This window comes from Schistocerca gregaria, unplaced genomic scaffold, assembly GCF_023897955.1.
Source record: "Schistocerca gregaria isolate iqSchGreg1 unplaced genomic scaffold, iqSchGreg1.2 ptg000066l, whole genome shotgun sequence".
Classification (NCBI taxonomy): domain Eukaryota; kingdom Metazoa; phylum Arthropoda; class Insecta; order Orthoptera; family Acrididae; genus Schistocerca; species Schistocerca gregaria.
The window spans coordinates 1,171,584-1,459,941 of record NW_026061707.1 but is presented as its reverse complement, the minus strand read 5'-3'; positions in this window follow the sequence as shown (position 1 = coordinate 1,459,941).

The window sequence follows — 288,358 nt, the reverse complement described above, 5'->3', positions numbered from 1 at the left end:
AGATGCCTATCTGGAGGCATTCTGTAATCTGTGGACAATCTGAGTTTTGTTGAAACACATAAATTGCATCGGGATTGAATACAACAGTCACTATGCGCACTTTCCTCCATGGGAGTAATGTCTCAAACAATCTACTCTTTGATCGATTCCTGGAAGACCAGTAGTAGTTTCCGATGCACATCTGGAGGCATTATGTAATCTGTGGACCTTCAAAGTGTTGATGAAACACAGAAAATGGATCGGAATTGAATACAACAATCACCATGCGCACTTTCCTCCATGGGAGTAATGTCTCAAACAGACTACGCTTTGATCGTTCCCTGGAAGACCAGTAGTAGTTTCCGATGCACATCTGGTGTCATTCTGTAATCTGTGGACTATCTGAGTGTTGTTGAAACACATAAATTGCATCGGAATTGAATACAACAGTCACCATGCGCACTTACCTCCATGGGAGTAATGTCTCAAACAGTCTACGCTTTGATCGATTCCTGGAAAACCAGTGGTAGTTTCCGATGCACATCTGGAGGCATTCTGTAATCTGTGGACCTTCAAAGTGTTGATGAAACACAGAAATTGACTCGGGATTGAATACAACCGTCACCAAGCGCACTTTGCTCCATGGGAGTAATGTCTCAAACAGTCTATTCTTTGATCGTTCCCTGGAAGACCAGTAGTAGTTTTCGATGCACTTCAGGGTGCCTTTTGTAATGTGTGGACTATCAGAATGTTGTTGAAATACATAAATTGCATCGGGATTGAATACAACAGTCACCATGCGCACTTTCCTCCATGGGAGTAATGTCTCATACAGTCTACGCTTTGATCGATTCCTGGAAGACCAGTAGTAGTTTCCGATGCACATACGGATTCATTCTGTAATCTGTGGACCTTCAAAGTGTTGACGAAACACAGAAATTTCATCGGGATTAAATACAACAGTCACCATGCGCACTTTCTTCCAAGGGAGTAATGTCTCAAACAGTTTACGCTTTGATCGTTCCCTGGAAGACCAGTAGTAGTTTCCGATGCACATCTGGAGGCATTCTGCAATCTGTGGACCTTCAAAGTGTTGATGAAGCACAGAAAATGCATCGCGATTGAAACAACAATCACCATGAACACTTTCCTCCATGGGAGTAATGTCTCAAAGCGTCTACGCTTTGATCGTTCCCTGGAAAACCAGTAGTAGATTCTGATGCACATCTGGGGGCCTTCTGTAATGTGTGGACTATCAGAGTGTGGATGAAACACAGATATTGCATCGGGATTGATTACAACAGTCACCATGCACACTTTCCTCCATGATAGTAATCTCTATAAAAGTTTACGATTTGATCGTCCCCTGGAAGACCAGTAGTAGTTCCTGATGCACATCTGGGGGCATTCTGTAATGTGTGGAATATCAGAGTGCTGATGAAACACAGAAAATGCATCGGGATTGAATACAACAATCACCATGCGCACTTTCCTCCATGGGAGTAATTTCTCAAACAGTCTACGCTTTGATCGTTCCCTGGAAAACCAGTAGTAGTTTCTGATGCACATCAGGGGGCCTTCTGTAATGTGTGGACTATCAGAGTGTTGATGAAACACAGAAATTGCATCGGGATTGAATACAACAGTCACCACGCGCACTTTCCTCCATGGGAGTAATGTCTCAAACAGTCTACGCTTTGATCGTTCCCTGGTAGACAAGTTGTAGTTTCCGATGCACATCTGGTGTCATTCTGTAACCTGCGGACTATCAGAGTGTTGATAAAACACAGAAATTGCATCGGGATTTAATACAACATTCACCATTCGCACTTTCCTTCACAGGGGTAATGTCTCAAACAGTTTACGCTTTGATCGTTCTCTGGAAGACCAGTAGTAGTTTCCGATGCACATCTGGGGGCCTTCTGTAATCTGTGGACTATCAGAGTGTTTATGAAACACAGAAATTGTTTCGGGATTGAATACAACATTCACCATCCGCGCTTTCCTCCATGTGAGTAATGTCTCAAACAGTCTATGCTTAGATCGTTCCCTGGATGACCAGTAGTAGTTTCCGATGCCTATCTGGAGGCATTCTGTAATCTGTGGACTATCAGAGTGTTGATGAAACACAGAAATTGCATCGGGATTTAATACAACAGTCACCATGCTCACTTTCCTCCATGGGAGTAATGTCTCAAACAGTCTACGCTTTGATCGTTCCCTGGAAGACCAGTAGTAGTTTCCGATGCACATCTTGTGTCATTCTGTAATATGTGGACATTCAGAGTGTTGTTGAAACACAGGAATTGCATCGGGGTTGAATACAACAGTCACCATGCGCACTTTCCTATATGGGAGTAATGCCTCATACAGTCTACGCTGTGATCGATTCCTGGAAGACCAGTAGTAGTTTCCGATGCACATCTGGAGGCATTCTGTAATCTGTGGACCTTCAAAGTGTTGATGAAACACAGAAAATGCATCGGCATTGAATACAACAATCACCATGCGCACTTTCCTCCATGGGAGTAATGACTCAAACAGTCTAAGCTTTGATCGTTCCCTTAATGCCAGTAGTAGTTTCCGGTACACATGAGGGAGCATTCTGTAATCTGTGGACTATCAGATTGTTGATGAAACACAGAAATTGCATCGGGATTGAATACAACAGTCACCATTCGCACTTTCCTCCACGGGAGTAATGTCTCAAACAGTTTACGCTTTGATCGTTCCCTGGAGGACCAGTAGTAGTTTCCGATACACATCTGGAGGCATTGTGTAATCTGTGGACCTTCAAAGTGTTGATGAAACACAGAAATTGCATCGGGAATTAATACAACAGTCACCACGCGCACTTTCCTCCATGGGAGTAATGTCTCAAACAGTCTACGCTTTGATCGTTTACTGGAAGACAAGTTGTAGTTTCCGATGCACATCTGGTGTCATTCTGTAATCTGTGGACTATCAGAGTGTTGATAAAACACAGAAATTGCATCGGGATTGAATACAACAGTCACCATTCGCACTTTCCTCCATGGGAGTAATGTCTCAAACAGTTTACGCTTTGATCGTTCTCTGGAAGACCAGTAGTAGTTTCCGATGCACATCTGGGGGTATTCTGTAATCTGTGGACTATCAGAGTGTTGATGAAACACAGAAATTGCATCGGGATTGAATACAACAGTCACCATGCGCACTTTCTTCCACGGGAGTAATGTCTCAAACAGTCTACGCTTTGATCGTTCCCTGGAAGACCAGTAGTAGTTTCCGATGCACATCTGGGGGCATTCTGTAATGTGTGGACTATAAGAGTGTTGATGAAACAAGAAATTGCATCGTGATTGAATACAACAGTCACCATGCGCACTTTCCTCCATGGGAGCAGTGTCTCAAACAGTCTACGCTTTGATCGTTCCCTGGAAGACCAGTTGTAGTTTCCAATGAACATCTAAGGGCATTCTGTAAGGTGTGGACTAACAGAGTGTTGATGAAACACAGAAATTGCATCGGGATTGAATACAACAGTCACCATGCACACTTTCCTCCATGGGAGTAATGTCTCAAACAGTTTCCGCTTTGATCGTTCCCTGGAAGACCAGTAGTAGTTTCCGATGTACATCTGGGGGCATTCTGTAATCTGTGGACTATCAGAGTGTTCATGAAACACAGAAATTGCATCGGGATTGAATACAACAGTCACCATGCACACTTTCCTCCATGGGAGTAATATCTCAAACAGTTTACGCTTTGATCGTTCCCTGGAAGACCAGTAGTAGTTTCTGATGCACATCTGGGGGCCTTCTGTAATGTGTGGACTATCAGAGTGTTGATGAAACACAGAAATTGCATCGGGATTGAATACAAAATTCACCATGCGCACTTTCGTAGACGGGAGTAATGTCTCAAACAGTTTACGCTTTGATAGTTCCCTGGAAGATCAGTAGTAGTTTCCGATGCACATCTGGAGGCATTCTGTAATGTGTGGACTATCAGAGTGTTGATGAAACACAGAAATTGCATCGGGACTGAATACAACAGTCACCATGCGCACTTTCCTCCATGGGAGCAATGTCTCTAACTGTCTACGCTTTGATCGTTCACTGGAAGACCTGTAGTACTTTCCGATGCACATCTCTGTGTCATTCTGTAATGTGTGGACTATCAGAGTGTTGATAAAACACAAAAATTGCATCGGGATTGAATACAACAGACCCCATGCGCACTTTCCTCCATGGGAGTAATGTCTCAAACAGTCTACGCTTTGATCGTTCCCTGGAAGATCAGTAGTAGTTACCGATGCCTATCTGGAGGCATTCTGTAATCTGTCGACTATCTGAGTGTTGTTGAAACACATAAATTGCATCGGGATTGAATACAACAGTCACCATGCGCACTTTCCTCCATAGGAGTAATGTCTCAAACAGTCTACGCTTTGATCGATTCCTGGAAGACCAGTAGTAGTTTCCGATGCACATCTGGAGGCAATCTGTAATGTGTGGCCTATCAGACTGTTGATGAAACACAGAAATTGCATCGGGATTGAATACAACAGTCACCATGAGCATTTTCCTCCATGGGAGTAATGTCTCAAACAGTTTACCTTTTGATAGTTCCCTGGAAGGCCAGTAGTAGTTTCCGATGCATATCAGGGGGCCTTCTGTAATGTGTGGACTATCAGAGTGTTGATGAAACACAGATATTGCATTGGGATTGAATACAACAGTCACCATGCACACTTTCCTCCATGGGAGTAATGTGTCAAACAGTCTATGCTTTGATCGTTCCCTGGAAGACCAGTAGTAGTTTCCGATGCACATCTGGTGTCATTCTGTAATGTGTGGACTAACAGAGTGTTGATTAAACACAGAAATTGCATCGGGATTGAATACAACAGTCACCATGCGCACTTTCCTCCATGGGAGTATTGTCTCAAACAGTCTACGCTTTGATCGATTCCTGGAAGACCAGTAGTATTTTCCGATGCACAAACGGATTCATTCTGTAATCTGTGTACCTTCAAAGTGTTGATGAAACACAGGAATTGCATCGGGATTGAATACAACAGTCACCATGCACTCTTTCCTCCATGGGAGTAATGTCTCAAAGAGTTTACGCTTTGATCGTTCCCTGAAAAACCAGTAGTAGTTTGCGATGTACATCTGGGGGCAACCTGTAATGTGCGGACTATCAGAGTGTAATGAAACACAGAAATGGCATCGGGATTGAACACAACAGTCACCATGCACACTTTCATCCATGGAAGTAATGTCTCAAACAGTTTACGCTTTGATCGTTCCCTGGAAGACCAGTAGTAGTTTCCGATGCACATCTGGAGGCATTCTGTAATCTGTGGAGTATCAGAGTGTTGTTGAAACACAGAAATTGCATCGGGATTGAATACAACAGTCACCATGCGCACATTCCTCCATGGGAGTAATGTCTCAAACCGTCTACGATTTTGATCGTTCCCTGGAATACCGTAGTAGTTTCAGATGCCTATCTGGAGGCATTCTGTAATCTGTGGACTATCTGAGTATGTTGAAACACATAAATTGCATCGGGTTTGAATACAACAGTCACCATGCGCACTTTCCTCCATGGGAGTAATGTCTCAAACAATCTAGTCTTTGATCGATTCCTGGAAGACCAGTAGTACTTTCCGATGCACATCTCGAGGCATTCTGTAATCTGTGGACCTTCAAAGTGTTGATGAAACACAGAAAATGGATCGGAATTGAATACAACAATCACCATGCGCACTTTCCTCCATGGGAGTAATGTCTCAAACAGACTACGCTTTGATCGTTCCCTGGAAGACCAGTAGTAGTTTCCGATGCACATCTGGTGTCATTCTGTAATCTGTGGACTATCTGAGTGTTGTTGAAACACATAAATTGCATCGGAATTGAATACAACAGTCACCATGCGCACTTACCTAAATGGGAGTAATGTCTCAAACAGTCTACGCTTTGATCGTTTCCTGGAAGACAAGTTGTAGTTTTCGATGCACATCTGGTGTCATTCTGTAATCTGAAGACTATCTGAGTGTTGTTGAAACACATAATTTGCATCGGGATTGAATACAACAGTCACCATGCGCACTTACCTCCATGGGAGTAATGTCTCAAACAGTCTACGCTTTGATCGATTCCTGGAAAACCAGTGGTAGTTTCCGATGCACATCTGGAGGCATTCTGTAATCTGTGGACCTTCAAAGTGTTGATGAAACACAGAAATTGACTCGGGATTGAATACAACAGTCACCATGCGCACTTTGCTCCATGGGAGTAATGTCTCAAACAGTCTATTCTTTGATCGTTCCCTGGAAGACCAGTAGTAGTTTTCGATGCACTTCAGGGTGCCTTTTGTAATGTGTGGACTATCAGAATGTTGTTGAAATACATAAATTGCATCGGGATTGAATACAACAGTCACCATGCGCACTTTCCTCCATGGGAGTAATGTCTCATACAGTCTACGCTTTGATCGATTCCTGGAAGACCAGTAGTAGTTTCCGATGCACATACGGATTCATTCTGTAATCTGTGGACCTTCAAAGTGTTGACGAAACACAGAAATTTCATCGGGATTAAATACAACAGTCACCATGCGCACTTTCTTCCACGGGAGTAATGTCTCAAACAGTTTACGCTTTGATCGTTCCCTGGAAGACCAGTAGTAGTTTCCGATGCACATCTGGAGGCATTCTGCAATCTGTGGACCTTCAAAGTGTTGATGAAGCACAGAAAAGGCATCGCGATTGAAACAACAATCACCATGAACACTTTCCTCCATGGGAGTAATGTCTCAAAGCGTCTACGCTTTGATCGTTCCCTGGAAAACCAGTAGTAGATTCTGATGCACATCTGGGGGCCTTCTGTAATGTGTGGACTATCAGAGTGTGGATGAAACACAGAAAATGCATCGGGATTGAATACAACAATCACCATGCGCACTTTCCTCCATGGGAGTAATTTCTCAAACAGTCTACGCTTTGATCGTTCCCTGGAAAACCAGTAGTAGTTTCTGATGCACATCAGGGGGCCTTCTGTAATGTGTGGACTATCAGAGTGTTGATGAAACACAGAAATTGCATCGGGATTGAATACAACAGTCACCATTCGCACTTTCCTTCACAGGGGTAATGTCTCAAACAGTTTACGCTTTGATCGTTCTCTGGAAGACCAGTAGTAGTTTCCGATGCACATCTGGGGGCCTTCTGTAATCTGTGGACTATCAGATTGTTTATGAAACACAGAAATTGTTTCGGGATTGAATACAACATTCACCATCCGCGCTTTCCTCCATGTGAGTAATGTCTCAAACAGTCTATGCTTAGATCGTTCCCTGGATGACCAGTAGTAGTTTCCGATGCCTATCTGGAGGCATTCTGTAATCTGTGGACTATCAGAGTGTTGATGAAACACAGAAATTGCATCGGGATTTAATACAACAGTCACCATGCTCACTTTCCTCCATGGGAGTAATGTCTCAAACAGTCTACGCTTTGATCGTTCCCTGGAAGACCAGTAGTAGTTTCCGATGCACATCTTGTGTCATTCTGTAATATGTGGACAATCAGAGTGTTGTTGAAACACAGGAATTGCATCGGGGTTGAATACAACAGTCACCATGCGCACTTTCCTATATGGGAGTAATGCCTCATACAGTCTATTGTTTGATCGTTCCCTGGAAGACCAGTAGCAGTTTCCGATGCACATCAGGGTGCCTTTTGTAATGTGTGGACTATCAGAGTGTTGTTGAAATACATAAATTGCATAGGGATTGAATACAACAGTCACCATGCGCACGTTGCTCCATGGGAGTAATGTCTCAAACAGTCTACGCTTTGATCGATTAATGGAAGACCAGTAGTAGTTTCCGATGCACATACGGAATCATTCTGTAATCCGTGTACCTTTAAAGTGTTGATGAAACACAGATATTGCATCGGGATTGAATACAACAGTCACCATGCGCACTTTCCTCCATGGGAGTAATGTCTCAAACGGTTTACGCTTTGATCGTTCCCTGGAAGACCAGTAGTAGTTTCCGATGAACATCTGGGGGCATTCTGTAATGTGTGGACTATCATAGTGTTGTTGAAACACAGAAATTGCATCGGGATTGAATACAAGAGTCACCACGCGCAATTTTCCGCCATTGGAGAAATGTCTAAAACAGTCTACGCTTTGATCGTTCCCTGGAAGACCAGTAGTAGTTTCCGATGCACATCTGGAGGCATTCTGTAATCTGTGGACTATCAGAGTGTTGTTGAAACACAGAAATTGCATCGGGATTGAATACAACAGTCACCATGCGCACTTTCCTCCATGGGAGTAATGTCTCAAACCGTCTACGACTTTGATCGTTCCCTGGAAGACCAGTAGTAGTTTCAGATGCCTATCTGGAGGCATTCTGTAATCTGTGGACTATCTGAGTGTTCTTGAAACCCATAAATTGCATCGGGATTGAATACAACAGTCACCATGCGCACTTTCCTCCATGGGAGTAATGTCTCAAACAATCTACTCTTTGATCGATTCCTGGAAGACCAGTAGTAGTTTCCGATGCACATCTGGAGGCATTCTGTAATCCGTGGACCTTCAAAGTGTTGATGAAACACGGAATATGGGTCGGAATTGAATACAACAATCACCATGCGCACTTTCCTCCATTTGAGTAATGTCTTAAACAGTACGCTTTGATCGTTCCCTGGAAGACCAGTAGTAGTTTCCGATGCACAATAAGGGGGCCTTCTGTAATGTGTGGACTATCAGAGTGTTGATGAAACACAGAAATTGCATCGGGATTGTATACAAGAGTCACCATTAACACTTTCCTCCATGGGAGTAATGTCTCAAATAATTTACGCTTTGATCGTTCCCTGGAAGACCAGTAGTAGTTTCCGATGAACATCTGGGGGCATTCTGTAATGTGTGGAATATCAGAGTGCTGATGAAACACAGAAATTGCATCGGGATTGAATACAACAGTCACCATGGGGACTTTACTCCGTGGGAGTAATGTCTCAAACAGTTTACGCTTTGATCGTTTCCTGGAGGACCAGTAGTAGTTTCCGATGCACATGTGGAGCACTGTGTAATCTGTGGACCTTCAAAGTGTTGATGAAACAAAGAAATTGCATCGGGAATGAATACAACAGTCACCACGCGCACTTTCCTCCATGGGAGTAATGTCTCAAACAGTCTAAGCTTTGATCGTTCCTTGGAAGACAAGTTGTAGTTTCCGATGCACATCTGGTGTCATTCTGTAATCTGTGGACTATCTGAGTGTTGTAGAAACGCACAAATTGCATCGGGAATGAATACAACAGTCACCATGCGCACTTACCTCTATGGGAGTAATGTCTCAAAAAGTCTACGATTTGATCGATTCCTGGAAAACCAGTAGTAGTTTCCGATGCACATCTGGAGGCATTATGTAATCTGTGGACCTTCAAAGTGTTGATGAAACAGAGAAATTGACTCGGGATTGAATACAACAGTCACCATGCGCACTTTCCTCCATGGGAGTAATGTCTCAAACAGTCTATTGTTTGATCGTTACCTGGAAGACCAGTAGTAGTTTCCGATGCACATCAGGGAGCCTTTTGTAATGTGTGGACTATCAGAGTGTTGATGAAACACAGAAATTGCATCGGGATTGAATACAACAGTCACCATGCGCAATTTTCCTCCATGGGTGTAATGTCTCAAACAGACTACGCTTTGATCGTTCCCTGGAAGACCAGTAGTAGTTTCCGATGCACATCTGGAGGCATTCTGTAACCTGTGGACTATCAGAGTGTTGTTGAAACACAGAAATTGCATCTGGATTGAATACAACAGTCACCATGCGCACTTTCCTCCATAAGAGTAATGTCTCAAACAGTCTACGCTTCGATCGTTCCCTGGAAGACCAGTAGTAGAATCCGATGCACATCTGGAGGCATTCTGAAATCTGTGGTCTATCAGAGTGTTGATGAAACACAGAAATTGCATCGGGATTGTATACAAGAGTCACCATTAACACTTTCCTCCATGGGAGTAATGTCTCAAATAATTTACGCTTTGATCGTTCCCTGGAAGACCAGTAGTAGTTTCCGATGAACATCTGGGGGCATTCTGTAATGTGTGGAATATCAGAGTGCTGATGAAACCCAGAAATTGCATCGGGATTGAATACAACAGTCACCATGGGGACTTTACTCCGTGGGAGTAATGTCTCAAGCAGTCTATTCTTTGATCGTTCCCTGGAACACCAGTACTAGTTACCGATGCCTATCTGGAGGCATTCTGAAAACTGTGGACTATCTGAGTGTTGTTAAATCACATAAATTGCATCGGGATTGAATACAACAGTCACCATGCGCCCTTTCGTCCATGGGAGTAATGTCTCAAACAGTCTACCCTTTGATCGTTCCCTGGAAGACCAGTAGTAGTATCCGATGCACATCTGGAGGCATTCTGAAATCTGTGGTCTATCAGAGTGTTGATGAAACACAGAAATTGCATCGGGATTGTATACAAGAGTCACCATTAACACTTTCCTCCATGGGAGTAATGTCTCAAATAATTTACGCTTTGATCGTTTCCTGGAGGACCAGTAGTAGTTTCCGATGCACATGTGGAGCACTGTGTAATCTGTGGACCTTCAAAGTGTTGATGAAACAAAGAAATTGCATCGGGAATGAATACAACAGTCACCACGCGCACTTTGCTCCATGGGAGTAATGTCTCAAACAGTCTAAGCTTTGATCGTTCCTTGGAAGACAAGTTGTAGTTTCCGATGCACATCTGGTGTCATTCTGTAATCTGTGGACTATCTGAGTGTTGTTGAAACACACAAATTGCATCGGGATTGAATACAACAGTCACCATGCGCACTTACCTCCATGGGAGTAATGTCTCAAAAAGTCTACGATTTGATCGATGCCTGGAAAACCAGTAGTAGTTTCCGATGCACATCTGGAGGCATTATGTAATCTAAGGACCTTCAAAGTGTTGATGAAACACAGAAATTGACTCGGGATTGAATACAACAGTCACCATGCGCACTTTCCTCCATGGGAGTAATGTCTCAAACAGTTTACGCTTTGATCGTTCCCTGGAAAACCAGTAGTAGTTTCCGATGCACATCTGGGTGCCTTCTGTAATGTGTGGACTATCAGAGTGTTGATGAAACACAGAAATTGCATCGCGATTGTATAAAACAGTCACCATGCGCACTTTCCTCCATGGGAGCAATGTCTCAAAGAGTCTACGCTTTGATCGTTCCCTGGAAGACCAGTAGTAGTTTCAGATGCACATCTGGAGGCATTCTGTAGTCTGTGGAATATCAGACTGTTGTTGAAACACAGGAATTGCATCGGGATTGAATACAACAGTCACCATGCGCACTTTCCTCCATGGGAGTAATGTCTCAAACAGTCTATTGTTTGATCGTTCCCTGGAAGACCAGTAGTAGTTTCCGATGCACATCAGGGTGCCTTTTGTAATGTGTGGACTATCAGAGTGTTGATGAAACACAGAAATTGCATCGGGATTGAATACAACACTTACCATGCACACTTTCCTCCATGGGTTAATGTCTCAAACAGTTTACGATTTGATCGTCCCTTGGAAGACCAGTAGTATTTTCCGATAAACATCTAGGATCATTCTGTAATGTGTGGACTATCAGAGTGTTGTTGAAACACAGAAATTGCATCGGGATTGTATACAACAGTCACCATGCGCAATTTTCCTCCATGGGAGTAATGTCTAAAACAGTCTACGCTTTGATCGTTCCGAGGAAGACCAGTAGTAGTTTCAGATGCACATCTGGAGGCATTCTGTAATCCGTGGACTATCAGAGTGTTGTTGAAACACAGGAATTGCATCGGGATTGAATACAACAGTCACCATGCGTACTTTCCCCCATGGGAGTAATGTCTCAAACAGTCTATTCTTTGATCGTTCCCTGGAACACCAGTACTAGTTACCGATGCCTATCTGGAGGCATTCTGAAAACTGTGGACTATCTGAGTGTTGTTAAATCACATAAATTGCATCGGGATTGAATACAACAGTCACCATGCGCCTTTTCGTCCATGGGAGTAATGTCTCAAACAGTTTACGCTTTGATCGGTTCCTGGAAGACCAGTAGTAGTTTCCGATGCACATACGGATTCATTCTGTAATTTGTGGACCTTCAAAGTGTTGATGAAACACAGAAATTGCATCGGGATTGAATACAACAGTCACCATGCACACTTTCCTCCATGGGAGTAATGTCTCAAAGAGTTTAAGCTTTGATCTTTCCCTGGAGGACCAGTAGTAGTTTGCGATGTACATCTGGGGGCATTCTGTAATGTGTGGACTATCAGAGTGTAATGAAACACAGAAATTGCATCGGGATTGAATACAACAGTCACCATGCGCATTTTCATCCATTGGAGTAATGTCTCAAACCGTCTACCATTTTGATCGATCCCTGGAATACCAGTAGTAGTTTCAGATGCCTATCTGGAGGCATTCAGTAATGTGTGGACTATCTTAGTGTTGTTGAAACACATAAATTGCATCAGGATTGAATACAACAGTCACCATGCGCACTTTCCTCCATGGGAGTAATGTCTCAAACAATCTACTCTTTGATCGATTCCTGGAAGACCAATTGTAGTTTCCGATGCACATCTGGAGGCATTCTGTAATCTGTGGACCATCAAAGTGTTGATGAAACACAGGAAATGGATCGCAATTGAATACAACAATCACCATACGCACTTTCCTCCATGGGAGTAATGTCTCAAACAGTTTACGCTTTGATCAATCCCTGGAAGGCCAGTAGTAGTTTCTGATGCACATCAGGGGGCCTTCTGTAATGTGTGGACTATGAGAGTGTTGTTGAAACACAGAAATTGCATCGGGATTGTATACAACAGTCACCATGCGCAATTTTCCTCCATGGGAGTAATGTCTCAAACAGACTACGCTTTGATCGTTCCCTGGAAGACCAGTAGTAGTTTCCGATGCACATCTGGTGTCATTCTGTAATCTGTGGACTATCTGAGTGTTGTTGAAACACATAAATTGCATCGGGATGGAATACAGCAGTCACCATGCGCACTTACCTCCATGGGAGTAATGTCTCAAACAGTCTACGCTTTGATCGATTCCTGGAAAACCAGTAGTAGTTTCCGATGCACATCTGGGGCCTTCTGTAATGTGTGGACTATCAGAGTGTTGATGAAACACAGAAATTGCATCGGGATTGTATACAACAGTCACCATGCGCACTTTCCCCCATGGGAGCAATGTCTCAAAGAGTCTACGCTTTGATCGTTCCCTGGAAGACCAGTAGTAGTTTCAGATGCACATCTGAAGGCATTCTGTAATCTGTGGAATATCAGACTGTTGTTGAAACACAGGAATTGCATCGGGATTAAATACAACAGTCACCATGCGCACTTTCCTCCATGGGAGTAATGTCTCAAACAGTCTACGCTTTGATCGTTCCCTGGAAGACCTGTAGTAGTATCCGATGCACATCTGGAGGCATTCTGAAATCTGTGGACTATCAGAGTGTTGATGAAACACAGAAATTGCATCGGGATTGTATACAAGAGTCACCATTAACACTTTCCTCCATTGGAGTAGTGTCTCAAACAATTTACGCTTTGATCGTTCCCTGGAAGACCAGAAGTAGTTTCCGATGAACATCTGGGGGCATTCTGTAATGTGTGGAATATCAGAGTGCTGATGAAACACAGAAATTGCATCGGGATTGAATACAACTGTCACCATGCACACTTTCCGCCATGGCAGTAATGTCTCAAACAGTTTACGATTTGATCGTCCCTTGGAAGACCAGTAGCAGTTTCCGATGAACATCTGGGATCATTCTCTAATGTGTATACTATCAGAGTGTTGTTGAAACACAGAAATTGCATCGGGATTGTATACAACAGTCACCATGCGCAATTTTCCTGTATGGGAGTAATGTCTAAAACACTCTACGCTTTGATCGTTCCCTTGAAGACCAGTAGTAGTTTCAGATGCACATCTGTAGGCATTCAGTAATCCGTGGACTATCAGAGTGTTGATAAAACACAGAAATTGCATCGGGATTGAATACAACAGTCACCATGCACACTTTCATCCATGGAAGTAATGTCTCAAACAGTTTACGCTTTGATCGTTCCCTGGAGGACCTGTAGTAGTTTCCGAAGAACATCTGGGGGCATTCTGTAATGTGTGGACTATCATAGTGTTGTTGAAACACAGAAATTGCATCGGGATTGAATACAACAGTCACCATGCGCACTTTCCTCCATGGGAGTAATGTCTCAAACAGTCAACGCTTTGATCGTTCCCTGGAAGACCAGTAGTAGTATCCGATGCACATCTGGAGTCATTCTGAAATCTGTGGACTATCAGAGTGTTGATGAAACACAGAAATTGCATCGGGATTGATTACAACAGTCACCATGCACACTTTCCTCCATGGGAGTAATGTCTCAAAGAGTTTAAGCTTTGATCGTTCCCTGGAAGACCAGTAGTAGTTTGCGATGTACATCTGGGGGCATTCTGTAATGTGTGGACTATCAAGGTGTAATGAAACACAGAAATTGCATCGGGATTGAATACAACAGTCACCATGCGCACTTTCATCCATGGGAGTAATGTCTCAAACCGTCTACCATTTTGTTCGTTCCCTGGAATACCAGTAGTAGTTTCAGATGCCAATCTGGAGGCATTCTGTAATGTGTGGACTATCTGAGTGTTGTTGAAACACATAAATTGCATCGGGATTGAATACAACAGTCACCATGCGCACTTTCCTCCATGGGAGTAATGTCTCAAACAATCTACTCTTTGATCGATTCCTGGAAGACCAGTAGTAGTTTCCGATGCACATCTGGAGGCATTCTGTAATCTGTGGACCATCAAAGTGTTGATGAAACACAGGAAATGGATCGGAATTGAATACAACAGTCACCATACGCACTTTCCTCCATGGGAGTAATGTCTCAAACAGTTTACGCTTTGATCGTTCCCTGGAAGACCGGTAGTAGTTTCTGATGCACATCTGGTGTCATTCTGTAATCTGTGGACTATCTGAGTGTTGTTGAAACACATAAATTGCATCAGGATTGAATACAACAGTCACCATGCGCACTTACCTCCATGGGAGTAATGTCTCAAACAGTCTACGCTTTTATCGATTCCTGGAAAACCAGTAGTAGTTTCCGATGAACATCTGGGATCATTCTGTAATGTGTATACTATCAGAGTGTTGTTGAAACACAGAAATTGCAGCGGGATTGTATACAACAGTCACCATGCAAAATTTTCCTCCATGGGAGTAATGTGTAAAACACTCTACGCTTTGATCGTTCCCTGGAAGACCAGTAGTAGTTTCAGATGCACATCTGTAGGCATTCTGTAATCCGTGGACTATCAGAGTGTTGTTGAAACACAGGAATTGCATCGGGATTGAATACAACGGTCACCATGCGTACTTTCTACCATGGGAGTAATGTCTCAAACAGTCTATTCTTTGATCGTTCCCTGGAACACCAGTAGTAGTTTCCGATGCCTATCTGGAGGCATTCTGTAAACTGTGGACTCTCTGAATGTTGTTGAAATACATAAATTGCATCGGGATTGAATACAACAGTCACCATGCGCACTTTCCTCCATGGGAGTAATGTCTCAAACAGTCTACGCTTTGATCGATTCCTGGAAGACCAGTAGTAGTTTCCGATGCACATCCGCAGGCATTCTGTAATCTGTGGACTTTCAAAGTGTTGATGAAACACAGAAACTGCATCGGGATTGAATACAACAGTCACCATGCACACTTTCCTCCATGGGAGTAATGTCTCAAACAGTTTATGCTTTGATCGTTCCCTGGAAGACCACTAGTAGTTTCCGATGTACATCTGGGGGCATTCTGTAATGTGTGGACTATCAGAGTGTTGATGAAACAGAGAAATTGCATCGGGATTGAACACAACATTCACCATGCACACTTTCATCCATGGAAGTAATGTCTCAAACAGTTTACGCTTTCATCGTTCCCTGGAAGACCAGTAGTAGTTTCCGATGAACATCTGGGGGCATTCTGTAATGTGTGGACTATCAGAGTGTTGTTGAAACACAGGAATTGCATCTTGATTGAATACAACAGTCACCATGCGCACTTTCCTCCATGGGAGTAATGTCTCAAAACGTCTACGCTTTGATTGTTCCCATGAAGACCAGTAGTAGATTCAGTTGCCTATCTGGAGGCATTCTGTAATCTGTGGACTATCTGAGTGATGTTGAAACACATAAATTGCATCGGGATTGAATACAACAGTCACCATGCGCACTTTCCTCCATGGGAGTATTGTCTCAAACAGTCTACGCTTTGATCGATTCCTGGAAGACCAGTGGTAGTTTCCGATGCACATCTGGAGGCATTCTGTAATCTGTGGACCTTCAAAGTGTTGATGAAACACAAAAACCGCATCGGGATTGAATAAAACAGTCACCATGCACACTTTCCTCCATTTGAGTAATGTCTCAAACAGTTTATGCTTTGATCGTTCCCTGTAAGACCACTAGTAGTTTCCGATGTTCATCTGGGGGCACTCTGTAATGTGTGGACTATCTGAGTGTTGATGAAACAGAGAAATTGCATCGGGATTGAATACAACATTCACCATGCACACTTTCATCCATGAAAGTAGTGTCTCAAACATTTTACGCTTTCATCGTTCCCTGGAAGACCAGTAGTAGTTTCCGATGAACATCTGGGGGCATTCTGTAATGTGTGAACTATCAGAGTGTTGTTGAAACACAGAAATTGCATCCTGAATGAATACAACAGTCACCATGCGCACTTTCCTCCATGGGAGTAATGTCTCAAACCGTCTACGATTTGATTGTTCCCTGGAAGACCAGTAGTAGTTTCAGATGCCTATCTGGAGGCATTCTGTAATCTGTGGACTATCTGAGTGATGTTGAAACACATAAATTGCATCGGGATTGAATACAACAGTCACCATGCGCACTTTCCTCCATGGGAGTAATGTCTCAAACAGTCTACGCTTTGATAGATTCCTGGAAGACCAGTGGTAGTTTCCGATGCACATCTGGAGGCATTCTGTAATCTGCGGACCTTCAAAGTGCTGATGAAACACAGAAAATGGTTCGGGATTGAATACAACAGTCACCATGCGCACTTTCCATCATGGGAGTAATGTCTCAAACAGTGTACGCTTTGATCGTTTCCTGGAAGACCAGTAGTAGTTTCCGATGCACATCAGGTTGCCTTCTGTAATGTGTGGACTATCAGAGTGTTGATGAAACACAGAAATTGCATCGGGATTGAATACAACAGACACCATGCACACTTTCCTCCATGGGAGTAATGTCTCAAAAAGTTTACGTTTTGATCGTTCCCTGGAAGACCAGTAGTAGTTTCTGATGCACATCAGGGGCCTTCTGAAATGTGTGGACTATCAGAGTGTTGTTGAAACACAGAATTTGCACCGGGATTGTATACAACAGTCACCATGCGCAATTTTCCTCCATGGGAGTAATGTCTCAAACAGACTACGCTTTGATCGTTCCCTGGAAGACCAGTAGTAGTTTCCGATGCACGTGTGGAGGCATTCTGTAATCTGTGCACTATCAGAGTGTTGTTGAAACACAGAAATTGCATCGGGATTGAATACAACAGTCACCATGCCCACTTTTCTCCATGGGAGTAATGTCTCAAACAGTTTACGATTTTATCGTCACTTGGAAGACCAGTAGTAGTTTCCGATGAACATCTGGGATCGTTCTGTAATGTGTGGACTATCAGAGTGTTGTTGAAACACAGAAATTGCATCGGGATTGTATACAACAGTCACCATGCGCAATTTTGCTCCATGGGAGTAATGTCTAAAACAGTCTACGCTTTGATCGTTCCCTGGAAGACCAGTAGTAGTTTCCGATGCACATCTGCAGGCACTCTGTAATCTGTGGACTATCCGAGTGTTGTTGAAACACATAAATTGCATCGGGATTGAATACAACAGTCACCATGCGCACTTTCCTCCATGGGAGTAATGTCTCAAACAGTTTACGCTTTGATCGTTCCCTGGAAAACCAGTAGTAGTTTCCGATGCACATCTGGGGGCCTTCTGTAATATGTGGACTATCAGAGTGTTGATGAAACACAGAAATTGCATCGGGATTGAATACAACTGTCACCATGCACACTTTCCGCCATGGGAGTAATGTCTCAAACAGTTTACGATTTGATCGTCCCTTGGAAGACCAGTAGCAGTTTCCGATGATCATCTGGGATCATTCTGTAATGTGTATACTATCAGAGTGTTTTGAAACACAGAAATTGCATCGGGATTGTATACAACAGTCACCATGCGCAATTTTCCTCCATGGGAGTAATGTCTAAAACACTCTACGCTTTGATCGTTCCTGGAAGACCAGTAGTAGTTTCAGATGCACATCTGTAGGCATTCTGTAATCCGTGGACTATCAGAGTGTTGTTGAAACACAGGAATTGCATAGGAATTGAATACAACAGTCACCATGCGTACTTTCCACCATGGGAGTAATGTCTCAAACAGTCTATTCTTTGATCGTTCCCTGGAACACCAGTAGTAGTTTCCGATGCGTATCTGGAGGCATTCTGTAAACTGTGGACTCTCTGAGTGTTGTTGAAATACATAAATTGCATCGGGATTGAATACAACAGTCACCATGCGCAATTTCCTCCATGGGAGTATTGTCTCAAACAGTCTACGCTTTGATCGATTCCTGGAAGACGAGTGGTAGTTTCCGATGAACATCTGGGGGCATTCTGTAATGTGTGGACTATCAGAGTGTTGTTGAAACACAGAAATTGCATCTTGATTGAATACAACAGTCACCATGCGCACTTTCCTCCATGGGAGTAATGTCTCAAACCGTCTACGCTTTGATTGTTGCCTGGAAGACCAGTAGTAGTTTCAGATGCCTATCTGGAGGCATTCTGTAATCTGTGGACTATCTGAGTGTTGTTGAAACACATAAATTGCATCGGGATTGAATACAACAGTCACCATGCGCACTTTCCTCCATGGGAGTAATGTCTCAAACAGTCTACGCTTTGATCGATTCCTGGAAGACCAGTGGTAGTTTCCGATGCACATCTGGAGGCATTCTGTAATCTGTGGACCTTCAAAGTGTTGATGAAACACAGAAAATGGATCGGGATTGAATACAACAATCACCATGCGCACTTTCCTCCATGGGAGTAATGTCTCAAACAGTGTACGCTTTGATCGTTCCCTGGAAGACCAGTAGTAGCTTCCGATGCACATCAGAGGGCCTTCTGTAATGTGTGGACTATCGGAGTGTTGATGAAACACAGAAATTGCATCGGGATTGAATACAACAGACACCATGCACACTTTCCTCCATGGGAGTAATGTCTCAAACAGTTTACGCTTTGATCGTTCCCTGGAAGACCAGTAGTAGTTTCTGATGCACATCAGGGGCCTTCTGAAATGTGTGGACTATCAGAGTGTTGTTGAAACACAGAAATTGCACCGGGATTGTACACAACAGTCACCATGCGCAATTTTCCTCCATGGGAGTAATGTCTCAAACAGACTACGCTTTGATCGTTCCCTGGAAGACCAGTAGTAGTTTCCGATGCACATGTGGAGGCATTCTGTAATCTGTGGACTATCAGAGTGTTGTTGAAACACAGAAATTGCATCGGGATTGAATACAACAGTCACCATGCGCACTTTCCTCCATGGGAGTAATGTCTCAAACAGTTTACGATTTGATCGCCCTTGGAAGACCAGTAGTAGTTTCCGATGAACATCTGGGATAGTTCTGTAATGTGTGGACTATCAGAGGGTTTTTGAAACACAGAAATTGCATCGGGATTGTACACAACAGTCACCATGCGCACTTTCCTCCATGGGAGTAATGTCTCAAACAGTCTACGCTTCGATCGTTCCCTGGAATACCAGTAGTAGTTTCCGATGCCTATCTGGAGGCATTCTGTAAACTGTGGACTATCTGAGTGCTGTTAAAATACATTAATTGCATCGGGATTGAATACAACAGACACCATGCGCACTTTCCTCCATGGGAGTAATGTCTCAAACAGTCTACGCTTTGATCGATTCCTGGAAGACCAGTAGTAGTTTCCGATGCACATCCGGAGGCATTCTGTAATCTGTGGACCTTCAAAGTGTTGATGAAACACAGAAATTGCATCTTGATTGAATACAACAGTCACCATGCGCACTTTCCTCCATGGGAGTAATGTCTCAAAACGTCTACGATTTCATCGTTCTCTGGAAGACCAGTAGTAGTTTCAGATGCCTATCTGGGGGCATTCTGTAATCTGTGGACTATATGAGTGTTGTTGAAACACATAAATTGCATCGGGATTGAATACAACAGTCACCATGCGCACTTTCCTCCATGGGAGTAATGTCTCAAACTGTCTACACTTTGATCGTTCCCTGGAAGACCAGTAGAAGTTTCCGATGCACATCAGGGGGCCTTCTGTAATGTGTGGACAATCAGAGTGTTGATGAAACACAGAAATTGCATCGGAATTGAATACAACAGTCACCATGCACACTTTCCTCCATGGGAATATGTCTCAAACAGTTTACGCTTTGATCGTTCCCTGGAAGACCAGTAGTAGTTTCTGATGCACATCAGGGGGCCTTCTGCAATGTGTGAACTATTACAGTGTTGTTGAAACACATAAATAGCATCGGGATTGAATACAAGTCACCATGCGCACTTACCTCCATCGGAGTAATGTCTCAAACAGTCTACGCTTTGATCGATTCCTGGAAGACCAGTAGTAGTTTCCGATGCACATCTGGAGGCATTCTGTAATCTGTGGACCTTCGAAGTGTTGATGAAACACTGAAAATGCATCGGGATTGAATACAAAAGTCACCATGCGCACTTTCCTCCATGTGAGTAATGTCTCAAACAGTCTACGTATTGATCGATTCCTGGAAGACCAGCAGTAGTTTCCGATGCACATCTGGAGTCATTCTGTAGTCTGTGGACCTTCCAAGTGTTGATGAAACACAGAAAATGCATCGGGATTGAATACAACAATCACCATGCGCACTCTCCTCCATGGGAGTAATGTCTCAAACAGTCTACGTCTTGATCGTTCCCTGGAAGACCAGTAGTAGTTTCCGATGCACATCAGGGGGCCTTCTGTAATGTGACAACTATCAGAGTGTTGATGAAACACAGAAATTGCATCGGGATGGAATATAACAGTCACTATGCACACTTTCCTCCATGGGAGTAATGTCTCAAACAGTTTACGCTTTGATCGTTCCCTGGAAGACCAGTAGTAGTTTCTGATGCACATCAGGGGGCCTTCTGTAATGTGTGGACTATCAGAGTGTTGTTTAAACACAGAAATTGCATCGGGATTGTATATAACAGTCACCATGCTCAATTTTCCTCCATGGGAGTAATGTCTCAAACAGACTACGCTTTGATCGTTCCCCGGAAGACCAGTAGTAGTTTCCGATGCCTATCTGGAGGCATTCTGTAATCTGTGGACTATCTGAGTGTTGTTGAAACACATAAATTACATCGGGATTGAATACAACAGTCACCATGCGCACTTTCCTCCATGGGAGTAATGTCTCAAACAGTCTACGCTTTGATCGATTCCTGGAAGACCAGTAGTAGTTTCCGATGCACATCTGGAGGCATTCTGTAGTCTGTGGACCTTCCAAGTGTTGATGAAACACAGAAAATGCATCGGGATTGAATACAACAATCACCATGCGCACTTTCCTCCATGGGAGTAATGTCTCAAACAGTCTACGTCTTGATCGTTCCCTGGAAGACCAGTAGTAGTATCCGATGCACATCTGGAGGCATTCTGAAATCTAAGGACTATCAGAGTGTTGATGAAACACAGAAATTAAATCGGGATTGTATACAACAGTCACCATGCGCACTTTCCTCCATGGGAGTAATGTCTCAAACAGTTTACGCTTTGATCGTTCCCTGGAAGACCAGTAGTAGTTTCCGATGCACATCTGGGGGCATTCTGTAATGTGTGGAATATCAGAGTGTTGATGAAACACAGAAATTGCATCGGGATTGAATACAACAGTCACCATGCGCACTTTTCTAAATGGGAGCAATGTCTCAAACATTCTACGCCTTGATCGTTCCCTGCAGGACCAGTAGTAGTTTCCGATGCACATCTGGAGGCATTCTGTAATCTGTGGACCTTCAAAGTGTTGATGAAACATAGAAATTGCCACGGGATTTAATACAACAGTCACCATGCGCACTTTCCTCCATTGGAGTAATTTCTCAAACAGTCTACGCTTTGATCGTTCCCTGGAAGACCTGTAGTAGTATCCGATGCACATCTGGAGGCATTCTGAAATCTGTGGACTATCAGAGTGTTGATGAAACACAGAAATTGCATCGGGATTGTATACAAGAGTCACCATTAACACTTTCCTCCATTGGAGTAGTGTCTCAAACAATTTACGCTTTGATCGTTCCCTGGAAGACCAGAAGTAGTTTCCGATGAACATCTGGGGGCATTCTGTAATGTGTGGAATATCAGAGTGCTGATGAAACACAGAAATTGCATCGGGATTGAATACAACTGTCACCATGCACACTTTCCGCCATGGCAGTAATGTCTCAAACAGTTTACGATTTGATCGTCCCTTGGAAGACCAGTAGCAGTTTCCGATGAACATCTGGGATCATTCTCTAATGTGTATACTATCAGAGTGTTGTTGAAACACAGAAATTGCATCGGGATTGTATACAACAGTCACCATGCGCAATTTTCCTGTATGGGAGTAATGTCTAAAACACTCTACGCTTTGATCGTTCCCTTGAAGACCAGTAGTAGTTTCAGATGCACATCTGTAGGCATTCAGTAATCCGTGGACTATCAGAGTGTTGATAAAACACAGAAATTGCATCGGGATTGAATACAACAGTCACCATGCACACTTTCATCCATGGAAGTAATGTCTCAAACAGTTTACGCTTTGATCGTTCCCTGGAAGACCAGTAGTAGTTTCCGAAGAACATCTGGGGGCATTCTGTAATGTGTGGACTATCATAGTGTTGTTGAAACACAGAAATTGCATCGGGATTGAATACAACAGTCACCATGCGCACTTTCCTCCATGGGAGTAATGTCTCAAACAGTCAACGCTTTGATCGTTCCCTGGAAGACCAGTAGTAGTATCCGATGCACATCTGGAGTCATTCTGAAATCTGTGGACTATCAGAGTGTTGATGAAACACAGAAATTGCATCGGGATTGAATACAACAGTCACCATGGGGACTTTACTCTGTGGGAGTAATGTCTCAAACAGTTTACGCTCTGATCGTTCGTTGGAAAACCAGTAGTAGTTTCCGATGCACATCTGGGGGCCTTCTGTAATATGTGGACTATCACAGTGTTGATGAAACACAGAAATTGCATCGGGATTGAATACAACTGTCACCATGCACACTTTCCGCCATGGGAGTAATGTCTCAAACAGTTTACGATTTGATCGTCCCTTGGAAGACCAGTAGCAGTTTCCGATGAACATCTGGGATCATTCTGTAATGTGTATACTATCAGAGTGTTGTTGAAACACAGAAATTGCATCGGGATTGTATACAACAGTCACCATGCGCAATTTTCCTGTATGGGAGTAAGGTCTAAAACACTCTACGCTTTGATCGTTCCCTGGAAGACCAGTAGTAGTTTCAGATGCACATCTGTAGGCATTCTGTAATCCGTGGACTATCAGAGTGTTGTTGAAACACAGGAATTGCATCGGGATTGAATACAACAGTCACCATGCGTACTTTCCACCATGGGAGTAATGTCTCAAACAGTCTATTCTTTGATCGTTCCCTGGAACACCAGTAGTAGTTTCTGATGCCTATCTGGAGGCATTCTGTAAACTGTGAACTAACTGAGTGTTGTTGAAATACATAAATTGCATCGGGATTGAATACAACAGTCACCATGCGCACTTTCCTCCATGGGAAAAATGTCTCAAACAGTCTACGCTTTGATCGATTCCTGGAAGACCAGTAGTAGTTTCCGATGCACATCCGGAGGCATTCTGTAATCTGTGGACCTTCAAAGTATTGATGAAACACAGTAACTGCATCGGGATTGAGTACAACAGTCACCATGCACACTTTCCTCCATGGGAGTAATGTCTCAAACAGATTATGCTTTGATCGTTCCCTGGAAGACCAGTAGTAGTTTCCGATGTACATCTGGGGGGAATTCTGTAATGTGTTGACTATCAGAGTGTTGATGAAACAAAGAAATTGCATCGGGATTGAATACAACAGTCACCATGCACACTTTCATCCATGGAAGTAATGTCTCAAACAGTTTACGCTTTCATCGTTCCCTGGAAGACCGGTAGTAGTTTCCGATGAACATCTGGGGGCATTCTGTAATGTGTGGACTATCAGAGTGTTGTTGAAACACAGAAATTGCATCGGGATTGTATATAACAGTCACCATGCGCAATTTTCCTCCATGGGAGTAATGTCTAAAACAGTCTACGCTTTGATCGTTCCCTGGAAGACCAGTAGTAGTTTCAGATGCACATCTGGAGGCATTCTGTAATCCGTGGACTATCAGAGTGTTGTTGAAACACAGGAATTGCATCGGGATTGAATACAACAGTCACCATGCGTACTTTCCCCCATGGCAGTAATGTCTCAAACAGTCTATTCTTTGATCGTTCCCTGGAACACCAGTAGTAGTTTCCGATGCCTAGCTGGAGGCATTCTGTAAACTGTGGACTATCTGAGTGTTGTTGAAATACATAAATTTCATCGGGATTGAATACAACAGTCACAATGCGCCCTTTCGTCCATGGGAGTAATGTCTCAAACAGTCTACGCTTTGATCGGTTCCTGGAAGACCAGTAGTAGTTTCCGATGCACATACGGATTCATTCTGTAATTTGTGGACCTTCAAAGTGTTGATGAAACACAGAAATTGCATCGGGATTGATTACAACAGTCACCATGCACACTTTCCTCCATGGGAGTAATGTCTCAAAGAGTTTAAGCTTTGATCGTTCCCTGGAAGACCAGTAGTAGTTTGCGATGTACATCTGGGGGCATTCTGTAATGTGTGGACTATCAAGGTGTAATGAAACACAGAAATTGCATCGGGATTGAATACAACAGTCACCATGCGCACTTTCATCCATGGGAGTAATGTCTCAAACCGTCTACCATTTTGTTCGTTCCCTGGAATACCAGTAGTAGTTTCAGATGCCTATCTGGAGGCATTCTGTAAAGTGTGGACTATCTGAGTGTTGTTGAAACACATAAATTGCATCGGGATTGAATACAACAGTCACCATGCGCACTTTCCTCCATGGGAGTAATGTCTCAAACAATCTACTCCTTGATCGATTCCTGGAAGACCAGTAGTAGTTTCCGATGCACATCTGGAGGCATTCTGTAATCTGTGGACCATCAAAGTGTTGATGAAACACAGGAAATGGATCGGAATTGAATACAACAGTCACCATACGCACTTTCCTCCATGGGAGTAATGTCTCAAACAGTTTACGCTTTGATCGTTCCCTGGAAGACCGGTAGTAGTTTCTGATGCACATCTGGTGTCATTCTGTAATCTGTGGACTATCTGAGTGTTGTTGAAACACATAAATTGCATCAGGATTGAATACAACAGTCACCATGCGCACTTACCTCCATGGGAGTAATGTCTCAAACAGTCTACGCTTTTATCGATTCCTGGAAAACCAGTAGTAGTTTCCGATGAACATCTGGGATCATTCTGTAATGTGTATACTATCAGAGTGTTGTTGAAACACAGAAATTGCAGCGGGATTGTATACAACAGTCACCATGCAAAATTTTCCTCCATGGGAGTAATGTGTAAAACACTCTACGCTTTGATCGTTCCCTGGAAGAGCAGTAGTAGTTTCAGATGCACATCTGTAGGCATTCTGTAATCCGTGGACTATCAGAGTGTTGTTGAAACACAGGAATTGCATCGGGATTGAATACAACGGTCACCATGCGTACTTTCTACCATGGGAGTAATGTCTCAAACAGTCTATTCTTTGATCGTTCCCTGGAACACCAGTAGTAGTTTCCGATGCCTATCTGGAGGCATTCTGTAAACTGTGGACTCTCTGAATGTTGTTGAAATACATAAATTGCATCGGGATTGAATACAACAGTCACCATGCGCACTTTCCTCCATGGGAGTAATGTCTCAAACAGTCTACGCTTTGATCGATTCCTGGAAGACCAGTAGTAGTTTCCGATGCACATCCGCAGGCATTCTGTAATCTGTGGACTTTCAAAGTGTTGATGAAACACAGAAACTGCATCGGGATTGAATACAACAGTCACCATGCACACTTTCCTCCATGGGAGTAATGTCTCAAACAGTTTATGCTTTGATCGTTCCCTGGAAGACCACTAGTAGTTTCCGATGTACATCTGGGGGCATTCTGTAATGTGTGGACTATCAGAGTGTTGATGAAACAGAGAAATTGCATCGGGATTGAACACAACATTCACCATGCACACTTTCATCCATGGAAGTAATGTCTCAAACAGTTTACGCTTTCATCGTTCCCTGGAAGACCAGTAGTAGTTTCCGATGAACATCTGGGGGCATTCTGTAATGTGTGGACTATCAGAGTGTTGTTGAAACACAGGAATTGCATCTTGATTGAATACAACAGTCACCATGCGCACTTTCCTCCATGGGAGTAATGTCTCAAAACGTCTACGCTTTGATTGTTCCCATGAAGACCAGTAGTAGATTCAGATGCCTATCTGGAGGCATTCTGTAATCTGTGGACTATCTGAGTGATGTTGAAACACATAAATTGCATCGGGATTGAATACAACAGTCACCATGCGCACTTTCCTCCATGGGAGTATTGTCTCAAACAGTCTACGCTTTGATCGATTCCTGGAAGACCAGTGGTAGTTTCCGATGCACATCTGGAGGCATTCTGTAATCTGTGGACCTTCAAAGTGTTGATGAAACACAAAAACCGCATCGGGATTGAATAAAACAGTCACCATGCACACTTTCCTCCATTTGAGTAATGTCTCAAACAGTTTATGCTTTGATCGTTCCCTGTAAGACCACTAGTAGTTTCCGATGTTCATCTGGGGGCACTCTGTAATGTGTGGACTATCTGAGTGTTGATGAAACAGAGAAATTGCATCGGGATTGAATACAACATTCACCATGCACACTTTCATCCATGAAAGTAGTGTCTCAAACATTTTACGCTTTCATCGTTCCCTGGAAGACCAGTAGTAGTTTCCGATGAACATCTGAGGGCATTCTGTAATGTGTGGACTATCAGAGTGTTGTTGAAACACAGAAATTGCATCCTGATTGAATACAACAGTCACCATGCGCACTTTCCTCCATGGGAGTAATGTCTCAAACCGTCTACGATTTGATTGTTCCCTGGAAGACCAGTAGTAGTTTCAGATGCCTATCTGGAGGCATTCTGTAATCTGTGGACTATCTGAGTGATGTTGAAACACATAAATTGCATCGGGATTGAATACAACAGTCACCATGCGCACTTTCCTCCATGGGGGTAATGTCTCAAACAGTCTACGCTTTGATAGATTCCTGGAAGACCAGTGGTAGTTTCCGATGCACATCTGGAGGCATTCTGTAATCTGCGGACCTTCAAAGTGCTGATGAAACACAGAAAATGGTTCGGGATTGAATACAACAGTCACCATGCGCACTTTCCATCATGGGAGTAATGTCTCAAACAGTGTACGCTTTGATCGTTTCCTGGAAGACCAGTAGTAGTTTCCGATGCACATCAGGTTGCCTTCTGTAATGTGTGGACTATCAGAGTGTTGATGAAACACAGAAATTGCATCGGGATTGAATACAACAGACACCATGCACACTTTCCTCCATGGGAGTAATGTCTCAAAAAGTTTACGTTTTGATCGTTCCCTGGAAGACCAGTAGTAGTTTCTGATGCACATCAGGGGCCTTCTGAAATGTGTGGACTATCAGAGTGTTGTTGAAACACAGAATTTGCACCGGGATTGTATACAACAGTCACCATGCGCAATTTTCCTCCATGGGAGTAATGTCTCAAACAGACTACGCTTTGATCGTTCCCTGGAAGACCAGTAGTAGTTTCCGATGCACGTGTGGAGGCATTCTGTAATCTGTGCACTATCAGAGTGTTGTTGAAACACAGAAATTGCATCGGGATTGAATACAACAGTCACCATGCGCACTTTTCTCCATGGGAGTAATGTCTCAAACAGTTTACGATTTTATCGTCACTTGGAAGACCAGTAGTAGTTTCCGATGAACATCTGGGATCGTTCTGTAATGTGTGGACTATCAGAGTGTTGTTGAAACACAGAAATTGCATCGGGATTGTATACAACAGTCACCATGCGCAATTTTGCTCCATGGGAGTAATGTCTAAAACAGTCTACGCTTTGATCGTTCCCTGGAAGACCAGTAGTAGTTTCCGATGCACATCTGCAGGCACTCTGTAATCTGTGGACTATCAGAGTGTTGTTGAAACACATAAATTGCATCGGGATTGAATACAACAGTCACCATGCGCACTTTCCTCCATGGGAGTAATGTCTCAAACAGTTTACGCTTTGATCGTTCCCTGGAAAACCAGTAGTAGTTTCCGATGCACATCTGGGGGCCTTCTGTAATATGTGGACTATCAGAGTGTTGATGAAACACAGAAATTGCATCGGGATTGAATACAACTGTCACCATGCACACTTTCCGCCATGGGAGTAATGTCTCAAACAGTTTACGATTTGATCGATTCCTGGAAGACCAGTAGTAGTTTCCGATGCACATCCGGAGGCATTCTGTAATCTGTGGACCTTCAAAGTGTTGATGAAACACAGAAATTGCATCTTGATTGAATACAACAGTCACCATGAGCACTTTCCTCCATGGGAGTAATGTCTCAAACCGTCTACGATTTCATCGTTCTCTGGAAGACCAGTAGTAGTTTCAGATGCCTATCTGGGGGCATTCTGTAATCTGTGGACTATATGAGTGTTGTTGAAACACATAAATTGCATCGGGATTGAATACAACAGTCACCATGCGCACTTTCCTCCATGGGAGTAATGTCTCAAACTGTCTACACTTTGATCGTTCCCTGGAAGACCAGTAGAAGTTTCCGATGCACATCAGGGGGCCTTCTGTAATGTGTGGACAATCAGAGTGTTGAGGAAACACAGAAATTGCATCGGAATTGAATACAACAGTCACCATGCACACTTTCCTCCATGGGAGTAATGTCTCAAACAGTTTACGCTTTGATCGTTCCCTGGAAGACCAGTTGTAGTTTCTGATGCACATCAGGGGGCCTTCTGCAATGTGTGAACTATTACAGTGTTGTTGAAAGACATAAATTGCATCGGGATTGAATACAAGTCACCATGCGCACTTACCTCCATCGGAGTAATGTCTCAAACAGTCTACGCTTTGATCGATTCCTGGAAGACCAGTAGTAGTTTCCGATGCACATCTGGAGGCATTCTGTAATCTGTGGACCTTCAAAGTGTTGATGAAACACTGAAAATGCATCGGGATTGAATACAAAAGTCACCATGCGCACTTTCCTCCATGTGATTAATGTCTCAAACAGTCTACGTATTGATCGATTCCTGGAAGACCAGCAGTAGTTTCCGATGCACATCTGGAGTCATTCTGTAGTCTGTGGACCTTCCAAGTGTTGATGAAACACAGGAAATGCATCGGGATTGAATACAACAATCACCATGCGCACTCTCCTCCATGGGAGTAATGTCTCAAACAGTCTACGTCTTGATCGTTCCCTGGAAGACCAGTAGTAGTTTCCGATGCACATCAGGGGGCCTTCTGTAATGTGACAACTATCAGAGTGTTGATGAAACACAGAAATTGCATCGGGATGGAATATAACAGTCACTATGCACACTTTCCTCCATGGGAGTAATGTCTCACACAGTTTACGCTTTGATCGTTCCCTGGAAGACCAGTAGTAGTTTCTGATGCACATCAGGGGGCCTTCTGTAATGTGTGGACTATCAGAGTGTTGTTTAAACACAGAAATTGCATCGGGATTGTATATAACAGTCACCATGCTCAATTTTCCTCCATGGGAGTAATGTCTCAAACAGACTACGCTTTGATCGTTCCCCGGAAGACCAGTAGTAGTTTCCGATGCACATCTGGAGGCATTCTGTAATCTGTGGACTATCTGAGTGTTGTTGAAACACATAAATTACATCGGGATTGAATACAACAGTCACCATGCGCACTTTCCTCCATGGGAGTAATGTCTCAAACAGTCTATTCTTTGATCGTTCCCTGGAAGACCAGTAGTAGTTTCCGATGCACATCATGGTGCCTTTTGTAATGTGTGGACTATCAGAGTGTTGTTGAAATACATAAATTGCACCGGGATTGAATACAACAGTCACCATGCGCACTTTCCTCCATTGGAGTAATGTCTCAAACAGTCTACGCTTTGATCGATTCCAGGAAGACCAGTAGTAGTTTCCGATGCACATACGGATTCATTCTGTAATCTGTGGACCTTCAAAGTGTTGATGAAACACAGAAATTGCTTCGGGCTTGAATACAACAGTCACCATGCGCACTTTCCTCCATGGGAGTAATGTCTCAAACAGTCTACGCTTTGATCGTTCCCTGGAAGACCAGTAGTAGTTTCCGATGTACATCTGGGGGCATTCTGTAATGTGTGGACTATCAGAGTGTAATGAAACACAGAAATTGCATCGGGATTGAACACAACAGTCACCATGCACACTTTCATCCATGGAAGTAATGTCTCAAACAGTTTACGCTTTGATCGTTCCCTGGAAGACCAGTAGTAGTTTCAAATGAACATCTGGGGGCATTCTGTAATGTGTGGACTATCATAGTTTTGTTGAAACACAGAAATTGCATCGGGATTGTATGGAACAGTCACCATGCGCAATTTTCCGCCATGGGAGTAATGTCTCAAACCGTCTACGCTTTGATTGTTCCCTGGAAGACCAGTAGTAGTTTCAGATGCACATCTGTAGGCATTCTGTAATCCGTGGACTATCAGAGTGTTGTTGAAACACAGGAATTGCATAGGAATTGAATACAACAGTCACCATGCGTACTTTCCACCATGGGAGTAATGTCTCAAACAGTCTATTCTTTGATCGTTCCCTGGAACACCAGTAGTAGTTTCCGATGCGTATCTGGAGGCATTCTGTAAACTGTGGACTCTCTGAGTGTTGTTGAAATACATAAATTGCATCGGGATTGAATACAACAGTCACCATGCGCAATTTCCTCCATGGGAGTATTGTCTCAAACAGTCTACGCTTTGATCGATTCCTGGAAGACGAGTGGTAGTTTCCGATGAACATCTGGGGGCATTCTGTAATGTGTGGACTATCAGAGTGTTGTTGAAACACAGAAATTGCATCTTGATTGAATACAACAGTCACCATGCGCACTTTCCTCCATGGGAGTAATGTCTCAAACCGTCTACGCTTTGATTGTTGCCTGGAAGACCAGTAGTAGTTTCAGATGCCTATCTGGAGGCATTCTGTAATCTGTGGACTATCTGAGTGTTGTTGAAACACATAAATTGCATCGGGATTGAATACAACAGTCACCATGCGCACTTTCCTCCATGGGAGTAATGTCTCAAACAGTCTACGCTTTGATCGATTCCTGGAAGACCAGTGGTAGTTTCCGATGCACATCTGGAGGCATTCTGTAATCTGTGGACCTTCAAAGTGTTGATGAAACACAGAAAATGGATCGGGATTGAATACAACAATCACCATGCGCACTTTCCTCCATGGGAGTAATGTCTCAAACAGTGTACGCTTTGATCGTTCCCTGGAAGACCAGTAGTAGCTTCCGATGCACATCAGAGGGCCTTCTGTAATGTGTGGACTATCGGAGTGTTGATGAAACACAGAAATTGCATCGGGATTGAATACAACAGACACCATGCACACTTTCCTCCATGGGAGTAATGTCTCAAACAGTTTACGCTTTGATCGTTCCCTGGAAGACCAGTAGTAGTTTCTGATGCACATCAGGGGCCTTCTGAAATGTGTGGACTATCAGAGTGTTGTTGAAACACAGAAATTGCACCGGGATTGTATACAACAGTCACCATGCGCAATTTTCCTCCATGGGAGTAATGTCTCAAACAGACTACGCTTTGATCGTTCCCTGGAAGACCAGTAGTAGTTTCCGATGCACATGTGGAGGCATTCTGTAATCTGTGGACTATCAGAGTGTTGTTGAAACACAGAAATTGCATCGGGATTGAATACAACAGTCACCATGCGCACTTTCCTCCATGGGAGTAATGTCTCAAACAGTTTACGATTTGATCGCCCTTGGAAGACCAGTAGTAGTTTCCGATGAACATCTGGGATAGTTCTGTAATGTGTGGACTATCAGAGGGTTTTTGAAACACAGAAATTGCATCGGGATTGTACACAACAGTCACCATGCGCACTTTCCTCCATGGGAGTAATGTCTCAAACAGTCTACGCTTCGATCGTTCCCTGGAATACCAGTAGTAGTTTCCGATGCCTATCTGGAGGCATTCTGTAAACTGTGGACTATCTGAGTGCTGTTAAAATACATTAATTGCATCGGGATTGAATACAACAGACACCATGCGCACTTTCCTCCATGGGAGTAATGTCTCAAACAGTCTACGCTTTGATCGATTCCTGGAAGACCAGTAGTAGTTTCCGATGCACATCCGGAGGCATTCTGTAATCTGTGGACCTTCAAAGTGTTGATGAAACACAGAAATTGCATCTTGATTGAATACAACAGTCACCATGCGCACTTTCCTCCATGGGAGTAATGTCTCAAACCGTCTACGATTTCATCGTTCTCTGGAAGACCAGTAGTAGTTTCAGATGCCTATCTGGGGGCATTCTGTAATCTGTGGACTATATGAGTGTTGTTGAAACACATAAATTGCATCGGGATTGAATACAACAGTCACCATGCGCACTTTCCTCCATGGGAGTAATGTCTCAAACTGTCTACACTTTGATCGTTCCCTGGAAGACCAGTAGAAGTTTCCGATGCACATCAGGGGGCCTTCTGTAATGTGTGGACAATCAGAGTGTTGATGAAACACAGAAATTGCATCGGAATTGAATACAACAGTCACCATGCACACTTTCCTCCATGGGAATATGTCTCAAACAGTTTACGCTTTGATCGTTCCCTGGAAGACCAGTAGTAGTTTCTGATGCACATCAGGGGGCCTTCTGCAATGTGTGAACTATTACAGTGTTGTTGAAACACATAAATAGCATCGGGATTGAATACAAGTCACCATGCGCACTTACCTCCATCGGAGTAATGTCTCAAACAGTCTACGCTTTGATCGATTCCTGGAAGACCAGTAGTAGTTTCCGATGCACATCTGGAGGCATTCTGTAATCTGTGGACCTTCGAAGTGTTGATGAAACACTGAAAATGCATCGGGATTGAATACAAAAGTCACCATGCGCACTTTCCTCCATGTGAGTAATGTCTCAAACAGTCTACGTATTGATCGATTCCTGGAAGACCAGCAGTAGTTTCCGATGCACATCTGGAGTCATTCTGTAGTCTGTGGACCTTCCAAGTGTTGATGAAACACAGAAAATGCATCGGGATTGAATACAAAAATCACCATGCGCACTCTCCTCCATGGGAGTAATGTCTCAAACAGTCTACGTCTTGATCGTTCCCTGGAAGACCAGTAGTAGTTTCCGATGCACATCAGGGGGCCTTCTGTAATGTGACAACTATCAGAGTGTTGATGAAACACAGAAATTGCATCGGGATGGAATATAACAGTCACTATGCACACTTTCCTCCATGGGAGTAATGTCTCAAACAGTTTACGCTTTGATCGTTCCCTGGAAGACCAGTAGTAGTTTCTGATGCACATCAGGGGGCCTTCTGTAATGTGTGGACTATCAGAGTGTTGTTTAAACACAGAAATTGCATCGGGATTGTATATAACAGTCACCATGCTCAATTTTCCTCCATGGGAGTAATGTCTCAAACAGACTACGCTTTGATCGTTCCCCGGAAGACCAGTAGTAGTTTCCGATGCCTATCTGGAGGCATTCTGTAATCTGTGGACTATCTGAGTGTTGTTGAAACACATAAATTACATCGGGATTGAATACAACAGTCACCATGCGCACTTTCCTCCATGGGAGTAATGTCTCAAACAGTCTACGCTTTGATCGATTCCTGGAAGACCAGTAGTAGTTTCCGATGCACATCTGGAGGCATTCTGTAGTCTGTGGACCTTCCAAGTGTTGATGAAACACAGAAAATGCATCGGGATTGAATACAACAATCACCATGCGCACTTTCCTCCATGGGAGTAATGTCTCAAACAGTCTACGTCTTGATCGTTCCCTGGAAGACCAGTAGTAGTATCCGATGCACATCTGGAGGCATTCTGAAATCTAAGGACTATCAGAGTGTTGATGAAACACAGAAATTAAATCGGGATTGTATACAACAGTCACCATGCGCACTTTCCTCCATGGGAGTAATGTCTCAAACAGTTTACGCTTTGATCGTTCCCTGGAAGACCAGTAGTAGTTTCCGATGCACATCTGGGGGCATTCTGTAATGTGTGGAATATCAGAGTGTTGATGAAACACAGAAATTGCATCGGGATTGAATACAACAGTCACCATGCGCACTTTTCTAAATGGGAGCAATGTCTCAAACATTCTACGCCTTGATCGTTCCCTGCAGGACCAGTAGTAGTTTCCGATGCACATCTGGAGGCATTCTGTAATCTGTGGACCTTCAAAGTGTTGATGAAACATAGAAATTGCCACGGGATTTAATACAACAGTCACCATGCGCACTTTCCTCCATTGGAGTAATTTCTCAAACAGTTTACGCTTTGATCGTTTCCTGGAGGACCAGTAGTAGTTTCCGATGCACATCTGTTGCCTTCTGTAATGTGTGTACTATCAGAGTGTTGATGAAACACAGAAATTGCATCGGGATTGAATACAACAGTCACCATGCGCACTTTCCTCCATGGGAGTCATGTCTCAAACAGTTTACGCTTTGATCACTCCCTGGAAGGCCAGTAGCAGTTTCCAATGCACATCTGGAGGAATTCTGTAATGAGTGGAATATCAGAGTTGACGAAACACAGACATTGCATCGGGATTGAATACAACAGTCACTATGCGCACTTTCCTCCATGGGAGTTATGTCTCAAACAGTTTACGCTTTGATCGTTCCCTGGAAGACCAGTAGTAGTTTCCGATGAACATCTGGGAGCATTCTGTAATGTGTGGACTATCAGAGTGTGGTTGAAACACAGAAATTAAATCGGGATTCAAGACAACAGTCACCATGCGCACTTTCCTCCATGTGGGTAATGTCTCCAACAGTCTACGCTTTGATCGTTCCCTGGAAGACCAGTAGTAATTTCCGATGCCTATCTGGATTCATTCAGTAAAATGTGGACTATCTGAGTGTTGTTGAAACACATAAATTGCATCGGGATTGAATACAACAGTCACCATGGGCACCTTCCTCCATGGGAGTAATGTCTCAAACAGTCTACGCTTTGATCGATTCCCGGAAGACCAGTAGTAGTTTCCGATGCACATCTGGAAGCATTCTGTAGTCTGTGGACCTTCAAAGTGTTGATGAAACACAGAAAATGCATCGGGATTGAATACAACAATCACCATGCGCACTTTCCTCCATGGGAGTAATGTCTCAAACAGGCTAGGTCTTGATCGTTCCCTGAAAGGCCAGTAATAGTATCCGATGCACATCTGGAGGCATTCTGAAATCTGTGGACTATCAGAGTGTTGATGAAACACGGAAGTAGCATCGGGATTGTATACAACAGTCACCATGCGCACTTTCCTCCATGCGAGTAATGTCTCAAACGGTTTACGCTTTGATCGTTCACTGGAAGACCAGTAGCAGTTTTCCGATGCACATCTGGGGGCATTCTGTAATGTGTGGAATATCAGATTGTTGATGAAACACAGAAATTGCATCGGGATTGAATACAACAGTCACCATGCGCACTTTCCTCCATGGGAGTAATGTCCCAAACATTCTACGCTTTTATCGTTCCCTGCAGGACCAGTAGTAGTTTCCGATGCAGATCTGGAGGCATTCCGTAATCTGTGGACCTTCAAAGTGTTGATGAAACATAGAAATTAACGCGGGATTGAATACAACAGGCACCATGCGCACTTTCCTCCATGGGAGTAGTGTCTCAAACAGTTTACGCTTTGATCGTTTCCTGGAGGACCAGTAGTAGTTTCCGATGCACATCTGGGGCCTTCTGTAATGTGTGGACTATCAGAGTGTTGATGAAACACAGAAATTGTATCGGGATTGAATACAACAGTCACCATGCGCACTTTCCTCCGTGGGAGTAATTTCCAAGCAGTTTACGCTTTGATCGTTCCCTGGAAGACCAGTAGTAGTTTCCGATGCACATCTGGAGGAATTCTGTAATGTGTGGACTATCAGAGTGTTGATGAAACACAGAAATTGCATCGGGATTGAATACAACAGTCACCATGCGCACTTTCCTCCATGGGAGTAATGTCTCAAACAGTCTACGCTTTGATCGTTCCCTGGAAGACCAGTAGTAGTTTCTGATGCACATCAGGGGGCCTTCTGTAATGTGTGGACTATCAGAGTGTTGTTTAAACACAGAAATTGCATCGGGATTGTATATAACAGTCACCATGCTCAATTTTCCTCCATGGGAGTAATGTCTCAAACAGACTACGCTTTGATCGTTCCCCGGAAGACCAGTAGTAGTTTCCGATGCCTATCTGGAGGCATTCTGTAATCTGTGGACTATCTGAGTGTTGTTGAAACACATAAATTACATCGGGATTGAATACAACAGTCACCATGCGCACTTTCCTCCATGGGAGTAATGTCTCAAACAGTCTACGCTTTGATCGATTCCTGGAAGACCAGTAGTAGTTTCCGATGCACATCTGGAGGCATTCTGTAGTCTGTGGACCTTCCAAGTGTTGATGAAACACAGAAAATGCATCGGGATTGAATACAACAATCACCATGCGCACTTTCCTCCATGGGAGTAATGTCTCAAACAGTCTACGTCTTGATCGTTCCCTGGAAGACCAGTAGTAGTATCCGATGCACATCTGGAGGCATTCTGAAATCTAAGGACTATCAGAGTGTTGATGAAACACAGAAATTAAATCGGGATTGTATACAACAGTCACCATGCGCACTTTCCTCCATGGGAGTAATGTCTCAAACAGTTTACGCTTTGATCGTTCCCTGGAAGACCAGTAGTAGTTTCCGATGCACATCTGGGGGCATTCTGTAATGTGTGGAATATCAGAGTGTTGATGAAACACAGAAATTGCATCGGGATTGAATACAACAGTCACCATGCGCACTTTTCTAAATGGGAGCAATGTCTCAAACATTCTACGCCTTGATCGTTCCCTGCAGGACCAGTAGTAGTTTCCGATGCACATCTGGAGGCATTCTGTAATCTGTGGACCTTCAAAGTGTTGATGAAACATAGAAATTGCCACGGGATTTAATACAACAGTCACCATGCGCACTTTCCTCCATTGGAGTAATTTCTCAAACAGTTTACGCTTTGATCGTTTCCTGGAGGACCAGTAGTAGTTTCCGATGCACATCTGGGGCCTTCTGTAATGTGTGTACTATCAGAGTGTTGATGAAACACAGAAATTGCATCGGGATTGAATACAACAGTCACCATGCGCACTTTCCTCCATGGGAGTCATGTCTCAAACAGTTTACGCTTTGATCACTCCCTGGAAGGCCAGTAGCAGTTTCCAATGCACATCTGGAGGAATTCTGTAATGAGTGGAATATCAGAGTTGACGAAACACAGACATTGCATCGGGATTGAATACAACAGTCACTATGCGCACTTTCCTCCATGGGAGTTATGTCTCAAACAGTTTACGCTTTGATCGTTCCCTGGAAGACCAGTAGTAGTTTCCGATGAACATCTGGGAGCATTCTGTAATGTGTGGACTATCGGAGTGTGGTTGAAACACAGAAATTAAATCGGGATTCAAGACAACAGTCACCATGCGCACTTTCCTCCATGTGGGTAATGTCTCCAACAGTCTACGCTTTGATCGTTCCCTGGAAGACCAGTAGTAATTTCCGATGCCTATCTGGAGGCATTCAGTAAAATGTGGACTATCTGAGTGTTGTTGAAACACATAAATTGCATCGGGATTGAATACAACAGTCACCATGGGCACCTTCCTCCATGGGAGTAATGTCTCAAACAGTCTACGCTTTGATCGATTCCCGGAAGACCAGTAGTAGTTTCCGATGCACATCTGGAAGCATTCTGTAGTCTGTGGACCTTCAAAGTGTTGATGAAACACAGAAAATGCATCGGGATTGAATACAACAATCACCATGCGCACTTTCCTCCATGGGAGTAATGTCTCAAACAGGCTAGGTCTTGATCGTTCCCTGAAAGGCCAGTAATAGTATCCGATGCACATCTGGAGGCATTCTGAAATCTGTGGACTATCAGAGTGTTGATGAAACACGGAAGTAGCATCGGGATTGTATACAACAGTCACCATGCGCACTTTCCTCCATGCGAGTAATGTCTCAAACGGTTTACGCTTTGATCGTTCACTGGAAGACCAGTAGTAGTTTTCCGATGCACATCTGGGGGCATTCTGTAATGTGTGGAATATCAGATTGTTGATGAAACACAGAAATTGCATCGGGATTGAATACAACAGTCACCATGCGCACTTTCCTCCATGGGAGTAATGTCTCAAACATTCTACGCTTTTATCGTTCCCTGCAGGACCAGTAGTAGTTTCCGATGCAGATCTGGAGGCATTCCGTAATCTGTGGACCTTCAAAGTGTTGATGAAACATAGAAATTACCGCGGGATTGAATACAACAGGCACCATGCGCACTTTCCTCCATGGGAGTAGTGTCTCAAACAGTTTACGCTTTGATCGTTTCCTGGAGGACCAGTAGTAGTTTCCGATGCACATCTGGGGCCTTCTGTAATGTGTGGACTATCAGAGTGTTGATGAAATACAGAAATTGTATCGGGATTGAATACAACAGTCACCATGCGCACTTTCCTCCGTGGGAGTAATTTCCAAGCAGTTTACGCTTTGATCGTTCCCTGGAAGACCAGTAGTAGTTTCCGATGCACATCTGGAGGAATTCTGTAATGTGTGGACTATCAGAGTGTTGATGAAACACAGAAATTGCATCGGGATTGAATACAACAGTCACCATGCGCACTTTCCTCCATGGGAGTAATGTCTCAAACAGTCTACGCTTTGATCGTTCCCTGGAAGACCAGTAGCAGTTTCCGATGCTCATCTGGTGTCATTCTGTAATTTGTGGACTATCAGAGTGTTGATGAAACACAGAAATTGCATCGGGATTGAATGCAACAGTCACCATGCGCACTTTCCTCCATGGGAGTATTGTCTCAAACAGTTTACGCTTTGATCGTTCCCTGGAAGACCAGTAGTAGTTTCCGATGCTCATCAGTGGGCCTTCTGGAATGTGTGGACTATCAGAGTGTTGATGAAACACAGAAATTGCATCGGGATTGAATACAACAGTCACCATGCGCACTTTCCTCCATGGGAGTAGTGTCTCAAACAGTTTACGCTTTGATCGCTCCCTGGAAGACCAGTAGAAGTTTCCGATGCACATCTGGAGGAATTCTGTAATGTGTGGACTATCAGAGTGTTGATGAAACACAGAAATTGCATCGGGATTGAATACAACAGTCACCATGCGCACTTTCCTCCATGGGAGTAATGTCTCAAACTGTCTTCGCTTTGATCGATCCCTGTAGGACCAGTAGTAGTTTCCGATGCCTATCTGGAGGCATTCTGTTATCTGTGGACTATCTGAGTGCTGTTGAAACACAGAAATTGCATCGGGATTGAATACAACAGTCACCATGCGCACTTTCCTCCATGGGAGTAATGTCTCAAACTGTTTACGCTTTGATCGTTCCCTGGAAGACCAGTAGTAGTTTCCGATGCCTATCTGGAGGCATTCAGTAATCTGTGGACTATCTGTGTGTTGTTGAAACACATAAATTGCATCGGGATTGAATACAACAGTCACCATGCGCACTTTCCTCCATGGGAGTAATGTCGCAAACAGTTTACGCTTTGATCGTTCACTGGAAGACCAGTAGTAGTTTCCCGATGCACATCTGGAGGCAATCTGTAATGTGTGGAATATCAAAGTGTTGATGAAACACAGAAATTGCATCGTGATTGAATGCAACAGTCACCATGTGCACTTTCCTCCATGGGAGTAATGTGTCAAACAGTCTACGCCTTGATCGTTCCCTGGAACACCAGTAGTAGTATCCGATGCACATCTGGAGGCATTCTGAAATCTGTGGACTATCAGAGTGTTGATGAAACACAGAAATTGCATCGGGATTGTATACAACAGTCACCATGCGCACTTTCCTCCATGGGAGTAATGTCTCAAACAGTTTACGCTTTGATCGTTTCCCTGAGGACCAGTAGTAGTTTCCGATGCACATCTGGGGAATTCTGTAATGTGTGGACTATCAGAGTGTTGATGAAACACAGAAATTGCATCGGGATTGAATACAACAGTCACCATGCGCACTTTCCTCCATGGGATTAATGTCTCAAACAGTTTACGCTTTGATCGTTCCCTGGAAGTCCAGTAGCAATTTCCGATGCACATCTGGAGGAATTCTGTAATGTGTGGACTATCAGAGTGTTGATGAAACACAGAAATTGCATTGGGATTGAATACAACAGTCACCATGCGCACTTTCCTCCATGGGAGTAATGTCACAAACAGTCTACGCTTCGATCGTTCCCTGGAAGACCGGTAGTAGTTTCCGATGCCTATCTGGAGGCATTCTGTAAACTGTGGACTATCTGAGTGTTGTTGAAATACATAAATTGGATCGGGATTGAATACAACAGTCACCATGCGCACTTTCCTCCATGGGAGTAATGTCTCAAACAGTCTACGCTTTGATCGATCCCTGGAAGACCAATAGTAGTTTCCGATGCACATCCGGAGGCATTCTGTAATCTGTGGAACTTCAAAGTGTTGATGAAACACAGAAATTGCATCTTGATTGAATACAACAGTCACCATGCGCACTTTCCTCCATGGGAGTAATGTCTCAAACCGTCTACGGTTTCATCGTTCCCTGGAAGACCAGTAGTAGTTTCAGATGCCTATCTGGGGGCATTCTGTAATCTGTGGACTATATGAGTGTTGTTGAAACACATAAAGTGCATCGGGATTGAATACAACAGTCACCATGCGCACTTTCCTTCATGGGAGTAATGTCTCAAATAGTCTATTCTTTGATCGTTCCCTGAAAGACCAGTAGTAGTTTCCGATGCACATCAGGGGGCCTTCTGTAATGTGTGGACAATCAGAGTGTTGATTAAACACAGAAATTGCATCGGGATTGAATACAACAGTCACCATGCACACTTTTCTCCATGGGAGTAATGTCTCAAACAGTTTACGCTTTGATCGTTCCCTGGAAGACCAGTAGTAGTTTCTGATGCACATCAGGGGGCCTTCTGGAATGTGTGGACTATCACAGTGTTGTTGAAACACAGAAATTGCATCGGGATTGTATACAGCAGTCACCATGCGCACTTTCCTCCATGGGAGTAATGTCTCAAACAGAATACGCTTTGATCGTTCCCTGGAATACCAGTAGTAGTTTCCGATGCACCTGGAGGCATTCTCTAATCTGTGGACTATCAGAGTGTTGATGAAACACAGAAATTGCATCGGGAATTTATACAACAGTCACCTAGCGCACTTTCCTCCATGGGAGTAATGTCTCAAACAGTTTACGCTTTGATCGTTCCCTGGAAGACCAGTAGTAGTTTCCGATGCACATCTGTGGGCAATCTGTAATGTGTGGAATATCCGAGTGTTGATGAAACACAGAAATTGCATCGGGATTGAAAACAACAGTCACCATGGGCACTTTACTCCGTGGGAGTATTGTCTCAAACAGTTTACGATTTGTTCGTTTCCTGGAGGACCAGTAGTAGTTTCCGATGCACATCTGGAGTGCTGTGTAATCTGTGGACCTTCAAAGTGTTGATGAAACACAGAAATTGCATCAGGAATGAATACCACAGTCACCAAGCGCACTTTCCCCCATGGGAGTAATGTCTCAAACAGTCTACGCTTTGATCGTTCCCTGGAAGACAAGTTGTAGTTTCCGATGCACATCTGGTGTCATTCTGTAATCTGTGGACTATCTGAGTGTTGTTGAAACACATAAATTGCATCGGGATTGAATACAAGTCACCATGCGCACTTACCTCCATCGGAGTAATGTCTCAAACAGTCTACGCTTTGATCGATTCCCGGAAGACCAGTAGTAGTTTCCGATGCACATCTGGAGGCATTCTGTAATCTGTGGACCTTCAAAGTGTTGATGAAACACTGAAAATGCATCGGGATTGAAGACAAAAGTCACCATGCGCACTTTCCTCCATGGGAGTAATGTCTCAAACAGTCTACGCATTGATCGATTCGTGGAAGACCAGCAGTAGTTTCCGATGCACATCTGGAGGCATTCCGTAATCTGTGGACCTTCAAAGTGTTGATGAAACACAGAAAATGGATCGGGATGAATACAACAATCATCATGCGCACTTTGCTCCATGGGAGTAATGTCTCAAACAGTCTACGCTTTGATCGTTCCCTGGAAGACCAGTAGTAGTTTCCGATGCACATCAGGGGGCCTTCTGTAATGTGAGGACTATCAGAGTGTTGATGAAACACAGAAATCGCATCGGGATGGAATATAACTGTCACCATGCACACTTCCCTCCATGGGAGTAATGTCTCAAACAGACTACGCTTTGATCGTTCCCCGGAAGACCAGTAGTAGTGTCCGATGCCTATCTGGAGGCATTCTGAAATCTAAGGACTATCAGAGTGTTGATGAAACACAGAAATTGCATCGGGATTGAATACAACAGTCACCATGCGCACTTTCCTAAATAGGAGTAATGTCTCAAACATTCTACGCCTTGATCGTTCCCTGCAGGACCAGTAGTAGTTTCCGATGCAAAACTGGAGGCATTCTGTAATCTGTGGACCTTCAAAGTGTTGATGAAACATAGAAATTGCCACGGGATTGAATACAACAGTCACCATGCGCACTTTCCTCCATGGGAGTAATGTCTCAAACAGTTTACGCTTTGATCGTTTCCTGGAGGTCCAGTAGTAGTTTCCGATGCACATCTGGGGCCTTCTGTAATGTGTGTACTATCAGAGTGTTGATGAAACACAGAAATTGCATCGGGATTGAATACAACAGTCACCATGCGCACTTTCCTCCATGGGAGTCATGTCTCAAACAGTTTACGCTTTGATCACTCCCTGGAAAGCCAGTAGCAGTTTCCAATGCACATCTGGAGGAATTCTGTAATGAGTGGAATATCAGAGTTGACGAAACACAGAAATTGCATCGGGATTGAATACAACAGTCACCATGCGCACTTTCCTCCATGGGAGTAATGTCTCAAACAGTTTACGCTTTGATCGTTCCCTGGAAGACCAGTAGTAGTTTCCGATGAACATCTGGGGGCATTCTGTAATGTGTGGACTATCTGAGTGTTGTTGAAACACAGAAATTAAATCGGGATTGAAGACAATAATCACAATGCGCACTTTCCTCCATGTGGGTAATGTCTCAAACTGTCTACGCTTTTATCGATCCCTGCAGGACCAGTAGTTGTTTCCGATGCCTATCTGGAGGCATTCTGTAATCTGTGGACTATCTGAGTGTTGTTGAAACACATAAATTGCATCGGGATTGAATACAACAGTCACCGTGCTCACTTTCCTCCATGGGAGTAATTTCTCAAACAGTCTACGCTTTGATCGTTCCCTGGAAGACCAGTAGTAGTTTCCGATGCACATCTGGAGGCATTCTGTAATCTGTGGACCATCAAAGTGTTGATGAAACGCAGAAAATGGATCGGGATTGAATACAACAGTCACCATGCGCACTTTCCTCCATGGGAGTAATGTCTCAAACATTTTACGCTTTGATCGTTTCCTGGAGGACCAGTAGTAGTTTCCGATGCACATCTGGGGCCTTCTGTAATGTGTGGACTACCAGAGTGCTGATGAAACACAGAAATTCCATCGTGATTGAATACAACAGTCACCATGCGCACTTTCCTCCATGGGAGTAATGTCTCAAACATTCTACGCTTTGATCGTTCCCTGCAGGACCAGTAGTAGTTTCCGATGCAGATCTGGAGGCATTCCGTAATCTGTGGACCTTCAAAGTGTTGATGAAACATAGAAATTACCGCGGGATTGAATACAACAGTCACCATGCGCACTTTCCTCCATGGGAGTAATGTCTCAAACAGTTTACGCTTTGATCGTTTCCTGGAGGACCAGTAGTAGTTTCCGATGCACATCTGGGGCCCTCTGTAATGTGTGGACTATCAGAGTGTTGATGAAACACAGAAATTGCATCGGGATTGAATACAACAGTCACCATGCGCACTTTCCTCCATGGGAGTAATTACCAAACAGTTTACGCTTTGATCGTTCCCTGGAAGACCAGTGGTAGTTTCCGATGCACATCTGGAAGAATTCTGTAATGTGTGGACCATCAGAGTGTTGATGAAACACAGAAATTGCATCGGGATTGAATACAACAGTCACCATGCGCACTTTCCTCCTTGGGTGTAATGTCTCAAACAGTCTACGCTTTGATCGTTCCCTGGAAGACCAGTAGTAGTTTCCGATGCTCATCAGTGGGCCTTCTGTTATGTGTGGACTATCAGAGTGTTGATGAAACACAGAAATTGCATCGGGATTGAATACAACAGTCACCATGCACACATTCCTCCATGGGAGTAATGTCTCAAACAGTTTACGCTTTGATCGTTCCCTGGAAGACCAGTAGAAATTTCCGATGAACATCTGGGGGCATTCTGTAATGTGTGGACTATAAGAGTGTTGTTGAAACACAGAAATTAAATCGGGATTGAATACAACAGTCACCATGCGCACTTCCCTCCATGTCAGTAATGTCTCAAACTGTCTACGCTTTGATCGATCCCTGTAGGACCAGTAGTAGTTTCCGATGCCTATCTGGAGGCATTCTGTTATCTGTGGACTATCTGAGTGTTGTTGAGACACAGAAATTGCATCGGGATTGAATACAACATTCACCATGCGCACTTTCCACCATGGGAGTAATGTCTCAAACAGTTTACGCTTTGATCTTTCCTGGAAGACCAGTAGTAGTTCCCCGATGCACATCTGGGAGCATTCTGTAATGTGTGGAATATCAGTGTGTTGATGAAACACAGAAATTGCATCGTGATTGAATACAACAGTCACCATGCGCACTTTCCTCCTTGGGAGTAATGTCTCAAACATTCTACGCTTTGAGCGTTCCCTGCAGGACCAGTAGTAGTTTCCGATGCACATCTGGAGGCATTCCGTAATCTGCGGACCTTCAAAGTGTTGATGAAACATAGAAATTGCTGCGTGATTGAATACAACAGTCACCATGCGCACTTTCCTCCATGGGAGTAATGTCTCAAACAGTTTACGCTTTGATCGTTTCCTGGAGGACCGGTAGTAGTTTCCAATGCACATCTGGGGAATTCTGTAATGTGTGGACTATCAGAGTGTTGATGAAACACAGAAATTGCATCGGGATTGAATACAACAGTCACCATGCGCACTTTCCTCCATGGGAGTAATGTCTCAGACAGTTTACGCTTTGATCGTTCCCTGGAAGTCCAGTAGCAATTTCCGATGCACATCTGGAGGAATTCTGTAATGTGTGGACTATCAGAGTGTTGATGAAAAACTGAAATTGCATTGGGATTGAATACAACAGTCACCATGCGCACTTTCCTCCATGGGAGTAATGTCTCAAACAGTCTACGCTTTGATCGTTCCCTGGAAGACCAATAGTAGTTTCCGATGCACATCTGGTGTCACTCTGTAATTTGTGGACTATCAGAGTGTTGATGATACATAGAAATTGCATCGGGATTGAATGCAACAGTCACCATGCGCACTTTCCTCCATGGGAGTAATGTCTCAAACAGTTTACGCTTTGATCGTTCCCTGGAAGACCAGTAGTAGTTTCCGATGCTCATCAGGGGGCCTTCTGTAATGTGTGGACTATCAGAGTGTTGATGAAACACAGAAATTGCATCGGGATTGAAAACAACAGTCACCATGCGCACTTTCCTCCATGGGAGTAATGTCTCAAACAGTCTGCGCTTTGATCGTTATCTGGAAGACCAGTAGTAGCTTCCGATGCACATCTGAAGGCATTCTGAAATCTGTGTACTATTAGAGTGTTGATGAAACACAGAAATTGCATCGGGTTTGTATACAACAGTCACCATGCGCACTTTCCTCCATGGGAGTAATGTCTCAAACAGTTTACGCTTTGATCGTTCTCTGGAGGACCAGTAGTAGTTTCCGATGCAGATCTTGAGGCATTCTGTAATCTGTGGACCTTCAAAGTGTTGATGAAACACAGAAATTGCATCGGGAATGAATACAAGATTCACCATGCGCACTTTCCTCCATGGGAGTAATGTCTCAAACAGCCTACGCTTTGATCGTTCCCTGGAAGGCAAGTTGTAGTTTCCGATGCACATCTGGTGTCATTCTGTAATCTGTGGACTATCAGAGTGTTGATAAAACACAGAAATTGCATCGGGATTGAATACAACAGTCACCACGCGCAATTTCCTACATGGGAGTAATGTCTCAAACAGTCTACGCTTTGATCGTTCCCTGGAAGACAAGTTGTATTTTTCGATGCACATCTGGTGTCATTCAGTAATCTTTGGACTATCAGAGTGTTGATAAAACACAGAAATTGCATCGGGATTGAATACAACAGTCACCATGCGCACTTTTCTCCACGGGAGTAATGTCTCAAACAGTTTACGCTTTGATCTTTCTCTGGAAGACCAGTAGTAGTTTCCGATGCACATCTGGTTGCATTCTGTAATGTGTGGACTATCTGAGTGTTGTTGAAACACAGAAATTGAATACAACAGTCACGATGCGCAATTTTCCTAAATGGGAGTAATGTCTCAAACAGTCTACGCTTTGATCGTTCCCTGGAAGAGCAGTAGCAGTTTCCGATGCACATCAGGAGGCATTCTGTAATTTGTGGACCATCAGAGTGTTGTTGAAACACAGAAGTTGCATCGGGATTGAATACAACAGACACCATGCGCACTTTCCTCCATGGGATTAATGTCTCAAACAGTCTACGATTTGATCGTTCCCTGCAAGACCAGTAGCAGTTTCCGATGCACATCCGGAAGCATTCTGTAATCTGCGAAAATTCAAAGTGCTGACGAAACACAGAAATTGCATCGCTATTGAATACAACAGTCACAATGCGCACTTTATACCATAGGAGTAATGTCTCTAACAGTTTACACTTTCATCGTTCCCTGGGAGACCAGTTGTAGTTTCCGATGAACATCTGGGTTCATTCTGTAAAGTGTGGACTATCAGAGTGTTGTTGAAACACAGAAATTACATCGGGATTAAATACAATAGTCAGCATGCGCAATTTTTCTAATTGGAGTAATGTCTCAAACAGTCTACGATTTGATCGTTCTTTGCAAGGCCAGTAGTAGTTTCCGATGCACATCTGGATGCATTCTGTAATCTGTGGACCTTCAAAGTCTTGATGAAACATAGAAATTGCCTCGGGATTGAATACTACAGTCACCATGCGCGCTTTCCTCCATGGGAGTAATGTCTCTAACAGTCTACGGTTTGATCGTTTCCTGGAAGACCAGTAGTAGTATCCGAAGCTCATCTGGAGGCATTATGTAATCTTTGGACCTTCAAAGTGTTGATGAAGCACAGAAATTGCATCGGGATTCAATACAACAGTCACCATGCGCACTTACCTCCATGGGACTAATGTCTCAAACAGTTTACGCTCTTATCGTTCCCTGAAAGACCAGTGTAGTTTCCGATGCACATCTGGAGGCATTCTGTACTCTGTGGACATTCAAAGTGTCGATGAAACACCGAAATTGCATCGGGAGTGTATACAACAGTCACTATGCGCACTTTCCTCCATGGGAGTAATGCCTCAAACAGTTTACGCTTTTATCGTTACCTCGAAAACCAGTGTAGTCTCCGTGCACATCTGGGGGCATTCTGTAATGTGTGTACTATCAGAGTGTTGATGAAACACAGAAATTGCATCGAGATTGAATACAACAGTCACCATGCGCACTTCCTCCATGGGAGTAATGTCTCAAACAGTCTACGCTTTGATCCTTCGCTGGAAGACCAGTACTAGTTTCCGATGCACATCTGGCGTCATTCTGTAATCTGTGGACTATCAGAGTGTTGACAAAACACAGAAATTGCTTCGGGATTGAATACAACAGTCACCATGTGGACTTCCCTTCATAGGAGTAATATCTCAATCAGTTTACGCTTTGATGGTTCCCTGAAAGACCAGTAGTTGTTTCCGATGAACATCTGGGGGCATTCTGTAATCTGTAAACTATCAGAGTGTTGTTTAAACACAGAAATTGCATCGGGATTGAATAGAACAGTCACCATGCACACTTTCCTCCATGGGAGTAATGTCTCAAACAGTTTACGTTCTGATCGTTCCCTGGAAGACGAGTAGTAGTTTCCCGATGCACATCTGGAGGCATTCTGAAATCTGTGGACTATCAGAGTGTTGATGAAACACAGAAATTGCATCGGGATTGTATACAACAGTCACCATGCCCACTTTCCTCCATGGGAGTAATGTCTCAAACAGTTTACGCTTTGATCGTTTCCCTGAGGACCAGTAGTAGTTTCCGATGCACATCTGGGGAATTCTGTAATGTGTGGACTATCAGAGTGTTGATGAAACACAGAAATTGCAACGGGATTGAATACAACAGTCACCATGCGCACTTTCCTCCATGGGTGTAATGTCTCAAACAGTTTACGCTTTGATCGTTCCCTGGAAGTCCAGTAGCAATTTCCGATGCACATCTGGAGGAATTCTGTAATGTGTGGACTATCAGAGTGTTGATGAAACACAGAAATTGCATTGGGATTGAATACAACAGTCACCATGCGCACTTTCCTCCATGGGAGTAATGTCACAAACAGTCTACGCTTCGATCGTTCCCTGGAAGACCGGTAGTAGTTTCCGATGCCTATCTGGAGGCATTCTGTAAACTGTGGACTATCTGAGTGTTGTTGAAATACATAAATTGCATCGGGATTGAATACAACAGTCACCATGCGCACTTTCCTCCATGGGAGTAATGTCTCAAACAGTCTACGCTTTGATCGATCCCTGGAAGACCAGTAGTAGTTTCCGATGCACATCCGGAGGCATTCTGTAATCTGTGGAACTTCAAAGTGTTGATGAAACACAGAAATTGCATCTTGATTGAATACAACAGTCACCATGCGCACTTTCCTCCATGGGAGTAATGTCTCAAACCGTCTACGGTTTCATCGTTCCCTGGAAGACCAGTAGTAGTTTCAGATGCCTATCTGGGGGCATTCTGTAATCTGTGGACTATATGAGTGTTGTTGAAACACATAAATTGCATCGGGATTGAATACAACAGTCACCATGCGCACTTTCCTCCATGGGAGTAATGTCTCAAATAGTCTATTCTTTGATCGTTCCCTGAAAGACCAGTAGTAGTTTCCGATGCACATCAGGGGGCCTTCTGTAATGTGTGGACAATCAGAGTGTTGATTAAACACAGAAATTGCATCGGGATTGAATACAACAGTCACCATGCACACTTTTCTCCATGGGAGTAATGTCTCAAACAGTTTACGCTTTGATCGTTCCCTGGAAGACCAGTAGTAGTTTCTGATGCACATCAGGGGGCCTTCTGGAATGTGTGGACTATCACAGTGTTGTTGAAACACAGAAATTGCATCGGGATTGTATACAACAGTCACCATGCGCACTTTCCTCCATGGGAGTAATGTCTCAAACAGAATACGCTTTGATCGTTCCCTGGAATACCAGTAGTAGTTTCCGATGCACCTGGAGGCATTCTCTAATCTGTGGACTATCAGAGTGTTGATGAAACACAGAAATTGCATCGGGAATTTATACAACAGTCACCTAGCGCACTTTCCTCCATGGGAGTAATGTCTCAAACAGTTTACGCTTTGATCGTTCCCTGGAAGACCAGTAGTAGTTTCCGATGCACATCTGTGGGCAATCTGTAATGTGTGGAATATCCGAGTGTTGATGAAACACAGAAATTGCATCGGGATTGAAAACAACAGTCACCATGGGCACTTTACTCCGTGGGAGTATTGTCTCAAACAGTTTACGATTTGTTCGTTTCCTGGAGGACCAGTAGTAGTTTCCGATGCACATCTGGAGTGCTGTGTAATCTGTGGACCTTCAAAGTGTTGATGAAACACAGAAATTGCATCAGGAATGAATACCACAGTCACCAAGCGCACTTTCCTCCATGGGAGTAATGTCTCAAACAGTCTACGCTTTGATCGTTCCCTGGAAGACAAGTTGTAGTTTCCGATGCACATCTGGTGTCATTCTGTAATCTGTGGACTATCTGAGTGTTGTTGAAACACATAAATTGCATCGGGATTGAATACAAGTCACCATGCGCACTTACCTCCATCGGAGTAATGTCTCAAACAGTCTACGCTTTGATCGATTCCTGGAAGACCAGTAGTAGTTTCCGATGCACATCTGGAGGCATTCTGTAATCTGTGGACCTTCAAAGTGTTGATGAAACACTGAAAATGCATCGGGATTGAAGACAAAAGTCACCATGCGCACTTTCCTCCATGGGAGTAATGTCTCAAACAGTCTACGCATTGATCGATTCCTGGAAGACCAGCAGTAGTTTCCGATGCACATCTGGAGGCATTCCGTAATCTGTGGACCTTCAAAGTGTTGATGAAACACAGAAAATGGATCGGGATGAATACAACAATCATCATGCGCACTTTGCTCCATGGGAGTAATGTCTCAAACAGTCTACGCTTTGATCGTTCCCTGGAAGACCAGTAGTAGTTTCCGATGCACATCAGGGGGCCTTCTGTAATGTGACGACTATCAGAGTGTTGATGAAACACAGAAATCGCATCGGGATGGAATATAACTGTCACCATGCACACTTCCCTCCATGGGAGTAATGTCTCAAACAGACTACGCTTTGATCGTTCCCCGGAAGACCAGTAGTAGTGTCCGATGCCTATCTGGAGGCATTCTGTAATCTGTGGACTATCTGAGTGTTGTTGTATCACATAAATTACATCGGGATTGAATACAACAGTCACCATGCGCACTTTCCTCCATGGGAGTAATGTCTCAAACAGTCTACGCTTTGATCGATTCCTGGAAGACCAGTAGTAGTTTCTGATGCACATCTGGAGGCATTCTGTAGTCTGTGGACCGTCCAAGTGTTGATGAAACACAGAAAATGCATCGGGATTGAATACAACAATCACCATGCGCACTTTCCTCCATGGGAGTAATGTCTCAAACAGTCTACGTCTTGATCGTTCACTGGAAGACCAGTAGTAGTATCCGATGCACATCTGGAGGCATTCTGAAATCTAAGGACTATCAAAGTGTTGATGAAACACAGAAATTGCATCGGGATTGAATACAACAGTCACCATGCGCACTTTCCTAAATAGGAGTAATGTCTCAAACATTCTACGCCTTGATCGTTCCCTGCAGGACCAGTAGTAGTTTCCGATCCAAATCTGGAGGCATTCTGTAATCTGTGGACCTTCAAAGTGTTGATGAAACATAGAAATTGCCACGGGATTGAATACAACAGTCACCATGCGCACTTTCCTCCATGGGAGTAATGTCTCAAACAGTTTACGCTTTGATCGTTTCCTGGAGGACCAGTAGTAGTTTCCGATGCACATCTGGGGCCTTCTGTAATGTGTGTACTATCAGAGTGTTGATGAAACACAGAAATTGCATCGGGATTGAATACAACAGTCACCATGCGCACTTTCCTCCATGGGAGTCATGTCTCAAACAGTTTACGCTTTGATCACTCCCTGGAAAGCCAGTAGCAGTTTCCAATGCACATCTGGAGGAATTCTGTAATGAGTGGAATATCAGAGTTGACGAAACACAGAAATTGCATCGGGATTGAATACAACAGTCACCATGCGCACTTTCCTCCATGGGAGTAATGTCTCAAACAGTTTACGCTTTGATCGTTCCCTGGAAGACCAGTAGTAGTTTCCGATGAACATCTGGGGGCATTCTGTAATGTGTGGACTATCTGAGTGTTGTTGAAACACAGAAATTAAATCGGGATTGAAGACAATAATCACAATGCGCACTTTCCTCCATGTGGGTAATGTCTCAAACTGTCTACGCTTTTATCGATCCCTGCAGGACCAGTAGTTGTTTCCGATGCCTATCTGGAGGCATTCTGTAATCTGTGGACTATCTGAGTGTTGTTGAAACACATAAATTGCATCGGGATTGAATACAACAGTCACCGTGCACACTTTTCTCCATGGGAGTAATGTCTCAAATAGTCTATTCTTTGATCGTTCCCTGAAAGACCAGTAGTAGTTTCCGATGCACATCAGGGGGCCTTCTGTAATGTGTGGACAATCAGAGTGTTGATTAAACACAGAAATTGCATCGGGATTGAATACAACAGTCACCATGCACACTTTTCTCCATGGGAGTAATGTCTCAAACAGTTTACGCTTTGATCGTTCCCTGGAAGACCAGTAGTAGTTTCTGATGCACATCAGGGGGCCTTCTGGAATGTGTGGACTATCACAGTGTTGTTGAAACACAGAAATTGCATCGGGATTGTATACAACAGTCACCATGCGCACTTTCCTCCATGGGAGTAATGTCTCAAACAGAATACGCTTTGATCGTTCCCTGGAATACCAGTAGTAGTTTCCGATGCACCTGGAGGCATTCTCTAATCTGTGGACTATCAGAGTGTTGATGAAACACAGAAATTGCATCGGGAATTTATACAACAGTCACCTAGCGCACTTTCCTCCATGGGAGTAATGTCTCAAACAGTTTACGCTTTGATCGTTCCCTGGAAGACCAGTAGTAGTTTCCGATGCACATCTGTGGGCAATCTGTAATGTGTGGAATATCCGAGTGTTGATGAAACACAGAAATTGCATCGGGATTGAAAACAACAGTCACCATGGGCACTTTACTCCGTGGGAGTATTGTCTCAAACAGTTTACGATTTGTTCGTTTCCTGGAGGACCAGTAGTAGTTTCCGATGCACATCTGGAGTGCTGTGTAATCTGTGGACCTTCAAAGTGTTGATGAAACACAGAAATTGCATCAGGAATGAATACCACAGTCACCAAACGCACTTTCCTCCATGGGAGTAATGTCTCAAACAGTCTACGCTTTGATCGTTCCCTGGAAGACAAGTTGTAGTTTCCGATGCACATCTGGTGTCATTCTGTAATCTGTGGACTATCTGAGTGTTGTTGAAACACATAAATTGCATCGGGATTGAATACAAGTCACCATGCGCACTTACCTCCATCGGAGTAATGTCTAAATCAGTCTACGCTTTGATCGATTCCTGGAAGACCAGTAGTAGTTTCCGATGCACATCTGGAGGCATTCTGTAATCTGTGGACCTTCAAAGTGTTGATGAAACACTGAAAATGCATCGGGATTGAAGACAAAAGTCACCATGCGCACTTTCCTCCATGGGAGTAATGTCTCAAACAGTCTACGCATTGATCGATTCCTGGAAGACCAGCAGTAGTTTCCGATGCACATCTGGAGGCATTCCGTAATCTGTGGACCTTCAAAGTGTTGATGAAACACAGAAAATGGATCGGGATGAATACAACAATCATCATGCGCACTTTGCTCCATGGGAGTAATGTCTCAAACAGTCTACGCTTTGATCGTTCCCTGGAAGACCAGTAGTAGTTTCCGATGCACATCAGGGGGCCTTCTGTAATGTGACGACTATCAGAGTGTTGATGAAACACAGAAATCGCATCGGGATGGAATATAACTGTCACCATGCACACTTCCCTCCATGGGAGTAATGTCTCAAACAGACTACGCTTTGATCGTTCCCCGGAAGACCAGTAGTAGTGTCCGATGCCTATCTGGAGGCATTCTGTAATCTGTGGACTATCTGAGTGTTGTTGTATCACATAAATTACATCGGGATTGAATACAACAGTCACCATGCGCACTTTCCTCCATGGGAGTAATGTCTCAAACAGTCTACGCTTTGATCGATTCCTGGAAGACCAGTAGTAGTTTCTGATGCACATCTGGAGGCATTCTGTAGTCTGTGGACCGTCCAAGTGTTGATGAAACACAGAAAATGCATCGGGATTGAATACAACAATCACCATGCGCACTTTCCTCCATGGGAGTAATGTCTCAAACAGTCTACGTCTTGATCGTTCACTGGAAGACCAGTAGTAGTATCCGATGCACATCTGGAGGCATTCTGAAATCTAAGGACTATCAAAGTGTTGATGAAACACAGAAATTGCATCGGGATTGAATACAACAGTCACCATGCGCACTTTCCTAAATAGGAGAAATGTCTCAAACATTCTACGCCTTGATCGTTCCCTGCAGGACCAGTAGTAGTTTCCGATGCAAATCTGGAGGCATTCTGTAATCTGTGGACCTTCAAAGTGTTGATGAAACATAGAATTTGCCACGGGATTGAATACAACAGTCACCATGCGCACTTTCCTCCATGGGAGTAATGTCTCAAACAGTTTACGCTTTGATCGTTTCCTGGAGGACCAGTAGTAGTTTCCGATGCACATCTGGGGCCTTCTGTAATGTGTGTACTATCAGAGTGTTGATGAAACACAGAAATTGCATCGGGATTGAATACAACAGTCACCACGCGCACTTTCCTCCATGGGAGTCATGTCTCAAACAGTTTACGTTTTGATCACTCCCTGGAAAGCCAGTAGCAGTTTCCAATGCACATCTGGAGGAATTCTGTAATGAGTGGAATATCAGAGTTGACGAAACACAGAAATTGCATCGGGATTGAATACAACAGTCACCATGCGCACTTTCCTCCATGGGAGTAATGTCTCAAACAGTTTACGCTTTGATCGTTCCCTGGAAGACCAGTAGTAGTTTCCGATGAACATCTGGGGGCATTCTGTAATGTGTGGACTATCTGAGTGTTGTTGAAACACAGAAATTAAATCGGGATTGAAGACAATAATCACAATGCGCACTTTCCTCCATGTGGGTAACGTCTCAAACTGTCTACGCTTTTATCGATCCCTGCAGGACCAGTAGTTGTTTCCGATGCCTATCTGGAGGCATTCTGTAATCTGTGGACTATCTGAGTGTTGTTGAAACACATAAATTGCATCGGGATTGAATACAACAGTCACCATGCGCACTTTCCTCCATGGGAGTAATGTCTCAAACATTTTACGCTTTGATCGTTTCCTGGAGGACCAGTAGTAGTTTCCGATGCACATCTGGGGCCTTCTGTAATGTGTGGACTATCAGAGTGCTGATGAAACACAGATATTCCATCGTGATTGAATACAACAGTCACCATGCGCACTTTCCTCCATGGGAGTAATGTCTCAAACATTCTACGCTTTGATCGTTCCCTGCAGGACCAGTAGTAGTTTCCGATGCAGATCTGGAGGCATTCCGTAATCTGTGGACCTTCAAAGTGTTGATGAAACATAGAAATTACCGCGGGATTGAATACAACAGTCACCATGCGCACTTTCCTCCATGGGAGTAATGTCTCAAACAGTTTACGCTTTGATCGTTTCCTGGAGGACCAGTAGTAGTTTCCGATGCACATCTGGGGCCCTCTGTAATGTGTGGACTATCAGAGTGTTGATGAAACACAGAAATTGCATCGGGATTGAATACAACAGTCACCATGCGCACTTTCCTCCATGGGAGTAATTACCAAACAGTTTACGCTTTGATCGTTCCCTGGAAGACCAGTGGTAGTTTCCGATGCACATCTGGAGGAATTCTGTAATGTGTGGACCATCAGAGTGTTGATGAAACACAGAAATTGCATCGGGATTGAATACAACAGTCACCATGCGCACTTTCCTCCTTGGGTGTAATGTCTCAAACAGTCTACGCTTTGATCGTTCCCTGGAAGACCAGTAGTAGTTTCCGATGCTCATCAGTAGGCCTTCTGTTATGTGTGGACTATCAGAGTGTTGATGAAACACAGAAATTGCATCGGGATTGAATACAACAGTCACCATGCACACATTCCTCCATGGGAGTAATGTCTCAAACAGTTTACGCTTTGATCGTTCCCTGGAAGACCAGTAGAAATTTCCGATGAACATCTGGGGGCATTCTGTAATGTGTGGATTATAAGAGTGTTGTTGAAACACAGAAATTAAATCGGGATTGAATACAACAGTCACCATGCGCACTTCCCTCCATGTCAGTAATGTCTCAAACTGTCTACGCTTTGATCGATCCCTGTAGGACCAGTAGTAGTTTCCGATGCCTATCTGGAGGCATTCTGTTATCTGTGGACTATCTGAGTGTTGTTGAGACACAGAAATTGCATCGGGATTGAATACAACATTCACAATGCGCACTTTCCACCATGGGAGTAATGTCTCAAACAGTTTACGCTTTGATCTTTCCTGGAAGACCAGTAGTAGTTCCCCGATGCACATCTGGGGGCATTCTGTAATGTGTGGAATATCAGTGTGTTGATGAAACACAGAAATTGCATCGTGATTGAATACAACAGTCACCATGCGCACTTTCCTCCATGGGAGTAATGTCTCAAACATTCTACGATTTGAGCGTTCCCTGCAGGACCAGTAGTAGTTTCCGATGCACATCTGGAGGCATTCCGTAATCTGCGGACCTTCAAAGTGTTGATGAAACATAGAAATTGCTGCGTGATTGAATACAACAGTCACCATGCGCACTTTCCTCCATGGGAGTAATGTCTCAAACAGTTTACGCTTTGATCGTTTCCTGGAGGACCGGTAGTAGTTTCCGATGCACATCTGGGGAATTCTGTAATGTGTGGACTATCAGAGTGTTGATGAAACACAGAAATTGCATCGGGATTGAATACAACAGTCACCATGCGCACTTTCCTCCATGGAAGTAATGTCTCAAACAGTTTACGCTTTGATCGTTCCCTGGAAGTCCAGTAGCAATTTCCGATGCACATCTGGAGGAATTCTGTAATGTGTGGACTATCAGAGTGTTGATGAAAAACTGAAATTGCATTGGGATTGAATACAACAGTCACCATGCGCACTTTCCTCCATGGGAGTAATGTCTCAAACAGTCTACGCTTTGATCGTTCCCTGGAAGACCAATAGTAGTTTCCGATGCACATCTGGTGTCACTCTGTAATTTGTGGACTATCAGAGTGTTGATGATACATAGAAATTGCATCGGGATTGAATGCAACAGTCACCATGCGCACTTTCCTCCATGGGAGTAATGTCTCAAACAGTTTACGCTTTGATCGTTCCCTGGAAGACCAGTAGTAGTTTCCGATGCTCATCAGGGGGCCTTCTGTAATGTGTGGACTATCAGAGTGTTGATGAAACACAGAAATTGCATCGGGATTGAATACAACAGTCACCATGCGCACTTTCCTCCATGGGAGTAATGTCTCAAACAGTCTGCGCTTTGATCGTTATCTGGAAGACCAGTAGTAGTTTCCGATGCACATCTGAAGGCATTCTGAAATCTGTGTACTATTAGAGTGTTGATGAAACACAGAAATTGCATCGGGTTTGTATACAACAGTCACCATGCGCACTTTCCTCCATGGGAGTAATGTCTCAAACAGTTTACGCTTTGATCGTTCTCTGGAGGACCAGTAGTAGTTTCCGATGCAGATCTTGAGGCATTCTGTAATCTGTGGACCTTCAAAGTGTTGATGAAACACAGAAATTGCATCGGGAATGAATACAAGATTCACCATGCGCACTTTCCTCCATGGGAGTAATGTCTCAAACAGCCTACGCTTTGATCGTTCCCTGGAAGGCAAGTTGTAGTTTCCGATGCACATCTGGTGTCATTCTGTAATCTGTGGACTATCAGAGTGTTGATAAAACACAGAAATTGCATCGGGATTGAATACAACAGTCACCACAAGCAATTTCCTACATGGGAGTAATGTCTCAAACAGTCTACGCTTTGATCGTTCCCTGGAAGACAAGTTGTATTTTTCGATGCACATCTGGTGTCATTCAGTAATCTTTGGACTATCAGAGTGTTGATAAAACACAGAAATTGCATCGGGATTGAATACAACAGTCACCATGCGCACTTTTCTCCACGGGAGTAATGTCTCAAACAGTTTACGCTTTGATCTTTCTCTGGAAGACCAGTAGTAGTTTCCGATGCACATCTGGTTGCATTCTGTAATGTGTGGACTATCTGAGTGTTGTTGAAACACAGAAATTGAATACAACAGTCACGATGCGCAATTTTCCTAAATGGGAGTAATGTCTCAAACAGTCTACGCTTTGATCGTTCCCTGGAAGAGCAGTAGCAGTTTCCGATGCACATCAGGAGGCATTCTGTAATTTGTGGACTATCAGAGTGTTGTTGAAACACAGAAGTTGCATCGGGATTGAATACAACAGACACCATGCGCACTTTCCTCCATGGGATTAATGTCTCAAACAGTCTACGATTTGATCGTTCCCTGCAAGACCAGTAGCAGTTTCCGATGCACATCCGGAAGCATTCTGTAATCTGCGAAAATTCAAAGTGCTGACGAAACACAGAAATTGCATCGCGATTGAATACAACAGTCACAATGCGCACTTTATACCATAGGAGTAATGTCTCTAACAGTTTATACTTTCATCGTTCCCTGGGAGACCAGTTGTAGTTTCCGATGAACATCTGGGTTCATTCTGTAAAGTGTGGACTATCAGAGTGTTGTTGAAACACAGAAATTACATCGGGATTAAATACAATAGTCAGCACGCGCAATTTTTCTAATTGGAGTAATGTCTCAAACAGTGTACGATTTGATCGTTCTTTGCAAGGCCAGTAGTAGTTTCCGATGCACATCTGGATGCATTCTGTAATCTGTGGACCTTCAAAGTCTTGATGAAACATAGAAATTGCCTCGGGATTGAATACTACAGTCACCATGCGCGCTTTCCTCCATGGGAGTAATGTCTCTAACAGTCTACGGTTTGATCGTTTCCTGGAAGACCAGTAGTAGTATCCGAAGCTCATCTGGAGGCATTATGTAATCTTTGGACCTTCAAAGTGTTGATGAAGCACAGAAATTGCATCGGGATTCAATACAACAGTCACCATGCGCACTTACCTCCATGGGACTAATGTCTCAAACAGTTTACGCTCTTATCGTTCCCTGAAAGACCAGTGTAGTTTCCGATGCACATCTGGAGGCATTCTGTACTCTGTGGACATTCAAAGTGTCGATGAAACACCGAAATTGCATCGGGAGTGTATACAACAGTCACTATGCGCACTTTCCTCCATGGGAGTAATGCCTCAAACAGTTTACGCTTTTATCGTTACCTCGAAAACCAGTGTAGTCTCCGATGCACATCTGGGGGCATTCTGTAATGTGTGTACTATCAGAGTGTTGATGAAACACAGAAATTGCATCGAGATTGAATAAAACAGTCACCATGCGCACTTCCTCCATGGGAGTAATGTCTCAAACAGTCTACGCTTTGATCCTTCGCTGGAAGACCAGTACTAGTTTCCGATGCACATCTGGCGTCATTCTGTAATCTGTGGACTATCAGAGTGTTGACAAAACACAGAAATTGCTTCGGGATTGAATACAACAGTCACCATGTGGACTTCCCTTCATAGGAGTAATATCTCAATCAGTTTACGCTTTGATGGTTCCCTGAAAGACCAGTAGTTGTTTCCGATGAACATCTGGGGGCATTCTGTAATCTGTAAACTATCAGAGTGTTGTTTAAACACAGAAATTGCATCGGGATTGAATAGAACAGTCACCATGCACACTTTCCTCCATGGGAGTAATGTCTCAAACAGTTTACGTTCTGATCGTTCCCTGGAAGACGAGTAGTAGTTTCCGATACACATCTGGAGGCATTCTGTAATCTGTGGACCTTCAAAGTGTTGTTGAAACACAGAAATTGCATCGGGATTGAATATAACAGTCACCATGCACACTTTCCTCCATGGGAGTAATGTCTCAAACAGTTTAAGCTCTGATCGTTCCCTGGAAGACGAGTAGTAGTTTCCGATGCACATCTGGTGTCATTCTGTAATCTGTGGACTATCAGAGTGTTGATGAAACACAGAAATTGAATCGGGATTGAATACAACAGTCACCATGCGCAGTTTCCTCCATGGGAGTTATGTCTCAATCAGTCTACGTTTTGAGCGTTCCCCGCTAGGCCAGTAGTCGTCTGCGATGCACATCTGGAGGCATTCTGTAATCTGTGGACCTTCAAAGTATTGATGAAACACAGAAATTGCCTCGGGATAGAATACAACAGTCATCATGCGCATTTTCCTCCATGGGAGGAATGTCTCAAACAGTCTACGCTTTGATCGAATCCTGGAAGACCAGTAGTAGTTTCCGATGCACATCTGGAGGCATTCTGTAATCTGTAAACTATCAGAGTGTTGTTGAAATACATAAATTGCATCGGGATTGTATACAACAGTCACCATGCGCACTTTCCTCCGTGGGAGTAATGTCTCAAATAGTCTACGCTTTGATCGATTCCTAGAAGTACAGTAGTAGTTTCCGATGCACATCTGGATTCATTCTGTAATCTGTGGACCATCAAAGTGTTGATGAAACACAGAAAATGGATCGGGATTGAATACAACAATCATCATGCACACTTTCCTCCACGGGAGTAATGTCTCAAACAGTTTACGTTTTGATCGTTCCCTGGAAGACCAGTAGTAGTTTCTGATGCACATCAGGGGTCCTTCTGTAATGTGTGGACTATCACTGTGTTGTTGAAACAAAGAAATAGCATCGGGATTGTATACAACTGTCACCATGCGAAATTTTCCCCCATGGGAGTAATGTCTCAAACAGACTACGCTTTGATCGTTCCCTGGAAGACCAGTAGTAGTTTCCGATGCACATCTGGAGGAATTCTGTAATCTGTGGACTATCAGAGTGTTGTTGAAACACAGAAATTGCATCGGGATTGAATACAACAGTCACCATGCGAACTTTCCTCCATGGGAGTAATGTCTCAAACAGTCTACGCTTTGATTGTTCCCTGGAAGACCAGTAGTAGTTTCCGATGCCTATCTGGAGGCATTCAGTAATCTGTGGACTATCTGAGTGTTGTTGAAACACATAAATTGCATCGGGATTGAATACAACAGTCACTATGCGCACTTTCTTCCATAAGAGTAATGTCTCAAACAGTTTACGCTTTGATCGTTCCCTGGAAGACCAGTAGTAGTTTCCGATGCACATCTGGTGTCATTCTGTAATCTGTGGACTATCAGAGTGTTGATGAAACACAGAAATTGAATCAGGATTGAATACAACAGTCACCATGGGCAGTTTCCTCCATGGGAGTTATGTCTCAATCAGTCTACGATTTGATCGTTCCCCGCAAGGCCAGTAGTAGTCTGCGATGCACATCTGGAGGCATTCTGTAATCTGTGGACCTTCAAAGTTTTGATGAAACACAGAAATTGCCTCGGGATAGAATACAACAGTCATCATGCGCATTTTCCTCCATGGGAGTAATGTCTCAAACAGTCTACGCTTTGATCGATTCCTGGAAGACCAGTAGTAGCTTCCGATGCACATCTGGTGGCATTCTGTAATCTGTAAACTATCAGAGTGTTGTTTAAACACAGAAATTGCATCGGGATTGAATACAACAGTAACCATGCGCACTTTCCTGCATGGGATTAATGTCTCAAACAGTTCACGTTTTGATCGTTCCCTGGAAGACCAGTGGTAGTTTCCGAAGCACATCTGGGGGCATTGTGTAATGTGTGGACTATCAGAGTGCTGATGAAACACAGAAATTGCATCGGGATTGAATACAACACTCACCATGCGCACTTTCCTCCATGGGAGTAATGTCTCAAACTGTCTACGATTTGATCGATCCCCGCAGGACCAGTAGTAGTTTCCGATGCCTATCTGGAAGCATTCTGTAATCTGAGGAGTATCTGAGTGTTGTTGAAACACAGACATTGCATCGGGATTGAATACAACAGTCACCCTGCGCACTTTCCTCCATGGGAGTGATGTTACAAAGAGTCTACGCTTTGATCGTTCCCTGGATAACCAGTAGTAGTTTCCGATGCACATCTGGTGTCATTCTGTAATTTGTGGACTATCAGAGTGTTGATGAAACACAGAAATTGCATCGGGATTGAATACAACAGTCACCATACGCACTTTCCTCAATGGGAGTAATGTCTCAAACAGTTTGCGATTTGATCGTTCCCTGGAAGACCAGTAGTAGTTTCCGATGAACATCTGGGGGCATTCTGTAATGTGTGGACTATCTGAGTGTTGATGAAACACAGAAATTGCATCGGGATTGAATACAACAGTCACCATGCGCACTTTCCACCATGAGAGTAATGTCTCAAACATTCTACGCCTTGATCGTTCCCTGCAGGACCAGTAGTAGTTTCCGATGCACATCTCTAGGCATTCCGTAATCTGTGGACCTTCAAAGTGTTGATGAAACATAGAAATTGCCGCGGGATTGAATACAACAGTCACCATGCGCACTTTCCTCCATTTGAGTAATGTCTCAAACAGTTTACGCTTTTATTGTTTCATGGAAGACCAGTAGTAGTTTCCGATGCACATCTGGGGCCTTCTGTAATGTGTGGACTATAAGAGTGTTGATGAAACACAGAAATTGCATCGGCATTGAATTCAACAGTCACCATGCGCACTTTCCTCCATGGGAGTAATGTCTCAAACAGTATACGCTTTGATCGTTCCCTGGAAGACCAGTAGCAGCTTCCGATGCACATCTGGACGAATTCTGTAATGTGTGGACTATCAGAGTGTTGATGAAACACAGAAATTGCATCGGGATTGAATGCAACAGTCACCATGCGCACTTTCCTCCATGGGAGTAATGTCTCAAACAGTTTACGCTTTGATCGTTCCCTGGAAGACCAGTAGTAGTTTCCGATGCTCGTCAGGGGGCATTCTGTAATGTGTGGACTATCAGAGAGTTGATGAAACACAGAAATTGCATCGGGATTTAATACAACAGTCACCATGCGCACTTTCCGCCATGGGAGTAATGTCTTAAACAGTTTACGCTTTGATCGTTCCCTGGAAGACCAGTAGTAGTTTCCGATGAACATCTGGGGGCATTCTGTAATGTGTGGACTATCAGAGTGTTGATGAAACACAGAAATTGCATCGGGTTTGTATACCGCAGTCACCATGCGCACTTTCCTCCACGGGAGTAATGTCTCAAACAGTATACGCTTTGATCGTTCCCTGGAAGACCAGTAGTAGTTTCCGATGCACATCTGGGGGCATTCTGTAATCTGTGGACTATCAGAGTGTTGATGAAACACAGAAATTGCATCGGGATTGAACACAACAGTCACCATGGGCAGTTTCCTCCATGGGAGTAGTGTCTCAAACAGTCTACGCTTTGGTCGTTTCCAAAAAGACCAGTAGTAGTTTCCGATGCACATCTGGAGGCATTGTGTAATCTGTGGACCTTCAAAGTGTTGATGAAACACAGAAATTGCTTCGGGAGTGAATAATACAGTCACCATGCGCACTTTCCTCCATGGGAGTAATGTCTCAGACAGTCTATGCTTTGATCGATTCCTGAGAGACCAGTAGTAGTTTTCGATGCATATCTGGAGGCATTCTGTAATCTGTGGACCTTCAAAGTGTTGATGAAACACACAAATTGCATCGGGATTGAATACAACAGTCACCATGCGCACTTTACTCCATGGGAGTAGTGTCTCAAACAGTCTACGCTTTGATCGATTCCTGAGAGACCAGTAGTAGTTTTCGATGCATATCTGGAGGCATTCTGTAATCTGTGGACCTTCAAAGTGTTGATGAAACACAGAAAATTCATCGGGATTGAATACAACAGTCACAATGCGCACTTTCCTCCATGGGAGTAATGTCTCAAACAGTTTACGCTTTGATCGTTCTCTGGAGGACCAGTAGTAGTTTCCGTTGCACATCTGGAGGCATTCTGTAATCTGTGGACCTTCAAAGTGTTGATGAAACACACAAATTGCATCGGGAATGAATACAACAGTCACCACGCGCAATTTCCTCCATGTGAGTAATGTCTCAAACAGTCTACGCTTTGATCGTTCCCTGGAAGACAAGTTGAAGTTTCCGATGCACATCTGGTGTCATTCTGTAATCTGTGGACTATCAGAGTGTTGATAAAACACAGAAATTGCATCGGGATTTAATACAACAGTCACCATTCGCACTTTCCTCCACGTGAGTAATGTCTCAAACAGTTTACGCTTTGATCGTTCCCTGGAAGACCAGTAGTAGTTTCCGATGCACATGTGGGGGCATTCTGTAATCTGTGGATTATCAGAGTGTTGATGAAACACAGAAATTGTATCGGGATTGAATACAACAGTCACCATGCGCACTTTCCCCCATGGGAGTAATGTCTCAAACAGTTTACGTTTTTATTGTTTCCTGGAGGACCAGTAGTAGTTTCCGATGCACATCTGGGGCTTTCTGTAATGTGTGGACTATCAGAGTGTTGATGAAACACAAAAATTGCATCGGGATTGAATACAACAGTCACCATGCGCACTTTCCTCCATGGGAGTAATGTCTCAAACAGTTTACGCTTTGATCGTTCCCTGGAAGACCAGTAGCAGTTTCCGATGCACATCTGGAGGAATTCTGTAATGTGTGGACTATCAGAGTGTTCATGAAACACAGAAATTGCATCGAGATTGAATACAACAGTCACCATGCGCACTTTCCTTTATGGGAGTAATGTCTCAAACAGTGTACGCTTTGATCAATCCCTGGAAGACCAGTAGTAGTTTCCGATGCACATCGGGTGTCATTCTGTAATTTGTGGACTATCAGAGTGTTGATGAAACACAGAAATTGCATCGAGATTGAATGCAACAGTCACCATGCGCACTTTCCTCCATGGGAGTAATGTGTCAAACAGTTTACGCTTTGATCGTTCCCTGGAAGACCAGTAGTAGTTTCCTATGCTCGTCAGGGGGCATTCTGTAATGTGTGGACTATCAGAGTGTTGATGAAACACAGAAATTGCATCGGGATTGAATACAACAGTCACCATGCGCACTTTCCGCCATGGGAGTAATGCCTCCAACAGTTTACGCTTTGATCGTTCCCTGGAATACCAGTAGTAGTTTCCGATGAACATCTGGGGGCATTCTGTAATGTGTGGACTATCAGAGTGTTGTTGAAACACAGATATTAAATCAGGATTGAATACAACAATCACCATGCACTCTTTCCCCCATGGGAGTAACGTCTCAAACAGTTTACGCTTTGATCGTTCCCTGGAAGACCAGTAGTAGTTTCTGATGCACATCAGGGGGCCTTCTGTAATGTGTGGACTATCACAGTGTTGTTGAAACAAAGAAATTACATCGGGATTGTATACAACATTCACCATGCGCACTTTCCTCCATGGGAGTAATGTCTCAGACAGTCTACTCTTTGATCGATTCCTGGAAGACCAGTAGTAGTTTCCGATGCACATCTGGAGGCATTCTGTAGTCTGTGGACCTTCAAAGTGTTGGTGAAACACAGAAAATGCATCGGAATTGAATACAACAATCACCATGCACACTTTCCTCCATGGGAGTAATGTCTCAAACAGTTTACGCTTTGATTGTTTCCTGGAGGACCAGTAGTAGTTTCCGATGCACATCTGGAGGCATTCTGTAGTCTGTGGACCTTCAAAATGTTGGTGAAACACAGAAAATGCATCGGAATTGAATACAACAATCACCATGCACACTTTCCTCCATGGGAGTAATGTCTCAAACAGTTTACGCTTTGATTGTTCCCTGGAAGACCAGTAGTAGTTTCCCGATGCACATCTGGGGGCATTCTGTAGTCTGTGGACTATCAGACTGTTGATGAAACACAGAAATTGCATCGGGATTGAATATAACAGTCACCATGCGCACTTTCCACCATGGGAGTAATGTCTCAAACATTCTACGCTTTCATCGTTCCCTGCAGGACCAGTAGTAGTTTCCGATGCACATCTGGAGGCATTCCGTAATCTGTGGACCTTCAAAGTGTTGATGAAACATAGAAATTCCAGGGGGGTTGAATACAACAGTCACCATGCGCACTTTCCTCCATGGGAGTAATGTCTCAAACAGTTTACGCTTTGATTGTTTCCTGGAGGACCAGTAGTAGTTTCCGATGCACATCTGGGGCCTTCTGTAATGTCTGGACTATCAGATTGTTGATGAAACACAGAAATTGCATCGTGAATGAGTACAACAGTCACCATGCGCACTTTCCTCAATGGGAGTAATGTCTCAAACAGTTTACGCTTTGATCGTTCCCTGGAAGACCAGTAGTAGTTTCCGATGAACTTCTGGGGGCATTCTGTAATGTGTGGACTATCTGAGTGTTGATGAAACACAGAAATTGCATCGGGATTGAATACAACGGTCACCATGCGCACTTTCCACCATGAGAGTAATGTCTCAAACATTCTACGCCTTGATCGTTCCCTGCAGGACCAGTAGTAGTTTCCGATGCACATCTGGAGGCATTCCGTAATCTGTGGACCTTCAAAGTGTTGATGAAACATAGAAATTGCCGCGGGATTGAATACAACAGTCACCATGCGCACTTTCCTCCATTTGAGTAATGTCTCAAACAGTTTACGCTTTTATTGTTTCATGGAGGACCAGTAGTAGTTTCCGATGCACATCTGGGGCCTTCTGTAATGTGTGGACTATAAGAGTGTTGGTGAAACACAGAAATTGCATCGGGATTGAATACAACAGTCACCATGCGCACTTTCCTCCATGGGAGTAATGTCTCAAACAGTTTACGCTTTGATCGTTCCCTGGAAGACCAGTAGCAGCTTCCGATGCACATCTGGAGGAATTCTGTAATGTGTGGACTATCAGAGTGTTGATGAAACACAGAAATTGCATCGGGATTTAATACAACAGTCACCATGCGCACTTTCCGCCATGGGAGTAATGTCTCAAACAGTTTACGCTTTTATTGTTTCATGGAAGACCAGTAGTAGTTTCCGATGCACATCTGTGGGCATTCTGTAATCTGTGGACTATCAGAGTGTTGATGAAACACAGAAATTGCATCGGTATTGAACACAACAGTCACCCTGGGCAGTTTACTCCATGGGAGTACTGTCTCAAACAGTCTACGCTTTGGTCGTTTCCAAAAAGACCAGTAGTTGTTTCCGATGCACATCTGGAGGCATTGTGTAATCTGTGGACCTTCAAAGTGTTGATGAAACACAGAAATTGCTTCGGGAGTGAATAAAACAGTCACCATGCGCACTTTCCTCCATGGGAGTAATGTCTCAAACAGTCTACTCTTTGATCGTTCCCTAGAAGACCAGTAGTAGTTTCCGATGCACATCTGGGGGCATTCTGTAATCTGTGGACTATCTGAGTGATGTTGAAACACATAAATTGCATCGGGATTGAATACAACAATCACCGTGCGCACTTTCCTCCATGGGAGTAATTTCTCAAACTGTTTACGCTTTGATCGTTCCCTGGAAGACCAGTAGTAGTTTCCGATGCCTATCTGGAGGCATTCTGTTATCAGTGGACTATCTGAGTGTTGTTGAAACACATAAATTGCATCGGGATTGAATACAACAGTCACCATGCGCACTTTCCTCCATGGGAGTAATGTCTCAAACAGTCTACGCTTCTATCGATTCCTGAGAGACCAGTAGTAGTTTTCGATGCATATCTGGAGGCATTCTGTAATCTGTGGACCTTCAAAGTGTTGATGAAACACAGAAAATGCATCGGGATTGAATACAACAGTCACCATGCGCTCTTTCCTCCATGGGAGTAATGTCTCAAACAGTCTACGTTTTGATCCTTATCTGGAAGACCAGTAGTAGTTTCCGATGCACATCTGAAGGCATTCTGAAATCTGTGGACTATTACAGTGTTGATGAAACACAGAAATTGCATCGGGTTTGTATACAACAGTCACAATGTGCACTTTCCTCCATGGGAGTAATGTCTCAAACAGTTTACGCTTTGGTCGTTCTCTGGAGGACCAGTAGCAGTTTCCGTTGCACATCTGGAGGCATTCTGTAATCTGTGGACCTTCAAAGTGTTGATGAAACACACAAATTGCATCGGGAATGAATACAACAGTCACCACGCGCAATTTCCTCCATGGGAGTAATGTCTCAAACAGTCTACGCTTTGATCGTTCCCTGGAAGACAAGTTGGAGTTTCCGATGCACAGTTGGTGTCATTCTGTAATCTGTGGACTATCAGAGTGTTGATAAAACACAGAAATTGCATCGGGATTGAATACAACAGTCACCATTCGCACTTTCCTCCACGGGAGTAATGTCTCAAAGAGTTTACGCTTTGATCGTTCCCTGGAAGACCAGTAGTAGTTTCCGATGCACATCTGCTGGCATTCTGTAATCTGTGGATTATCAGAGTGTTGATGAAACACAGAAATTGCATCGGGATTCAATACAACAGTCACCATGCGCACTTTCCCCCATGGGAGTAATGTCTCAAACAGTTTACGTTTTTATTGTTTCCTGGAGGACCAGTAGTAGTTTCCGATGCACATCTGGGGCTTTCTGTAATGTGTGGACTATCAGAGTGTTGATGTAACACAAAAATTGCATCGGGATTGAATACAACAGTCACCATGCGCACTTTCCTCCATGGGATTAATGTCTCAAACAGTTTACGCTTTGATCGTTCCCTGGAAGACCAGTAGCAGTTTCCGATGCACATCTGGAGGAATTCTGTAATGTGTGGACTATCAGAGTGTTCATGAAACACAGAAATTGCATCGAGATTGAATACAACAGTCACCATGCGCACTTTCCTTTATGGGAGTAATGTCTCAAACAGTCTACGATTTGATCGTTGGCTGGAAGACCAGTAGTAGTTTCCGATGCACATCGGGTGTCATTCTGTAATTTGTGGACTATCAGAGTGTTGATGAAACACAGAAATTGCATCGGGATTGAATGCAACAGTCACCATGCGCACTTTCCTCCAAGGGAGTAATGTCTCCAACAGTTAACGCTTTGATCGTTCCCTGGAATACCAGTAGTAGTTTCCGATGAACATCTGGGGGCATTCTGTAATGTGTGGACTATCAGAGTGTTGGTGAAACACAGAAATTGCATCGGGATTGAACACAACAGTCACCATGCGCACTTTCCTCCATGTGAGTAATGTCTCCAACAGTTAACGCTTTGATCGTTCCCTGGAATACCAGTAGTAGTTTCCGATGAACATCTGGGGGCATTCTGTAATGTGTGGACTATCAGAGTGTTGGTGAAACACAGTAATTGCATCGGGATTGAACACAACAGTCACCATGCGCACTTTCCTCCATGTGAGTAATGTCTCATGCTGTCTACGCTTTGATCGATCCCTGTAGGACCAGTAGTAGTTTCCGATGCCTATCTGGAGGCATTCTGTTATCTGTGGACTATCAGAGTGTTGATGAAACACAGAAAATGCATCGGGATTGAACACAACAGTCACCATGGACACTTTCCTCCATGGGAGTAGTGTCTCAAACAGTCTACGCTTTGATCGTCTCCAGGGAGACCAGTAGTAGTTTCCGATGCACATCTGGAGGCATTGTGTAATCTGTGGACCTTCAAAGTGTTGATGAAACACACAAATTGCATCGGGAATGAATACAACAGTCACCACGCGCAATTTCCTCCATGGGAGTAATGTCTCAAACAGTCTACGCTTTGATCGTTCCCTGGAAGACAAGTTGGAGTTTCCGATGCACAGTTGGTGTCATTCTGTAATCTGTGGACTATCAGAGTGTTGATAAAACACAGAAATTGCATCGGGATTGAATACAACAGTCACCATTCGCACTTTCCTCCACGGGAGTAATGTCTCAAAGAGTTTACGCTTTGATCGTTCCCTGGAAGACCAGTAGTAGTTTCCGATGCACATCTGCTGGCATTCTGTAATCTGTGGATTATCAGAGTGTTGATGAAACACAGAAATTGCATCGGGATTCAATACAACAGTCACCATGCGCACTTTCCCCCATGGGAGTAATGTCTCAAACAGTTTACGTTTTTATTGTTTCCTGGAGGACCAGTAGTAGTTTCCGATGCACATCTGGGGCTTTCTGTAATGTGTGGACTATCAGAGTGTTGATGTAACACAAAAATTGCATCGGGATTGAATACAACAGTCACCATGCGCACTTTCCTCCATGGGATTAATGTCTCAAAGAGTTTACGCTTTGATCGTTCCCTGGAAGACCAGTAGCAGTTTCCGATGCACATCTGGAGGAATTCTGTAATGTGTGGACTATCAGAGTGTTCATGAAACACAGAAATTGCATCGAGATTGAATACAACAGTCACCATGCGCACTTTCCTTTATGGGAGTAATGTCTCAAACAGTCTACGATTTGATCGTTGGCTGGAAGACCAGTAGTAGTTTCCGATGCACATCGGGTGTCATTCTGTAATTTGTGGACTATCAGAGTGTTGATGAAACACAGAAATTGCATCGGGATTGAATGCAACAGTCACCATGCGCACTTTCCTCCAAGGGAGTAATGTCTCCAACAGTTAACGCTTTGATCGTTCCCTGGAATACCAGTAGTAGTTTCCGATGAACATCTGGGGGCATTCTGTAATGTGTGGACTATCAGAGTGTTGGTGAAACACAGAAATTGCATCGGGATTGAACACAACAGTCACCATGCGCACTTTCCTCCATGTGAGTAATGTCTCCAACAGTTAACGCTTTGATCGTTCCCTGGAATACCAGTAGTAGTTTCCGATGAACATCTGGGGGCATTCTGTAATGTGTGGACTATCAGTGTGTTGGTGAAACACAGTAATTGCATCGGGATTGAACACAACAGTCACCATGCGCACTTTCCTCCATGTGAGTAATGTCTCATGCTGTCTACGCTTTGATCGATCCCTGTAGGACCAGTAGTAGTTTCCGATGCCTATCTGGAGGCATTCTGTTATCTGTGGACTATCAGAGTGTTGATGAAACACAGAAAATGCATCGGGATTGAACACAACAGTCACCATGGACACTTTCCTCCATGGGAGTAGTGTCTCAAAGAGTCTACGCTTTGATCGTCTCCAGGGAGACCAGTAGTAGTTTCCGATGCACATCTGGAGGCATTGTGTAATCTGTGGACCTTCAAAGTGTTGATGAAACACAGAAATTGCTTCGGGAGTGAATACAACAGTCACCATGCGCACTTTCCTCCATCGGAGTAATGTCTCAAACAGTCTACGCTTTGATCGTTCACTAGAAGACCAGTAGTAGTTTCCGATGCACGTCTGGGGGCATTCTGTAATCTGTGGACTATCTGAGTGTTGTTGGAACACATAAATTGCATCGGGATTGAATACAACAGTCACCGTGCGCACTTTCCTCCATGGGAGTAATTTCTCAAACATTTTACGCTTTCATCGTTCCCTGGAAGAACAGTAGTAGTCTCCGATGCCTATCTGGAGGCATTCCGTAATCTGTGGACTATCTGAGTGTTGTTGAAATACATAAATTGCATCGGGATTGAATACAACAGTCACCATGCGCACTTTCCTCCATGAGAGTAATGTCTCAAACAGTCTACGCTTTGATCGATTCCTGAGAGACCGGTAGTAGTTTTCGATGCTCGTCAGGGGGCCTTTTGTAATGTGTGGACTATCAGAGTGTTGATGAAACACAGAAATTGCATCGGGATTGAATACAACAGTCACCATGCGCACTTTCCTCCATGGGAGTAATGTCTCAAACAGTTTACGCTTTGATCGTTCCCTGGAAGTCCAGTAGTAGTTTCCGATGCACATCTGGGGGCATTCTGTAATGTGTGGACTATGAGAGTGTTGTTGAAACACAGAGATTAAATCGGGATTGAATACAAGAGTCACCATGCGCACTTTCCTCCATGTGAGTAATGTCTCGAACTGTCTACGCTTTGATCGATTACTGTAGGACCTGTAGTAGTTTCCGATGCCTATCTCTAGGCATTCTGTTACCTGTGGACTATCTGAGTGTTGTTGAAACACATAAATTGCATCGGGATTGAATACAACAGTAACCATGCGAACCTTCCTCCATGGGAGTAATGTCTCAAACAGTCTACGCTTTGATCGATTCCTGAGAGACCAGTAGTAGTTTTCGATGCATATCTGGAGGCATTCTGTAATCTGTGGACCTTCAAAGTGTTGATGAAACACAGAAAATGCATCGGGATTGAATACAACAGTCACCATGCGCACTTTCCTCCATGGGAGTAATGTCTCAAACAGTCTACGTTTTGATCGTTATCTGGAAGACCAGTAGTAGTTTCCGATGCACATCTGAAGGCATTCTGAAATCTGTGGACTATTACAGTGTTGATGAAACACAGAAATTGAATCGGGTTTGTATACAACAGTCACAATGCGCACTTTCCTCCATGGGAGTAATGTCTCAAACAGTTTACGCTTTGATCGTTCTCTGGAGGACCAGTAGTAGTTTCCGATGCACATCTTGGGTCATTCTGTAATCTGTGGACTATCAGAGTGTTGATGAAACACAGAAATTGCTTCGGGAGTGAATACAACAGTCACAATGCGCACTTTCCTCCATGGGAGTAATGTCTCAAACAGTGTACGCTTTGATCGTTCCCTAGAAGACCAGTGGTAGTTTCCGATGCACATCTGGGGGCATTCTGTAATCTGTGGACTATCTGAGTGTTGTTGATACACATAAATTGCCTCGGGATTGAATACAACAGTTACCGTGTGAACTTTCCTCCATGGGTGTAATTTCTCAAACAGTCTACGATTTGATCGTTCCCTGGAAGACCAGTAGTAGTTTCCGATGCACATCTGGAGGCATTCTGTAATCTGTGGACTATCAGAGTGTTGTTGAAACACAGAAATTGCATCAGGATTGAATAAAACAGTCACCATGCGCACTTTCCTCCATGGGAGTAATGTCTCAAACAGTGTACGCTTTGATCGTTCCCTGGAAGACCAGTAGTAGTTTCCGATGCCTATCTGGAGGCATTCAGTAATCTGTGGACTATCTGAGTGTTGTTGAAACACATAAATTGCATCGGGATTGAATACAACAGTCACCATGCGCACTTTCCTCCATGGGAGTAATGTCTCAAACAGTCTACGCTTTGATCGACTCCTGGAAGACCAGTAGTAGTTTCCGATGCACATCTGGAGGCATTCTGTGGTCTGTGGACCTTCAAAGTATTGATGAAACACAGAAAATGCATCGGGATTGAATACAACAATCACCATGCGGACTTTCCTCTATGGGAGTAATGTCTCAAACAGTCTACGCCTTGATCGTTCCGTGGAAGACCAGTAGTAGTATACGATGCACATCTGGAGGCATTCTGAAATCTGTGGACTATCACAGTGTTGATGAAACACAGATATTGCATTGGGATTGTATACAACAGTCACCATGCGCACTTTCCTCCATGGGAGTAACGTCTCAAACAGTTTACGCTTTGATCGTTCCCTGGAAGACCAGTAGTAGTTTACCGATGCACACCTGGGGACATTCTGTAATGTGTGGAATATCAGAGTGTTGATGAAACACAGAAATTGCATCAGGATTGAATACAACAGTCACCATGCGCACTTTCCTCCATGGGAGTAATGTCTCAAATATTCTACGCTTTGATCGTTCCCTGCAGGACCAGTAGTAGTTTCCGATGCACATCTGGAGGCATTCCGTAATTTGTGGACTTTCAAAGTGTTGATGAAACATAGAAATTGCCGCGGGATTGAATACAACAGTCACCATACGCACTTTCCTCCATGGGAGTAATGTCTAAAACAGTTTACGCTTTGATCGTTTCCTGGAGGACCAGTAGTAGTTTCCGATGCACATCTGGGGCCTTCTGTAATGTGTGGACTATCAGAGTGTTGATGAACCACAGAAATTGCAACGGGATTGAATACAACAGTCACCATGCGCACTTTCCTCCATGGGAGTAATGTCTCAAACAGTCTACGCTTTGATCGATTCCTGAAAGACCAGTAGTAGTTTTCGATGCATATCTGGAGGCATTCTGTAATCTGTGCACCTTCAAAGTGTTGATGAAACACAGAAAGTGCATCGGGATTGAATACAACAGTCACCATGCGCTTTTTCCTCCATGGGAGTAATGTCTCAAACAGTCTACGTTTTGATCGTTATCTGGAAGACCAGTAGTAGTTTCCGATGCCCATCTGAAGGCTTTCTGAAATCTGTGGACTATTAGAGTGTTGATGAAACACAGAAATTGCATCGGGTTTGTATACAGCAGTCACCATGCGCACTTTCCTCCACGGGAGTAATGTCTCAAACAGTATACGCTTTGATCGTTCTCTGGAAGACCAGTAGTAGTTTCCGATGCACATCTGGGGGCATTCTGTAATCTGTGGACTATCAGAGTGTTGATGAAACACAGAAATTGCATCGGGATTGAACACAACAGTCACCATGGGCAGTTTCCTCCATGGGAGTAGTGTCTCAAACAGTCTACGCTTTGGTCGTTTCCAAAAAGACCAGTAGTAGTTTCCGATGCACATCTGGAGGCATTGTGTAATCTGTGGACCTTCAAAGTGTTGATGAATCACAGAAATTGCTTCGGGAGTGAATACAACAGTCACCATGCGCACTTTCCTCCATGGGAGTAATGTCTCAAACAGTCTACGCTTTGATCGTCCCCTAGAAGACCAGTAGTAGTTTCCGATGCACATCTGGGGGCATTCTGTAATGTGTGGAATATCTGAGTGTTGTTGAAACACAGATATTGAATCGGGATTGAATACAACAGTCACCATGCGCAATTTTCCTAAATGGGAGTAATGTCTCAAACAGTCTACGCTTTGATCGTTCCCTGGAAGACCAGTAGCAGTTTCCGATGCACATCAGGAGGCATTCTGTAATCTATGGACTATCAGAGTGTTGTTGATACACAGAAGTTGCATCGCGATTGAATACAACAGACACCATGCGCACTTTATACAATAGGAGTAATGTCTCAAACAGTTTACGCTTTGATCGTTCCCTGGGAGACCAGTTGTAGTTTTCGATGAACATCTGGGTTCATTCTGTAATGTGTTTACTATCAGAGTGTTGCTGAAAAACAGAAATTGCCTCGGGATTGAATACTACAGTCACCATGCGCACTTTCCTCCATGGGAGTAATGTCTCAAACAGTCTACGCTTTGATCGTTATCTGGAAGACCAGTAGTAGTTTCCGAAGCCCATCTGAAGGCTTTCTGAAATCTGTGGACTATTAGAGTGTTGATGAAACACAGAAATTGCATCGGGTTTGTATACAGCAGTCACCATGCGCACTTTCCTCCACGGGAGTAATGTCTCAAACAGTATACGCTTTGATCGTTCTCTGGAAGACCAGTAGTAGTTTCCGATGCACATCTGGGGGCATTCTGTAATCTGTGGACTATCAGAGTGTTGATGAAACACAGAAAGTGCATCGGGATTGAACACAACAGTCACCATGGGCAGTTTCCTCCATGGGAGTAGTGTCTCAAACAGTCTACGCTTTGGTCGTTTCGAAAAAGACCAGTAGTAGTTTCCGATGCACATCTGGAGGCATTGCGTAATCTGTGGACATTCAAAGTGTTGATGAATCACAGAAATTGCTTCGGGAGTGAATACAACAGTCACCATGCGCACTTTCCTCCATGGGAGTAATGTCTCAAACAGTCTACGCTTTGATCGTTCCCTAGAAGACCAGTTGTAGTTTCCGATGCACATCTGGGGGCATTCTGTAATGTGTGGAATATCTGAGTGTTGTTGAAACACAGATATTGAATCGGGATTGAATACAACAGTCACCATGCGCAATTTTCCTAAATGGGAGTAATGTCTCAAACAGTCTACTCTTTGATCGTTCCCTGGAAGACCAGTAGCAGTTTCCGATGCACATCTGGAGGCATTCTGTAATCTATGGACTATCAGAGTGTTGTTGAAACACAGAAGTTGCATCGCGATTGAATACAACAGACACCATGCGCACTTTCCTCCATGGGAGTAATGTCTCAAACAGTCCACGCTTTGATCGTTCCCTGCAAGACCAGTAGTAGTTTCCGATGCACATCTGGAGGCATTCTGTAATCTGTGCACCTTTAAAGTGTCGATGAGACACAGAAATAGCCGCGGGATTGAATACAACAGTCAACATGCGCACTTTCCTCCATGGGAGTAATATCTCAAACAGTCTACGCTTTCATCGTTCCCAGCAAGACCAGTAGTAGTTTTCAATGCACATTGGGAGGCATTCTGTAATCTGTGGACCTTCAAAGTGTTGATGAAACACAGAAATGGCCTCGGGATTGAATAGAACAGTCGCCATCCGCACCTTCCTCCATGGGAGTAATGTCTCAAACAGTCTACGGTTTGATCGTTTCCTGGAAGACCAGTTGTAGTATCCGATGCACATCTGGACTCATTCTGTAATCTTTGTACCTTCAAAGCGTTGATGAAACACAGATATTGCATCGAGATTCAATACAACAGTCACCATGCGCACCTTCCTCCATGGGAGTAATGTCTCAAACAGTCTACGCTTTTATCCTTCCCTGGAAGACCAGTAGTAGTTTCCGATGCACATCTGGTGTCATTCCGTAATCTGTGGACTATCAGAGTGTTGATGAAACACATAAATTGAATCGGGATTGATATAACAGTCACAATGCACACTTTCCTCCATGGGAGTAATGTCGCAAACAGTTTACGCTCTGATCGTTCCCTGGAAGACCAGTAGTAGTTTCCGATGCACATCTGGTGTCATTCCGTAATCTGTGGACTATCAGAGTGTTGATGAAACACAGAAATTGAATCGGGATTGATATAACAGTCACCATGCGCACTTTCCTCCATGGGAGTTATGTCTCAATCTGTCTAAGCATTGATCGATTACTGGAAGACCAGTAGTAGTTTCCGATTCACATCTGGAGGCATTCTGTAATCTGTAAACTATCAGAGTGTTGTTTAAACACAGAAATTGCATCGGGACTGAATACAACAGTCACATTGCGCACTCTCCTGCATGGGAGTAATGTCTCAAACAGTTTACGATTTGATCGTTCCCTGTAAGACCAGTAGTAGTTTCCGATGCACGTCTGGAGGCACTCTGTAATCTGTGGACCTTTAAAGTGTTTATGAAACACAGAAATTATACCCGGATTGAATACAACAGTCACCATGCGCACTTTCCTCCATTGGAGTAGTGTCTCAAACTGTCTACGTTTGATCCTTTCCTGGATGACCAGTAGTAGTTTCCGATGCACATCTGGAGGCATTCTGTAATCTGTGAACCTTCAAATTGTTGATGAAACACAGAAATTGCATCGGGAGTGAATAAAACAGTAACCATGCGCACTTAACTCCATGGGAGTAATGTCTCAAACAGTCTACGCTTTGATCGTTCCCTAGAAGACCAGTAGTAGTTCCCGATGCACATCTGGGGGCATTCGCTAATGTGTGGACTATCGGAGGTTTGATGAAATTCAGAAATTGCATCGGGATTGAATACAACAGTCACCATGCGCACTTTATTCCATGGGAGTAATGTCTCAAACAGTTTACGCTTTGAATGTTCCCTGGGAGACCAGTTGTAGTTTCCGATGAACATCTGGGTTCATTCTGTAATGTGTGGACTATCAGAGTGTTGTTGAAACACAGAAATTGCATCGGGATTAAATTCAAAAGTCACCATGCGCAATTTTCCTAAATGGGTGTAATGTCTCAAACAGTCTACGATTTGATCGATCCCTGCAAGGCCACCAGTAGTTTCCGATGCACTTCTGGAGACATTCTGTAATCTGTGGACCTTCAAAGTCTCGATGAAACACAGAAATTGCCTCGGGATTGAATACAACAGTCACCATGCGCAATTTATTCCATGGGAGTAATGTCTCAAACAGATTACGCTTTGATCGTTCCCTGGAAGACCAGTAGTAGTTTCCGATGCTCATCAGGGGACCTTCTGTAATGTGTGGTCCTTCAAAGTGTTGATGAAACACAGAAATTGCATCGGGATTGAATACAACAGTCACCATGCGCACTTTCCTCCATGGGAGTAATGTCTCAAACAGTATACGCTTTCATCGTTCCCTGCAAGACCAGTAGTAGCTTCTGATGCACATCTGGAGGCATTCTATAATCTGTGGACCTTCAAAGTGTTGATGAAACACAGAAATTGCATCGTGAGTGAATACAACAGGCACTATGCGCACTTTCCTCCATGGGAGTAATGTCTCAAACAGTTTACGCTTTTATCGTTACCTGGAAGACCAGTGTAGTTTCCGATGCACGTCTGGGGGCATTCTGTAATGTGTGGACTATCAGAGTGTTTATGAAACACAGAAATTGCATCGGGATTGAATACAACACTCACCAAGCGCACTTTCCTCCACGGGAGTAATGTCTCAAACAGTCTACGCTTTGATCCTTCCCTGGAAGACCAGTAGTAGTTTCCGATGCACATCTGGTGTCATTCTGTAATCTGTGGACTACCGGAGTGTTGATGAAACACAGAAATTGTTTCGGGATTGAATACAACAGTCACCATGTGCAGTTTCCTCCATGGGAGTGATGTCTCAATCAGTTTACGCTTTGATGGTTCCCTGGAAGACCAGTAGTTGTTTCCGATGAACATCTGGGAGCATTCTGTAATGTGTGGTCTATCAGAGTGTTGATGAAACACAGAAATTGCATCGGGATTGAATACAACAGTCACCATGCGCACTTTCCTCCATGGGAGTAATGACTTAAACAGTTTACGCTTTGATCGTTCCCTGGAAGACCAGTAGTAGTTTCCGACGCACATCTGGTGTCATTCTGTAATCTGTAAACTATCAGAGTGTTGTTCAAACACAGAAATTGCATCGGGATTGAATACAACAGTCACCATGCGCACTTTCCTGCAGAGGAGTAATGTCTCAAACAGTTTACGCTTTGATCGTTCCCTGGAAGACCAGTGGTAGTTTCCGAAGCACGTCTGGGGGCATTCTGTAATGTGTGGACTATCAGAGTGCTGTAGAAACACAGAATTTGCATCGGGATTGAATACAACAGTCACCATGCGCACTTTCCTCCTTGGGAGTAATGTCTCAAACAGTCTACGCTTTCATCGTTCCCTGCAAGACCAGTAGTAGTTTTCGATGCACATCTGGAGGCATTCTGTAATCTGTGGACCTTCAAAGTGTTGATGAAACACAGAAATTGCCTCTGGATTGAATAGAACATTCACCATGCACAATTTCCTCCATGGGAGTAATGTCTCAAACAGTTTACGCTTTTATCGTTCCCTGCAAGACCAGTGTAGTTTCCCATGCACATCTGGAGGCATTCTGTTAACTGTGGACCTTTAAAGTGTTGATGAAACACAGAATTTGCCTCGGGATTGAATACAACGGTTATCATGCGCATTTTCCTCCATGGGAGTAATGTCTCAAACCGTCTACGCATTGATCGTTCCCTGTAAGACCAGTAGTAGTTTCCGATGCACATCTGGGGGCATTCTGTAATGTGTGGACTATCAGAGTGTTGATGAAACACAGAAATTGAATCGGGATTGATATAACAGTCACCATGCGCACTTTCCTCCATGGGAGTTTTGTCTCAAACAGTCTACGCTTTGATCGTTCCCTGCAAGGCCAGTAGTAGTCTGCGATGCACAACTGGAGGCATTCTGTAATCTGTGGACCTTCAAAGTTTTGATGAAACACAGAAATTGAATCGGGATTGAATACAACAGTCATCATGCGCATTTTCCTCCATGGGAGTAATGTCTCAATCTGTCTAAGCATTGATCGATTCCTGGAAGACCAGTAGTAGTTTCCGATTCACATCTGGAGGCATTCTGTAATCTGTAAACTATCAGAGTGTTGTTTAAACACAGAAATTGCATCGGGACTGAATACAACAGTCACATTGCGCACTCTCCTGCATGGGAGTAATGTCTCAAACAGTTTACGATTTGATCGTTCCCTGTAAGACCAGTAGTAGTTTCCAATGCACGTCTGGAGGCACTCTGTAATCTGTGGACCTTTAAAGTGTTTATGAAACACAGAAATTATACCCGGATTGAATACAACAGTCACCATGCGCACTTTCCTCCATTGGAGTAGTGTCTCAAACTGTCTACGTTTGATCCTTTCCTGGATGACCAGTAGTAGTTTCCGATGCACATCTGGAGGCATTCTGTAATCTGTGAACCTTCAAAGTGTTGATGAAACACAGAAATTGCATCGGGAGTGAATACAACAGTAACCATGCGCACTTAACACCATGGGAGTAATGTCTCAAACAGTCTACGCTTTGATCGTTCCCTAGAAGACCAGTAGTAGTTCCCGATGCACATCTGGGGGCATTCGCTAATGTGTGGACTATCGGAGTGTTGATGAAACTCAGAAATTGCATCGGGATTGAATACAACAGTCACCATGCGCACTTTATTCCATGGGAGTAATGTCTCAAACAGTTTACGCTTTGAATGTTCCCTGGGAGACCAGTTGTAGTTTCCGATGAACATCTGGGTTCATTCTGTAATGTGTGGACTATCAGAGTGTTGTTGAAACACAGAAATTGCATCGGGATTAAATTCAAAAGTCACCATGCGCAATTTTCCTAAATGGGTGTAATGTCTCAAACAGTCTACGATTTGATCGATCTCTGCAAGGCCACCAGTAGTTTCCGATGCACATCTGGAGGCATTCTGTAATCTGTGGACCTTCAAAGTCTTGATGAAACACAGAAATTGCCTCGGGATTGAATACAACAGTCACCATGCGCAATTTATTCCATGGGAGTAATATCTCAAACAGATTACGGTTTGATCGTTCCCTGGAAGACCAGTAGTAGTTTCCGATGCTCATCAGGGGACCTACTGTAATGTGTGGTCCTTCAAAGTGTTGATGAAACACAGAAATTGCATCGGGATTGAATACAACAGTCACCATGCGCACTTTCCTCCATGGGAGTAATGTCTCAAACAGTATACGCTTTCATCGTTCCCTGCAAGACCAGTAGTAGTTTCCGACGCACATCTGGTGTCATTCTGTAATCTGTAAACTATCAGAGTGTTGTTCAAACACAGAAATTGCATCGGGATTGAATACAACAGTCACCTTGCGCACTTTCCTGCAGAGGAGTAATGTCTCAAACAGTTTACGCTTTGATCGTTCCCTGGAAGACCAGTGGTAGTTTCCGAAGCACGTCTGGGGGCATTCTGTAATGTGTGGACTATCAGAGTGTTGATGAAACACAGAAATTGCATTGGGATTGAATAGAACAGTCACCATGCGCACTTTATTCCATGGGAGAAATGTCTCAAACAGTTTACGACTTGATCGTTCCCTGGAAGACCAGTTGTAGTTTCCGATGAACATCTGGGTTCATTCTGTAATGTGTGGACTATCAGAGTTTTGTTGAAACACAGAAATTGCTTCGGGATTAAATACAACAGTCACCATGTGCAATTTTCCTAATTGCGAGTAACGTCTCTAACAGTCTACGCTTTGATCGTTCCCTGCAAGGCCAGTAGAAGGTTCCGATGCACATCTGGAGGCATTCTGTAATCTGTGGACCTTCAAAGTCTTGATGAACCACAGAATCATCCTCGGGATTGAATACAACAGTCATCATGTGCATTTTCCTAAATGGGAGTAATGTGTGAAACAGTCTACGCTTTGATCGATCACTGGAAGACCAGTAGTAGTTTCCGATGCACATCTGGAGGCATTCTGTGATCTGTGGACCTTCAAAGTGTTGATGAAACACAGAAATACCCTCGGGATTGAATGCAACAGTCACCATGCGCACTTTCCTTCATGGGAGTAAGTTCTCAAACAGTCTATGCTTTGATCGTTTCCTGGAAGACCAGTAGTAATTTCCGATGCACATCAGGAGGCATTCTGTAATCAGTGGACCTTCAAAGTCTTGATGAACCACAGAAGCTTCCTCGGGATTGAATACAACAGTCATCATGTTCATTTTCCTCCATGGGAGTAATGTCTCTAAAAGTCTACGCTTTGATCGATCACTGGAAGACCAGTAGTAGTTTCCGATGCACATCTGGAGGCATTCTGTAATCTGTAAATTATCAGAGTGTTGTTCAAACACAGAAATTGCATCGGGATTGAATACAACAGTCACCATGCACACTTTCCTCCATGGGAGTAATGTCTCAAACAGTCTACGCTTTGATCGTTCCCTGCAAGGCCAGTAGTACTTTCCGATGCACATCTGGAGGCATTCTGTAATCTGTGGACCTTCAAAGTGTTGATGAAACACAGAAATTGCTTCGGGATTCAATACAACAGTCACCATGCTCACTTTCCTCCATGGGAGTAATGTCTCAAACAGTTTACGCTTTTATCGTTCCCTCCAAGACCAGTGTAGTTTCCGATGAGCATCAGTAGGCATTCTGTAATCTGTGGACCTTTAAAGTGTTGATGAAACACAGAAATTGCCTCGGGATTGAATACAACAGCCATCAAGCGCAGTTTCCTCCATGGGAGTAATGTCTCAAACAGTCTACGCTTTGATCGATTCCTGGAAGACCAGTAGTAGTTTCTGATGCACATCTGGAGGCATTCTGTATTCTGTAAACTATCAGAGTGTTGTTTAAACACAGAAATTGCATCGGGATTGAATACAACAGTCACCAGGCGCACTTTCCTGCATGGGAGTAATGTCTCAAACAGTTTACGCTCTGATCGTTCTCTGGAAGACCAGTGGTAGTTTCCGAAGCACATCTGGGGGCATTCTCTAAAGTGTGGACTATCAGAGTGTTGATGAAACACAGAAATTGCATCGGGATTGAATACAACAGTCACCATGCGCACTTTCCTGCATGGGAGTAATGTCTCAAACAGTTTACGCTTTGATCGTTCTCTGTAAGACCAGTGGTAGTTTCCGAAGCACATCTGGGGGCATTCTCTAATGTGTGGACTATCAGAGTGTTGATGGAACACAGAAATTGCATCGGGATTGAATACAACAGTCACCATGCGCACTTTCCTCCATGGGAGTAATGTCTCAAACAGTATACGATTTCATCGTTCCCTGCAAGACCAGTAGTAGTTTCCGATGCACATCTGGAGGCATTCTGTAATCTGTGGACCTTCAAAGTGTTGATGAAACACAGATATTGCCTCGGGATTGAATGCAACAGTCACCATGCGCACTTTCCTCCATGGGAGTAATGCCTCAAACAGTTTACGCTTTTATCGTTACCAGGAAGACCAGTGTAGTTTCCGATGCACGTCTGGGGGCATTCTGTAATGTGTGGACTATCAGAGTGTGGATGGAACACAGAAATTGCTTCGGGATTGAATACAACAGTCACCATGTGCAGTTTCCTCCATGGGAGTAATGTCTCAATCAGTTTACGCTTTGATGGTTCCCTGGAAGACCAGTAGTTATTTCCGATGCTCATCTGGGAGCATTCTGTAATGTGTGGTCTATCAGAGTGTTGATGAAACACAGAAATTGCATCGGGATTGAATACAACAGTCACCATGCGCACTTTCCTCCATGGGAGTAATGTCTTAAACAGTTTACGCTTTGATCGTTCCCTGGAAGACCAGTACTAGTTTCCGACGCACATCTGGTGTCATTCTGTAATCTGTGGACTATCAGAGTGTTGATCAAACACAGAAATTGAATCGGGATTGAATACAACAGTCACCATGCGCACTTTCCTCCATGGGAGTTATGTCTCAAACAGTCTACGCTTTGATCGATCCCTGCAAGAACCAGGAGTAGTCTCCGAAGCACATCTGGAGGCATTCTGTAATCTGTGGACATTCAAAGTTTTGATGAAACACAGAATTAGCCTCGGGATTGAATACAACTGTCATCATGCACATTTTCCTCCATGGGAGTAATGTCTCAAACAGTCTACGCTTTGATCGATCCCTGGAAGACCAGTAGTAGTTTCCGATTCACATCTGGAGGCATTCTGTAATCTGTAAACTATCAGAGTGTTGTTCAAACACAGAAATTGCATCGGGATTGAATACAACAGTCACCATGCGCACTTTCCTGCAGAGGAGTAATGTCTCAAACAGATTACGCTTTGATCGTTCCCTGGAAGACCAGTGGTAGTTTCCGAAGCACATCTGGGGGCATTCTGTAATGTGTGGACTATCAGAGTGCTGATGAAACACAGAATTTGCATCGGGATTGAATACAACAGTCACCATGCGCACTTTCCTCCTTGGGAGTATTGTCTCAAACAGTTTACGCTTTGATCGTTCCCTGCAAGACCAGTAGTAGTTTCCGATGCACATCTGGAGGCATTCTGTAATCTGTGGACCTTCAAAGTGTTGATGAAACACAGAAATACCCTCGGGATTTAATGCAACAGTCACCATGCGCACTTTCCTTCATGGGAGTAAGTTCTCAAACAGTCTATGCTTTGATCGTTTCCTGGAAGACCAGTAGTAATTTCCGATGCACATCAGGAGGCATTCTGTAATCTGTGGACCTTCAAAGTGTTGATGAAACACAGAAATTGCATCGTGAGTGAATACAACAGGCACTATGCGCACTTTCCTCCATGGGAGTAATGTCTCAAACAGTTTACGCTTTTATCGTTACCTGGAAGACCAGTGTAGTTTCTGATGCACGTCTGAGGGCATTCTGTAATGTGTGGACTGTCAGAGTGTTGATGAAACACAGAAATTGCATCGGGATTGTATACAACAGTCACCATGCGCACTTTCCTCCAAGGGAGTAATGTCTCAAACAGTCTATGCTTTGATCGTTTCCTGGAAGACCAGTAGTTGTTTCCGATGCACATCAGGAGGCATTCTGTAATCTGTGGACTATCAGAGTGTTGATGAAACACAGAAATTGCTTCGGGATTGAATACAACAGTCACCATGTGCAGTTTCCTCCATGGGAGTAATGTCTCAATCAGTTTACGCTTTGATGGTTCCCTGGAAGACCAGTAGTTGTTTCCGATGAACATCTGGGAGCAATCTGTAATGTGTGGTCTATCAGAGTGTTGATGAAACACAGAAATTGCATCGGGATTGAATACAACAGTCACCATGGGCACTTTCCTCCATGGGAGTTATGTCTCAAACAGTCTACGCTTTGATCGTTCCCTGCAGAACCATGAGTAGTCTCCGGAGCACATCTGGACGCATTCTGTAATCTGTGGACATTCAAAGTTTTGATGAAACACAGAATTAGCCTCGGGATTGAATACAACTGTCATCATGCGCATTTTCCTCCATGGGAGTAATGTCTCAAACAGTCTACGCTTTGATCGATCCCAGGAAGACCAGTAGTAGTTTCCGATGCACATCTGGAGGCATTCTGTAATCTGTAACCTATCAGAGTGTTGTTAAAACACTGAAATTGCATCGCAATTTAATACAAGAGTCACCACGCGCACATTCCTCCATGGGAGTAATGACTCAAACAGTCTACGCTTTGATCGTTCCCTGCAAGACCAGTAGTAGTTTCCGATGCACATCTGGAGGCATTCTGTAATGTGTGGTCTATCAGAGTGATGATGAAACACAGAAATTGCATCGGGATTGAATACAACAGTCACCATGCGCACTTTCCTCTATGGGAGTAATGTCTTAAAATGTTTCCGCTTTCATCGTTCCCTGGAAGACCAGTAGTAGTTTCCGACGCACATCTGGTGTCATTCTGTAATCTGTAGACTATCAGAGTGTTGATCAAACACAGAAATTGAATCGGGATTGAATACAAACGTCACCATGCGCACTTTCCTCCATGGGAGTTATGTCTCAATCAGTCTACGCTTTGATCGTTCCCTGCAAGCACCAGGAGTAGTCTCCGATGCACATTTGGAGGCATTCTGTAATCTGTGGACATTCAAAGTTTTGATGAAACACAGAATTAGCCTCGGGATTGAATACAACTGTCATCATGCGCATTTTCCTCCATGGGAGTAATGTCTCAAACAGTCTACGCTTTGAACGATCCCTGGAAGACCAGTAGTAGTTTCCGATGCACATCTGGAGGCATTCTGTAATCTGTAAACTATCAGAGTGTTGTTCAAACACAGAAATTGCATCGGGGTTGAATACAACAGTCACCATGCGCACTTTCATCCATGGGAGTAATGTCTCAAACAGTCTACGCTTTGATCGTTCCCTGCAAGACCAGTAGTAGTTTCCGATGCACATCTGGAGGCATTCTGTAATCTGTGGTCCTTCAAAGTGTTGATGAAACACATAAATTGCCGCGGGATTGAATACAACAGTCACCATGCGCACTTTCCTCCATGGGAGTAATGTCTCAAACAGTCTACGGTTTCATCGTTCCCTGCAAGACCAGTAGTAGTCTCCGAAGCACATCTGGGGGCATTCTCTAATGTGTGGACTATCAGAGTGTTGATGAAACACAGAAATTGCATCGGGATTGAATACAACAGTCACCATGCGCACTTTCCTCCATGGGAGTAATGTCTCAAACAGTATACGATTTCATCGTTCCCTGCAAGACCAGTAGTAGTTTCCGATGCACATCTGGAGGCATTCTGTAATCTGTGGACCTTCAAAGTGTTGATGAAACACAGAAATTGCTTCGGGATTGAATGCAACAGTCACCATGCGCACTTTCCTCCATGGGAGTAATGCCTCAAACAGTTTACGCTTTTATCGTTACCAGGAAGACCAGTGTAGTTTCCGATGCACGTCTGGGGGCATTCTGTAATGTGTAGACTATCAGAGTGTGGATGGAACACCGAAATTGCTTCGGGATTGAATACAACAGTCACCATGTGCAGTTTCCTCCATGGGAGTAATGTCTCAATCAGTTTACGCTTTGATGGTTCCCTGGAAGACCAGTAGTTATTTCCGATGCTCATCTGGGAGCATTCTGTAATGTGTGGTCTATCAGAGTGTTGATGAAACACAGAAATTGCATCGGGATTGAATACAACAGTCACCATGCGCACTTTCCTCCATGGGAGTAATGTCTTAAACAGTTTACGCTTTGATCGTTCCCTGGAAGACCAGTACTAGTTTCCGACGCACATCTGGTGTCATTCTGTAATCTGTGGACTATCAGAGTGTTGATCAAACACAGAAATTGAATCGGGATTGAATACAACAGTCACCATGCGCACTTTCCTCCATGGGAGTTATGTCTCAAACAGTCTACGCTTTGATCGATCCCTGCAAGAACCAGGAGTAGTCTCCGAAGCACATCTGGAGGCATTCTGTAATCTGTGGACATTCAAAGTTTTGATGAAACACAGAATTAGCCTCGGGATTGAATACAACTGTCATCATGCGCATTTCCCTCCATGGGAGTAATGTCTCAAACAGTCTACGCTTTGATCGATCCCTGGAAGACCAGTAGTAGTTTCCGATTCACATCTGGAGGCATTCTGTAATCTGTAAACTATCAGAGTGTTGTTCAAACACATAAATTGCCGCGGGATTGAATACAACAGTCACCATGCGCACTTTCCTCCATGGGAGTAATGTCTCAAACTGTTTACGCTTTTATCGTTCCCTCCAAGACCAGTGTAGTTTCCGAAGAGCATCTGTAGGCATTCTGTAATCTGTGGACCTTTAAAGTGTTGATGAAACACAGAAATTGCCTCGGGATTGAATACAACAGTCATCAAGCGCCTTTTCCTCCATGGGAGTAATGTCTCAAACAGTCTAGGGTTTGATCGATTCCTGGAAGACCAGTAGTAGTTTCCGATGCACATCTGGAGGCATTCTGTAATCTGTAAACTATCAGAGTGTTGTTTAAACACAGAAATTGCATCGGGATTGAATACAACAGTCACCATGCGCACTTTCCTGCATGGGAGTAATGTCTCAAACAGTTTACGCTTTGATCGTTCTCTGGAAGACCAGTGGTAGTTTCCGAAGCACATCTGGGGTCATTCTCTAATGTGTGGACTGCCAGAATGTTGATGAAACACAGAAATTGCATCGGGATCGAATACGACAGTCACCATGCGCACTTTCCTGCATGGGAGTAATGTCTCAAACAGTTTACGCTTTGATCGTTCTCTGGAAGACCAGTGGTAGTTTCCGAAGCACATCTGGGGTCATTCTCTAATGTGTGTACTATCAGAGTGTTGATGAGACACAGAAATTGACTCGGGATTGAAAGCAACAGTCACCATGCGCACTTTCCTTCATGATAGTAAGTTCTCAAACAGTCTATGCTTTGATCGTTTCCTGGACGACCAGTAGTAGTTTCCGATGCACATCAGGAGGCATTCTGTAATCTGTGGACCTTCAAAGTGTTGATGAAACACAGAAATTGCATCGTGAGTGAATACAACAGGCACTATGCGCACTTTCCTCAATGGGAGTAATGTCTCAAACAGTTTACGCTTTTATCGTTCCCTGGAAGACCAGTAGTAGTTTCCGATGAACATCTGGGAGCATTCTGTAATGTGTGGTCTATCAGAGTGTTGATGAAACACAGAAATTGCATCGGGATTGAATACAACAGTCACCATGCGCACTTTCCTCCATGGGAGTAAGGTCTTAAAATGTTTACGCTTTGATCGTTCCCTGTAAGACCAGTAGTAGTTTCCGACGCAAATCTGGTGTCATTCTGTAATCTGTGGACTATCAGAGTGTTGATCAAACACAGAAATTGAATCGGGATTGAATACAACAGTCACCATGCGCTCTTTCCTCCATGGGAGTAATGTCTCAAACAGTCTACGCTTTGATCGTTCCCTGCAAGACCAGTAGTAGTTTCCGATGCACATCTGGAGGCATTCTGTAATCTGTAGACCTTCAAAGTGTTGATGAAACACATAAATTGCCGCGGGATTGATTACAACAGTCTCCATGCGCACTTTCCTCCATGGGAGTAATGTCTCAAACAGTCTACGCTTTGATCGTTCCCTGCATGAACCAGGAGTAGTCTCCGATGCACATCTGGAGGCATTCTGTAATCTGTAAACTATCAGAGTGTTGTTCAAACACAGAAATTGCATCGGGATTGAATACAACAGTCACCATGCGCTCTTTCCTCCATGGGAGTAATGTCTCAAACAGTCTACGCTTTGATCGTTCCCTGCAAGACCAGTAGTAGTTTCCGATGCACATCTGGAGGCGTTCTGTAATCTGTAGACCTTCAAAGTGTTGATGAAACACATAAATTGCCGCGGGATTGATTACAACAGTCTCCATGCGCACTTTCCTCCATGGGAGTAATGTCTCAAACAGTCTACGGTTTCATCGTTCCCTGCAAGACCAGTAGTAGTTGCCGATGCACATCTGTAGGCATTCTGTAATCTGTGGACCTTCAAAGTGTTGATGAAACACAGAAATTGCCTCGGGATTGAATAGAACAGTCACCATTCGCACTTTCCTCCATGGGAGTAATGTCTCAAACAGTCTACGGTTTGATCGTTTCCTGGAAGACCAGTAGTAGTCTCCGATGCACATCTGGAGGCATTCTGTAATCTGTGGACCTTCAAAGTGTTGATGAAACACAGAAATTTCATGGGGATTCAATACAACAGTCACCATGCTCACTTTCCTCCATGGGAGTAATGTCTCAAACAGTTTACGCATTCATCGTTCCCTCCAAGACCAGTGTAGTTTCCGATGAGCATCAGTAGGCATTCTGTAATCTGTGGACCTTTAAAGTGTTGATGAAACACAGAAATTGCCTCGGGATTGAATACAACAGCCATCAAGCGCATTTCCCTCCATGGGAGTAATGTCTCAAACAGTCTAGGCTTTCATCGTTCCCTGCAAGACCAGTAGTAGTTTCCGATGCACATCTCTAGGCATTCTGTAATCTGTGGACCTTCAAAGTGTTGATGAAACACAGAAATTGCCTCGGCATTGAAAGCAACAGTCACCATGCGCACTTTCCTTCATGGGAGTAAGTTCTCAAACAGTCTATGCTTTGATCGTTTCCTGGAAGACCAGTAGTAGTTTCCGATGCACATCTGGAGGCATTCTGTAATCTGTGGACATTCAAAGTTTTGATGAAACACAGAATTAGCCTCGGGATTGAATACAACTGTCATCATGCGCATTTTCCTCCATGGGAGTAATGTCTCAAACAGTCTACGATTTGATCGATCCCTGGAAGACCAGTAGTAGTTTCCGATGCACATGTGGAGGCATTCTGTAATCTGTAAACTATCAGAGTGTTGTTCAAACCCAGAAAATGCATCGGGATTGAATACAACAGTCACCATGCGCACTTTCCTGCAGAGGAGTAATGTCTCAAACAGTCTATGCTTTGATCGTTTCATGGAAGACCAGTAGTAGTTTCCGATGCACATCAGGAGGCATTCTGTAATCTGTGGACTATCAGAGTGTTGATGAAACACAGAAATTGCTTCGGGATTGAATACAACAGTCACCATGTGCAGTTTCCTCCATGGGAGTAATGTCTCAATCAGTTTACGCTTTGATGGTTTCCTGGAAGACCAGTAGTTGTTTCCGATGAACTTCTGGGAGCATTCTGTAATGTGTGGTCTATCAGAGTGTTGATGAAACACAGAAATTGCATCGGGATTGAATACAACAGTCACCATGCGCACTTTCCTCCGTGGGAGTAATGTCACAAACAGTATACGCTTTGATCGTTCTCTGGAAGACCAGTGGTAGTTTCCGAAGCACATCTGGGGGAATTCTCTAATGTGTGGACTATCAGAGTGTTGATGAAACACAGAAATTGCATCGGGATCGAATACAACAGTCACCATGCGCACTTTCCTCCATGTGAGTAATGTCTCAAACAGTATACGCTTTCATCGTTCCCTGGAAGACCAGTAGTAGTTTCCGATGCACATCTGGAGGCATTCTGTAATCTGTGGACCTTCAAAGTGTTGATGAAACACAGAAATTGCCTCGGGATTGAAAGCAACAGTCACCATGCGCACTTTCCTTCATGGGAGTAAGTTCTCAAACAGTATATGCTTTGATCGTTTCCTGGAAGACCAGTAGTAGTTTCCGATGCACATCAGGAGGCATTCTGTAATCTGTGGACTTTCAAAGTGTTGATGAAACACAGAAATTGCATCGTGAGTGAATACAACAGTCACCATGCGCACTTTCCTCCATGGGAGTTATGTCTCAAACAGTCTACGCTTTGATCGTACCCTGCAAGAACCAGGAGTAGTCTCCGAAGCACATCTGGAGGCATTCTGTAATCTGTGGACATTCAAAGTTTTGATGAAACACAGAATTAGCCTCGGGATTGAATACAACTGTCATCATGCGCATTTTCCTCCATGGGAGTAATGTCTCAAACAGTCTACGCTTTGATCGATCCCTGGAAGACCAGTAGTAGTTTCCGATGCACATCTGGAGGCATTCTGTAATCTGTAAACTATCAGAGTGTTGTTCAAACACAGAAATTGCATCGGGATTGAATACAACAGTCACCATGCGCACTTTCCTGCAGAGGAGTAATGTCTCAAACAGTCTATGCTTTGATCGTTTCCTGGAAGACCAGTAGTAGTTTCCGATGCACATCAGGAGGCATTCTGTAATCTGTGGACTATCAGAGTGTTGATGAAACACAGAAATTGCTTCGGGATTGAATACAACAGTCACCATGTGCAGTTTCCACCATGGGAGTAATGTCTCAATCAGTATACGCTTTGATGGTTTCCTGGAAGACCAGTAGTTGTTTCCGATGAACATCTGGGAGCGTTCTGTAATGTGTGGTCTATCAGAGTGTTGATGAAACACAGAAATTGCATCGGGATTGAATACAACAGTCACCATGCGCACTTTCCTCCATGGGAGTAATGTCTTAAAATGTTTCCGCTTTGATCGTTCCCTGGAAGACCAGTAGTAGTTTCCGACGCACATCTGGTGTCATTCTGTAATCTGTAGACTATCAGAGTGTTGATCAAACACAGAAATTGAATCGGGATTGAATACAACAGTCACCATGCGCACTTTCCTCCATGGGAGTTATGTCTCAATCAGTCTACGCTTTGATCGTTCCCTGCAAGAACCAGGAGTAGTCTCCGATGCACATTTGGAGGCATTCTGTAATCTGTGGACATTCAAAGTTTTGATGAAACACAGGATTAGCCTCGGGATTGAATACAACTGTCATCATGCGCATTTTCCTCCATGGGAGTAATGTCTCAAACAGTCTACGCTTTGATCGATCCCTGGAAGACCAGTAGTAGATTCCGATGCACATCTGGAGGCATTCTGTAATCTGTAAACTATCAGAGTGTTGTTCAAACACAGAAATTGCATCGGGATTGAATACAACAGTCACCATGCGCACTATCCTCCATGGGAGTAATGTCTCAAACAGTCTACGCTTTGATCGTTCCCTGCAAGACCAGTAGTAGTTTCCGATGCACATCTGGAGGCATTCTGTAATCTGTGGTCCTTCAAAGTGTTGATGAAACACATAAATTGCCGCGGGATTGAATACAACTGTCACCATGCGCACTTTCCTCCATGGGAGTAATGTCTCAAACAGTCTACGGTTTCATCGTTCCCTGCAAGACCAGTAGTAGTCTCCGATGCACATCTGGAGGCATTCTGTAATCTGTGGACCTTCAAAGTGTTGATGAAACACAGAAATTGCATCGGCATTCAATACAACAGGCACCATGCTCACTTTCCCCCATGGGAGTAATGTCTCAAACAGTTTACGCTTTTATCGTTCCCTCCAAGACCAGTGTAGTTTCCGATGAGCATCTGTAGGCATTCTGTAATCTGTGGACCTTGAAAGTGTTGATGAGACACTGAAATTGCCTCGGGATTGAATACAACAGTCATCAAGCGCTTTTTCCTCCATGGGAGTAATGTCTCAAACAGTCTAGGGTTTGATCGATTCCTGGAAGACCAGTAGTAGTTTCCGATGCACATCTGGAGGCATTCTGTAATCTGTAAACTATCAGAGTGTTGTTTAAACACAGAAATTGCATCGGGATTGAATACAACAGTCACCATGCGCACTTTCCTGCATGGGAGTAATGTCTCAAACAGTTTACGCTTTGATCGTTCTCTGGAACACCAGTGGTAGTTTCCGAAGCACATCTGGGGTCATTCTCTAATGTGTGTACTATCAGAGTGTTGATGAAACACAGAAATTGCCTCGGGATTGAAAGCAACAGTCACCATGCGCACTTTCCTTCATGATAGTAAGTTCTCAAACAGTCTATGCTTTGATCGTTTCCTGGACGACCAGTAGTAGTTCCCGATGCACATCAGGAGGCATTCTGTAATCTGTGGACCTTCAAAGTGTTGATGAAACACAGAAATTGCATCGTGAGTGAATACAACAGGCACTATGCGAACTTTCCTCAATGGGAGTAATGTCTCAAACAGTTTACGCTTTTATCGTTCCCTGGAAGACCAGTAGTAGTTTCCGATGAACATCTGGGAGCATTCTGTAATGTGTGGTCTATCAGAGTGTTGATGAAACACAGAAATTGCATCGGGATTGAATACAACAGTCACCATGCGCACTTTCCTCCATGGGAGTAATGTCTTACAATGTTTACGCTTTGATCGTTCCCTGGAAGACCAGTAGTAGTTTCCGACGCACATCTGGTGTCATTCTGTAATCTGTAAACTATCAGAGTGTTGTTCAAACACTGAAATTGCATCGGGATTGAATACAACAATCACCATGCGCACTTTCCTCCATGGGAGTAATGTCTCAAACAGTTTACGCTTTGATCGTCCTCTGGAAGACCAGTGGTAGTTTCCGAAGCACATCTGGGGGAATTCTCTAATGTGTGGACTATCAGAGTGTTGATGAAACACAGAAATTGCATCGGGATCGAATACAACAGTCACCATGCGCACTTTCCTCCATGTGAGTAATGTCTCAAACAGTATACGCTTTCATCGTTCCCTGGAAGACCAGTAGTAGTTTCCGATGCACATCTGGAGGCATTCTGTAATCTGTGGACCTTCAAAGTGTTGATGAAACACAGAAATTGCCTCGGGATTGAAAGCAACAGTCACCATGCGCACTTTCCTTCATGGGAGTAAGTTCTCAAACAGTCTATGCTTTGATCGTTTCCTTGAAGACCAGTAGTAGTTTCCGATGCACATCAGGAGGCATTCTGTAATCTGTGGACTTTCAAAGTGTTGATGAAACACAGAAATTGCATCGTGAGTGAATACAACAGTCACCATGCGCACTTTCCTCCATGGGAGTTATGTCTCAAACAGTCTACGCTTTGATCGTTCCCTGCAAGAACCAGGAGTAGTCTCCGAAGCACATCTGGAGGCATTCTGAAATCTGTGGACATTCAAAGTTTTGATGAAACACAGAATTAGCCTCGGGATTGAATACAACTGTCATCATGCGCATTTTCCTCCATGGGAGTAATGTCTCAAACAGTCTACGCTTTGATCGATCCCTGGAAGACCAGTAGTAGTTTCCGATGCACATCTGGAGGCATTCTGTAATCTGTAAACTATCAGAGTGTTGTTCAAACACAGAAATTGCATCGGGATTGAATACAACAGTCACCATGCGCACTTTCCTGCAGAGGAGTAATGTCTCAAACAGTCTATGCTTTGATCGTTTCCTGGAAGACCAGTAGTAGTTTCCAATGCACATCAGGAGGCATTCTGTAATCTGTGGACTATCAGAGTGTTGATGAAACACAGAAATTGCTTCGGGATTGAATACAACAGTCACCATGTGCAGTTTCCTCCATGGGAGTAATGTCTCAATCAGTTTACGCTTTGATGGTTTCCTGGAAGACCAGTAGTTGTTTCCGATGAACATCTGGGAGCGTTCTGTAATGTGTGGTCTATCAGAGTGTTGATGAAACACAGAAATTGCATCGGGATTGAAAACAACAGTCACCATGCGCACTTTCCTCCATGGGAGTAATGTCTTAAAATGTTTCCGCTTTGATCGTTCCCTGGAAGACCAGTAGTAGTTTCCGACGCACATCTGGTGTCATTCTGTAATCTGTAGACTATCAGAGTGTTGATCAAACACAGAAATTGAATCGGGATTGAATACAACAGTCACCATGCGCACTTTCCTCCATGGGAGTTATGTCTCAATCAGTCTACGCTTTGATCGTTCCCTGCAAGAACCAGGAGTAGTCTCCGATGCACATTTGGAGGCATTCTGTAATCTGTGGACATTCAAAGTTTTGATGAAACACAGGATTAGCCTCGGGATTGAATACAACTGTCATCATGCGCATTTTCCTCCATGGGAGTAATGTCTCAAACAGTCTACGCTTTGATCGATCCCTGGAAGACCAGTAGTAGATTCCGATGCACATCTGGAGGCATTCTGTAATCTGTAAACTATCAGAGTGTTGTTCAAACACAGAAATTGCATCGGGATTGAATACAACGGTCACCATGCGCACTATCCTCCATGGGAGTAATGTCTCAAACAGTCTACGCTTTGATCGTTCCCTGCAAGACCAGTAGTAGTTTCCGATGCACATCTGGAGGCATTCTGTAATCTGTGGTCCTTCAAAGTGTTGATGAAACACATAAATTGCCGCGGGATTGAATACAACAGTCACCATGCGCACTTTCCTCCATGGGAGTAATGTCTCAAACAGTCTACGGTTTCATCGTTCCCTGCAAGACCAGTAGTAGTCTCCGATGCACATCTGGAGGCATTCTGTAATCTGTGGACCTTCAAAGTGTTGATGAAACACAGAAATTGCATCGGCATTCAATACAACAGGCACCATGCTCACTTTCCCCCATGGGAGTAATGTCTCAAACAGTTTACGCTTTTATCGTTCCCTCCAAGACCAGTGTAGTTTCCGATGAGCATCTGTAGGCATTCTGTAATCTGTGGACCTTGAAAGTGTTGATGAGACACTGAAATTGCCTCGGGATTGAATACAACAGTCATCAAGCGCTTTTTCCTCCATGGGAGTAATGTCTCAAACAGTCTAGGGTTTGATCGATTCCTGGAAGACCAGTAGTAGTTTCCGATGCACATCTGGAGGCATTCTGTAATCTGTAAACTATCAGAGTGTTGTTTAAACACAGAAATTGCATCGGGATTGAATACAACAGTCACCATGCGCACTTTCCTGCATGGGAGTAATGTCTCAAACAGTTTACGCTTTGATCGTTCTCTGGAACACCAGTGGTAGTTTCCGAAGCACATCTGGGGTCATTCTCTAATGTGTGTACTATCAGAGTGTTGATGAAACACAGAAATTGCCTCGGGATTGAAAGCAACAGTCACCATGCGCACTTTCCTTCATGATAGTAAGTTCTCAAACAGTCTATGCTTTGATCGTTTCCTGGACGACCAGTAGTAGTTCCCGATGCACATCAGGAGGCATTCTGTAATCTGTGGACCTTCAAAGTGTTGATGAAACACAGAAATTGCATCGTGAGTGAATACAACAGGCACTATGCGCACTTTCCTCAATGGGAGTAATGTCTCAAACAGTTTACGCTTTTATCGTTCCCTGGAAGACCAGTAGTAGTTTCCGATGAACATCTGGGAGCATTCTGTAATGTGTGGTCTATCAGAGTGTTGATGAAACACAGAAATTGCATCGGGATTGAATACAACAGTCACCATGCGCACTTTCCTCCATGGGATTAATGTCTTACAATGTTTACGCTTTGATCGTTCCCTGGAAGACCAGTAGTAGTTTCCGACGCACATCTGGTGTCATTCTGTAATCTGTAAACTATCAGAGTGTTGTTCAAACACAGAAATTGCATCGGGATTGAATACAACAATCACCATGCGCACTTTCCTCCATGGGAGTAATGTCTCAAACAGTCTACGCTTTGATCGTTCCCTGCAAGACCAGTAGTAGTTTCCGAGGCACATCTGGAGGCATTCTGTAATCTGTGGACCTTCAAAGTGTTGATGGAACACATAAATTGCCGCGGGATTGATTACAACAGTCACCATGCGCACTTTCCTCCATGGGAGTAATGTCTCAAACAGTCTACGGTTTCATCGTTCCCTGCAAGACCAGTAGTAGTTGCCGATGCACATCTGGAGGCATTCTGTAATCTGTGGACCTTCAAAGTGTTGATGAAACACAGAAATTGCCTCGGGATTGAATACAACAGTCATCAAGCGCATTTCCCTCCATGGGAGTAATGTCTCAAACAGTCTAGGGTTTGATCGATTCCTGGAAGACCAGTAGTAGTTTCCGATCCTCATCTGGAGGCATTCTGTAATCTGTAAATTATCAGAGTGTTGTTTAAATACAGAAATTGCATCGGGATTGAATACAACAGTCACCATGCGCACTTTCCTGCATGGGAGTAATGTCTCAAACAGTTTACGCTTTGATCGTTCACTGGAAGACCAGTGGTAGTTTCCGAAGCACATCTGGGGGAATTCTCTAATGTGTGGACTATCAGAGTGTTGATGAAACACAGAAATTGCATCGGGATTGAATACAACAGTCACCATGCGCACTTTCCTCTCTCAAACAATATACGCTTTCATCGTTCCCTGCAAGACCAGTAGTAGTTTCCGATGCACATCTGGAGGCATTCTGTAATCTGTGGACCTTCAAAGTGTTGATGAAACACAGAAATTGCCTCGGGATTGAAAGCAACAGTCACCATGCGCACTTTCCTTCATGGGAGTAAGTTCTCAAACAGTCTATGCTTTGATCGTTTCCTGGAAGACAAGTAGTAGTTTCCGATGCACATCAGGAGGCATTCTGTAATCTGTGGACCTTCAAAGTGTTGATGAAACACAGAAATTACATCGTGAGTGAATACAACAGGCACTATGCACACTTTCCTCCATGGGAGTAATGTCTCAAACAGTTTACGCTTTTATCGTTACCTGGAAGACCAGTGTACTTTCGGATGCACATCTGGTGTCATTCTGTAATCTGTGGACTATCAGAGTGTGGATGAAACACAGAAATTGCTTCGGGATTGAATACAACAGTCACCATGTGCAGTTTCCTCCATGGGAGTAATGTCTCAATCATTTTACGCTTTGATGGTTCCCTGGAAGACCAGTAGTTGTTTCCGATGAATATCTGGGAGCATTCTGTAATGTGTGGTCTATCAGAGTGTTGATGAAACACGGAAATTGCATCGGGATTGAATACAACAGTCACCATGCGCACTTCCCTCCATGGGAGTTATGTCTCAAACAGTCTACGCTTTGATCGTTCCCTGCAAGAACCAGGACTAGGCTCCGATGCACATCTGGAGGCATTCTGTAATCTGTGGACATTCAAAGTTTTGATGAAACTCAGAATTAGCCTCGGGATTGAATACAACTGTCATCATGCGCATTTTCCTCCATGGGAGTAATGTCTCAAACAGTCTACGCTTTGATCGATCCCTGGAAGTCCAGTAGTAGTTTCCGATGCACATCTGGAGGCATTCTGTAATCTGTAAACTATCAGAGTGTTGTTCAAACACAGAAATTGCATCGGGATTGAATACAACAGTCACCATGCGCACTTTCCTCCATGGGAGTAATGTCTCAAACAGTCTACGCTTTGATCGTTCCCTGCAAGACCAGTAGTAGTTTCCGATGCACATCTGGAGGCATTCTGTAATCTGTGGTCCTTCAAAGTGTTGATGAAACACATAAATTGCCGCGGGATTGAATACAACAGTCACCATGCGCACTTTCCTCCATGGGAGTAATGTCTCAAACAGTCTACGGTTTCATCGTTCCCTGCAAGACCAGTAGTAGTCTCCGATGCACATCTGGAGGCATTCTGTAATCTGTGGACCTTCAAAGTGTTGATGAAACACAGAAATTGCATCGGGATTCAAACAACAGGCACCATGCTCACTTTCCTCCATGGGAGTAATGTCTCAAACAGTTTACGCTTTTATCCTTCCCTCCAAGACCAGTGTAGTTTCCGATGAGCATCTGTAGGCATTCTGTAATCTGTGGACCTTTAAAGTGTTGATGAAACACAGACATTGCCTCGGGTTTGAATACAACAGTCATCAAGCGCATTTTCCTCCATGGGAGTAATGTCTCAAACAGTCTAGGGTTTGATCGATTCCTGGAAGACCAGTAGTAGTTTCCGATGCACATCTGGAGGCATTCTGTAATCTGTAAACTATCAGAATGTTGATGAAACACAGAAATTGCATCGGGATGAATACAACAGTCACCATGCGCACTTTCCTGCATGGGAGTAATGTCTCAAACAGTTTACGCTTTGATCGTTCTCTGGAAGACCAGTGGTAGTTTCCGAAGCACATCTGGGGTCATTCTCTAATGTGTGTACTATCAGAGTGTTGATGAAACACAGAAATTGAGTCGGGATTGAAAGCAACAGTCACCATGCGCACTTTCCTTCATGATAGTAAGTTCTCAAACAGTCTATGCTTTGATCGTTTCCTGGACGACCAGTAGTAGTTTCCGATGCACATCAGGAGGCATTCTGTAATCTGTGGACCTTCAAAGTGTTGATGAAACACAGAAATTGCATCGTGAGTGAATACAAAAGGCACTATGCGCACTTTCCACAATGGGAGTAATGTCTCAAACAGTTTACGCTTTTATCGTTCCCTGGAAGACCAGTAGTAGTTTCCGATGAACATCTGGGAGCATTCTGTAATGTGTGGTCTATCAGAGTGTTGATGAAACACAGAAATTGCATCGGGACTGAATACAACAGTCACCATGCGCACTTTCCTTCATGGGAGTAATGTCTTAAAATGTTTACGCTTTGATCGTTCCCTGGAAGACCAGTAGTAGTTTCCGACGCACATCTGGTGTCATTCTGTAATCTGTGGACTATCAGAGTGTTGATCAAACACAGAAATTGAATCGGGATTGAATACAACAGTCACCATGCGCACTTTCCTCCATGGGAGTAATGTCTCAAACAGTCTACGCTTTGATCGATCCCTGGAAGACCAGTAGTAGTTTCCGATGCACATCTGGAGGCATTCTGTAATCTGTAAACTATCAGAGTGTTGTTCAAACACAGAAATTGCATCGGGATTGAATACAACAGTCACCATGCGCACTTTCCTCCATGGGAGTAATGTCTCAAACAGTCTACGCTTTGATCGTTCCCTGCAAGACCAGTAGTAGTTTCCGATGCACATCTGGAGGCATTCTGTAATCTGTGGACCTTCAAAGTGTTGATAAAACACATAAATTGCCGCGGGATTGATTACAACAGTCACCATGCGCACTTTCCACCATGGGAGTAATGTCTCAAACAGTCTACGGTTTCATCGTTCCCTGCATGACCAGTAGTAGTTGCCGATGCACATCTGGAGGCATTCTGTAATCTGTGGACCTTCAAAGTGTTGATGAAACACAGAAATTGCCTCGGGATTGAATAGAACAGTCACCATTCGCACTTTACTCCATGGGAGTAATGTCTCAAACAGTCTACGGTTTGATCGTCTCCTGGAAGACCAGTAGTAGTCTCCGATGCACATCTGGAGGCATTCTGTAATCTGTGGACCTTCAAAGTGTTGATGAAACACAGAAATTGCATCGGGATTCAATACAACAGTCACCATGCTCACTTTCCTCCATGGGAGTAATGTCTCAAACAGTTTACGCTTTCATCGTTCCCTCCAAGACCAGTGTAGTTTCCGATGAGCATCAGTAGGCATTCTGTAATCTGTGGACCTTTAAAGTGTTGATGAAACACAGAAATTGCCTCGGGATTGAATACAACAGTCATCAAGCGCATTTCCCTCCATGGGAGTAATGTCTCAAACAGTCTAGGGTTTGATCGATTCCTGGAAGACCAGTAGTAGTTTCCGATGCTCATCTGGAGGCATTCTGTAATCTGTAAACTATCAGAGTGTTGTTTAAACACAGAAATTGCATCGGGATTGAATACAACAGTCACCATGCGCACTTTCCTGCATGGGAGTAATGTCTCAAACAGTTTACGCTTTGATCGTTCTCTGGAAGACCAGTGGTAGTTTCCGAAGCACATCTGGGGGTATTCTCTAATGTGTGGACTATCAGAGTGTTGATGAAACACAGAAATTGCATCGGGATTGAATACAACAGTCACCATGCGCACTTTCCTGCATGGGAGTAATGTCTCAAACAGTTTACGATTTGATCGTTCTCTGGAAGACCAGTGGTACTTTCCGAAGCACATCTGGGGGAATTCTCTAATGTGTGGACTATCAGAGTGTTGATGAAACACAGAAATTGCATCGGGATTGAATACAACAGTCACTATGCGCACTTTCCTGCATGGGAGTAATGTCTCAAACAGTTTACGCTTTGATCGTTCTCTGGAAGACCAGTGGTAGTTTCCGAAGCACATCTGGGGTCATTCTCTAATGTGTGGACTATCAGAATGTTGATGAAACACAGACATTGCATCGGGATGAATACAACAGTCACCATGCGCACTTTCCTGCATGGGAGTAATGTCTCAAACAGTTTACGCTTTGATCGTTCTCTGGAAGACCAGTGGTAGTTTCCGAAGCACATCTGGGGTCATTCTCTAATGTGTGTACTATCGGAGTGTTGATGAAACACAGAAATTGAGTCGGGATTGAAAGCAACAGTCACCATGCGCACTTTCCTTCATGATAGTAAGTTCTCAAACAGTCTATGCTTTGATCGTTTCCTGGACGACCAGTAGTAGTTTCCGATGCACATCAGGAGGCATTCTGTAATCTGTAAACTATCAGAGTGTTGTTCAAACACAGAAATTGCATCGGGATTGAATACAACAGTCACCATGCGCAATTTCCCCCATGGGAGTAATGTCTCAAACAGTCTACGCTTTGATCGTTCCCTGCAAGACCAGTAGTAGTTTCCGATGCACATCTGGAGGCATTCTGTAATCTGTGGACCTTCAAAGTGTTGATGAAACACATAAATGGCCGCGGGATTGATTACAACAGTCACCATGCGCACTTTCCTCCATGGGAGTAATGTCTCAAACAGTCTACGGTTTCATCGTTCCCTGCATGACCAGTAGTAGTTGCCGATGCACATCTGGAGGCATTCTGTAATCTGTGTACCTTCAAAGTGTTGATGAAACACAGAAATTGCCTCGGGATTGAATAGAACAGTCACCATTCGCACTTTCCTCCATGGGAGTAATGTCTCAAACAGTCTACGGTTTGATCGTTTCCTGGAAGACCAGTAGTAGTCTCCGATGCACATCTGGAGGCATTCTGAAATCTGTGGACCTTCAAAGTGTTGATGAAACACAGAAATTGCATCGGGATTCAATACAACAGTCACCATGCTCACTTTCCTCCATGGGAGTAATGTCTCAAACAGTTTACGCTTTCACCGTTCCCTCCAAGACCAGTGTAGTTTCCGATGAGCATCAGTAGGCATTCTGTAATCTGTGGACCTTTAAAGTGTTGATGAAACACAGAAATTGCCTCGGGATTGAATGCAACAGTCATCAAGCGCATTTCCCTCCATGGGAGTAATGTCTCAAACAGTCTAGGGTTTGATCGATTCCTGGAAGACCAGTAGTAGTTTCCGATGCTCATCTGGAGGCATTCTGTAATCTGTAAACTATCAGAGTGTTGTTTAAACACAGAAATTGCATCGGGATTGAATACAACAGTCACCATGCGCACTTTCCTGCATGGGAGTAATGTCTCAAACAGTTTACGCTTTGATCGTTCTCTGGAAGACCAGTGGTAGTTTCCGATGCACATCTGGGGTCATTCTCTAATGTGTGGACTATCAGAATGTTGATGAAACACAGAAATTGCATCGGGATGAATACAACAGTCACCATGCGCACTTTCCTGCATGGGAGTAATGTCTCAAACAGTTTACGCTTTGATCGTTCTCTGGAAGACCAGTGGTAGTTTCCGAAGCACATCTGGGGTCATTCTCTAATGTGTGTACTATCAGAGTGTTGATGAAACACAGAAATTGAGTCGGGATTGAAAGCAACAGTCACCATGCGCACTTTCCTTCATGATAGTAAGTTCTCAAACAGTCTATGCTTTGATCGTTTCCTGGACGACCAGTAGTAGTTTCCGATGCACATCAGGAGGCATTCTGTAATCTGTGGACCTTCAAAGTGTTGATGAAACACAGAAATTGCATCGTGAGTGAATACAAAAGGCACTATGCGCACTTTCCTCAATGGGAGTAATGTCTCAAACAGTTTACGCTTTTATCGTTCCCTGGAAGACCAGTAGTAGTTTCCGATGAACATCTGGGAGCATTCTGTAATGTGTGGTCTATCAGAGTGTTGATGAAACACAGAAATTGCATCGGGACTGAATACAACAGTCACCATGCGCACTTTCCTCCATGGGAGTAATGTCTTAAAATGTTTACGCTTTGATCGTTCCCTGGAAGACCAGTAGTAGTTTCCGACGCACATCTGGTGTTATTCTGTAATCTGTGGACTATCAGAGTGTTGATCAAACACAGAAATTGAATCGGGATTGAATACAACAGTCACCATGCGCACTTTCCTCCATGGGAGTAATGTCTCAAACAGTCTACGCTTTGATCGATCCCTGGAAGACCAGTAGTAGTTTCCGATGCACATCTGGAGGCATTCTGTAATCTGTAAACTATCAGAGTGTTGTTCAAACACAGAAATTGCATCGGGATTGAATACAACAGTCACCATGCGCACTTTCCTCCATGGGAGTAATGTCTCAAACAGTCTACGCTTTGATCGTTCCCTGCAAGACCAGTAGTAGTTTCCGATGCACATCTGGAGGCATTCTGTAATCTGTGGACCTTCAAAGTGTTGATGAAACACATAAATTGCCGCGGGATTGATTACAACAGTCACCATGCGCACTTTCCATCATGGGAGTAATGTCTCAAACAGTCTACGGTTTCATCGTTCCCTGCATGACCAGTAGTAGTTGCCGATGCACATCTGGAGGCATTCTGTAATCTGTGGACCTTCAAAGTGTTGATGAAACACAGAAATTGCCTCGGGATTGAATAGAACAGTCACCATTCGCACTTTCCTCCATGGGAGTAATGTCTCAAACAGTCTACGGTTTGATCGTTTCCTGGAAGACCAGTAGTAGTCTCCGATGCACATCTGGAGGCATTCTGAAATCTGTGGACCTTCAAAGTGTTGATGAAACACAGAAATTGCATCGGGATTCAATACAACAGTCACCATGCTCACTTTCCTCCATGGGAGTAATGTCTCAAACAGTTTACGCTTTCACCGTTCCCTCCAAGACCAGTGTAGTTTCCGATGAGCATCAGTAGGCATTCTGTAATCTGTGGACCTTTAAAGTGTTGATGAAACACAGAAATTGCCTCGGGATTGAATGCAACAGTCATCAAGCGCATTTCCCTCCATGGGAGTAATGTCTCAAACAGTCTAGGGTTTGATCGATTCCTGGAAGACCAGTAGTAGTTTCCGATGCTCATCTGGAGGCATTCTGTAATCTGTAAACTATCAGAGTGTTGTTCAAACACAGAAATTGCATCGGGATTGAATACAACAGTCACCATGCGCACTTTCCTCCATGGGAGTAATGTCTCAAACAGTCTACGCTTTGATCGTTCCCTGCAAGACCAGTAGTAGTTTCCGATGCACATCTGGAGGCATTCTGTAATCTGTGGACCTTCAAAGTGTTGATGAAACACATAAATTGCCGCGGGATTGATTACAACAGTCACCATGCGCACTTTCCATCATGGGAGTAATGTCTCAAACAGTCTACGGTTTCATCGTTCCCTGCATGACCAGTAGTAGTTGCCGATGCACATCTGGAGGCATTCTGTAATCTGTGGACCTTCAAAGTGTTGATGAAACACAGAAATTGCCTCGGGATTGAATAGAACAGTCACCATTCGCACTTTCCTCCATGGGAGTAATGTCTCAAACAGTCTACGGTTTGATCGTTTCCTGGAAGACCAGTAGTAGTCTCCGATGCACATCTGGAGGCATTCTGTAATCTGTGGACCTTCAAAGTGTTGATGAAACACAGAAATTGCATCGCGATTCAATACAACAGTCACCATGCTCACTTTCCTCCATGGGAGTAATGTCTCAAACAGTTTACGCTTTCATCGTTCCCTCCAAGACCAGTATAGTTTCAGATGAGCATCAGTAGGCATTCTGTAATCTGTGGACCTTTAAAGTGTTGATGAAACACAGAAATTGCCTCGGGATTGAATACAACAGTCATCAAGCGCATTTCCCTCCATGTGAGTAATGTCTCAAACAGTCTAGGGTTTGATCGATTCCTGGAAGACCAGTAGTAGTTTCCGATGCTCATCTGGAGGCATTCTGTAATCTGTAAACTATCAGAGTGTTGTTTAAACTCAGAAATTGCATCGGGATTGAATACAACAGTCACCATGCGCACTTTCCTGCATGGGAGTAATGTCTCAAACAGTTTACGCTTTGATCGTTCTCTGGAAGACCAGTGGTAGTTTCCGAAGCACATCTGGGGGCATTCTCTAATGTGTGGACTATCAGAGTGTTGATGAAACACAGAAATTGCATCGGGATTGAATACAACAGTCACCATGCGCACTTTCCTGCATGGGAGTAATGTCTCAAACAGTTTACGATTTGATCGTTCTCTGGAAGACCAGTGGTACTTTCCGAAGCACATCTGGGGGAATTCTCTAATGTGTGGACTATCAGAGTGTTGATGAAACACAGAAATTGCATCGGGATTGAATACAACAGTCACTATGCGCACTTTCCTGCATGGGAGTAATGTCTCAAACAGTTTACGCTTTGATCGTTCTCTGGAAGACCAGTGGTAGTTTCCGAAGCACATCTGGGGTCATTCTCTAATGTGTGGACTATCAGAATGTTGATGAAACACAGACATTGCATCGGGATGAATACAACAGTCACCATGCGCACTTTCCTGCATGGGAGTAATGTCTCAAACAGTTTACGCTTTGATCGTTCTCTGGAAGACCAGTGGTAGTTTCCGAAGCACATCTGGGGTCATTCTCTAATGTGTGTACTATCGGAGTGTTGATGAAACACAGAAATTGAGTCGGGATTGAAAGCAACAGTCACCATGCGCACTTTCCTTCATGATAGTAAGTTCTCAAACAGTCTATGCTTTGATCGTTTCCTGGACGACCAGTAGTAGTTTCCGATGCACATCAGGAGGCATTCTGTAATCTGTAAACTATCAGAGTGTTGTTCAAACACAGAAATTGCATCGGGATTGAATACAACAGTCACCATGCGCACTTTCCTCCATGGGAGTAATGTCTCAAACAGTCTACGATTTGATCGTTCCCTGCAAGACCAGTAGTAGTTTCCGATGCACATCTGGAGGCATTCTGTAATCTGTGGACCTTCAAAGTGTTGATGAAACACATAAATGGCCGCGGGATTGGTTACAACAGTCACCATGGGCACTTTCCTCCATGGGAGTAATGTCTCAAACAGTCTACGGTTTCATCGTTCCCTGCATGACCAGTAGTAGTTGCCGATGCACATCTGGAGGCATTCTGTAATCTGTGGACCTTCAAAGTGTTGATGAAACACAGAAATTGCCTCGGGATTGAATTGAACAGTCACCATTCGCACTTTCCTCCATGGGAGTAATGTCTCAAACAGTCTACGGTTTGATCGTTTCCTAGAAGACCAGTAGTAGTCTCCGATGCACATCTGGAGGCATTCTGAAATCTGTGGACCTTCATAGTGTTGATGAAACACAGAAATTGCATCGGGATTCAATACAACAGTCACCATGCTCACTTTCCTACATGGGAGTAATGTCTCAAACAGTTTACGCTTTCACCGTTCCCTCCAAGACCAGTGTAGTTTCCGATGAGCATCAGTAGGCATTCTGTAATCTGTGGACCTTTAAAGTGTTGATGAAACACAGAAATTGCCTCGGGATTGAATACAACAGTCATCAAGCGCATTTCCCTCCATGGGAGTAATGTCTCAAACAGTCTAGGGTTTGATCGATTCCTGGAAGACCAGTAGTAGTTTCCGATGCTCATCTGGAGGCATTCTGTAATCATTAAACTATCAGAGTGTTGTTTAAACACAGAATTTGCATAGGGATTGAATACAACAGTCACCATGCGCACTTTCCTGCATGGGAGTAATGTCTCAAACAGTTTACGCTTTGATCGTTCTCTGGAAGACCAGTGGTAGTTTCCGAAGCACATCTGGGGGCATTCTCTAATGTGTGGACTATCAGAGTGTTGATGAAACACAGAAATTGCATCGGGATTGAATACAACAGTCACCATGCGCACTTTCCTGCATGGGAGTAATGTCTCAAACAGTCTACGCTTTGATCGATCCCTGGAAGACCAGTAGTAGTTTCCGATGCACATCTGGAGGCATTCTGTAATCTGTAAACTATCAGAGTGTTGTTCAAACACAGAAATTGCATCGGGATTGAATACAACAGTCACCATGCGCACTTTCCTCCATGGGAGTAATGTCTCAAACAGTCTACGCTTTGATCGTTCCCTGCAAGACCAGTAGTAGTTTCCGATGCACATCTGGAGGCATTCTGTAATCTGTGGACCTTCAAAGTGTTGATGAAACACATAAATTGCCGCGGGATTGATTACAACAGTCACCATGCGCACTTTCCATCATGGGAGTAATGTCTCAAACAGTCTACGGTTTCATCGTTCCCTGCATGACCAGTAGTAGTTGCCGATGCACATCTGGAGGCATTCTGTAATCTGTGGACCTTCAAAGTGTTGATGAAACACAGAAATTGCCTCGGGATTGAATAGAACAGTCACCATTCGCACTTTCCTCCATGGGAGTAATGTCTCAAACAGTCTACGGTTTGATCGTTTCCTGGAAGACCAGTAGTAGTCTCCGATGCACATCTGGAGGCATTCTGTAATCTGTGGACCTTCAAAGTGTTGATGAAACACAGAAATTGCATCGGGATTCAATACAACAGTCACCATGCTCACTTTCCTCCATGGGAGTAATGTCTCAAACAGTTTACGCTTTCATCGTTCCCTCCAAGACCAGTGTAGTTTCAGATGAGCATCAGTAGGCATTCTGTAATCTGTGGACCTTTAAAGTGTTGATGAAACACAGAAATTGCCTCGGGATTGAATACAACAGTCATCAAGCGCATTTCCCTCCATGGGAGTAATGTCTCAAACAGTCTAGGGTTTGATCGATTCCTGGAAGACCAGTAGTAGTTTCCGATGCTCATCTGGAGGCATTCTGTAATCTGTAAACTATCAGAGTGTTGTTTAAACACAGAAATTGCATCGGGATTGAATACAACAGTCACCATGCGCACTTTCCTGCATGGGAGTAATGTCTCAAACAGTTTACGCTTTGATCGTTCTCTGGAAGACCAGTGGTAGTTTCCGAAGCACATCTGGGGGCATTCTCTAATGTGTGGACTATCAGAGTGTTGATGAAACACAGAAATTGCATCGGGATTGAATACAACAGTCACCATGCGCACTTTCCTGCATGGGAGTAATGTCTCAAACAGTTTACGATTTGATCGTTCTCTGGAAGACCAGTGGTACTTTCCGAAGCACATCTGGGGGAATTCTCTAATGTGTGGACTATCAGAGTGTTGATGAAACACAGAAATTGCATCGGGATTGAATACAACAGTCACTATGCGCACTTTCCTGCATGGGAGTAATGTCTCAAACAGTTTACGCTTTGATCGTTCTCTGGAAGACCAGTGGTAGTTTCCGAAGCACATCTGGGGTCATTCTCTAATGTGTGGACTATCAGAATGTTGATGAAACACAGACATTGCATCGGGATGAATACAACAGTCACCATGCGCACTTTCCTGCATGGGAGTAGTGTCTCAAACAGTTTACGCTTTGATCGTTCTCTGGAAGACCAGTGGTAGTTTCCGAAGCACATCTGGGGTCATTCTCTAATGTGTGTACTATCGGAGTGTTGATGTAACACAGAAATTGAGTCGGGATTGAAAGCAACAGTCACCATGCGCACTTTCCTTCATGATAGTAAGTTCTCAAACAGTCTATGCTTTGATCGTTTCCTGGACGACCAGTAGTAGTTTCCGATGCACATCAGGAGGCATTCTGTAATCTGTAAACTATCAGAGTGTTGTTCAAACACAGAAATTGCATCGGGATTGAATACAACAGTCACCATGCGCACTTTCCTCCATGGGAGTAATGTCTCAAACAGTCTACGATTTGATCGTTCCCTGCAAGACCAGTAGTAGTTTCCGATGCACATCTGGAGGCATTCTGTAATCTGTGGACCTTCAAAGTGTTGATGAAACACATAAATGGCCGCGGGATTGGTTACAACAGTCACCATGGGCACTTTCCTCCATGGGAGTAATGTCTCAAACAGTCTACGGTTTCATCGTTCCCTGCATGACCAGTAGTAGTTGCCGATGCACATCTGGAGGCATTCTGTAATCTGTGGACCTTCAAAGTGTTGATGAAACACAGAAATTGCCTCGGGATTGAATAGAACAGTCACCATTCGCACTTTCCTCCATGGGAGTAATGTCTCAAACAGTCTAGGGTTTGATCGATTCCTGGAAGACCAGTAGTAGTTTCCGATGCTCATCTGGAGGCATTCTGTAATCATTAAACTATCAGAGTGTTGTTTAAACACAGAAATTGCATCGGGATTGAATACAACAGTCACCATGCGCACTTTCCTCCATGGGAGTAATGTCTCAAACAGTATACGCTTTCATCGTTCCCTGCAAGACCAGTAGTAGTTTCCGATGCACATCTGGAGGCATTCTGTAATCTGTGGACCTTCAAAGTGTTGATGAAACACAGAAATTGCCTCGGTATTGACTGCAACAGTCACCATGCGCACTTTCCTTCATGGGAGTAAGTTCTCAAACAGTCTATGCTTTGATCGTTTCCTGGAAGACCAGTAGTAGTTTCCGATGCACATCAGGAGGCATTCTGTAATCTGTGGACCTTCAAAGTGTTGATGAAACACAGAAATTGCATCGTGAGTGAATACAACAGGCACTATGCACACTTTCCTCCATGGGAGTAATGTCTCAAACAGTTTACGCTTTTATCGTTACCTGGAAGACCAGTGTAGTTTCCGATGCACATCTGGTGTCATTCTGTAATCTGTGGACTATCAGAGTGTGGATGAAACACAGAAATTGCTTCGGGATTGAATACAACAGTCACCATGTGCAGTTTCCTCCATGGGAGTAATGTCTCAATCAGTTTACGCTTTGATGGTTCCCTGGAAGACCAGTGGTTGTTTCCGATGAATATCTGGGAGCATTCTGTAATGTGTGGTCTATCAGAGTGTTGATGAAACACGGAAATTGCCTCGGGATTGAATACAACAGTCACCATGCGCACTTCCCTCAGTGGGAGTTATGTCTCAAACAGTCTACGCTTTGATCGTTCCCTGCAAGAACCAGGACTAGTCTCCGATGCACATCTGGAGGCATTCTGTAATCTGTGGACATTTAAAGTTTTGATGAAACTCAGAATTAGCCTCGGGATTGAATACAACTGTCATCATGCGCATTTTCCTCCATGGGAGTAATGTCTCAAACAGTCTACGCTTTGATCGATCCCTGGAAGACCAGTAGTAGTTTCCGATGCACATCTGGAGGCATTCTGTAATCTGTAAACTATCAGAGTGTTGTTCAAACACAGAAATTGCATCGGGATTGAATACGACATTCACCATGCGCACTTTCCTGCAGAGGAGAAATGTCTCAAACAGTTTACGCTTTGATCGTTCCCTGGAAGACCAGTGGTAGTTTCCGAAGCACATCTGGGGGCATTCTGTAATGTGTGGACTATCAGAGTGCTGATGAAACACAGAATTTGCATCGGGATTGAATACAACAGTCACCATGCGCACTTTCCTCCTTGGGAGTAATGTCTCAAACAGTTTACGCTTTGTTCGTTCCCTGCAAGACCAGTAGTAGTTTCCGATGCATATCTGGTTGCATTCTGCAATGTGTGGACTATCAGAGTGTTGATGAAACACAGATATTTCATCGGGATTGAGTACAACAGCCACCATGCGCACTTTCTCCACGGGAGTTATGTCTCAAACAGTCTTCGCTTTGATCGTTCCCTGCAAGAACCAGGAGTAGTCTCCGATGCACATCTGGAGGCATTCTGTAATCTGTGGACCTTCAAAGTTTTGATGAAACACAGAATTTGCCTCGGGATTGAATACAACGGTTATCATGCGCACTTTCCTCCATGGGAGTAATGTCTCAAACAGTCTATGCTTTGATCGTTCCCTTAGAAGCCCAGTAGTAGTTTCCGATGCACATCTGGGGGCATTCCGTAATGTGTGGACTATCAGAGTGTTGATGAAACACAGAAATTGCATCGGGATTGAATACAACAGTCACCATGCGCACTTTCCTGCATGGGAGTAATGTCTCAAACAGTTTACGCTTTGATCGTTCTCTGGAAGACCAGTGGTAGTTTCCGAAGCACATCTGGGGGCATTCTCTAATGTGTGGACTATCAGAGTGTTGATGAAACACAGAAATTGCATCGGGATTGAATACAACAGTCACCATGCGCACTTTCCTGCATGGGAGTAATGTCTCAAACAGTTTACGATTTGATCGTTCTCTGGAAGACCAGTGGTGCTTTCCGAAGCACATCTGGGGGAATTCTCTATTGTGTGGACTATCAGAGTGTTGATGAAACACAGAAATTGCATCGGGATTGAATACAACAGTCACCATGCGCACTTTCCTCCATGGGAGTAATGTCTCAAACAGTATACGCTTTCATCGTTCCCTGCAAGACCAGTAGTAGTTTCCGATGCACATCTGGAGGCATTCTGTAATCTGTGGACCTTCAAAGTGTTGATGAAACACAGAAATTGCCTCGGTATTGAATGCAACAGTCACCATGCGCACTTTCCTTCATGGGAGTAAGTTCTCAAACAGTCTATGCTTTGATCGTTTCCTGGAAGACCAGTAGTAGTTTCCGATGCACATCAGGAGGCATTCTGTAATCTGTGGACCTTCAAAGTGTTGATGAAACACAGAAATTGCATCGTGAGTGAATACAACAGGCACTATGCACACTTTCCTCCATGGGAGTAATGTCTCAAACAGTTTACGCTTTTATCGTTACCTGGAAGACCAGTGTAGTTTCCGATGCACATCTGGTGTCATTCTGTAATCTGTGGACTATCAGAGTGTGGATGAAACACAGAAATTGCTTCGGGATTGAATACAACAGTCACCATGTGCAGTTTCCTCCATGGGAGTAATGTCTCAATCAGTTTACGCTTTGATGGTTCCCTGGAAGGCCAGTGGTTGTTTCCGATGAATATCTGGGAGCATTCTGTAATGTGTGGTCTATCAGAGTGTTGATGAAACACGGAAATTGCATCGGGATTGAATACAACAGTCACCATGCGCACTTCCCTCAGTGGGAGTTATGTCTCAAACAGTCTACGCTTTGATCGTTCACTGCAAGAACCAGGACTAGTCTCCGATGCACATCTGGAGGCATTCTGTAATCTGTGGACATTCAAAGTTTTGATGAAACTCAGAATTAGCCTCGGGATTGAATACAACTGTCATCATGCGCATTTTCCTCCATGGGAGTAATGTCTCAAACAGTCTACGCTTTGATCGATCCCTGGAAGACCAGTAGTAGTTTCCGATGCACATCTGGAGGCATTCTGTAATCTGTAAACTATCAGAGTGTTGTTCAAACACAGAAATTGCATCGGGATTGAATACGACATTCACCATGCGCACTTTCCTGCAGAGGAGAAATGTCTCAAACAGTTTACGCTTTGATCGTTCCCTGGAAGACCAGTGGTAGTTTCCGAAGCACATCTGGGGGCATTCTGTAATGTGTGGACTATCAGAGTGCTGATGAAACACAGAATTTGCATCGGGATTGAATACAACAGTCACCATGCGCACTTTCCTCCTTGGGAGTAATGTCTCAAACAGTTTACGCTTTGTTCGTTCCCTGCAAGACCAGTAGTAGTTTCCGATGCATATCTGGTTGCATTCTGCAATGTGTGGACTATCAGAGTGTTGATGAAACACAGATATTTCATCGGGATTGAGTACAACAGCCACCATGCGCACTTTCTCCACGGGAGTTATGTCTCAAACAGTCTTCGCTTTGATCGTTCCCTGCAAGAACCAGGAGTAGTCTCCGATGCACATCTGGAGGCATTCTGTAATCTGTGGACCTTCAAAGTTTTGATGAAACACAGAATTTGCCTCGGGATTGAATACAACGGTTATCATGCGCACTTTCCTCCATGGGAGTAATGTCTCAAACAGTCTATGCTTTGATCGTTCCCTTAGAAGCCCAGTAGTAGTTTCCGATGCACATCTGGGGGCATTCCGTAATGTGTGGACTATCAGAGTGTTGATGAAACACAGAAATTGCATCGGGATTGAATACAACAGTCACCATGCGCACTTTATTCCATGGGAGTAACGTCTCAAAATGTTTACGCCTTGATCGTTCCCTGGAAGACCAGTTGTAGTTTCCGATGAACATCTGGGTTCATTCTGTAATGTGTGGACTATCAGAGCGTTGTTGAAACACAGAAATTGCTTCTTGATTAAATACAACAGTCACCATGCGCAATTTTCCTAATTGGGAGTAACGTCTCTAACAGTCTACGCTTTGATCGTTCCCTGCAAGGCCAGTAAAAGGTTCCGATGCACATCTGGAGGCATTCTGTAATCTGTGGACCTTCAAAGTCTTGATGAACCACAGAAGCATCCTCGGGAGTGAATACAACAGTCATCATGTGCATTTTCCTCCATGGGAGTAATGTCTCAAACAGTCTACGCCTTGATCGATCACTGGAAGACCAGTAGTAGTTTCCGATGCACATCTGGAGGCATTCTGTAATCTGTAAACTATCAGAGTGTTGTTCAAACACAGAAATTGCATCGGGATTGAATACAACAGTCACCATGCGCACTTTCCTCCATGGCAGTTATGTCTCTAACAGTCTACGCTTTGATCGTTCCCTGCAAGACCAGTAGTAGTTTCCGATGCACATCTGGAGGCATTCTGTAATCTGTGGACCTTCAAAGTGTTGATGAAACACATAAATTGCCGCGGGATTGAATACAACAGTCACCATGCGCACTTTCCTCCATGGGAGTAGTGTCTCAAACAGTCTATGGTTTCATCGTTCCCTGCAAGACCAGTAGTAGTTGCCGATGCACATCTATAGGCATTCTGTAATCTGTGGACCTTCAAAGTGTTGGTGAAACACAGATATTGCCTCGGGATTGAATAGAACAGTCACCATTCGCACTTTCCTCCATGGGAGTAATGTCTCAAACAGTCTACGGTTTGATCGTTTCCTGGAAGACCAGTAGTAGTCTCCGATGCACATCTGGAGGCAATCTGTAATCTGTGGACCTTCAAAGTGTTGATGAAACACAGAAATTGCATCGGGATTCAATACAACAGTCACCATGCTCACTTTCCTCCATGGGAGTAATGTCTCAAACAGTTTACGCTTTTATCGTTCCCTCCAAGACCAGTAAAGTTTCCGATGAGCATCTGGAGGCATTCTGTAATCTGTGGACCTTTAAAGTGTTGATGAAACACAGAATTTGCATCGGGATTGAATACAACAGTCACCATGCGCACTTTCCCCCATGGGAGTAATGTCTCAAACATTCTACGCTTTGATCGTTCCCTGTTAGACCAGTAGTAGTTTCCGAAGCACATCTGGAGGCATTCTGTAATCTGTGGACTATCAGATTGTTTATGAAACACAGAAATTGCTTCGGGATTGATTACAACAGTCACCATGCGCACTTTCCCATATGGGAGTAACGTCTCAAACAGTCTATGCTTTGATCATTCCCTGGAAGACCAGTAGTAGTTTCGGATGCACTTCTGGAGGCATTCTGTAATCTGTGGACTATCAGAGTGTAGATGAAACACGGAAATTCCATCGGGATTGAATACAACAGTCACCATGCGCACTTTCCTAGATGGGAGTAATGTCTCAAACAATTTACGCTTTGATTCTTCCCTGGAAGACGAGTAGTAGTTTCCGATGCATATCTGTAGGTATTCTGTAACCTGAGGACTATCAGAGTGGTGATGAAACACAGTAATTACATCGGGATTGAATACAACAGTCAACATAAGCACATTCCTCCATGGGAGTAATGTCTCAAACTCTCTACGCTTTGATCGTTCCCTGGAAGACCAGTAGTAGTTTCCGATGCACATCTGGAGGCATTCTGTAATCTGTGGTCTGTCAGAGTGTTGATGAAACACAGAAATTACATCGGGATTGATTACAACAGTCACCATGCGCACTTTCCTACATAGGAGTAATGTCTCAAACAGTCTACGCTTTGATTGTTCCCTGGAAGACCAGTAGTAGTTTCCGATGCACATCTGGGGGCATTCTGTAATCTGTGGACTATCTGAGTGTTGATGAAACACAGAAATTGCATCGGGATTGAATACAACAGTCACCATGCGCACTTTCCTCCATGGTAGCTATGTGTCAAACAGTCTACGTTGTGATCGCTCCCTGGAAGACCAGTAGTAGTTTCCGAAGCACATCTGGAGACAATCAGTAATCTGTGGACCTTCAAATTGTTGATGAAACACAGAAATTGCATCGGGAGTTAATACAACAGTCACCATCCGCACTTTCCTCCATGGGAGTAATGTCTGCAACAGTCTAGGCTTTGATCGTTTTCAGGAAGACCAGTAGTAGTTTCCGATGCACATCTGGAGACAATCTGTAATCTGTGGTCTATCAGAGTGTTGATGAAACACAGAGATGGCATCGGGATTGAATGCAACAGTTACCATCCGCAATTTCCTCCATTGGAGTAACGTCTGAAACAGTCTACGCTGTGATCGCTCCCTGGAAGACCAGTAGTAGTTCCGATGCACATCTGGAGGTATTCTGTAATCTGTGGACCATCAGAGTGTTGATGAAACACAGATATTGCATCGGGATTGAATACAACAGTTACCATGCGCATATTCCTCCATGGGAGTAATCTCTCAAACAGTCTACGCTTTGATCGTTCCCTGGAAGACCAGAAGTAGTTTCCGATGCACATCTGGAGGCATTCTGTAATCTGTGGACTATCAAAAGTGTTGATGAAACACAGAAATTGCATCGGGATTGAATACAACAGTCAATATGCGCACGTTCCCCCATGGGAGTTATGTCTGCAACATTCTACGATTTGATCGTTCCCTGTTAGTCCAGTAGTAGTTTCCGATGCACATCTGGAGACATTCTGTAATCTGTGGACTATCAGAGTGTTGATGAAACACAGAAATTACATACTGATTGAATACAACAGTCACCATGCGCACCTTCCTCCATTGTAGTTATGTCTCAAACAGTTTACTCTTTGATCGTTCCCTAGAAGACCAGTAGTAGTTTACGATGCACATCTGGAGGTATTCTGTAATCTGTGGACTATCAGAGTGTTGATGAAACACAGAAATTGCATAGGGATTGAATACAACAGTCACCATGCGCACATTCCTCCATGGGAGTAATGTCTCAAACTCTCTACGATTTGATCGTTCCCTGTAAGACCTGTAGTAGTTTCCGATGCACATCTGGAGGCATTCTGTAATCTGTGTACTATCAGGGTGTTGATGAACACAGAAATTGCATCGGGATTGAATACAACAGTCACCATGCGCATTTTCTTCCATGGGAGTAACGTCTCAAACATTCTACGCTTTGATCGTTCCCTGGAAGACCAGTAGTAGTTTCCGAAGCTCACCTGGAGATAATCAGTAATCTGTGGACCTTCAAAGTGTTGATGAAACACAGAAATTGCATCGGGAGTGAATACAACAGTCACCATCCGCACTTTCCTACATAGGAGTAATGTCTCAAACCGTCTACGCTTTGATTGTTCCCTGGAAGTCCAGTAGTAGTTTCCGATGCACATCTGGAAGCATTCTGTAATCTGTGGATTATCAGAGTGTTGATGAAACACAGAAATTGCATCGGGATTTAATACAACAGTCACCATGCGCACTTTCCTCCATGGGAGTAACGTCTCAAACAGTCTACGCTTTGATCGTTCCCTGGAAGTCCAGTAGTTGTTTCCGATGCACATCGGGAGGCATTCTGTAATCTGTGGACTAACTGAGTGTTGATGAAACACAGATATTGCATGGGGATTGAATACAACAGTCACCATGCGTACTTTCCTCCACGGGAGTAATGTCTCAAACTGTCTATGCCTTGATCGTTCCCTGGAAGACCAGTAGTAGTTTCCGATGCACATCTGGAGGCATTCTGTAATCTGTGGACCTTCAAAGTAGTGATGAAACACAGAAATTGAATCGGGATTGAATACAACAGTCACCATGACCACTTTCCTCCATGGGAGTAATTCTAAAACAGTTTACGCCTTGATCGTTCCCTGGAAGAGCAGAAGTAGTTTCCGATGCACATCTGGAGGCATTCTGTAATCTGTGGACTATCTGAGTGTTGATTAAACACAGAAATTGCATCGGGATTGAATACAACATTCACCATGCGCACTTTCCCCCATGGGAGTAATGTCTCCAACATTCTACGCTTTGATCGTTCCCTGTTAGACCAGTAGTAGTCTCCGATGCACATCTGGAGGCATTCAGTTATCTGTGGACCTTCAAAGTGTTGATGAAACACAGAATTTGCATCGGGATTGAATACAACAGGCACCATGCGTACTTTTCTCCACGGGAGTAATGTCTCAAACATTCTATGCTTTGATCGTTCCCTGGAAGACCAGTAGTAGTTTCCGATGCACATCTGGAGGCATTCTGTAATCTGTGGACCTTCAAAGTGCTGATGAAACACAGAAATTACATCGGGATTGAATACAACAGTCACCATGACCACTTTCCTCCATGGGAGTAATTCCCAAACAGTTTACGCCTTGATCGTTCCCTGGAAGACCAGTAGAAGTTTGCGATTCACATCTGGAGGCATTTTGCAATCTGTGTACTATCAGAGTGTTGATGAAACACAGAAATGGCATGGGGATTGATAACAACAGTCGCCATGCGAACTTTCCTCCATGGGAGTAATGTGTCAAACAGTCTACGTTGTGATCGCTCCCTGGAAGACCAGTAGTAGTTTCCGATGATCATCTGGAGGCATTCTGTAACCTGTGGACTAACTGAGTGTTGATGAAACACAGAAATTGCATCGCGGTTGCATACAACAATCACCATGACCACTTTCCTCCATTGGAGTAATTCGCAAACAGTCTACGCCTTGATCGTTCCCTCGAAGACCAGTAGTTGTTTCCGATGCACATCTGGAGGCATTCTGTAATCTGTGGACTATCTGAGTGTCGATGATACACAGAATTTGCATCGGGATTGAATACAACAGTCACCATGCGGACTTTCCCCCATGGGAGTAATGTCTCAAACACTCTACGCTTTGATCGTTCCCTGTTAGACCAGTATTAGTTTCCGATGCACATCTGGAGGCATTCTGTAATCCGTGGACTATCAGATTGTTTATGAAACACAGAAATTGCTTCGGGATTGATTACAACAGTCACCATGCGCACTTTCCCCCAAGGGAGTAACGTCTCAAACAGTCTATGCTTTGATCGTTCCCTGGAAGACCAGTAGTAGTTTCGGATGCACATCTGGAGGCATTCTGTAATCTGAGGACTATCAGAGTGTAGATGAAACACAGAAATTCCATCGGGATTGAATACAACAGTCACCATGCGCACTTTCCTCAATGGGAGTAATGTCTCAAACAGTTTACGCTTTGATCCTTCCCTGGAAGACCAGTAGTAGTTTCCGATGCACATCTGTAGGTATTCTGTAACCTGAGGACTATCGGAGTGGTGATGAAACACAGTAATTACATCGGGATTGAATACAACAGTCAACATGCGCATATTCCTCCATGGGAGTAATGTCTCAAACTCTCTACGCTTCGATCGTTCCATGGAAGACCAGTAGTAGTTGCCGATACACATCTGGAGGCATTCTGTAATCTGTGGACTATCTGAGTGTTGATGAAACACAGAAATTGAATCGGGATTGAAAACAACAGTCACCATGCGCACTTTCCTCCATGGTAGTAATGTCGCAAACTCTCTACGCTTTGATCGTTCACTGGACGACCTGAATTAGTTTCCGATGCACATCTGGAGGCATTCTGTAATCGGTGGACTATCAGAGTGTTGATGAACACAGAAATTGCATCGGGATTGAATACAACAGTCGCCATGCGAACTTTCCTCCATGGGAGTAATGTGTCAAACAGTCTACGTTGTGATCGCTTCCTGGAAGACCAGTAGTAGTTTCCGATGCACATCTGGAGGTATTCTGTAATCTGCGGACTATCAGAGTGTTGATGAAACACAGAAATTGCATCGATATTAAATACAACAGTCAATATGCGCACGTTCCCCCATGGGAGTAATGTCTCCAACATTCTACGCTCTGATCGCTCCCTGTTAGACCAGTAGTAGTTTCCGATGCACATCTGGAGGCATTCTGTAATCTGTGAACCATCAGAGTGTTGATGAAACACAGATATTGCATCGGGATTGAATACAACAGTTACCATGCGCATATTCCTCCATGGGAGTAATCTCTCAAACAGTCTACGCTTTGATCGCTCCCTCGAAGACCAGAAGTAGATTCCGATGCACATCTGGAGGCATTCTGTAATCTGTTTACCGACGGAGTGTTATTGAAACACAGAAATTGCATCGGGATTGAATACAACAATCTCCATGTAGACTTTGCTCCATGAAGTAATGTCTCAAACAGTCTACGCTTTGATTGTTCCCTGGAAGACCAATAGTAGTTTCCGAAGCACATCTGGAGACAATCAGTAATCTGTGGACATTCAAATTGTTGATGAAACACAGAAATTGCATCGGGAGTTAATACAACAGTCACCATCCGCACTTTCCTCCATGGGAGTTATGTTTACAATAGTCTAGGCTTTGATCGTTTTCTGGAAGACCAGTAGTAGTTTCCGATGCACATCTGGAGACAAGCTGTAATCTGTGGACTATCAGAGTGTTGATGAAACACAGAAATTGCATCGAGATTGAATACAACAGTCACCATGCGCATTTTCCTCCATGGGAGTAATCTCTCAAACAGTCTACGCTTTGATCGTTCCCTGGAAGACCAGAAGTAGTTTCCGATGAACACCTGGAGGCATTCTGTAATCAGTTTACTATCAGAGTTTTGTTGAAACGCAGAAATTGCATCGGGGTTGAATACAACAATCACCATGTGGACTTTCCTCCATTGGAGTAATGTCTGAAACAGTCAACGCTTTGATTGTTTTCAGGAAGACCAGTAGTAGTTTCCGATGCACATCTGGAGGAAATCTGTAACCTGTGGACTATCAGAGTATTGATGAAACACAGAACTTGCATCGGGATTGAATACAACAGTTACCATTCTCACTTTTCTCCATTGGAGTAACGTCAGAAACAGTCTACGCTTTGATCGTTCCCTGGAAGACCAGTAGTAGTTTCCGATGCACATCTAGAGGCAATCTGTAATCTGTGGACAATCAGAGTGTGGATGAAACACAGAAATTGCATCGGGATTGAATACAACAGTCACCATGCGCAATTTCCTCCATGGGAGTAATGTCTCAAAGAGTCTACGCTTTGATCGTTCCCTGGAAGACCAGTAGTAGTTTCCGATGCACATTTGGAGGCGTTCTGTAATCTGTTTACTATCAGAGTGTTGTTGAAACACAGAAATTGCATCGGGATCGAATACAACAGTCACCATGAGTACTTTCCTCCATGGGAGTAATGTCTCAAACAGTCTACGTTTTGGTCGTTCCCAGGAAGACCAGTAGTAGTTTCGATGCACAACTGGAGGCAATCTGTAATCTGTGGACTATCAGAGTGTTGATGAAACACAGAAATTGCATCGGGATTGAGTACAACAGTCACCATAAGCACTTTCCTCCATGGGAGTAACATCTGAAACAGTCTACGTTTTTATTGTTCCCTGGAAGACCAGTACTAGTTTCCGATGCACATCTGGATTCATTCTGTAATCTGTGTACTTTCAAAGTGTTGATGAAACACAAAAATTGCATCGGGAGTGAATACAACAGTCACCATCCGCACTTTCCTTCATGGGAGTAATGTCTCAAACAGTCTACGCATTGATCGTTCCCTGGAAGTCCAGTAGTAGTTTCCTTTGCACATCTGGAGGCATTCTGTAATCTGTGGACTATCAGAGTGTTGAAGAAACACAGAAATTGCATCGGGATTGAATACAACAGTCACCATGCGCACTTTCCTCCATGGGCGTAATGTCTCAAAGAGTCTACGCTTTGATCGTAATCTGTGGACTATGTTGGTGAAACACAGAAATTGCATCGGGATTGAGTACAACAGTCACCATGCGCACTTTCCTCCATGGGAGTAACATATGAAACAGTCTACGCTTTGATCGTTCCCTGGAAGACCAGTAGTAGTTTCCGATGCACATCTGGAGGCATTCTGTAATCTGTAGACCTTCAAAGTGTTGATGAAACACAGAAATTGCATCGAGATTGAATACAACAGTCACCATGCGCACTTTCCTCCATGGGAGTAATGTCTCAAACAGTCTACGCTTTGATCATTCCCTGGCAGTCCAGTAGTAGTTTCCGATGCACATCTGGAGGCATTCTGTAATCTGTGGACTATCAGAGTGTTGAAGAAACACTGAAATTGCATCGGGATTGAATACAACAGTCACCATGCGCACTTTCCTCCATGGGCGTAACGTCTCAAAGAGTCTACGCTTTGATCGTTCCCTGGAAGACCAGTAGTAGTTTCCGATCACATCTGGAGGCATTCTGTAATCTGTGGACCTTCAAAGTGTTGATGAAACACATAAATTGCAGCGGGAGTGAATACAACAGTCACCATCCGCACTTTCCTTCATGGGAGTAATTTCTCAAACAGTCTACGCTTTGATCGTTCCCTGGAAGTCCAGTAGTAGTTTCCGATGCACATCTGGAGGCATTCTGCAATCTGTGGACTATCAGAGTGTTGAAGAAACACAGAAATTGCATCGGGATTGAATACAACAGTCACCATGCGCACTTCCCTCCATGGGCGTAATGTCTCAAAGAGTCTACGCTTTGATCGTTCCCTGGAAGACCAGTAGTAGTTTCCGATCACATCTGGAGGCATTCTGTAATCTGTGGACCTTCAAAGTGTTTATGAATCGCAGAAATTGCATCGCGATTGAATACAACAGTCACCATCCGCACTTTCCTCCATGGGAGTAACATCTGAGACAGTCTACGTTTTTATCGTTCCCTGGAAGATCAATAGTAGTTTCCGATGCACATCTGGAGGCATTCTGTAATCTGTGTACCTTCAAAGTGTTGATGAAACACAGAAATTGCTTCGGGATTGAATACAACAGTCACCATGCGCACATTCCTCCATGGGTATAATGTCTCAAACAGTCTACGCTTTGATCGTTCCCTGGAAGTCCAGTATTAGTTTCTGATGCACATCTGGAGCCATTCAGTAATCTGTTGACTATCAGAGTGTTGATGAAACAAAGAAAGTGCATCGGGATTGAATACAGCAGTCAACATGCGCACTTTCCTCCATGGGCGTAATGTCTCATACAGTCTACGCTTTGATCGTTCCCTGGAAGACCAGTAGTAGTTTCCGATAAACATCTGGAGGAATTCTGTAATCTGTGGACTAACTGAGCGTTAACGAAACACAGAAATTGCATCGCGATTGAATACAACAGTCACCATCAGCACTTTCCTCCATGGGAGTAATGTCTCAAACAGTCTACGATTTGATCGTTCCCTGGAACAAAAGTAGTAGTTTCCGATGCACATCTGGAGGCATTCTGTAATCTGTGGACTATCAGAGTGTTGATGAAACACAGAAATTGCATCGTGACTGAATACAACAGTCACCATGCGAGCTTTCCTCATTGGGAGTAATGTCTCAATCAGTCTACGCTTTGATCGTTCGCTGAAAGACCAGTAGTAGTTTCCGAAGCACATTTGGAGACAATCTGTAATCTGTGGACTATGTTGGTGAAACACAGAAATTGCATCGGGATTGAGTACAACAGTCACCATGCGCACTTTCCTCCATGGGAGTAACATATGAAACAGTCTACGCTTTGATCGTTCCCTGGAAGACCAGTAGTAGTTTCCGATGCACATCTGGAGGCATTCTGTAATCTGTAGACCTTCAAAGTGTTGATGAAACACAGAAATTGCATCGAGATTGAATACAACAGTCACCATGCGCACTTTCCTCCATGGGAGTAATGTCTCAAACAGTCTACGCTTTGATCATTCCCTGGCAGTCCAGTAGTAGTTTCCGATGCACATCTGGAGGTATTCTGTAATCTGTGGACCTTCAAAGAGTTAATGAAACACAGAGATTGCATCGGGATTGAATACAACAGTCACCATTCGCACTTTCCTCCATGGCGTAATGTCTCAAACAGTCTACGCTTTGATCATTCCCTGGAAGAATAGTAAAAATTTCCGATGCACATCTGGAGGCATTCTGTAATCTGTGGATTATCAGAGTGTTGTTGAAACACAGAAATTGCATCGGGATCGAATACAACAGTCACCATGCGCACTTTCCTCCATGGGAGTAATGTCTCAAACATTCTACGTTTTGGTCGTTCCCAGGAAGACCAGTTGTAGTTTCGATGCACAACTGGAGGCAATCTGTAATCTGTGGACTATCAGAGTGTTGATGAAACACAGAAATTGCATCGGGATTGAGTACAACAGTCACCATAAGCACTTTCCTCCATGGGAGTAACATCTGAAACAGTCTACGTTTTTATTGTTCCCTGGAAGACCAGTACTAGTTTCCGATGCACATCTGGATTCATTCTGTAATCTGTGTACTTTCAAAGTGTTGATGAAACACAAAAATTGCATCGGGAGTGAATACAACAGTCACCATCCGCACTTTCCTTCATGGGAGTAATGTCTCAAACAGTCTACGCATTGATCGTTCCCTGGAAGTCCAGTAGTAGTTTCCTTTGCACATCTGGAGGCATTCTGTAATCTGTGGACTATCAGAGTGTTGAAGAAACACAGAAATTGCATCGGGATTGAATACAACAGTCACCATGCGCACTTTCCTCCATGGGCGTAATGTCTCAAAGAGTCTACGCTTTGATCGTTCCCTGGAAGACCAGTAGTAGTTTCCGATCACATCTGGAGGCATTCTGTAATCTGTGGACCTTCAAAGTGTTTATGAATCACAGAAATTGCATCGCGATTGAATACAACAGTCACCATCCGCACTTTCCTCCATGGGAGTAACATCTGAGACAGTCTACGTTTTTATCGTTCCCTGGAAGATCAATAGTAGTTTCCGATGCACATCTGGAGTCATTCTGTAATCTGTGTACCTTCATAGTGTTGATGAAACACAGAAATTGCTTCGGGATTGAATACAACAGTCACCATGCGCACATTCCTCCATGGGAATAATGTCTCAAACAGTCTACGCTTTGATCGTTCCCTGGAAGTCCAGTATTAGTTTCTGAAGCACATCTGGAGGCATTCAGTAATCTGTTGACTATCAGAGTGTTGATGAAACAAAGAAATTGCATCGGGATTGAATACAGCAGTCAACATGCGCACTTTCCTCCATGGGCGTAATGTCTAATTCAGTCTACGCTTTGATCGTTCCCTGGAAGACCAGTAGTAGTTTCCGATGAACATCTGGAGGCATTCTGTAATCTGTGGACTAACTGAGCGTTAACGAAACACAGAAATTGCATCGCGATTGAATACAACAATCACCATCAGCACTTTCCTCCATGGGAGTAATGTCTCAAACAGTCTACGATTTGATCGTTCCCTGGAACAAAAGTAGTAGTTTCCGATGCACATCTGGAGGCATTCTGTAATCTGTGGACTATCAGAGTGTTGATGAAACACAGAAATTGCATCGTGACTGAATACAACAGTCACCATGCGCACTTTCCTCATTGGGAGTAATGTCTCAATCAGTCTACGCTTTGATCGTTCGCTGAAAGACCAGTCGTAGTTTCCGAAGCACATTTGGAGACAATCTGTAAATTGTGGACTATGTTGATGAAACACAGAAATTGCATCGGAATTAGGTACAACTGTCACCATGCGCACTTTCCACCATGGGAGTAACATATGAAACAGTCTACGCTTTGATCGTTCCCTGGAAGACCAGTAGTAGTTTCCGATGCACATCTGGAGGCATTCTGTAATCTGTGGACCTTCAAAGAGTTAATGAAACACAGAGATTGCATCGGGATTGAATACAACAGTCACCATTTGCACTTTCCTCCATGGCGTAATGTCTCAAACAGTCTACGCTTTGATCATTCCCTGGAAGACCAGTAGTAATTTCCGATGCACATCTGGAGGCATTCTGTAATCTGTGGATTATCAGAGTGTTGATGAAACGCAGAAATTGCATCGGGATTGAATACAACAGTCACCATGCGCACTTTCCTCCATGGGAGTAACGTCTGAAACAGTCTACGCTTTGATCGTTCCCAGGAAGACCAGTAGTAGTTTCCGATGCACATCTGGAGGCAATCTGTAATCAGTGGACTATCAGAGTGTTGATGAAACACAGAAATTGCATCGGGATTGAAAACAACAGTCACCATGGGCATTTTCCTCCATGGGAGTAATGTCTCAAACAGTCTACGTTTTGATCGTTCCCTGGAAGACCAGTAGTAGTTTCCGAAGCACATCTTCAGACAATCTGTAATCTGTGGACTATCAGAGTTTCGATGAAACACAGAAATCGCATCGGGATTGAATACAACGGTCACCATCCGCACTTTCCTCCATGGGAGTAACGTCTGAAACCGTCTAGTTTCCGATGCACATCTGGAGGCATTCTGTAATCTGTGGACTATCAGAGTGTTGATGAAACACAGAAATTGCATCGTGATTGTATACAACAGTCACCATGCGCACTTACCTCCATGGGGGTAATGTCTCAAACAGTCTACGCTTTGATCGTTCCCAGGAAGACCAGTAGTAGTTTCCGATGCACATCTGGAGGCAATCTGTAATCTGTGGACTATCAGAGTGTTGATGAAACACAGAAATTGCATCGGGATTGAGTACAATAGTCACCATGCGCCCTTTCCTCCATGGGAGTAACGTCTGAAACCGTCTAGTTTCCGATGCACATCTGGAGGCATTCTGTAATCTGTGGACTATCAGAGTGTTGATGAAACACAGAAATTGCATCGTGATTGTATACAACAGTCACCATGCGCACTTACCTCCATGGGAGTAATGTCTCAAACAGTCTACGCTTTGATCGTTCCCAGGAAGACCAGTAGTAGTTTCCGATGCACATCTGGAGGCAATCTGTAATCTGTGCACTATCAGAGTGTTGATGAAACACAGAAATTGCATCGGGATTGAGTACAATAGTCACCATGCGCACTTTCCTCCATTGGAGTAATGTCTCAAACAGTCTACGCTTTGATCGTTCCCTTTAAGTCCAGTAGTAGTTTCCGATGCACATCTGGATGCATTCTGTAATCTGTGGACCTTCAAAGTGTTGATCAAACACAGAAATTGCATCGGGATAGAATACAACAGTCATCATGCGCACTTTCCTCCATGGGCGTAATGTCTCAAAGAGTCTACGCTTTGATCTTTCCCTATAAGACCAGTAGTAGCTTCCGATGCACATCTGGAGGCATTCTGTAATCTGGGGACTAACTAAGTGTTGATGAAACACAGATATTGCATCGGGATTGAATACAACTGTCACCATGCGCACTTTATTCCATGGGAGTAATGTCTCAAACAATCTACGCCTTGATCGTTCCCTGTAAGACCAGTAGTAGTTTCCGATGCACATCTGGAGGCATTCTGTAATCTGTGGACCTTCAAAGTGTTGATGGAACACAGAAATTGCATCATGATTGAATACAACAGTCACCATGCGAACTTCACTCCATGGGAGTAATGTCTCAAACAGTCTACGCTTTGATCGTTCCCTTGAAGTCCAGTAGTAGCTTCTGATCCACATCTGGAGGCATTCTGTAATCTGTGGACCTTCAAAGTGTTGATGAAACAGAGAAATTGCATCATGATTGAATATAACAGTCACCATGCGCACTTTCCTCCATGGGCGTAATGTCTCAAAAAGTCTACGCTTTGATCGTTCCCTGGAAGACCAGTAGTAGTTTCCGATCACATCTTTAGGCATTCTGTAATCTGTGGACCTTCAAAGTGTTTATGAATCACAGAAATTGCATCGCGATTGAATACAACAGTCACCATCCGCACATTCCTCCATGGGAGTAACATCTGAGACAGTCTACGTTTTTATCGTTCAATGGAAGATCAATAGTAGATTCCGATGCACATCTGGAGGCATTCTGTAATCTGTGTACCTTCAAAGTGTTGATGAAACACAGAAATTGCTTCGGGATTGAATACAACAGTCACCATGCGCACATTCCTCCATGGGAATAATGTCTCAAACAGTCTACGCTTTGATCGTTCCCTGGAAGTCCAGTATTAGTTTCTGATGCACATCTGGAGGCATTCAGTAATCTGTTGACTATCAGAGTGTTGATGAAACAAAGAAATTGCATCGGGATTGAATACAGCAGTCAACATGCGCACTTTCCTCCATGGGCGTAATGTCTCATACAGTCTACGCTTTGATCGTTCCCTGGAAGACCAGTAGTAGTTTCCGATGAACATCTGGAGGCATTCTGTAATCTGTGGACTAACTGAGCGTTAACGAAACACAGAAATTGCATCGCAATTGAATACAACAGTCACCATCAGCACTTTCCTGCATGGGAGTAATGTCTCAAACAGTCTACGATTTGATCGTTCCCTGGAACAAAAGTCTTAGTTTCCGATGCACATCTGGAGGCATTCTGTAATCTGTGGACTATCAGAGTGTTGATGAAACACAGAAATTGCATCGTGACTGAATACAACAGTCACCATGCGCACTTTCCTCATTGGGAGTAATGTCTCAATCAGTCTACGTTTTGATCGTTCGCCGAAAGACCAGTAGTAGTTTCCGAAGCACATTTGGAGACAATCTGTAATCTGTGGACTATGTTGATGAAACACAGAAATTGCATCGGGATTGAGTACAACAGTCACCATGCGCACTTTCCTCCATGGGAGTAACATATGAAACAGTCTACGCTTTGATCGTTCCCTGGAAGACCAGTAGTAGTTTCCGATGCACATCTGGAGGCATTCTGTAATCTGTAGACCTTCAAAGTGTTGATGAAACACAGAAATTGCATCGAGATTGAATACAACAGTCACCATGCGCACTTTCCTCCATGGGAGTAATGTCTCAAACAGTCTACGCTTTGATCATTCCCTGGCAGTCCAGTAGTAGTTTCCGATGCACATCTGGAGGTATTCTGTAATCTGTGGACCTTCAAAGAGTTAATGAAACACAGAGATTGCATCGGGATTGAATACAACAGTCACCATGCGCACTTTCCTCCGTGGCGTAATGTCTCAAACAGTCTACGCTTTGATCATTCCCTGGAAGACCAGTAGTAATTTCCGATGCACATCTGGAGGCATTCTGTAATCTGTGGATTATCAGAGTGTTGATGAGACGCAGAAATTGCATCGGGATTGAATACAACAGTCACATGCGCACTTTCCTCCATGGAAGTAACGTCTGAAACAGTCTACGCTTTGATCGTTCCCAGGAAGACCAGTAGTAGTTTCCGATGCACATCTGGAGGCAATCTGTAATCAGTGGACTATCAGAGTGTTGATGAAACACAGAAATTGCATCGGGATTGAAAACAACAGTCACCATGCGCATTTTCCTCCATGGGAGTAATGTCTCAAACAGTCTACGTTTTGATCGTTCCCTGGAAGACCAGTAGTAGTTTCCGATGCACATCTGGAGGCATTCTGTAATCTGTTTACTATCAGAGTGTTGTTGAAACACAGAAATTGCATCGGGATTGAATACAACAGTCACCATGTGGACTCCTCCATGGGAGTAATGTCTCAAACAGTCTATGCTTTGATCGTTCCCTGGAAGACCAGTAGTAGTTTCCGAAGCACATCTGGAGACAATCTGTAATCTGTGGACTTTCAGAGTGTTGATGAAACACAGAAATCGCATCGGGATTGAATACAACGGTCACCATCCGCACTTTCCTCCATGGGAGTAACGTCTGAAACCGTCTATTTTCCGATGCTTATCTGGAGGCATTCTGTAATCTGTGGACTATCAGAGTGTTGATGAAACACAGAAATTGCATCGTGATTGTATACAACAGTCACCATGCGCACTTACCTCCATGGGGGTAATGTCTAAACAGTCTACGCTTTGATCGTTCCCAGGAGGACCAGTAGTAAATTCCGATGCACATCTGGAGGCAATCTGTAATCTGTGGACTATCAGAGTGTTGATGAAACACAGAAATTGCTTCGGGATTGAGTACAATAGTCACCATGCGCACTTTCCACCATGGGAGTAATGTCTCAAACAGTCTACGGTTTGATCGTTCCCTGGAAGTCCAGTAGTTTTTTCCGATGCACATCTGGATGCATTCTGTAATCTGTGGACCTTCAAAATGTTGATCAAACACAGAAATTGCATCGGGATAGAATACAACAGTCATCATGCGCACTTTCCTCCATGGGCGTAATGTCTCAAACAGGCTACGCTTTGATCTTTCCCTATAAGACCAGTAGTAGCTTCCGATGCACATCTGGAGGCATTCTGTAATCTGTGGACTAACTAAGTGTTGATGAAACACAGATATTGCATCGGGATTGAATACAACAGTCATCATGCGCACTTTATTCCATGGGAGTAATGTCTCAAACAATCTACGCCTTGATCGTTCCCTGTAAGACCAGTAGTAGCTTCCGATGCACATCTGGAGGCATTCTGTAATCTGTGGACCTTCAAAGTATTGATGAAACATAGAAATTGCATCGGGATTGAATACAACAGTCACCATGACAACTTTCCCCCATGGGAGTAACATCTGAAACAGTCTACGTTTTGATCGTTCCCTGGAAGATCAGTTGTAGTTTCCGAAGCACATCTTGAGACAATCTGTAATCTGTGGACTATCAGAGTGTTGATGAAACACAGAAATCGCATCGGGATTGAATACAACTTTCAACATCCGCACTTTCCTCCATGGGAGTAACGTCTGAAACCGTCTAGTTTCCGATGCACATCTGGAGGCATTCTGTAATCTGTGGACTATCAGAGTGTTGATGAAACACAGAAATTGCATCGTGATTGTATACAACAGTCACCATGCGCACTTACCTCCATGGGAGTAATGTCTCAAACAGTCTACGCTTTGATCGTTCCCAGGAAGACCAGTAGTAGTTTCCGATGCACATCTGGAGGCAATCTGTAATCTGTGCACTATCAGAGTGTTGATGAAACACAGAAATTGCATCGGGATTGAGTACAATAGTCACCATGCGCACTTTCCTCCATGGGAGTAATGTCTCAAACAGTCTACGCTTTGATCGTTCCCTGGAAGTCCAGTAGTAGTTTCCGATGCACATCTGGATGCATTCTGTAATCTGTGGACCTTCAAAGTGTTGATCAAACACAGAAATTGCATCGGGATAGAATACAACAGTCATCATGCGCACTTTCCTCCATGGGCGTAATGTCTCAAACAGTCTACGCTTTGATCTTTCCCTATAAGACCAGTAGTAGCTTCCGATGCACATCTGGAGGCATTCTGTAATCTGGGGACTAACTAAGTGTTAATGAAACACAGATATTGCATCGGGATTGAATACAACTGTCACCATGCACACTTTATTCCATGGGAGTAATGTCTCAAACAATCTACGCCTTGATCGTTCCCTGTAAGACCAGTAGTAGTTTCCGATGCACATTTGGAGGCATTCTGTAATCTGTGGACCTTCAAAGTGTTGATGAAACACAGAAATTGCATCATGATTGAATACAACAGTCACCATGCGAACTTCACTCCATGGGAGTAATGTCTCAAACAGTCTACGATTTGATCGGTCCCTGGAAGACCAGTAGTAGTTTCCGATGCACATCTGGAGACATTGTGTAATCTGTGGACTAACTGAGTGTTGAATGAATACAACATTCACCATGCGCACTTTCCTCCACGGGAGTTATGTCTCAAACAGTCTATGCTTTGATCGTTCCCTGGAAGTCCAGTAGTAGTTTCCGATGCACATCTGGAGGCATTCTGTAATCTGTAAACTATCTGAGTCTTGATAAAACACAGAAATTGCATCTGGATTTAATGCACTAGTCACCATCCGCATTTTCCTCCATGGGAGTAACATCTGAAACAGTGTACGCTTTGATCGTTCCCTGGAAGACCAGTAGTAGTTTCCGATGCACATCTGGAGGCATTCTGAAATCTGTGGACCTTCAAAGTGTTGATGAAACACAGAAATTGCATCGGGATTGAGTACAATAGTCACCATGCGCACTTTCCTCCATGGGAGTAATGTCTCAAACAGTCTACGCTTTGATCGGTCCCTGGAAGTCCAGTAGTAGTTTCCGATGCACATCTGGATGCATTCTGTAATCTGTGGACCTTCAAAGTGTTGATCAAACACAGAAATTGCATCGGGATAGAATACAACAGTCATCATGCGCACTTTCCTCCATGGGCGTAATGTCTCAAACAGTCTACGCTTTGATCTTTCAATATAAAACCAGTAGTAGCTTCCGATGCACATCTGGAGGCATTCTGTAATCTGGGGACTAACTAAGTGTTAATGAAACACAGATATTGCATCGGGATTGAATACAACTGTCACCATGCGCACTTTATTCCATGGGAGTAATGTCTCAAACAATCTACGCCTTGATCGTTCCCTGTAAGACCAGTAGTAGTTTCCGATGCACATCTGGAGGCATTCTGTAATCTGTGGACCTTCAAAGTGTTGATGAAACACAGAAATTGCATCATGATTGAATACAACAGTCACCATGCGAACTTCACTAAATGGGAGTAATGTCTCAAACAGTCTACGATTTGATCGGTCCCTGGAAGACCAGTAGTAGTTTCCGATGCACATCTGGAGACATTGTGTAATCTGTGGACTAACTGAGTGTTGAATGAATACAACATTCACCATGCGCACTTTCCTCCACGGGAGTTATGTCTCAAACAGTCTATGCTTTGATCGTTCCCTGGAAGTCCAGTAGTAGTTTCCGATGCACATCTAGAGGCATTCTGTAATCTGTAAACTATCTGAGTCTTGATGAAACACAGAAATTGCATCTGGATTTAATACACTAGTCACCATCCGCATTTTCCTCCATGGGAGTAACATCTGAAACAGTGTACGTTTTGATCGTTCCCTGGAAGTCCAGTAGTAGCTTCCGATGCACATCTGGAGGCATTCTGTAATCTGTGGACCCTCAAATTATTGATGAAACACAGAAATTGCATCGGGATTGAATACAACAGTCACCATGACAACTTTCCCCCATTGGAGTAACATCTGAAACAGTCTACGTTTTGATCGTTCCCTGGAAGACCAGTTGTAGTTTCCGAAGCACATCTTGAGACAATCAGTAATCTGTGGACTATCAGAGTGTTGATGAAACACAGAAATTGCATCGGGATTGAATACAACAGTTACCATCCGCACTTTCCTCCATGGGAGTAATGTCTCAAACAGTCTACGCTTTGATCGTGCCCAGGAAGACCAGTAGTAGTTTCCGATGCAAATCTGGAGGCATTCTGCAATCTGTGGACTATCAGAGTGTTGTTGAAACACAGATATTGCATCGGGATTCAGTACAACAGTCACCATGCGCACTTTCCTCCATGGGAGTAATGTCTGAAACAGTCTACGCTTTGATCGTTCCCTGGAATACCAGTAGTAGTTTCCGATCACATCTGGAGGCATTCTGTAATCTGTGGACTATCTGAGTGTATATGAAACACAGAAATTGCATCGGGATTGAATACACTAGTCACCATCCGCACTTTCCTCCATGGGAGTAACATCTGAAACATTGTACGCTTTGATCGTTCCCTGGACTACCAGTAGTATTTTCCGATCACATCTGGAGGCATTCTGTAATCTGTAGACCTTCAAAGTGTTGATGAAACACAGAAATTGCGTCAGGATTGAATACAACAGTCACCATGCGAACTTCCCCCATGGGAGTAATGTCTCAAACAGTCTACGCTTTGATCGTTCCCTGGAAGTCCAGTAGTAGGTTCCGATGCACGTCTGGAGGCATTCTGTAATCTGTGGACCTTCAAAGTATTGATGAAACACAGAAATTGCATCAGGATTGAATACAACAGTCACCATGACAACTTTCCTCCATGGGAGTAACATCTGAAACAGTCTACGTTTTGATCGTTCCCTGGAAGACCAGTTGTAGTTTCCGAAGCACATCTTGAGACAATCTGTAATCTGTGGACCATCAGAGTGTTGATGAAACAGAGAAATTGCATCGGGATTGAATACAACAGTCACCATCCGCACTTTCCTCCATGGGAGTAATGTCTCAAACAGTCTAAGATTTGATCGTGCACAGGAAGACCAGTAGTAGTTTCCGATGCATATCTGGAAACATTCTGCAATCTGTGGACTATCAGAGTGTTGTTGAAACACAGTAATTGCATCGGGATTGAGTACAACAGTCACCATGCGCACTTTCCTCCACGGGAGTAATGTCTGAAACAGTCTACGCTTTGATCGTTCCCTGGAATAGCAGTAGTAATTGCCGATCACATCTGGAGGCATTCTGTAGTCTGTGGACCTTCAAAGTGTTGATGAAACACAGAAATTGCATCGGGAGTGAATACAACAATCACTATCCGCACTTTCCTAAATGGGAGTAATCTCTGAAATTGTCTACGCTTTGATCGTTCCCAGGAAGACCAGTGGTAGTTTCCGATGCACATCTGGAGACAATCTGTAATCTGTGGACTATCAGAGTGTTGATGAAACACAGAAATTGCATCGGGATTGAATACAACAGTCACCATGCGCACTTTCCTCCATGGGCGTAATGTCTCAAAGAGTCTACGCTTTGATCGTTCCTTGGAAGACCAGTAGTAGTTTCCGATCACATCTGGAGGCATTCTGTAATCTGTGGACCTTCAAAGTGTTGATGAAACACGTGAATTGCATAGGGAGTGAATACAACAGTCACCATCCGCACTTTCCTCCATGGGAGTAATGTCTCAAACAGACTAAGATTTGATCGTGCCCAGGAAGACCAGTAGTAGTTTCCAATGCACATCTGGAAACATTCTGCAATCTGTGGACCATCAGAGTGTTGTTGAAACACAGAAATTGCATCGGGATTGAGTACAACAGTCACCATGCGCACTTTCCTCCACGGGAGTAATGTCTGAAACAGTCTACGCTTTGATCGTTCCCTGGAATAGCAGTAGTAGTTGCCGATCACATCTGGAGGCATTCTGTAGTCTGTGGACCTTCAAAGTGTTGATGAAACACAGAAATTGCATCGGGAGTGAATACAACAATCACTATCCGCACTTTCCTAAATGGGAGTAATGTCTGAAATTGTCTACGCTTTGATCGTTCCCAGGAAGACCAGTGGTAGTTTCCGATGCACATCTGGAGACAATCTGTAATCTGTGGACTATCAGAGTGTTAATGAAACACAGAAATTGCATCGGGATTGAATGCAACACTCACCATCCGCACTTTCCTCCATGGGAGTAACATCTGAAACAGTCTACGTTTTTATCGTTCCCTGGAAGATCAGTAGTAGTTTCCGATGCACATCTGGAGGCATTCTGTAATTTGTGTACCTTAAAACTGTTGATGAAACACAGAAATTGCATCAGGATTGAATACAACAGTCACCATGCGCACATTCCTCCATGGGAGTAATGTCTCAAACAGTCTACGCTTCGATCGTTCCCTGGAAGTCCAGTAGTAGTTTCCGATGCACACCTGGAGGCATTCTGTAATCTGTGGACTATCAGAGTGTTGATGAAACACAGAAATTGCATCGGGATTGAATACAACAGTCACCATGCGCACTTTCCTCCATGGGCGTAATGTCTCAAAGAGTCTACGCTTTGATCGTTCCCTGGAAGACCAGTAGTAGTTTCCGATCACATCTGGAGGCATTCTGTAATCTGTGGACCTTCAAAGTGTTGATGAAACACGTAAATTGCATAGGGAGTGAATACAACAGTCACCATCCGCACTTTCCTCCATGGGAGTAATGTCTGAAACAGTCTACGCTTTGATCGTTCCCAGGAAGACCAGTAGTAGTTTCCGATGCACATCTGGAGACAATCTGTAATCTGTGGACTATCTGAATGTTGATGAATCACAGAAATTGCATCGCGATTGAATACAACAGTCACCATCCGCACTTTCCTCCATGGGAGTAACATCTGAAACAGTCTAGGATTTTATCGTTCCCTGGAAGACCAGTAGTAGTTTCGGATACACATCTGGAGACAATCTGTAATCTGTGGACCAACAGAGTGTTGATGAAACACAGAAATTGCATTGAGATTGAATACAACAGTCACCATGCGCATTTTCCTCCATGGGAGTAATCTCTCAAACAGTCTACGCTTTGATCGTTCCCTGGAAGACCAGTAGTTGTTCCCGATGCACATCTGGAGGCATTCTGTAATCTGTTTACTATCAGAGTGTTGTTGAAACACAGAAATTGCGTCGGGATTGAATACAACAGTCACCATGTGGACATCCCTCCATGGGAGTAATGTCTCAAACAGTCTACGATTTGATCGGTCCCTGGAAGACCAGTAGTAGTTTCCGATGCACATCTGGAGACATTGTGTAATCTGTGGACTAACTGAGTGTTGAATGAATACAACATTCACCATGTGCACTTCCTCCACGGGAGTTATGTCTCAAACAGTCTATGCTTTGATCGTGCCCAGGAAGACCAGTAGTAGTTTCCGATGCACATCTGGAGACATTCTGCAATCTGTGGACTATCAGAGTGTTGTTAAAACACAGAAATTGCATCGGGATTGAGTACAACAGTCACCATGCGCACTTTCCTCCATGGGAGTAATGTCTGAAACAGTGTACGCTTTGATCGTTCCCTGGATTACCAGTAGTATTTTCCGATCACATCTGGAGGCATTCTGTAATCTGTGGACCTTCAAAGTATTGATGAAACACAGAAATTGCATCGGGATTGAATACAACAGTCACCATGACAACTTTCCTCCATGGGAGTAACATCTGAAAGAGTCTACGTTTTGATCGTTCCCTGGAAGACCAGTTGTAGTTTCCGAAGCACATCGTGAGACAATCTGTAATCTGTGGACTATCAGAGTGTTGATGAAACACAGAAATTGCATCGGAATTGAATACAACAGTCACCATCCGCACTTTCCTCCATGGGAGTAATGTCTCAAACAGTCTACGCTTTGATTGTGCCCAGGAAGACCAGTAGTAGTTTCCGATGCACATCTGGAGGCATTCTGCAATCTGTGGACTATCAGAATGTTGTTGAAACACAGAAATTGCATCGGGATTGAGTACAACAGTCACCATGCGCACTTTCCTCCGTGGGAGTAATGTCTGAAACAGTCTACGCTTTGATCGTTCCCTGGAATACCAGTAGTGGTTTCCGATCACCTCTGGAGGCATTCTGTAATCTGTGGACTATGTGAGTGTATATGAAACACAGAAATTGCATCGGGATTGAATACACTAGTCACCATCCGCACTTTCCTCCATGGGAGTAACATCTGAAACAGTGTACGCTTTGATCGTTCCCTGGAAGACCAGTAGTAGTTTCCGATGCACATCTGGAGGCATTCTGTAATCTGTGGACCTTCAAAGTATTGATGAAACACAGAAATTGCATCGGGATTGAATACAACAGTCACCATGCGCACATTCCTCCATGGGAGTAATGTCTCAAACAGTCTACGCTTCGATCGTTCCCTGGAAGTCCAGTAGTAGTTTCCGATGCACATCTGGAGGCATTCTGTAATCTGTGGACTATCAGAGTGTTGATGAAACACAGAAATTGCATCGGGATTGAATACAACAGTCACCATGCGCACTTTCCTCCATGGGCGTAATGTCTCAAAGAGTCTACTCTTTGATCGTTCCCTGGAAGACCAGTAGTAGTTTCCGATCACATCTGGAGGCATTCTGTAATCTGTGGACCTTCAAAGTGTTGATGAAACACGTAAATTGCATAGGGAGTGAATACAACAGTCACCATCCGCACTTTCCTCCATGGAGTAATGTCTGAAACAGTCTACGCTTTGATCGTTCCCAGGAAGACCAGTAGTAGTTTCCGATGCACATCTGGAGACAATCTGTAATCTGTGGACTATCAGAATGTTGATGAATCACAGAAATTGCATCGCGATTGAATACAACAGTCACCATCCGCACTTTTTTCCATGGGAGTAACATCTGAAACAGTCAACGATTTTATCGTTCCCTGGAAGACCAGTAGTAGTTTCGGATAAACATCTGGAGACAATCTGTAATCTGTGGACTATCAGAGTGTTGATGAAACACAGAAATTGCATCGCGATTGAATACAACAGTCACCATGCGCATTTTCCTCCATGGGAGTAATCTCTCAAACTGTCTACGCTTTGATCGTTCCCTGGAAGACCAGAAGTAGTTTCCGATGCACACCTGGAGGCATTCTGTAATCAGTTTACTATCAGAGTTTTGTTGAAACGCAGAAATTGCATCGGGTTTGAATACAACAATCACCATGTGGACTTTCCTCCATGGGAGTAATGTCTGAAACAGTCAACGCTTTGATCGTTCCCAGGAAGACCAGTAGTAGTTTCCGATGCACATCTGGAGACAATCTGTAACCTGTGGCCTATCAGAGTGTTGATGAAACACAGAATTTGCATCGGGATTAAATACAACAGTTACCATCCTCACTTTTCTCCATTGGAGTGACGTCAGAAACAGTCTACGTTTTGATCGTTCCCTGGAAGATTAGTAGTACTTTCCGATGCACATCTGGAGGCAATCTGTAATCTGTGGACCTTCAAAGTGTTGATGAAACACAGAAATTGCATCGGGAGTGAATACAACAATCACCATCCGCACTCTCCTAAATGGGAGTAATGTGTGAAACAGTCTACGCTTTGATCGTTCCCAGGAAGACCAGTAGTAGTTTCCGATGCACCTCTGGAGACAATCTGTAATCTGTGGACTATCAGAGTGTTGATGAAAAACAGAAATTGCATCGGGATTGAATACAACAGTCACCATCCGCACTTACCTCCATGGGAGTAACATCAGAAACAGTCTACGTTTTTATCGTTCCCTGGAAGACAAGTAGTAGTTTCCGATGCACATCTGGATTCATTCTGTAATCTGTGTACCTTCAAAGTGTTGATGAAACACAGTATTTTGCATCAGGATTGAGTACAACAGTCACCATGCGAACCTCCCTCCATGGGAGTAATGTCTCAAACAGTCTACGCTTTGATCGTTCCCTGGAAGTCCAGTAGTAGCTTCCGATGCACATCTTGAGGCATTCTGTAATCTGTGGACCTTCAAAGTATTGAAGAAACACAGATATTGCATCGGGATTGAGTACAACAGTCACCATGCGCACTTTCCTCCATGGGAGTAGTGTCTGAAACAGTCTACGCTTTGATCGTTCCCTGGAATACCAGTAGTAGTTTCCGATCACATCTGGAGGCATTCTGTAATCTGTGGACAATCTGAGTGTATATGAAACACAGAAATTGCATCGGGATTGAATAGACTAGTCACCATCCGCACTTTCCTCCATGGAAGTAACATCTAAAACAGTGTACGCTTTGATCGTTCCCTGGAATACCAGTAGTAGTTTCCGATCACATCTGGGGGCATTCTGTAATCTGTAGACCTTCAAAGTGTTGATGAAACACAGAAATTGCATCAGGATTGAATACAACAGTCACCATGCGAACTTCCCTCCATGGGAGTAATGTCTCAAACTGTCTACCATTTGATCGTTCCCTGGAAGTCCAGTAGTAGCTTCCGATGCACATCTGGAGGCATTCTGTAATCTGTGGACCTTCAAAGTATTGATGTAACACAGAAATTGCATCGGGATTGAATACAACAGTCACCATGACAACTTTCCTCCATGGGAGTAACATCTGAAACAGTCTACGTTTTGATCGTTCCCTGGAAGACCAGTTGTAGTTTCCGAAGCACATCTTGAGACAATCTGTAATCTGTGGACTATCAGAGTGTTGATGAAACACAGAAATTGCATCGGGATTGAATACAACAGTCACCATCCGCACTTTCCTCCATGGGAGTAATGTCTCAAACAGTCTACGCTTTGATCGTGCCCAGGAAGACCAGTAGTAGTTTCCGATGCACATCTGGAGGCATTCTGCAATCCGTGGACTATCAGAGTGTTGTTGAAACACAGAAATTGCATTGGGATTGAGTACAACAGTCACCATGCGCACTTCCTCCATGGGAGTAATGTCTGAAACAGTCTACGCTTTGATCGTTCCCTGGAATACCAGTAGTAGTTTCCGATCACATCTGGAGGCATTCTGTAATCTGTGGACTATCTGAGCGTATATGAAACACAGAAATAGCATCAGGATTGAATACAACAGTCACCATGCTAACTTCCCTCCATGGGAGTAATGTCTCAAACAGTCTACGCTTTGATCGTTCCCTGGAAGTCCAGTAGTAGCTTCCGATGCACATCTGGAGGCATTCTGTAATCTGTGGACCTTCAAAGTATTGATGAAACACAGAAATTGCATCGGGATTGAAAACAACAGTCACCATGACAACTTTCCTCCATGGGAGTAACATCTGAAACAGTCTACGTTTTGATCGTTCCCTGGAAGACCAGTTGTAGTTTCCGAAGCACATCTTGAGCAATCTGTAATCTGTGGACTATCAGAGTGTTGATGAAACAGAGAAATTACATCGGGATTGAATACAACAGTCACCATCCGCACTTTCCTCCATGGGAGTGACGTCTCAAACAGTCTAAGCTTTGATCGTGCCCAGGAAGACCAGTAGTAGTTTCCGATGCACATCTGGAGGCATTCTGCAATCTGTGGACTATCAGAGTGTTGTTGAAACACAGAAATTGCATCGGGATTGAGTACAACAGTCACCATGCGCACTTTCCTCCATTTGAGTAATGTCTGAAACAGTCTACGCTTTGATCGTTCCCTGGAATACCAGTAGTAGTTTCCGATCACATCTGGAGGCATTCTGTAATCTGTGGACCTTCAAAGTGTTGATGAAACACAGAAATTGCATCGGGAGTGAATACAACAATCACCATCCGCACTTTCCTAGATGGGAGTAATGTCTGAAAGAGTCTACGCTTTGATCGTTCCCAGGAAGACCAGTAGTAGTTTCCGATGCACATCTGGAGACAATCTGTAATCTGTGGACTATCAGAGTGTTGATGAAACACAGAAATTGCATCGAGATGGAATGCAACAGTCACCATGCGCATTTTCCTCCATGGGAGTAATCTCTCAAACAGTCTAAGCTTTGATCGTTCCCTAAAAGACCAGAAGTAGTTTCCAAAGCACACCTGGAGGCATTCTGTAATCAGTTTACTATCAGAGTTTTGTTGACACGCAGAAATTGCATCGGGTTTGAATACAACAATCACCATGTGGACTTTCCTCCATGGGAGTAATGTCTGAAACAGTCAACGCTTTGATCGTATTCAGGAAGACCAGTAGTAGTTTCCGATGCACATCTGGAGACAATCTGTAACCTGTGGACTATCAGAGTGTTGATGAAACACAGAACTTGCATCGGGATTGAATACAACAGTTACCATCCTCACTTTTCTCCATTGGAGTAACGTCAGAAACAGTCTTCGTTTTGATCGTTCCCTGGAAGACCAGTAGTACTTTCCGATGCACATCTGGAGGCATTCTGTAATCTGTGGACCTTCTAAGTGTTGATGAAACACAGAATTTGCATCGGGATTGAATACAACAGTCACCATGCGGACTTTCCTCCATGGGAGTAATGTCTCAAACATTCTACGCTTTGATCGTTCCCTGGAAGACCAGTAGTAAATTCCGATGCACATCTGGAGGCATTCTATAATCTGTGGACATTCAGAGTGTGGATGAAACACAGAAATTGCATCGGGATTGAATACAACAGCCACCATGCGCAATTTCCTCCATGGGAGTAATGTCTCAAAGAGTCTACGCTTTGATCCTTCCCTGGAAGACCAGTAGTAGTTTCCGATGCACATTTGGAGGCGTTCTGTAATCTGTTTACTATCAGAGTGTTGTTGAAACACAGAAATTGCATCGGGATCGAATACAACAGTCACCATGCGCACTTTCCTCCATGGGAGTAATGTCTCAAACAGTCTACGTTTTGGTCGTTCCCAGGAAGACCAGTAGTAGTTTCGATGCACATCTGGAGGCAATCTGTAATCTGTGGACTATCAGAGTGTTGATGAAACACAGAAATTGCATCGGGATTGAGTACAACAGTCACCATCAGCACTTTCCTCCATGGGAGTAACATCTGAAACAGTCTACGTTTTGATCGTTCCCTGGAACACCAGTTGTAGTTTCCGAAGCACATCTTGAGACAATCTGTAATCTGTGGACTATGAGAGTGTTGATGAAACACAGAAATTGCATCGGCATTGAATACAACAGTCACCATGCGCACTTTCCTCCATGGGAGTAATGTCTCAAACAGTCTACGCTTTGATCGTGCCCAGGAAGACCAGTAGTAGTTTCCGATGCACATCTGGAGGCATTCTGCAATCTGTGGACTATCAGAGTGTTGTTGAAACACAGAAATTGCATCGGGATTGAGTACAACAATCACCATGCGCACTTTCCTCCATGGGAGTAATGTCTGAAACAGTCTACGCTTTGATGGTTCCCTGGAATACCAGTAGTAGTTTCCGATCACATCTGGAGGCAATCTGTAATCTGTGGACCTTCAAAGTGTTGATGAAACACAGAAATTGCATCGGGAGTGAATACAACAATCACCATCCGCACTTTCCTAAATGGGAGTAATGTGTGAAACAGTCTACGCTTTGATCGTTCCCAGGAAGACCAGTAGTAGTTTCCGATGCACATCTGGAGACAATCTGTAATCTGTGGACTATCAGAGTGTTGATGAAACACAGAAATTGCATCGGGATTGAATACAACAGTCACCATCCGCACATTCCTCCATGGGAGTAACATCTGAGACAGTCTACGTTTTTATCGTTCCCTGGAAGACCAGTAGTAGTTTCCGATGCACATCTGGATTCATTCTGTAATCTGTGTACCTTCAAAGTGTTGATGAAACACAGAAATTCCATCAGGATTGAGTACAACAGTCACCATGCGAACTTCCCTCCATGGGAGTAATGTCTCTAACAGTCTACGCTTTGATCGTTCCCTGGAAGTCCAGTAGTAGCTTCCGATGCACATCTGGAGGCATTCTGTAATCTGTGGACCTTCAAAGTATTGATGAAACACAGATATTGCATCGGGATTGAGTACAACAGTCACCATGCGCACTTTCCTCCATGGGAGTAGTGTCTGAAACAGTCTACGCTTTGATCGTTCCCTGGAATACCAGTAGTAGTTTCCGATAACATCTGGAGGCATTCTGCAATCTGTGGACTATCTGAGCGTATATGAAACACAGAAACTGCATCGGGATTGAATACACTAGTCACCATCCGCACTTTCCTCCATATGAGTAACATCAGAAACAGTGTACGCTTTGATCGTTCCCTGGAAGACCAGTAGTAGTTCCCGATGCACATCTGGAGGCATTCTGTAATCTGTGGACCTTCAAAGTGTTGTTGAAACACAGAAATTGCATCGGGATCGAATACAACAGTCACCATGCGCACTTTCCTCCATGGGAGTAATGTCTCAAACAGTCTACGTTTTGGTCGTTCCCAGGAAGACCAGTAGTAGTTTCGATGCACATCTGGAGGCAATCTGTAATCTGTGGACTATCAGAGTGTTGATGAAACACAGAAATTGCATCGGGATTGAGTACAACAGTCACCTTCAGCACTTTCCTCCATGGGAGTAACATCTGAAACAGTCTACGTTTTGATCGTTCCCTGGAACACCAGTTGTAGTTTCCGAAGCACATCTTGAGACAATCTGTAATCTGTGGACTATCAGAGTGTTGATGAAACACAGAAATTGCATCGGGATTGAATACAACAGTCACCATCCGCACTTTCCTCCATGGGAGTAATGTCTCAAACAGTCTACGCTTTGATCGTGCCCAGGAAGACCAGTAGTAGTTTCCGATGCACATCTGGAGGCATACTGCAATCTGTGGACTATCAGAGTGTTGTTGAAACACAGAAATTGCATCGGGATTGAGTACAACAGTCACCATGCGCACTTTCCTCCATGGGAGTAACATCTGAAACAGTCTACGCTTTGATGGTTCCCTGGAATACCAGTAGTAGTTTCCGATCACATCTGGAGGCAATCTGTAATCTGTGGACCTTCAAAGTGTTGATGAAACACAGAAATTGCATCGGGAGTGAATACAACAATCACCATCCGCACTTTCCTAAATGGGAGTAATGTCTGAAACAGTCTACGCTTTGATAGTTCCCAGGAAGACCAGTAGTAGTTTCCGATGCACATCTGGAGACAATCTGTAATCTGTGGACTATCAGAGTGTTGATGAAACACAGAAATTGCATCGGGATTGAATACAACAGTCACCATCCGCACTTTCCTCCATGGGAGTAACATCTGAAACAGTCTACGTTTTTATCGTTCCCTGGAAGACCAGTAGTAGTTTCCGATGCACATCTGGATTCATTCTGTAATCTGTGTACCTTCAAAGTGTTGATGAAACACAGAAATTCCATCAGGATTGAGTACAACAGTCACCATGCGAACTTCCCTCCATGGGAGTAATGTCTCAAACAGTCTACGCTTTGATCGTTCCCTGGAAGTCCAGTAGTAGCTTCCGATGCACATCTGGAGGCATTCTGTAATCTGTGTGACCTTCAAAGTATTGATGAAACACAGATATTGCATCGGGATTGAGTACAACAGTCACCATGCGCACTTCCCTCCATGGGAGTAATGTCTCAAAGAGTCTACGCTTTGATCGTTCCCTGGAAGTCCAGTAGTAGCTTCCGATGCACATCTGGAGGCATTCTGTAATCTGTGGACCTTCAAAGTATTGATGAAACACAGATATTCTATCGGGATTGAGTACAACAGTCACCATGCGCACTTTCCTCCATGGGAGTAATGTCTGAAACAGTCTACGCTTTGATCGTTCCCTGGAAGTCCAGTAGTAGCTTCCGATGCACATCTGGAGGCATTCTGTAATCTGTAGACCTTCAAAGTGTTGATGAAACACAGAAATTGCATCAGGATTGAATACAACAGTCACCATGCGAGCTTCCCTCCATGGGAGTAATGTCTCAAACAGTCTACCCTTTGACCGTTCCCTGGAAGTCCAGTAGTAGCTTCCGATGCACATCTGGAGGCATTCTGTAATCTGTGGACCTTCAAAGTATTGATGAAACACAGAAATTGCATCGGGATTGAATACAACAGTCACCATGACAACTTTCCTCCATGGGAGTAACATCTGAAACAGTCTACGATTTTATCGTTCACTGGAAGACCAGAAGTAGTTTCCGATGCACACCTGGAGGCATTCTGAAATCAGTTTACTGTCAGAGTTTTGTTGAAACGCAGAAATTGCATTGGGTTTGAATACAACAATCACCATGTGGACTTTCCTCCATGGGAGTAATGTCTGAAACTGTCTACGCTTTGATCGTATTCAGGAAGACCAGTAGTAGTTCCCGATGCACATGTGGAGACAATCTGTAACCTGTGGACTATCAGAGTGTTGATGAAACACAGAACTTGCATCGGGATTGAATACAACAGTTACCATCCTCACTTTTCTCCTTTGGAGTAACGTCAGAAACAGTCTACGTTTTGATCGTTCCCTGGAACATCAGTTGTAGTTTCCGATGCACATCTGGATGCATTTTGTAATCTGTAGACCTTCAAAGTGTTGATGAAACACAGAATTTGCATCGGGATTGAATACAACAGTCACCATGCGGACTTTCCTCCATGGGAGTAATGTCTCAAACATTCTACGCTTTGATCGTTCCCTGGAAGTCCAGTAGTAGCTTCCGATGCACATCTGGAGGCATTCTGTAATCTGTGGACCTTCAAAGTATTGATGAAACACAGAAATTGCATCGGGATTGAATACAACAGTCACCATGACAACTTTCCTCCATGGGAGTAACATCTGAAACAGTCTACGTTTTGATCGTTCCCTGGAAGACCAGTTGTAGTTTCCGAAGCACATCTTGAGACAATCTGTAATCCGTGGACTATCAGAGTGTTGATGAAACAGAGAAATTGCATCGGGATTGAATACAACAGTCACCATCCGCACTTTCCTCCATGGCAGTAATGTCTTAAACAGTCTAAGTTTTGATCGTGCCCAGGAAGACAAGTAGTAGTTTCCGATGCACATCTGGAGGCATTCTGCAATCTGTGGACCTTCAAAGTGTTGATGAAACACAGAAATTGCATCGGGAGTGAATACAACAATCACCATCCACACTTTTCTAAATGGAAGTAATGTCTGAAACAGTCTACGCTTTGTTCGTTCCCAGGAAGACCAGTAGTAGTTTCCGATGCACATCTGAAGACAATCTGTAATCTGTGGACAATCAGAGTGTTGATGAAACACAGAAATTGCATCGGGATTGAATACAACAGTCAATATTCGCAATTTCCTCCATGGGAGTAATGTCTCAAAGAGTCTATGCTTTGATCGTTCCCTGGAAGACCAGTAGTAGTTTCCGATGCACATCTGGAGGCATTCTGTAATCTTTGTCCTATCAGAGTGTTGATGAAACTAGAAATTGCATCGGGATTGAATACAAGAGTCACCATCCGCACTTTCCTCCATGGGAGTAATGTCTGAAACAGTCCACGCCCTTATCGTTCCCAGGAAGACCAGTAGTAGTTTCCGATGCACATCTGGAGACAATCTAAAATCAGTGGACTATCAGAGTGTTTATGAATCACAGAAATTGCATCGCGATTGAATAAAACAGTCACCATCCGCACTTTCCTATATGGGAGTAACATCTGAAACAGTCTACGTTTTGATCGTTCCCTGGAACACCAGTTGTAGCTTCCGAAGCACATCTTGAGACAATCTGTAATCTGTGGACTATCAGAGTGTTGATGAAACACAGAAATTGCATCGGGATTGAATACAACAGTCACCATCCGCACTTTCCTCCATGGGAGTAATGTCTCAAACAGTCTACGATTTGATCGTTCCCTGGAACAAAAGTAGTAGCTTCCGATGCACATCTGGAGGCATTCTGTAATCTGGGGACTATCAGAGTGTTGATGAAACACGGAAATTGCGTCGGGATTGAATACAACAGTCACCATGCCCACTTTCCTCCACGGGAGTAATGTCTCAAACAGTCTACGCTTTGACCGTTCCCTGGTAGATCAGTAGTTGTTTCCGATGCACATCTGGTATCATTCTGTAATCTGTGCATTGACAGTGTGTTGATGAAACACAGAAATTGCATCGGGATTGAATACAACAGTCACCATGCGCACTTTCCTCCATGGGAGTAATGTCTCAAACAGTCTACGCTTTGATCATTCCCTGGAAGTCCAGTAGTAGTTTCCGATGCACATCTGGAGGCAATCTGTAATCTGTGGACCTTCAAAAAGTTAATGAAACACAGAAATTGCATCAGGAGTCAATACAACAGTCACCATGCGAACTTCACTCCATGGGAGTAATGTCTCAAACTGTCAACGCTTTGATCGTATTCAGGAAGACCAGAAGTAGTTTCCGATGCACATCTGGAGACAATCTGTAACCTGTGGACTATCAGAGTGTTGATGAAACACAGAACTTGCATCGGGATTGAATACAACAGTTACCATCCTCACTTTTCTCCTTTGGAGTAACGTCAGAAACAGTCTACGTTTTGATTGTTCCCTGGAAGACCAGTAGTAGTTTCCGATACACATCTGGAGGCATTCTGCAATCTGTGGACTATCAGAGTGTTGTTGAAACACAGATATTGCATTGGGATTGAGTACAACAGTCACCATGCGCACTTTCCTCCATTGGAGTAATGTCTGATACAGTCTACGCTTTGATCGTTCCCTGGAATACCAGTAGTAGTTTCCGATGACATCTGGAGGAATTCTGTAATCTGTGGCCCTTCAAAGTGTTGATGAAACACAGAAATTGCATCGGGAGTGAATACAACGATCACCATCCGCACTTTCCTAAATGGGAGTAATGTCTGAAACAGTCTACGCTTTGATCGTTCCCAGGAAGACCAGTAGTAGTTTCCGATGCACATCTGGAGACAATCTGTAATCTGTGGACTATCAGAGTGTTGATGAAACACAGAAATTGCATCGGGATTGAATACAACAGTCACCATCCGCATTTTCCTAAATGGGAGTAACATCTGAAAGAGTCTACGTTTTTATCGTTCCCTGGAAGACCAGTAGTAGTTTCCGATGCACATCTGGATTCATTCTGTAATCTGTGTACCTTCAAAGTGTTGATGAAGCACAGAAATTCCATCGGGATTGAATACAACAGTCACCATGCGCACATTCCTCCATTGGAGTAATGTCTCAAACAGTCTACGCTTTGATCGTTCCCTATAAGTCCAGTAGTAGTTTCCGATGCACATCTGGAGGCATTCTGTAATCTGTGGACTATCAGAGTGTTGATGAAACACAGAAATTGCATCGGGATTGAGTACAACAGTCACCTTCAGCACTTTCCTCCATGGGAGTAACATCTGAAACAGTCTACGTTTTGATCGTTCCCTGGAACACCAGTTGTAGTTTCCGAAGCACATCTTGAGACAATCTGTAATCTGTGGACTATCAGAGTGTTGATGAAACACAGAAATTGCATCGGGATTGAATACAACAGTCACCATCCGCACTTTCCTCCATGGGAGTAATGTCTCAAACAGTCTACGCTTTGATCGTGCCCAGGAAGACCAGTAGTAGTTTCCGATGCACATCTGGAGGCATACTGCAATCTGTGGACTATCAGAGTGTTGTTGAAACACAGAAATTGCATCGGGATTGAGTACAACAGTCACCATGCGCACTTTCCTCCATGGGAGTAACATCTGAAACAGTCTACGCTTTGATGGTTCCCTGGAATACCAGTAGTAGTTTCCGATCACATCTGGAGGCAATCTGTAATCTGTGTACCTTCAAAGTGTTGATGAAACACAGAAATTGCATCGGGAGTGAATACAACAATCACCATCCGCACTTTCCTAAATGGGAGTAATGTCTCAAACAGTCTACGCTTTGATAGTTCCCAGGAAGACCAGTAGTAGTTTCCGATGCACATCTGGAGACAATCTGTAATCTGTGGACTATCAGAGTGTTGATGAAACACAGAAATTGCATCGGGATTGAATACAACAGTCACCATCCGCACTTTCCTCCATGGGAGTAACATCTGAAACAGTCTACGTTTTTATCGTTCCCTGGAAGACCAGTAGTAGTTTCCGATGCACATCTGGATTCATTCTGTAATCTGTGTACCTTCAAAGTGTTGATGAAACACAGAAATTCCATCAGGATTGAGTACAACAGTCACCATGCGAACTTCCCTCCATGGGAGTAATGTCTCAAACAGTCTACGCTTTGATCGTTCCCTGGAAGTCCAGTAGTAGCTTCCGATGCACATCTGGAGGCATTCTGTAATCTGTGTGACCTTCAAAGTATTGATGAAACACAGATATTGCATCGGGATTGAGTACAACAGTCACCATGCGCACTTCCCTCCATGGGAGTAATGTCTCAAAGAGTCTACGCTTTGATCGTTCCCTGGAAGTCGAGTAGTAGCTTCCGATGCACATCTGGAGGCATTCTGTAATCTGTGGACCTTCAAAGTATTGATGAAACACAGATATTCTATCGGGATTGAGTACAACAGTCACCATGCGCACTTTCCTCCATGGGAGTAATGTCTGAAACAGTCTACGCTTTGATCGTTCCCTGGAAGTCCAGTAGTAGCTTCCGATGCACATCTGGAGGCATTCTGTAATCTGTAGACCTTCAAAGTGTTGATGAAACACAGAAATTGCATCAGGATTGAATACAACAGTCACCATGCGAGCTTCCCTCCATGGGAGTAATGTCTCAAACAGTCTACCCTTTGACCGTTCCCTGGAAGTCCAGTAGTAGCTTCCGATGCACATCTGGAGGCATTCTGTAATCTGTGGACCTTCAAAGTATTGATGAAACACAGAAATTGCATCGGGATTGAATACAACAGTCACCATGACAACTTTCCTCCATGGGAGTAACATCTGAAACAGTCTACGATTTTATCGTTCACTGGAAGACCAGAAGTAGTTTCCGATGCACACCTGGAGGCATTCTGAAATCAGTTTACTGTCAGAGTTTTGTTGAAACGCAGAAATTGCATTGGGTTTGAATACAACAATCACCATGTGGACTTTCCTCCATGGGAGTAATGTCTGAAACTGTCTACGCTTTGATCGTATTCAGGAAGACCAGTAGTAGTTCCCGATGCACATGTGGAGACAATCTGTAACCTGTGGACTATCAGAGTGTTGATGAAACACAGAACTTGCATCGGGATTGAATACAACAGTTACCATCCTCACTTTTCTCCTTTGGAGTAACGTCAGAAACAGTCTACGTTTTGATCGTTCCCTGGAACATCAGTTGTAGTTTCCGATGCACATCTGGATGCATTTTGTAATCTGTAGACCTTCAAAGTGTTGATGAAACACAGAATTTGCATCGGGATTGAATACAACAGTCACCATGCGGACTTTCCTCCATGGGAGTAATGTCTCAAACATTCTACGCTTTGATCGTTCCCTGGAAGTCCAGTAGTAGCTTCCGATGCACATCTGGAGGCATTCTGTAATCTGTGGACCTTCAAAGTATTGATGAAACACAGAAATTGCATCGGGATTGAATACAACAGTCACCATGACAACTTTCCTCCATGGGAGTAACATCTGAAACAGTCTACGTTTTGATCGTTCCCTGGAAGACCAGTTGTAGTTTCCGAAGCACATCTTGAGACAATCTGTAATCCGTGGACTATCAGAGTGTTGATGAAACAGAGAAATTGCATCGGGATTGAATACAACAGTCACCATCCGCACTTTCCTCCATGGCAGTAATGTCTTAAACAGTCTAAGTTTTGATCGTGCCCAGGAAGACAAGTAGTAGTTTCCGATGCACATCTGGAGGCATTCTGCAATCTGTGGACCTTCAAAGTGTTGATGAAACACAGAAATTGCATCGGGAGTGAATACAACAATCACCATCCACACTTTTCTAAATGGAAGTAATGTCTGAAACAGTCTACGCTTTGTTCGTTCCCAGGAAGACCAGTAGTAGTTTCCGATGCACATCTGAAGACAATCTGTAATCTGTGGACAATCAGAGTGTTGATGAAACACAGAAATTGCATCGGGATTGAATACAACAGTCAATATTCGCAATTTCCTCCATGGGAGTAATGTCTCAAAGAGTCTATGCTTTGATCGTTCCCTGGAAGACCAGTAGTAGTTTCCGATGCACATCTGGAGGCATTCTGTAATCTTTGTCCTATCAGAGTGTTGATGAAACTAGAAATTGCATCGGGATTGAATACAAGAGTCACCATCCGCACTTTCCTCCATGGGAGTAATGTCTGAAACAGTCCACGCCCTTATCGTTCCCAGGAAGACCAGTAGTAGTTTCCGATGCACATCTGGAGACAATCTAAAATCAGTGGACTATCAGAGTGTTTATGAATCACAGAAATTGCATCGCGATTGAATAAAACAGTCACCATCCGCACTTTCCTATATGGGAGTAACATCTGAAACAGTCTACGTTTTGATCGTTCCCTGGAACACCAGTTGTAGCTTCCGAAGCACATCTTGAGACAATCTGTAATCTGTGGACTATCAGAGTGTTGATGAAACACAGAAATTGCATCGGGATTGAATACAACAGTCACCATCCGCACTTTCCTCCATGGGAGTAATGTCTCAAACAGTCTACGATTTGATCGTTCCCTGGAACAAAAGTAGTAGCTTCCGATGCACATCTGGAGGCATTCTGTAATCTGGGGACTATCAGAGTGTTGATGAAACACGAAAATTGCGTCGGGATTGAATACAACAGTCACCATGCCCACTTTCCTCCACGGGAGTAATGTCTCAAACAGTCTACGCTTTGACCGTTCCCTGGTAGATCAGTAGTTGTTTCCGATGCACATCTGGTATCATTCTGTAATCTGTGCATTGACAGTGTGTTGATGAAACACAGAAATTGCATCGGGATTGAATACAACAGTCACCATGCGCACTTTCCTCCATGGGAGTAATGTCTCAAACAGTCTACGCTTTGATCATTCCCTGGAAGTCCAGTAGTAGTTTCCGATGCACATCTGGAGGCAATCTGTAATCTGTGGACCTTCAAAAAGTTAATGAAACACAGAAATTGCATCAGGAGTCAATACAACAGTCACCATGCGAACTTCACTCCATGGGAGTAATGTCTCAAACTGTCAACGCTTTGATCGTATTCAGGAAGACCAGAAGTAGTTTCCGATGCACATCTGGAGACAATCTGTAACCTGTGGACTATCAGAGTGTTGATGAAACACAGAACTTGCATCGGGATTGAATACAACAGTTACCATCCTCACTTTTCTCCTTTGGAGTAACGTCAGAAACAGTCTACGTTTTGATTGTTCCCTGGAAGACCAGTAGTAGTTTCCGATACACATCTGGAGGCATTCTGCAATCTGTGGACTATCAGAGTGTTGTTGAAACACAGATATTGCATTGGGATTGAGTACAACAGTCACCATGCGCACTTTCCTCCATTGGAGTAATGTCTGATACAGTCTACGCTTTGATCGTTCCCTGGAATACCAGTAGTAGTTTCCGATGACATCTGGAGGAATTCTGTAATCTGTGGCCCTTCAAAGTGTTGATGAAACACAGAAATTGCATCGGGAGTGAATACAACAATCACCATCCGCACTTTCCTAAATGGGAGTAATGTCTGAAACAGTCTACGCTTTGATCGTTCCCAGGAAGACCAGTAGTAGTTTCCGATGCACATCTGGAGACAATCTGTAATCTGTGGACTATCAGAGTGTTGATGAAACACAGAAATTGCATCGGGATTGAATACAACAGTCACCATCCGCATTTTCCTAAATGGGAGTAACATCTGAAAGAGTCTACGTTTTTATCGTTCCCTGGAAGACCAGTAGTAGTTTCCGATGCACATCTGGATTCATTCTGTAATCTGTGTACCTTCAAAGTGTTGATGAAGCACAGAAATTCCATCGGGATTGAATACAACAGTCACCATGCGCACATTCCTCCATTGGAGTAATGTCTCAAACAGTCTACGCTTTGATCGTTCCCTATAAGTCCAGTAGTAGTTTCCGATGCACATCTGGAGGCATTCTGTAATCTGTGGACTATCAGAGTGTTGATGAAACACAGAAATTGCTTCGGGATTGAATACAACAGTCACCATCGCACTTTCCTCCATGGGCGTAATGTCTCAAAGAGTATACGCTTTGATCGTTCCCTGGAAGAACAGTAGTAGTTTCCGATGCACATCTGGAGGCATTCCGTAATCTGTGGACCTTCAAAAAGTTAATGAAACACAGAAATTGCATCAGGAGTCAATACAAAAGTCACCATGCGAACTTCACTCCATGGGAGTAATGTCTCAAACAGTCTACGCTTTGATCGTTCCCTGGAAGTCCAGTAGTAGTTTCCGATGCACATCTGGAGGTAGTCTGTAATCTGTGGACTATCAGAGTGTTGATGAAACGCAGAAATTGCATCGGGATTGAATACAACGGTCACCATCCGCACTTTCATCCATGGGAGTAACGTCTGAAACCGTCTAGTTTCCGATGCACATCTGGAGGCATTCTGTATTCTGTGGACTATCAGAGTGTTGATGAAACACAGAAATTGTATCGTGATTGAATACAACAGTCACCATGCGCACTTACCTCCATGGGAGTAATGTCTCAAACAGTCTACGCTTTGATCGTTCCCAGGAAGACCAGTATTAGTTTCCGATGCACATCTGGAGGCAATCTGTAATCTGTGGACTATCAGAGTGTTGATGAAACACAGAAATTGCATCGGGATTGTGTACAATAGTCACCATGCGCACATTCCTCCATGGGAGTAATGTCTCAAACAGTCTACGCTTTGATCGTTCCCTGGTAGTCCAGTAGTAGTTTCCGATGCACATCTGGATGCATTCTGTAATCTGTGGCCCCTCAAAGTGTTGATCAAAAACAGAAATTGCATCGGGATAGAATACAACAGTCACCATGCGCACTTTCCTCCATGGGCGTAATGTCTAAAACAGTCTACGCTTTGATCTTTCCCTATAAGACCAGTAGTAGTTTCCGATGCACACCTGGAGGCATTCTGTAATCAGTTTACTATCAGAGTTTTGTTGAAACGCAGAAATTGCATCGGGATTGAATACAACAGTCACCATGCGCACTTTCCTCCATGGGAGTAATGTCTCAAACAGTCTACGCTTTGATCGTTCCCAGGAAGACCAGTATTAGTTTCCGATGCACATCTGGAGGCAATCTGTAATCTGTGGACTATCAGAGTGTTGATGAAACGCAGAAATTGCATCGGGATTGAATACAACAGTCACCATGCGCACTTTCCTCCATGGGAGTAATGTCTCAAACTCTCTACGCTTTGATCGTTCCCTGGAAGACCAGTAGTAGTTTCCGATGCACATCTGGAGCCATTCTGTAATCTGTGGATAATCAGAGTGTTGATGAAACGCAGAAATTGCATCGGGATTGAATACAACGGTCACCATCCGCACTTTCATCCATGGGAGTAACGTCTGAAACCGTCTAGTTTCCGATGCACATCTGGAGGCATTCTGTATTCTGTGGACTATCAGAGTGTTGATGAAACACAGAAATTGTATCGTGATTGAATACAACAGTCACCATGCGCACTTACCTCCATGGGAGTAATGTCTCAAACAGTCTACGCTTTGATCGTTCCCAGGAAGACCAGTATTAGTTTCCGATGCACATCTGGAGGCAATCTGTAATCTGTGGACTATCAGAGTGTTGATGAAACACAGAAATTGCATCGGGATTGTGTACAATAGTCACCATGCGCACATTCCTCCATGGGAGTAATGTCTCAAACAGTCTACGCTTTGATCGTTCCCTGGTAGTCCAGTAGTAGTTTCCGATGCACATCTGGATGCATTCTGTAATCTGTGGCCCCTCAAAGTGTTGATCAAAAACAGAAATTGCATCGGGATAGAATACAACAGTCACCATGCGCACTTTCCTCCATGGGCGTAATGTCTAAAACAGTCTACGCTTTGATCTTTCCCTATAAGACCAGTAGTAGTTTCCGATGCACACCTGGAGGCATTCTGTAATCAGTTTACTATCAGAGTTTTGTTGAAACGCAGAAATTGCATCGGGTTTGAATACAACAATCACTATGTGGACTTTCCTCCATGGGAGTAATGTCTGAAACTGTCAACGCTTTGATCGTATTCAGGAAGACCAGTAGTAGTTTCCGATGCACATCTGGAGACAATCTGTAACCTGTGGACTATCAGAGTGTTGATGAAACACAGAACTTGCATCGGGATTGAATACAACAGTTACCATCCTCACTTTTCTCCTTTGGAGTAATGTCAGAAACAGTCTACGTTTTGATCGTTCCCTGGAAGACCAGTAGTACTTTCCGATGCACATCTGGAGGCATTCTGTAATCTGTGGACCTTCAAAGTGTTGATGAAACACAGAATTTGCATCGGGATTGAACACAACAGTCATCATGCGGACCTTCCTCCATGGGAGTAATGTCTCAAACATTCTACGCTTTGATCGTCCCCTGGAAGACCAGTAGTAGTTTCCGATGCACATCTGGAGGCATTCTGTAATCTTTGGACAATCAGAGTGTGGATGAAACACAGAAATTGCATCGGGATTGAATACAACAGACACCATGCGCAATTTCCTCCATGGGAGTAATGTCTCAAAGAGTCTACGCTTTGATCGTTCCCTGGAAGACCAGTAGTAGTTTCCGATGCACATTTGGAGGCGTTCTGTAATCTGTTTACTATCAGAGTGTTGTTGAAACACAGAAATTGCATCGGGATCGAATACAACAGTCACCATGCGCACTTTCCTCCATGGGAGTAATGTCTCAAACAGTCTACGTTTTGGTCGTTCTCAGGAAGACCAGTAGTAGTTTAGATGCACATCTGGAGGCAATCTGTAATCAGTGGACTATCAGAGTGTTGATGAAACACAGAAATTGCATCGGGATTGAGTACAACAGTCACCATCAGCACTTTCCTCCATGGGAGTAACGTCTGAAACAGTCTACGTTTTGATCGTTCCCTGGAACACAGTTGTAGTTTCCGATGCACATCTTGAGACAATCTGTAATCTGTGGACTATCAGAGTGTTGATGAAACACAGAAATTGCATCAGGATTCAATACAACAGTCACCATCCGCACTTTCCTCCATGGGTTTAATGTCTCAAACAGTCTACGCTTTGATCGTGCCCAGGAAGACCAGTAGTAGTTTCCGATGCACATCTGGAGGCATTCTGCAATCTGTGGACTATCAGAGTGTTGTTGAAACACAGAAATTGCATCGGGATTGAGTACAACAGTCACCATGCGCACTTTCCTCCATGGGAGTAATGTCTGATACAGTCTAGGCTTTGATCGTTCCCTGGAATACCAGTAGTAGTTTCCGATCACATCTGGAGGCATTCTGTAATCTGTGGACCTTCAAAGTGTTGATGAAACACAGAAATTGCATCGGGAGTGAATACAACAATCACCATCCGCACTTTCCTCCATGGGAGTAATGTCTGAAACAGTCCATTCTTTGATCGTTCCCAGGAAGACCAGTAGTATTTTCCGATGCACATCTGGAGACAATCTGTAATCTGTGGACTATCAGAGTGTTTATGAATTACAGAAATTGCATCGCGATTGAATACAACAGTCACCATCCGCACTTTCCTCCATGGGAGTAACATCTGAAACAGTCTACGTTTTTATCGTTCCCTGGAAGACCAGTAGTAGTTTCCGATGCACATCTAGAGGCATTCTGTAATCTGTGAACCTTCAAAGTGTTGATGAAACACAGAAATTGCTTCGGGATTGAATACAACAGTCACCATGCCCACTTTCCTCCACGGGAGTAATGTCTCAAACAATCTACGCTTTGATCGTTCCCTGGGAGACCAGTAGTTGTTTCCGATGCACATCTGGTATCATTCTGTAATCTGTGCATTGTCAGAGTGTTGATGAAACACAGAAATTGCATCGGGATTGAATACAACAGTCACCATGCGCACTTTCCTCCGTGGGAGTAATGTCTCAAACAGTCTACGCTTTGATCATTCCCTGGAAGTCCAGTAGTAGTTTCCGATGCACATCTGGAGGCATTCTGTAATCTGTGGACCTTCAAAGAGTTAATGAAACACAGAAATTGCATCAGGAGTCAATACAACAGTCACCATGCGAACTTCACTCCATGGGATTAATGTCTCAAACAGTCTACGCTTTGATCGTTCCCTGGAAGTCCAGTAGTAGTTTCCGATGCACATCTGGAGGTAGTCTGTAATCTGTGGACTATCAGAGTGTTGATGAAACGCAGAAGTTGCATCGGGATTGAATACAACAGTCACCATGCGCACTTTCCTCCATGGGAGTAATGTCTCAAACTCTCTACGCTTTGATCGTTCCCTGGAAGACCAGTAGTAGTTTCCGATGCACATCTGGAGGCATTCTGTAATCTGTGGATTATCAGAGTGTTGATGAAACGCAGAAATTTCATAGGGATTGAATACAACGGTCACCATCCGCACTTTCCTACATGGGAGTAACGTCTGAAACCGTCTAGTTTCCCATGCACATCTGGAGGCATTCTGTAATCTGTGGACTATCACAGTGTTGATGAAACACAGAAATTGCATCGTGATTGAATACAACAGTCACCATGCGCACTTACCTCCATGGGAGTAATGTCTCAAACAGTCTACGCTTTGATCTTTCCCTATAAGACCAGTAGTAGTTTCCGATGCACATCTGGATGCATTCTGTAATCTGTGGACTAACTAAGTGTTGATGAAACACAGATATTGCATCGGGATTGAATACAACAGTCACCATGCGCACTTTATTCCATGGGAGTAATGTCTGAAACAATCTACGCCTTGATCGTTCCCTGAAAGACCAGTAGTAGTTTCCGATGCACATCTGGAGGCATTCTCTAATCTGTGGACCTTCAAAGTATTGATGAAACACAGAAATTGCATCGTGATTGAATACAACAGTCACCATGACAACTTTCCTCCATGGGAGTAATTCTCAACCAATCTACGAATTGATCGTTCCCTGTAAGATCAGTAGTAGTTTCCGATGCAAACCTGGAGGCATTCTGTAATCTGTGGACTATCAGAGTGTTGATGAAGCACAGAAATTACATCGGGATTGAGTACAACAGTCACCATGCGCACTTTCCTACATAGAAGTAATGTCTCAAACAGTCTACGCTTTGATCGTTCCCTGGAAGACCAGTAGTAGTTTCCAATGCACATCTGGAGGCATTCTGTAATCTGTGGACTATCTGAGTGTTGATGAAACACAGAAGTTGTATCGGGATTTAATACACTAGTCACCATCCGCACTTTCCTCCATGGGAGTAACATCTGAAACAGTGTACGCTTTGATCGTTCCCTGGAAGACCAGTAGTAGTTTCCGATCACATCTGTAGGCATTCTGTAATTTGTGTACCTTCAAAGTGTTGATGAAACACAGAAATTGCATCGGGAATGAATACAACAGTCACCATGCGCACTTTCCTCCATGGGAGTAATGTCTCAAACAGTCTACGCTTTGATCATTCCCTGGAAGTCCAGTAGTAGTTTCCGATGCACATCTGGAGGCATTCTGTAATCTGTGGACCTTCAAAGAGTTAATGAAACACAGAAATTGCATCAGGAGTCAATACGACAGTCACCATGCGAACTTCACTCCATGGTATTAATGTCTCAAACAGTCTACGCTTTGATCGTTCCCTGGAAGTCCAGTAGTAGTTTCCGATGCACATCTGGAGGTAGTCTGTAATCTGTGGACTATCAGAGTGTTGATGAAACACAGAAGTTGCATCGGGATTCAATACAACAGTCACCATGCGCACTTTCCTCCATGGGAGTAATGTCTCAAACTCTCTACGCTTTGATCGTTCCCTGGAAGACCAGTAGTAGTTTCCGATGCACATCTGGAGGCATTCTGTAATCTGTGGATTATCAGAGTGTTGATGAAACGCAGAAATTTCATAGGGATTGAATACAACGGTCACCATCCGCACTTTCCTACATGGGAGTAACGTCTGAAACCGTCTAGTTTCCGATGCACATCTGGAGGCATTCTGTAATCTGTGGAGTATCACAGTGTTGATGAAACACAGAAATGCATCGTGATTGAATACAACAGTCACCATGCGCACTTACCTCCATGGGAGTAATGTCTCAAATAGTCTACGCTTTGATCTTTCCCTATAAGACAAGTAGTAGTTTCCGATGCACATCTGGAGGCATTCTGTAATCTGTGGACTAACTAAGTGTTGATGAAACACAGATATTGCATCGGGATTGAATACAACAGTCACCATGCGCACTTTATTCCATGGGAGTAATGTCTGAAACAATCTACGCCTTGATCGTTCCCTGAAAGACCAGTAGTAGTTCCCGATGCACATCTGGAGGCATTCTCTAATCTGTTCACCTTCAAAGTATTGATGAAACACAGAAATTGCATCGTGATTGAATACAACAGTCACCATGACAACTTTCTTCCATGGGAGTAATTCTCAAACAATCTACGAATTGATCGCTCCCTGTAAGATCAGTAGTAGTTTCCGATGCAAACCTGGAGGCATTCTGTAATCTGTGGACTATCAGAGTGTTGATGAAGCACAGAAATTACATCGGGATTGAGTACAACAGTCACCATGCGCACTTTCCTACATAGAAGTAATGTCTCAAACAGTCTACGCTTTGATCGTTCCCTGGAAGACCAGTAGTAGTTTCCGATGCACATCTGGAGGCATTCTGTAATCTGTGGACTATCTGAGTGTTGATGAAACACAGAAATTGTATCGGGATTTAATACACTAGTCACCATCCGCACTTTCCTCCATGGGAGTAACATCTGAAACAGTGTACGCTTTGATCGTTCCCTGGAAGACCAGTAGTAGTTTCCGATCACATCTGTAGGCATTCTGTAATTTGTGTACCTTCAAAGTGTTGATGAAACACAGAAATTGCATCGGGAATGAATACAACAGTCACCATGCGCACATTCCTCCATGGGAGTAATGTCTCAAACAGTCTACGCTTTGATCGTTCCCTGGAAGTCCAGTAGTAGTTTCCGATGCACATCTGGAGGCATTCTGTAATCTGTGGACCTTCAAAGTGTTGATGAAACACGTAAATTGCATCGGGATTGAAAACAACAGTCACCATGCGCACTTTCCTCCATGGGAGTAATTCTCAAACAGTCTACGCTTTGATCGTTCCCTGGAAGTCCAGTAGTAGTTTCCGATGAACATCTGGAAGCATTCTGTGATCTGTGTACTAACTGAGCGTTGATGAAACACAGATATTGCATCGGGATAGAATACAACAGTCACCATGCGCACTTTCCTCCACGGTAGTTAAGTCTCAAACAGTCTATGATTTGATCGTTAACTGGAAGGAAAGTAGTAGTTTCCGATGCACATCTGGAGGCATTCTGCAATTTGTGGACCTTCAAAGTGTTGATGAATCACAGAAATTGCATCGGCATTGAATACAACAGTCACCATCAGCACTTTCCTCCATGGGAGTAATGTCTCAAACAGTCTACGCTTTGATCGTTCCCTGGAAGTCCAGTAGTAGTTTCCGATGCACATCTGGAGGTATTCTGTAATATGTGGACCTTCAAAGTGTTGATGAAACACAGAAATTGCATCGGAATTGAATACAACAGTCACCATACGCACTTTCCTCCATGTTCGTAATGTCTCAAACAGTCTACGCTTTGATCGTTCCCTGGAAGACCAGTAGTAGTTTCCGATGCACATCTGGAGGCATTCTGTAATCTGTGGACTAACTGAGTGTTGATGAAACACAGATATTGTATCGGGATGGAATACAACAGCCACCATGTGCACTTTCCTCCACGCGAGTAATGTCTCAAACAGTCTATGCTTTGATCGTTCCCTGGAAGGCCAGTAGTAGTTTCCGATGCACATCTCGAGGCATTCTGTAATCTGTGGACCTTCAAAGTGTTGATGAAACACAGAAATTGCACCGTGATTGAATACAACGGTCACCATGCGCACTTTCCTCTACGGGAGTAATGTCTGAAACCATCTACGTTTGATCGTTCCCAGGAAGACCAGTAGTAGTTTCCGATGCACATCTGGAGGCAATATGTAATCTGTGGACTATCAGAGTGTTGATGAAACAAAAGAATTGCATCGGGATTGAGTACCACAGTCACCATGCGCACTTCCCTCCATGGGAGTAACATCTGAAACAGTGTACGCTTTGATCGTTCCCTGGAAGACCAGTAGTAGTTTCCGATGCACATCTGGAGGCATTCTGTAATCTGTAGACCTTCAAAGTGTTGATGAAACACAGAAATTTCATCGGGATTGAATACAATAGTCACCATGCGCACTTTCCTCCATGGAAGTAATGTCTCAAACAGTCTACGCTTTGATCATTCCCTGGAAGTCCAGTAGTAGTTTCCGATGCACATCTGGAGGCATTCTGTAATCTGTGGACCTTCAAAGAGTTAATGAAACACAGAGATTGCATCGGGATTGAATTCAACAGTCACCATGCGCACTTTCCTCCATGGGCGTAATGTCTCAAACAGTCTACGCTTTGATCATTCCCTTGAAGACCAGTGGTAGTTTCCGATGCACATCTGGAGGCATCCTGTAATTTGTGGACTAACTAAGTGTTGATGAAACACAGATATTTCATCGGGATTGAATACAACAGTCATCATGCGCACTTTCCTCAACGGGTGTAATGTCTCAAACAGTCTATGCTTTGATCATTCCCTGGATCACTAGTAGTAGTTTCCGATGCACATCTGGAGGTAGTCTGTAATCTGTGGACTAACTAAGTGTTGATGAAACACAGATATTGCATCGGGATTGAATACAACAGTCACCATGCGCACTTTCCTCCATGGGAGTAATGTCTCAAACAATCTACGCCTTGATCGTTCCCTGCAAGACCAGTAGTAGTTTCCGATGCACATCTGGAGGCATTCTGTAATCTGTGGACCATCTGAGAGTTGATGAAACACAGAAATTGCATCGGGATTGAATACAACAGTCACCATGCGCATTTTCCTCCATGGTAGTAATGTCTCAAACAGTCTACGTTTTGATCGTTCCCTGGAAGACCAGTAGTAGTTTCCGATGCACATCTGGAGGTAGTCTGTAACCTGTGGACTATCAGAGTGTTGATGAAACACAGAAATTGCATCGGGATTGAATACAACAGTCACCATGCGCACTTTCCTCCATGGGAGTAATGTCTCAAACTCTCTACGCTTTGATCGTTCCCTGGAAGACCAGTAGTAGTTTCCGATGCACATCTGGAGGCATTCTGTAATCTATGGATTATCAGAGTGTTGATGAAACGCAGAAATTGCATCGGGATTGAATACAACGGTCACCATCCGCACTTTAATCCATGGGAGTAACGTCTGAAACCGTCTAGTGTCCAATGCACATCTGGAGGCATTCTGTAATCTGTGGACTATCAGAGTGTTGATGAAACACAGAAATGGCATCGTGATTGAATACAACAGTCACCATGCTTACTTACCTCCATAGGAGTAATGTCTCAAACAGTCTGCGCTTTGATCGTTCCCAGGAAGACCAGTAGTAGTTTCCGATGCACATCTGGAGGTAATCTGTAATCTGTGGACTATCAGAGTGTTGATGAAACACAGAAATTGCATCGGGATTGAGTACAATAGTCACCATGCGCACTTTCCTCCATGGGAGAAATGTCTCAAACAGTCTACGCTTTGATCGTTCCCTGGAAGACCAGTAGTAGTTTCCGATGCACATCTGGATGCATTCTGTAATCTGTGGACCTTCAAAGTGTTGATCAAACACAGAAATTGCATCGGGATAGAATACAACAGTCACCATGCGCACTTTCCTCCATGGGCGTAATGTCTCAAACAGTCTACGCTTTGATCTTTCCCTATAAGACCAGTAGTAGTTTCCGATGCACATCTGGAGGCATTCTGTAATCTGTGGACTAACTAAGTGTTGATGAAACAGATATTGCATCGGGATTGAATACAACAGTCACCATGCGCACTTTACTCCATGGGAGTAATGTCTCAAACAATCTACGCGTTGATCGTTCCCTGTAAGACCAGTAGTAGTTTCCGATGCACATCTGGAGGCATTCTGTAATCTGTGGACCTTCAAAGTGTTGATGAAACACAGAAATTGCATCATGAATGAATACAACAGTCACCATGCGAACTTCACTCCATGGGAGTAATGTCTCAAACAGTCTACGCTTTGATCGTTCCCTGGAAGTCCAGTAGTAGCTTCCGATGCACATCTGGAGGCATTCTGTAATCTGTGGACCTTCAAAGTATTCATGAAACACAGAAATAGCATCGAGATTGAGTACAACAGTCACCATGACAACTTTCCTCCATGGGAGTAATTCTCAAACAGTCTACGACTTGATCGTTCCCTGCAAGACCAGTAGTAGTTTCCGATGCAAATCTGGAGGCATTCTGTAATCTGTGGACTATCAGAGTGTTGATGAAGCACAGAAATTACATCGGATTGAGTACAACAATCACCATGCGCACTTTCCTACATAGGAGTAATGTCTCAAACAGTCTACGCTTTGATCGTTCCCTGGAAGACCAGTAGTAGTTTCCGATGCACATCTGGAGGCATTCTGTAATCTGTGGACTATCAGAGTGTTGCTGAAACATAGAAATTGCATCGGGATTGAATACAACAGTCACCATGTGGACTTTCCTCCATGGGAGTAATGTCTCAAAGAGTCTACGCTTTGATCGTTCCCTGGAAGACCAGTAGTAGTTTCCGAAGCACATCTGGAGACAATCTGTAATCTGTGGACTATCAGAGTGTTGATGAAACACAGATATCGCATCGGGATTGAATACAACGGTCACCATCCGCACTTTCCTCCATGGGAGTAACGTCTGACAAAGTCTATGATTTGATCGTTCCCAGGAAGACCAGTAGTACTTTTCGATGCACATCTGGAGGCAATCTGTACTCTGTGGACTATCAGAGTCTTGATGAAACACAGAAATTGCATCGGGATTGAGTACAATAGTCACCATGCGCACTTTCCTCCATGGGAGTAATGTCTCAAACAGTCTACGCTTTGATCGTTCCCTGGAAGTCCAGTAGTAGTTTCCGATGCACATCTGGATGCATTCTGAAATCTGTGGACCTTCAAAGTGTTGATCAAACACAGAAATTGCATCGGGATAGAATACAACAGTCACCATGCGCACTTACCTCCATGGGCGTAATGTCTCAAACAGTATACGCTTTGATCTTTCCCTATAAGACCATTAGTAGTTTCCGATGCACATCTGGAGGCATTCTGTAATCTGTGGACTAACTAAGTGTTGATGAAACACAGATATTTCATCGGGATTCAATACAACAGTCACCATGCGCACTTTCCTCCATGGGAGTAATGTCTCAAACAATCTACACCTTGATCGTTCAATGTAAGACCAGTAGTAGTTTCCGATGCACATCTGGAGGCATTCTGTAATCTGTGGACCATCTGAGTGTTGATGAAACACAGAAATTGCATCGGGATTGAATACAACAGTCACCATGCGCACTTTCCTCCATGGGAGTAATGTCTCAAACAGTCTACGCTTTGATCATTCCCTGGAAGTCCAGTAGTAGTTTCCGATTCACATCTGGAGGCATTCTGTAATCTGTGGACCTTCAAAGAGTTAATGAAACACAGAGACTGCATCGGGATTGAATACAACAGTCACCATGCGCACTTTCCTACATGGCGTAATGTCTCAAACAGTCTACGCTTTGATCATTCCCTGGAAGACCAGTAGTAGTTTCCGATTCACATCTGGAGGCATCCTGTAATTTGTGGACTAACTGAGTGTTGATGAAACACAGATATTGCATCGGGATTGAATACAACAGTCACCATGCGCACTTTCCTCAACGGGAGTAATGTCTCAAACAGTCTATGCTTTGATCGTTCCCTGGAACACCAGTAGTAGTTTCCGATGCACATCTGGAGGTAGTCTGTAATCTGTGGACTATCAGAGTGTTGATGAAACACAGAAATTGAATCGGGATTGAATACAACAGTCACCATGAGCACTTTACTCCATGGGAGTAATGCCTCAAACTCTCTACGCTTTGATCGTTCCCTGGAAGACCAGTAGTAGTTTCCGATGCACATCTGGAGGCATTCTGTAATCTGTGGATTATCAGAGTGTTGATGAAACGCAGAAATTGCATCGGGATTGAATACAACAGTCACCATCCGCACTTTCCTCCATGGGAGTAACGTCTGAAACCGTCTAGTGTCCAATGCACATCTGGAGGCATTCTGTAATCTGTGGACTATCAGAGTGTTGATGAAACACAGAAATTGCATCGGGATTGAGTACAATAGTCACCATGCGCACTTTCCTCCATGGGAGTAATGTCTCAAACAGTCTACGCTTTGATCGTTCCCTGGAAGTCCAGCAGTAGTTTCCGATGCACATCTGGATGCATTCTGTAATCTGTGGACCTTCAAAGTGTTGATCAAACACAGAAATTGCATCGGGATAGAATACAACAGTCACCATGCGCACTTTCCTCCATGGGCGTAATGTCTCAAACAGTCTACGTTTTGATCTTTCCCTATAAGACCAGTAGTAGTTTCCGATGCACATCTGGAGGCATTCTGTAATCTGTGGACCAACTAAGTGTTGATGAAACACAGATATTGCATCGGGATTGAATACAACAGTCACCATGCGCACTTTATTCAATGGGAGTAATGTCTCAAACAATCTACGCCTGGATCGTTCCCTGTCAGACCAGTAGTAGTTTCCGATGCACATCTGGAGGCATTCTGTAATCTGTGGATCTTCAAAGTGTTGATGAAACACAGAAATAGCATCATGATTGAATACAACAGACACCATGCGAACTTCACTCCATGGGAGTAATGTCTCAAACAGTCTACGCTTTGTTCGTTCCCTGGAAGTCCAGTGGTAGTTTCCGATGCACATCTGGAGGCATCCTGTAATTTGTGGACTAACTAAGTGTTGATGAAACACAGATATTTCATCGGGATTGAATACAACAGTCACCATGCGCACTTTCCTCAACGGGTGTAATGTCTCAAACAGTCTATGCTTTGATCATTCCCTGGATGACTAGTAGTAGTTTCCGATGCACATCTGGAGGTAGTCTGTAATCTGTGGACTAACTAAGTGTTGATGAAACACAGATATTGCATCGGGATTGAATACAACAGTCACCATGCGCACTTTCCTCCATGGGAGTAATGTCTCAAACAATCTACGCCTTGATCGTTCCCTGCAAGACCAGTAGTAGTTTCCGATGCACATCTGGAGGCATTCTGTAATCTGTGGACCATCTGAGAGTTGATGAAACACAGAAATTGCATCGGGATTGAATACAACAGTCACCATGCGCATTTTCCTCCATGGTAGTAATGTCTCAAACAGTCTACGTTTTGATCGTTCCCTGGAAGACCAGTAGTAGTTTCCGATGCACATCTGGAGGTAGTCTGTAACCTGTGGACTATCAGAGTGTTGATGAAACACAGAAATTGCATCGGGATTGAATACAACAGTCACCATGCGCACTTTCCTCCATGGGAGTAATGTCTCAAACTCTCTACGCTTTGATCGTTCCCTGGAAGACCAGTAGTAGTTTCCGATGCACATCTGGAGGCATTCTGTAATCTATGGATTATCAGAGTGTTGATGAAACGCAGAAATTGCATCGGGATTGAATACAACGGTCACCATCCGCACTTTAATCCATGGGAGTAACGTCTGAAACCGTCTAGTGTCCAATGCACATCTGGAGGCATTCTGTAATCTGTGGACTATCAGAGTGTTGATGAAACACAGAAATGGCATCGTGATTGAATACAACAGTCACCATGCTTACTTACCTCCATAGGAGTAATGTCTCAAACAGTCTGCGCTTTGATCGTTCCCAGGAAGACCAGTAGTAGTTTCCGATGCACATCTGGAGGCAATCTGTAATCTGTGGACTATCAGAGTGTTGATGAAACACAGAAATTGCATCGGGATAGAATACAACAGTCACCATGCGCACTTACCTCCATGGGCGTAATGTCTCAAACAGTATACGCTTTGATCTTTCCCTATAAGACCATTAGTAGTTTCCGATGCACATCTGGAGGCATTCTGTAATCTGTGGACTAACTAAGTGTTGATGAAACACAGATATTTCATCGGGATTCAATACAACAGTCACCATGCGCACTTTCCTCCATGGGAGTAATGTCTCAAACAATCTACACCTTGATCGTTCAATGTAAGACCAGTAGTAGTTTCCGATGCACATCTGGAGGCATTCTGTAATCTGTGGACCATCTGAGTGTTGATGAAACACAGAAATTGCATCGGGATTGAATACAACAGTCACCATGCGCACTTTCCTCCATGGGAGTAATGTCTCAAACAGTCTACGCTTTGATCATTCCCTGGAAGTCCAGTAGTAGTTTCCGATGCACATCTGGAGGCATTCTGTAATCTGTGGACCTTCAAAGAGTTAATGAAACACAGAGACTGCATCGGGATTGAATACAACAGTCACCATGCGCACTTTCCTACATGGCGTAATGTCTCAAACAGTCTACGCTTTGATCATTCCCTGGAAGACCAGTAGTAGTTTCCGATGCACATCTGGAGGCATCCTGTAATTTGTGGACTAACTGAGTGTTGATGAAACACAGATATTGCATCGGGATTGAATACAACAGTCACCATGCGCACTTTCCTCAACGGGAGTAATGTCTCAAACAGTCTATGCTTTGATCGTTCCCTGGAACACCAGTAGTAGTTTCCGATGCACATCTGGAGGTAGTCTGTAATCTGTGGACTATCAGAGTGTTGATGAAACACAGAAATTGAATCGGGATTGAATACAACAGTCACCATGAGCACTTTACTCCATGGGAGTAATGTCTCAAACTCTCTACGCTTTGATCGTTCCCTGGAAGACCAGTAGTAGTTTCCGATGCACATCTGGAGGCATTCTGTAATCTGTGGATTATCAGAGTGTTGATGAAACGCAGAAAATGCATCGGGATTGAATACAACGGTCACCATCCGCACTTTCCTCCATGGGAGTAACGTCTGAAACCGTCTAGTGTCCAATGCACATCTGGAGGCATTCTGTAATCTGTGGACTATCAGAGTGTTGATGAAACACAGAAATTGCATCGGGATTGAGTACAATAGTCACCATGCGCACTTTCCTCCATGGGAGTAATGTCTCAAACAGTCTACGCTTTGATCGCTCCCTGGAAGTCCAGCAGTAGTTTCCGATGCACATCTGGATGCATTCTGTAATCTGTGGACCTTCAAAGTGTTGAACAAACACAGAAATTGCATCGGGATAGAATACAACAGTCACCATGCGCACTTTCCTCCATGGGCGTAATGTCTCAAACAGTCTACGCTATGATCTTTCCCTATAAGACCAGTAGTAGTTTCCGATGCACATCTGGAGGCATTCTGTAATCTGTGGACCAACTAAGTGTTGATGAAACACAGATATTGCATCGGAATTGAATACAACAGTCACCATGCGCACTTTATTCCATGGGAGTAATGTCTCAAACAATCTACGCCTGGATCGTTCCCTGTCAGACCAGTAGTAGTTTCCGATGCACATCTGGAGGCATTCTGTAATCTGTGGATCTTCAAAGTGTTGATGAAACACAGAAATAGCATCATGATTGAATACAACAGACACCATGCGAACTTCACTCCATGGGAGTAATGTCTCAAACAGTCTACGCTTTGTTCGTTCCCTGGAAGTCCAGTAGTAGCTTCCGATGCACATCTGGAGGCATTCTGTAATCTGTGGACCTTCAAAGTATTGATGAAACACAGAAATAGCATCGGGATTGAATACAACAGTCACCACGACAACTTTCCTCCATGGGAGTAATTCTCAAACAGTCTACGACTTGATCGTTCCCTGTAAGACCAGTAGTAGTTTCCAATTCAAATCTGGAGACATTCTGTAATCTGTGGACTATCAGAGTGTTGATGAAGCACAGAAATTACATCGGGATTGAGTACAACAATCACCATCCGCACTTTCCTACATAGGAGTAATGTCTCAAACAGTCTACGCTCTGATCGTTCCCTGGAAGACCAGTAGTAGTTTCCGATGCACATCTGGAGGCATTCTGTAATCTGTGGATTATCAGAGAGTTGCTGAAACACAGAAATTGCATCGGGATTGAATACAACAGTCACCATGCGCATTTTCCTCCATGGTAGTTACGTCTCAAACAGTCTACTCTTTGATCGTTCCCTGGAAGAAAAGTAGTAGTTTCCGATGCACATCTGGAGGCATTCTATAATCTGTGGACTATAAGAGTGTTGATGAAACACAGAAATTGCATTGAGATTGAATACAACAGTCACCATGCGCATTTTCCTCCATGGGAGTAATCTCTCAAACAGTCTACGCTTTGATCGTTCCCTGGAAGACCAGTAGTAGTTCCCGATGCACATCTGGAGGCATTCTGTAATCTGTTAACTATCAGATGTGTTGTTGAAACACAGAAATTGCATCGGGATTGAATACAACAGTCACCATGTGGACATTCCTCCATGGGAGTAATGTCTCAAACAGTCTACTATTTGATCGGTCCCTGGAAGAGCAGTAGTAGTTTCCGATGCACATCTGGATGCATTGTGTAATCTGTGGACTAACTGAGTGTTGAATGAATACAACATTCACCATGCGCACTTTCCTCCACGGGAGTTATGTCTCAAACAGTCTATGCTTTGATCGTTCCCTGGAAGTCCACTAGTAGTTTCCGATGCACATCTGGATGCATTCTGTAATCTGTGGACTATCTGAGTGTTGATGAAACACAGAAATTGCATCGGGATTTAGTACACTAGTCACCATCCGCACTTGCCGCCATGGGAGTAACATCTGAAACAGTGTACGCTTTGATCGTTCCCTGGAAGACCAGTAGTAGTTTCCGATGCACATCTGGAGGTATTCTGTAATCTGTGGACCTTCAAAGTGTTGATGAAACACAGAAATTGCATCAGGATTGAATACAACAGTCACCATGCGAACTTCCCTCCATGGGAGTAGTGTCTCTAACAGTCTACGTTTTGATCGTTCCCTGTAAGTCCAGTAGTAGCTTCCGATGCACATCTGGAGGCATACTGTAATCTGTGGACGTTCAAAGTAATGATGAAACACAGAAATTGCATCGGGATTGAATACAACAGTCACCATGAAAACTTTCCTCCATGGGAGTAACATCTGAAACAGTCTACGTTTTGATCGTTCCCTGGAAGACCAGTTGTAGTTTCCGAAGCACATCTTGAGACAATCTGTAATCTGTGGACTATCAGAGTGTTGATGAAACACAGAAATTGCATCGGGATTGAATACAACAGTCACCATCCGCACTTTCCTCGTTGGGAGTAATGTCTCAAACAGTCTACGCTTTGATCGTGCCCAGGAAGACCAGTAGTAGTTTCCGATGCACATCTGGAGGCATTCTGCAATCTGTGGACTATCAGAGTGTTGTTGAAACACAGAAATTGCATCGTAATTGAGTACAACAGTCACCATGCGCACTTTCCTCCATGGGAGTAATGTCTGAAACAGTCTACTTTATGATCGTTCCCTGGAATACCAGTAGTAGTTTCCAATCACATCTGGATTCATTCTGTAATCTGTGGACTATCTGAGTGTATATGAAACACGGAAATTGCATCCGGATTGAATACACTAGTCACCATCCGAACTTTCCTCCATGGGAGTAACATCTGAAACAGTGTACGCTTTGATCGTTCCCTGGAAGACCCGTAGTAGTTTCCGATGCACATCTGGAGGCATTCTGTAATCTGTGGACCTTCAAAGTGTTGATGAAACACAGAAATTGCATCAGGATTGAATACAACAGTCGCCATGCGAACTTCCCTCCATGGGAGTAATGTCTCAAACAGTCTACGCTTTGATCGTTCCCTGGAAGTCCAGTAGTAGCTTCCGATGCACATCTGAAGGCATTCTGTAATCTGTGGACCTTCAAAGTATTGATGAAACACAGAAATTGCATCGGGATTGAATACAACAGTCACCATGACAACTTTCCTCCATGGGAGTAACATCTGAAACAATCTACGTTTTGATCGTTCCCTGGAAGACCAGTTGTAGTTTCCGAAGCACATCTTGAGACAATCTGTAATCTGTGGACTATCAGAGTGTTGATGAAACACGTAAATTGCATCGGGAGTGAATACAACAGTCACCATCTGCACTTTCCTCCATGGGAGTAATGTCTGAAACAGTCTACGCTTTGATCGTTCCCAGGAAGACCAGTCGTAGTTTCCGATGCACATCTGGAGACAATCTGTAATCTGTGGACTATCAGAGTGTTGATGAATCACAGAAATTGCATCGCGATTGAATACAACAGTCACCATCCGCACTTTCCTCCATGGGAGTAACATCTGAAACAGTCCACGTTTTTGTCGTTCCCTGGACGACCAGTAGTAGTTTCCGATGCACATCTGGAGGTATTCAGTAATCTGTTGACTATCACAGTGTTGATGAAACACAGAAATTGCATCGGGATTGAATACAGCAGTCACCATGCGCACTTTCCTCCATGTGCGTAATGTCTCAAACAGTCTACGCTTTGATCGTTCCCTGGAAGTCCGGAAGTAGTTTCTGATGCACATCTGGATTCATTCAGTAATCTGTTGACTATCAGAGTGTTGATGAAACACAGAAATTGCATCGGGATTGAATACAGCAGTCACCATGCGCACTTTCCTCCATGTGCGTAATGTCTCAAACAGTCTACGCTTTGATCGTTCCCTGGAAGACCAGTAGTGGTTTCCGATGAACATCTGGAAGCATTCTGTTACCTGTGGACTAACTGAGCGTTGATGAAATACAGATATTGCATCGGGATAGAATACAACAGTCACCATGCGCACTTTCCACCACGGGAGTTATGTCTCAAACAGTCTACGCTTTGATCGTTCCCTGGAAGTCCAGTAGTAGTTTCCGATGCACATCTGGAGGTATTCTGTAATCTGTGGACCTTCAAAGTGTTGATGAAACACAGAAATTGCATCGGGATTGAATACAACAGTCACCACGCGCACTTTCCTCCATGTTCGTAATGTCTCAAACAGTCTACGGATTGATCGTTCCCTGGAAGACCAGTAGTAGTTTCCGATGCACATCTGGAGGCATTCTGTAATCTGTGGACTATCAGAGAGTTGCTGAAACACAGAAATTGCATCGAGATTCAATACAACAGTCACCATGCGCATTTTCCTCCATGGTAGTTACGTCTCAAACAGTCTACTCTTTGATCGTTCCCTCGAAGAAAAGTAGTAGTTTCCGATGCACATCTGGAGACAATCTGTAATCTGTGGACCTTCAAAGTGTTGATGAAACACAGATATTGCATCGGGATTGAATACAACAGTCACCATCAGCACTTTCCTCCATGGGAGTAATGTCTCAAACAGTCTACGCCTTGATCGTTCCCTGGAAGTCCAGTAGTAGTTTCCGATGCACATCTGGAGGTATTCTGTAATCTGTGGACCTTCAAAGTATTGATGAAACACAGAAATTGCATCGGGATTGAATACAACAGTCACCATGCGCACTTTCCTCCATGTTCGTTATGTCTCAAACAGTCTACGGTTTGATCGTTCCCTGGAAGACCAGTAGTAGTTCCCGATGCACATCTGGAGGCATTCTGTAATCTGTTTACTATCAGATGTGTTGTTGAAACACAGAAATTGCATCGGGATTGAATACAACAGTCACCATCCGCACTTTCCTCGTTGGGAGTAATGTCTCAAACAGTCTACGGTTTGATCGTTCCCTGGAAGACAAGTAGTAGTTTCCGATGCACATCTGGAGGCATTCTGTAATCTGTGGACTATCAGAGAGTTGCTGAAACACAGAAATTGCATCGGGATTGAATACAACAGTCACCATGCGCATTTTCCTCCATGGTAGTTACGTCTCAAACAGTCTACTCTTTGATCGTTCCCTGAAAGAGAAGTAGTAGTTTCCGATACACATCTGGAGGCATTCTATAATCTGTGGACTATAAGAGTGTTGATGAAACACAGAAATTGCATTGAGATTGAATACAACAGTCACCATGCGCATTTTCCTCCATGGGAGTAATCTCTCAAACAGTCTACGCTTTGATCGTTCCCTGGAAGACCAGTAGTAGTTCCCGATGCACATCTGGAGGCATTCTGTAATCTGTTTACTATCAGAAGTGTTGTTGAAACACAGAAATTGCATCGGGATTGAATACAACAGTCACCATGTGGACATTCCTCCATGGGAGTAATGTCTCAAACAGTCTACAATTTGATCGGTCCCTGGAAGACCAGTAGTAGTTTCCGAAGCACATCTGGAGGCATTGTGTAATCTGTGGACTAACTGAGTGTTGAATGAATACAACATTCACCATGCGCACTTTCCTCCACGGGAGTTATGTCTCAAACAGTCTACGCTTTGATCGTTCCCTGGAAGTCCACTAGTAGTTTCCGATGCACATCTGGAGGTATTCTGTAATCTGTGGACCTTCAAAGTGTTGATGAAACACAGAAATTGCATCAGGATTGAATACAACAGTCGCCATGCGAACTTCCCTCCATGGGAGTAATGTCTCAAACAGTCTACGCTTTGATCGTTCCCTGTAAGTCCAGTAGTAGCTTCCGATGCACATCTGAAGGCATTCTGTAATCTGTGGACCTTCAAAGTATTGATGAAACACAGAAATTGCATCGGGATTGAATACAACAGTCACCATGACAACTTTCCTCCATGGGAGTAACATCTGAAACAATCTACGTTTTGATCGTTCCCTGGAAGACCAGTTGTAGTTTCCGAAGCACATCTTGAGACAATCTGTAATCTGTGGACTATCAGAGTGTTGATGAAACACGTAAATTGCATCGGGAGTGAATACAACAGTCACCATCTGCACTTTCCTCCATGGGAGTAATGTCTGAAACAGTCTACGCTTTGATCGTTCCCAGGAAGACCAGTAGTAGTTTCCCATGCACATCTGGAGACAATCTGTAATCTGTGGACTATCAGAGTGTTGATGAATCACAGAAATTGCATCGCGATTGAATACAACAGTCACCATCCGCACTTTCCTCCATGGGAGTAACATCTGAAACAGTCTACGTTTTTATCGTTCCCTGGAAGACCAGTAGTAGTTTCCGATGCACATCTGGAGGAATTCAGTAATCTGTTGACTATCAGTGTGTTGATGAAACACAGAAATTGCATCGGGATTGAATACAGCAGTCACCATGCGCACTTTCCTCCATGTGCGTAATGTCTCAAACAGTCTACGCTTTGATCGTTCCCTGGAAGTCCAGGAGTAGTTTCTGATGCACATCTGGATTCATTCAGTAATCTGTTGACTATCAGAGTGTTGATGAAACACAGAAATTGCATCGGGATTGAATACAGCAGTCACCATGCGCACTTTCCTCCATGTGCGTAATGTCTCAAACAGTCTACGCTTTGATCGTTCCCTGGAAGACCAGTAGTAGTTTCCGATGAACATCTGGAAGCATTCTGTGATCTGTGGACTAACTGAGCGTTGATGAAACACAGATATTGCATCGGGATAGAATACAACAGTCACCATGCGCACTTTCCACCACGGGAGTTATGTCTCAAACAATCTATGCTTTGATCGTTAGCTGGAAGGAAAGTAGTAGTTTCCGATGCACATCTGGAGGCATTCTGTAATCTGTGGACCTTCAAAGTGTTGATGAAACACAGAAATTGCATCGGGATTGAATACAACAGTCACCATCAGCACTTTCCTCCAAGGGAGTAATGTCTCAAACAGTCTACGCCTTGATCGTTCCCTGGAAGTCCAGTAGTAGTTTCCGATGCACATCTGGAGGTATTCTGTAATCTGTGGACCTTCAAAGTATTGATGAAACACAGAAATTGCATCGGGATTGAATACAACAGTCACCATGCGCACTTTCCTCCATGTTCGTAATGTCTCAAACAGTCTACGGTTTGATCGTTCCCTGGAAGACCAGTAGTAGTTCCCGATGCACATCTGGAGGCATTCTGTAATCTGTTTACTATCAGATGTGTTGTTGAAACACAGAAATTGCATCGGGATTGAATACAACAGTCACCATCCGCACTTTCCTCGTTGGGAGTAATGTCTCAAACAGTCTACGGTTTGATCGTTCCCTGGAAGACAAGTAGTAGTTTCCGATGCACATCTGGAGGCATTCTGTAATCTGTGGACTATCAGAGAGTTGCTGAAACACAGAAATTGCATCGGGATTGAATACAACAGTCACCATGGGCATTTTCCTCCATGGTAGTTACGTCTCAAACAGTCTACTCTTTGATCGTTCCCTGGAAGAGAAGTAGTAGTTTCCGATACACATCTGGAGGCATTCTATAATCTGTGGACTATAAGAGTGTTGATGAAACACAGAAATTGCATTGAGATTGAATACAACAGTCACCATGCGCATTTTCCTCCATGGGAGTAATCTCTCAAACAGTCTACGCTTTGATCGTTCCCTGGAAGACCAGTAGTAGTTCCCGATGCACATCTGGAGGCATTCTGTAATCTGTTTACTATCAGAAGTGTTGTTGAAACACAGAAATTGCATCGGGATTGAATACAACAGTCACCATGTGGACATTCCTCCATGGGAGTAATGTCTCAAACAGTCTACAATTTGATCGGTCCCTGGAAGACCAGTAGTAGTTTCCGATGCACATCTGGAGGCATTGTGTAATATGTGGACTAACTGAGTGTTGAATGAATACAACATTCACCATGCGCACTTTCCTCCACGGGAGTTATGTCTCAAACAGTCTACGCTTTGATCGTTCCCTGGAAGTCCACTAGTAGTTTCCGATGCACATCTGGAGGTATTCTGTAATCTGTGGACCTTCAAAGTGTTGATGAAACACAGAAATTGCATCAGGATTGAATACAACAGTCGCCATGCGAACTTCCCTCCATGGGAGTAATGTCTCAAACAGTCTACGCTTTGATCGTTCCCTGTAAGTCCAGTAGTAGCTTCCGATGCACATCTGAAGGCGTTCTGTAATCTGTGGACCTTCAAAGTATTGATGAAACACAGATATTGCATCGGGATTGAATACAACAGTCACCATGACAACTTTCCTCCATGGGAGTAACATCTGAAACAATCTACGTTTTGATCGTTCCCTGGAAGACCAGTTGTAGTTTCCGAAGCACATCTTGAGACAATCTGTAATCTGTGGACTATCAGAGTGTTGATGAAACACGTAAATTGCATCGGGAGTGAATACAACAGTCACCATCTGCACTTTCCTCCATGGGAGTAATGTCTGAAACAGTCTACGGTTTGATCGTTCCCTGGAAGACCAGTAGTAGTTCCCGATGCACATCTGGAGGCATTCTGTAATCTGTTTACTATCAGATGTGTTGTTGAAACACAGAAATTGCATCGGGATTGAATACAACAGTCACCATCCGCACTTTCCTCGTTGGGAGTAATGTCTCAAACAGTCTACGGTTTGATCGTTCCCTGGAAGACAAGTAGTAGTTTCCGATGCACATCTGGAGGCATTCTGTAATCTGTGGACTATCAGAGAGTTGCTGAAACACAGAAATTGCATCGGGATTGAATACAACAGTCACCATGCGCATTTTCCTCCATGGTAGTTACGTCTCAAACAGTCTACTCTTTGATCGTTCCCTGGAAGAGAAGTAGTAGTTTCCGATACACATCTGGAGGCATTCTATAATCTGTGGACTATAAGAGTGTTGATGAAACACAGAAATTGCATTGAGATTGAATACAACAGTCACCATGCGCATTTTCCTCCATGGGAGTAATCTCTCAAACAGTCTACGCTTTGATCGTTCCCTGGAAGACCAGTAGTAGTTCCCGATGCACATCTGGAGGCATTCTGTAATCTGTTTACTATCAGAAGTGTTGTTGAAACACAGAAATTGCATCGGGATTGAATACAACAGTCACCATGTGGACATTCCTCCATGGGAGTAATGTCTCAAACAGTCTACAATTTGATCGGTCCCCGGAAGACCAGTAGTAGTTTCCGATGCGCATCTGGAGGCATTGTGTAATCTGTGGACTAACTGAGTGTTGAATGAATACAACATTCACCATGCGCACTTTCCTCCACGGGAGTTATGTCTCAAACAGTCTACGCTTTGATCGTTCCCTGGAAGTCCACTAGTAGTTTCCGATGCACATCTGGAGGTATTCTGTAATCTGTGGACCTTCAAAGTGTTGATGAAACACAGAAATTGCATCAGGATTGAATACAACAGTCGCCATGCGAACTTCCCTCCATGGGAGTAATGTCTCAAACAGTCTACGCTTTGATCGTTCCCTGTAAGTCCAGTAGTAGCTTCCGATGCACATCTGAAGGCATTCTGTAATCTGTGGACCTTCAAAGTATTGATGAAACACAGAAATTGCATCGGGATTGAATACAACAGTCACCATGACAACTTTCCTCCATGGGAGTAACATCTGAAACAATCTACGTTTTGATCGTTCCCTGGAAGACCAGTTGTAGTTTCCGAAGCACATCTTGAGACAATCTGTAATCTGTGGACTATCAGAGTGTTGATGAAACACGTAAATTGCATCGGGAGTGAATACAACAGTCACCATCTGCACTTTCCTCCATGGGAGTAATGTCTGAAACAGTCTACGCTTTGATCGTTCCCAGGAAGACCAGTAGTAGTTTCCCATGCACATCTGGAGACAATCTGTAATCTGTGGACTATCAGAGTGTTGATGAATCACAGAAATTGCATCGCGATTGAATACAACAGTCACCATCCGCACTTTCCTCCATGGGAGTAACATCTGAAACAGTCTACGTTTTTATCGTTCCCTGGAAGACCAGTAGTAGTTTCCGATGCACATCTGGAGGAATTCAGTAATCTGTTGACTATCAGAGTGTTGATGAAACACAGAAATTGCATCGGGATTGAATACAGCAGTCACCATGCGCACTTTCCTCCATGTGCGTAATGTCTCAAACAGTCTACGCTTTGATCGTTCCCTGGAAGTCCAGGAGTAGTTTCTGATGCACATCTGGATTCATTCAGTAATCTGTTGACTATCAGAGTGTTGATGAAACACAGGAATTGCATCGGGATTGAATACAGCAGTCACCATGCGCACTTTCCTCCATGTGCGTAATGTCTCAAACAGTCTACGCTTTGATCGTTCCCTGGAAGACCAGTAGTAGTTTCCGATGAACATCTGGAAGCATTCTGTGATCTGTGGACTAACTGAGCGTTGATGAAACACAGATATTGCATCGGGATAGAATACAACAGTCACTATGCGCACTTCCCTCCACGGGAGTAACATCTGAAACAGTCTACGTTTTTATCGTTCCCTGGAAGACCAGTAGTAGTTTCCGATGCACATCTGGAGGAATTCAGTAATCTGTTGACTATCAGAGTGTTGATGAAACACAGAAATTGCATCGGGATTGAATAAAGCAGTCACCATGCGCACTTTCCTCCATGTGCGTAATGTCTCAAACAGTCTACGGTTTGATCGTTCCCTGGAAGACCAGTAGTAGTTTCCGATGCACATCTGGAGGCATTCTGTAATCTGTGGACTAACTGAGTGTTGATGAAACACAGATATTGCATCGGGATGGAATACAACAGTCACCATGCGCACTTTCCTCAACGGGAGCAATGTCTCAAACAGTCTATGCATTGATCGTTCCCTGGAGGGCCAGTAGTAATTTCCGATGCACATCTGGAGGCATTCTGTAATCTGTGGACCTTCAAAGTGTTGATGAAACACAGAAATTGCACCGTGATTGAATACAACCGTCACCATGCGCACTTTCCTCCATGGGAGTAATGTCTGAAACAGTCTACGTTTGATCGTTCCCCGGAAGACCAGTAGTAGTTTCCGATGCACATCTGGAGGCAATCTGTAATCTGTGGACTATCAGAGTGATGATGAAACACAAGAATTGCACCGGGATTGAGTACCACAGTCACCATGCGCACTTTCCTCCATGGGAGTAACATCTGAAACAGTCTACGCTTTGATCGTTCCCTGGAAGACCAGTAGTAGTTTCCGATGCACATCTGGCGGCATTCTGTAATCTGTAGACCTTCAAGGTGTTGATGAAACACAGAAATTGCCGCGAGATTGAATACAACAGTCACCATGCGGGCTTTCCTCCATGGGAGTAACGTCTCAAACAGTCTACGCTTTGATCATTCCCTGGAAGTCCAGTAGTAGTTTCCGATGCACATCTGGAGGCATTCTGTAATCTGTGGACCTTTAAAGAGTTAATGAAACACAGAGATTTTATCGGGATTGAATACAACAGTCACCATGCGCACTTTCCTCCATGGCCGTAATGTCTCAAACAGTCTACGCTTTGATCTTTCCCTATAAGACCAGTAGTAGTTTCCGATGCACATCTGGAGGCATTCTGTAATCTGTGGACTAACTAAGTGTTGATGAAACACAGATATTGCATCGGGATTGAATACAACAGTCACCATGCGCACTCTCCTCCATGGGAGTAATGTCTCAAACAATCTACGCCTTGATCGTTCCCTGTAAGACCAGTAGTAGTTTCCGATGCACATCTGGAGTCATTCTGTAATCTGTGGACCATCTGAGTGTTGATGAAACACAGAAATTGCATCGGGATTGAATACACTAGTCACCATCCGCACTTTCCTCCATGGGAGTAACATCTGAAACAGTGTACGCTTTGATCTTTCATTGGAAGACCAGTAGTAATTTCCGATGCACATCTGGAGGCATTCTGTAATCTGTGGACCTTCAAAGTGTTGATGAAACACAGAAATTGCATCATGATTGAATACAACCGTCACCATGCGAACTTCACTCCATGGGAATAATGTCTCAAACAGTCTACGCTTTGATCGTTCCCTGGAAGTCCAGTAGTAGCTTCCGATGCACATCTGGAGGCATTCTGTAATCTGTGGACCTTTAAAGTTATGATGAAACACAGAAATTTAATCGGGATTGAATACAACAGTCACCATGAAAACTTTCTTCCATGGGAGTAATTCTCAAGCAGTCTCGACTTGATCGTTCCCAGTAAGACCCGTAGTAGTTTCCGATGCAAATCTGGAGGCATTCTGTAATTTGTGGACTATCAGAGTGTTGATGAAGCACAGAAATTACATCGGGATTGAGTACAACAGTCACCATGCGCACTTTCCTACATAGGAGTAATGTCTCAAACAGTCTACGATTTGATCGTTCCCTGGAAGACCAGTAGTAGTTTCCGATGCACATCTAGAGGCATTCTGTAATCTGTGGACTATCAGAGTGTTTTGAAACACAGAATTTGCATCGGGATTGAATACAACAGTCAACATGCGCACTTTCCTCCATGGGTGTAATGTCTCTAACAGTTTACGCTTTGATCGTTCCCTGGAAGACAAGTAGTAGTTTCCGATGCACATCAGGAGGCATTCTGTAATCTGTGGATCTTCAAAGTGTTGATGAAACACAGAATTTGCACCGTGATTGAATACAACCGTCACCATGCACACTTTCCTCCATGGGAGTAATGTCTCAAACAGTCTACGCTTTGATCATTCCCTGGAAGACCAGTAGTAATTTCCGATGCACATCTGGAGGCATTCTGTAGTTTGTGGACCAACTGAGTGTTGATGAAACACAGATATTGCATCGGGATTGAATACAACAGTCACCATGCGCACTTTCCTCAACGGGAGTAATGTCTCAAACAGTCTATGCTTTGATCGTTCCCTGGCAGACCAGTAGTAGTTTCCGATGCACATCTGGAGGTAGTCTGTAATCTGTGGACTATCAGAGTGTTGATGAAACACAGAAATTGCATCGGGATTGAATACAACAGTCACCATGTGGACTTTCCTCCATTGGAGTAATGTCTCAAACAGTCTACGCTTTGATCGTTCTCTGGAAGAACAGTAGTAGTTTCCGAAGCACATCTGGAGACAATCTGTAATCTGTGGACTATCAGAGTGTTGATGAAGCACAGAAATTGCATCGAGATTGAGTACAACAGTCACCATGCGCACTTTCCTCCAAGGGAGTAACGTCTGAAACAGTCTATGCTTTGATCGTTCCCTGGAAGGCCAGTAGTAGTTTCCGATGCACATCTGGAGGCATTCTGTAATCTGTGGACCTTCAAAGTGTTGATGAAACACAGAAATTGCATCGGGATTGAGTACAATAGTCACCATGCGCACTTTCCTCCATGGGAGTAATGTCTCAAACAGTCTACGCTTTGATCGTTCCCTGGAAGTCCAGTAGTAGTTTCCGATGCACATCTGGAGGCAATCTGTAATCAGTGGACTATCAGAGTGTTGATGAAACACAGAAATGGCACCGCGATTGAATACAACAGTCACCATGCGCAATTTTCCTCCATGGGAGTAATGTCTCAAACAGTCTACGTTTTGATCGTTCCCTGGGAGACCAGTAGTAGTTTCCGAAGCACATCTGGAGACAATCTGTAATCTGTGGACTATCAGAGTGTTGATGAAACACAGAAATTGCATCGTGATTGAATACAACAGTCACCACGAGCACTTTCCTCCAAGGGAGTAATGTCTCAAAGAGTCTACGCTTTGATCGTTCCCAGGAAGGCCAGTAGTAGTTTCCGATGCACATCTGGAGGCTATCTGTAATCTGTGGACAATCAGAGTGTTGATGAAACACAGAAATTGCATCGGGATTGAGTACAATAGTCACCATGCGCATTTTCCTCCATGGGAGTAATGTCTCAAACAGTCTACGCTTTGATCGTAACCTGGAAGACCAGTAGTAGTTTCCGTTGCACATCTGGAGGCATTCTGTAATCTGTTTACTATCAGAGTGTTGTTGAAACACAGAAATTGCATCGGGATTGAATACAACAGTCACCATGTGGACTTTCCTCCATGGGAGTAATGTCTCAAAGAGTCTACGCTTTGATCGTTCCCTGGAAGACCAGTACTAGTTTCCGAAGCACATCTGGAGACAATCTGTAATCTGTGGACTATCAGAGTGTTGATGAAACGCAGAAATCGCATCGGGATTGAATACAACGGTCACCATCCGCACTTTCCTCCATGGGAGTAACGTCTGAAACAGTCTATGTTTTGATCGTTCCCAGGAAGACCAGTAGTAGTTTCCGATTCACATCTGGATGCATTCTGTAATCTGTGGACCTTCAAAGTGATGATCAAACACAGAAATTGCATCGGGATAGAATACTACAGTCACCATGCGCACTTTCCTCCATGGGCGTAATGTCTCAAACAGCCTACGCTTTGATCTTTCCCTATAAGAGCAGTAGTAATTTCCGATGCACATCTGGAGGCATTCTGTAATCTGTGGACTAACTAAGTGTTGATGAAACACAGATATTGCATCGGGATTGAATACAACAGTCACAATGCGCACTTTCCTCCATGGGAGTAATGTCTCAAACAATCTACGCCTTGATCGTTCCCTGTAAGACCAGTAGTAGTTTCCGATGCACATCTGGATGCATTCTGTAATCTGTGGACCTTCAAAGTGTTGATCAAACACAGAAATTGCATCGGGATAGAATACAACAGTCACCATGCGCACTTTCCTCCATGGGCGTAATGTCTCAAACAGTCTACGCTTTGATCTTTCCCTATGAGACCAGTAGTAGTTTCCGATGCACATCTGGAGGCATTCTGTAATCTGTGGACTAACTAAGTGTTGATGAAACACAGATATTGCATCGGGATTGAATACAACAGTCACCATGCGCACTTTCCTCCATGGGAGTAATGTCTCAATCAATCTACGCCTTGATCGTTCCCTGTAAGACCAGTAGCAGTTTCCGATGCACATCTGGAGGCATTCTGTAATCTGTGGACCATCTGAGTGTTGATGAAACACATAAATTGCATCGGGATTGAATACACTAGTCACCATCCGCACTTTCCTCCATGGGAGTAATGTCTGAAACAGTCTACGTTTGATCGTTCCCAGGAAGACCAGTAGTAGTTTCCGATGCACATCTGGAGGCAATCTGTAATCTGTGGACTATCAGAGTGATGATGAAACACAAGAATTGCACCGGGATTGAGTACCACAGTCACCATGCGCACTTTCCTCCATGGGAGTAACATCTGAAACAGTCTACGCTTTGATCGTTCCCTGGAAGACCAGTAGTAGTTTCCGATGCACATCTGGCGGCATTCTGTAATCTGTAGACCTTCAAAGTGTTGATGAAACACAGAAATTGCATCATGATTGAATACAACAGTCACCATGCGAACTTCACTCCATGGGAATAATGTCTCAAACAGTCTACGCTTTGATCGTTCCCTGGAAATCCAGTAGTAGCTTCCGATGCACATCTGGAGGCATTCTGTAATCTGTGGACCTTCAAAGTATTGATGAAACACAGAAATTTAATCGGGATTGAATACAACAGTCACCATGAAAACTTTCCTCCATGGGAGTAATTCTCAAACAGTCTCGACTTGATCGTTCCCTGTAAGACCCGTAGTAGTTTCCGATGCAGATCTGGAGTCATTCTGTAATTTGTGGACTATCAGAGTGTTGATGAAGCACAAAAATTACATCGGGATTGAGTACAACAGTCACCATGCGCACTTTCCTACATAGGAGTAATGTCTCAAACAGTCTACGATTTGATCGTTCCCTGGAAGACCAGTAGTAGTTTCCGATGCACATCTGGAGGCATTCTGTAATCTGTGGACTATCAGAGTGTTTTGAAACACAGAATTTGCATCGGGATTGAATACAACAGTCAACATGCGCACTTTCCTCCATGGGTGTAATGTCTCTAACAGTTTACGTTTTGATCGTTCCCTGGAAGACAAGTAGTAGTTTCCGATGCACATCTGGAGGAATTCTGTAATCTGTGGACCTTCAAAGTGTTGATGAAACACAGAATTTGCACCGTGATTGAATACAACCGTCACCATGCACACTTTCCTCCATGGGAGTAATGTCTCAAACAGTCTACGCTTTGATCATTCCCTGGAAGACCAGTAGTAATTTCTGATGCACATCTGGAGGCATTCTGTAGTTTGTGGACCAACTGAGTGTTGATGAAACACAGATATTGCATCGGGATTGAATACAACAGTCACCATGCGCACTTTCCTAATCGGGAGTAATGTCTCAAACAGTCTATGCTTTGATCGTTCCCTGGGAGACCAGTAGTAGTTTCCGATGCACATCTGGAGGTAGTCTGTAATCTGTGGACTATCAGAGTGTTGATGAAACACAGAAATTGCATCGGGATTGAATACAACAGTCACCATGTGGACTTTCCTCCATTGGAGTAATGTCTCAAACAGTCTACGCTTTGATCGTTCTCTGGAAGAACAGTAGTAGTTTCCGAAGCACATCTGGAGACAATCTGTAATCTGTGGACTATCAGAGTGTTGATGAAACACAGAAATTGCATCGAGATTGAGTACAACAGTCACCATGCGCACTTTCCTCCAAGGGAGTAACGTCTGAAACAGTCTATGCTTTGATCGTTCCCTGGAAGGCCAGTAGTAGTTTCCGATGCACATCAGGAGGCATTCTGTAATCTGTGGACCTTCAAAGTGTTGATGAAACACAGAAATTACATCGGGATTGAGTACAATAGTCACCATGCGCACTTTCCTCCATGGGAGTAATGTCTCAAACAGTCTACGCTTTGATCGTTCCCTGGAAGTCCAGTAGTAGTTTCCGATGCACATCTGGAGGCAATCTGTAATCAGTGGACTATCAGAGTGTTGATGAAACACAGAAATTGCACCGGGATTGAATACAACAGTCACCATGCGCAATTTTCCTCCATGGGAGTAATGTATCAAACAGTCTACGCTTTGATCGTTCCCAGGAAGACCAGTAGTAGTTTCCGATGCACATCTGGAGACAATCTGTAATCTGTGGACTATCAGAGTGTTGATGAAACACAGAAATTGCCGCGAGATTGAATACAACAGTCACCATGCGGACTTTCCTCCATGGGAGTAACGTCTCAAACAGTCTACGCTTTGATCATTCCCTGGAAGACCAGTAGTAGTTTACGATGCACATATGGAGGCATTCTGTAATCTGTTTACTATCAGAGTGTTGTTGAAACACAGAAATTGCATCGGGATTGAATACAACAGTCACCATGTGGACTTTCCTCCATGGGAGTAATGTCTCAAAGAGTCTACGCTTTGATCGTTCCCTGGATGACCAGTAGTAGTTTCCGAAGCACATCTGGAGACAATCTGTAATTTGTGGACCATCTGAGTGTTGATGAAACACAGAAATTGCATCGGGATTGAATACACTAGTCACCATCCGCACTTTCCTCCATGGGAGTAACATCTGAAACAGTGTACGCTTTGATCTTTCCCTGGAAGACCAGTAGTAATTTCCGATGCACATCTGGAGGCATTCTGTAATCTGTGGACCTTCAAAGTGTTGATGAAACACAGAAATTGCATCATGATTGAATACAACAGTCACCATGCGAACTTCACTCCATGGGAATAATGTCTCAAACAGTCTACGCTTTGATCGTTCCCTGGAAATCCAGTAGTAGCTTCCGATGCACATCTGGAGGCATTCTGTAATCTGTGGACCTTCAAAGTATTGATGAAACACAGAAATTTAATCGGGATTGAATACAACAGTCACCATGAAAACTTTCCTCCATGGGAGTAATTCTCAAACAGTCTCGACTTGATCGTTCCCTGTAAGACCCGTAGTAGTTTCCGATGCAGATCTGGAGTCATTCTGTAATTTGTGGACTATCAGAGTGTTGATGAAGCACAAAAATTACATCGGGATTGAGTACAACAGTCACCATGCGCACTTTCCTACATAGGAGTAATGTCTCAAACAGTCTACGATTTGATCGTTCCCTGGAAGACCAGTAGTAGTTTCCGATGCACATCTGGAGGCATTCTGTAATCTGTGGACTATCAGAGTGTTTTGAAACACAGAATTTGCATCGGGATTGAATACAACAGTCAACATGCGCACTTTCCTCCATGGGTGTAATGTCTCTAACAGTTTACGTTTTGATCGTTCCCTGGAAGACAAGTAGTAGTTTCCGATGCACATCTGGAGGAATTCTGTAATCTGTGGACCTTCAAAGTGTTGATGAAACACAGAATTTGCACCGTGATTGAATACAACCGTCACCATGCACACTTTCCTCCATGGGAGTAATGTCTCAAACAGTCTACGCTTTGATCATTCCCTGGAAGACCAGTAGTAATTTCTGATGCACATCTGGAGGCATTCTGTAGTTTGTGGACCAACTGAGTGTTGATGAAACACAGATATTGCATCGGGATTGAATACAACAGTCACCATGCGCACTTTCCTAATCGGGAGTAATGTCTCAAACAGTCTATGCTTTGATCGTTCCCTGGGAGACCAGTAGTAGTTTCCGATGCACATCTGGAGGTAGTCTGTAATCTGTGGACTATCAGAGTGTTGATGAAACACAGAAATTGCATCGGGATTGAATACAACAGTCACCATGTGGACTTTCCTCCATTGGAGTAATGTCTCAAACAGTCTACGCTTTGATCGTTCTCTGGAAGAACAGTAGTAGTTTCCGAAGCACATCTGGAGACAATCTGTAATCTGTGGACTATCAGAGTGTTGATGAAACACAGAAATTGCATCGAGATTGAGTACAACAGTCACCATGCGCACTTTCCTCCAAGGGAGTAACGTCTGAAACAGTCTATGCTTTGATCGTTCCCTGGAAGGCCAGTAGTAGTTTCCGATGCACATCTGGAGGCATTCTGTAATCTGTGGACCTTCAAAGTGTTGATGAAACACAGAAATTGCATCGGGATTGAGTACAATAGTCACCATGCGCACTTTCCTCCATGGGAGTAATGTCTCAAACAGTCTACGCTTTGATCGTTCCCTGGAAGTCCAGTAGTAGTTTCCGATGCACATCTGGAGGCAATCTGTAATCAGTGGACTATCAGAGTGTTGATGAAACACAGAAATGGCACCGGGATTGAATCCAACAGACACCATGCGCAATTTTCCTCCATGGGAGTAATGTCTCAAACAGTCTACGTTTTGATCGTTCCCTGGGAGACCAGTAGTAGTTTCCGAAGCACATCTGGAGACAATCTGTAATCTGTGGACTATCAGAGTGTTGATGAAACACAGAAATTGCATCGTGATTGAATACAACAGTCACCACGAGCACTTTCCTCCAAGGGAGTAATGTCTCAAACAGTCTACGCTTTGATCGTTCCCAGGAAGACCAGTAGTAGTTTCCGATGCACATCTGGAGGCAATCTGTAATCTGTGGACTATCAGAGTGCTGATGAAACACAGAAATTGCATCGGGATTGAGTACAATAGTCACCATGCGCATTTTCCTCCATGGGCGTAATGTCTCAAACAGCCTACGCTTTGATCTTTCCCTATAAGAGCAGTAGTAATTTCCGATGCACATCTGGAGGCATTCTGAAATCTGTGGACCTTCAAAGTGATGATCAAACACAGAAATTGCATCGGGATAGAATACTACAGTCACCATGCGCACTTTCCTCCATGGGAGTAATGTCTCAAACAATCTACGCCTTGATCGTTCCCTGTAAGACCAGTAGTAGTTTCCGATGCACATCTGGATGCATTCTGTAATCTGTGGACCTTCAAAGTGTTGATCAAACACAGAAATTGCATCGGGATAGAATACAACAGTCACCATGCGCACTTTCCTCCATGGGCGTAATGTCTCAAACAGTCTACGCTTTGATCTTTCCCTATAAGACCAGTAGTAGTTTCCGATGCACATCTGGAGGCATTCTGTAATCTGTGGACTAACTAAGTGTTGATGAAACACAGATATTGCATCGAGATTGAGTACAACAGTCACCATGCGGACTTTCCTCCATGGGAGTAACGTCTCAAACAGTCTACGCTTTGATCATTCCCTGGAAGTCCAGTAGTAGTTTCCGATGCACATCTGGAGGCATTCTGTAATCTGTGGACCTTTAAAGAGTTAATGAAACACAGAGATTTTATCGGGATTGAATACAACAGTCACCATGCGCACTTTCCTCCATGGGCGTAATGTCTCAAACACTCTACGCTTTGATCATTCCCTGGAAGACCAGTAGTAGTTTCCGATGCACATCTGGAGGCATTCTGTAATTTGTGGACTAACTGAGTGTTGATGAAACACAGATATTGCATCGGGATTGAATACAACAGTCACCATACGCACTTTCCTCAACGGGAGTAATGTCTCAAACAGTCTATGCTTTGATCGTTCCCTGGAAGACCAGTAGTAGTTTACGATGCACATATGGAGGCATTCTGTAATCTGTTTACTATCAGAGTGTTGTTGAAACACAGAAATTGCATCGGGATTGAATACAACAGTCACCATGTGGACTTTCCTCCATGGAAGTAATGTCTCAAAGAGTCTACGCATTGATCGTTCCCTGGATGACCAGTAGTAGTTTCCGAAGCACATCTGGAGACAATCTGTAATCTGTGGACTATCAGAGTGTTGATGAAACACAGAAATCGCATCGGGATTGAATACAACGGTCACCATCCGCACTTTCCTCCATGGGAGTAACGTCTGACACAGTCTATGTTTTGATCGTTCCCAGGAAGACCAGTAGTAGTTTCCGATGCACATCTGGAGGCATTCTGTAATCTGTGGACCTTCAAAGTGTTGATCAAACACAGAAATTGCATCGGCATAGAATACAACAGTCACCATGCGCACTTTCCTCCATGGCCGTAATGTCTCAAACAGTCTACGCTTTGATCTTTCCCTATAAGACCAGTAGTAGTTTCCGATGCACATCTGGAGGCATTCTGTAATCTGTGGACTAACTAAGTGTTGATGAAACACAGATATTGCATCGGGATTGAATACAACAGTCTCCATGCGCACTTTCCTCCATGGGAGTAATGTCTCTAACAATCTACGCCTTGATCGTTCCCTGTAAGACCAGTAGTAGTTTCCGATGCACATCTGGAGTCATTCTGTAATCTGAGGACCATCTGAGTGTTGATGAAACACAGAAATTGCATCGGGATTGAATACACTAGTCACCATCCGCACTTTCCTCCATGGGAGTAACATCTGAAACAGTGTACGCTTTGATCTTTCCCTGGAAGACCAGTAGTAATTTCCGATGCACATCTGGAGGCATTCTGTAATCTGTGGACCTTCAAAGTGTTGATGAAACACAGAAATTGCATCATGATTGAATACAACAGTCACCATGCGAACTTCACTCCATGGGAATAATGTCTCAAACAGTCTACGCTTTGATCGTTCCCTGGAAGTCCAGTAGTAGCTTCCGATGCACATCTGGAGGCATTCTGTAATCTGTGGACCTTCAAAGTATTGATGAAACACAGAAATTTCATCGGGATTGAATACAACAGTCACCATGAAAACTTTCCTCCATGGGAGTAATTCTCAAACAGTCTCGACTTGATCGTTCCCTGTAAGACCCGTAGTAGTTTCCGATGCAAATCTGGAGGCATTCTGTAATTTGTGGACTATCAGAGTGTTGATGAAGCACAGAAATTACATCGGGATTGAGTACAACAGTCACCATGCGCACTTTCCTACATGGGAGTAATGTCTCAAACAGTCTACGATTTGATCGTTCCCTGGAAGACCAGTAGTAGTTTCCGATGCACATCTGGAGGCATTCTGTAATCTGTGGACTATCAGAGTGTTTTGAAACACAGAATTTGCATCGGGATTGAATACAACAGTCAACATGCGCACTTTCCTCCATGGGTGTAATGTCTCTAACAGTTTACGCTTTGATCGTTCCCTGGAAGACAAGTAGTAGTTTCCGATGCACATCTGGAGGAATTCTGTAATCTGTGGACCTTCAAAGTGTTGATGAAACACAGAATTTGCACCGTGATTGAATACAACCGTCACCATGCACACTTTCCTCCATGGGAGTAATGTCTCAAACAGTCTACGCTTTGATCATTCCCTGGAAGACCAGTAGTAATTTCCGATGCACATCTGGAGGCATTCTGTAGTTTGTGGACCAACTGAGTGTTGATGAAACACAGATATTGCATTGGGATTGAATACAACAGTCACCATGCGCACTTTCCTCAACGGTAGTAATGTCTCAAACAGTCTATGGTTTGATCGTTCCCTGGGAGACCAGTAGTAGTTTCCGATGCACATCTGGAGGTAGTCTGTAATCTGTGGACTATCAGAGTGTTGATGAAACACAGAAATTGCATCGGGATTGAATACAACAGTCACCATGTGGACTTTCCTCCATTGGAGTAATGTCTCAAACAGTCTACGCTTTGATCGTTCTCTGGAAGAACAGTAGTAGTTTCCGAAGCACATCTGGAGACAATCTGTAATCTGTGGACTATCAGAGTGTTGATGAAACACAGAAATTGCATCGAGATTGAGTACAACAGTCACCATGCGCACTTTCCTCCAAGGGAGTAACGTCTGAAACAGTCTATGCTTTGATCGTTCCCTGGAAGGCCAGTAGTAGTTTCCGATGCACATCTGGAGGCATTCTGTAATCTGTGGACCTTCAAAGTGTTGATGAAACACAGAAATTGCATCGGGATTGAGTACAATAGTCACCATGCGCACTTTCCTCCATGGGAGTAATGTCTCAAACAGTCTACGCTTTGATCGTTCCCTGGAAGTCCAGTAGTAGTTTCCGATGCACATCTGGAGGCAATCTGTAATCAGTGGACTATCAGAGTGTTGATGAAACACAGAAATTGCACCGGGATTGAATACAACAGTCTCCATGCGCAATTTTCCTCCATGGGAGTAATGTCTCAAACAGTCTACGCTTTGATCGTTCCCAGGAAGACCAGTAGTAGTTTCCGATGCACATCTGGAGGCTATCTGTAATCTGTGGACTATCAGAGTGTTGATGAAACACAGAAATTGCATCGGGATTGAGTACAATAGTCACCATGCGCATTTTCCTCCATGGGAGTAATGTCTCAAACAGTCTACGCTTTGATCGTTCCCTGGAAGTCCAGAAGTAGTTTCTGATGCACATCTGGATTCATTCAGTAATCTGTTGACTATCAGAGTGTTGATGAAACACAGAAATTGCATCGGGATTGAATACAGCAGTCACCATGCGCACTTTCCTCCATGTGCGTAATGTCTCAAACAGTCTACGCTTTGATCGTTCCCTGGAAGACCAGTAGTAGTTTCCGATGAACATCTGGAAGCATTCTGTGATCTGTGGACTAACTGAGCGTTGATGAAACACAGATATTGCATCGGGATAGAATACAACAGTCACCATGCGCACTTTCCTCCACGGGAGTTATGTCTCAAACAGTCTATGCTTTGATCGTTAGCTGGAAGGAAAGTATTAGTTTCCGATGCACATCTGGAGGCATTCTGTAATCTGTGGACCTTCAAAGTGTTGATGAAACACAGAAATTGCATCGGGATTGAATACAACAGTCACCATCTGCACTTTCCTCCATGGGAGTAATTTCTCAAACAGTCTACGCTTTGATCGTTCCCTGGAAGTCCAGTAGTAGTTTCCGATGCACATCTGGAGGTATTCTGTAATCTGTGGACCTTCAAAGTGTTGATGAAACACAGAAATTGCATCGGGATTGAATACAACAGTCACCATGCGCACTTTCCTCCATGTTCGTAACGTCTCAAACAGTCTACGGTTTGATCGTTCCCTGGAAGACCAGTAGTAGTTTCCGATGCACATCTGGAGGCACTCTGTAATCTGTGGACTAACTGAGTGTTGATGAAACACAGATATTGCATCGGGATGGAATACAACAGTCACCATGCGCACTTTCCTCAACGGGAGTAATGTCTCAAACAGTCTATGCATTGATCGTTCCCTAGAGGGCCAGTAGTAGTTTCCGATGCACATCTGAGGGCATTCTGTAATCTGTGGACCTTCAAAGTGTTGATGAAACACAGAAATTGCACCGTGATTGAATACAACCGTCCCCATGCGCACTTTCCTCCATGGGAGTAATGTCTGAAACAGTCTACGTTTGATCGTTCCCAGGAAGACCAGTAGTAGTTTCCGATGCACATCTGGAGGCAATCTGTAATCTGTGGACTATCAGAGTGATGATGAAACACAAGAATTGCACCGGGATTGAGTACCACAGTCACCATGCGCACTTTCCTCCATGGGAGTAACATCTGAAACAGTCTACGCTTTGATCGTTCCCTGGAAGACCAGTAGTAGTTTCCGATGCACATCTGGCGGCATTCTGTAATCTGTAGACCTTCAAAGTGTTGATGAAACACAGAAATTGCCGCGAGATTGAATACAACAGTCACCATGCGGACCTTACTCCATGGGAGTAACGTCTCAAACTGTCTACGCTTTGATCATTCCCTGGAAGTCCAGTAGTAGTTTCCGATGCACATCTGGAGGCATTCTGTAATCTGTGGACCTTTAAAGAGTTAATGAAACACAGAGATTTTATCGGGATTGAATACAACAGTCACCATGCGCACTTTCCTCCATGGGCGTAATGTCTCAAACAGTCTACGCTTTGATCATTCCCTGGATGACCAGTAGTAGTTTCCGAAGCACATCTGGAGACAATCTGTAATCTGGGGACTATCAGAGTGTTGATGAAACACAGAAATCGCATCGGGATTGAATACAACGGTCACCATCCGCACTTTCCTCCATGGGAGTAACGTCTGACACAGTCTATGTTTTGATCGTTCCCAGGAAGACCAGTAGTAGTTTCCGATGCACATCTGGAGGCATTCTGTAATCTGTGGACCTTCAAAGTGTTGATCAAACACAGAAATTGCATCGGGATAGAATACAACAGTCACCATGCGCACTTTCCTCCATGGGAGTAATGTCTCAAACAATCTACGCCTTGATCGTTCCCTGTAAGACCAGTAGTAGTTTCCGATGCACATCTGGATGCATTCTGTAATCTGTGGACCTTCAAAGTGTTGATCAAACACAGAAATTGCATCGGCATAGAATACAACAGTCACCATGCGCACTTTCCTCCATGGCCGTAATGTCTCAAACAGTCTACGCTTTGATCTTTCCCTATAAGACCAGTAGTAGTTTCCGATGCACATCTGGAGGCATTCTGTAATCTGTGGACTAACTAAGTGTTGATGAAACACAGATTTTGCTTCGGGATTGAATACAACAGTCACCATGCGCACTTTCCTCCATGGGAGTAATGTCTCAAACAATCTACGCCTTGATCGTTCCCTGTAAGACCAGTAGTAGTTTCCGATGCACATCTGGAGTCATTCTGTAATCTGTGGACCATCTGAGTGTTGATGAAACACAGAAATTGCATCGGGATTGAATACACTGGTCACCATCCGCACTTTCCTCCATGGGAGTAACATCTGAAACAGTGTACGCTTTGATCTTTCCCTGGAAGACCAGTAGTAATGTCCGATGCACATCTGGAGGAATTCTGTAATCTGTGGACCTTCAAAGTGTTGATGAAACACAGAAATTGCATCATGATTGAATACAACAGTCACCATGCGAACTTCACTCCATGGGAATAATGTCTCAAACAGTCTACGCTTTGATCGTTCCCTGGAAGTCCAGTAGTAGCTTCCGATGCACATCTGGAGGCATTCTGTAATCTGTGGACCTTCAAAGTATTGATGAAACACAGAAATTTAATCGGGATTGAATACAACAGTCACCATGAAAACTTTCCTCCATGGGAGTAATGCTCAAACAGTCTTGACTTGATCGTTGCCTGTAAGACCCGTAGTAGTTTCCGATGCAAATCTGGAGGCATTCTGTAATTTGTGGACTATCAGAGTGTTGATGAAGCACAGAAATTACATCGGGATTGAGTACAACAGTCACCATGCGCACTTTCCTACATAGGAGTAATGTCTCAAACAGTCTACGATTTGATGGTTCCCTGGAAGACCAGTAGTAGTTTCCGATGCACATCTGGAGGCATTCTGTAATCTGTGGACTATCAGAGTGTTTTGAAACACAGAATTTGCATCGGGATTGAATACAACAGTCAACATGCGCACTTTCCTCAACGGGAGTAATGTCTCAAACAGTCTATGCTTTGATCGTTCCCTTTGAGACCAGTAGTAGTTTCCGATGCACATCTGGAGACAATCTGTAATCTGTGGACTATCGGAGTGTTGATGAAACACAGAAATTGCATCGAGATTGAGTACAACGGTCACCATGCGCACTTTCCTCCAAGGGAGTAACGTCTGAAACAGTCTATGCTTTGATCGTTCCCTGGAAGGCCAGTAGTAGTTTCCGATGCACATCTGGAGGCATTCTGTAATCTGTGGACCTTCAAAGTGTTGATGAAACACAGAAATTGCATCGGGATTGAGTACAATAGTCACCATGCGCACTTTCCTCCATGGGAGTAATGTCTCAAACAGTCTACGCTTTGATCGTTCCCTGGAAGTCCAGTAGTAGTTTCCGATGCACATCTGGAGGCAATCTGTAATCAGTGGACTATCAGAGTGTTGATGAAACACAGAAATTGCACCGGGATTGAATACAACAGTCACCATGCGCAATTTTCCTCCATGGGAGTAATGTCTCAAACAGTCTACGTTTTGATCGTTCCCTGGGAGACCAGTAGTAGTTTCCGAAGCACATCTGGAGACAATCTGTAATCTGTGGACTATCAGAGTGTTGATGAAACACAGAAATTGCATCGTGATTGAATACAACAGTCACCACGAGCACTTTCCTCCAAGGGAGTAATGTCTCAAACAGTCTACGCTTTGATCGTTCCCAGGAAGATCAGTAGTAGTTTCCGATGCACATCTGGAGGCAATCTGTAATCTGTGGATTATCAGAGTGTTGATGAAACACAGAAATTGCATCGGGATTGAGTACAATAGTCACCATGCGCATTTTCCTCCATGGGAGTAATGTCTCAAACAGTCTACGCTTTGATCGTTCCCTGGAAGACCAGTAGTAGTTTCCGATGCACATCTGGAGGCATTCTGTAATCTGTTTACTATCAGAGTGTTGTTGAAACACAGAAATTGCATCGGGATTGAGTACAATAGTCACCATGCGCATTTTCCTCCATGGGAGTAATGTCTCAAACAGTCTACGCTTTGATCGTTCCCTGGAAGACCAGTAGTAGTTTCCGATGCACATCTGGAGGCATTCTGTAATCTGTGGACTATCAGAGTGTTTTGAAACACAGAATTTGCATCGGGATTGAATACAACAGTCAACATGCGCACTTTCCTCCATGGGTGTAATGTCTCTAACAGTTTACGCTTTGATCGTTCCCTGGAAGACAAGTAGTAGTTTCCGATGCACATCTGGAGGAATTCTGTAATCTGTGGACCTTCAAAGTGTTGATGAAACACAGAATTTGCACCGTGATTGAATACAACCGTCACCATGCACACTTTCCTCCATGGGAGTAATGTCTCAAACAGTCTACGCTTTGATCATTCCCTGGAAGACCAGTAGTAATTTCCGATGCACATCTGGAGGCATTCTGTAGTTTGTGGACCAACTGAGTGTTGATGAAACACAGATATTGCATCGGGATTGAATACAACAGTCACCATGCGCACTTTCCTCAACGGTAGTAATGTCTCAAACAGTCTATGGTTTGATCGTTCCCTGGGAGACCAGTAGTAGTTTCCGATGCACATCTGGAGGTAGTCTGTAATCTGTGGACTATCAGAGTGTTGATGAAACACAGAAATTGCATCGGGATTGAATACAACAGTCACCATGTGGACTTTCCTCCATTGGAGTAATGTCTCAAACAGTCTACGCTTTGATCGTTCTCTGGAAGAACAGTAGTAGTTTCCGAAGCACATCTGGAGACAATCTGTAATCTGTGGACTATCAGAGTGTTGATGAAACACAGAAATTGCATCGAGATTGAGTACAACAGTCACCATGCGCACTTTCCTCCAAGGGAGTAACGTCTGAAACAGTCTATGCTTTGATCGTTCCCTGGAAGGCCAGTAGTAGTTTCCGATGCACATCTGGAGGCATTCTGTAATCTGTGGACCTTCAAAGTGTTGATGAAACACAGAAATTGCATCGGGATTGAGTACAATAGTCACCATGCGCACTTTCCTCCATGGGAGTAATGTCTCAAACAGTCTACGCTTTGATCGTTCCCTGGAAGTCCAGTAGTAGTTTCCGATGCACATCTGGAGGCAATCTGTAATCAGTGGACTATCAGAGTGTTGATGAAACACAGAAATTGCACCGGGATTGAATACAACAGTCTCCATGCGCAATTTTCCTCCATGGGAGTAATGTCTCAAACAGTCTACGCTTTGATCGTTCCCAGGAAGACCAGTAGTAGTTTCCGATGCACATCTGGAGGCTATCTGTAATCTGTGGACTATCAGAGTGTTGATGAAACACAGAAATTGCATCGGGATTGAGTACAATAGTCACCATGCGCATTTTCCTCCATGGGAGTAATGTCTCAAACAGTCTACGCTTTGATCGTTCCCTGGAAGTCCAGAAGTAGTTTCTGATGCACATCTGGATTCATTCAGTAATCTGTTGACTATCAGAGTGTTGATGAAACACAGAAATTGCATCGGGATTGAATACAGCAGTCACCATGCGCACTTTCCTCCATGTGCGTAATGTCTCAAACAGTCTACGCTTTGATCGTTCCCTGGAAGACCAGTAGTAGTTTCCGATGAACATCTGGAAGCATTCTGTGATCTGTGGACTAACTGAGCGTTGATGAAACACAGATATTGCATCGGGATAGAATACAACAGTCACCATGCGCACTTTCCTCCACGGGAGTTATGTCTCAAACAGTCTATGCTTTGATCGTTAGCTGGAAGGAAAGTATTAGTTTCCGATGCACATCTGGAGGCATTCTGTAATCTGTGGACCTTCAAAGTGTTGATGAAACACAGAAATTGCATCGGGATTGAATACAACAGTCACCATCTGCACTTTCCTCCATGGGAGTAATTTCTCAAACAGTCTACGCTTTGATCGTTCCCTGGAAGTCCAGTAGTAGTTTCCGATGCACATCTGGAGGTATTCTGTAATCTGTGGACCTTCAAAGTGTTGATGAAACACAGAAATTGCATCGGGATTGAATACAACAGTCACCATGCGCACTTTCCTCCATGTTCGTAACGTCTCAAACAGTCTACGGTTTGATCGTTCCCTGGAAGACCAGTAGTAGTTTCCGATGCACATCTGGAGGCACTCTGTAATCTGTGGACTAACTGAGTGTTGATGAAACACAGATATTGCATCGGGATGGAATACAACAGTCACCATGCGCACTTTCCTCAACGGGAGTAATGTCTCAAACAGTCTATGCATTGATCGTTCCCTGGAGGGCCAGTAGTAGTTTCCGATGCACATCTGAGGGCATTCTGTAATCTGTGGACCTTCAAAGTGTTGATGAAACACAGAAATTGCACCGTGATTGAATACAACCGTCCCCATGCGCACTTTCCTCCATGGGAGTAATGTCTGAAACAGTCTACGTTTGATCGTTCCCAGGAAGACCAGTAGTAGTTTCCGATGCACATCTGGAGGCAATCTGTAATCTGTGGACTATCAGAGTGATGATGAAACACAAGAATTGCACCGGGATTGAGTACCACAGTCACCATGCGCACTTTCCTCCATGGGAGTAACATCTGAAACAGTCTACGCTTTGATCGTTCCCTGGAAGACCAGTAGTAGTTTCCGATGCACATCTGGCGGCATTCTGTAATCTGTAGACCTTCAAAGTGTTGATGAAACACAGAAATTGCCGCGAGATTGAATACAACAGTCACCATGCGGACCTTACTCCATGGGAGTAACGTCTCAAACTGTCTACGCTTTGATCATTCCCTGGAAGTCCAGTAGTAGTTTCCGATGCACATCTGGAGGCATTCTGTAATCTGTGGACCTTTAAAGAGTTAATGAAACACAGAGATTTTATCGGGATTGAATACAACAGTCACCATGCGCACTTTCCTCCATGGGCGTAATGTCTCAAACAGTCTACGCTTTGATCATTCCCTGGATGACCAGTAGTAGTTTCCGAAGCACATCTGGAGACAATCTGTAATCTGGGGACTATCAGAGTGTTGATGAAACACAGAAATCGCATCGGGATTGAATACAACGGTCACCATCCGCACTTTCCTCCATGGGAGTAACGTCTGACACAGTCTATGTTTTGATCGTTCCCAGGAAGACCAGTAGTAGTTTCCGATGCACATCTGGAGGCATTCTGTAATCTGTGGACCTTCAAAGTGTTGATCAAACACAGAAATTGCATCGGGATAGAATACAACAGTCACCATGCGCACTTTCCTCCATGGGAGTAATGTCTCAAACAATCTACGCCTTGATCGTTCCCTGTAAGACCAGTAGTAGTTTCCGATGCACATCTGGATGCATTCTGTAATCTGTGGACCTTCAAAGTGTTGATCAAACACAGAAATTGCATCGGCATAGAATACAACAGTCACCATGCGCACTTTCCTCCATGGCCGTAATGTCTCAAACAGTCTACGCTTTGATCTTTCCCTATAAGACCAGTAGTAGTTTCCGATGCACATCTGGAGGCATTCTGTAATCTGTGGACTAACTAAGTGTTGATGAAACACAGATTTTGCTTCGGGATTGAATACAACAGTCACCATGCGCACTTTCCTCCATGGGAGTAATGTCTCAAACAATCTACGCCTTGATCGTTCCCTGTAAGACCAGTAGTAGTTTCCGATGCACATCTGGAGTCATTCTGTAATCTGTGGACCATCTGAGTGTTGATGAAACACAGAAATTGCATCGGGATTGAATACACTAGTCACCATCCGCACTTTCCTCCATGGGAGTAACATCTGAAACAGTGTACGCTTTGATCTTTCCCTGGAAGACCAGTAGTAATGTCCGATGCACATCTGGAGGAATTCTGTAATCTGTGGACCTTCAAAGTGTTGATGAAACACAGAAATTGCATCATGATTGAATACAACAGTCACCATGCGAACTTCACTCCATGGGAATAATGTCTCAAACAGTCTACGCTTTGATCGTTCCCTGGAAGTCCAGTAGTAGCTTCCGATGCACATCTGGAGGCATTCTGTAATCTGTGGACCTTCAAAGTATTGATGAAACACAGAAATTTAATCGGGATTGAATACAACAGTCACCATGAAAACTTTCCTCCATGGGAGTAATGCTCAAACAGTCTTGACTTGATCGTTGCCTGTAAGACCCGTAGTAGTTTCCGATGCAAATCTGGAGGCATTCTGTAATTTGTGGACTATCAGAGTGTTGATGAAGCACAGAAATTACATCGGGATTGAGTACAACAGTCACCATGCGCACTTTCCTACATAGGAGTAATGTCTCAAACAGTCTACGATTTGATGGTTCCCTGGAAGACCAGTAGTAGTTTCCGATGCACATCTGGAGGCATTCTGTAATCTGTGGACTATCAGAGTGTTTTGAAACACAGAATTTGCATCGGGATTGAATACAACAGTCAACATGCGCACTTTCCTCAACGGGAGTAATGTCTCAAACAGTCTATGCTTTGATCGTTCCCTTTGAGACCAGTAGTAGTTTCCGATGCACATCTGGAGACAATCTGTAATCTGTGGACTATCGGAGTGTTGATGAAACACAGAAATTGCATCGAGATTGAGTACAACGGTCACCATGCGCACTTTCCTCCAAGGGAGTAACGTCTGAAACAGTTTATGCTTTGATCGTTCCCTGGAAGGCCAGTAGTAGTTTCCGATGCACATCTGGAGGCATTCTGTAATCTGTGGACCTTCAAAGTGTTGATGAAACACAGAAATTGCATCGGGATTGAGTACAATAGTCACCATGCGCACTTTCCTCCATGGGAGTAATGTCTCAAACAGTCTACGCTTTGATCGTTCCCTGGAAGTCCAGTAGTAGTTTCCGATGCACATCTGGAGGCAATCTGTAATCAGTGGACTATCAGAGTGTTGATGAAACACAGAAATTGCACCGGGATTGAATACAACAGTCACCATGTGCAATTTTCCTCCATGGGAGTAATGTCTCAAACAGTCTACGTTTTGATCGTTCCCTGGGAGACCAGTAGTAGTTTCCGAAGCACATCTGGAGACAATCTGTAATCTGTGGACTATCAGAGTGTTGATGAAACACAGAAATTGCATCGTGATTGAATACAACAGTCACCACGAGCACTTTCCTCCAAGGGAGTAATGTCTCAAACAGTCTACGCTTTGATCGTTCCCAGGAAGATCAGTAGTAGTTTCCGATGCACATCTGGAGGCAATCTGTAATCTGTGGATTATCAGAGTGTTGATGAAACACAGAAATTGCATCGGGATTGAGTACAATAGTCACCATGCGCATTTTCCTCCATGGGAGTAATGTCTCAAACAGTCTACGCTTTGATCGTTCCCTGGAAGACCAGTAGTAGTTTCCGATGCACATCTGGAGGCATTCTGTAATCTGTTTACTATCAGAGTGTTGTTGAAACACAGAAATTGCATCGGGATTGAATACAACAGTCACCATGTGGACTTTCCTCCATGGGAGTAATGTCTCAAAGAGTCTACGCTTTGATCGTTCCCTGGAAGACCAGTACTAGTTTCCGAAGCACATCTGGAGACAATCTGTAATCTGTGGACTATCAGAGTGTTGATGAAACGCAGAAATCGCATCGGGATTGAATACAACGGTCACCATCCGCACTTTCCTCCATGGGAGTAACGTCTGAAACAGTCTATGTTTTGATCGTTCCCAGGAAGACCAGTAGTAGTTTCCGATTCACATCTGGATGCATTCTGTAATCTGTGGACCTTCAAAGTGATGATCAAACACAGAAATTGCATCGGGATAGAATACTACAGTCACCATGCGCCCTTTCCTCCATGGGCGTAATGTCTCAAACAGTCTACGCTTTGATCTTTCCCTATAAGAGCAGTAGTAATTTCCGATGCACATCTGGAGGCATTCTGTAATCTGTGGACTAACTAAGTGTTGATGAAACACAGATATTGCATCGGGATTGAATAGAACAGTCACAATGCGCACTTTCCTCCATGGGAGTAATGTCTCAAACAATCTACGCCTTGATCGTTCCCAGTAAGACCAGTAGTAGTTTCCGATGCACATCTTAATGCATTCTGTAATCTGTGGACCTTCAAAGTGTTGATCAAACACAGAAATTGCATCGGGATAGAATACAACAGTCACCATGCGCACTTTCCTCCATGGGCGTAATGTCTCAAACAGTCTACGCTTTGATCTTTCCCTATAAGACCAGTAGTAGTTTCCGATGCACATCTGGAGGCATTCTGTAATCTGTGGACTAACTAAGTGTTGATGAAACACAGATATTGCATCGGGATTGAATACAACAGTCACCATGCGCACTTTCCTCCATGGGAGTAATGTCTCAAGCAATCTACGCCTTGATCGTTCCCTGTAAGACCAGTAGTAGTTTCCGATGCACATCTGGAGGCATTCTGTAATCTGTGGACCATCTGAGTGTTGATGAAACACATAAATTGCATCGGGATTGAATGCACTAGTCACCATCCGCACTTTCCTCCATGGGAGTAACATCTGAAACAGTGTACGCTTTGATCTTTCCCTGGAAGACCAGTAGTAATTTCCGATGCACATCTGGAGGCATTCTGTAATCTGTGGACCTTCAAAGTGTTGATGAAACACTGAAATTGCATCATGATTGAATACAACAACCACCATGCGAACTTCACTCCATGGGAATAATGTCTCAAACAGTCTACGCTTTGATCGTTCCCTGGAAGTCCAGTAGTAGCTTCCGATGCACATCTGGAGGTAGTCTGTAATCTGTGGACTATCAGAGTGTTGATGAAACACAGAAATTGCATCGCGATTGAATACAACAGTCACCATGCACACTTTCCTCCATGGGAATAACGTCTGAAACAGTCTACGCTTTGATCGTTCCCAGGAAGACCAGTAGTAGTTTCCGATGCACATCTGGAGGCAATCTGTAATCAGTGGACTATCAGAGTGTTGATGAAACTTAGAAATTGCATCGGGATTGAATACAACAGTCACCATGCGCATTTTCCTCCATGGGAGTAATGTCTCAAACAGTCTACGTTTTGATCGTTACCTGGAAGACCAGTGGTAGTTTCCGATGCACATCTGGAGGCATTCTGTAATCTGTTTACTATCAGAGTTTTGTTGAAACACAGGCATTGCATCGGGATTGAATACAACAGTCACCATGTGGACTTTCCTCCATTGGAGTAATGTCTCAAACAGTCTACGCTTTGATATTTCCCTGGAAGAACAGTAGTAGTTTCCGAAGCACATATGGAGACAATCTGTAATCTGTGGACTATCAGAGTGTTGATGAAACACAGAAATTGCATCGGGATTGAGTACAACTGTCACCATGCGCACTTTCCTCCAAGGGAGTAACGTCTGAAACAGTCTATGTTTTGATCGTTCCCTGGAAGGCCAGTAGTAGTTTCCGATGCACATCTGGAGGCATTCTGTATTCTGTGGACCTTCAAAGTGTTGATGAAACACAGAAATTTCATCGTGATTGAATACAACAGTCACAATGCGCACTTTCCTCCATGGGAGTAATGTCTCAAACAATCTACGCTTTGATCGTTCCCTGGAAGTCCAGTAGTAGTTTCCGATGCACATCTGGAGGCAATCTGTAATCAGTGGACTATCAGAGTGTTGATGAAACACAGAAATTGCACCGGGATTGAATACAACAGTCACCATGCGCAATTTTCCTCCATGGGAGTAATGTCTCAAACAGTCTACGTTTTGATCGTTCCCTGGGAGACCAGTAGTAGTTTCCGAAGCACATCTGGAGACAATCTGTAATCTGTGGACTATCGGAGTGTTGATGAAACACAGAAATTGCATCGTGATTGAATACAACAGTCACCACGAGCACTTTCCTCCAAGGGAGTAACGTCTGAAACAGTCTATGCTTTGATCGTTCCCTGGAAGGCCAGTAGTAGTTTCCGATGCACATCTGGAGGCATTCTGTAATCTGTGGACCTTCAAAGTGTTGATGAAACACAGAAATTGCATCGGGATTGAGTACAATAGTCACCATGCGCACTTTCCTCCATGGGAGTAATGTCTCAAACAGTCTACGCTTTGATCGTTCCCTGGAAGTCCAGTAGTAGTTTCCGATGCACATCTAGAGGCAATCTGTAATCAGTGGACTATCAGAGTGTTGATGAAACACAGAAATTGCACCGGGATTGAATACAACAGTCACCATGCGCAATTTTCCTCCATGGGAGTAATGTCTCAAACAGTCTACGTTTTGATCGTTCCCTGGGAGACCAGTAGTAGTTTCCGAAGCACATCTGGAGACAATCTGTAATCTGTGGACTATCAGAGTGTTGATGAAACACAGAAATTGCATCGTGATTGAATACAACAGTCACCACGAGCACTTTCCTCCAAGGGAGTAATGTCTCAAACAGTCTACGCTTTGATCGTTCCCAGGAAGATCAGTAGTAGTTTCCGATGCACATCTGGAGGCAATCTGTAATCAGTGGACTATCAGAGTGTTGATGAAACACAGAAATTGCACCGGGATTGAATACAACAGTCACCATGCGCAATTTTCCTCCATGGGAGTAATGTCTCAAACAGTCTACGTTTTGATCGTTCCCTGGGAGACCAGTAGTAGTTTCCGAAGCACATCTGGAGACAATCTGTAATCTGTGGACTATCAGAGTGTTGATGAAACGCAGAAATCGCATCGGGATTGAATACAACGGTCACCATTCGCACTTTCCTCCATGGGAGTAACGTCTGAAACAGTCTATGTTTTGATCGTTCCCAGGAAGACCAGTAGTAGTTTCCGATTCACATCTGGAGGCATTCTGTAATCTGTGGACTAACTAAGTGTTGATGAAACACAGATATTGCATCGGGATTGAATACAACAGTCACCATGCGCACTTTCCTCCTTGGGAGTAATGTCTTAAAGAATCTACGCCTTGATCGTTACCTGTAAGACCAGTAGTAGTTTCCGATGCACATCTAGAGGCATTCTGTAATCTGTGGACTATCTGAGTGTTGATGAAACACAGAAATTGCATCGGGATGGAATACACTAGTCACCGTACGCAATTTCCTCCATGGGAGTAACATCTGAAACAGTGTACGCTTTGATCTTTCCCTGGAAGACCAGTAGTAGTTTCCGATGCACATCTGGAGGCATTCTGTAATCTGTGGACCTTCAAAGTGTTGATGAAACACAGAAATTGCATCAGGATTGAATGCAACAGTCACCATGCGAACTTCCATCCATGGGAGTAATGTCTCAAACAGTCTACGCTTTGATCGTTCCCTGGAAGTCCAGTAGTAGCTTCCGATGCACATCTGGAGGCATTCTGTAATCTGTGGACCTTCAAAGTATTGATGAAACACAGAAATTGCATCGGGATTGAATACAACAGTCACCATGACAACTTTCCTCCATGGGAGTAATTCTCAAACAGTCTACGACTTGATCGTTCCCTGTAAGACCAGTAGTAGTTTCCGATGCAAATCTGGAGGCATTCTGTAATCTGTGGACTATCAGAGTGCTGATGAAGCGCAGAAATTACTTCGGGATTGAGTACAACAGTCACCATGCGCACTTTCCTACATAGGAGTAATGTCTCAAAGAGTCTACGCTTTGATCGTTCCCTGGAACAAAAGTAGTAGTTTCCGATGCACATCTGGAGGCATTCTATAATCTGTGGACTATCAGAGTGTTGATGAAACACAGATATTGCATTGAGATTGAATACAACAGTCACCAAGCGCATTTTCCTCCATGGGAGTAATCTCTCAAACAGTTTACGATTTGATCGTTCCCAGGAATACCAGTAGCAGTTTCCGATGCAAATCTGGAGGCATTCTGTAATCTGTGGACTATCAGATTTTTTATCAAACACAGAAATTGTATCGGGATTGAGTACAACAGGCACCATTCTCACTTTCCTATACGGGAGTAATGTCTCAAATATTCTACGTTTAGATGGTTCCCTGGAAGACCAGTAGTAATTTCCGATGCACATCTGGAGGCATTCTGCAATCTGTGGGCTATCAGAGTGTTGATGTAACACAGAAATTGCATCGGGATTGAATACAACAGTCACCATCTGCACTTTCCTCCATGGGAATAACATCTGAAACAGTCTACGCTTTGATCGTTAACTCGAAGACCAGTAGTAGTTTCCGATGCACATCTGGAGGCATTCTGTAATCTGTGGACCTTCAAAGTGTTGATGAAACACAGAAATTGCATCGGCATTGAATACAACAGACACCATGCAGACTTTCCTCCATGGGAGTAATGTCTCAAGCATTCTACGCTTTGATCGTTCCCTGGAAGAACAGTAGTAGTTTCCGATGCACATATGGAGGCATTGTGTAATCTGTAGACTAACTGAGTGTTGAATGAATACAACAGTCACCATGCGCACTTTCCTCCACGGGAGTTATGTCTCAAACAGTCTATGCTTTGTTCTTTCACTGGAAGGCCAGTAGTAGTTTACGATGCACATCTGGAGGCATTCTATAATCTGTGGACTATCAGAGTGTTGATGAAACACAGAAATTGCATTGAGATTGAATACAACAGTCACCATGCGCATTTTCCTCCATGGGAGTAATCTCTCAAGCATTCTACGCTTTGATCGTTCCCAGAAAGACCAGTAGTAGTTTCCGAAGCACATCTTGAGACAATGTGTAATCTGTGGACTATCAGGGTGTTGATGAAACACAGAAATTGCATCGGGAGTGAATACAACAGTCACCATGCGCATTTTCCTCCATGCGAGTAATGTCTCAAACAGTCTACGCTTTGATCGTTCCCTGGAAGACCAGTAGTAGTTTCCGATGCACATCTGGAGGCATTCTGTAATCTGTTTACTCTCAGAGTGTTGTTGAAACACAGATATTGCAACGGGAATGAATACAACAGTCACCATGCGGACTTGCCTCCATTTAAGTAATGTCTCAAACAGTCTACGCTTTTATCGTGCCCTGGAAGACCAGTAGTAGCTTCCGATGCACATCTGGAGGCATTCTGTAATCTGTGGACCTTCAATTTATTGATGAAACAAGGAAATTGCATCGGGATTGAATACAACAGTCACCATGACAACTTTCCTCCATGGGAGTTATTCTCAAACAGTCTACGCTTTGATCGTCACCTGGAGGGCCAGTAGTAGTTTCCGATGCCCATCTGGAGGCAGTCTGTAATCTGTGGACCTTCAAATTGTTGATGAAACACAGAAATTGAATCGGGATCGAATAAACAGTCACCATGCGCACTTTCCTCCATGGGAGTAATGTCTCAAACAGTCTACGCTTAGATCGATCCCTGGGAGACCTGGGAGACCTGTAGTAGTTTCCGATGCACATCTGGAGGCATTCTGTAATCTGTGGACTATCAGAGTGTTGATGAAACACAGAAATTGCATCGGGATTGAATACAACATTCACCATGCGCACTTTCATCCATGGGAGTAATGTCTCAAACAGTCTACGCTTTGATCGTTCCCTGGAAGACCAGTAATAGTTTCCGATGCACATCTGGAGGCATTCTGTAATCTGTGGACTATCAGAGTGTTGATGAAACAGAGAAATTGCATTGGGATTAAATACAACAGTCACCATGCGCATTTCCCTAAATGGGAGTATTGTCTCAAACAGTCTACGCTTTGATCGATACCTGGAAGACCAGTAGTAGCTTCCGATACACATCTTGAGACAATCTGTAATCTGTGGACTATCAGAGTGTTGATGAAACACGGAAATTGCATCGGGATTGAATACAACAGTCACCATCCGCACTTTCCTCCATGGGAGTAATGTCTCAAACAGTCTACGCTTTGATCGTCCCCAGAAAGACCAGTAGTAGTTTCCGATGCACATCCGAAGGCATTCTGTAATCTGTGGACTATCAGAGTGTTGATGAAACACAGAAATTGCATCGGGATAGAGTACAACAGTCACCATGCGCACTTTCCTCCATGGGAGTAATGTCTGAAACAGTCTACGCTTTGATCGTTCCCAGGAAGACCAGTAGTAGTTTCCGATGCACATCTGGAGACAATCTGTAATCTGTGGACTATCAGAGTGTTGATGAAACACAGAAATTGCCTCTTGATTGAATACAAACAGTCACCCCCCGCACTTTCCTCCATGGGAGTAACATCTGAAACAGTCTACGTCTTGATCGTTCCCTGGAAGACCATTAGTAGTTTTCGATGCACATCTGGAGGCATTCTGTAATCTGTGGACTATCAGAGAGTTAATGAAACACAGAAATTACATCAGGATTGTATACAACAGTCACCACGCGCACTTTCCTCTATGGGAGTAAGGTCTCAAACAGTCTACGCTTTGATCGTTCCCTGGAAGACGAGTAGTAGTTTCCGATGCACATCTGGAAGCATTCTGTAATCTGTGGATTATCAGAGTGTTGATGAAACACAGAAATTGCCTCTTGATTGAATACAAACAGTCACCATCCGCACTTTCCTCCATGGGAGTAACATCTGAAACAGTCTACGTCTTGATCGTTCCCTGGAAGACCATTAGTAGTTTCCGATGCACATCTCGAGGCATTCTGTAATATGTGGACCTTCAAGGTGTTGATGAAACTCAGAAATTGCATCGGGATTGAATACAACACTCACCATGCACACTTTCCTCCGTGGGAGTAATGTCTCAAACAGTCTACGTTTTGATCGCTCCCTGGAAGACCAGTTGTAGATTCCGATGCACATCTGGAGGCATTCTGTAATCTGTGGACTATCAGAGTATTGATGAAACACAGCAATTGCATCGGGATTGAATAAAACATTCACCATGACAACTTTCCTCCACTGGAGTAATTCTCAAACAGTTTACGGTTTGATCGTTCCCTGGAAGACAAGTAGTACTTTCCGATCCACATCTGGAGGAATTCTGTAATCTGTGGGCTATCAGAGTGTTGATGAACACGGAAATTGCATCGGGATTGAATACAACAGTCACCATGCGAACTTTCCTCCTTGGGAGTGATGTGTCAAACAGTCTACGCTTTGATCGCTCCCTGGAAGACCAGTAGTAGTTTCCGATGCACATCTGGAGGCATTCTGTAATCTGTGGACTATCAGAGTGTGGATGAAACACAAAAATTGCATCGGGATTGAATACAACAGTCACCATTCCCATTTTCATCCATGGGAGAAATGTCTCAAACAGTCTATGTTTTGATCGTTCCCTGGAAGACCAGTAGTAGTTTACGATGCACATCTGGAGGCATTCTATAATCTGTGGACTATCAGAGTGTTGATGAAACACAGAAATTGCATTGAGATTGAATACAACAGTCACCATGCGCATTTTCCCTTATTGGAGTAATCTCTCAAACAGTCTACGCTTTGATCGTTCCCAGGAATACCAGTAGCAGTTTCCGATGCACATCTGGAGCCATTCTGTAATCTGTGGTCTATCAGAGTGTTTATGAAACACAGAAATTGAATCGGGATTGAGTACAACAGCCACCATTCTCACTTTCCTCCACGGGAGTAATGTCTCAAATATTCTACGTTTAGATGGTTCCCTGGAAGACCAGTAGTAGTTTCCGATGCACATCTGGAGGCATTGTGTATTCTGTGGGCTATCAGAGTGTTGATGAAACACAGAAATTGCGTCGGGTTTGAATACAACAGTCACCATCCGCACTTTCCCAGATTGGAATAACATCTGAAACAGTCTACGCTTTAATCGTTAACTCGAAGACCAGTAGTAGTTTCCGATGCACATCTGGATACATACTGTAATCTGTGGACCTTCAAAGTGTTGATGAAACACAGAAATTGCATCGGCATTGAATACAACAGTCACCATGCGGACTTTCCTCCTTGGGAGTAATGTCTCAAGCATTCTACGCTTTGATCGTTCCCTGGAAGAACAGTAGTAATTTCCGATGCACATCTGGAGGCATTGTGTAATCTGTAGACTAACTGAGTGTTGAATGAATACAACAGTCACCATGCGCACTTTCCTCCATGGGAGTTATGTCTCTAACAGTCTATGCTTTGTTCTTTCCCTGGAAGGCCAGTAGTAGCTTCCGATGCACATCTGGTGGCATTCTGTAATCTGTGGACCTTCAATGTGTTGATGAAACCATGAAATTGCATCGGCATTGAATACAACAGTCACCATGCGGACTTTCCTCCATGGGAGTAATGTCTCAAACATTCTACGCTTTGATCGTTCCCTGGTAGAACAGTAGTAGTTTCCGATGCACATCTGGAGGCATTGTGTAATCTGTAGACTAACTGAGTGATGAATGAATACAACAGTCACCATGCGCACTTTCCTCCACGGGAGTTATGTCTCAAACAGACTATGCTTTGTTCTTTCCCTGGAAGGCCAGTAGTAGTTTCCGATGCACATCTGGAGGCATTCTGTAATCTGTGGACCTTCAAAGTGTTGATGAAGCACAGAAATTGCATCGTGATTGAATACAACAGTCACCATGCGCACTTTCCTCCATGGGAGTAATGTCTCAAACAGTCTACGCTTTGAACGTTCCCAGGAAGACCAGTAGTAGTTTCCGATGCACAGCTGGATGCATTGTGTAATCTGTGGACTAACTGAGTGTTGAATGTATACAACAGTCACCATGCGCACTTTCTTTCACTGGAGTTATGTCTCGAAACAGTCTACGCTTTGATCGTTCCCTGGAAAACCAGTAGTAGTTTCCGATGCACATCTGGAGGCATTCTGTAATCTGTGGACTAACTGAGTGTTGATGAAACACAGATATTGCATCGGGATTGAATACAACAATCACCACACGCACTTTTTCTCCACGGGAGTTATGTTTCAAACAGTCTATGCTTTGATCGTTCCCTGGAAGGCCAGTAGTTGTTTCCGATGCACATTTGGAGACAATCTGTAATCTGTGGGCTATCAGAGTGTTGATGAAACACAGAAATTGCATCGGGATTGAATACAACAGTGTACCAGTCGCACTTTCCACCATGGGCGAAATGTCTCAAACATTCTACGCTTTGATCGTTCCCTGATAGACCAGTAGTATTCTCCGATGCACATCTGGAGGCATTCTCTAATCTGTGGAGTATCGGAGTGTTGATGAAACACAGAAATTGCTTCGGGATTGATTACAACAGTCACCATGCGCACTTTCATCCATGGGAGTATTGTCTCAAACAGTGTACGCTTTGATCGTTCACCCGAAGACCAGTAGTATTTTCCGGTGCACATCTGGAGCCATTCTGTAATCTGTGGACTATCAGAGTGTTGATGAAACACAGAAATTACATCGGAATTGAATACAACATTCACAATGCGCACTTTCCTACATAGGAGTAATGTCTCAAAGAGTCTACGCATTGATCGTTCCTTGGAAGACCAGTAGTAGTTTCCGATGAACATCTGGAAGCATTCTGTAATCTGTGGACCATCAGAGTGTTGATGAAACACAGAAATTGCATCGGGATTGAATACAACAGTCACCATGCGCACTTCCCTCCGTGGGAGTAACGTATCAAACAGTCTACGTTTTGATCGCTAACTGGAAGACCAGTAGTAGTTTCCGATGCACATCTGGATGCATTCTTTAATCTGTTTACTATCAGAGTGTTGTTGAAACACAGAAATTGCAACGGGAATGAATACAACAGTCACCATGCGGACTTTCCTCCATTTGAGTAATGTCTCAAACAGTCTACGCTTTGATCGTTCCCTGGAAGACCAGTAGTAGTTTCCGAAGCACATCTGGAGGCATTATGTAATCTGTGGACCTTCAAAGTGTTGTTGAAACACAGAAATTGCATCGGGATTGAATACAACAGCCACCAATCGCACTTTCCTACATTGGAGTAATGTCTCAAACAGTCTACGCTTTGATCGTTCCCTGGAAGACCAGTAGTAGATTCGTATGCACATCAGGACGCATTCTGTAATCTGTGGACCTTCAAAGTGGTGCTGAAACACAGAAATTGCATCGGGACTGAATACAACAGGCACCATGCGTACATTTCTCCATTGGAGTAATGTCTCAAACTGTCATCGCTTTGATCGTTCCCCCAAGACCATTGGTATTTCCCCATGTACATCTGGAGGCATTCTGTAACCTGTTGACCTTCAAAGTGTTGATGAAACACAGAAATTGCATCGGGATTGAATACAACAGTCACCATGCGTACTTTCCTCCATGGGAGTAATGTCTCAAACAGTCTACGCTTTGATCGTTCCCTGGAGGAACAGTAGTAGTTTCCGATGCACATCTGATTTCATTCTGTAATCTGTGGACTATCAGAGTGTTGTCGAAACATAGAAATTGCTTCGGGATTGAATACAACAGTCACCATGCGCCCTTTCCTCCATGGGAGTAATGTCTCAAACAGTCTACGGTTAGATCGTTCCCTGGAAGACCAGTAGAAGATTCCGATGCACATCTGGAGGCATTCTGTAACCTGTGGACATTCGAAGTGTTGATGAAACACAGAAATTGCATCGGGATTGAATACCACAGTCAATATTAACACTTTACTCCATGGGAGTAATCTCTCAAACAGTCTACGCTTTGATCGTTCCCTGGAAGACCAGTAGTAGTTTCCGATGCACATCTGGAGGCATTCTGTAATCTGTTTACTAACAGAGTGTAGTTGAAACACAGAAACTGCATCTGGTGTGAATACAACAGTCACCACGCGGATTTTCCTCCATGGGAGTAATGTCTCAAACAGTCTACGCTTTGATCGTTCCCTGGAAGACCAGTAGTAGTTTCCGAAGCACATCTCGAGACAATCCGTAATCTGTGGACCTTCAAAGTGTTGATGAAACACAGAAATTGCATCGGGAGTGAATACAACAGTCACCATACGCATTTTCCTCCATGGGAGAAATCTCTCATACAGTCTACGCTTTGATCATTCCCTGGAAGACCAGTAGTAGTTTCCGATGCACATATGGAGGCATTGTGTAATCTGTAGACTAACTGAGTGTTGAATGAATACAACAGTCACCATGCGCACTTTCCTCCACGGGAGTTATGTCTCAAACAGTCTATGCTTTGTTCTTTCACTGGAAGGCCAGTAGTAGTTTACGATGCACATCTGGAGGCATTCTATAATCTGTGGACTATCAGAGTGTTGATGAAACACAGAAATTGCATTGAGATTGAATACAACAGTCACCATGCGCATTTTCCTCCATGGGAGTAATCTCTCAAGCATTCTACGCTTTGATCGTTCCCAGAAAGACCAGTAGTAGTTTCCGAAGCACATCTTGAGACAATGTGTAATCTGTGGACTATCAGGGTGTTGATGAAACACAGAAATTGCATCGGGAGTGAATACAACAGTCACCATGCGCATTTTCCTCCATGCGAGTAATGTCTCAAACAGTCTACGCTTTGATCGTTCCCTGGAAGACCAGTAGTAGTTTCCGATGCACATCTGGAGGCATTCTGTAATCTGTTTACTATCAGAGTGTTGTTGAAACACAGATATTGCAACGGGAATGAATACAACAGTCACCATGCGGACTTGCCTCCATTTGAGTAATGTCTCAAACAGTCTACGCTTTTATCGTGCCCTGGAAGACCAGTAGTAGCTTCCGATGCACATCTGGAGGCATTCTGTAATCTGTGGACCTTCAATTTATTGATGAAACAAGGAAATTGCATCGGGATTGAATACAACAGTCACCATGACAACTTTCCTCCATGGGAGTTATTCTCAAACAGTCTACGCTTTGATCGTCTCCTGGAGGGCCAGTAGTAGTTTCCGATGCCCATCTGGAGGCAGTCTGTAATCTGTGGACCTTCAAATTGTTGATGAAACACAGAAATTGAATCGGGATCGAATAAACAGTCACCATGCGCACTTTCCTCCATGGGAGTAATGTCTCAAACAGTCTACGCTTAGATCGATCCCTGGGAGACCTGGGAGACCTGTAGTAGTTTCCGATGCACATCTGGAGGCATTCTGTAATTTGTGGACTATCAGAGTGTTGATGAAACACAGAAATTGCATCGGGATTGAATACAACATTCACCATGCGCACTTTCATCCATGGGAGTAATGTCTCAAACAGTCTACGCTTTGATCGTTCCCTGGAAGACCAGTAATAGTTTCCGATGCACATCTGGAGGCATTCTGTAATCTGTGGACTATCAGAGTGTTGATGAAACAGAGAAATTGCATTGGGATTAAATACAACAGTCACCATGCGCATTTCCCTAAATGGGAGTATTGTCTCAAACAGTCTACGCTTTGATCGATACCTGGAAGACCAGTAGTAGCTTCCGATACACATCTTGAGACAATCTGTAATCTGTGGACTATCAGAGTGTTGATGAAACACGGAAATTGCATCGGGATTGAATACAACAGTCACCATCCGCACTTTCCTCCATGGGAGTAATGTCTCAAACAGTCTACGCTTTGATCGTCCCCAGAAAGACCAGTAGTAGTTTCCGATGCACATCCGAAGGCATTCTGTAATCTGTGGACTATCAGAGTGTTGATGAAACACAGAAATTGCATCGGGATAGAGTACAACAGTCACCATGCGCACTTTCCTCCATGGGAGTAATGTCTGAAACAGTCTACGCTTTGATCGTTCCCAGGAAGACCAGTAGTAGTTTCCGATGCACATCTGATTTCATTCTGTAATCTGTGGACTATCAGAGTGTTGTCGAAACATAGAAATTGCTTCGGGATTGAATACAACAGTCACCATGCGCCCTTTCCTCCATGGGAGTAATGTCTCAAACAGTCTACGGTTAGATCGTTCCCTGGAAGACCAGTAGAAGATTCCGATGCACATCTGGAGGCATTCTGTAACCTGTGGACATTCGAAGTGTTGATGAAACACAGAAATTGCATCGGGATTGAATACCACAGTCAATATTAACACTTTACTCCATGGGAGTAATCTCTCAAACAGTCTACGCTTTGATCGTTCCCTGGAAGACCAGTAGTAGTTTCCGATGCACATCTGGAGGCATTCTGTAATCTGTTTACTAACAGAGTGTAGTTGAAACACAGAAACTGCATCTGGTGTGAATACAACAGTCACCACGCGGATTTTCCTCCATGGGAGTAATGTCTCAAACAGTCTACGCTTTGATCGTTCCCTGGAAGACCAGTAGTAGTTTCCGAAGCACATCTCGAGACAATCCGTAATCTGTGGACCTTCAAAGTGTTGATGAAACACAGAAATTGCATCGGGAGTGAATACAACAGTCACCATACGCATTTTCCTCCATGGGAGAAATCTCTCATACAGTCTACGCTTTGATCATTCCCTGGAAGACCAGTAGTAGTTTCCGATGCACATATGGAGGCATTGTGTAATCTGTAGACTAACTGAGTGTTGAATGAATACAACAGTCACCATGCGCACTTTCCTCCACGGGAGTTATGTCTCAAACAGTCTATGCTTTGTTCTTTCACTGGAAGGCCAGTAGTAGTTTACGATGCACATCTGGAGGCATTCTATAATCTGTGGACTATCAGAGTGTTGATGAAACACAGAAATTGCATTGAGATTGAATACAACAGTCACCATGCGCATTTTCCTCCATGGGAGTAATCTCTCAAGCATTCTACGCTTTGATCGTTCCCAGAAAGACCAGTAGTAGTTTCCGAAGCACATCTTGAGACAATGTGTAATCTGTGGACTATCAGGGTGTTGATGAAACACAGAAATTGCATCGGGAGTGAATACAACAGTCACCATGCGCATTTTCCTCCATGCGAGTAATGTCTCAAACAGTCTACGCTTTGATCGTTCCCTGGAAGACCAGTAGTAGTTTCCGATGCACATCTGGAGGCATTCTGTAATCTGTTTACTATCAGAGTGTTGTTGAAACACAGATATTGCAACGGGAATGAATACAACAGTCACCATGCGGACTTGCCTCCATTTGAGTAATGTCTCAAACAGTCTACGCTTTTATCGTGCCCTGGAAGACCAGTAGTAGCTTCCGATGCACATCTGGAGGCATTCTGTAATCTGTGGACCTTCAATTTATTGATGAAACACAGAAATTACATCAGGATTGTATACAACAGTCACCACGCGCACTTTCCTCTATGGGAGTAAGGTCTCAAACAGTCTACGCTTTGATCGTTCCCTGGAAGACCAGTAGTAGTTTCCGATGCACATCTGGAAGCATTCTGTAATCTGTGGATTATCAGAGTGTTGATGAAACACAGAAATTGCCTCTTGATTGAATACAAACAGTCACCATCCGCACTTTCCTCCATGGGAGTAACATCTGAAACAGTCTACGTCTTGATCGTTCCCTGGAAGACCATTTGTAGTTTCCGATGCACATCTCGAGGCATTCTGTAATATGTGGACCTTCAAGGTGTTGATGAAACTCAGAAATTGCATCGGGATTGAATACAACACTCACCATGCACACTTTCCTCCGTGGGAGTAATGTCTCAAACAGTCTACGTTTTGATCGCTCCCTGGAAGACCAGTTGTAGATTCCGATGCACATCTGGAGGCATTCTGTAATCTGTGGACTATCAGAGTATTGATGAAACACAGCAATTGCATCGGGATTGAATAAAACATTCACCATGACAACTTTCCTCCACTGGAGTAATTCTCAAACAGTTTACGGTTTGATCGTTCCCTGGAAGACAAGTAGTACTTTCCGATCCACATCTGGAGGAATTCTGTAATCTGTGGGCTATCAGAGTGTTGATGAACACGGAAATTGCATCGGGATTGAATACAACAGTCACCATGCGAACTTTCCTCCTTGGGAGTGATGTGTCAAACAGTCTACGCTTTGATCGCTCCCTGGAAGACCAGTAGTAGTTTCCGATGCACATCTGGAGGCATTCTGTAATCTGTGGACTATCAGAGTGTTGATGAAACACAAAAATTGCATCGGGATTGAATACAACAGTCACCATTCCCATTTTCATCCATGGGAGAAATGTCTCAAACAGTCTATGTTTTGATCGTTCCCTGGAAGACCAGTAGTAGTTTACGATGCACATCTGGAGGCATTCTATAATCTGTGGACTATCAGAGTGTTGATGAAACACAGAAATTGCATTGAGATTGAATACAACAGTCACCATGCGCATTTTCCCTTATTGGAGTAATCTCTCAAACAGTCTACGCTTTGATCGTTCCCAGGAATACCAGTAGCAGTTTCCGATGCACATCTGGAGCCATTCTGTAATCTGTGGTCTATCAGAGTGTTTATGAAACACAGAAATTGAATCGGGATTGAGTACAACAGCCACCATTCTCACTTTCCTCCACGGGAGTAATGTCTCAAATATTCTACGTTTAGATGGTTCCCTGGAAGACCAGTAGTAGTTTCCGATGCACATCTGGAGGCATTGTGTATTCTGTGGGCTATCAGAGTGTTGATGAAACACAGAAATTGCGTCGGGTTTGAATACAACAGTCACCATCCGCACTTTCCCAGATTGGAATAACATCTGAAACAGTCTACGCTTTAATCGTTAACTCGAAGACCAGTAGTAGTTTCCGATGCACATCTGGATACATTCTGTAATCTGTGGACCTTCAAAGTGTTGATGAAACACAGAAATTGCATCGGCATTGAATACAACAGTCACCATGCGGACTTTCCTCCTTGGGAGTAATGTCTCAAGCATTCTACGCTTTGATCGTTCCCTGGAAGAACAGTAGTAATTTCCGATGCACATCTGGAGGCATTGTGTAATCTGTAGACTAACTGAGTGTTGAATGAATACAACAGTCACCATGCGCACTTTCCTCCATGGGAGTTATGTCTCTAACAGTCTATGCTTTGTTCTTTCCCTGGAAGGCCAGTAGTTGCTTCCGATGCACATCTGGTGGCATTCTGTAATCTGTGGACCTTCAATGTGTTGATGAAACCATGAAATTGCATCGGCATTGAATACAACAGTCACCATGCGGACTTTCCTCCATGGGAGTAATGTCTCAAACATTCTACGCTTTGATCGTTCCCTGGTAAAACAGTAGTAGTTTCCGATGCACATCTGGAGGCATTGTGTAATCTGTAGACTAACTGAGTGATGAATGAATACAACAGTCACCATGCGCACTTTCCTCCACGGGAGTTATGTCTCAAACAGACTATGCTTTGTTCTTTCCCTGGAAGGCCAGTAGTAGTTTCCGATGCACATCTGGAGGCATTCTGTAATCTGTGGACCTTCAAAGTGTTGATGAAGCACAGAAATTGCATCGTGATTGAATACAACAGTCACCATGCGCACTTTCCTCCATGGGAGTAATGTCTCAAACAGTCTACGCTTTGAACGTTCCCAGGAAGACCAGTAGTAGTTTCCGATGCACAGCTGGATGCATTGTGTAATCTGTGGACTAACTGAGTGTTGAATGTATACAACAGTCACCATGCGCACTTTCTTTCACTGGAGTTATGTCTCAAACAGTCTACGCTTTGATCGTTCCCTGGAAAACCAGTAGTAGTTTCCGATGCACATCTGGAGGCATTCTGTAATCTGTGGACTAACTGAGTGTTGATGAAACACAGATATTGCATCGGGATTGAATACAACAATCACCACACGCACTTTTTCTCCACGGGAGTTATGTTTCAAACAGTCTATGCTTTGATCGTTCCCTGGAAGGCCAGTAGTTGTTTCCGATGCACATTTGGAGACAATCTGTAATCTGTGGGCTATCAGAGTGTTGATGAAACACAGAAATTGCATCGGGATTGAATACAACAGTGTACCAGTCGCACTTTCCACCATGGGCGAAATGTCTCAAACATTCTACGCTTTGATCGTTCCCTGATAGACCAGTAGTATTCTCCGATGCACATCTGGAGGCATTCTCTAATCTGTGGAGTATCGGAGTGTTGATGAAACACAGAAATTGCTTCGGGATTGATTACAACAGTCACCATGCGCACTTTCATCCATGGGAGTATTGTCTCAAACAGTGTACGCTTTGATCGTTCCCCCGAAGACCAGTAGTATTTTCCGGTGCACATCTGGAGCCATTCTGTAATCTGTGGACTATCAGAGTGTTGATGAAACACAGAAATTACATCGGAATTGAATACAACATTCACAATGCGCACTTTCCTACATAGGAGTAATGTCTCAAAGAGTCTACGCATTGATCGTTCCTTGGAAGACCAGTAGTAGTTTCCGATGAACATCTGGAAGCATTCTGTAATCTGTGGACCATCAGAGTGTTGATGAAACACAGAAATTGCATCGGGATTGAATACAACAGTCACCATGCGCACTTCCCTCCGTGGGAGTAACGTATCAAACAGTCTACGTTTTGATCGCTAACTGGAAGACCAGTAGTAGTTTCCGATGCACATCTGGATGCATTCTTTAATCTGTTTACAATCAGAGTGTTGTTGAAACACAGAAATTGCAACGGGAATGAATACAACAGTCACCATGCGGACTTTCCTCCATTTGAGTAATGTCTCAAACAGTCTACGCTTTGATCGTTCCCTGGAAGACCAGTAGTAGTTTCCGAAGCACATCTGGAGGCATTATGTAATCTGTGGACCTTCAAATTGTTGATGAAACACAGAAATTGCATCGAGAGTGAATACAACAGTCACCATGCGCCCTTTCATCCATGGGAGTTATGTTTGGAACAGTCTATGCTTTGATCGTTCATAGGAAGACCATTAGTAGTTTCCGATGCACATCTGGAGACAATCTGTAATCTGTGGACTACCAGAGTGTTGATGAAACACAGAAATTGCATCGCGATTGAATACAACAGTCACCATCCGCACTTTCCTCCATGGCAGTATCCTCTGAATCATTCTTCGCCTTGATCGTTCCCTGGAAGCCAGTAGTAGTGTCCGATGCACATCTGGAGGCATTATGTAATCTGTGGACCTTCAAAGTGTTGTTGAAACACAGAAATTGCATCGGGATTGAATACAACAGCCACCAATCGCACTTTCCTACATAGGAGTAATGTCTCAAACAGTCTACGCTTTGATCGTTCCCTGGAAGACCAGTAGTAGATTCGTATGCACATCAGGACGCATTCTGTAATCTGTGGACCTTCAAAGTGGTGCTGAAACACAGAAATTGCATCGGGACTGAATACAACAGGCACCATGCGTACATTTCTCCATTGGAGTAATGTCTCAAACTGTCATCGCTTTGATCGTTCCCCCAAGACCATTGGTATTTCCCCATGTACATCTGGAGGCATTCTGTAATCTGTTGACCTTCAAAGTGTTGATGAAACACAGAAATTGCATCGGGATTGAATACAACAGTCACCATGCGTACTTTCCTCCATGGGAGTAATGTCTCAAACAGTCTACGCTTTGATCGTTCCCTGGAAGACCAGTAGTAGTTTCCGAAGCACATCTCGAGACAATCCGTAATCTGTGGACCTTCAAAGTGTTGATGAAACACAGAAATTGCATCGGGAGTGAATACAACAGTCACCATACGCATTTTCCTCCATGGGAGAAATCTCTCATACAGTCTACGCTTTGATCGTTCCCTGGAAGACCAGTAGTAGTTTCCGATGCACATCTGGAGGCATTCTGTAATCTGTTTACTATCAGTGTGTAGTTGAAACACAGAAACTACACCTGGAATGAATACAACAGTCACCACGTGGATTTTCCTCCATGGGAGTAATGTCTCAAACAGTCTACGCTTTGATCGTTCCCAGGAAGACCAGTAGTAGTTTCCCACTCACATCTGGAGGCAATCTGTAATCTGTGGACTATCAGAGTGTTGATGAAACACAGAAATTGCATCGCGATTGTTAACAACAGTCACCATGCGCACTTTCCTCCATGGGAGTTATGTCTCAACCAGTCTACGCTTTGGTCGTTCACTGGAAGACCATTAGTAGTTTCCGATGCACATTTGGAGACAATCTGTAATCTGTGGACTATCAGAGTGTTGATGAAACACAGAAATTGAATCGTGACTGAATACAACAGTCACCATGCGCACTTTCCTCCATGGGAGTAATATCTCAAACAGTCTATGCCTTGATCGTTCCCAGGATGACCAGTTGCACATTCCGATGCACATCTGGAGGCAATCTGTAGTCTGTGGACTATCAGAGTGTTGATGAAACACCGAAATTGCATCGGGATTGAATACAACAGTGTACCAGTCGCACTTTACTCCACGGGAGTAATGTCTCAAACATTCTACGCTTTGATCGTTCCTTGGAAGACCAGTAATAGTTTCCGATGGACATCTGGAAGCATTCTGTAATCTGTGGACCATCAGAGTGTTGATGAAACACAGAACTTGCATCGGGATTGAATACAAAACTCAACATGCGCACTTTCCTCCATGAGAGTAACGTATCAAACAGTCTACGTTTTGATCGCTCCCTGGAAAACCAGTCGTAGTTTCCGATGCACATCTGGATGCATTCTGTAATCAGTTTACTATCAGAGTGTTGTTGAAACACAGAAATTGCATCTTGAATGAATACAACAGTCACCATGCGGACTTTCCTCCATTTGAGTAATGTCCCAAACAGTCTACGCTTTGATCGTTCCCTGGAAGACCAGTAGTAGTTTCCGAAGCACATCTGGAGGCATTCTGTAATCTGTGGACCTTCAAATTGTTGATGAAACACAGAAATTGCATCGAGAGTGAATACAACAGTCACCATGCGCACATTCATCCATGGGAGTTATGTCTGAAACAGTCTACGCTTTGATCGTTCCCAGGAAGACCAGTAGTAGTTTCCGATGCACATCTGGAGACAATCTGTAATCTGTGGACTATCAGAGTGTTGATGAAACACAGAAATTGCATCGCGATTGAATACAACAGTCACCATCCGCACTTTCCTCCATGGCAGTAATGTCTGAAACAGTCTACGACTTGATCGTTCCCTGGAAGACCAGTAGTAGTTTCTGATGCACATCTGGAGGCATTCTGTAATCTGTGGACGTTCAAAGTGTTGTTGAAACACAGAAATTGCATCGGGATTGAATACAACAGTCACCATCCGCACTTTCGTACATAGGAGTAATGTCTCAAAGAGTCTACGCTTTAATCGTTCCCTGGAAGACCAGGAGTAGATTCCGATGCACATCAGGAGGCATTCTGTAATCTGTGGACCTTCAAAGTGTAGCTGAAACACAGAAATTGCATCGGAATTGAATACAACAGTCACCATCCGCACTTTCCTCCATGGGAGTAATGTCTCAAACAGTCTACGCATTGATCGTTCCTAGGAAGACCAGTAGTAGTTTCCGATGCACATCTGGAGGCAATCTGTAATCTGTAGACCTTCAAAGTGTTGATGAAACACAGAAATTGCATCAGGAGTCAATACAACAGTCACCATCCGCACATTCCTCCATGGGAGTAGTGTCTGAAACAGTCCACGGTTTGATTGTTCCCAGGAAGACCAGTAGTAGTTTCCGATGCACATCTGGAGACAATCTGTAATCTGTGGACCTTCAAAGTGTTGATGAAACACAGAAATTGCATTTGGATTGTATAGAACAGTCACCATGCACACTTTCCTCCATGGGAGTAATGTCTCAAACAGTCTACGCTTTGATCGTTCCCTGGAAGACCAGTAGTAGTTTCCGATGCACATCTGGAGGCATTGTGTAATCTGTTTACTCTCAGAGTGTAGTTGAAAAACAGAAACTTCATCTGGATTGAATACAACAGTCACCACTCGGATTTTCCACCATGGGAGTAATGTCTCAAAGAGTCTACGCTTTGATCGTTCCCTGGAAGACCGGTAGTAGTTTCCGATGCACATCTGGAGGCATTCTGTAATCTGTGGACCATCAATGTGTTGCTCTAACACAGAAATTGCATCGGGATTGAATACAACAGTCACCATCCGCACTTTCCTACATAGGAGTAATGTCTCAAACAGTCTACGCTTTGATCGTTCCCTGGATGACCAGTGGTAGATTCCGATGCACATCAGGAGGCATTCTGTAATCTGTGGACTATCAGAGTGTTGTTGAAACACTGAAATTGCTTCGGTATTAAATACAACAGTCACCACGTGCACTTTCATCCATGGGAGTAATGTCTCAAAGAGTATACGCTTTGATAGTTCCCTGGAAGACCACTAGTAGTTTCCGATGCACATCTGGAGGCATTCTGTAATCTTTGGACCATTAGAGTGTTGATGAAACACAGATATTGCATCGGGATTGAATATAACAGTCACCATGCGCACTTTCTTCCATGGGAGTAATGCCACAAGCTGTCTACGCTTCGATCGTTCCCTGGAAGACCAGTAGTAGTTTCCGATGCACATCTGGTAGCATTCTGTAATCTGTGGACCATCAGAGTGTTGATGAAACACAGAAATTGCATCGGGATTGAATACAACACTCAACATGCGCACTTTCCTCCATATGAGTAACGTCTCAAACAGTCTACGTTTTGATCGCTCCCTGGAAGACCAGTAGTAGTTTCCGATGCACATCTGGATGCATTCTAAAATCTGTTTACTATCAGAGTGTTGTTGAAACACAGAAATTGCATCGGGATTGAATACAACAGTCACCATGCGGATTTTCCTCCATTTGAGTAATGTCTCAAACAGACTACGCTTCGATCGTTCCCTGGAAGACCAGTAGTAGTTTCCGATGCTCATCTGTATGCATTCTGTAATCTGTGGACTATCAGAGTTATGATGAAACACAGAAATTACATCGGGATTGAATACAACAGTCACAATACGCACTTTCCTACATGGGAGTAATGTCTCAAAGATCGTTCCTTGGAAGACCAGTAGTAGTTTCCGATGAACATCTGGTAGCATTCTGTAATCTGTGGACCTTCAAAGTGTTGCTGAAACACAGAAATTGCATCGGGATTGAATACAGCAGGCACCATGCGTACATTTCTCCATTGGAGTAATGTCTCAAACTGTCATCGCTTTGATCGTTCCCCCAAGACCAGTAGTAGTTTCACATGGACATCTGGAGGCATTCTGTAATCTGTGGACTATCAGACTGTTGATGAAACACAGAAATTGCATCGGGATTGAATACAACAGTCAATATTCGCACTTCACTCCATGGGAGTAATGTCTCACACAGTATACGATTTGATCGTTCCCTGGAAGAACAGTAGTAATTTCCGATGCACATCTGGAAGCATTCTGTAATCTGTGGACTATCAGTGTGTTGATGAAACACAGCAATTGAATCGGGATTGAATACAAAAGTCACCATGCGCACTTTCCTCCATTGGAGTAATGTCTCAAACAGTCTACGTTTTTATCGTTCCCTGGAAGACCAGTAGTAGATTCCGATGCACATCTGGAGACAATCAGCAATCTGTGGATTATCAGAGTGTTGATGAATCACAGAAATTGCATCGGAATTGTGTACAACAGTCACCATCCGCACTTTCCTCCATGGGAGTAACGTCTGAAACAGTCTATGCTTTGATTGTTCCCTGGAAGACCAGTAGTAGTTTCCGATGCACATCCGTAGGCAGTCTGTAATCTGTGGACCTTTAAAGTGTTGATGAAACACAGAAATTGCATTTGGATTGAATACAACGGTCACCATGCACACTTTCCTCCATGGGAGTAATGTCTCAAACAGTCTACGCTTTGATCGTTCCCAGGACGACCAAGAGTAGTTTCCCATGCACATCTGGAGGCATTCTGTAATCTGTTTACTCTCAGAGTGTAGTTGAAAAACAGAAACTGCATCTGGATTGAATACAACAGTCACCACGCGGATTTTCCACCATGGGAGTAATGTCTCAAACAGTCTACGCTTTGATCGTTCCCTGGAAGACCGGTAGTAGTTTCCGATGCACATCTGGAAGCATTCTGTAATCTGTGGACCCTCAATGTGTTGTTGAAACACAGAAATTGCATCGGGATAGAATACAACAGTCACTATCCGCACTTTCCTACATAGGAGTAATGTCTCAAACAGTCTACGCTTTGATCGTTCCCTGGAAGACCAGTAGTAGATTCCGATGCACATCAGGAGGCATTCTGTAATCTGTGGACTATCAGAGTGTTGTTGAAACACTGAAATTGCTTCGGTATTAAATACAACAGTCACCACGTGCACTTTCATCCATGGGAGTAATGTCTAAAAGAGTATACGCTTTGATAGTTCCCTGGAAGACTACCAGTAGTTTCCGATGCACATCTGGAGGCATTCTGTAATCTGTGGACCATTAGAGTGTTGATGAAACACAGATATTGCATCGGGATTGAATACGTCACCATGCGCACTTTCCTCAATGGGAGTAATGCCACAAACTGTCTACGCTTCGATCGTTCCCTGGAAGACCAGTAGTAGTTTCCGATGCACATCTGTATGCGTTCTGTAATCTGTGGACTATCAGAGTGTTGATGAAACACAGAAATTACATCGGGATTGAATACAACAGTCACCATGCGGACTTTCCTCCATTTGAGTAATGTCTCAAACAGTCTGCGCTTTGATCGTTCCCTGGAAGACCAGTAGTAGTTTCCGAAGCACATCTGGAGGCATTCTGAAATCTGTGGACCTTCAAATTGTTGTTGAAACACAGAAATTGCATCGAGAGTGAATACAACAGTCACCATGCGCACTTTCATCCATTGGAGCTATGTCTGAAACAGTCTACGCTTTCATCGTTCCCAGGAAGACCAGTAGTAGTTTCCGATGCACATCTGGAGACAATCTGTAATCTGTGGACTATCAGAGTGTTGATGAAACACAGAAATTGCATCGCGAATGTATACAACAGTCACCATCCGCACTTTCCTCCATGGCAGTAAAGTCTGAAAGAGGCTACGCCTTGATCCTTCCCTGGAAGACCAGTACTAGTTTCCGATGCACATCTGGATGCATTCTGTAATCTGTGGAACTTCAAAGTGAGGTTGAAACACAGAAATTGCATCGGGATTGAATACAACAGTCACCATCCGCACTTTCCTACATAGGAGTAACGTCTAAAACAGTCTATGCTTTGATCGTTCCCTGGAAGACCAGTAGTAGTTTCCGATGCACATCCGGAGGCATTCTGTAATCTGTGGACCTTTAAAGTGTTGATGAAACACAGAAATTGCATTTGGATTGAATACAACAGTCACCATGCACACTTTCCTCCATGGGAGTAATGTCTCAAACACTCTACGCTTTGATCGTTCCCAGGAAGACCAGTAGTAGTTTCCCATGCACATCTGGAGGCAATCTGTAATCTGTGGACTATCAGGCTGTAGATGAAACACAGATATTTCATCGGAATTGAATACAACAGTCACCATCCGCACATTCCTCCATGGGAGTAATGTCTCAAACAGTCAACGCTTTGATCGATCCCAGGAAGACCAGTAGTAGTTTCCCATGGACATCTGGAGGCATTCTGTAATCTGTGGACTATCAGACTGTTGATGAAACACACACATTTCATCGGGATTGAATACAACAGTCAATATTCGCACTTTACTCCATGGGAGTAATGTCTCAAATAGTATACGCTTTGATCGTTCCCTGGAAGAACAGTAGTAGTTTCCGATGCACATCTGGAGGCATTCTGTAATCTGTGGACTATCAGACTGTTGATGAAATACAGAAATTGCCTCGGGATTGAATACAACAGACACCATGCGCACTTTGCTCCATGGGAGTAATGTCTCAAACAGTCTACGTTTTGATCGTTCCCTGTCAGACCAGTAGTAGATTCCGATGCACATCTGGAGACAATCTGCAATCTGTGGACTATCAGAGTGTTGATGAATCACAGAAATTGCATCGGAATTGAGGACAACAGTCACCATCCGCACTTTCCTCCAGGGGAGTAAAGTCTGAAATAGTCTATGCTTTGATCGTTCCCTGGAAGACCAGTATTAGTTTCCGATGCACAGCTGGAGTTATTCTGTAATCTGTGGACCTTCAAAGTGTTGATGAAACACATAAATTGCATCGGGATTGAATACAACAGTCACCATGCGCACTTTCCTCCATGGGAGTAATGTCTCAAACAGTCTACGTTTTGATCGTTCCCTGGAAGACCACTAGTAGTTTCCGATGCACATCTGGAGGCATTCTGTAATCTGTGGACCATTAGAGTGTTGATGAAACACAGATATTGCATCGGGATTGAATACGACAGTCACCATGCGCACTTTCCTCCATGGGAGTAATGCCTCAAACTGTCTACGCTTCGATCGTTCCCTGGAAGACCAGTATTAGAGTCCGATGCACATCTGGATGCATTCTGTAGTCTGTGGACTATCAGAGTGTTGATGAAACACAGAAATTACATCGGGATTGAATACAACAGTCACAATACGCACTATCCTACATAGTAGTAATGTCTCAAAGAGTCTATACTTTGATCGTTCCTTGGAAGACCAGTAGTAGTTTCCGATGAACATCTGGAAGCACTCTGTAATCTGTGGACCATCCGAGTGTTGATGAAACACAGAAATTGCATCGGGATCGAATACAACACTCAACATGTGCACTTTCCTCCATGGGAGTAACGTCTCAAACAGTCTACGTTTTGATCGCTCCCTGGAATACCAGTAGTAGTTTCCGATGCACATCTGGAGACAATCTGTAATCTGTGGACTGTCAGAGTGTTGATGAAACACAGAAATTGCATCGCGATTGAATGCAACTGTCACCATCCGCACTTTCCTCCATGGCAGTAACGTCTGAAATGTCTACGACTTGATCGTTCCCTGGAAGACCAGTAGTAGTTTCCGATGCACATCTGGAGGCATTCTGTAATCTGTGGACCTTCAAAGTGTTGTTGAAACACAGAAATTGCATCGGGATTGAATACAACAGTCACCATCCGCACTTTCCTACATAGGAGTAATGTCTCAAACAGTCTACGCTTTGATCGTTCCCTGGAAGACCAGTAGTAGATTCCGATGCACATCACGAGGCATTCTGTAATCTGTGGACCTTTAAAGTGTTGCTGAAACACGGATATTGCATCGGGATTGAATAAAACAGGCACCATGCGTATATTTCTCCATTGGAGTAATGTCTCAAACTGTCATCGCTTTGATCGTTCCCCCAAGACCAGTAGTAGTTTCACATGCACATCTGGAGGCATTCTGTAATCTGTGGACCAAAGTGTTGATAAAACACAGAAATTGCAGCGGGATTGAATACAACAGTCACCATTTGTACTTTCCTCCATGGGAGTAGTGTCTCAAACAGTCTACGCTTTAATCGTACCCTGGAAGACCAGTAGTAGTTTCCGATGCACATCTGGTGGCATTCAGTAATCTCTGGACTATCAGAGTGTTGTCGAAACACAGAAATTGCATCGGGATTGAATATAACAGTTACCATGCGCACTTTCCTCCATGGTAGTAATGTCTCAAACAGTCTACGGTTTGATCGTTCCCTGGAAAACCAGTACAAGATTCCGATGCACATCTGGAGGCATTCTGTAATCTCTGGACCTTCAAAGTGTTGATGAAACACAGAAATAGCCTCGGGGTTGATTACAACAGTCACCATGCACACTTTCCTCCATGGGAGTAATGTCTCAAACAGTCAACGCTTTGATCGTTCCCTGGAAGACCAGTAGTAGTTTCCCATGGACATCTGGAGGCATTCTGTAATCTGTGGACTATCGGACTGTTGATGAAACACAGAAATGGCATCGGGATTGAATACAACAGTCAATATTCGCACTTTACTCCATGGGAGTAATGTCTCAAACAGTGTACGTTTTGATCGTTCCCTGGAAGACCAGTGGTAGTTTCCGATGCACATCTGGAGGCATTATGTAATGTGTGGACTATCAGAGTGTTGATGAAACACAGAAATGGCATCTGGATTGAATACAACAGTCACCATGCACACTTTATTTCATGGGAGTAGTGTCTCAAACAGTCAACGCTTTGATAGTTTCCTGGAAGACCAGTAGTAGTATCGATTCACATTTGCAGCCATTTTGTAATCTTTGGACCTGAAAGTTTTGATGAAACACAGAAATTGCATTGGGATTGAATACAACAGTCACCATCCGCATTCCCCTCCATGGGAGTAATGTCTTAAACAGTCTACGCTTTTGTCGTTCCCTGGAAGACCAGTAGTAGTTTCCGATGCACATCTGGAGGCATTCTGTAATCTGTTTACTATCAGAGTGTTGTTGAAACACAGAAATTGCATCGCGATTTAATACAAGAGTCACCATGCGCACTTTCCTCCATGGGAGTAATCTACATCTAGACATCTACATCTACGTGACTACTCTGCAATTCACATTTAAGTGCTTGGCAGAGGGTTCATCGAACCACAATCATACTATCTCTCTACTATTCCACTCCCGAACAGCGAGCGGGAAAAACGAACTCCTAAACCTTTCTGTTCGAGCTCTGATTTCTCTTATTTTATTTTGATGATCATTCCTACCTATGTAGGTTGGGCTCAACAAAATATTTTCGCATTCGGAAGAGAAAGTTGGTGACTGAAATTTCGTAAAAAGCTCTCGCCGCGACGAAAAACGTCTATGCTGTAATGACTTCCATCCCAACTCGTGTATCATATCTGCCACACTCTCTCCTCTATAACGCGATAATACAAAACGAGCTGCCCTTCTTTGCACCCTCTCGATGTCCTCCGTCAATCCCACCTGGTAAGGATCCCACACCGCGCAGCAATATTCTAACAGAGGACGAACGAGTGTAGTGTAAGCTGTCTCTTTAGTGGACTTGTTGCATCTTCTAAGTGTCCCGCCAATGAAACGCAACCTTTGGCTCGCCTTCCCGACAATATTATCTATGTGGTACTTCCAACTGAAGTTGTTCGTAATTTTAACACCCAGGTACTTAGTTGAATTTACAGCCTTGAGAATTGTACTATTTATCGAGTAATCGAATTCCAGCGGAGTTCTTTTGGAACTCATGAGTATCATCTCACACTTTTCGTTATTTAGCGTCAACTGCCACCTGACACACCATACAGCAATCTTTTGTAAATCGCTTTGCAGCTGATACTGGTCTTCGGATGACCTTACTAGACGGTAAATTACAGCATCATCTGCGAACAGTCTAAGAGAACTGCTCAGTTTGTCACCCAGGACATTTATATAGATCAGGAACAATAGAGGTCTCAGGACGCTTCCCTGGGGAACACCTGATATCACTCAAACAGTCTACGCTTTCATCGTTCACAGGAAGACCAATAGTAGTAGTTTCCGATGCACATCTGGTGGCATTCTGTAATCTGTGGACTATCAGAGTGATGATGAAACACAGAAATTGCAACGGGATTGAATACAACAGTCACCATCCGCCTTTTCCTCCATGGGAGTAATGTCTGAAACAGTCCACGTTTTGATCGTTCCCTGGAAGACCAGTAGTAGTTTCCGATGCATCTCTGGTGGCATTCTGTAATCTGTGGACTATCAGAGTGTTGATGAAACACCGAAATTGTATGGGGATTGAATACAACAGACAGCAAGCGCACTTTCTTAAATGGGATTAATGTCTCAAACAGTCTACGCTTTGATCGTTCCCTGGAAGACCAGTAGTAGTTTCCGATGAACATCTGGAGTTATTCTGTAATCTGTGGACCTTCAAAGTGTTGATGAAACACAGAAATTGCATCGGGATTGAATACAACAGTCACCATGCGCACTTTCCTCCATGGGAGTAATGTCTCAAACAGTCTACGCATTCATCGTTCCCTGGAAGACCAGTAGTAGTTTCCGATGCACATCTGGAGGCATTGTGTAATCTGTGGACTGTCAGAGTGTTGTTGAAACACTGAAATTGTTTCGGTATTGAATACAACAGTCACCATGTGCACTTTCATCCATGGGAGTAAAGTCTCAAACAGTATCCGCTTTGATCGTTCCCTGGAAGACCAGTAGTAGTTTTCGATGCACATCTGGAGGCATTCTGTAATCTGTGGACCATTAGAGTGTTGATGAATCACAGATATTGCATCGGGATTGAATACAACAGTAACCATGCGCACTTTCCTCCATTGGAGTAATGCCTCAAACTGTCTACGCTTCGATCGTTCCCTGGAAGACCAGTAGTAGTTTCCGATGCACATCTGGAGGCATTCTGTAATCTGCGGACCTTCAAATTGTTGATGAAACACTGAAATTGCATCGAGAGTGAATACAACAGTCACCATGCGAACTTTCATCCATGGGAGTTATGTCTGAAACAGTCTACGCTTTGACCGTTCCCAGGAAGACCAGTAGTAGTTTCCGATGCACATCTGGAAACAATCTGTAATCCGTGGACTATCAGAGTGTTGATGAAACACTGAAATTGCATCGCGATTGAATACAACAGTCACCATCCGCAATTTCCTCCATGGCAGTAACGTTTGAAACAGTCTACGCCTTGATCGTTCCCTGGAAGACCAGTAGTAGTTTCCGATGCACATCTGGAGGCATTCTGTAATCTGTGGACATTCAAAGTGTTGTTGAAACACAGAAATTGCATTGGGATTGAATACAACAGTCACCATCCGCACTTTCCTATATAGGAGTAATGTCTCAAACAGTCTACGGTTTGATCGTTCCATGGAAGACCAGTAGAAGATTCCGATGCACATCTGGAGGCATTTTGTAATCTGTGGACCTTCAAAGTGTTGATGAAACAGAGAAATTGCATCGGGGTTGAATACAACACTCACCATGCACACTTTCCTCCATGGGAGTAATGTCTCAAACAGTCTACGCTTTGATCGTCCCCTGGAAGACCAGTAGTAGTCTCCCATGGACATCTGGAGGCATTCTGTAATCTGTGGACTATCAGACTGTTGATGAAACACAGAAATTGCATCGGGATTGAATACAACAGTCAATATTCGCACTTTACTCCATGGGAGTAATGTCTCAAACAGTATACGCTTTGATCGTTCCCTGGAAGAACAGTAGTAGTTTCCGATGCACATCTGGAGGCATTCTGTAATCTGTGGAATATTAGAGTGTTGATGAAACACAGATATTGCATCGCGATTGAATACAACAGTCACCATCCGCACTTTCCTCCATGGCAGTAACGTCTGAAACAGTCTACGCCTTGATCGTTCCCTGGAAGACCAGTAGTAGTTTCCGATGCACATCTGGAGGCATTCTGTAATCTGTGGACATTCAAAGTGTTGTTGAAACACAGAAATTGCATTGGGATTGAATACAACAGTCACCATCCGCACTTTCCTATATAGGAGTAATGTCTCAAACAGTCTACGCTTTGATCGTTCCCTGGAGGACCAGTAGTAGATTCCGATGCACATCAGGAGGCATTCTGTAATCTGTGGACCTTCAAAGTGTGTCTGAAACACAGAAATTGCACGGGGATTGAATACAACAGGCACCATGCGTACATTTCACCATTGGAGTAATATCTCAAACTGTCATCGCTTTGATCGTTCCCCCAAGACCAGTAGTAGTTTCCCATGCAAATCTGGAGGCATTCTGTAATCTGTGGACTATCAGAGTGTTCTCGAAACACAGAAATTGCATCGGGATAGAATACAACAGTCACCATGCGCACTTTCCTCCATGGGAGTAATGTCTCAAACAGTCTACGGTTTGATCGTTCCCTGGCAGACCAGTAGAAGATTCCGATGCACATCTGGAGGCATTCTGTAATCTGTGGACCTTCAAAGTGGTGATGAAACAGAGAAATTGCATCGGGGTTGAATACAACACTCACCATGCACACTTTCCTCCATGGGAGTAATGTCTCAAACAGTCTACGCTTTGATCGTTCCCTGGAAAACCAGTAGTAGTTTCCCATGGACATGTGGAGGCATTCTGTAATCTGTGGACTATCAGACTGTTGATGAAACACAGAAATTGCATCAGGAGTCAATACAACAGTCACCATCCGCACTTTCCTCCATGGGAGTAGTGTCTGAAACAGTCCACGGTTTGATCGTTCCCAGGAAGACCATTAGTAGTTTCCGATGCACATCTGGAGTTATTCTGTAATCTGTGGACCTTCAAAGTGTTGATGAAACACAGAAATTGCATCGGGATTGAATACAACAGTCACCATGCGCACTTTCCTCCATGGGAGTAATGTCTCAAACAGTCTACGGTTTGATCGTTCCCTGGAAGACCAGTAGAAGTTTCCGATGCACATCTGGAAGCATTCTGTAATCTGTGGACCTTCAAAGTGTTGATGACACAGAGAAATTGCATCGGGGTTGAATACAACACTCACCATGCACACTTTCCTCCATGGGAGTAATGTCTCAAACAGTCTACGCTTTGATCGTCCCCTGGAAGACCAGTAGTAGTCTCCCATGGACATCTGGAGGCATTCTGTAATCTGTGGACTATCAGACTGTTGATGAAACACAGAAATTGCATCGGGATTGAATACAACAGTCAATATTCGCACTTTACTCCATGGGAGTAATGTCTCAAACAGTATACGCTTTGATCGTTCCCTGGAAGAACAGTAGTAGTTTCCGATGCACATCTGGAGGCATTCTGTAATCTGTGGACTATTAGAGTGTTGATGAAACACAGATATTGCATCGCGATTGAATACAACAGTCACCATCCGCACTTTCCTCCATGGCAGTAACGTCTGAAACAGTCTACGCCTTGATCGTTCCCTGGAAGACCAGTAGTAGTTTCCGATGCACATCTGGAGGCATTCTGTAATCTGTGGACATTCAAAGTGTTGTTGAAACACAGAAATTGCATTGGGATTGAATACAACAGTCACCATCCGCACTTTCCTATATAGGAGTAATGTCTCAAACAGTCTACGCTTTGATCGTTCCCTGGAGGACCAGTAGTAGATTCCGATGCACATCAGGAGGCATTCTGTAATCTGTGGACCTTCAAAGTGTGTCTGAAACACAGAAATTGCACCGGGATTGAATACAACAGGCACCATGCGTACATTTCACCATTGGAGTAATATCTCAAACTGTCATCGCTTTGATCGTTCCCCCAAGACCAGTAGTAGTTTCCCATGCAAATCTGGAGGCATTCTGTAATCTGTGGACTATCAGAGTGTTGTCGAAACACAGAAATTGCATCGGGATAGAATACAACAGTCACCATGCGCACTTTCCTCCATGGGAGTAATGTCTCAAACAGTCTACGGTTTGATCGTTCCCTGGCAGACCAGTAGAAGATTCCGATGCACATCTGGAGGCATTCTGTAATCTGTGGACCTTCAAAGTGGTGATGAAACAGAGAAATTGCATCGGGGTTGAATACAACACTCACCATGCACACTTTCCTCCATGGGAGTAATGTCTCAAACAGTCTACGCTTTGATCGTTCCCTGGAAAACCAGTAGTAGTTTCCCATGGACATGTGGAGGCATTCTGTAATCTGTGGACTATCAGACTGTTGATGAAACACAGAAATTGCATCAGGAGTCAATACAACAGTCACCATCCGCACTTTCCTCCATGGGAGTAGTGTCTGAAACAGTCCACGGTTTGATCGTTCCCAGGAAGACCATTAGTAGTTTCCGATGCACATCTGGAGTTATTCTGTAATCTGTGGACCTTCAAAGTGTTGATGAAACACAGAAATTGCATCGGGATTGAATACAACAGTCACCATGCGCACTTTCCTCCATGGGAGTAATGTCTCAAACAGTCTACGGTTTGATCGTTCCCTGGAAGACCAGTAGAAGTTTCCGATGCACATCTGGAAGCATTCTGTAATCTGTGGACCTTCAAAGTGTTGATGACACAGAGAAATTGCATCGGGGTTGAATACAACACTCACCATGCACACTTTCCTCCATGGGAGTAATGTCTCAAACAGTCTACGCTTTGATCGTTCCCAGGATGACCAGTAGTAGTTTCCCATGGACATCTGGAGGCATTCTGTAATCTGTGGACTATCAGACTGTTGATGAAACACAGAAATTGCATCGGGATTGAATAAAACAGTCAATATTCGCACTTTACTCCATGGGAGTAATGTCTCAAACAGTATACGTTTTGATCGTTCCCTGTAAGAACAGTAGTAGTTTCCGATGCACATCTGGAAGCACTCTGTATTCTGTGGACTATCAGAGTGTTGATGAAACACAGAAATTGCATCGGGATTGAATACAACAGTCACCATGCGCACTTTCCTCCATGGGAGTAGTGTCTCAAACAGTCCACGTTTTGATCGTTCCCTGGGAGACCAGTAGTAGATTCCGATGCACATCTGGAGACAATCTGTAATCTGTGGACTATCAGAGAGTTGATGAAACACAGAAATTGCATCGGAATTGAATACAACAGTCACCATCCACACTTTCCTCCATGGCAGTAACGTCTGAAACAGTCTACGCCTTGATCGTTCCCTGGAAGACCAGTAGTAGTTTCCGATGCACATCTGGAGGCATTCTGTAATCTGGGGACCTTCAAAGTGTTGTTGAAACACAGAAATTGCATCGGGGTTGAATACAACACTCACCATGCACACTTTCCTACATAGGAGTAATGTCTCAAACAGTCTACGCTTTGATCGTTCCCTGGAAGACCAGTAGTAGATTCCGATGCGCATCACGAGGCATTCTGTAATCTGTGGACCTTTAAAGTGTTGCTGAAACACGGATATTGCATCGGGATTGAATAAAACAGGCACCATGCGTATATTTCTCCATTGGAGTAATGTCTCAAACTGTCATCGCTTTGATCGTTCCCCCAAGACCAGTAGTAGTTTCACATGCACATCTGGAGGCATTCTGTAATCTGTGGACCAAAGTGTTGATAAAACACAGAAATTGCATCGGGATTGAATACAACAGTCACCATTTGTACTTTCTTCCATGGGAGTAATGTCTCAAACAGTCTACGCTTTAATCGTACCCTGGAAGACCAGTAGTAGTTTCCGATGCACATCTGGTGGCATTCTGTAATCTCTGGACTATCAGAGTGTTGTCGAAACACAGAAATTGCATCGGGATTGAATATAACAGTTACCATGCGCACTTTCCTCCATGGGAGTAATGTCTCAAACAGTCTACGGTTTGATCGTTCCCTGGAAGACCAGTAGAAGATTCTGATGCACATCTGGAGGCATTCTGTAATCTCTGGACCTTCAAAGTGTTGATGAAACACAGAAATAGCCTCGGGGTTGATTACAACAGTCACCATGCACACTTTCCTCCATGGGAGTAATGTCTCAAACAGTCAACGCTTTGATCGTTCCCTGGAAGACCAGTAGTAGTTTCCCATGGACATCTGGAGGCATTCTGTAATCTGTGGACTATCGGACTGTTGATGAAACACAGAAATGGCATCGGGATTGAATACAACAGTCAATATTCGCACTTTACTCCATGGGAGTAATGTCTCAAACAGTGTACGTTTTGATCGTTCCCTGGAAGACCAGTGGTAGTTTCCGATGCACATCTGGAGGCATTATGTAATCTGTGGACTATCAGAGTGTTGATGAAACACAGAAATGGCATCTGGATTGAATACAACAGTCACCATGCACACTTTATTTCATGGGAGTAGTGTCTCAAACAGTCAACGCTTTGATAGTTTCCTGGAAGACCAGTAGTAGTATCGATTCACATTTGCAGGCATTCTGTAATCTTTGGACCTGAAAGTTTTGATGAAACACAGAAATTGCATTGGGATTGAATACAACAGTCACCATCCGCATTCCCCTCCATGGGAGTAATGTCTTAAACAGTCTACGCTTTGGTCGTTCCCTGGAAGACCAGTAGTAGTTTCCGATGCACATCTGGAGGCATTCTGTAATCTGTTTACTATCAGAGTGTTGTTGAAACACAGAAATTGCATCGCGATTTAATACAAGAGTCACCATGCGCACTTTCCTCCATGGGAGTAATCTACATCTAGACATCTACATCTACGTGACTACTCTGCAATTCACATTTAAGTGCTTGGCAGAGGGTTCATCGAACCACAATCATACTATCTCTCTAATATTCCACTCCCGAACAGCGAGCGGGAAAAACGAACTCCTAAACCTTTCTGTTCGAGCTCTGATTTCTCTTATTTTATTTTGATGATCATTCCTACCTATGTAGGTTGGGCTCAACAAAATATTTTCGCATTCGGAAGAGAAAGTTGGTGACTGAAATTTCGTAAAAAGCTCTCGCCGCGACGAAAAACGTCTATGCTGTAATGACTTCCATCCCAACTCGTGTATCATATCTGCCACACTCTCTCCTCTATAACGCGATAATACAAAACGAGCTGCCCTTCTTTGCACCCTCTCGATGTCCTCCGTCAATCCCACCTGGTAAGGATCCCACACCGCGCAGCAATATTCTAACAGAGGACGAACGAGTGTAGTGTAAGCTGTCTCTTTAGTGGACTTGTTGCATCTTCTAAGTGTCCCGCCAATGAAACGCAACCTTTGGCTCGCCTTCCCGACAATATTATCTATGTGGTACTTCCAACTGAAGTTGTTCGTAATTTTAACACCCAGGTACTTAGTTGAATTTACAGCCTTGAGAATTGTACTATTTATCGAGTAATCGAATTCCAGCTCAGTTCTTTTGGAACTCATGAGTATCATCTCACACTTTTCGTTATTTAGCGTCAACTGCCACCTGACACACCATACAGCAATCTTTTGTAAATCGCTTTGCAGCTGATACTGGTCTTCGGATGACCTTACTAGACGGTAAATTACAGCATCATCTGCGAACAGTCTAAGAGAACTGCTCAGTTTGTCACCCAGGACATTTATATAGATCAGGAACAATAGAGGTCTCAGGACGCTTCCCTGGGGAACACCTGATATCACTCAAACAGTCTACGCTTTCATCGTTCACAGGAAGACCAATAGTAGTAGTTTCCGATGCACATCTGGTGGCATTCTGTAATCTGTGGACTATCAGAGTGTTGATGAAACACAGAAATTGCATCGGGATTGAATACAACAGTCACCATCCGCCTTTTCCTCCATGGGAGTAATGTCTGAAACAGTCCACGTTTTGATCGTTCCCTGGAAGACCAGTAGTAGTTTCCGATGCACCTCTGGTGGCATTCTGTAATCTGTGGACTATCAGAGTGTTGATGAAACACCGAAATTGTATGGGGATTGAATACAACAGACAGCAAGCGCACTTTCTTAAATGGGATTAATGTCTCAAACAGTCTACGCTTTGATCGTTCCCTGGAAGACCAGTAGTAGTTTCCGATGAACATCTGGAGTTATTCTGTAATCTGTGGACCTTCAAAGTGTTGATGAAACACAGAAATTGCATCGGGATTGAATACAACAGTCACCATGCGCACTTTCCTCCATGGGAGTAATGTCTCAAACAGTCTACGCGTTCATCGTTCCCTGGAAGACCAGTAGTAGTTTCCGATGCACATCTGGAGGCATTGTGTAATCTGTGGACTGTCAGAGTGTTGTTGAAACACTGAAATTGTTTCGGTATTGAATACAACAGTCACCATGTGCACTTTCATCCATGGGAGTAAAGTCTCAAACAGTATCCGCTTTGATCGTTCCCTGGAAGACCAGTAGTAGTTTTCGATGCACATCTGGAGGCATTCTGTAATCTGTGGACCTTCAGAGTGTTGATGAAACACAGAAATTGCATCGGGATTGAATACAACAGTCACCATGCGAACTTTCATCCATGGGAGTTATGTCTGAAACAGTCTACGCTTTGACCGTTCCCAGGAAGACCAGTAGTAGTTTCCGATGCACATCTGGAAACAATCTGTAATCCGTGGACTATCAGAGTGTTGATGAAACACAGAAATTGCATCGCGATTGAATACAACAGTCACCATCCGCAATTTCCTCCATGGCAGTAACGTTTGAAACAGTCTACGCCTTGATCGTTCCCTGGAAGACCAGTAGTAGTTTCCGATGCACATCTGGAGGCATTCTGTAATCTGTGGACATTCAAAGTGTTGTTGAAACACAGAAATTGCATTGGGATTGAATACAACAGTCACCATCCGCACTTTCCTACATAGGAGTAATGTCTCAAACAGTCTACGCTTTGATCGTTCCCTGGAAGACCAGTAGTAGATTCCGATGCACATCAGAGGCATTCTGTAATCTGTGGACCTTCAAAGTGTGGCTGAAACACAGAAATTGCATCGGGATTGAATACAACAGGCACCATGCGTACATTTCACCATTGGAGTAATGTCTCAAACTGTCATCGCTTTGATCGTTCCCCCAAGACCAGTAGTAGTTTCCCATTCACATCTGGAGGCATTCTGTAATCTGTGGACTATCAGAGTGTTGTCGAAACACAGAAATTGCATCGGGATTGAATACAACAGTCACCATGCGCACTTTCCTCCATGGGAGTAATGTCTCAAACAGTCTACGGTTTGATCGTTCCATGGAAGACCAGTAGAAGATTCCGATGCACATCTGGAGGCATTTTGTAATCTGTGGACCTTCAAAGTGTTGATGAAACAGAGAAATTGCATCGGGGTTGAATACAACACTCACCATGCACACTTTCCTCCATGGGAGTAATGTCTCAAACAGTCTACGCTTTGATCGTCCCCTGGAAGACCAGTAGTAGTCTCCCATGGACATCTGGAGGCATTCTGTAATCTGTGGACTATCAGACTGTTGATGAAACACAGAAATTGCATCAGGAGTCAATACAACAGTCACCATCCGCACTTTCCTCCATGGGAGTAGTGTCTGAAGCAGTCCACGGTTTGATCGTTCCCAGGAAGACCATTATTAGTTTCCGATGCACATCTGGAGTTATTCTGTCATCTGTGGACCTTCAAAGTGTTGATGAAACACAGAAATTGCATCGGGATTGAATACAACAGTCACCATGCGCACTTTCCTCCATGGGAGTAATGTCTCAAACAGTCTACGCGTTCATCGTTCCCTGGAAGACCAGTAGTAGTTTCCGATGCACATCTGGAGGCATTGTGTAATCTGTGGACTGTCAGAGTGTTGTTGAAACACTGAAATTGTTTCGGTATTGAATACAACAGTCACCATGTGCACTTTCATCCATGGGAGTAAAGTCTCAAACAGTATCCGCTTTGATCGTTCCCTGGAAGACCAGTAGAAGATTCCGATGCACATCTGGAGGCATTTTGTAATCTGTGGACCTTCAAAGTGTTGATGAAACAGAGAAATCGCATCGGGGTTGAATACAACACTCACCATGCACACTTTCCTCCATGGGAGTAATGTCTCAAACAGTCTACGCTTTGATCGTCCCCTGGAAGACCAGTAGTAGTCTCCCATGGACATCTGGAGGCATTCTGTAATCTGTGGACTATCAGACTGTTGATGAAACACAGAAATTGCATCGGGATTGAATACAACAGTCAATATTCGCACTTTACTCCATGGGAGTAATGTCTCAAACAGTATACGCTTTGATCGTTCCCTGGAAGAACAGTAGTAGTTTCCGATGCACATCTGGAGGCATTCTGTAATCTGTGGACTATTAGAGTGTTGATGAAACACAGATATTGCATCGCGATTGAATACAACAGTCACCATCCGCACTTTCCTCCATGGCAGTAACGTCTGAAACAGTCTACGCCTTGATCGTTCCCTGGAAGACCAGTAGTAGTTTCCGATGCACATCTGGAGGCATTCTGTAATCTGTGGACATTCAAAGTGTTGTTGAAACACAGAAATTGCATTGGGATTGAATACAACAGTCACCATCCGCACTTTCCTATATAGGAGTAATGTCTCAAACAGTCTACGCTTTGATCGTTCCCTGGAGGACCAGTAGTAGATTCCGATGCACATCAGGAGGCATTCTGTAATCTGTGGACCTTCAAAGTGTGTCTGAAACACAGAAATTGCACCGGGATTGAATACAACAGGCACCATGCGTACATTTCACCATTGGAGTAATATCTCAAACTGTCATCGCTTTGATCGTTCCCCCAAGACCAGTAGTAGTTTCCCATGCAAATCTGGAGGCATTCTGTAATCTGTGGACTATCAGAGTGTTGTCGAAACACAGAAATTGCATCGGGATAGAATACAACAGTCACCATGCGCACTTTCCTCCATGGGAGTAATGTCTCAAACAGTCTACGGTTTGATCGTTCCCTGGCAGACCAGTAGAAGATTCCGATGCACATCTGGAGGCATTCTGTAATCTGTGGACCTTCAAAGTGGTGATGAAACAGAGAAATTGCATCGGGGTTGAATACAACACTCACCATGCACACTTTCCTCCATGGGAGTAATGTCTCAAACAGTCTACGCTTTGATCGTTCCCTGGAAAACCAGTAGTAGTTTCCCATGGACATGTGGAGGCATTCTGTAATCTGTGGACTATCAGACTGTTGATGAAACACAGAAATTGCATCAGGAGTCAATACAACAGTCACCATCCGCACTTTCCTCCATGGGAGTAGTGTCTGAAACAGTCCACGGTTTGATCGTTCCCAGGAAGACCATTAGTAGTTTCCGATGCACATCTGGAGTTATTCTGTAATCTGTGGACCTTCAAAGTGTTGATGAAACACAGAAATTGCATCGGGATTGAATACAACAGTCACCATGCGCACTTTCCTCCATGGGAGTAATGTCTCAAACAGTCTACGGTTTGATCGTTCCCTGGAAGACCAGTAGAAGTTTCCGATGCACATCTGGAAGCATTCTGTAATCTGTGGACCTTCAAAGTGTTGATGACACAGAGAAATTGCATCGGGGTTGAATACAACACTCACCATGCACACTTTCCTCCATGGGAGTAATGTCTCAAACAGTCTACGCTTTGATCGTTCCCAGGATGACCAGTAGTAGTTTCCCATGGACATCTGGAGGCATTCTGTAATCTGTGGACTATCAGACTGTTGATGAAACACAGAAATTGCATCGGGATTGAATAAAACAGTCAATATTCGCACTTTACTCCATGGGAGTAATGTCTCAAACAGTATACGTTTTGATCGTTCCCTGTAAGAACAGTAGTAGTTTCCGATGCACATCTGGAAGCACTCTGTATTCTGTGGACTATCAGAGTGTTGATGAAACACAGAAATTGCATCGGGATTGAATACAACAGTCACCATGCGCACTTTCCTCCATGGGAGTAGTGTCTCAAACAGTCCACGTTTTGATCGTTCCCTGGGAGACCAGTAGTAGATTCCGATGCACATCTGGAGACAATCTGTAATCTGTGGACTATCAGAGAGTTGATTAAACACAGAAATTGCATCGGAATTGAATACAACAGTCACCATCCACACTTTCCTCCATGGCAGTAACGTCTGAAACAGTCTACGCCTTGATCGTTCCCTGGAAGACCAGTAGTAGTTTCCGATGCACATCTGGAGGCATTCTGTAATCTGGGGACCTTCAAAGTGTTGTTGAAACACAGAAATTGCATCGGGGTTGAATACAACACTCACCATGCACACTTTCCTACATAGGAGTAATGTCTCAAACAGTCTACGCTTTGATCGTTCCCTGGAAGACCAGTAGTAGATTCCGATGCGCATCACGAGGCATTCTGTAATCTGTGGACCTTTAAAGTGTTGCTGAAACACGGATATTGCATCGGGATTGAATAAAACAGGCACCATGCGTATATTTCTCCATTGGAGTAATGTCTCAAACTGTCATCGCTTTGATCGTTCCCCCAAGACCAGTAGTAGTTTCACATGCACATCTGGAGGCATTCTGTAATCTGTGGACCAAAGTGTTGATAAAACACAGAAATTGCATCGGGATTGAATACAACAGTCACCATTTGTACTTTCCTCCATGGGAGTAATGTCTCAAACAGTCTACGCTTTAATCGTACCCTGGAAGACCAGTAGTAGTTTCCGATGCACATCTGGTGGCATTCTGTAATCTCTGGACTATCAGAGTGTTGTCGAAACACAGAAATTGCATCGGGATTGAATATAACAGTTACCATGCGCACTTTCCTCCATGGGAGTAATGTCTCAAACAGTCTACGGTTTGATCGTTCCCTGGAAGACCAGTAGAAGATTCTGATGCACATCTGGAGGCATTCTGTAATCTCTGGACCTTCAAAGTGTTGATGAAACACAGAAATAGCCTCGGGGTTGATTACAACAGTCACCATGCACACTTTCCTCCATGGGAGTAATGTCTCAAACAGTCAACGCTTTGATCGTTCCCTGGAAGACCAGTAGTAGTTTCCCATGGACATCTGGAGGCATTCTGTAATCTGTGGACTATCGGACTGTTGATGAAACACAGAAATGGCATCGGGATTGAATACAACAGTCAATATTCGCACTTTACTCCATGGGAGTAATGTCTCAAACAGTGTACGTTTTGATCGTTCCCTGGAAGACCAGTGGTAGTTTCCGATGCACATCTGGAGGCATTATGTAATCTGTGGACTATCAGAGTGTTGATGAAACACAGAAATGGCATCTGGATTGAATACAACAGTCACCATGCACACTTTATTTCATGGGAGTAGTGTCTCAAACAGTCAACGCTTTGATAGTTTCCTGGAAGACCAGTAGTAGTATCGATTCACATTTGCAGGCATTCTGTAATCTTTGGACCTGAAAGTTTTGATGAAACACAGAAATTGCATTGGGATTGAATACAACAGTCACCATCCGCATTCCCCTCCATGGGAGTAATGTCTTAAACAGTCTACGCTTTGGTCGTTCCCTGGAAGACCAGTAGTAGTTTCCGATGCACATCTGGAGGCATTCTGTAATCTGTTTACTATCAGAGTGTTGTTGAAACACAGAAATTGCATCGCGATTTAATACAAGAGTCACCATGCGCACTTTCCTCCATGGGAGTAATCTACATCTAGACATCTACATCTACGTGACTACTCTGCAATTCACATTTAAGTGCTTGGCAGAGGGTTCATCGAACCACAATCATACTATCTCTCTAATATTCCACTCCCGAACAGCGAGCGGGAAAAACGAACTCCTAAACCTTTCTGTTCGAGCTCTGATTTCTCTTATTTTATTTTGATGATCATTCCTACCTATGTAGGTTGGGCTCAACAAAATATTTTCGCATTCGGAAGAGAAAGTTGGTGACTGAAATTTCGTAAAAAGCTCTCGCCGCGACGAAAAACGTCTATGCTGTAATGACTTCCATCCCAACTCGTGTATCATATCTGCCACACTCTCTCCTCTATAACGCGATAATACAAAACGAGCTGCCCTTCTTTGCACCCTCTCGATGTCCTCCGTCAATCCCACCTGGTAAGGATCCCACACCGCGCAGCAATATTCTAACAGAGGACGAACGAGTGTAGTGTAAGCTGTCTCTTTAGTGGACTTGTTGCATCTTCTAAGTGTCCCGCCAATGAAACGCAACCTTTGGCTCGCCTTCCCGACAATATTATCTATGTGGTACTTCCAACTGAAGTTGTTCGTAATTTTAACACCCAGGTACTTAGTTGAATTTACAGCCTTGAGAATTGTACTATTTATCGAGTAATCGAATTCCAGCTCAGTTCTTTTGGAACTCATGAGTATCATCTCACACTTTTCGTTATTTAGCGTCAACTGCCACCTGACACACCATACAGCAATCTTTTGTAAATCGCTTTGCAGCTGATACTGGTCTTCGGATGACCTTACTAGACGGTAAATTACAGCATCATCTGCGAACAGTCTAAGAGAACTGCTCAGTTTGTCACCCAGGACATTTATATAGATCAGGAACAATAGAGGTCTCAGGACGCTTCCCTGGGGAACACCTGATATCACTCAAACAGTCTACGCTTTCATCGTTCACAGGAAGACCAATAGTAGTAGTTTCCGATGCACATCTGGTGGCATTCTGTAATCTGTGGACTATCAGAGTGTTGATGAAACACAGAAATTGCATCGGGATTGAATACAACAGTCACCATCCGCCTTTTCCTCCATGGGAGTAATGTCTGAAACAATCCACGTTTTGATCGTTCCCTGGAAGACCAGTAGTAGTTTCCGATGCACCTCTGGTGGCATTCTGTAATCTGTGGACTATCAGAGTGTTGATGAAACACCGAAATTGTATGGGGATTGAATACAACAGACAGCAAGCGCACTTTCTTAAATGGGATTAATGTCTCAAACAGTCTACGCTTTGATCGTTCCCTGGAAGACCAGTAGTAGTTTCCGATGAACATCTGGAGTTATTCTGTAATCTGTGGACCTTCAAAGTGTTGATGAAACACAGAAATTGCATCGGGATTGAATACAACAGTCACCATGCGCACTTTCCTCCATGGGAGTAATGTCTCAAACAGTCTACGCGTTCATCGTTCCCTGGAAGACCAGTAGTAGTTTCCGATGCACATCTGGAGGCATTGTGTAATCTGTGGACTGTCAGAGTGTTGTTGAAACACTGAAATTGTTTCGGTATTGAATACAACAGTCACCATGTGCACTTTCATCCATGGGAGTAAAGTCTCAAACAGTATCCGCTTTGATCGTTCCCTGGAAGACCAGTAGTAGTTTTCGATGCACATCTGGAGGCATTCTGTAATCTGTGGACCTTCAGAGTGTTGATGAAACACAGAAATTGCATCGGGATTGAATACAACAGTCACCATGCGAACTTTCATCCATGGGAGTTATGTCTGAAACAGTCTACGCTTTGACCGTTCCCAGGAAGACCAGTAGTAGTTTCCGATGCACATCTGGAAACAATCTGTAATCCGTGGACTATCAGAGTGTTGATGAAACACAGAAATTGCATCGCGATTGAATACAACAGTCACCATCCGCAATTTCCTCCATGGCAGTAACGTTTGAAACAGTCTACGCCTTGATCGTTCCCTGGAAGACCAGTAGTAGTTTCCGATGCACATCTGGAGGCATTCTGTAATCTGTGGACATTCAAAGTGTTGTTGAAACACAGAAATTGCATTGGGATTGAATACAACAGTCACCATCCGCACTTTCCTACATAGGAGTAATGTCTCAAACAGTCTACGCTTTGATCGTTCCCTGGAAGACCAGTAGTAGATTCCGATGCACATCAGAGGCATTCTGTAATCTGTGGACCTTCAAAGTGTGGCTGAAACACAGAAATTGCATCGGGATTGAATACAACAGGCACCATGCGTACATTTCACCATTGGAGTAATGTCTCAAACTGTCATCGCTTTGATCGTTCCCCCAAGACCAGTAGTAGTTTCCCATTCACATCTGGAGGCATTCTGTAATCTGTGGACTATCAGAGTGTTGTCGAAACACAGAAATTGCATCGGGATTGAATACAACAGTCACCATGCGCACTTTCCTCCATGGGAGTAATGTCTCAAACAGTCTACGGTTTGATCGTTCCATGGAAGACCAGTAGAAGATTCCGATGCACATCTGGAGGCATTTTGTAATCTGTGGACCTTCAAAGTGTTGATGAAACAGAGAAATTGCATCGGGGTTGAATACAACACTCACCATGCACACTTTCCTCCATGGGAGTAATGTCTCAAACAGTCTACGCTTTGATCGTCCCCTGGAAGACCAGTAGTAGTCTCCCATGGACATCTGGAGGCATTCTGTAATCTGTGGACTATCAGACTGTTGATGAAACACAGAAATTGCATCAGGAGTCAATACAACAGTCACCATCCGCACTTTCCTCCATGGGAGTAGTGTCTGAAGCAGTCCACGGTTTGATCGTTCCCAGGAAGACCATTATTAGTTTCCGATGCACATCTGGAGTTATTCTGTCATCTGTGGACCTTCAAAGTGTTGATGAAACACAGAAATTGCATCGGGATTGAATACAACAGTCACCATGCGCACTTTCCTCCATGGGAGTAATGTCTCAAACAGTCTACGCGTTCATCGTTCCCTGGAAGACCAGTAGTAGTTTCCGATGCACATCTGGAGGCATTGTGTAATCTGTGGACTGTCAGAGTGTTGTTGAAACACTGAAATTGTTTCGGTATTGAATACAACAGTCACCATGTGCACTTTCATCCATGGGAGTAAAGTCTCAAACAGTATCCGCTTTGATCGTTCCCTGGAAGACCAGTAGAAGATTCCGATGCACATCTGGAGGCATTTTGTAATCTGTGGACCTTCAAAGTGTTGATGAAACAGAGAAATTGCATCGGGGTTGAATACAACACTCACCATGCACACTTTCCTCCATGGGAGTAATGTCTCAAACAGTCTACGCTTTGATCGTCCCCTGGAAGACCAGTAGTAGTCTCCCATGGACATCTGGAGGCATTCTGTAATCTGTGGACTATCAGACTGTTGATGAAACACAGAAATTGCATCGGGATTGAATACAACAGTCAATATTCGCACTTTACTCCATGGGAGTAATGTCTCAAACAGTATACGCTTTGATCGTTCCCTGGAAGAACAGTAGTAGTTTCCGATGCACATCTGGAGGCATTCTGTAATCTGTGGACTATTAGAGTGTTGATGAAACACAGATATTGCATCGCGATTGAATACAACAGTCACCATCCGCACTTTCCTCCATGGCAGTAACGTCTGAAACAGTCTACGCCTTGATCGTTCCCTGGAAGACCAGTAGTAGTTTCCGATGCACATCTGGAGGCATTCTGTAATCTGTGGACATTCAAAGTGTTGTTGAAACACAGAAATTGCATTGGGATTGAATACAACAGTCACCATCCGCACTTTCCTATATAGGAGTAATGTCTCAAACAGTCTACGCTTTGATCGTTCCCTGGAGGACCAGTAGTAGATTCCGATGCACATCAGGAGGCATTCTGTAATCTGTGGACCTTCAAAATGTGTCTGAAACACAGAAATTGCACCGGGATTGAATACAACAGGCACCATGCGTACATTTCACCATTGGAGTAATATCTCAAACTGTCATCGCTTTGATCGTTCCCCCAAGACCAGTAGTAGTTTCCCATGCAAATCTGGAGGCATTCTGTAATCTGTGGACTATCAGAGTGTTGTCGAAACACAGAAATTGCATCGGGATAGAATACAACAATCACCATGCGCACTTTCCTCCATGGGAGTAATGTCTCAAACAGTCTACGGTTTGATCGTTCCCTGGCAGACCAGTAGAAGATTCCGATGCACATCTGGAGGCATTCTGTAATCTGTGGACCTTCAAAGTGGTGATGAAACAGAGAAATTGCATCGGGGTTGAATACAACACTCACCATGCACACTTTCCTCCATGGGAGTAATGTCTCAAACAGTCTACGCTTTGATCGTTCCCTGGAAAACCAGTAGTAGTTTCCCATGGACATGTGGAGGCATTCTGTAATCTGTGGACTATCAGACTGTTGATGAAACACAGAAATTGCATCAGGAGTCAATACAACAGTCACCATCCGCACTTTCCTCCATGGGAGTAGTGTCTGAAACAGTCCACGGTTTGATCGTTCCCAGGAAGACCATTAGTAGTTTCCGATGCACATCTGGAGTTATTCTGTAATCTGTGGACCTTCAAAGTGTTGATGAAACACAGAAATTGCATCGGGATTGAATACAACAGTCACCATGCGCACTTTCCTCCATGGGAGTAATGTCTCAAACAGTCTACGGTTTGATCGTTCCCTGGAAGACCAGTAGAAGTTTCCGATGCACATCTGGAAGCATTCTGTAATCTGTGGACCTTCAAAGTGTTGATGACACAGAGTAATTGCATCGGGGTTGAATACAACACTCACCATGCACACTTTCCTCCATGGGAGTAATGTCTCAAACAGTCTACGCTTTGATCGTCCCCTGGAAGACCAGTAGTAGTCTCCCATGGACATCTGGAGGCATTCTGTAATCTGTGGACTATCAGACTGTTGATGAAACACAGAAATTGCATCGGGATTGAATACAACAGTCAATATTCGCACTTTACTCCATGGGAGTAATGTCTCAAACAGTATACGCTTTGATCGTTCCCTGGAAGAACAGTAGTAGTTTCCGATGCACATCTGGAGGCATTCTGTAATCTGTGGACTATTAGAGTGTTGATGAAACACAGATATTGCATCGCGATTGAATACAACAGTCACCATCCGCACTTTCCTCCATGGCAGTAACGTCTGAAACAGTCTACGCCTTGATCGTTCCCTGGAAGACCAGTAGTAGTTTCCGATGCACATCTGGAGGCATTCTGTAATCTGTGGACATTCAAAGTGTTGTTGAAACACAGAAATTGCATTGGGATTGAATACAACAGTCACCATCCGCACTTTCCTATATAGGAGTAATGTCTCAAACAGTCTACGCTTTGATCGTTCCCTGGAGGACCAGTAGTAGATTCCGATGCACATCAGGAGGCATTCTGTAATCTGTGGACCTTCAAAGTGTGTCTGAAACACAGAAATTGCACCGGGATTGAATACAACAGGCACCATGCGTACATTTCACCATTGGAGTAATATCTCAAACTGTCATCGCTTTGATCGTTCCCCCAAGACCAGTAGTAGTTTCCCATGCAAATCTGGAGGCATTCTGTAATCTGTGGACTATCAGAGTGTTGTCGAAACACAGAAATTGCATCGGGATAGAATACAACAGTCACCATGCGCACTTTCCTCCATGGGAGTAATGTCTCAAACAGTCTACGGTTTGATCGTTCCCTGGCAGACCAGTAGAAGATTCCGATGCACATCTGGAGGCATTCTGTAATCTGTGGACCTTCAAAGTGGTGATGAAACAGAGAAATTGCATCGGGGTTGAATACAACACTCACCATGCACACTTTCCTCCATGGGAGTAATGTCTCAAACAGTCTACGCTTTGATCGTTCCCTGGAAAACCAGTAGTAGTTTCCCATGGACATGTGGAGGCATTCTGTAATCTGTGGACTATCAGACTGTTGATGAAACACAGAAATTGCATCAGGAGTCAATACAACAGTCACCATCCGCACTTTCCTCCATGCGAGTAGTGTCTGAAACAGTCCACGGTTTGATCGTTCCCAGGAAGACCATTAGTAGTTTCCGATGCACATCTGGAGTTATTCTGTAATCTGTGGACCTTCAAAGTGTTGATGAAACACAGAAATTGCATCGGGATTGAATACAACAGTCACCATGCGCACTTTCCTCCATGGGAGTAATGTCTCAAACAGTCTACGGTTTGATCGTTCCCTGGAAGACCAGTAGAAGTTTCCGATGCACATCTGGAAGCATTCTGTAATCTGTGGACCTTCAAAGTGTTGATGACACAGAGAAATTGCATCGGGGTTGAATACAACACTCACCATGCACACTTTCCTCCATGGGAGTAATGTCTCAAACAGTCTACGCTTTGATCGTTCCCAGGATGACCAGTAGTAGTTTCCCATGGACATCTGGAGGCATTCTGTAATCTGTGGACTATCAGACTGTTGATGAAACACAGAAATTGCATCGGGATTGAATAAAACAGTCAATATTCGCACTTTACTCCATGGGAGTAATGTCTCAAACAGTATACGTTTTGATCGTTCCCTGTAAGAACAGTAGTAGTTTCCGATGCACATCTGGAAAAACTCTGTATTCTGTGGACTATCAGAGTGTTGATGAAACACAGAAATTGCATCGGGATTGAATACAACAGTCACCATGCGCACTTTCCTCCATGGGAGTAGTGTCTCAAACAGTCCACGTTTTGATCGTTCCCTGGGAGACCAGTAGTAGATTCCGATGCACATCTGGAGACAATCTGTAATCTGTGGACTATCAGAGAGTTGATGAAACACAGAAATTGCATCGGAATTGAATACAACAGTCACCATCCACACTTTCCTCCATGGCAGTAACGTCTGAAACAGTCTACGCCTTGATCGTTCCCTGGAAGACCAGTAGTAGTTTCCGATGCACATCTGGAGGCATTCTGTAATCTGGGGACCTTCAAAGTGTTGTTGAAACACAGAAATTGCATCGGGGTTGAATACAACACTCACCATGCACACTTTCCTACATAGGAGTAATGTCTCAAACAGTCTACGCTTTGATCGTTCCCTGGAAGACCAGTAGTAGATTCCGATGCACATCACGAGGCATTCTGTAATCTGTGGACCTTTAAAGTGTTGCTGAAACACGGATATTGCATCGGGATTGAATAAAACAGGCACCATGCGTATATTTCTCCATTGGAGTAATGTCTCAAACTGTCATCGCTTTGATCGTTCCCCCAAGACCAGTAGTAGTTTCACATGCACATCTGGAGGCATTCTGTAATCTGTGGACCAAAGTGTTGATAAAACACAGAAATTGCATCGGGATTGAATACAACAGTCACCATTTGTACTTTCCTCCATGGGAGTAATGTCTCAAACAGTCTACGCTTTAATCGTACCCTGGAAGACCAGTAGTAGTTTCCGATGCACATCTGGTGGCATTCTGTAATCTCTGGACTATCAGAGTGTTGTCGAAACACAGAAATTGCATCGGGATTGAATATAACAGTTACCATGCGCACTTTCCTCCATGGGAGTAATGTCTCAAACAGTCTACGGTTTGATCGTTCCCTGGAAGACCAGTAGAAGATTCTGATGCACATCTGGAGGCATTCTGTAATCTCTGGACCTTCAAAGTGTTGATGAAACACAGAAATAGCCTCGGGGTTGATTACAACAGTCACCATGCACACTTTCCTCCATGGGAGTAATGTCTCAAACAGTCAACGCTTTGATCGTTCCCTGGAAGACCAGTAGTAGTTTCCCATGGACATCTGGAGGCATTCTGTAATCTGTGGACTATCGGACTGTTGATGAAACACAGAAATGGCATCGGGATTGAATACAACAGTCAATATTCGCACTTTACTCCATGGGAGTAATGTCTCAAACAGTGTACGTTTTGATCGTTCCCTGGAAGACCAGTGGTAGTTTCCGATGCACATCTGGAGGCATTATGTAATCTGTGGACTATCAGAGTGTTGATGAAACACAGAAATGGCATCTGGATTGAATACAACAGTCACCATGCACACTTTATTTCATGGGAGTAGTGTCTCAAACAGTCAACGCTTTGATAGTTTCCTGGAAGACCAGTAGTAGTATCGATTCACATTTGCAGGCATTCTGTAATCTTTGGACCTGAAAGTTTTGATGAAACACAGAAATTGCATTGGGATTGAATACAACAGTCACCATCCGCATTCCCCTCCATGGGAGTAATGTCTTAAACAGTCTACGCTTTGGTCGTTCCCTGGAAGACCAGTAGTAGTTTCCGATGCACATCTGGAGGCATTCTGTAATCTGTTTACTATCAGAGTGTTGTTGAAACACAGAAATTGCATCGCGATTTAATACAAGAGTCACCATGCGCACTTTCCTCCATGGGAGTAATCTACATCTAGACATCTACATCTACGTGACTACTCTGCAATTCACATTTAAGTGCTTGGCAGAGGGTTCATCGAACCACAATCATACTATCTCTCTAATATTCCACTCCCGAACAGCGAGCGGGAAAAACGAACTCCTAAACCTTTCTGTTCGAGCTCTGATTTCTCTTATTTTATTTTGATGATCATTCCTACCTATGTAGGTTGGGCTCAACAAAATATTTTCGCATTCGGAAGAGAAAGTTGGTGACTGAAATTTCGTAAAAAGCTCTCGCCGCGACGAAAAACGTCTATGCTGTAATGACTTCCATCCCAACTCGTGTATCATATCTGCCACACTCTCTCCTCTATAACGCGATAATACAAAACGAGCTGCCCTTCTTTGCACCCTCTCGATGTCCTCCGTCAATCCCACCTGGTAAGGATCCCACACCGCGCAGCAATATTCTAACAGAGGACGAACGAGTGTAGTGTAAGCTGTCTCTTTAGTGGACTTGTTGCATCTTCTAAGTGTCCCGCCAATGAAACGCAACCTTTGGCTCGCCTTCCCGACAATATTATCTATGTGGTACTTCCAACTGAAGTTGTTCGTAATTTTAACACCCAGGTACTTAGTTGAATTTACAGCCTTGAGAATTGTACTATTTATCGAGTAATCGAATTCCAGCTCAGTTCTTTTGGAACTCATGAGTATCATCTCACACTTTTCGTTATTTAGCGTCAACTGCCACCTGACTCACCATACAGCAATCTTTTGTAAATCGCTTTGCAGCTGATACTGGTCTTCGGATGACCTTACTAGACGGTAAATTACAGCATCATCTGCGAACAGTCTAAGAGAACTGCTCAGTTTGTCACCCAGGACATTTATATAGATCAGGAACAATAGAGGTCTCAGGACGCTTCCCTGGGGAACACCTGATATCACTCAAACAGTCTACGCTTTCATCGTTCACAGGAAGACCAATAGTAGTAGTTTCCGATGCACATCTGGTGGCATTCTGTAATCTGTGGACTATCAGAGTGTTGATGAAACACAGAAATTGCATCGGGATTGAATACAACAGTCACCATCCGCCTTTTCCTCCATGGGAGTAATGTCTGAAACAGTCCACGTTTTGATCGTTCCCTGGAAGACCAGTAGTAGTTTCCGATGCACCTCTGGTGGCATTCTGTAATCTGTGGACTATCAGAGTGTTGATGAAACACCGAAATTGTATGGGGATTGAATACAACAGACAGCAAGCGCACTTTCTTAAATGGGATTAATGTCTCAAACAGTCTACGCTTTGATCGTTCCCTGGAAGACCAGTAGTAGTTTCCGATGAACATCTGGAGTTATTCTGTAATCTGTGGACCTTCAAAGTGTTGATGAAACACAGAAATTGCATCGGGATTGAATACAACAGTCACCATGCGCACTTTCCTCCATGGGAGTAATGTCTCAAACAGTCTACGCGTTCATCGTTCCCTGGAAGACCAGTAGTAGTTTCCGATGCACATCTGGAGGCATTGTGTAATCTGTGGACTGTCAGAGTGTTGTTGAAACACTGAAATTGTTTCGGTATTGAATACAACAGTCACCATGTGCACTTTCATCCATGGGAGTAAAGTCTCAAACAGTATCCGCTTTGATCGTTCCCTGGAAGACCAGTAGTAGTTTTCGATGCACATCTGGAGGCATTCTGTAATCTGTGGACCTTCAGAGTGTTGATGAAACACAGAAATTGCATCGGGATTGAATACAACAGTCACCATGCGAACTTTCATCCATGGGAGTTATGTCTGAAACAGTCTACGCTTTGACCGTTCCCAGGAAGACCAGTAGTAGTTTCCGATGCACATCTGGAAACAATCTGTAATCCGTGGACTATCAGAGTGTTGATGAAACACAGAAATTGCATCGCGATTGAATACAACAGTCACCATCCGCAATTTCCTCCATGGCAGTAACGTTTGAAACAGTCTACGCCTTGATCGTTCCCTGGAAGACCAGTAGTAGTTTCCGATGCACATCTGGAGGCATTCTGTAATCTGTGGACATTCAAAGTGTTGTTGAAACACAGAAATTGCATTGGGATTGAATACAACAGTCACCATCCGCACTTTCCTACATAGGAGTAATGTCTCAAACAGTCTACGCTTTGATCGTTCCCTGGAAGACCAGTAGTAGATTCCGATGCACATCAGAGGCATTCTGTAATCTGTGGACCTTCAAAGTGTGGCTGAAACACAGAAATTGCATCGGGATTGAATACAACAGGCACCATGCGTACATTTCACCATTGGAGTAATGTCTCAAACTGTCATCGCTTTGATCGTTCCCCCAAGACCAGTAGTAGTTTCCCATTCACATCTGGAGGCATTCTGTAATCTGTGGACTATCAGAGTGTTGTCGAAACACAGAAATTGCATCGGGATTGAATACAACAGTCACCATGCGCACTTTCCTCCATGGGAGTAATGTCTCAAACAGTCTACGGTTTGATCGTTCCATGGAAGACCAGTAGAAGATTCCGATGCACATCTGGAGGCATTTTGTAATCTGTGGACCTTCAAAGTGTTGATGAAACAGAGAAATTGCATCGGGGTTGAATACAACACTCACCATGCACACTTTCCTCCATGGGAGTAATGTCTCAAACAGTCTACGCTTTGATCGTCCCCTGGAAGACCAGTAGTAGTCTCCCATGGACATCTGGAGGCATTCTGTAATCTGTGGACTATCAGACTGTTGATGAAACACAGAAATTGCATCAGGAGTCAATACAACAGTCACCATCCGCACTTTCCTCCATGGGAGTAGTGTCTGAAGCAGTCCACGGTTTGATCGTTCCCAGGAAGACCATTATTAGTTTCCGATGCACATCTGGAGTTATTCTGTCATCTGTGGACCTTCAAAGTGTTGATGAAACACAGAAATTGCATCGGGATTGAATACAACAGTCACCATGCGCACTTTCCTCCATGGGAGTAATGTCTCAAACAGTCTACGGTTTGATCGTTCCCTGGAAGACCAGTAGAAGTTTCCGATGCACATCTGGAAGCATTCTGTAATCTGTGGACCTTCAAAGTGTTGATGACACAGAGAAATTGCATCGGGGTTGAATACAACACTCACCATGCACACTTTCCTCCATGGGAGTAATGTCTCAAACAGTCTACGCTTTGATCGTTCCCAGGATGACCAGTAGTAGTTTCCCATGGACATCTGGAGGCATTCTGTAATCTGTGGACTATCAGACTGTTGATGAAACACAGAAATTGCATCGGGATTGAATAAAACAGTCAATATTCGCACTTTACTCCATAGGAGTAATTTCTCAAACAGTATACGCTTTGATCGTTCCCTGTAAGAACAGTAGTAGTTTCCGATGCACATCTATAAGCACTCTGTATTCTGTGGACTATCAGAGTGTTGATGAAACACAGAAATTGCATCGGGATTGAATATAACAGTTACCATGCGCACTTTCCTCTATGGGAGTAATGTCTCAAACAGTCTACGGTTTGATCGTTCCCTGGAAGACCAGTAGAAGATTCCGATGCACATCTGGAGGCATTCTGTAATCTCTGGACCTTCAAAGTGTTGATGAAACACAGAAATAGCCTCGGGGTTGATTACAACAGTCACCATGCACACTTTCCTCCATGGGAGTAATGTCTCAAACAGTCAACGCTTTGATCGTTCCCTGGAAGACCAGTAGTAGTTTTCCATAAACATCTGGAGGAATTCTGTAATCTGTGGACTATCGGACTGTTGATGAAACACAGAAATGGCATCGGGATTGAATACAACAGTCAATATTCGCACTTTACTCCATGGGAGTAATGTCTCAAACAGTCTACGTTTTGATCGTTCCCTGGAAGACCAGTAGTAGTTTCCGATGAACATCTGGAGTTATTCTGTAATCTGTGGACCTTCAAAGTGTTGATGAAACACAGAAATTGCATCGGGATTGAATACAACAGTCACCATGCGCACTTTCCTCCATGGGAGTAATGTCTCAAACAGTCTACGCATTCATTATTCCCTGGAAGACCAGTAGTAGTTTCCGATGCACATCTGGAGGCATTGTGTAATCTGTGGACTGTCAGAGTGTTGTTGAAACACTGAAATTGTTTCGGTATTGAATACAACAGTCACCATGTGCACATTCATCCATGGGAGTAAAGTCTCAAACAGTATCCGCTTTGATCGTTCCCTGGAAGACCAGTAGTAGTTTTCGATGCACATCTGGAGGCATTCTGTAATCTGTGGACCATTAGAGTGTTGATGAATCACAGATATTGCATCGGGATTAAATACAACAGTAACCATGCGCACTTTCCTCCATGGGAGTAATGCCTCAAACTGTCTATGCTTCGATCGTTCCCTGGAAGACCAGTAGTAGTTTCCGATGCACATCTGGAGGCATTCTGTAATCTGTGGACCTTCAAATTGTTGATGAAACACAGAAATTGCATCGAGAGTGAATACAACAGTCACCATGCGAACTTTCATCCATGGGAGTTATGTCTGAAACAGTCTACGCTTTGACCGTTCCCAGGAAGACCAGTAGTAGTTTCCGATGCACATCTGGAAACAATCTGTAATCCGTGGACTATCAGAGTGTTGATGAAACACAGAAATTGCATCGTGATTGAATACAACAGTCACCATCCGCAATTTCCTCCATGGCAGTAACGTTTGAAACAGTCTACGCCTTGATCGTTCCCTGGAAGACCAGTAGTAGTTTCCGATGCACATCTGGAGGCATTCTGTAATCTGTGGACATTCAAAGTGTTTTTGAAACACAGAAATTGCATTGGGATTGAATACAACAGTCACCATCCGCACTTACCTACATAGGAGTAATGTCTCAAACAGTCTACGCTTTGATCGTTCCCTGGAAGACCAGTAGTAGATTCCGATGCACATCAGAGGCATTCTGTAATCTGTGGACCTTCAAAGTGTGGCTGAAACACAGAAATTGCATCGGGATTGAATACAACAGGCACCATGCGTACATTTCACCATTGGAGTAATGTCTCAAACTGTCATCGCTTTGATCGTTCCCCCAAGACCAGTAGTAGTTTCCCATTCACATCTGGAGGCATTCTGTAATCTGTGGACTATCAGAGTGTTGTCGAAACACAGAAATTGCATCGGGATTGAATACAACAGTCACCATGCGCACTTTCCTCCATGGGAGTAATGTCTCAAACAGTCTACGGTTTGATCGTTCCATGGAAGACCTGTAGAAGATTCCGATGCACATCTGGAGGCATTTTGTAATCTGTGGACCTTCAAAGTGTTGATGAAACTGAGAAATTGCATCGGGGTTGAATACAACACTCACCATGCACACTTTCCTCCATGGGAGTAATGTCTCAAACAGTCTACGCTTTGATCGTCCCCTGGAAGACCAGTAGTAGTCTCCCATGGACATCTGGAGGCATTCTGTAATCTGTGGACTATCAGACTGTTGATGAAACACAGAAATTGCATCGGGATTGAATACAACAGTCAATATTCGCACTTTACTCCATGGGAGTAATGTCTCAAACAGTATACGCTTTGATCGTTCCCTGGAAGAACAGTAGTAGTTTCCGATGCACATCTGGAGGCATTCTGTAATCTGTGGACTATTAGAGTGTTGATGAAACACAGATATTGCATCGCGATTGAATACAACAGTCACCATCCCCACTTTCCTCCATGGCTGTAACGTCTGAAACAGTCTACGCCTTGATCGTTCCCTGGAAGACCAGTAGTAGTTTCCGATGCACATCTGGAGGCATTCTGTAATCTGTGGACATTCAAAGTGTTGTTGAAACACAGAAATTGCATTGGGATTGAATACAACAGTCACCATCCGCACTTTCCCATATAGGAGTAATGTCTCAAACAGTCTACGCTTTGATCGTTCCCTGGAGGACCAGTAGTAGATTCCGATGCACATCTGGAGGCATTCTGTAATCTGTGGACCTTCAAAGTGTGTCTGAAACACAGAAATTGCACCGGGAGTGAATACAAGAGGCACCATGCGTACATTTCACCATTGGAGTAATATCTCAAACTGTCATCGCTTTGATCGTTCCCCCAAGACCAGTAGTAGTTTCCCATGCACATCTGGAGGCATTCTGTAATCTGTGGACTATCAGAGTGTTGTCGAAACACAGAAATTGCATCGGGATAGAATACAACAGTCACCATGCGCACTTTCCTCCATGGGAGTAATGTCTCAAACAGTCTACGGTTTGATCGTTCCCTGGAAGACCAGTAGAAGATTCCGATGCACATCTGGAGGCATTCTGTAATCTGTGGACCTTCAAAGTGGTGATGAAACAGAGAAATTGCATCGGGGTTGAATACAACACTCACCATGCACACTTTCCTCCATGGGAGTAATGTCTCAAACAGTCTACGCTTTGATCGTTCCCTGGAAGACCAGTAGTAGTTTCCCATGGAAATGTGGAGGCATTCTGTAATCTGTGGACTATCAGACTGTTGATGAAACACAGAAATTGCATCAAGAGTCAATACAACAGTCACCATCCGCACTTTCCTCCATGGGAGTAGTGTCTGAAACAGTCCACGGTTTGATCGTTCCCAGGAAGACCATTATTAGTTTCCGATGCACATCTGGAGTTATTCTGTCATCTGTGGACCTTCAAAGTGTTGATGAAACACAGAAATTGCATCGGGATTGAATACAACAGTCACCATGCGCACTTTCCTCCATGGGAGTAATGTCTCAAACAGTCTACGGTTTGATCGTTCCCTGGAAGACCAGTAGAAGTTTCCGATGCACATCTGGAAGCATTCTGTAATCTGTGGACCTTCAAAGTGTTGATGACACAGAGAAATTGCATCGGGGTTGAATACAACACTCACCATGCACACTTTCCTCCATGGGAGTAATGTCTCAAACAGTCTACGCTTTGATCGTTCCCAGGATGACCAGTAGTAGTTTCCCATGGACATCTGGAGGCATTCTGTAATCTGTGGACTATCAGACTGTTGATGAAACACAGAAATTGCATCGGGATTGAATAAAACAGTCAATATTCGCACTTTACTCCATGGGAGTAATGTCTCAAACAGTATACGCTTTGATCGTTCCCTGTAAGAACAGTAGTAGTTTCCGATGCACATATGGAAGCACTCTGTATTCTGTGGACCATCAGAGTGTTGATGAAACACAGAAATTGCATCGGGATTGAATAAAACAGTCAATGTTCGCACTTTACTCCATGGGAGTAATGTCTCAAACAGTATACGCTTTGATCGTTCCCTGTAAGAACAGTAGTAGTTTCCGATGCACATCTGGAAGCACTCTGTATTCTGTGGACTATCAGAGTGTTGATGAAACACAGAAATTGCATCGGGATTGAATACAACAGTCACCATGCGCACTTTCCTCCATGGGAGTAGTGTCTCAAACAGTCCACGTTTTGATCGTTCCCTGGGAGACCAGTAGTAGATTCCGATGCACATCTGGAGACAATCTGTAATCTGTGGACTATCAGAGAGTTGATGAAACACAGAAATTGCATCGGAATTGAATACAACAGTCACCATCCACACTTTCCTCCATGGCAGTAACGTCTGAAACAGTCTACGCCTTTGATCGTTCCCTGGAAGACCAGTAGTAGTTTCCGATGCACATCTGGAGGCATTCTGTAATCTGGGGACCTTCAAAGTGTTGTTGAAACACAGAAATTGCATCGGGGTTGAATACAACACTCACCATGCACACTTTCCTACATAGGAGTAATGTCTCAAACAGTCTACGCTTTGATCGTTCCCTGGAAGACCAGTAGTAGATTCCGATGCACATCACGAGGCATTCTGTAATCTGTGGACCTTTAAAGTGTTGCTGAAACACGGATATTGCATCGGGATTGAATAAAACAGGCACCATGCGTATATTTCTCCATTGGAGTAATGTCTCAAACTGTCATCGCTTTGATCGTTCCCCCAAGACCAGTAGTAGTTTCACATGCACATCTGGAGGCATTCTGTAATCTGTGGACCAAAGTGTTGATTAAACACAGAAATTGCATCGGGATTGAATACAACAGTCACCATTTGTACTTTCCTCCATGGGAGTAATGTCTCAAACAGTCTACGCTTTAATCGTACCCTGGAAGACCAGTAGTAGTTTCCGATGCACATCTGGTGGCATTCTGTAATCTCTGGACTATCAGAGTGTTGTCGAAACACAGAAATTGCATCGGGATTGAATATAACAGTTACCATGCGCACTTTCCTCCATGGGAGTAATGTCTCAAACAGTCTACGGTTTGATCGTTCCCTGGAAGACCAGTAGGAGATTCTGATGCACATCTGGAGGCATTCTGTAATCTCTGGACCTTCAAAGTGTTGATGAAACACAGAAATAGCCTCGGGGTTGATTACAACAGTCACCATGCACACTTTCCTCCATGGGAGTAATGTCTCAAACAGTCAACGCTTTGATCGTTCCCTGGAAGACCAGTAGTAGTCTCCCATGGACATCTGGAGGCATTCTGTAATCTGTGGACTATCAGACTGTTGATGAAACACAGAAATTGCATCGGGATTGAATACAACAGTCAATATTCGCACTTTACTCCATGGGAGTAATGTCTCAAACAGTATACGCTTTGATCGTTCCCTGGAAGAACAGTAGTAGTTTCCGATGCACATCTGGAGGCATTCTGTAATCTGTGGACTATTAGAGTGTTGATGAAACACAGATATTGCATCGCGATTGAATACAACAGTCACCATCCCCACTTTCCTCCATGGCAGTAACGTCTGAAACAGTCTACGCCTTGATCGTTCCCTGGAAGACCAGTAGTAGTTTCCGATGCACATCTGGAGGCATTCTGTAATCTGTGGACATTCAAAGTGTTGTTGAAACACAGAAATTGCATTGGGATTGAATACAACAGTCACCATCCGCACTTTCCCATATAGGAGTAATGTCTCAAACAGTCTACGCTTTGATCGTTCCCTGGAGGACCAGTAGTAGATTCCGATGCACATCTGGAGGCATTCTGTAATCTGTGGACCTTCAAAGTGTGTCTGAAACACAGAAATTGCACCGGGAGTGAATACAACAGGCACCATGCGTACATTTCACCATTGGAGTAATATCTCAAACTGTCATCGCTTTGATCGTTCCCCCAAGACCAGTAGTAGTTTCCCATGCACATCTGGAGGCATTCTGTAATCTGTGGACTATCAGAGTGTTGTCGAAACACAGAAATTGCATCGGGATAGAATACAACAGTCACCATGCGCACTTTCCTCCATGGGAGTAATGTCTCAAACAGTCTACGGTTTGATCGTTCCCTGGAAGACCAGTAGAAGATTCCGATGCACATCTGGAGGCATTCTGTAATCTGTGGACCTTCAAAGTGGTGATGAAACAGAGAAATTGCATCGGGGTTGAATACAACACTCACCATGCACACTTTCCTCCATGGGAGTAATGTCTCAAACAGTCTACGCTTTGATCGTTCCCTGGAAGACCAGTAGTAGTTTCCCATGGAAATGTGGAGGCATTCTGTAATCTGTGGACTATCAGACTGTTGATGAAACACAGAAATTGCATCAGGAGTCAATACAACAGTCACCATCCGCACTTTCCTCCATGGGAGTAGTGTCTGAAACAGTCCACGGTTTGATCGTTCCCAGGAAGACCATTATTAGTTTCCGATGCACATCTGGAGTTATTCTGTCATCTGTGGACCTTCAAAGTGTTGATGAAACACAGAAATTGCATCGGGATTGAATACAACAGTCACCATGCGCACTTTCCTCCATGGGAGTAATGTCTCAAACAGTCTACGGTTTGATCGTTCCCTGGAAGACCAGTAGAAGTTTCCGATGCACATCTGGAAGCATTCTGTAATCTGTGGACCTTCAAAGTGTTGATGACACAGAGAAATTGCATCGGGGTTGAATACAACACTCACCATGCACACTTTCCTCCATGGGAGTAATGTCTCAAACAGTCTACGCTTTGATCGTTCCCAGGATGACCAGTAGTAGTTTCCCATGGACATCTGGAGGCATTCTGTAATCTGTGGACTATCAGACTGTTGATGAAACACAGAAATTGCATCGGGATTGAATAAAACAGTCAATATTCGCACTTTACTCCATGGGAGTAATGTCTCAAACAGTATACGCTTTGATCGTTCCCTGTAAGAACAGTAGTAGTTTCCGATGCACATCTGGAAGCACTCTGTATTCTGTGGACTATCAGAGTGTTGATGAAACACAGAAATTGCATCGGGATTGAATAAAACAGTCAATATTCGCACTTTACTCCATGGGAGTAATGTCTCAAACAGTATACGCTTTGATCGTTCCCTGTAAGAACAGTAGTAGTTTCCGATGCACATCTGGAAGCACTCTGTATTCTGTGGACTATCAGAATGTTGATGAAACACAGAAATTGCATCGGGATTGAATACAACAGTCACCATGCGCACTTTCCTCCATGGGAGTAGTGTCTCAAACAGTCCACGTTTTGATCGTTCCCTGGGAGACCAGTAGTAGATTCCGATGCACATCTGGAGACAATCTGTAATCTGTGGACTATCAGAGAGTTGATGAAACACAGAAATTGCATCGGAATTGAATACAACAGTCACCATCCACACTTTCCTCCATGGCGGTAACGTCTGAAACAGTCTACGCCTTGATCGTTCCCTGGAAGACCAGTAGTAGTTTCCGATGCACATCTGGAGGCATTCTGTAATCTGGGGACCTTCAAAGTGTTGTTGAAACACAGAAATTGCATCGGGGTTGAATACAACACTCACCATGCACACTTTCCTACATAGGAGTAATGTCTCAAACAGTCTACGCTTTGATCGTTCCCTGGAAGACCAGTAGTAGATTCCGATGCACATCACGAGGCATTCTGTAATCTGTGGACCTTTAAAGTGTTGCTGAAACACGGATATTGCATCGGGATTGAATAAAACAGGCACCATGCGTATATTTCTCCATTGGAGTAATGTCTCAAACTGTCATCGCTTTGATCGTTCCCCCAAGACCAGTAGTAGTTTCACATGCACATCTGGAGGCATTCTGTAATCTGTGGACCAAAGTGTTGATTAAACACAGAAATTGCATCGGGATTGAATACAACAGTCACCATTTGTACTTTCCTCCATGGGAGTAATGTCTCAAACAGTCTACGCTTTAATCGTACCCTGGAAGACCAGTAGTAGTTTCCGATGCACATCTGGTGGCATTCTGTAATCTCTGGACTATCAGAGTGTTGTCGAAACACAGAAATTGCATCGGGATTGAATATAACAGTTACCATGCGCACTTTCCTCCATGGGAGTAATGTCTCAAACAGTCTACGGTTTGATCGTTCCCTGGAAGACCAGTAGAAGATTCTGATGCACATCTGGAGGCATTCTGTAATCTCTGGACCTTCAAAGTGTTGATGAAACACAGAAATAGCCTCGGGGTTGATTACAACAGTCACCATGCACACTTTCCTCCATGGGAGTAATGTCTCAAACAGTCAACGCTTTGATCGTTCCCTGGAAGACCAGTAGTAGTTTCCCATAAACATCTGGAGGAATTCTGTAATCTGTGGACTATCGGACTGTTGATGAAACACAGAAATGGCATCGGGATTGAATACAACAGTCAATATTCGCACTTTACTCCATGGGAGTAATGTCTCAAACAGTGTACGTTTTGATCGTTCCCTGGAAGACCAGTGGTAGTTTCCGATGCACATCTGGAGGCATTATGTAATCTGTGGACTATCAGAGTGTTGATGAAACACAGAAATGGCATCTGGATTGAATACAACAGTCACCATGCACACTTTATTTCATGGGAGTAGTGTCTCAAACAGTCAACGCTTTGATAGTTTCCTGGAAGACCAGTAGTAGTATCGATTCACATTTGCAGGCATTCTGTAATCTTTGGACCTGAAAGTTTTGATGAAACACAGAAATTGCATTGGGATTGAATACAACAGTCACCATCCGCATTCCCCTCCATGGGAGTAATGTCTTAAACAGTCTACGCTTTGGTCGTTCCCTGGAAGACCAGTAGTAGTTTCCGATGCACATCTGGAGGCATTCTGTAATCTGTTTACTATCAGAGTGTTGTTGAAACACAGAAATTGCATCGCGATTTAATACAAGAGTCACCATGCGCACTTTCCTCCATGGGAGTAATCTACATCTAGACATCTACATCTACGTGACTACTCTGCAATTCACATTTAAGTGCTTGGCAGAGGGTTCATCGAACCACAATCATACTATCTCTCTACTATTCCACTCCCGAACAGCGAGCGGGAAAAACGAACTCCTAAACCTTTCTGTTCGAGCTCTGATTTCTCTTATTTTATTTTGATGATCATTCCTACCTATGTAGGTTGGGCTCAACAAAATATTTTCGCATTCGGAAGAGAAAGTTGGTGACTGAAATTTCGTAAAAAGCTCTCGCCGCGACGAAAAACGTCTATGCTGTAATGACTTCCATCCCAACTCGTGTATCATATCTGCCACACTCTCTCCTCTATAACGCGATAATACAAAACGAGCTGCCCTTCTTTGCACCCTCTCGATGTCCTCCGTCAATCCCACCTGGTAAGGATCCCACACCGCGCAGCAATATTCTAACAGAGGACGAACGAGTGTAGTGTAAGCTGTCTCTTTAGTGGACTTGTTGCATCTTCTAAGTGTCCCGCCAATGAAACGCAACCTTTGGCTCGCCTTCCCGACAATATTATCTATGTGGTACTTCCAACTGAAGTTGTTCGTAATTTTAACACCCAGGTACTTAGTTGAATTTACAGCCTTGAGAATTGTACTATTTATCGAGTAATCGAATTCCAGCTCAGTTCTTTTGGAACTCATGAGTATCATCTCACACTTTTCGTTATTTAGCGTCAACTGCCACCTGACACACCATACAGCAATCTTTTGTAAATCGCTTTGCAGCTGATACTGGTCTTCGGATGACCTTACTAGACGGTAAATTACAGCATCATCTGCGAACAGTCTAAGAGAACTGCTCAGTTTGTCACCCAGGACATTTATATAGATCAGGAACAATAGAGGTCTCAGGACGCTTCCCTGGGGAACACCTGATATCACTCAAACAGTCTACGCTTTCATCGTTCACAGGAAGACCAATAGTAGTAGTTTCCGATGCACATCTGGTGGCATTCTGTAATCTGTGGACTATCAGAGTGTTGATGAAACACAGAAATTGCATCGGGATTGAATACAACAGTCACCATCCGCCTTTTCCTCCATGGGAGTAATGTCTGAAACAGTCCACGTTTTGATCGTTCCCTGGAAGACCAGTAGTAGTTTCCGATGCACCTCTGGTGGCATTCTGTAATCTGTGGACTATCAGAGTGTTGATGAAACACCGAAATTGTATGGGGATTGAATACAACAGACAGCAAGCGCACTTTCTTAAATGGGATTAATGTCTCAAACAGTCTACGCTTTGATCGTTCCCTGGAAGACCAGTAGTAGTTTCCGATGAACATCTGGAGTTATTCTGTAATCTGTGGACCTTCAAAGTGTTGATGAAACACAGAAATTGCATCGGGATTGAATACAACAGTCACCATGCGCACTTTCCTCCATGGGAGTAATGTCTCAAACAGTCTACGCGTTCATCGTTCCCTGGAAGACCAGTAGTAGTTTCCGATGCACATCTGGAGGCATTGTGTAATCTGTGGACTGTCAGAGTGTTGTTGAAACACTGAAATTGTTTCGGTATTGAATACAACAGTCACCATGTGCACTTTCATCAATGGGAGTAAAGTCTCAAACAGTATCCGCTTTGATCGTTCCCTGGAAGACCAGTAGTAGTTTTCGATGCACATCTGGAGGCATTCTGCAATCTGTGGACCATTAGAGTGTTGATGAAACACAGATATTGCATCGGGATTGAATACAACAGTCACCATGCGCACTTTCCTCCATGGGAGTAATGCCTCAAACTGTCTACGCTTCGATCGTTCCCTGGAAGACCAGTAGTAGTTTCCGATGCACATCTGGATGCATTCTGTAATCTGTGGACCTACAAATTGTTGATGAAACACAGAAATTGCATCGAGAGTGAATACAACAGTCACCATGCGAACTTTCATCCATGGGAGTTATGTCTGAAACAGTCTACGCTTTGACCGTTCCCAGGAAGACCAGTAGTAGTTTCCGATGCACATCTGGAAACAATATGTAATCCGTGGACTATCAGAGTGTTGATGAAACACAGAAATTGCATCGCGATTGAATACAACAGTCACCATCCGCAATTTCCTCCATGGCAGTAACGTTTGAAACAGTCTACGCCTTGATCGTTCCCTGGAAGACCAGTAGTAGTTTCCGATGCACATCTGGAGGCATTCTGTAATCTGTGGACATTCAAAGTGTTGTTGAAACACAGAAATTGCATTGGGATTGAATACAACAGTCACCATCCGCACTTTCCTACATAGGAGTAATGTCTCAAACAGTCTACGGTTTGATCGTTCCATGGAAGACCAGTAGAAGATTCCGATGCACATCAGAGGCATTCTGTAATCTGTGGACCTTCAAAGTGTGGCTGAAACACAGAAATTGCATCGGGATTGAATACAACAGGCACCATGCGTACATTTCACCATTGGAGTAATGTCTCAAACTGTCATCGCTTTGATCGTTCCCCCAAGACCAGTAGTAGTTTCCCATTCACATCTGGAGGCATTCTGTAATCTGTGGACTATCAGAGTGTTGTCGAAACACAGAAATTGCATCGGGATTGAATACAACAGTCACCATGCGCACTTTCCTCCATGGGAGTAATGTCTCAAACAGTCTACGGTTTGATCGTTCCATGGAAGACCAGTAGAAGATTCCGATGCACATCTGGAGGCATTTTGTAATCTGTGGACCTTCGAAGTGTTGATGAAACAGAGAAATTGCATCGGGGTTGAATACAACACTCACCATGCACACTTTCCTCCATGGGAGTAATGTCTCAAACAGTCTACGCTTTGATCGTCCCCTGGAAGACCAGTAGTAGTCTCCCATGGACATCTGGAGGCATTCTGTAATCTGTGGACTATCAGACTGTTGATGAAACACAGAAATTGCATCGGGATTGAATACAACAGTCAATATTCGCACTTTACTCCATGGGAGTAATGTCTCAAACAGTATACGCTTTGATCGTTCCCTGGAAGAACAGTAGTAGTTTCCGATGCACATCTGGAGGCATTCTGTAATCTGTGGACTATTAGAGTGTTGATGAAACACAGATATTGCATCGCGATTGAATACAACAGTCACCATCCGCACTTTCCTCCATGGCAGTAACGTCTGACACAGTCTACGCCTTGATCGTTCCCTGGAAGACCAGTAGTAGTTTCCGATGCACATCTGGAGGCATTCTGTAATCTGTGGACATTCAAAGTGTTGTTGAAACACAGAAATTGCATTGGGATTGAATACAACAGTCACCATCCGCACTTTCCCATATAGGAGTAATGTCTCAAACAGTCTACGCTTTGATCGTTCCCTGGAGGACCAGTAGTAGATTCCGATGCACATCTGGAGGCATTCTGTAATCTGTGGACCTTCAAAGTGTGTCTGAAACACAGAAATTGCACCGGGATTGAATACAACAGACACCATGCGTACATTTCACCATTGGAGTAATATCTCAAACTGTCATCGCTTTGATCGTTCCCCCAAGACCAATAGTAGTTTCCCATGCACATCTGGAGGCATTCTGTAATCTGTGGACTATCAGAGTGTTGTCGAAACACAGAAATTGCATCGGGATAGAATACAACAGTCACCATGCGCACTTTCCTCCATGGGAGTAATGTCTCAAACAGTCTACGGTTTGATCGTTCCCTGGAAGACCAGTAGAAGATTCCGATGCACATCTGGAGGCATTCTGTAATCTGTGGACCTTCAAAGTGGTGATGAAACAGAGAAATTGCATCGGGGTTGAATACAACACTCACCATGCACACTTTCCTCCATGGGAGTAATGTCACAAACAGTCTACGCTTTGATCGTTCCCTGGAAGACCAGTAGTAGTTTCCCATGGACATGTGGAGGCATTCTGTAATCTGTGGACTATCAGACTGTTGATGAAACACAGAAATTGCATCAGGAGTCAATACAACAGTCACCATCCGCACTTTCCTCCATGGGAGTAGTGTCTGAAACAGTCCACGGTTTGATCGTTCCCAGGAAGACCATTATTAGTTTCCGATGCACATCTGGAATTATTCTGTAATCTGTGGACCTTCAAAGTGTTGATGAAACACAGAAATTGCATCGGGATTGAATACAACAGTCACCATGCGCACTTTCCTCCATGGGAGTAATGTCTCAAACAGTCTACGGTTTGATCGTTCCCTGGAAGACCAGTAGAAGTTTCCGATGCACATCTGGAAGCATTCTGTAATCTGTGGACCTTCAAAGTGTTGATGACACAGAGAAATTGCATCGGGGTTGAATACAACACTCACCATGCACACTTTCCTCCATGGGAGTAATGTCTCAAACAGTCTACGATTTGATCGTTCCCAGGATGACCAGTAGTAGTTTCCCATGGACATCTGGAGGCATTCTGTAATCTGTGGACTATCAGACTGTTGATGAAACACAGAAATTGCATCGGGATTGAATAAAACAGTCAATATTCGCACTTTACTCCATGGGAGTAATGTCTCAAACAGTATACGCTTTGATCGTTCCCTGTAAGAGCAGTAGTAGTTTCCGATGCACATCTGGAAGCACTCTGTATTCTGTGGACTATCAGAGTGTTGATGAAACACAGAAATTGCATCGGGATTGAATATAACAGTTACCATGCGCACTTTCCTCCATGGGAGTAATGTCTCAAACAGACTACGGTTTGATCGTTCCCTGGAAGACCAGTAGAAGATTCCGATGCACATCTGGAGGCATTCTGTAATCTCTGGACCTTCAAAGTGTTGATGAAACACAGAAATAGCCTCGGGGTTGATTACAACAGTCACCATGCACACTTTCCTCCATGGGAGTAATGTCTCAAACAGTCTACGCTTTGATCGTTCCCTGGAAGACCAGTAGTAGTTTCCCATGGACATGTGGAGGCATTCTGTAATCTGTGGACTATCAGACTGTTGATGAAACACAGAAATTGCATCAGGAGTCAATACAACAGTCACCATCCGCACTTTCCTCCATGGGAGTAGTGTCTGAAACAGTCCACGGTTTGATCGTTCCCAGGAAGACCATTATTAGTTTCCGATGCACATCTGGAGTTATTCTGTAATCTGTGGACCTTCAAAGTGTTGATGAAACACAGAAATTGCATCGGGATTGAATACAACAGTCACCATGCGCACTTTCCTCCATGGGAGTAATGTCTCAAACAGTCTACGGTTTGATCGTTCCCTGGAAGACCAGTAGAAGTTTCCGATGCACATCTGGAAGCATTCTGTAATCTGTGGACCTTCAAAGTGTTGATGACACAGAGAAATTGCATCGGGGTTGAATACAACACTCACCATGCACACTTTCCTCCATGGGAGTAATGTCTCAAACAGTCTACGCTTTGATCGTTCCCAGGATGACCAGTAGTAGTTTCCCATGGACATCTGGAGGCATTCTGTAATCTGTGGACTATCAGACTGTTGATGAAACACAGAAATTGCATCGGGATTGAATAAAACAGTCAATATTCGCACTTTACTCCATGGGAGTAATGTCTCAAACAGTATACGCTTTGATCGTTCCCTGCAAGAACAGTAGTAGTTTCCGATGCACATCTGGAAGCACTCTGTATTCTGTGGACTATCAGAGTGTTGATGAAACACAGAAATTGCATCGGGATTGAATATAACAGTTACCATGCGCACTTTCCTCCATGGGAGTAATGTCTCAAACAGTCTACGGTCTGATCGTTCCCTGGAAGACAAGTAGAAGATTCCGATGCACATCTGGAGGCATTCTGTAATCTCTGGACCTTCAAAGTGTTGATGAAACACAGAAATAGCCTCGGGGTTGATTACAACAGTCACCATGCACACTTTCCTCCATGGGAGTAATGTCTCAAACAGTCAACGCTTTGATCGTTCCCTGGAATACCAGTGGTAGTTTCCGATGCACATCTGGAGGCATTATGTAATCTGTGGACTATCAGAGTGTTGATGAAACACAGAAATGGCATCTGGATTGAATACAACAGTCACCATGCACACTTTATTTCATGGGAGTAGTGTCTCAAACAGTCAACGCTTTGATAGTTTCCTGGAAGACCAGTAGTAGTATCGATTCACATTTGCAGGCATTCTGTAATCTTTGGACCTGAAAGTTTTGATGAAACACAGAAATTGCATTGGGATTGAATACAACAGTCACCATCCGCATTCCCCTCCATGGGAGTAATGTCTTAAACAGTCTACGCTTTGGTCGTTCCCTGGAAGACCAGTAGTAGTTTCCGATGCACATCTGGAGGCATTCTGTAATCTGTTTACTATCAGAGTGTTGTTGAAACACAGAAATTGCATCGCGATTTAATACAAGAGTCACCATGCGCACTTTCCTCCATGGGAGTAATCTACATCTAGACATCTACATCTACGTGACTACTCTGCAATTCACATTTAAGTGCTTGGCAGAGGGTTCATCGAACCACAATCATACTATCTCTCTACTATTCCACTCCCGAACAGCGAGCGGGAAAAACGAACTCCTAAACCTTTCTGTTCGAGCTCTGATTTCTCTTATTTTATTTTGATGATCATTCCTACCTATGTAGGTTGGGCTCAACAAAATATTTTCGCATTCGGAAGAGAAAGTTGGTGACTGAAATTTCGTAAAAAGCTCTCGCCGCGACGAAAAACGTCTATGCTGTAATGACTTCCATCCCAACTCTTGTATCATATCTGCCACACTCTCTCCTCTATAACGCGATAATACAAAACGAGCTGCCCTTCTTTGCACCCTCTCGATGTCCTCCGTCAATCCCACCTGGTAAGGATCCCACACCGCGCAGCAATATTCTAACAGAGGACGAACGAGTGTAGTGTAAGCTGTCTCTTTAGTGGACTTGTTGCATCTTCTAAGTGTCCCGCCAATGAAACGCAACCTTTGGCTCGCCTTCCCGACAATATTATCTATGTGGTACTTCCAACTGAAGTTGTTCGTAATTTTAACAGCCAGGTACTTAGTTGAATTTACAGCCTTGAGAATTGTACTATTTATCGAGTAATCGAATTCCAGCGGAGTTCTTTTGGAACTCATGAGTATCATCTCACACTTTTCGTTATTTAGCGTCAACTGCCACCTGACACACCATACAGCAATCTTTTGTAAATCGCTTTGCAGCTGATACTGGTCTTCGGATGACCTTACTAGACGGTAAATTACAGCATCATCTGCGAACAGTCTAAGAGAACTGCTCAGTTTGTCACCCAGGACATTAATATAGATCAGGAACAATAGAGGTCTCAGGACGCTTCCCTGGGGAACACCTGATATCACTCAAACAGTCTACGCTTTCATCGTTCACAGGAAGACCAATAGTAGTAGTTTCCGATGCACATCTGGTGGCATTCTGTAATCTGTGGACTATCAGAGTGTTGATGAAACACAGAAATTGCATCGGGATTGAATACAACAGTCACCATCCGCCTTTTCCTCCATGGGAGTAATGTCTGAAACAGTCCACGTTTTGATCGTTCCCTGGAAGACCAGTAGTAGTTTCCGATGCACCTCTGGTGGCATTCTGTAATCTGTGGACTATCAGAGTGTTGATGAAACACCGAAATTGTACGGGGATTGAATACAACAGACAGCAAGCGCACTTTCTTAAATGGGATTAATGTCTCAAACAGTCTACGCTTTGATCGTTCCCTGGAAGACCAGTAGTAGTTACCGATGAACATCTGGAGCTATTCTGTAATCTGTGGACCTTCAAAGTGTTGATGAAACACAGAAATTGCATCGGGATTGAATACAACAGTCACCATGCGAACTTTCCTCCATGGGAGTAATGTTTCAAACAGTCTACGCATTCATCGTTCCCTGGAAGACCAGTAGTAGTTTCCGATGCACATCTGGAGGCATTGTGTAATCTGTGGACTGTCAGAGTGTTGTTGAAACACTGAAATTGTTTCGGTATTGAATACAACAGTCACCATGTGCACTTTCATCCATGGGAGTAAAGTCTCAAACAGTATCCGCTTTGATCGTTCCCTGGAAGACCAGTAGTAGTTTTCGATGCACATCTGGAGGCATTCTGTAATCTGTGGACCATTAGAGTGTTGATGAAACACAGATATTGCATCGGGATTGAATACAACAGTCACCATGCGCACTTTCCTCCATGGGAGTAATGCCTCAAACTGTCTACGCTTCGATCGTTCCATGGAAGACCAGTAGTAGTTTCCGATGCACATCTGGAGGCATTCTGTAATCTGTGGACCTTCAAATTGTTGATGAAACACAGAAATTGCATCGAGAGTGAATACAACGGTCACCATGCGAACTTTCATCCATGGGAGTTATGTCTGAAACAGTCTACGCTTTGACCGTTCCCAGGAAGACCAGTAGTAGTTTCCGATGCACATCTGGAAACAATCTGTAATCCGTGGACTATCAGAGTGTTGATGAAACACAGAAATTGCATCGCGATTGAATACAACAGTCACCATCCGCAATTTCCTCCATGGCAGTAACGTTTGAAACAGTCTACGCCTTGATCGTTCCCTGGAAGACCGGTAGTAGTTTCCGATGCACATCTGGAGGCATTCTGTAATCTGTGGACATTCAAAGTGTTGTTGAAACACAGAAATTGCATTGGGATTGAATACAACAGTCACCATCCGCACTTTCCTACATAGGAGTAATGTCTCAAACAGTCTACGCTTTGATCGTTCCCTGGAAGACCAGTAGTAGATTCCGATGCACATCAGAGGCATTCTGTAATCTGTGGACCTTCAAAGTGTGGCTGAAACACAGAAATTGCATCGGGATTGAATACAACAGGCACCATGCGTACATTTCACCATTGGAGTAATGTCTCAAACTGTCATCGCTTTGATCGTTCCCCCAAGACCAGTAGTAGTTTCCCATTCACATCTGGAGGCATTTTGTAATCTGTGGACTATCAGAGTGTTGTCGAAACACAGAAATTGCATCGGGATTGAATACAACAGTCACCATGCGCACTTTCCTCCATGGGAGTAATGTCTCAAACAGTCTACGGTTTGATCGTTCCATGGAAGACCAGTAGAAGATTCCGATGCACATCTGGAGGCATTTTGTAATCTGTGGACCTTCAAAGTGTTGATGAAACAGAGAAATTGCATCGGGGTTGAATACAACACTCACCATGCACACTTTCCTCCATGGGAGTAATGTCTCAAACAGTCTACGCTTTGATCGTCCCCTGGAAGACCAGTAGTAGTCTCCCATGGACATCTGGAGGCATTCTGTAATCTGTGGACTATCAGACTGTTGATGAAACACAGAAATTGCATCGGGATTGAATACAACAGTCAATATTCGCACTTTACTCCATGGGAGTAATGTCTCAAACAGTATACGCTTTGATCGTTCCCTGGAAGAACAGTAGTAGTTTCCGATGCACATCTGGAGGCATTCTGTAATCTGTGGACTATTAGAGTGTTGATGAAACACAGATATTGCATCGCGATTGAATACAACAGTCACCATCCGCACTTTCCTCCATGGCAGTAACGTCTGAAACAGTCTACGCCTTGATCGTTCCCTGGAAGACCAGTAGTAGTTTCCGATGCACATCTGGAGGCATTCTGTAATCTGTGGACATTCGAAGTGTTGTTGAAACACAGAAATTGCATTGGGATTGAATACAACAGGCACCATCCGCACTTTCCTATATAGGAGTAATGTCTCAAACAGTCTACGCTTTGATCGTTCCCTGGAGGACCAGTAGTAGATTCCGATGCACATCAGGAGGCATTCTGTAATCTGTGGACCTTCAAAGTGTGTCTGAAACACAGAAATTGCACCGGGATTGAATACAACAGGCACCATGCGTACATTTCACCATTGGAGTAATATCTCAAACTGTCATCGCTTTGATAGTTCCCCCAAGACCAGTAGTAGTTTCCCATGCACATCTGGAGGCATTCTGTAATCTGTGGACTATCAGAGTGTTGTCGAAACACAGAAATTGCATCGGGATAGAATACAACAGTCACCATGCGCACTTTCCTCCATGGGAGTAATGTCTCAAACAGTCTACGGTTTGATCGTTCCCTGGAAGACCAGTAGAAGATTCCGATGCACATCTGGAGGCATTCTGTAATCTGTGGACCTTCAAAGTGGTGATGAAACAGAGAAATTGCATCGGGGTTGAATACAACACTCACCATGCACACTTTCCTCCATAGGAGTAATGTCTCAAACAGTCTACGCTTTGATCGTTCCCTGGAAGACCAGTAGTAGTTTCCCATGGACATGTGGAGGCATTCTGTAATCTGTGGACTATCAGACTGTTGATGAAACAAAGAAATTGCATCAGGAGTCAATACAACAGTCACCATCCGCACTTTCCTCCATGGGAGTAGTGTCTGAAACAGTCCACGGTTTGATCGTTCCCAGGAAGACCATTAGTAGTTTCCGATGCACATCTGGAGTTATTCTGTAATCTGTGGACCTTCAAAGTGTTGATGAAACACAGAAATTGCATCGGGATTGAATACAACAGTCACCATGCGCACTTTCCTCCATGGGAGTAATGTCTCAAACAGTCTACGGTTTGATCGTTCCCTGGAAGACCAGTAGAAGTTTCCGATGCACATCTGGAAGCATTCTGTAATCTGTGGACCTTCAAAGTGTTGATGACACAGAGAAATTGCATCGGGGTTGAATACAACACTCACCATGCACACATTCCTCCATGGGAGTAATGTCTCAAACAGTCTACGCTTTGATCGTTCCCAGGATGACCAGTAGTAGTTTCCCATGGACATCTGGAGGCATTCTGTAATCTGTGGACTATCAGACTGTTGATGAAACACAGAAATTGCATCGGGGTTGAATAAAACAGTCAATATTCGCACTTTACTCCATGGGAGTAATGTCTCAAACAGTATACGCTTTGTTCGTTCCCTGTAAGAACAGTAGTAGTTTCCGATGCACATCTGGAAGCACTCTGTATTCTGTGGACTATCAGAGTGTTGATGAAACACAGAAATTGCATCGGGATTGAATACAACAGTCACCATGCGCACTTTCCTCCATGGGAGTAGTGTCTCAAACAGTCCACGTTTTGATCGTTCCCTGGGAGACCAGTAGTAGATTCCGATGCACATCTGGAGACAATCTGTAATCTGTGGACTATCAGAGAGTTGATGAAACACAGAAATTGCATCGGAATTGAATACAACAGTCACCATCCACACTTTCCTCCATGGCAGTAACGTCTGAAACAGTCTACGCCTTGATCGTTCCCTGGAAGACCAGTAGTAGATTCCGATGCACATCACGAGGCATTCTGTAATCTGTGGACCTTTAAAGTGTTGCTGAAACACGGATATTGCATCGGGATTGAATAAAACAGGCACCATGCGTATATTTCTCCATTGGAGTAATGTCTCAAACTGTCATCGCTTTGATCGTTCCCCCAAGACCAGTAGTAGTTTCACATGCACATCTGGAGGCATTCTGTAATCTGTGGACCAAAGTGTTGATAAAACACAGAAATTGCATCGGGATTGAATACAACAGTCACCATTTGTACTTTCCTCCATGGGAGTAATGTCTCAAACAGTCTACGCTTTAATCGTACCCTGGAAGACCAGTAGTAGTTTCCGATGCACATCTGGTGGCATTCTGTAATCTCTGGACTATCAGAGTGTTGTCGAAACACAGAAATTGCATCGGGATTGAATATAACAGTTACCATGCGCACTTTCCTCCATGGGAGTAATGTCTCAAACAGTGTACGTTTTGATCGTTCCCTGGAAGACCAGTGGTAGTTTCCGATGCACATCTGGAGGCATTATGTAATCTGTGGACTATCAGAGTGTTGATGAAACACAGAAATGGCATCTGGATTGAATACAACAGTCACCATGCACACTTTATTTCATGGGAGTAGTGTCTCAAACAGTCAACGCTTTGATAGTTTCCTGGAAGACCAGTAGTAGTATCGATTCACATTTGCAGGCATTCTGTAATCTTTGGACCTGAAAGTTTTGATGAAACACAGAAATTGCATTGGGATTGAATACAACAGTCACCATCCGCATTCCCCTCCATGGGAGTAATGTCTTAAACAGTCTACGCTTTGGTCGTTCCCTGGAAGACCAGTAGTAGTTTCCGATGCACATCTGGAGGCATTCTGTAATCTGTTTACTATCAGAGTGTTGTTGAAACACAGAAATTGCATCGCGATTTAATACAAGAGTCACCATGCGCACTTTCCTCCATGGAAGTAATCTACATCTAGACATCTACATCTACGTGACTACTCTGCAATTCACATTTAAGTGCTTGGCAGAGGGTTCATCGAACCACAATCATACTATCTCTCTACTATTCCACTCCCGAACAGCGAGCGGGAAAAACGAACACCTAAACCTTTCTGTTCGAGCTCTGATTTCTCTTATTTTATTTTGATGATCATTCCTACCTATGTAGGTTGGGCTCAACAAAATATTTTCGCATTCGGAAGAGAAAGTTGGTGACTGAAATTTCGTAAAAAGCTCTCGCCGCGACGAAAAACGTCTATGCTGTAATGACTTCCATCCCAACTCGTGTATCATATCTGCCACACTCTCTCCTCTATAACGCGATAATACAAAACGAGCTGCCCTTCTTTGCACCCTCTCGATGTCCTCCGTCAATCCCACCTGGTAAGGATCCCACACCGCGCAGCAATATTCTAACAGAGGACGAACGAGTGTAGTGTAAGCTGTCTCTTTAGTGGACTTGTTGCATCTTCTAAGTGTCCCGCCAATGAAACGCAACCTTTGGCTCGCCTTCCCGACAATATTATCTATGTGGTACTTCCAACTGAAGTTGTTCGTAATTTTAACACCCAGGTACTTAGTTGAATTTAGAGCCTTGAGAATTGTACTATTTATCGAGTAATCGAATTCCAGCGGAGTTCTTTTGGAACTCATGAGTATCATCTCACACTTTTCGTTATTTAGCGTCAACTGCCACCTGACACACCATACAGCAATCTTTTGTAAATCGCTTTGCAGCTGATACTGGTCTTCGGATGACCTTACTAGACGGTAAATTACAGCATCATCTGCGAACAGTCTAAGAGAACTGCTCAGTTTGTCACCCAGGACATTTATATAGATCAGGAACAATAGAGGTCTCAGGACGCTTCCCTGGGGAACACCTGATATCACTCAAACAGTCTACGCTTTCATCGTTCACAGGAAGACCAATAGTAGTAGTTTCCGATGCACATCTGGTGGCATTCTGTAATCTGTGGACTATCAGAGTGTTGATGAAACACAGAAATTGCACCGGGATTGAATACAACAGTCACCATCCGCCTTTTCCTCCATGGGAGTAATGTCTGAAACAGTCCACGTTTTGATCGTTCCCTGGAAGACCAGTAGTAGTTTCCGATGCACCTCTGGTGGCATTCTGTAATCTGTGGACTATCAGAGTGTTGATGAAACACCGAAATCGTATGGGGACTGAATACAACAGACAGCAAGCGCACTTTCTTAAATGGGATTAATGTCTCAAACAGTCCACGCTTTGATCGTTCCCTGGAAGACCAGTAGTAGTTTCCGATGAACATCTGGAGTTATTCTGTAATCTCTGGACCTTCAAAGTGTTGATGAAACACAGAAATTGCATCGGGATTGAATACAACAGTCACCATGCGCACTTTCCTCCATGGGAGTAACGTCTCAAACAGTCTACGCATTCATCGTTCCCTGGAAGACCAGTAGTAGTTTCCGATGCACATCTGGAGGCATTGTGTAATCTGTGGACCGTCAGAGTGTTGTTGAAACACTGAAATTGTTTCGGTATTGAATACAACAGTCACCATGTGCACTTTCATCCATGGGAGTAAAGTCTCAAACAGTATCCGCTTTGATCGTTCCCTGGAAGACCAGTAGTAGTTTTCGATGCACATCTGGAGGCATTCTGTAATCTGTGGACCATTAGAGTGTTGATGAAACACAGATATTGCATCGGGATTGAATACAACAGTCACCATGCGCACTTTTCTCCATGGGAGTAATGCCTCAAACTGTCTACGCTTCGATCGTTCCCTGGAAGACCAGTAGTAGTTTCCAATGCACATCTGGAGGCATTCTGTAATCTGTGGACCTTCAAATTGTTGATGAAACACAGAAATTGCATCGAGAGTGAATACAACAGTCACCATGCGAACTTTCATCCATGGGAGTTATGTCTGAAACAGTCTACGCTTTGACCGTTCCCAGGAAGACCAGTAGTAGTTTCCGATGCACATCTGGAAACAATCTGTAATCCGTGGACTATCAGAGTGTTGATGAAACACAGAAATTGCATCGCGATTGAATACAACAGTCACCATCCGCAATTTCCTCCATGGCAGTAACGTTTGAAACAGTCTACGCCTTGATCGTTCCCTGGAAGACCAGTAGTATTTTCCGATGCACATCTGGAGGCATTCTGTAATCTGTGGACATTCAACGTGTTGTTGAAACACAGAAATTGCATTGGGATTGAATACAACAGTCACCATCCGCACTTTCCTACATAGGAGTAATGTCTCAAACAGTCTACGCTTTGATCGTTCCCTGGAAGACCAGTAGTAGATTCCGATGCACATCAGAGGCATTCTGTAATCTGTGGACCTTCAAAGTGTGGCTGAAACACAGAAATTGCATCGGGATTGAATACAACAGGCACCATGCGTACATTTCACCATTGGAGTAATGTCTCAAACTGTCATCGCTTTGATCGTTCCCCCAAGACCAGTAGTAGTTTCCCATTCACATCTGGAGGCATTCTGTAATCTGTGGACTATCAGAGTGTTGTCGAAACACAGAAATTGCATCGGGATTGAATACAACAGTCACCATGCGCACTTTCCTCCATGGGAGTAATGTCTCAAACAATCTACGGTTTGATCGTTCCATGGAAGACCAGTAGAAGATTCCGATGCACATCTGGAGGCATTTTGTAATCTGTGGACCTTCAAAGTGTTGATGAAACAGAGAAATTGCATCGGGGTTGAATACAACACTCACCATGCACACTTTCCTCCATGGGAGTAATGTCTGAAACAGTCTACGCTTTGATCGTCCCCTGGAAGACCAGTAGTAGTCTCCCATGGACATCTGGAGGCATTCTGTAATCTGTGGAGTATCAGACTGTTGATGAAACACAGAAATTGCATCGGGATTGAATACAACAGTCAATATTCGCACTTTACTCCATGGGAGTAATGTCTCAAACAGTATACGCTTTGATCGTTCCCTGGAAGAACAGTAGTAGTTTCCGATGCACATCTGGAGGCATTCTGTAATCCGTGGACTATTAGAGTGTTGATGAAACACAGATATTGCATCGCGATTGAATACAACAGTCACCATCCGCACTTTCCTCCATGGGAGTAATGTCTCAAACAGTCTACGGTTTGATCGTTCCCTGGAAGACCAGTAGAAGATTCCGATGCACATCTGGAGGCATTCTGTAATCTGTGGACCTTCAAAGTGGTGATGAAACAGAGAAATTGCATCGGGGTTGAATACAACACTCACCATGCACACTTTCCTCCATGGGAGTAATGTCTCAAACAGTCTACGCTTTGATCGTTCCCTGGAAGACCAGTAGTAGTTTCCCATGGACATGTGGAGGCATTCTGTAATCTGTGGACTATCAGACTGTTGATGAAACACAGAAATTGCATCAGGAGTCAATACAACAGTCACCATCCGCACTTTCCTCCATGGGAGTAGTGTCTGAAACAGTCCACGGTTTGATCGTTCCCAGGAAGACCATTAGTAGTTTCCGATGCACATCTGGAGTTATTCTGTAATCTGTGGACCTTCAAAGTGTTGATGAAACACAGAAATTGCATCGGGATTGAATACAACAGTCACCATGCGCACTTTCCTCCATGGGAGTAATGTCTCAAACAGTCTACGCTTTGATCGTTCCCAGGATGACCAGTAGTAGTTTCCCATGGACATCTGGAGGCATTCTGTAATCTGTGGACTATCAGACTGTTGATGAAACACAGAAATTGCATCGGGATTGAATAAAACAGTCAATATTCGCACTTTACTCCATGGGAGTAATGTCTCAAACAGTATACGCTTTGATCGTTCCCTGTAAGAACAGTAGTAGTTTCCGATGCACATCTGGAAGCACTCTGTATTCTGTGGACTATCAGAGTGTTGATGAAACACAGAAAATGCATCGGGATTGAATACAACAGTCACCATGCGCACTTTCCTCCATGGGAGTAGTGTCTCAAACAGTCCACGTTTTGATCGTTCCCTGGGAGACCAGTAGTAGATTCCGATGCACATCTGGAGACAATCGGTAATCTGTGGACTATCAGAGAGTTGATGAAACACAGAAATTGCATCGGAATTGAATACAACAGTCACCATCCACACTTTCCTCCATGGCAGTAACGTCTGAAACAGTCTACGCCTTGATCGTTCCCTGGAAGACCAGTAGTAGTTTCCGATGCACATCTGGAGGCATTCTGTAATCTGGGGACCTTCAAAGTGTTGTTGAAACACAGAAATTGCATCGGGATTGAATACAACAGTCACCATCCGCACTTTCCTACATAGGAGTAATGTCTCAAACAGTCTACGCTTTGATCGTTCCCTGGAAGAATAGTAGTAGTTTCCGATGCACATCTGGAAGCATTCTGTAGTCTGTGGAATATCATAGTGTTGATGAAACACAGAAACTGCATCGGGATTGAATACAACAGTCACCATGCGCACTTCACTCCATGGGAGTAATGTCACAATCAGTCTACGTTTAGATCGTTCTATGGAAGACCAGTAGTAGATTCCGATGCACATCTGGAGACAATCTGTAATCTGTGGACTATCAGAGTGTTGATGAAACACAGAGATTGCATCGGAATTGAACACAACAGTCACCATCCGCACTTTCCTGCATTGGGAGTAATGTCTCAAACAGTCTACGCTTTGATCGTTCCCAGGAAGACCAGTAGTGGTTTCCCATGGACATCTGGAGGCATCCAGTAATCTGTGGACTATCAGACTGTTGATGAAACACAGAAATTGCATCAGGACTCAATACAACAGTCACCATCCGCCCTTCCCTCCATTGGAGTAGTGTCTGAAACAGTCCACGGTTTGATCGTTCCCAGGAAGACCATTAGTAGTTTCCTATGCACATCTGGAGACAATCTGTAATCTGTGGACTATCAGAGTGTTGATGAAACAAAGAAATTGTATGGGGATTGAATACAACAGACACCATGCGCACTTTCTTAAACGGGAGTAATGTCTCAAACAGTCTACGGTTTGATCGTTCCCTGGAAGACCAGTAGAAGTTTCCGATGCACATCTGGAGGCATTCTGTAATCTGTGGACCTTCAAAGTGTTGATGAAACAGAGAAATTGCATCGGGGTTGAATACAACACTCACCATGCACACTTTCCTCCATGGGAGTAATGTCTCAAACAGTATACGTCTTGATCGTTCCCTGGAAGACCAGTGGGAGTTTCCGATGCACATCTGGAGGCATTCTGTAATCTGTGGACTATCAGAGTGTTGATGAAACACATAAATGGCATCGGGATTGAATACAACAGTCACCATGAACACTGTATTCCATGGGAGTAGTGTCTCAAACAGTCAACGCTTTGATAGTTTCCTGGCAGACCAGTAGTAGTATCGATTCACATTTGGAGGCATTCTGTAATCTTTGGACCTGAAAGTTTTGATGAATTACAGAAATTGGATTGGGATTGAATACAACAGTCACCATCCGCATCCCCCTCCATGGGAGTAATGTCTCAAACTCTACGCTTTGGTCGTTCCCTGGAAGACCAGTAGTAGTTTCCGATGCACATCTGGAAGCATTCTGTAATCTGTTTACTATCAGAGTGTTGTTGAAACACAGAAATTGCATCGCGATTTAATACAAGACTCACCATGCGCACTTTCCTCCATGGGAGTAATGTCTCAAACAGTCTACGCTTTGATCGTTCCCTGGAAGACCAGTAGTAGTCTCCCATGGACATCTGGAGGCATTCTGTAATCTGTGGACTATCAGACTGTTGATGAAACACAGAAATTGCATCGGGATTGAATACAACAGTCAAAATTCGCACTTTACTCCATGGGAGTAATGTCTCAGACAGTATACGCTTTGATCGCTCCCTGGAAGAACAGTAGTAGTTTCCGATGCACATCTGGAGGCATTCTGTAATCTGTGGACTATTAGAGTGTTGATTAAACACAGATATTGCATCGCGATTGAATACAACAGTCACCATCCGCACTTTCCTCCATGGCAGTAACGTCTGAAACAGTCTATGCCTTGATCGTTCCCTGGAAGACCAGTAGTAGTTTCCGATGCACATCTGGAGGCATTCTGTAATCTGTGGACATTCAAAGTGTTGTTGAAACACAGAAATTGCATTGGGATTGAATACAACAGTCACCATCCGCACTTTCCTATATAGGAGTAATGTCTCAAACAGTCTACGCTTTGATCGTTCCCTGGAGGACCAGTAGTAGATTCCGATGCACATCAGGAGGCATTCTGTAATCTGTGGACCTTCAAAGTGTGTCTGAAACACAGAAATTGCATCGGGATTGAATACAACAGGCACCATGCGTACATTTCACCATTGGAGTAATATCTCAAACTGTCATCGCTTTGATCGTTCCCCCAAGACCAGTAGTAGTTTCCCATGCACATCTGGAGGCATTCTGTAATCTGTGGACTATCAGAGTGTTGTAGAAACACAGAAATTGCATCGGGATAGAATACAACAGTCACCATGCGCACTTTCCTCCATGGGAGTAATGTCTCAAACAGTCTACGGTTTGATCGTTCCCTGGAAGACCAGTAGAAGATTCCGATGCACATCTGGAGGCATTCTGTAATCTGTGGACCTTCAAAGTGGTGATGAAACAGAGAAATTGCATCGGGGTTGAATACAACACTCACCATGCACACTTTCCTCCATGTTAGTAATGTCTCAAACAGTCTACGCTTTGATCGTTCCCTGGAAGACCAGTAGTAGTTTCCGATGCACATCTGGAGGCATTCTGTAATCTGTGGACTATCAGACTGTTGATGAAACACAGAAATTGCATCAGGAGTCAATACAACAGTCACCATCCGCACTTCCCTCCTTGGGAGTAGTGTCTGAAACAGTCCACGGTTTGATCGTTCCCAGGAAGACCATTAGTAGTTTCCGATGCACATCTGGAGACAATCTGTAATCTGTGGACTATCAGAGTGTTGATGAAACAAAGAAATTGTATGGGGATTGAATACAACAGACACCATGCGCACTTTCTTAAACGGGAGTAATGTCTCAAACAGTCTACGCTTTGATTGTTCCCTGGAAGACCAGTAGTAGTTTCCGATGCACATCTGGAGTTATTCTGTAATCTGTGGACCTTCAAAGTGTTGATGAAACAGAGAAATTGCATCGGGGTTGAATACAACACTCACCATGCACACTTTCCTCCATGGGAGTAATGTCTCAAACAGTCTACGGTTTGATCGTTCCCTGCAAGACCAGTAGAAGATTCCGATGCACATCTGGAGGCATTCTGTAATCTGTGGACCTTCAAAGTGTTGATGAAACAGAGAAATTGCATCGGGGTTGAATACAACACTCACCATGCACACTTTCCTCCATGGGAGTAATGTCTCAAACAGTCTACGCTTTGATCGATCCCAGGATGACCAGTAGTAGTTTCCCATGGACATCTGGAGGCATTCTGTAATCTGTGGACTATCAGACTGTTGATGAAACACAGAAATTGCATCGGGATTGAATAAAACAGTCAATATTCGCACTTTACTCCATGGGAGTAATGTCTCAAACAGTATACGCTTTGATCGTTCCCTGTAAGAACAGTAGTAGTTTCCGATGCACATCTGGAAGCATTCTGTATTCTGTGGACTATCAGAGTGTTGATGAAACACAGAAATTGCATCGGGATTGAATACAACAGTCACCATGCCCACTTTCCTCCATGGGAGTAGTGTCTCAAACAGTCCACGTTTTGATCGTTACCTGCGAGACCAGTAGTAGATTCCGATGCACATCTGGAGACAATCTGTAATCTGTGGACTATCAGAGAGTTGATGAAACATAGAAATTGCATCGGAATTGAATACAACAGTCACCATCCACACTTTCCTCCATGGCAGTAACGTCTGAAACAGTCTACGCCTTGATCGTTCCTTGGAAGGCCAGTAGTAGTTTCCGATGCACATCTGGAGGCATTCTGTAATCTGGGGACCTTCAAAGTGTTGTTGAAACACAGAAATTGCATCGGGATTGAACACAACAGTCACCATCCGCACTTTCCTGCATTGGGAGTAATATCTCAGTCTACGCTTTGATCGTTCCCAGGAAGACCAGTAGTAGTTTCAGATGCACATCTGGAGGCAATCTGTAATCTGTGGACTATTAGTGTTGATGAAACACAGAAATTGCATCGGGATTGAATACAACAGGCACCATGCGTACATTTCACCATTGGAGTAATATCTCAAACTGTCATCGCTTTGATCGTTCCCCCAAGGCCAGTAGTAGTTTCCCATGCACATCTGGAGGCATTCTGTAATCTGTGGACTATCAGAGTGTTGTAGAAACACAGAAATTGCATCGGGATAGAATACAACAGTCACCATGCGCACTTTCCTCCATGGGAGTAATGTCTCAAACAGTCTACGGTTTGATCGTTCCCTGGAAGACCAGTAGAAGATTCCGATGCACATCTGGAGGCATTCTGTAATCTGTGGACCTTCAAAGTGGTGATGAAACAGAGAAATTGCATCGGGGTTGAATACAACACTCACCATGCACACTTTCCTCCATGTTAGTAATGTCTCAAACAGTCTACGCTTTGATCGTTCCCTGGAAGACCAGTAGTAGTTTCCGATGCACATCTGGAGGCATTCTGTAATCTGTGGACTATCAGACTGTTGATGAAACACAGAAATTGCATCAGGAGTCAATACAACAGTCACCATCCGCACTTCCCTCCTTGGGAGTAGTGTCTGAAACAGTCCACGGTTTGATCGTTCCCAGGAAGACCATTAGTAGTTTCCGATGCACATCTGGAGACAATCTGTAATCTGTGGACTATCAGAGTGTTGATGAAACAAAGAAATTGTATGGGGATTGAATACAACAGACACCATGCGCACTTTCTTAAACGGGAGTAATGTCTCAAACAGTCTACGCTTTGATTGTTCCCTGGAAGACCAGTAGTAGTTTCCGATGCACATCTGGAGTTATTCTGTAATCTGTGGACCTTCAAAGTGTTGATGAAACACAGAAATTGCATCGGGATTGAATACAACAGTCACCATGCGCACTTTCCTCCATGGGAGTAATGTCTCAAACAGTCTACGGTTTGATCGTTCCCTGCAAGACCAGTAGAAGATTCCGATGCACATCTGGAGGCATTCTGTAATCTGTGGACCTTCAAAGTGTTGATGAAACAGAGAAATTGCATCGGGGTTGAATACAACACTCACCATGCACACTTTCCTCCATGGGAGTAATGTCTCAAACAGTCTACGCTTTGATCGATCCCAGGATGACCAGTAGTAGTTTCCCATGGACATCTGGAGGCATTCTGTAATCTGTGGACTATCAGACTGTTGATGAAACACAGAAATTGCATCGGGATTGAATAAAACAGTCAATATTCGCACTTTACTCCATGGGAGTAATGTCTCAAACAGTATACGCTTTGATCGTTCCCTGTAAGAACAGTAGTAGTTTCCGATGCACATCTGGAAGCATTCTGTATTCTGTGGACTATCAGAGTGTTGATGAAACACAGAAATTGCATCGGGATTGAATACAACAGTCACCATGCCCACTTTCCTCCATGGGAGTAGTGTCTCAAACAGTCCACGTTTTGATCGTTACCTGCGAGACCAGTAGTAGATTCCGATGCACATCTGGAGACAATCTGTAATCTGTGGACTATCAGAGAGTTGATGAAACATAGAAATTGCATCGGAATTGAATACAACAGTCACCATCCACACTTTCCTCCATGGCAGTAACGTCTGAAACAGTCTACGCCTTGATCGTTCCTTGGAAGGCCAGTAGTAGTTTCCGATGCACATCTGGAGGCATTCTGTAATCTGGGGACCTTCAAAGTGTTGTTGAAACACAGAAATTGCATCGGGATTGAACACAACAGTCACCATCCGCACTTTCCTGCATTGGGAGTAATATCTCAAACAGTCTACGCTTTGATCGTTCCCAGGAAGACCAGTAGTAGTTTCAGATGCACATCTGGAGGCAAACTTTAATCTGTGGACTATTAGTGTTGATGAAACACAGAAATTGCATCGGGATTGAATACAACAGTCACCATGCGCACTTTCCTCCATGGGAGTAATGTCTCAAACAGTGTACGTTTTGATCGTTCCCTGGAAGACCAGTGGGAGTTTCCGATGCACATCTGGAGGCATTCTGTAATCTGTGGACTATCAGAGTGTTGATGAAACACAGAAATGGCATCGGGATTGAATACAACAGTCACCATGAACACTGTATTCCATGGGAGTAGTGTCTCAAACAGTCACCGCTTTGATAGTTTCCTGGAAGACCAGTAGTAGTATCGATTCACATTTGGAGGCATTCTGTAATCTTTGGACCTGAAAGTTTTGATGAATTACAGAAATTGGATTGGGATTGAATACAACAGTCACCATCCGCATCCCCCTCCATGGGAGTAATGTCTCAAACTCTACGCTTTGGTCGTTCCCTGGAAGACCAGTAGTAGTTTCCGATGCACATCTGGAAGCATTCTGTAATCTGTTTACTATCAGAGTGTTGTTGAAACACAGAAATTGCATCGCGACTTAATACAAGACTCACCATGCGCACTTTATTCCATGGGAGTAATGACTGAAACAGTCTACGCTTTCATCGTTCAATGGAAGACCAATAGTAGTATTTTCCGATGCACATCTGGTGGCATTCTGTAATCTGTGGACTATCTGAGTGTTGATGAAACACAGAAATTGCATCGGGAATGAATACAACCGTCACCATCCGCACTTTCCTCCGTGGGAATAATGTCTGAAACAGTCCACGTTTTGATCGTTCCCTGGAAGACCAGTAGTAGTTTCCGATGCACCTCTGGTGGTATTCTGTAATCTGTGGACTATCAGAGTGTTGATGAAACACAGAAATTGTATAGGGATTGAATACAACAGACACCATGAGCACTTTCTTAAACGGGAGTAATGTCTCAAACAGTCTACGCTTTGATCGTTCCCTGGAAGACCAGTAGTAGATTCCGATGCACATCTTCTGACATTCTGTAATCTGTGGACTATCAGAGTGTTGATGAAACACAGAAATTGCATCGGAATTGAATACAACAGTCACCATCCGCACTTTCCTGCATGGGAGTAATGTCTCAAACAGTCTACGCTTTGATCGTTCCCTGGAAGACCAGTAGTAGTTTCCGATGCACATCTGGAGGCATTCTGTAATCTGTTTACTATCAGAGTGTTGTTGAAACACAGAAATTGCATCGCGATTTAATACAAGAGTCAGCATGCGCACTTTCCTCCATGGGAGTAATGACTCAAACAGTCTACGCTTTGATCGTTCCCTGGAAGACCAGTAGTAGTTTCTGATGCACAAATGGAGGCATTCTGTAAACTATGGACTATCAGAGTGTTGATGAAACACAGAAATTGCATCGGGATTGAATACAACAGTCACCATCAGCACTTTCTTCCATGGGACTAACGTCTGAAATAGTCTACGCATTGATCGTTCCCTGGAAGGCCAGTAGTAGTTTCCGACGCACATCTGGAGGCATTCTGTAATCTGTGGAAGCTTCAAAGTGTTGATGAGACACAGAAATTGCATCGGGATTGAATACAACAGTCACCATGCACACTTTCCTCCATGGGAATAATGTCTCAAACACTGTACGCTTTGATCGTTCCCAGGAAGACCAGTAGTAGTTTCCGATGCACATCTGGAGGCAATCTGTAATCTGTGGACTATCAGAGTGTTGATGAAACACAGAAATTGCATCGGGTTTGAATACCGCAGTTACCATGAGCACTTTCCTCCATTGGTGTAATGTCTCAAACAGTCTACGCTTTGATCGTTCCCTCTAAGACCATTAGTAGTTTCCGATGCACATCTGGTGGCATTCTGTAATATGTGGACTATCAGAGTGTTGATGAAACACAGAAATGGCATTGGGATTGATAACAACAGTCACCATGCGCACTTTTCTCCACGGGTGTAAAGTCTCAAGCAGTCTACGCTTTGATCGTTCCCTGGAAGACCAGTAGTAGTTTCTGATGCACAAATGGAGGCATTCTGTAAACTATGGACTATCAGAGTGTTGATGAAACACAGAAATTGCATCGGGATTGAATACAACAGTCACCATCAGCACTTTCTTCCATGGGACTAACGTCTGAAATAGTCTACGCATTGATCGTTCCCCGGAAGGCCAGTAGTAGTTTCCGACGCACATCTGGAGGCATTCTGTAATCTGTGGAAGCTTCAAAGTGTTGATGAGACACAGAAATTGCATCGGGATTGAATACAACAGTCACCATGCACACTTTCCTCCATGGGAATATTGTCTCGAACACTGTACGCTTTGATCGTTCCCAGGAAGACCAGTAGTAGTTTCCGATGCACATCTGGAGGCAATCTGTAATCTGTGGACTATCAGAGTGTTGATGAAACACAGAAATTGCATCGCGATTGAATACAACAGTCACCATCCGCAATTTCCTCCATGGCAGTAACGTTTGAAACAGTCTACGCCTTGATCGTTCCCTGGAAGACCAGTAGTAGTTTCCGATGCACATCTGGAGGCATTCTGTAATCTGTGGACATTCAAAGTGTTGTTGAAACACAGAAATTGCATTGGGATTGAATACAACAGTCACCATCCGCACTTTCCTACATAGGAGTAATGTCTCAAACAGTCTACGCTTTGATCGTTCCCTGGAAGACCAGTAGTAGATTCCGATGCACATCAGAGGCATTCTGTAATCTGTGGACCTTCAAAGTGTGGCTGAAACACAGAAATTGCATCGGGATTGAATACAACAGGCACCATGCGTACATTTCACCATTGGAGTAATGTCTCAAACTGTCATC